Genomic DNA, 285108 nt, shown 5'->3' with positions numbered 1-285108 from the left:
ATGAACGAGCAATACCAACATCTGTCCCAGGACTCCAAGGAAAGGCTGTTGTGACTGCTTCTGACTACAGCCCTGGGACATTCAAGGAGGGACTCAAGGATCTGGCCTCCAGTGACCCTCCCCAAACCCCTTCTCTTGCCAGCTGGAATGAGTCTAATGGCCCTGATCCAGCAAAGCCTCCAGCTCACTCAAGCTTAACCCATTAATTCTCTCTCCCCGGGACCAGGTATCTTCTAGGTCTAGAGGGCTTCCCAAGAAACATGGGGAAAGACTCCGTGCCACCAGCTAGCCTGGCTCCTTCTAAACCTGTTAAACTCAGCCTGGTGCAGCCCTCACCTAGGAGAGGGCAAAGGAGGAGTTACAGGGAAGCAGGCAGGACTGAGCACCCCCTTCGTGCAGTCACTGGGGATCACGGAATAAATGAGATGGGTCCCCTGACAATAAGAACAATCGTCATTATCATCATCCCATAAATGGGTGATGGTAAGAAGTTAGAAGGCAGACAGACCTGCGTTCAAATCAAAGTTCCACCACTGAGATGCTACATGAGTCTAAGCAAGTCACTTCTGCCCTCTTCCTCATCTATAATATGGGGGAAACGTGTGCCAAACGCTGTGTACTAAGTACTTTTTATTGCAATATGTCACTGAACTGTCACAACAGTTCCTTGAAGAAAGCATGACTGTAATTCCCATTTTACAGGTGAGAAAGCAAAAAACTCACCCATGATCACCCAGCTAATAAGTGTCCAAGTTGAGATTCAGATCCACCTCTGCCTGGCTTTACTGCTAGTACGCTTCTTACAGTTTACAGATTGCCTGCATTTCCACAGTGGTCATTGTACTAATGCCAGCAAAGATACACGGCTCACTCACTAGGTGCCTATGTACCTTACCCGCATTCTCTTAGTTGAGAATTTCCAGCTTTGGAAACAAGTCAGAGCGATGAGGCACTTTGCCCAATGTCATGTAGTTAGAGAGGGCTATGGTTGGGAAGCCAAGTTTGTCTGACTCCAGAACCCTATCCTTTGCCCACCACACTATCCTGCCTCTCTTTCCACTGAGGCCAGGTAGATGTCTTTATCTCTGACAGATGAGAAAGCTGAGGCCTAGCAAGAGGTAGTGACGTGCCTGTAGTGACCCAACAATCAAGCAGCTAAGCAGGGACTTGAACGCAGGCTCCGGAGTGTTAAACCCAGGATTATTTCCTCCACCCATAATACTGTATCCTGACCATCAGAAAATGCCCCTGTCCACTGGATATTTAGAAACCTTATACCGAGCTTCCCCAGGGGCAACGGGGAACCCCTGCTATACCAGGCCAGGCATAGAGAGCTAAGGGTGTGGAGGAGAAACTTTCAGGATACTACCTGCGGAAGACAGCAGTTGAGCTGGTAGCCCAGATGCCCCTAGCTTTGGACACCTCGGTCTTGGTCTGCCTAAGGGATGGACCCATAGCTGGGAAGGGGGGAGTTACAGAGGAAGCTGCCTGAGGCCTGGGCTTCCCTGACTGGCATAGCTTTCTGCTGTGATTTCTGCTGAAAAACAAAAAGCTCAATCCTCTGGGCCTATGTGCTAATTACCAATAATGACATAATAACCATTGTGGGCCCAACAGCCAAACAGCCCCAACTAGAAATTCTGCATAGCTCAGGCTCCGGAACAAAAGATTTGGGTACTCCAAATGAAACTGATGCCCTGGCAGAAAATGTCAGAAGCAAAGGGCTTTAGGGTTGACCCAGACAAAGTATTATCTGGCAAATGGAGAGGATGATGGCCACTGAATACAATTATTTACTGAGAATTATTTATCTGCATAGCATGGTGCCAGACCCAGAGAGAAGAGGCTTCATGTTTTCATTAATTCACTCCACAAATATTTATTTAGCACCTACTATGAGCCAAACACTTTTCTAGGTACACGGGAATAACACTGAAAAAGACAGACAAAAATCACTGTCATCACTGAGCTTACCATTCCAATGCAGGGGACGGGGGGTGGGGGTGGGGGACAAACAATAAACAAATATTCCATAAAATATAGTATGTCAAAGGATGATAAGTGCTATGGAGAGAAAAAAGTAGGCCTGGAGGGAAGATAGAGAATGTTCGTGTTGTGGTAGGAAAGGGTGTTACCATTTTAAATACGATAGGAAGGTCCTTTCTAAGAAGGTGACATTTAAACCTTCTTAAAGGGGCAAAAAAATTAAAGGGGCACCTGGGTGGCTCAGTCGGTTGAGCGCCAACTTCAGCTCAGATCATGATCTCACAGTTCGTTGAGGTCAAGCCCCACGTCCAGCTTGCTGCTGACAGCATGGAGCCCACTTCGGATCCTCTCTTCCCTCTCTCTTTGCCCTCTCCCACTCATGCTTTCTCAAAAATAAATAAACATTTAAAAAGATAAAAATAAACAAAAAAATTAAGGACATGAGAGAGCAAGTCATGAAAGTATTTGGAGGGAGAGAGTTCCAGACTGAGTGAATAGCAAGTGCAAAGGCCCTGGGGTGGAAGTGTGCCTGGTATATTCAAGGACTTGCCTGAGATCATAGATCCAGTCATTAACAGGGCTGGGAGAAGAAAGGAACCATACACAGACTAATCACCCACTGTGTACCTGAACTCTCTTAAGCCTTAGGACAACTCTGGAGGTAAGATCACCATCTCACAGATGAGGGAGCAAGACCCAAAGAAGAGAAGTAACTGATCCACATCCCACAGCTAGAATAGGCAGGTCTGTTTGGCCCCAGCCTGTTGGTGCCTCCCTGCTTCTCTTCTCTATGTCTTGCCCATGCAAATCCTAAGTATTTGTCGAGTTAATTAAAGAATGAACAAATTAATTTCTCAAGTCATGCCCTTCCAATGAACTGCTTGCTGACTGGCCTTCTTGTCTCTGCTAATCATAGAATAACAACAACAATAATTCCAATGTGCTAGCTATGGACTGAGTATTTTACCTGAATTACCTAATTCAGCCCCCCTTAGGTAATCTTAAGAGAAGGTGCTAATATTTTTCTCATTTTATTAGTAAGAAAACTATAAAGCTCAGTGAGGTAGAACTCACTAGAGGTCCCACAGCTGGTAAGTGGTGAAGCTGGGATTTAAACCGAGGTCTGTCTGCTCCCAAATCCCTTCTTTTAATCCTATAATATTAGTAGAAACCTCTGACATCAATCCATCCCCTTCCTTTTATAAACCAGAAAACAGAGGCTCAGCAAGGGCAGGTGAAGAGCTAGGGAGGGGCGCAGCCCTCCAGCCCCCCCCCCCCCGCCCCCCCATCTGGCCTCCCTCCTACTCCACCACATGGGGGCTGTGGACCAGGTTTTCTTTCCTGTGCCTGCCTGTTTCCCTGCCTCTGAAGAAATCTTGTCCTAGCTCCTTGAGAATGGTTGCAGGGAGCTTACACTCCACCCCTGCCCCCTCAGCCTTGGCCTGGGTAATGCAGGACCCTTCCTACTCTGCCTTCCCAAAGTGCTTGCAGTGGCATTAACCAGTGGCGGCTGCAGAAAGGAAACTGTCCCCGTGCGGCTCCTGGAAGAGAGACAGTGCAGGCTTGGCGCCAAGAGGGCAGAGGTGGGCTGGGGGCAGGGGCCAAAACCAGGCCGAGGGTGAGGCTAGAGTGTTCCAGCCAACCAGAAGAGGGGGGAACGGGGGAGGAGGGTAAAAGATCCTGAGCCTCTGGCTTTGAAACCAATTTACTGGGTGTCATTTGTTCAACCAGAAACTGTGTCAAATACTTCAAGTCCCTAGACTGGGAAGAAACAGGACAGAAGAAGGTTCTGGACAGCATTTATAACAGCATTAATACTTCGCACCAACCACTGAAGCCTCATAGTGCTCAGGACTGAACTGAGTGCTTTATCTACATTGTTGTTAATCCTCACAGTAAAATCAGCCCCGTTTTACAGCAGAGGAAACTGAGGCTCAGAAAGGTGAAGTGACAGCCAAGGTCACCTCATCACACTCATTCATAGGGTAGTGCCACAAGGGCCCGGAGACCTGGGTTCCTGCTGTGTGACCCTGCACCATCTACCACCCTCTCTGATTTGAGGCTCTTGCATGTATACCAAAAAGGACTTGCTCAGAAGCCTTTATTATAAAATGCAGGGGGCTCAGGGATCCAGTTCTGCCCAGACTATGGGGCCTCCCACAGATACAGGACATCACACTTACTCTCCTTCCCATCACCCCCAAAAAAAGGGCCGGGGGATCATCTTCCAGGGGGAAAAAATAAAGCCACAGATTTTCAAAATATTTGTCCCTGTTTCAAGGCTACTGCTGGCTTTGGCCTCCAGCCAGGAAGGGGCCCCTGAGATGGGGAGTTGGGGAGAGCCCAGGCCTCAAGACTGAGAGTCCTTGGGCCTGGGGCCAAGGGGGGCGAGGGGCAGGAGGGGGCGAGCTCGGCAGTGGGCCAGGACCCCTCAAGAGATTTAGGCTTGTTTCTTAATCCTTTCCTCCCTTTGTTGACCACAGCCAGCTGCCAGGAAAGTGGGGGGGGGGGGGGGGGAGGGAAGCAAGTGGGCAGGACCAAGGAGATTGAGGAATCCAAATAATGATGGCTGAACTGGAGCTCCTTTTCATGGGTGCCCAGTACAGGGAGACACTGTGCAAGGCCATTGGTGAGGATTATCTCATTGAAACCACTGCCCCTCCACGTGAGGAGGGCCTGCTGTCCCTTTTACTGAGGTAAAAACTGAGGTGCAGAGAGGGCAGGTGACTGAAGGTCGGCCATATAGCTCATAAGCAGCAGAGCTGGCAGAGAACCCAGGTTGTTGACTCCCATGAGAGGCAGCCACTGGGATTGACTGGGGTGGGGGTGAGATGGGGGGATAGGGGGAGCAGGGTGGAAAGGGCCCTAGCAGTCTCAGGAGAGCCGGCAGTTACGAGGGTGATCACCTCCAAAGTGACTGTCCCCAAAGCCCTGTATGATCTGGGCCCTGCTCCCCTGCCCAGCCTCAACTCCTGTCACAGCATCGCCTCTCCCTTTCTGTTCCGGCCATACCAAACTATGGTACAAACGTGCCCTGAGCACATTACATGGCTTTAAGCCCTCACACATGATGTTCCCTATGCTTACAAAATTGTTCTCTCCACTGCCCGCCTAGAGAGCTCTTGCTTACCCTTCAAATCCCAGCTCAACTACCCAATGCCTAGAAGGAGTTAACCACCCACTCACCTGAGCTCACGCAGAAGTGCTTCAAGCACCCAGAGTGGCAGGAACCCCACCTGAGTCATCTTTGTGCCCCTAAGAACCCTGCACACAGTCAGTGCTCAGTAAGTGTTTGTTGCCTCTAAGTGCGTTTTATCACTGAATCTTTGAGTCAGGCAAAACAGGTTTTCTTGTCTTCTCTCTCAAGGCTCAGAAAAGGAGGGCAAGAGAGAGGGAGTGACTTCCAGAGGTCACGCAGACATTCAGTGACGTGACACTGGTAGAGCCGGAAGCCAGGCCTTCTCTGCACCACACAGGTCCCTGCCTGGCCCCCACCCCAAAGAGCTCCCTCATCCCTGCCAGACCAGCCAGGGTCACCACAAGGGGCCCCAAGGCAGGAGTGGGGGACATGGGCCCTGGTGGCCAGAGGTCTTGCCCGAGTGTCCAGCTAAGACATAACTGCTGCCTGCAGGAACCGACGCAGAGGGTGACAAAAAGCAGACAAGTGGCTTTATCCCCCAACCCCTCTCGGACTCGTCTTCCTGGGTATGTCCCTTAGCCAGAGACCCCGGCAGGCCCCATCCGCCCCACAGACCCCACCTCCTTCCTCTCCTGCCTGCCCACCGCAGTCCGTTATCACATCCTGCTGGCTCGGCCTCCTAAACAGACGTGCTCCCCATCCCATAGCTCAGTCCCAGGCCCCATTTCAGCGTCCCTCATCTGGAGAGTTGCCCCTGCCTCTCCTCTCCCACTAGTCCTCCGAATCAAGCGACCCTCCCCAAATATGAGCCTGATCATGTTGTTCCCCGGCTTCATATCTGATGGCTCCCCACTGCCTCTGGGACAAATCCCCCTAACTCTCCTGAGCCTGTCCATCTAGCTGCATTCCCACAAGGGCAGGTCATGACTCTGTACCTTGGCAAAACAGTTCCTTCCACTAGGAATGCCCTTTCTCCTGGTCTTTGCCTGAAAAGATATTCACGGTTCACATTTCGGTGCATCAGTCAAAGGTGGAGTTGGTAGTTCTGTGTCTTTCTCCCCAGCTAGACTCTGAGCTAGGACAGGGCGAGGAGGCAGAGACCACACAGATTGATCTCTGTGCCCCATGCCTGCCACAGGGCCTGGCACAAAGTGCGTACGAATGAAAGCAGACGGGTAGGAAAGAGAGGTGTGTCCTTACTTCCAAGAGGCCTCTTCCCTCCCTTCACCCACTGGTGTCTTTCAGAACCTGTCAGACTAGGTTGCTACCTGCCTGTCCCCAGCAGGCCCCTCCCAGACCTCATCTCCACTATCCCAAGAGGGATATCTTTGTAATCCTAAAATAACACCCAAAGCTATAACTATAATAATAATTACATTGCTCAGCATGTACCTCATTGCATTATTTAATCCTCACAAGGACTCTAGGAGGTACACAGGTTCTTTTATTATCCCCATTTTATAGATAAGGAAACTGAGATTCCAAGAGGTTAAATGTCTTGCTCAAGGTCACACTGGTAAGCAATAGATGTGGAATGCAAAGCCAGATCTGTTTGACTCTCAACCACTATGCTATCTGGCCTTCTCCTGCTTTCTGGTGTCTCCTCTCTTCAAAACTCTTACAGCACCGGCCTGGGTGGGGTACACTGTGTGTGCATGTGCTTGTGCGTTCAGCAAACAGTCCTGTAGCCCTCACCAGCCCTGTGCTGAGCACTGGAGATAGAGAAGAATCAGGCATAGTCCCTGCTCCCTTAAGAATTTGGGCCTTGGGTTGAACAGACTTGGGTCTGAGCTCCAGGTTTACCCCTAAATAACTATGTGAGTCTGGGTAACTCACTTGATTTACTCAGTACCGGTTCCCACATCTGCAAAGCAGGGACCATAATGCCTGGATTGCCAGGAGGACCAGATGAGATAATGCATCTGAAATAGCATATAACAACCCACCTAGCATATGAGAAACATCTGAAGGCAATAATACATATGATGACTAGAGACTCCCAGGATCCCAAGGCCAAGATGGGATGTAATTCTCCAGGGCCCTCCCTTGGAGCCTCCTCAGCCCGACCCAAAAGTAATAGTGATAATAATGCCTGATCCACCCATTCGCTCATTAAATAATTCTTCCAGGGAAGTGTTCTTTATTAACCCTCTTTTGTAGGTGAGGCAACCAAGGCCCAGAGAAGGTAGGTTACTGAATCAAGTCACACAGCAAAAGAATGGGACCTACTTTCACACTGGGTAGAGCCCAGCCCTTAGCCCAGGCCCTGGCCAGACTGCTTGAGAGTCTGGGGCTCCTGACTCCTAGATTCTAGTCCCGGCTGGGTGGGAAGTTAAAATAGTAGAATGGAGGTAAATAAAGGTATACTTTACTTAGCCCCCTCCCAGAAAGAGCTCAGGACTGGGTGGAAACCAATAATTACCAAACAGGGCCCTGTACTGGGCACTTCTCACCGGCTCCTTCCCACACCCATGTGGGGGAAGTGTTATGATATGCATGTTGCAGACGAGGTCTCCAAGACAAAGAAGTCAATGGCTTGTCCACTGTCACACAGCAAGGTTAGTGGCAGTACTGGGGGGCAGAGCCCCTCCTCACCCCTCCCTCCTTCAGCCCCAGACCTTCCCAGCTGCCCCTCTCTTCTGATGACACCTAGAGGTTCTGTCCCTCTCTCCCCAGTTCTAAGCAGAGGCCCTGCGAAGGCCCTCTCTCTGCTGATTGAAGGCCCCACCCTCAATTCAGAGGACCCAGAGCTCACTTAACCGAGCCCTGGCCCTGAAGGAACTCACAGTCTAGTGAGCAAAGACAGAACACATTTCACTGAGCCCCTTTGATGTTGGTCATTTTATATCCATTAGCCATTTAATCCAATACAAAGCACATTGATGGGGCATAGTGACAGTGAATGAATAAATATGCTCATTCGTTCAGAAATATTCATTGAGTACATACTACATGCCATTATACCCTGGATGCTGGAGATATAACAGTGAATAGATAAACAAAAATCCCTGCCCTCAGGGGTCTTACATAAAGAAAAGAACAAACATACTGTGTCAGGTAGACACTGAGATTCCCATTTTACAGACATGAAACTGACATGCAAAGAGCCACCCAGCTACCAGGTGCAGAATGAGGATTCTATTCCTGACCAGTCTGGCCCCTAAGACCTTTGCATTGTGTTACGTGTCTCAAAAATCAGCCGGTGTGTTAAGCATCTGGAGAGAAGTCAGCTGGTTGTGGTAGGACCCAAACTTCACAGAATGCCCTCCCTCAGTTCCTCCACCCCTACTGCTGGGCTCCCTTTACACCTCCCAGTGGCCTCCGAGCTACAGGACATGCATTAGAATCAAGCCCCAGAGGCAGTCATTTAGCCAAACCAGTACTCACCCAGCAGCAGCCGTCGGGGTCATACAGCCCGTCAGGGAGAAGTCGTGGAGCCATCACCGCAGGGGCACATGGAAGCAAAGGACAGAAATGAGACACAGGCACAACCACCCGATAAGCTCTTTGGGGCCCCTCTTCATCCTGAGCAGGGGGAGATCCTGCCTCTGCCTCTGTATCTGCCTCTGGGGTTCTGCTAGGGCAGGTACCCTGTTAGTCAGCAATCTGATAATCTGATATTGCACCCAGAGCTCCTCCTAGGACCCAGCCCACTGGAGGCAGCAAGATCCCTCTAGACAAATATTAACTCAACACCTAGGTGTTGGGGATACAGGATGAAAACAGACATGGCTGCTGCCCTCATGGAGCCTATGGTTCAGTGAGAAGGAGATCATGTAATTTACGAATGGATTACAACTGTGTGAGTGCTTCAAGGAGGAAATTTAAGAACCCAGGCTGGGGGTCACCTGGGTGGCTCAGTCAGTTAAGTATCTGACTTCAGGTCATGATCTCACGGTTTGTGAGTTCAAGCCCCACACCAGGCTCTCTGGATCCTCTGTCTCCCTTTCCCTCTCTCTCTCTACCCCTCCCCCACTTGCACTTGCTCTGTCTCCCTCAAAGTAAGTAAATAAACTTAAAAAAGAACCCCGGGTTCAAACCCTGGCCCTCACTCACTAACTTTGTGATATGAGGGTTCAGCTTCTCTGTGCCTCAATTTTTTCTCTGTAAAATGGGGATTGATTGCATTAATGCCCACCTCCAGGGCAGTTGTAAGGATTAAATGACTTAATATATAAAAAATACTTTGCACAATGCTTGGCACACAGTACACTGTTCATAACTGTTAGCTACTGTCATTACAGGGAGCTGGAGGCATGGGTTTTGGAGGGACCTAGTGTGGGCCAGACCACCACCTACCTGACAATGTACAGATTAAAAGAGACAATAGAGGTGAAGCTCTGGGCCCAGTGCCTGGCACATGGTAACCAGACGATAAATGGTGGTGGTATTCTTAGGGCTGTTCTCTAGCACATCCCCAGGGTACAGCATCTCAGCAGAGGCTGTCAGAAGTGCCCTCTCCCCACAAACGCAACCCAGAACTGCAACTCTGGACTGAAAAATAACCCGCATTCTCACCTAATGCTACAAATACCTCATCTCCTTTGACCTTCACAATGACCCAGGAAGTGGACCAAGGCAAAATTATTCCTATTCCCATTTTACAGATGAGGACAATGAAGGGAAGGTACTCCTCTCTCTTGGGTGTGTCACTTCATATCTCCAAACCTAGGTAAGTGGTCGAGCCAGGATTCCAACAGGCATCTGCCTGGATTTTGTTCTCCAGGTCTCCCCTTGTGTTTTCCCCCCAGTGCACAGCCCCACACAAGACTTGGAACCTCTCCTGCATCAGTCCCTTCATCTGAAATACTTACAAATAGCCCAGGATCCAAGCTGTTCCTGACCCCAACTCTTCTTCCACAGGCTCAGCCGCTGCTACTCTGACCCTGCCTCTAACCTTTTACCCCATCACCAACTCCAGCCGCAAACCCATGGGCCAAGGAATGTCTGCACTCAACTACTAAAATCCATGTTTTACAGATGGAGAAATGGAAGTCCAAAGGTGGGCCACATATCCAAGGTAGCCTTTCGGTGCCCAGCTCTTATACCTTGGCAGTAGTCGGGTGCGGCTGGCCCTCTGAGGAAACCTTGGGTAGGGTCCTGACCTGCAGCTTGCACCTTCTGCTCTTCTCCCCCCCACACTGGGCCTGGTGGGCACCTGCACAGCCTGGCCCCCAGTTCCCCAGCCTAAATATCCCAGAGCTCTGAGCACACCTAGAAAGAGTCAGACAGGTTCCAGAGGTAAAGTCTAGGCATCATGTGAGCCTTGGTACCTTCCAGGTGGTGGCCTCCCCTTTCAGTTGAGTCTGAGCTTTGGAGTCAGACAAACCTAGATTTAAATCCCAGGCCAGCCACTTCCCAGCTGTGTGACTCTGGTTAAGTAGATTCACCTCCTTAAACTCCTAAGAAATAGGAATAATACCTATTCCCTCATGGGGTTGTAAGGATATTAGCTAATGCTGCATATTAAAGGCTTAGCACAGAGTGCTGTGGATAGTAAATGTGGCTCTAATTATGATTAGAGAACACAGGCCAAGAACAGGACATGAAGGCCCATCACACTCTACCTTGCCCTTGCCCCATTCTTTCGCCTCCCCCTCCTGTGGGGTGGAGTAAGCCCCAAAGCATGTCCTGGAGGCTATAATAATGGGTGCTGCAAGACCCTTTGAGGCTCTAAGCTCATCTCCCCTTCTCATTTCACACAAAGAGAAACTGAGACCCAGGGAGAAAAAATGGGCCCACAGACTATATAGGAATAGAATCCTGCCCCCTCTAATAAACATCAGAATCCCAGGACCCAAGAAAAATCTGAAAGCCCCACCCTCACCAGGGAACGATCATAAAGACCCATTCTGCAAGCCCCCAACAAATCTCAGGCCACCATGACCTTTGTGGCGAGCCCTTTGTGGGTATCCTGTTTAGCTCTGTGGCTAGCAGACCCATATGTGGTGCTCAGGAAGGGCTTAGGGACAAACCCACGCAGTTCCTCTTCGGTTCCACAGAGAAATTCTGCTCAGGCTCCCCCTCCAGAGGTGTCTCCTTGCATCTCCCTTCCTCACTCCCACCCTGGCCTCTGTCTCACCCTGCAGCCAGGGTCCCATCAGCTGGGCGCAACCCCAGCCAGCAGAGCTCTGGGCCTCCAGAGGCCTGTACAGCGTCAGCATCTTCCCAGCCAGACTGGGGTGTTCCTGCCCAGCACAGCCAGCCAGGCTCCTGGCCAGGGTCCACTCTGCAGAGGGGGTGCTGGCCCTGGCCTGCCGGGGGCCCCACCCCCACTGGCCTAGCAGGTGGGGCAGCCTGGGAGCCCTGGGAGCTTCTCTTGGCACCTGCAACCTACAAGAGGGAGGCCAGCCTAGTCTAGGCAGTGCAAGGATGGGCTGATCAAGAGACAGATGGGTGTGGTGCCTCTTCGCCCCACAAGCAGGTGCTCCACCTGCACCGCACATTGCTGGGCCTGGGCAGGCCCTGCCTCCTAATACACAGAGGAAACCTCAGGACCTCCCCACTCCACTCTTAAAACACCCCACTGGCCGACTCCCAGACCAGCTATCGTTCTGGTCACTGCACACTTATTACCTCAGTTGATTCTGCTGCTAATGCCTGTAAGGTCTGGATTATTGGAGAAGGAAGAACCTGGGACTCAGAGAAGTGAAGTGATTCATGCAAGGTCACACAGCAAAGTGGCAGGGCCAAGATTTAAACGCAGTTCTGCTGCATGCAAAGCCTACAGGGCACCAGATGTCACCTTTCCTTCCACCTCTCTGCTCCCTAAAGCTTCTGGATCCCCGTCTTCCCAAACCTTCCACGTCTCTCTGCAAAGTCTCTCCCTCCACAGTGCTAGTCAGAATTAATCATTTCCCACCTCATGGCTGCTCTAGCACCTTGTTTACACAACAGCAGCAGGGTACAGGAGTTATTTCTGAGGTGTCTGCCTCACTGGCACTCAGAAGGGCCTTGAAGGCAGGGGGTGAACCCAGTACATGCTCCTCAGACCTCAGAGTCTGTCACCCCAAACTCCACCCTCTCCCTACCCCCATGCAAAAGTCCTCTGACCTCCTCCTGTTGATCCCCTCCCCACCCCTAGCCTCCTGCCCAAGCCTGTAACTGGGGTGAAGGTAGGGAGCTTGCTAAAACCTCAGGGGCTCTGTGCCAGTGCTCTGGCCCCTCCCTCTCCCCTTCAGTAGCTGAAGGTGTGACCCAGACCTGACACCAGCCGGTTCTCACAGGGACTCCCAGCTGCCCTCAGCACCAAACCCGGCCAGACATTCCCCAAACCTTCTCCTTCTGGAGGAAAAGGCTCTAGAAGCAGAAAAAGGGCTGCCTTCAGCCCTAGTCCGGGAACTTGAGGGGTCACATTCAGCCACTGCCACGCCAGGGGACACTGTGGGCCTTGAAATAACCCCCCGCCCCAACCCTACCGGAATAGTCCTACCCTTCCCCCCTTCTGGGGCAAGCTAGGGCTGAGGTCGGTCTGGACAAGTCCCCGCCTCCAATTTGCCAGAGGGGAGAACTCTTGTTTTACCCCAAAAGTGGGGTCTGCCGGAAAGTATAGGTTAGGACGAGAAAACTCCCGGGGAAAGACTGAGAACAGGGACAGGAACACAGACAGAGGAGAGATGAGGGACACAATGAATCGGGGGATGAGAGCAAGCAGGAATCTGAGAGCGATAGAGAGACTGGGGAGACCAGAGACAGAGGAAAGTCCCCGAGACCAAGCCTGGAAGGGAGCGTGTGGGCCGGGGCGGTGACGGGAGGGCCACCGTGGTAGGCAGAGCAGGCGCCCCAGCTCTCGGGTCCCTCAGTCCGGAAACCCGAAGTCAGTTACGTAAGGGGCCAGGCGCGGGGCTCCAGGCCCTGGGGGCCCCCTCCCGCTGCGCGCCGCCCGCCCTCCCGCTCCGGCCAGCGCTGCGGCGGGCCCGGCAGGAGCATGCGGGCCGGACAGGGCGGGGCTGGGGGGGGGGCACCTGGGGCCGCAGCAGTCTGCAGACACCCGCCCGCGCGGACCTAAGCCGGGACCCCCGCGCCAGAGAGGCCGGCACTGCCTGGGACCGCCAGCGGCAAGCGTCCACCCCCGGACCCCCCTCTCCTCTCGCCCGCGCCCCTCCCCGCACCCTGAACTTGGAGACTTCCAGACCCCTGTGGACCCCCAGTTCGGACCTTGTAAGCCAGGACTCCTAGAGACCCTCTCCCCTGACCCTTAGACCCTAGTCTCGCCCCTACCGGGGCGTCCCGGGCCCTTGAGAGTGGGTTCATCTGTCCGTCACCCCGTCCCTCCCGGGGACCCAGGATCGTCCCCAGACGGTCCAGGCTCACCTGGGCCGGACGGGGCGGGGACCTGGCCGGGCCGGGCCGGGCCGCGTTCTCGCTCTCCGCCGCTCTCGCCCTTTAAGAGGTTCCTGCCACTTTGCCCCGCCGGGGGCCTCCACCTGCACTGACAGGGCAACTCTGGAGTGAGGCCCCGCCCCCGACCCGGGAGACCTTCTGATTGGCTCAAGCAACTGCCAATCGGCGGGGCGGCGGAGCGGACGGTGCCGAGAAGTAGGAGCGTCGTCGCAACCGGGAAAGGGCTGGGGCTGCAGGTGCGGCCTGACCCGGACGCCGAGCTCTTGAGCGGCCCCGGGTTGATCCGAAGGCTCAGGGGAGGACTGAGTAGGGAGCTCCTGGATTGGGTGGTGTGGTGTCTGATGTCATACGGCAGAAGTATGATGCAATTTGTCACGTGATGCTGCTCCTAACCTAAGGGCTGGAAGGGTGGTAGGAAGGGAGTTGGTGGTAGGAAACCTAGGGAAGTGACCCTGGGGAGTCTCACCTCGATCACCTGTCCCACCATTTAGCCCTGTGTGACCTTGAGCAAGTCACTTCTCTGAATCTGAGTTTCCTCAACTATAAATCTTACAATACTTTTCTGAGCATTGGCGGTATACGTTAAGTGCCAAGCACACGTTTGGCACAGAATAGGTGCCATATATATATGGGGTTTCCTGTTCCTTTCATCCTTTCATCTTTCCACTCTTGTCAGAGACTTTCGCCCTCCTTATGGTCCATCCCATCAGCACTGGGAGGGGCTTACGTGGTCACTGGTCCACGTCCCCTGTCCCCTCGCTACCTCATTTTTGGGCAAATGGGCAAAACTAAGGCCAAGTGGCTTCCTGGGAGTTAAGTAGTCCTCGTATTAGATGAGCGCTGGAAGCAAACTGCCTTGTCTCAATCCACAGCGCTGCCCTTACTTTGGGCAAGCTACTAACCCTCTCCACGCCAGTTTCCTCCTCTGTAAAATAAAAGTATTTTCCTCAAGGGTTGTTGTGAGAATTAAATGAAATGATCCATGTAAAGTATTGCCAGTCTCATAAGCATCCAAAAAGTGTTAGCATTTATTATGATTACTGATGTTAATATTATATCAAGGTCATAAATTAATGTATTGCCCTGGCCAAATTCACTGCAGCTTCCGAGTCCGGTCTTGTTTTAGGCATCAGGGCCCCTGGTCCCTGCCTTCAAGAAGCTCACAGTCTAGCAAGGGGTCTGACTGAGCCCCTAGATCTAGGGGATGCTTTCTGAAATCGGTGGGTAGACTCCAAAGCACCAGAGAAGCTTTAGTTACTTTAACCAGAAATCTGGACACTTGAGACCTTTTCAGTCCCTGGCCCTGTAGACTGCATGGGGAAAGCTGACATGCACATGCAGGCTCCCAAGCGTGTTGACAAACCTTTCACTTGCCCACATTTTCACCTGCCCACTAGGTAGTAGTGATGCCCAGTGGTTAAGAGCTTGGGCTTTGGAAGCATTTGAGTCTGGGCTCAGCGATTCACCACTTTTGTGCCTTTGGGCAAGTCACTTTCCCTCGGGGATAAAATGGGATAAATAATAGCCCAAACTTTGTATAGAGCTGTTGCGAAAATTAAAAAAGAGAATGTGAAAGTACATATGCAAATACCCAATAATGCATCCAGTATTGTTTTTTAATTGATCCCATATGTATTCAGACGACCCAGGAGAGAGCAGGCTGTGAACGCCTAGGTTCAGCCACTGCAAAAGGGGTTTCCTCTCTCCCTCCCCGCATTCTGACGCTCCGCCTCAGTCGAGGGGGCGGGGCGAGGAGGATCCCCGCAGGGCCGCAGGAGCTATTCCGAGGATCTGCCGCAGGCCCCGCCCCCCCGCCCCTCCCCGATTGGGGCGGGCTCGCGGCTCCGGCTTCTGGGGCCGAGCTGTGCGTGGGTGACTCAGCAGCGCCCGCGCCTGCCCCGGCCCGATAAGTGTGTGTGCGGTGAATGTGTGTGTTGGGGTGGCCGGGGAGGGCTCTTTGTTAACGAGTTTGTGCGTGGGGAGTACATGTGGGGCTGTGTTTGTGATCTTGATCTTGTGTGTGGCTCTCTGTGCACTTAGGTGTGTGTGGAGGGGTGCATCTGTGTCACGGTGTGTCCCTGTTGTGAGTTTGCATAAAGGGTGTGACTCTGTTTGTGTTTCCCTCCCTGTGTCTTGTAAACATGTGTGCCCCCCTTACTCCGCTCCCAGGCCCTGGGGACCTAGAGAGCCACTGCCGGGTGGGGGGTCTCTCTACCTAGGCAGCCTCTGTGCGTTTTTTGTTGAGATGATTTATGAACTTGTGTGGGTGAACGTGGGCTTGTCGATCACTGGGAGGGGGAGGAGGGTTGGGGTGCTGTCACTGCCTGGACTTCAGGCCCTCCTGCCCCAGTACCTCTGCCTATAAAGCCTCCACCTCCCTTCTCAGACTGTAGAGAGCAATTTGGGGAGACCTCCAGAGGAGATAACTCACATTTAGTGATCTCTGTTATTTTACATGCATTTTCTCATTTGATCTGAGTCCTTACAGCCAAAAGTGTTCTAAAGAGGGTCTGAGACTTGAGAGAGTCTTGAGACTTGAGAAATGACAACGCAAGGTCGTGCAGTTTAAGAGCAATGGAGGCCGTCAAGGTAACAGAGGGCAGATCTCCTCCTAAGCTGAGCACCCAGTTTGCCTGGAGCCTGTGGGGCGCTGATAAGCTTGTGAGGCAAGGGAAAGAACCTGTTTGTGTCCCCCCTCCTCCTCTGAGTTTCCTGGGCCTCCAGCCAACTCCTTATCCTGCCAGAGCCTGAGCACTGCCACCAACTTGGATTGGGTGATTGGGTCTTCAGCTAAGTGATAAAAAAAAAAAAAAAAAAAAACAGGGGACAAGCTGGGGGCTAGGGAGAGGGGCCAGGGCCAATGTAGAAGCATCTGTTACTTCAAAAAGACTTTATTGAGCACGTTATTAAAACCTGGCCAATACCCTGCTCTGTCTAGGAAGGGAAGAGAGTCACAAGACCAAGCCACAAGGAATGGTGGAGCGGGCAAGCTCAGGCCTGAGGCAGGGGGTGTGGCTGGGATCTGTTGCTGGTTTCAGTCCTGACTCCACCATTTAAGGGAGGCCCTGAGACCTGGCCAGTCATATTTCTCTGTTAGCCTGTCTCCCTGTCAGTCAAATGAGGTAATGGCGCTAACCCTGCCTGCCTTCCCGCACTCCAAGATGCTAGGAGGGAAATACATTTGTAAACAGTTGTTCTCCAAACATAATGGGCGGTCCTGTTGTGACTTGTGGCCTCCTATGAGAAAGGCCTTAAGGAAACTGTATACCCAGAGCCCAGAGAGGGGAAAGGGTCCCAATGGAGGGACTAGGGAAGGCTGCCTGGAGGAGGTGACCTACTAGCTAGATTTTTAAGGATGAATTTAGTATATGGAAATAGAAGAGGGTGTCCCAGTACATAAAGAAATAGAAGAGGGTGTTCCAGCCTACATAAAGGCCTGGAACTAGAACAGTGAAGTTGTATGTTGGGAACAAAAACTGGTTTGGTATATTTGGCACAGAGTGAATGCCAGGTTTAGACTGGAGCAGGTGAGGGGCCGGAGGGAAGCAGATGTGGGGACAGCCAGGAGGTCTTTGGTCCTGTCTGGCTGGGGTGTGGCAGTCCTTTGGGGAGGGCAGAGAGGAGAGGGAGAATGGGCAGGCATTGGTTCAAGGACCCCCCTCCCCAGAACAATCCATTTGCAGCCTGGGGCAGATCCCCAGGATGACATCGAGGTGGGCACAAGGCTGCGGAGCTCCCTTGGAGAAAGGATGGAGAAAAAGACAAGTCAGATGCCCTGGTCCAGGGAACAATCCAGACATGGGCACAGAGGGTGCCCACGAATGAACATTTAAGGGGTCTGGAAGGCCCCGCTGCCAAGGAGTTCCTCTGGGTTTGCTCCAGTGTGGGGAGGGAGTCATTCCCACCGGGAGCACTCCTTCCCAGGTAAGGCAGCCTCTCCAGAAGCTCCTGTTGAAACAGCAATGGTTGGTAATGATTGATTAGCCTATTATGTATCTGCCAGGTACTTCGCTAACCTGTTCCCATGGGGTACCCCTGGTATACGGATGAGTAAAAGGGGGCTGAGAGAGGCAAACTGTTCTGTTCTCCATCACACAGCCAATAAGTGGCGAGGCCAGGACTCCCCATTTCCCGAGATGTCAGGAAAGAGCTGATGGAGGTGTTTGTGAACGGCTGAGATTCTGTGGGGCAGGAAACTGAAGGAACCCTCGCCAGGGAGAAGGAAACGTGGTGTCTGCTGCCACCTCATGGTCACAGAGCCACTTGGGACAGAGGCGCAGAGCTGAGCTCCCCAGGGCTTCTAAGAGGGTGGCTGCTTTGGGTGCAAGGTGTCAGCAAGGGTAGTGAAAGGGAGGGCACGCAGGTGGGACTGCGTCCTGGATTGTGAGACCCCAGTCATGCCTCTTTTCCTTGCTCCTCAGTTCTCAGTTCCTTCAAGAGGACTCAAAGAGATCATCTTTACTCCTGGGAAGATCTTTCACAGCCTCTGCTCTGTCTTTGCAGCTGGGAAAACTGGGGACCCGGTGGATCCAGGATTGTGGGACCTAAAGCTTATCTGGGGGCCCCCATTAAAAAAGAATGAAGGGATGCCTGGCTGACTCAGTAGATCAAGCAGCTCCTTTTTTTTTTTAATTTTTATAACGTTTTTAATTTATTTTGTGAGAGACAGAGTGTGAGCGGGGGAGGGGCAGAGAGAGAGAGGAAGTCACAGAATCTGAAGCAGGCTCCAGGTCCTGAGCTGCCAGCACAGAGCCGGACGTGGGGATCGAACTCACGAACCGCAAGATCATGACCTGAGCCGAAGTCGGATGCTTAACCAATTGAGCCACCCAGGTGCCCCCATTAGAGCAAGCAACTCTTGATCTCAGTGTTGTGAATTCAAGCCCCAGGTTGAGCACAAAACCTATTTAAAAGGAAAAAGAAAAAGCTAGAAATGCCTGGGGCACCTGGGTGGCTCAGCCGGTTAAGGGTTAAGCTTCTGACTCTTGATTGATGATATCAGCTCAGGTTATGATCTCGCTGTCATCCCATGGTTGGGGTCTGAGGACTGAGCATAGAGCCTGCTTGGAATTCTTTCTCCTTCTCCTTCTGCCCCTCCCCCTCATGCACGTGCCCTTGATCTCTCTCTCTCTCTCTCTCCCTCTCTCTCCTTCTCTCTCTTTCTCTCTCTCAAAATAAAGAAATAAACATTTTTAAAGAAAAGAATACAAAATACCTGTAGCCACTCAAGACTATAGAACACAAATTGGAGGGAAGGGAAGTCAGAGTGGAAAGACCTTAGCCAATTCAAATTAATATATTTTACTTTTGCAAATTTTACAGAAATAAATGACTTTGTGAACACAAGACCAGTGTTCCTTTAGGGCTGATGCTAGTATGAAGTCTTGACTGATACATAAGCCTCACAGTGAGCCAAGCATGAGGTCCCCCATAGGCAGGCTTTCACTTAGATTTTCCAGAGCTTTTACCTGGAAGTGAGTCCACTCTCACCCCACCTTGTGTGTGGCCACATCCTAACAGTCGGATTTCTCCAGCCAGGACTGCTCAGGGATCCTCTGTTCCATCCGGTTGAACCCTCCTTTGCTTTCTAGGCATGGAGGTCCAACCGCATAAGCCCCGGGAAGCCTTCTCTGCCCGCCCTTGCCTCCTCTGGTAGGGCCAGCACCGTGTGTGGCATGGAGGTCTGTGGTCAGTACAGAGCTGTTGGCTGAGTCCCTGCAGGGCTATCAGTCTAATGTCACCCACATGTGGGCAGTCTGCATGGACACATCCTGAGCCCCTCCTCTTGTAGCCACACCTACAGAATTGGGGTTGAGAGACAGAGAGAGGACTCAGACCCAGTGCCAGCCCTCCTCCAGCTCATAGTCTGGTGACCAAGTAAGGCATGGACTGAGTCTTAAAACTTTTAGACCTGAGAATAACTTAGAGATCAACTAACCCAAGTGATTGTCTAACTCATTTAGCCACAGAAGCCCAACGTGGGAAACAGAGGGAAGCGGGGCTATTCGGAGTGAAGCAGTGGGTGTGTAACGGGTGTGGGGGTGCCGTTTTCTGGGCTTCCCCCCAACCTCCCCCAGCCCTTCTAAGGAACCACGAGATGGAACAAATGTTGAAGTTCAATGTCCTTTGCTTTAACGGAGGCCCAGCAAGAGTAAGAGATTTGAGGGGCATCTGGGTCAGTTGGTTGATCATCTGACTCTTGATTTCAGCTCAGGTTGTGATCTCACGGTTCATGGGATCAAGCCCTGTGGTTGGGCTCTGCGCTGATGTGCAGAGCCCGTTTGGGAGTCTATCTCTCCCTCTGCCTCTGCTCCTCCCCTGCTCACATGCACAGTTTGCTCACTCTCTCTTTCTCTCAAAATAAATTAAAAAAAAATTTTTTAAGAGATTTCACTGAGGTCACAAAACAAGTTCATGGCTAAGGCTCGATTCAGACCTAGGTCTGCCTGACTGCAGGTTTGAGGCTCTCTTTGCTCAACCTCAATCCTGGACATTTGGGGTGAACTATCCCTTCTGACCCACATCTCCCTGCTGTCATTCTGGATCCCCATCCACTCAGCACAGCCAGCAAAGAGAAGTTCAGAGGGGTCCCAGGGAACCCATGGGGGTGGGGCAAAAAGCAAGGAGCCCTTTTGGAGCTGCTGTGCTGGAATGAGGGCAGAGACTAGACTTCCCTCTGCTTGTTCACTGCTCATCCTCAGTCTGAGCACAGAGCCTGCTACACTGTACATAAATATTAGTTGAATGAATGAATTTGAAGCCATAACTCAGGGCAGGGGAACATTGCTGGGAGGAGAAACTATCCCGCCAGTGCGTCATCCACTTCTGGGCACTTCTCCTCTGCGGGTGGGATCTGAGCTGGGTCTCCACAGCTTAGTAAAGATTTTCAGCTTTGCTGCATCTTCCTTTTCTTTCTCTTCAGAGCAACACCTTGACTGTCAGAGGGAGCTGTTGTGTGACTTTGGGCATTTGCCCTGTCTGAACCCCCATCTCCTCATTTGTTAAAAATATCCTACATTAGGGGCACCTGGGTGGCTCAGTCGGTTGAGCATCTGACGTCGGCTCAGGTCATGATCTCACAGTTTGTGAGTTCAAGCCCCTCATCGGGCTCACTGCTGTCAGTGCAGAGCCTGCTTCAAATCCTCTGTCCCCCGTCTCTCTCTGCCTCTCCCCCACTCTCACACTTTCTCGCTCAAAAATAAATGAAACATTAAAAAAAAACTTACATTGGGGCGCCTGGGTGGCTCAGTCGTTAAGCGTCTGACTTCAGCTCAGGTCATTCATGATCTCGTGGTTCGTGGGTTTGAGCCCCACGTCAGGCTCTGTGCTGACAGCTCAGAGCCTGGAGCCTGTTTCGGATTCCGTGTGTGTGTCTCTCTCTCTGCCCCTCCCCCTCGCTCACGCTCTGTGTCTCTTTTCCTCAAAAATAAATAAACGTTAAAAAATAGAGAAAGGAAAAGGAAAGAAAGCAAAGAGAGGGGTAAACTAAATAAGGGTGCTGATGCCAGGCATGGCCAGTAGGTGGCAGCAGCGTCTGTGACATGAGCTTGTCCTGCCTCCTTTCCTCAATTTCTTCGAAGACCAGCTGTTTGGCTGTCTTCACGTGCGCGAACATAGATGTATAAAGGAGTGTGTGCCCCAGTGGGAGGTGTGTGTACAAAGAAGTGTGTGTGCATGCCTGTGGTATGAACGCACGTGTGCATGTGTGTGTGAGCAATATGTATACAAGTGCCAGGAGTGAGTCTGTGTGAGAGAAGAGAATGTAGCCAGTGGTGAGAAGCAGTGTGTGCATGAGGAGGATGTTTGTGCACAATCAGGTGTGTGTGTGTGTGTGTGTGTGTGGCCTCCAGGTCTGTGGGTCTATTTGCATGTGACTGTGTTGTGTGTATGGACCCCCCCCCCCCCCCCCCCCCGCTCCACTCCGTGAAACACCTCTTAACTTTTCAGTCCTGGGCCCCCGGAACATCTAGCGAATCCTGCAGCCAGGCACACAGTGGCGCACACCGCACACGCCCTTGCAGAGGGCTCTGGGATCACCTGGGAGCCGCTGGGGTTTCCCCTGGGGAAGGAAGAACACTCATATGTTAATTAATAGGATGGGGAACCATGGGTGATGTTCTTTACCTCTTCTTTTTCTTATCAGGTTTCTCAGTTTTTCTAACGAGCATCCTGTAATAACCATAAACACTGGGGGGAGAAAACCCACCTGTGTACCTTTTCATGGGTCTTTCTTTTCCCCTTAGGGGTGGCAGGGTTCGCATATGTCTGGCAATGCAGGCCAGGGGCTTGCACGAGGGGGCCCTGATAGCAGCTGTGGCGGGATCTAACCAGGGCAAAGGATCGGTACAGAGCAATCAGAGAAGGCTTCCTGGAAGCAGAGGGAAGCGGAGCGGACCTGGAAGGGTGATGAAGCTGGCACATGACAGTAGTCTGCCCTGCCTGCTGCACTTTCTCAGAACTGCCTGCCCTTGGGCTGGGCCTCGGCCGTTCTCTTCCCGAAGTGCGTCCTCATCTCCCTCTGAGGGAGTTTGAGGTTGCAGGCAGGCAAGACTGAAGTTAGATTCCTAGAATCCCCCATTGGGAAGGGGCATGAGAGGTCATCTGGGTTTTTCAGGCAACTGGGAGCTATTGAAGGTTAAAGGCAGACTGTGCCCCCCCATCAATAATTCTGTGCCCCGCTTACCACGTACAGCTGTTGGGTCACTGGTCTTCCGGAGAGTCCTGGTACGTTAGCTATAATAATTATGCTATTTTACAAAAGAGAAAGTGATGCTCAGAGTGGTCATGCAGATGTGCTTCTCCTCAGGCCATACACAAAGGTGAATAAAAACCTCCACACCATGTACTGGGGCACCTGGGTGGCTCGGTCGGTTAAGTGTCTGATTTCGGCTCAGGTCATGAGCTAGAGGTTCATGAGTTCGAGCCCTGCATCGGGCTCTGTGCTGACAGCTCGGAGCCTGGAGCCTGCTTCGGATTCTGTGTCTCCCTCTCTGTCCCTCCCCTGCTTGCACTCTGTCTCTCTCAAAAATAAACAGTTTTTTTAAAAATCTCCACCGTGCACAAACACTAAGGTGCTCTCACACATGCTGTGCAATCTCCCTCTCTCTCTCTCTCTCACACACACACACACACACACCCTTCAGAGCAGTTCTTTCTGGCCTCAGTGGGAGCTCTGGGCAGAGGTGCCAGACCTCTGTGAAGTCTTCCGCACCTGAGTCCCTGTCTGTGAGCCCCTTCCCCATGCTGGGCAGTCCGCAGCCCTGCCCGTGCCCCTGCCCAAGCAGCCTGCAGCTGTGCGGGGGTGAGATCCCAGTCTGGGTCAAGGCCACCCACCTGCATTGGTGCTCATCACCTTGACACAGCAGGCCCCGGGGTGGGCAGCCCCCGCTGAGGCTATGGGTCTCTGAAGGGAGGTTGCCTCAGCAGGGGAAGGGGGGAGTCCGGGCTCTGGCGCCCTCTTGAGGACCTGATCACACCTGGTGGGGAGACGGATCCTGGAGCAGGAATTTCCCTTCCAGAGAATTACTTATTAACCATCAGCAACCATTTGAGGCAGGGAACATTGAGGAGGTAGAGGTCTCCTGGGACATCAAACCCCATGCCCAGGGCTGCCCTGAATGCACCCAGAGGAGGTTTGGGGCTTCTATGGCCAAAAGGAGGGCCAACAGGACAAGAGAATGGAACGGAGGTGGGAGTAGGGTGGAGAGAAAAGGAGGGGGAGCTAGTGGGAACCCCAAGAGGCACGTGAGGTGGGCAGGACTCTGGAGGACAAGGGACTTAGATTAGGGGGTGGGCCACAGAGAAGAAGGAGGAGCCAATCTGGAGGGTTGGGGGAGAGGGGGCTCCTGGAAGCCTGCTTTGGTTTGGGGCATGCTCTAGGAAGTAGCTACAGCCACCTTGTGTATGTCTCTCTCCCATCAGATGGTTTTGTTTTGTTTTGTTTTGTTTTGCTTTTTAGATTTTATTTTTAAGCAACCTCTATACCCAACGCGAGGCTTGAACTTACAGCCTGAGAACAAGAGTTGCATGCTCTACCAACAGCCAGCCAGGCCCCCGGATGGGGTTCTTAGGGACAGTATTGCAGCTCCCTCCGAGATAGTCCTGAGCATAGGACTATTCACTCATTGTGAGCAACCAGGTCTGTGTCACACACACACACACACCCACACACACCACCCCCCCAGCCTAGCCGCCTCCCCCCCCATGAGGGGACCACAGAAGGTCAGCAAAGAAACAGCCAGAGACGTGGACACCGAGAATAGTGCTTTTCTTTATTGGGAAAACAGAAGGTTGGTCCTTGGTACCATGATAGGACCTGGGATAGGCAAAAAGCCAGGTGTATGAGTCAAGCTTCATTTTGACATGCCTGCCTCCCTCATCCCCAAAGCAGGGCAGCTCCAACTACAAACACCAGACCCCCAGTCATCCTTTCCTCTGCCTTGGACAAACGCCCAGTGGTTTTTACCAGCAGATGTCTGTTTCTGGGATCAAGGAACAGAAGGGAAAGGTCTCTGTTCTCTCCCAGCATGTCAGAGCCCTCAGAACCCATCAACTCCTACCTCTGTCCCTCCATTGTATGAGGCCCAGAGAGGGACAGAGGCCTGCCCAAATATACACAGCAGGAAGTGGAGGACAGCGTCAAACCCACGTTCCCTGTCTCCTGGCTGGGGACTTATTCCAAGAGGAGATCCTGGAAGATGAGCCCCATCAGGTGGATGTCACCTGCATGGACACCTGCCAAGGGGCTCCATCCCCATGACTCAAGTGTTCTGGCCAGAAGGCCCAGGCCGGTGCCACCTAGGGATCTTTCATTCCTCCCAGACTGTGCCTCCCTCTTAGGTGCCGGAGAGGGCAGTCTTGGTGAAGACAAAAGGGGACAGCTACGTATAAAGCACTTGGGGAGAAGACGTCCTCTTGAAAATTGCCTCTCCAATGCATGCTGTCCCATCTCCTGAAACTCGAGGAGACGGTTAAAAGAGAAAGTCCTTTGCTCCTGACCCACCTACAGCATTAAGAGATGTGGGTCAGAGCAGGTATAACCTAAAATGTTAGATCACATTAAAAGCTCCACTGTTGAGTATTTACTCTGCATCAGATGCTTCATTCATCCACTCAGGAGAATACTGTGTGCCGGTTACAGGCAACATTCGTGGGACTGAAACAGACAGGCCTTTTTGTAAATCTTCACAACTTCTTGTGTTGTCATCCACGACTGAGGAAAGGGGCTCCAAGGGTGAAGTGACTTGCCCAAGGTCATACAGCAAAGTCATAGCAGGCAGCTGAAAAATCATAGAACGAGCAAGCCTTCCAAGGCAGAGAGGGAATGGATGGACAGAGGGACCTGCCAAGGTCAAGGCAGTTTCTTGGGAAACTGGGAAACTATGACTACCTCATCACCTGCCCAGGTGATGAGACACAGAACCCAGCACCGGGAAGGCTCAGTCTGTGACTATGAGCTGGACACCCATCCAGTGCCCTCTGCGTAATCAGTTTCCTCGTGGGAGGAAGGCGGAGAAAAGCAGAGGAAGTGAACTTGACCGATCTAAGATGGGATCCTAGCTGGCGCAGCCATGGGCAAGCCATGTGGCCTTGGGCAGGCCACTCCCCTCGCTGAGCCTCAGTTTCCTCATCTGTAACGTAGGGGTAATCACTGTAATAGTGCCTACCTCATAGTCATGCTGTGAAGATGAAATAAATATTACCCATGTAAAGTGCTTGGAACAGGGACGGGGGCTGTGTATTGCACACTATTCTTGCTCTACTGGCCTCTCACTGAGGTGGGTGAGAGAGCACTCTGCACCAGGTGGGGGGCTCATGGCCGTCATTGCTGATGGGGCCAGAACCCGCGCAGCACCCAGCCCAGCGCTCTACCATGTCAGGATAAACGAAGGCTCTCACCAGCCCCTCTGGGCCCCATTTTCAACTCCCAAGCTGCCTGCTTCCAGAACCCCACAGCGGGCTGTGCTAGTCCCCAGTCTCCTCCGGTCCCCCAACATCTGTAAGCTCAGAGTTGGGGTCGGGCCCAGGCCCTCTCTCCCCACACTCCCTGGAGCCGCCAGCACTATGTGCTCAGTGCCCAGGGATGAAAAAATAATAATGAATAAGTAAATGACAAGAGAAAGTTGTGTGTAGTGCTGTGTGTGAGTGCTGGGACCATGTTCTGGAGGTGGGGGTGGGAGTGGGGTCACTCCCTAGGGGTTTGGAGCCTCTGAGCTGGTTCCCAGCCTGGATCTGCAGTAGGTCCAGGCAGAGAAGGTGGCCAGAGGCCAGGCCAAGGATCCGCTGCTGAAAACAGAGAGGCTGGCCTGTGGGCACAGGCCTGGTGGGGGCTCAGTCTGGACCGTGCTCCTCCAAGTCCTCTCGGGGCCCTGGGGGCTTCCTCCACCTTGAGGAGCATTTCAAATTCCAAGCTAAGCAAACCTCCTTAGACAGCTGCCTCTGGCTCCCCACTATTGTCACAGAATAATTCTGTATTGGGGGCCTACTATGTGCCAGGCACTTTGGCAGGCACCTCCCTCACCACATCCCTAGTCTTCAGATGGGGCTCGTGGAAGTGAAGTTACCTGCCTAAGATCATACTGCTGGCAAGCGGCCAAGAATCCACCAAAACCAGGACTCTTATTAGAGACTGAACATCATACTAGAGACTCATCCATTCCCTCGTCTTAGAGCTAAGAGAAAACATAAACTCAGAGAGGGCAAATCCCTTGCCTAGGTCACACAGCCAGTTAGCTTCAGAGCTTTGAATCCAGATTTAGGCCTTCCCAAGCCACGTAGGAAACTCAACTTGAAGGCTCTCGTTTATTCCCATCACCCTCCTGCCCTCCCCACCTCCAATCTCTCTTCTATGACACCTGACATTATCCATCATTCCCTCCCCCCCGGGAACGCCCTCCTCCTCCAGTTTCCATGGCAACACATTCTCCCCATCCTCCTCCTGCTTCTCAGGCAGCTTCTCACTCTCCACTGTGGTTCCTGAGCCTAGAAAGCAGGGGGATCCCCAGGGTGGGTCCCCCGTCTCTTTCCTCTTCATTGCTGTCCCTGAAAGCTCATCAACTTTTCCCTCTAGGTCTCCAGCTCTGACCTTGTGCTGCAGCTCCACTTCTAGGTAATAAGAGCTACTTACCATGTGCTAAGAGCTTACCTGTGCTCTGGACCCCATCTATACACTAACTCATTAAATCCTCACAACAACCTTGTAAAGGAAGTCCATTCTGCAGAGCAGGAAACTGAGGCACAGAGAGGGAAAGCCAAAGTCTGACTCCAGCTTTCACCACTACTTCTATTACAAGAAAAGATACGAAACTGTAGGGCATTTTGAAGCCAGAAGCAAAAACTTGCTTCTACCTCCTGAAGAGAGAGGAATGGAAACCTTGGGGGAAATCAGACCTACTTCACTTTTGAGAGCCCTGTGATGATCTAGAATTACACTGTCACTTTGGAGCTTTAAAATGCATCATGCACGGTACATTTTGAAATGTGAAGATTTGGAGAGCTTCAGGAGGAACAAAAGTTCATGGAAAATTGCCCTTTTCCTTCAGATTTTTCCATTTGGTTTGAAGTCTTCGAAAATCCTCATCCCAGGGTTCCAGCAATTAAGGCTCTTCTATTTCAATGATGCCTGGGCTTCACCAGAACCTTGGACCCTGGAGTCCTACTGACCTGAGTTCTGCCACCACTAACAGGCTCTGTGACGGAGGGGTGAGTGGATTGACCTCTCTGAGCCCCTTGTGTAGTAAACTGGGCTCTCACGAGGATCGGATGGGATAATGTTCATAAAGTGCTTGGCTCAGAGCCTGGCACTCGGAAGGGCTCGGTTAAGCCCCATGCTTCAAATGCACACAGCTTTTCTCAGGTTTACCAAGCACCGGAACATGCTTTTGCACATGCTCTTCCCTCTTCTTGGTAGCCAACTCCTACTCTTCCTTTAAGATCCTTTGACTGACTCTTTTCTCTTCTAGAATTGTTATGAATGTGTTTTAGTATAAAGCTAGGAAAGGCACTTCCCTACAACACTCTCCCTGAGCTTGCAGTCACTGCATGCATCACACTGAGATGCAATGATCTGTTCATGCCTTGTCTCCCAGCATGGGCTTGAACTTTCTGAGGGCAGGGCTGTATCTGACTTATTTCCAAGTCCCAGTGCCCAGTGTGCACAGCCCCTGGCGTGATGTCGATTTCAGTATGTTTGCTTTACCCTAGATGCACCTGGCGTGGATGCAGCCTCTGCTGACCCCAGGACAAATTTGGACAAATTTATGTATGAGAAGTAGTAAAGAGCAGCCAGATCTGTTACATCCATAGGAAATGGCAGTGAGCAGACCCAGAGCAGCCTTGAGAGCGAGCGGAAGGGGACACAGTCCTTGCAGAATCAACAGCCCTGACTCCAATGTCACCTTCTTCAGAAGTGATCCCCAGTTCCTAAATTGTCCCCTCTCTGTGACATCTCTCAAAGGCATTAGTAAGAGGAGTCCCATGTGATGAGGAGCGCCCCACCTTGCTGACACACCCCCAACCCCCATTCAGACACAGAAGTCTCTATGGTCACTGGGCACTGTCCTACATCTTCCCGAGTGCTACTGGAGCCATTTGCTGGAGGAAGAAAATTCCCAGGTCTGGAGCTTCTGGGGCCTCACCCTGAGAAGGCGGCTGTGCTTTGTCAACTAAGGGCATCCCTATCCCTAATGTGCAAAGCTCAACCTGGTGCCTAAGCCCGCAACCTCCTGAATGTCAGTTCAGCCCCTGCTGGAGTGACAGTCAGCCAGACAAGGGAAAGGCTTTTGTTCCTAGGAAATGACTGTCAAAGAGAAAGAGAAAAGAGGTATCTTGTTTCCTTTTTTTTTTTCTTTTCTTTTTTTTTTTTTTTTTTGTGGTTTGAGACAAAGACGTCAATTTCTCTCCATCTGTCCCAAAAAGGGAAGAAAGTTAATTTGTTTCTACAAGGATGTCAGCTCACTGCTTCAATAGGGAGTCAGGGGTGTGTACGCCTGTGGGGGGAGGGGGCGGGGAGAGGCGATGGAAGCACGGGGGAGGCTCAGGGAACAAGGACAGACCCCCATATTCAGGAAAGCAAAGATCTGGGAATGCCTGAATAAAATGCCAAACACATGAAGAGAAAAACCTCTATGCCTTGCTCGGGGTGGACTCGCCCTCCGCAGCTTGAAGGGGGCAGCTGGGATAAGCTGGGGGGGGGGGGTGGCTGGGGAGCACACAGCATTGGAAACACTGGACACACTGGGCGCAGCCAGGGGTTGGGAGAAGGGAGAGGAATTCTCCTGGAGGTCCTTACCAGACACCCAAGACTGGGAGGAGAAAAATCCACATTGGTGCTTCAGATGCCCCTATCCAGTCCCAGGGTCCATGGAGCTCTAACTAGCGCGGTCCTCCGTCCTCCGGTACCTGGGCAGAGAAGTCAGGCCCCTGGGACACCCCCCCCCCCCCCCCCCCCCCCCGCCACAAGCGTCCGTCCTCCGGTTTGAGGACCTAATGTCACAGCGGAAGTTCCCCAGCCTCGCCTCTGCCCGCCCACCGCCCTTGGCTCAGAGGCTGACTTGTAGCTCTGGTGTTGGGGCTGCAGGATCTCCTTCTTAGCCCCACAGAGCTCAGGGCTGGAGACCCTACCCCAACTGAGGCCCTGCCTGAAGCCGCTAGCCCTGCTCCACTGTCATGTCCCAGGGCCCACTGGCACAACGTGCTGGGGACACTACGTCGCTGCTGAAGCCATTCCAAGAAAATGGCTGTCAAGGACAGAAAAGGTATATTCTCTCTCCCTCTCTGTTTTATTTTCTCTTTATTTATAAAGTCCAGTTGGACCTAGGGCTCGGCAAGCCCCGCCTCTTGCTAGAACTCAGGGCTTGGGACTCTACCCCAAGGTTGAGGCGCCCACCCCCTGCACACAGGCCCTATCCTATCTCATGACCCAATCTTGAGCCGCAGGCCGCCTCACTGTCCTGTCCGTCCCCCTCGCCCCCCAGAAGAGGCCCGGCCCCACCACACAGAGACCCACTCTTGCAGCCCCTTTGTCAAGCCTCCAACTCTACCACTGCTCCCTGGGTCCCGGGCCCAGTTCTTCAGGTCCCAGGCCAGCAAGCCTGCTCTGGCCAGAACCGGAAGCTGGCTCACCGCAGAGGCCCCGTTTAAGCCGCAGGCCCTGCTCCACCAGGGTCGCCAGCTCTTCGCACCCAACACCAAGCCGACCGCGCCCCCACCCAGCCCGGAGGCACCGCGCCACCGCCTTGCCCGGTGCCCCGTGCCCCGCCCTTCACCCGAGGTCCACCCCGCCCCTTCCCCGTCGCAGGGGCTCCGGTCTCTCGGCCCCCGCCTCCGCTCCAGCACGGCCCCCTTCTCCAAAACAGGGGCCCTGTTCGCCCCACTCCGCGTCGCGGCCCCGCCCCCTGCGAGCCCGGGGAGTCGGCCAGGTCACCCCGGGGAGTGGGAGGACGGCGGCGGGGCGGGCCGGCGCGGTCACGCGGCCGCCCCCCCGCCGGGACCGTCGGACGGGGTGCAGGCGGTGACCCGTTCGCGGGCCGTGGTTTCGCGGGCGCGGCTAAAGCTGCTCCGCTCCGGGCGGCCGCAGGGCATGCGGCAGAGCTGGCGGAAGCAGCGCTTGAAGTTCTCGTCGAGGAAGGCGTAGAGCACGGGGTTGAGGCTGCTGTTGGCGTAGCCGAGAGCGATGCACAGGTGCAGCGCGGCCACCACGAGCGGGTCGCGGCGGTCGATGTCCACCAGCGTCCAGACGATGACGAAGATGTGGATGGGCGCCCAGCACACCACGAAGGCGCCCACCACCACGAGCACCATGCGCGTGATGCGCCGCAAGCTTCGGTCCTTCTCCTTGGAGCCCGAGAGTAGGCGCACGCTGCGCAGGCGCAGCAGCATCAGGCCGTAGCACACGGTGATGATGAGGATGGGCACGACGAAGGCGAAGAGGAACACGCAGATCTTGGTCACCGTATCCCAGTACCAGCTGGGGCTGGGGAACTGGAGCGTGCATACCACTGCCCCGTCTGCCGGGGAAACAAGGAGAGACAGACAGGAGGTGAGGGTTGTGTGGGCCTGAGCATACCCTGCCTGCTTGCTACCCTTCTTGGTATGGTCAGGTCCCACGCCTCCTCCTGGCCTTTGCTCAAGGTAATTCTTCCGTCTGAAATGTCCTCTTACACTTCTGTACTTGATGAACTCCTACTCATCCTTAAAGACCGCAGCGGGATTGGCCCTAATCTAGGAGGTCTCCTTTCTATATTTTCTTCCAGTCCCTTCCAAAGCCTCTACATCCATGGCCAGCAGTAATCATATAGTTTAGCCCAAAGCCACCAAACACCCTACCCATTTCCAGACTAGCTGCAATGGGGACAATACTGCTAAGATTGATCTAGAGAGCATGAGTTAAGAGAACTCAGGCCTTACTAAACCTGTGGTGTGAACCTGGGCAAATTGTTCAGCCTCTAGGAGAGCTTCCACAAAGTAGGACTGATAACAGTACTTAAACCTCACAGGGTTGTTGCAAGGATTCAATAGGTTACAGCATGTGAAACATTAGTACAAGGTGGTTCAAGCTCTTGGTGTATTCACAGGGCAGAGGGGCAGATACATATAGGAGTCCAGAAGTCAGGGCTAGGTCAGGGAGGCAGATCTCAGCTTAATGGCAAGAAGAGCTGACTGCTAGATTTGTCCAGAGGTGTACCCAGGGTGGAATGAGCTCCCTGTTCCTGGAGTGTGGGTGTGGGCTGGATGAGCACCTTAGTGGATGTTTTGGGATTCAGAAACGGGCCTGAGACTGTCCTGGGGAGCTCCCAAGATCTCTTGGAACTCTGGGATTTGAGGAGCCATGCTGTGGACTTGGATCCTGAGAGTTGTAGAAAGGGTGCTGGGGGGGCGCCTGGGTGGCGCAGTCGGTTAAGCGTCCGACTTCAGCCAGGTCACGATCTCGCGGTCCGTGAGTTCGAGCCCCGCGTCAGGCTCTGGGCTGATGGCTCAGAGCCTGGAGCCTGTTTCCGATTCTGTGTCTCCCTCTCTCTCTGCCCCTCCCCCGTTCATGCTCTGTCTCTCTCTGTCCCAAAAATAAATAAACTTTGAAAAAAAAATTAAAAAAAAAAAAAAAAAAAGAAAGGGTGCTGGGGATCCACAGAGGGGGTCCACCGGAAACAGGATGGCAGGACCCCCAGGGATGACTGAGCCCAAGGACTTCATTGTGCAGATGGCAGAACAAGGCTCAGAGAGGAACAGCACTTGTCCAAGGTCACACAGCAAGCTGCATACAGAACCAAGTGTTGAGCGGGGAGGATGTGCAGGGGATGGAGTGCGGAGAGAGGAGGCCCATCTGGTCTGACCCCTAGCAGGGCTACAGTTAATGGCCCATAAACTGAAGGCTGGCAGTGAGCAATGGGGCCCAGCTGCTGAGTCAAGACCAATTACAGGGAAGCTGTATGTGATGGTTAAGGTGGTCAAAAGGCCTCCCACCAAACCTATTCCCCTTCCACCCACAGCACGACCCTCTGCAAACCTCCAACTCAGGGGGCAATAGGAGTAACAGATATAAGGGCAGGAGCCTTGGGTGCTAGGCCAAGTTCCATCAAATGCCTAGCCACGTGACCCTAAGTAAGCCACCTGACCTCTCTGATTCTGGATGTATCCCTGCCTTGTCCTGAATATTTTACACACAGAGCCTCATTTAATCCTCTCAACACCCCATGATACAGTGTGGCTCAGATAGGTTAGTGACCAAGGTCTTTAACATGGTTACAACTACTTTCTGTCCCACTTCCTTATGTCAAGCAGGAGCCACATAACCAGCTATCACTAGGAGGAGATGGGCCATAACGTCTAAATGTTGGCCATACTCTATCACTCCTTCTCCATATTCATCTGCTGGCCAAATGCCAGCAGTGGAGGATTCCAAAACCATCTTTAGGAGCCTGGGTTCCTGAAGAACTGTGGAATAAGAGCTCCTCCTCCTCTGATTCACGTTAGACTGTGATATGAGTGAGAAATAAACTATACTGTTAAGCACTGAGCTTTGGGGATTGCTTGTTACAGCTGCCACCCTGACTGATAGAAGTAGTTACTAAACTAGTTACCATTTTTACCCTGAGGGAATGTACCTGTTATTCTCTAACGGCCATTCTCTAGGGCTTGCTTTGGTCATCTGGGCCAGTGGTTTTCAAACTGGGGTGGAAGGGCATTTGGGATGAACTGTAGATCTTATGGCCTCCACTGCTCCCTGGTCAGTGACACCCTCACCCAACTGGCCACCCATCTCCCTTTAAGCCAGTCATCCACACACTCCTGGCCAGCTGCTACATCCCCATAGATCAACCCTCCACCATCCCATTCATAAATTTCCGTTGGCCAGCAACCCATCTGACCACTGACCAGTCATCCATTGTCACCTTAGTCAACCATTCATGTCTAATTGGTTGACTACGCACCCTCTCACTAGCCAGCCACCCACACTTTGATCAGCAATCCACACCTCTACTGGTATGGAGCCAACTACATCCACTCTAGTAAGTGGCCTGCATACCCACAGGGGCCCGCATGCTGCCTTCTGTGGTCAGTGGCTGTACCAAAGCTTCCTCACTCACTCACCCCGGGGGCGGGTCACGGCCATGACCATGATGGGTACACCAACACCTGAGGCCAGGACCCAGATGCAGATGTTGATCAGCTTGGCCTTGGCAGGTGTGCGGAAGTCCAGGGCCTTGACAGGGTGGCAGACAGCAATATAGCGGTCGACACTCATCATGGTGAGTGTGAAGATGCTGGTGAACATGTTGTAGTAGTCAATGGAAAGCACAACCTTGCAGAGCAGTTCTCCAAAGGGCCATGTCTCCATCAGGTACTTGGCACTCTGGAAGGGCAGTGTGCTGGTGGCCAGTGCATCTGCCAGGGCCAGGTTGAAGATATAGATGTTGGTGGCTGTCTTCATCTTAGTGTACCTTAAAAGGAAGTGCATGTGTAATTGTCCCCATTTCACAGATTTCAGTTGCACATGAGACTCAGAGGAAATGATTTGCCCAAAGTCACACACAGAAGGTCAGTGGCAGAGGTGGGACTAGAACCCTAAACACTCTGACTCAGCATCACTCCTTCTCACTATAACAGATGCAAAAGGATTTCTCTGGCTGTGGGTGACTTTGGCAGAAAGTATTTTAGGAAAAAATCCTTTGTCATCTGAGGGGTACTAAGCAACATGGTTAAAAACAAAACTGGGCTCCAGAGGAAAACAGGTCTAGGTTCTAACCCTGCTTCTACTAGTTATTAACAGAGGGACTCTGGGCTGGTAATTTGAACTCTCTAAGCCTCAGAGTCTGTAAATTGTAAAAAGGGGGTGATGCTTTTACCAACCTCATAGAGTTCATAGATCATACAGCACGTATCCCTGAGCCCAAAGCATGCAAGGGCTCACTATATGATAGTTATTATTCTTCATATGTGAACAATGAAGCTGGGGACTATACCAGAGTGACCTGACCCTCTGGCTTCTTCCACTGACCTTTTGGAAATATGACTGGCCAGCTCTGAGGAAGGGACTCTGCCTAGCAGACTGGCTGGGGCCTTGGACCTCCTGGGATGCCCTGTATGGTGGACCAGGGCTCCCAGTCCTTCCTGTGGTTCCTTCCTGACCTTCTTATCCCCATGCAGCTGGACTCACCCATATATCCAACCCAAGGCATGAGCCCCGGTGTCCAAGCCAGATGTCTGCAACTAAGCCTTCCTGCACCTGAAACATCCCTCCATGATCTACGCTGCCATGCAGCTGCCTGCACCACAGCTGCCCGCTTGTTTGGCCTACATTTCCGTCATGGCCCTCTCTGTACCAGGGCCTGTGCTGGGCACAGGACATCCTGGGGGGGAGGGGGAGCGGGGGCTGCATACACTGAAATACTGTCCCAGTGCAATGTGATCGGCGCAGAAACACACAGGTACACCGAGGCAGGGAATAGGACTTCTTTCATGCCCCTAGAGTGATCTGAGAAACCCAGAGAAGGGTTGCACGAATGACTCCTCAAATTTCAGAGCAGGAAGAGCCCTTGAGAGATTGAGGGAAAGTGATTTTATGTAAGTATGGTCCAAGGACTCCCTTCAGAATTCCTAGAAGTACAGACTTGGACCCCACCTCAGACCTACTAAACCTGAATCTATGGCACCCAGGCCTAGCAATCTTCATCTGTTTTTTTGTTTTTGTTTTTGTTCTTTAAGTAAGCTCTAGGCCCAACGTGGGGCTTGAACTCACAACCCCGATATCAAAAGTCACATCACATGCTCTACCATGTGAGCCAGCCAGGTGTCCCAGAAATCTTTAACAAGCACCACCCACAAGTGATTCTTATGGGCTCTAAAGTTTGAGAAACCCCACGTGGCCTAAAGCCCATCTTGAGAAAAGACAGGGAAACTGAAGCCCAGAGAGGGGTCATGGCTCACCCAAGATCACACAGCCACAGTGGCAGAGCCAAGGCGAGAACTTAGACCTCCTGACTCCCAGACCGGTGCTCTTTCCACTCTGCCCCAAAGGTGGAACCACACTGCCTGCCTCCACCCCTCTAGAAACCCCCTGCTACCACGCTGGCCCTGGGTACCCAGGACACTGTTGTGGCAACTGTGAGAACGTGCAATGAATGCACACTGAGTGCCCCCAATGTGTTTTAAATGACTGAATTAATTCGTATCAGCGAAATCTCTTCCTTCATGAAGGGACTGATTTTTTTCAGTTAAAAAAAAAAAAAAAAAATGGACTCTCTCATTGTCCTCCAGGGCCAGCATCTGTCTCACTCCCTCCCCGAATAGCTGTCATTTGCCCCAGGGCTGGAGAAGCAGAAAGTTTTGCTCAGAGACAGCAGAATTGCAAGTCTCGGGAAGCCTGTCTTCAGCGGGGTGCGGGATCACAGCTGTGTGGGAGGCGGTCTCAACCCCACAGCTGACTCGTCTAATTTCGCTTCTTTTACGCAGAACAATTAGCGGCTGTTCTTTGCCTGCTATTTTGATTTGTGAGGATCCTTCAATTCCCAGAGGGGGCTGGGATGCTGGGAAGTGGGTGATGAAGCTGCTGTAGCTGGTCCAGGCAGGGCTGAGTGGCATGGCACTGACTGCTGGGCAGAGCCCCAGAGGCTCCCGTCCTAACCAGTGCCCCCACATCCTCCTCAACTAACCCGACTGCCAAGCCTGGCCCTACTGGCCTCCTGGGACAAATCATGCCGTTCTCCCGCTCTCAACCCCCCCAGGGGCTCCCTGGGGTTCTCTTCGTATTCCATGAACTCGTTCCTACCACCTCTCAGGGCCTCGGCTCCCAGAACTTTCCCCTTGCCAGATGTGCCCCACCCCCACCCCACTGGCCTCTCTGCGGTTCCTTGGGGCACAGCAAGCCCATTCCCACCTCAGGTCCTCTGGACTGCTCTTCCTTCGGCCTGGAACCCCACATTTTGCATGACTTGCTCCTTCCCTTAATTCAGGACTCTATTCGAATGTCACCTCCACAGAGAGGCCACGCCTGGCCGCCCTGTCTAAATACCTCTCTCCCCACCATCTCTCCGTCTCCTTAAACTGCTTCATTTTTCTTTATAGCACGAGCCACCACCTGACTTATACTTCTTTTCTCTCCATTTGCCTCTCTCACCCACGTAATCTCCCCGAAAGGCTGGGGACTTGGTCCATTTTGTTCCCTGCTGCATGGCTGGGCATACCAATAGCACCTGGCAAACAGCAGGCCCTTGATAGACATTTGTTTGCGTGCAGTTCTTAGTCCAGGCTCTCACGGAGAGCATGCAGCCTCCTCCCTCCCCCACAATTCATTGTCCAGGTAAGTCAGGGTGCTCACTACAAAAGTAGATTTGCTCAGAATACTCTACGGCTTATTACTCTTCCACGACTCTCCATTGCCATCTGGATGAAAATCAGACCCCTCAGACTGCATTCCAATGGGGTAGACTCCTTCCCCATAGTGCCTTCCATGTCCCACCAGATCTGTAGTTCCTCAGATGCCCAGTGTAGCATGTCCTTCCTGCTAAGGAAAGCCACTGTAATGGTTTGGTGGGAATCCTTCACACACACACACACACACACACACACACACAGATTTTTATAAAATTTTATCTTTGCCAATGTAATGCAATTACAAATTACTTTGTGTAAAAAAGTCATATAGTATTATAAATGAAAACAGGTTCCTAACTCCTCTTTCCTGCTCCCCAGAGGCAACATTTTTAATATGTTTAATTATTCTTCTAGTGATTATCTCCATAATTCTAAGTAATATGCATAGTTGGCTATTTCTTAATTTATCAGTTTTAGACAGTATGTGTTGAAGTTTGTATCAGTTAAGCCAGGCTACACAGCAGTAACAAATATTTCAGTGGCTTCACACAATAAAAGTTTATTTCTTATCCTTTCAGAGTCCATGCAGTGTCTCCAGGACAGCTATATTCCATAAGGCAATGCCAGTTCATTTCAGACTTGTGGCTCTGCCATCTTAACCCAAGTCCTCCTTGATTAACACAGAGGGAAAAGAAACAGCTGCAGGTGACTGACCAGAACTAGTCACGTGGCCCCACCCAATGACAAGGGGTTGAGAAGTACAGTCTTCTATGTGCCCAGAAACAAGGAAAACCAGATATTAGTGAATACTAGTAATGTCCTCCACAACCCCTAATACACTAGATGAGTATTAATTCTCTTACACTACCCAGCTCCACTTCCTGTCTCCATCCGTTCAATATAGTTTTATCGCAACTTCTAAATTTTTAGTTAAATTAAAATCTGGGGTATAATATCTCTTTTTTGGGGTTTACATTCTTACTACTTTATAGATATTGCCCATTGCTGAACCAAATGGTATACTATAATTAAGTTTATTTCTCTGTACATATTTTTGGTTTTCCTGGAGTTGACAATTGCCTATCTTTTCCTCATTTGCTTAGTTCTACGTACATATTGTGAAATCTCCTCAAACATTCCAGCAGACTTGTAAAATGCTTTTTCTACACAGTCACATAATCTATCAGTTCCTTTTGTTTTGCTAGTGACTCACCTCCTGGAATCTTCCTCCTCCCTTTTAATTTGGGACTAGTTGCTTTCTAGGCCAGCTGCATAGCTGTCCTCCTGTGATGAAGAGCCTGATTCCTGGTTTGCAAGTCTTTTCTATCTTGGATAATGCCCTCACTTTAGTGAAACACCTCTTTTAGTCACTTCCTAAGAAAGGACACATAGGAAGTAAAATTTTATACCCTTTTTATACCCATTTACACATGTCTGAGAATGTCTTTATTCTATCCTCACTTCTGATTTGACTGTATATGGAACAGTAAGTTGGAAATAGTTTTCCACCAGAATTTTGAAGGCATGGCTCCCTCATCTTCTAGCTTCAAGTGTTGCCACTGAGGTATCTGAAACCATTCTGATTCTTGGTGATGTGTATATAATCTGTTCTCTCCACCTTCAAAACATTTAGGGTCTTCTCTTTATCCCTGGTATTCTGATATTTTGTAATAAGATGCCTTAGGGTGGTTGTTTTTCATTTGTATTGGTCCCTCTCATTCTGAAGATTCATGTCCTTCAATATGAAATATCCTCACTTCGTATCTTTGATAATTAACTCCCTTCTGCTTTCCCTGGAATCCCTAGAAAATTGTCAGTCAGATATTGGGCCTCTTGATTGATCCTTTAATTTTCTTATCTTTCCTATTTTCCATCTCTTTGTCTTTTTGGTACATCCTCTGGGAAATTTACTTTTCATTACCTCTCAACCTTTCTATTGACTTTTTTATTTTATTTTGGCTCTCATGTTTTATTTTCCCAGTGTCATTTCTCTGTCTTTTATTATTTCTTTTTTATATAGCATTTATAGCATCCTATTTCATGGATACAATATCTTCTCTTATCTCTCTGAGGATACTAATAATTTCTGTTTTGTATTTTCTTCTGCTCACTGCACTATTTGCTTCAAACATTTCTATTTATTTGTCTACTTTGGCCTCCCTCTTTTATCCTGGAGACTTCCTTCAAATATCTAGTGATATATGACTAAGGTTGATCTTTGAGTAAACACTAAATAACTAATTGGCAGCTGTGTGTGTGTGTGCACATGCGCACATGTGTGCATGTGTGCATCAGTGTGGGGCTCCTGTCAACTGCTGCGCCTCACTGTAGGGGGACTAAGCAGAAACCAAGCTATTATATTGGGAAACATCTAAATATCAATGTCAGCATGTCTCTTCTCTGGGACCTTGAGAAAAAGTCTTCTAACCTCCTGCCTGGGGAGCATACTTCTGGCTGTCAGGATTATGGCAGCAGAGCTGGAGAGGAAGTCTGTGGATCCCCCACTTTCCATTTGGTACCTCACTCTGATCCTTTCTGTGTCTGCTGGGCCCAAGTTCAGAGTTCCTCCAGCTTAACTTGAGGCAAAAACCCTTAACCTCCTGCAGAGTGGAGCAATAGTCACCTGACTGTGCAGGGTACAAGAGTGGGGGGCCTAAGGGTCTCAATGCTCCCTCTATAGATAATCCATCCCCTGAGCCTGTTTTCAGCCCTATACCTCACCCCTGCTCAGCCTGGCACTACCCTTCGAATTGCTCTGCATCATCCAAATATGTGTTGACATCTCTTCAGGAACATAAACTGAGGCACAAGAGATGAAGTGACTTTCCCACAGTCACATGACCAGTAAGGAGTAGAGCTGGTATTTAATTCATGCAGTCTAGTGCCAACATGTGGTAATGACTTTTCTATACTGCCCTTTAGTGCATGTTACCTTCCTTCCTGCCCCCCTCCCCTGCCCAGAGTTAGTGAAAAAGTCAAGGAATGTGAACTCACTACAGGTTGAGGTTTGTTCACTCTTCCAACAGGTAGGTTATTGATTAATAATCAAGCATCTGGTATGTTCCAGGCACTGAATAAGGAATACAGGAGTGAGGACGACAGTCTAGTTTCTTGAAATTCATGGTCTCAGGGAGGAGACAGACATTAAACAAATTGCTGCACTGATTAATGTACAGTTACTCACTATTATGGCTCTACCATGAAGAATAAGAACAGGGTATGGTCATGGACACTACCCAGAGGGAGTGTGAGGGGGGTTTGTGGAAGGAATCTGGCTTCGATTGGAAGGTCAACAGTGGCTTCTCTGAGAATGTGTGCTATGAACTTAATTATAAGAGACACTTGAGAGCTTGCTCCTCTCTCCCTCTCCTTCCCCTGCCCTCTCTTCTTGCCAAATGAGGACACAGCAAGAAAGTGGCCACCTAGAAGCCAGAAAAAGAGCTCTCATCAGAAACTGACCATGCTGGCACCTTCATCTTCCATTTTCAGCTTCCTGAACTGTGAGAAAATAAATTTCTGTTGTTTAGGCCAACCAGTCTATAGTATTTTGTTATGGCAGTTTGAGCTGATTAAGACAAGGTGACATTTCTACCAGGTTGGAAAGAATAAGGAGTCAGCCATGTGAAGATAAGGAGGTAGGTTGTTTTAGGCAGAAAGAACAGCATGTGTAAAGGCCCTGTGGCAGCAAAAAGCTCAATGAGCTGCAGGAAAGATCAGAGATTAAGTGTGACTAAATGGCAGTAAGCCCAAGAGGAAGCAACAGAAGATGTAGCAGGAAGTCAGCAGGGGTCAAGTCATGCACAGCAGGAAGTTTGGATTTTATTCTGAGTGCAACAGGAAGCCATTGGAGATTTTAAGCAAGAGAGTGATGTGGTTTGATTTGTGCGTGTTTCTTAAAAGATCACTTCGACTACTGTGTGGAGGCTAGATGAAGGGAAGAGCAAGACTGGGTGAGAGACTGAACTTTCTAGAAAGATAAATCATTTACTGCCCCACCCCTCAAAACCCTACTGTTGGTCTCTAATTTTTTTTCCTATTTCAAAAAGCTGTAGATATGACATTAGATCCTTACCTTATGCCATATAAAAAAATTAACTCAATGGATGAAAGACTGGGCACCTGGGTGGCTCAGTTGGTTAAGCATCCAACTGTTGATTTCAGCTTAGGTCATGATCGCATGGTTCATGAATTTGGGCCCTGCATCAGGCTCTGCTCAAATAGTGCAGAGCCTGCTTGGTATTCTCCCTTTCTCTCTCTCTCTCTCTGTCTCTCTCTCTGTCTCTCTCTCTCTCTCCCCCACTTCCCTGCTCATGCATGCATTCTTTCTCTCCCTCTCTAAATTAATTAATTAATTAATTAACTAACTAAAAAAATGGATGAAAGACTTAAATGTAAGAGCTAAAACTATAAAGCTCTTAGAAGAAAATATAGGAGGAAAAGCTACATGATGCTGGATTTGGCAATGATTTCTTGGATATGACACCAAAATCACAGGCAATAAAAGAAAAACAGGCAAACTGGACTGCATTCAAATTAAACAACTTGGTGCATCAAAGGATGCTATCAACAGAATGAAAAGGTCCCACACAGACTGAGAGAAAATATTTGTAAATCACATACCTGATAAGGGCTTAATATGCAACATATATAAAGAACTTCTACAACTCAATACTTAAAAAAAAAAAAAAAGCAAACAACTGGTTTAAAAATTGGGCAAAAAACTTGCAAGAAATGCAAAAACTTGCAAAAAAACAACTGGATTAAAAACTTGGGCAAAAATAGACATTTCTCTAAAGATATCAAAATGACCAATAAGCACATGAAAAGATGCCCAACATCATTAATCACCAGGAAAATGCAAATCAAAACCACAATAAGATACCCCTTGATACCTATTAGGATGACTACTATTAAAAAAAACAAACAAAAACAAAGACAGAGGGATGTCTGGGTGGGTCAGTCAGTTAAGAGTCCGACTTTGGCTCAGGTCAGGATCTCACAGTTTGTGAGTTCGAGCCCTGAGGCGGGCTCTCTGCTGTCAGCACAGAGACTGCTTCAGATCCTCTGGCCCTCTCTCTCTGCCCCTCCTCAAAAATAAATATTAAAAAAAATGTCAAGTGTTGACAAGGATGTGGAGAAATTGGTACACTGTTCGTGGGAATATAAAATGGTGTAGCCACTGTGGGAAAACAGCAATAGCGATTCCTTAAAAAACCTGAAAACAGAATTGCCATATGGTCCAGCAATTCCACTTCTGGGTACATACCCAAAGCATTAAAACAGGGTCTCCAAGAGGTATCTATATACATTCAAAGTAGCACATTCATAATAGCCAAAAGGTGGAAACAACCCAAGTATCTATTGACAAATGAATGGATAAACAAGATGTGGTCTATACATACAACAGAACATTCCTTTTTAAGGAAGAAAATTCTGACACATGCTACAACATGCATGAACCTTGAGGACACTGTACCGAGTGAAATAAGCCAGTGACAAAAGGGCAAAAACCTCTGTGACTCCACTCATAATGAGGCACTTAGAGTAGTCAGATTCATAGAGGCAGAAAGTGGTTATCAGGAGCTGGGCGGCGGGGGGGGGGGTCTTATTTAATGGGTAGGGAGTTTCAGTTTGGGAAGATGAAAAAGTTCTGGAGACGGATGGTGGAAATGGCTGCACAACAATGTGAATGTACTTAACGTACTTACAATTCGTTAAAATGGTGAATTTTATGTTACTTGTATTTGACCATAATTAAAAAAAAAAGTGAATCATAAAGTGCTGTTATTGTGTCTGTTTTCTAAGTTTAAGAGTGTGGTGTGGGAATCCTTTAGAACTTGGTTCCTCAACATACTTATTACTTCACCTCTCTGAACCTGTGTCCTTGTTGGCAATTTCAGCGTAACTGGCTTTTTAGGAGCAACACATGTGAAAGTATCTAGCTTACTGGCCGGCGTGTAGACAAGAACTGACAGCCCTTGGGGTTCTTTTTCCCCTGATACTATTCTGCTTTTTTCTCATAAGGTTCCCATTGGGTCCACCTCTGGGGGTGAGGATAGTAAGCCTGGAAAACCTCTACTGACTGTAAGATGCCCTGGGAAATCCTTTGCTTTTCTTCTAAGTCAAAACCCTCCATTAGGTCATCTTGAATTACACAGCTGCTAGGGGAGTTTGCTCTCTACAAAGAAGGATAATGATCTAGTTTCTCAGTCCTCAGTGAAGCCCCCTTTCTACGAAGCACGGAGTGGCTGGCCACGTTCATTCCACAGCCTTAAACCCATTCTATCATCTGTCGGACAAGCCCCATTGGCAGGGAAGATCATCACCACCTCAACGTGATGGAGACCGGGTGTGCTCTGTGCCTGAAGCACATTGTCCATACATGCTCCTGCGCCTCTGGAGAGCTGCACTTCTCAGCTGACAAACCCCTAGTAAGAATTTTCACCCCCGGGGAAAGCCACGCACTTGGTTAGAGCTGCTGCTATCTTAGTGCCTGGTGCTCAGAAGGTTAAAACGCTCCCTCCTTCGTGCAAGGCCTGCATGGGACGGGTCTGACAGCTTTGGGTCGGTTGTTTGTGTTCTTTAAGCAATATTCTCTGTGTGTCTTTTCCTTCATGGGCCAGGCACCATGCCAAACCAGTGACTGCATGACTTCATTTCCTTCTCACTGCAGCCCTGAGTGCTAATTCTGTCCTCACTCCACAGATGAGCTAAGATGGACGGCTCGCCCAAAGTCACGCAGCTCAAAAGTGCCAGCAATGGGATGCAGCCTTAGATCTGGTCTCTGTACTTTGCTGTTCACTGTCCCCCAGCCTCCCTGCCACCTGCACTAGCTCATCAAACAGTAGCCAGGGAGAGGGGCCCAGCCTGGAGGCCAAGACCAAGTGGAGTAAACATCTGGACATGGGCTAGCTCCACAGCGTCCTGTTTTTCACACATTCCTGCACCCTGCTATGGTCTGGGGGTGTGGAGACAATCTGCTCACAGTCCGGGTGGGGTTGGGAGAGACAAACCCACAAACCTCAGAACAATGTCACAGGCACAATGGCGACACATGAGGAAGAGAGGTCAATTCAGAACTAAACGTACACCTCTGGTCACAAGGGGGTGGCAACCAGCATTTACAGACAAGCACAATGTGCCGGGTCTTTCCCAGGCATGATTTTACATACTCTGTACACCTGAGTTTTGTTTCTTTTTCTTTTTTTTTTAATCTTTATTTTTGAGAGACAGACAGATTGAGAGCAGGGGAGGGACAGAGAGAGAGACCCAGAATGTGAAGCAAGCTCCAGGCTCCAAGCTGTCAGCACTGAGCCCGACGCAGGGCTCAAACTCACGAACCTTGAGTTTATGACCTGAGCCAAAGTTGGGCACTTAACCAACTGAGCCACCCAGGTGCCCCCCTCTTTTTTTTTTTTTACTAGATAATAAATATTTATTGGACACAGAAGATGTGCCAGGCATGGGGAAAACATTTTCCATCATTTAGTCCTCCCAACACCCCCACAGGGTAGAAAGTATTTATTATTCTCAATTAACAGAGGGCAGTAAAGGAGCAAGGTTGCAGAGTCAGAAAGAGACTGAGTAGAGATTCAAATGGAGTGCTTTTCCCTGAAAACCCGGCACCTTCATTTTAACTTTGGTTTCAGCTTCTCTCCCATGGACCCAAAATACTCTGTGCCCCCCTCAACTCTTGTTGACAATTAAAATATAAGCTCTCTAAAGGCATGGTGTTTCTCTTGCTCACCACTATGTATCTAGAACCTACAGCAGTTCCTAGTACAAATAATAATGTGCTCAAAACCCATTTGTCAATGAAATAAATGTCATTTTGTGTCTTCCACACTAGACTGGGGCATCCTTCAGGCAGGAACTGTGTCCCCTCCATGCTGTATCCCAGGTCTCAGCACAGGGCCAGGTCAGAGGAGACACAGGGTTTACTGGAGGAGGCCCAGTGGGATGGAGGAGTCCAGGAGCCTAATCCTTGAAAGGAACTAGCCACAGACTGAAGAGCTCACACTGAGCCAATTCTTCCTCCCCACCTCCTCCTCACTTCTATCCTCAACCCAGACCAACCCAGGTTCCCTGAAGGACACCTGAGCCTGACCCTGTTTGCCCTGAATCTGAAGTGACTCAGATCTGCCGTGGCGAAGGGAAATGTCAGATCATTTATCCAAAGCAGCTAATTTGTTTCTAACTAAACGGAGGGGTATTTTCTCCACTTAAGACACCACAGCCCATGGGGATCAAAGTGGGGGCAAGAGACCTGAAAAGAAAAACAATTAACAGCAGCAAGGTAGGAGCACCACCCTCAGTCCAACCCAACCTTGTGGCACCTGAGGGGCAAATCAAACAAAATGGCTTCAGCCTAGATCGAAACACATTTGGTTCCAAACAGCATGGTTTGCTGGAGTATTTAGAATCAATTTTGTTCCAAATGCTTTTTGAGATCTGAAAAATAATAGCTGCTCACTATAAAATGTTCAAATAATACAGAAATCATTTAATAAAGAAAATTTAAAACCACTATTAACATTACAGACCATTGTTACAGATAACTTGCAAACACTCATACCCTGTTTTATATAAATGGGATCTTGCTCTAATACTGTTACATAACCTGTTTCTTTCTCTCAAAAGTATGCTGTGACCATCTCTCTATATCCATAGATACAAATTAATATAATTTTTGATGACGGACTGTTATTCTAACCCAGAGGTCAACAGACTTTTTCTGTAAAGGGCCAGAGGGTAAATATTTTAGGCTTTCAGGCCACATAAGATCTCTGTTGCATATTCTTGTTTTGTTTTTTTACAACCCTTTCAAAGCATAAAAACTGTTTTTAGCTCAAGGACCACAGAAAAACAGACTGCAGGCTGGGTCTAGTCTCACTTATGGACACTGAAGCTCCTGCATGAAATAATTTAATAAATTCCCTATTGAAAGATATGGACGTTGTTTCCACTTTTTTGTTATTATAAATAATGTTATGATAAACACCTTTGTGCACTCAGATATCTGTTGGTCTCCTTGGGAAAAAGATTCCTAGAATCTCAGAGCTGGAAGGAACCTTTACAGTGACACAGGCATTCCTTCTAAGGCACTCCAGACAAATGGCCTTGCAGTTTCTGCTTGAGTGTGCCCAGAGAGGGGGAACTCACCACCTGCAGGCACAGTCCAGCCCACTGTTGGGATGACTCACAGGGTAAGCAAGTTCTCTCTCTCTTTGTTGGAACTAAGGGCTGCCTCTTTTTCACCCAGTACTATTTTCCCCCTTTTCCTGCTCATGGAATCACAGAATCTAAAACTAACCCTTCTCCCTTCTGACTGTTGGAAAATAGGAGGTATTAACAGTACACATCTCAATTGTGGCTCCGTCGGTTAAGCATCTGACTTCGGCTCAGGTCATGATCTCACAGTTTGTGAGTTTGAGCCCCATGTTGGGCCCCCCTGGGGCCTGCTTCAGATTCTGCCCCCTCTCAGAGATTCTCTCCCTCTCTCTGCCCCTCCCCTGCTCGTGCTCTCTCCTGTCTCTCTCAAACATAAATAAACATTAAAAAAATTAAAAAGAAAAACAAGTACGCACCTCATCCAGCTGTGGTGAGATCAGAGTTAATACAAGTAAGTGCTCAGTCCATGTGAGCTGTTATGGCCGGTTGGTTAGCTGCCTTCTCAGCATCACAGGGCCATACCTGGAGCCCTCAGGTACGCTCCTGACTATCTGAGTAAATAGGATACCCTCCTCTTGGGTTAACGGAGGGCCAGAGATGATGCAGGTAAGCCACATGGCAGGAACACAGATGGTGCTCAGGCCTGGCCTCCTCCCATCTCTCTAAGCAAGTAAGTGAGGCCAAATTCATTTTCTGTGGGATCTAAAACCTCAAATCCATTAATGTGGACATATGCCCCAGCAAGCAGGGCTGGCCTCTGCGGACAGGTGTCCAGGTTTCTGCCTCATGACTGGCTGCATTCTGCCCATACCCAGATGAGGTTTCCAGTGTTTCCTACCTCACTCATCACTGCTGGTGGGGCATCAGCTTAGGCTGCACCCCCTGTCACACAGGCCCCCAGGTGGGTCTCCTCAGCTCACAACTCTGTTCATCTCCTTCTCCTTCTGAACTGCTCCAGAAATTCCCTGCCCCCTGCACATCCGCACTGTGGGCCAGGGGCTCAGCACAGATACTGTCACCACCAAGCCTTTAATAACTGTGGTGGGTAGAATGGTGGCCCCGAGAAAGACAATTCCATGTCCCAACCCTTAGGGCCTGTGAATGTACTGAATTTACTTGGAAAAGGAGTCTTTGCAGACATAATTAAGGATCTGGAGATGAGACCATCCTGGATTCTCTGGGTGGGCTATAACGCCAGTGACAGGTGTCCTTGTAAAGGTGCAGACAGAAGCAGAGGCTGGGGTGATGCAGCCACAAGGCAGGCCTGGAACCACCAGAAGCTGGAGGAGGAGGCAAGCAAGGACTCTTCCCAAGCGCCTTCAGAGGAAGCACCGCCCTGCAGACACCTTGTGGACTCTTGGCCTCTAGGACTGTGACAGAATACATTTCTGTTGTTTTAAGTCCATGTTAATTTGTTAGGGCAGCCCTAGAAAACTAAGGGAGTAAAGGTGCAGCCCAGAGAGAACATGGCCTTTGGCACCAGGTACACCTAGATTTAAGCCTCAGCCCTGTCTCTAACTAACTGTACAACCTTGGGCAAGTTCTAACTTGTCCCGAGCCTCAGTCTGCTCCTCTGCGAACTGGGAATAATGATCCTTCCTCAGGAGGGTGTGGTGAGTACCAAATGAGTTCATGCTTATGATGTCCCTAGCACACTGCTTGGCACACGCATATCATAGTGGCTTCTCTTGTCCAGACAGGGGAAAAGGGCCCAGAATGATACCTGCTGACCTGCCCTGGGGGTCCTGGGCTCCCTCCTGGCTCCTGTGCTGGCCTTTGGTAACCTGTCACCATTTTGGTGAGACACAGAGCCCTGTGCTGGAACTTCAGCACTGGAAGAGGCTCTGATCTATAACACTGAGTTCTAACCTCCTCTCCCACTTTACAAATTGGGAAACTGAGGCCAGGAGAGGCAAAGACAGTTACAAGAGGTTACGCAGAGTGTCAATTCTCCTGACTCCCGAGAGGCCAAGTTCTTTCTTCTCTACCAAGCTGTCCTCCTAGCAGCTAACTCTCAGATGAAGGGCTCAGGTGGCTGAGGCCAAAGGGAAAGGGGCGCTCCCGTCCAAGGCTTCAGCATTCCTGATGAAGGCCTGGGCTCTTACTAGATGCCCACATTCTAGGTCCCTGTGTCCAATGATTAGCCAATGTCAGGGAGGTCTGTGGATGGAACCATCCCCCTCCCCATCATCATTTTCACCATCTCTATCACAGCAGCTATGCTGACTCAGTGCTTACACGGGCTTGACATAGTCTATAGAATTCTATCGTGACATTTACATAGATTACCGTGTTCCATTGCTCCAACAACCCTATGCAATTGCTACCATTATCATCCTTACACACAGGAGAAGAATGAGACTCGGGGAGTGTACTGGGTTGAATAGGCTCCCCCCCACAAATTCATGTCCACCTGGAACTTCAGATGTGACATTATCTGGAAATAGGGTCTTTGCAAATGTCATTAAAATGAAGTCATACTAGATCAGCATGGGCCCTAAATCCAATGTGACTGGTGTCCCTATAAGAGGAAGCACAGAGACATACACGGAAGGAACATAGCCATGTGAAAACAGATGCAACCACTGCAGAGATGCAGCACAAGCCTAAGCGATGCCAAAGATTTCCAGCAACCACCCGAAGCTAGGTAAGGGGGAATCCTTCCCGAGAGCCTTTGGAGGGAGCATGCCATGCCTGATTTCACACTTCTGGCCTCCTGAACTGTGAAGGATACATTTCTATTGTTTTAAGCCACCCAGTTTATGGTCATTTGTTACGGCACCCCTAAGAAATGAATACAGAGGGGTTAATCGTCTTGCCAGCCGTGGCCTCAAACACAGAAGCAATCAATGTCTGTTAAAATGGCTCCACTCCCCAGTTCTCCCAACAAAGGGACTTTTTTTCCCCTCCCATCGGGAATATAGAATGTTAGCACTGAAAGGAAAGGTGGCTGGTGAGAGTATTTACTGAGCACTTACTATGTGCTGGTTGTGCTGCTAAGTAAGTGCCACAAGTGTGTTCCTATCCCACTGAATCTGCACAGGAGGTGAGCATTATCCCCATTCCACAGGTGAGGAATGTTGAGGCTCAGGGGGTGAAGAAACCCACCAGAAGTCCCACAGCTAGGAGTGGCGGGATTCGGCCTTGGCTCCCACTGACTCCAGAACCCACTAGCTTAACCTCTACCCCATCTTCTTCTCCCAGTTTGTCAAGGTCAATCCCTCTGCTTTACAAATGAGAAAACCGAGGCACAGCCACAGCAGTGATCACAAAGGCTCGGCCCACTGTGGGGAATAAATAGCTTAAATAAAGCATCTGCCAGCCAGCCTGGGTCCAGTTGGGGCTCCCTGTGTTTGTAGACAAAGGGCGGTTGCTCTTCCCGCTGACAAAACAAGCCAGGCTGGGCAGCAAGGGCTGCAAGCTGTGTCCCTGCCCACCATTTAACAGGAGTGGCAAGTCGCCAGAAATTAATTAGCTGTCTCAGTTTTGGCAAAGCCTAAGGAAGGAAAGTGGTTAATTATAACAAGGCATGTCACAGGAGATGATTAAAGGCTGAAACATGGAAATAAAGGGCCCTGAGTTGAACAGGAGTTGGGGGGCAGGGAGGTCAGGTCAAGCTCAGCAATAAACAGAGCAGACACCTTGTGCAGTTCATGCTCATGGAAGCCAGGGAAGAGAAGCTCCTCTCCATCAGCCCAGCTCTGCTTCTAGCTTAACGACGGCTGGACCAAGGAATGGGGCAGCCAGACACAACAGAGGCCCCAAGAAAGCAGAGTTCCTCAAGTGTGGCATGTCAGCCCATGGGTCTCTGGAAGTAGGACACATCCCTCCTACAAACACCTACGGACATGCTGCCTGAGGGTCAGACCCTAGGTTGGGGCTCCAGCTCTGAACAAAGACTACTCCCCCTGCCCCACACCTGCTCATCTGAAGAGGGAGAGATGAGCAGTCAAGTGTTTGGAAAAATATGTGCGGACGGGGGACACAGGACACTGGTGGGAACACAGAGGAGGGGGGGGTCTGTTGGCCTGGGGGCAGCAGAGAAGGCTCCCTGGAGGAGAGATTTACTAAGCTGAGAGGCAAAGTGTTAATCTAGAGAGAAAAGAGGTCTGAGGCTCCCACACATCTTCCCTCTTGTCTTGTAGTTGGAGGATTTTTATTATAGATCCCAACTACTCCATAGAGAGAAGCTCATTAACAAAGTGTCAACTAGATATTTAGGAAACAGAGATGTCTCCTTAGGACCAGGGATGAACTAGGAAATAGGATAGAAGATGAACGGGGCACAGTTCCCACCCTCCAGGAGCCACCAGTGTAAAATGGAAAGCAAACACCACATTACAACTAGAAAACACTGTGTCATGACCATGTGTGTCTCCCCTCATTCTATGCGACAGGCACGGACAAAGGCACTTGATTTACATCATTGCATTTCACCCTCACAACAAATGACTGTGGTGAGCACTATCACTGCATTTGGCAGACTAGTGGACTGAGGCTCAGAAAGGCAGAGAAATTTGCCCAAGGTCACACTGCCTTTAGGTTGTAGTACCAGGACTTAAGCCAGGGTCTGTCTGATTCTATTGATGATTAGTTTTATGTGTCAACTTGGCTGGACTATAGTACCCAATTATTTAATCAAAACGAATTTAGGTGCTGCTGTGAAGGTATTTTGTAGATGTGGTTAATATCTGCAATCAGCTGACTATAAGGAAATTATCCTTGGTAACGAGGTCAACCTTAAGAGCAAAACTGAGCTTTCCCAGGGGAAGAAGAAATTCTGCCTGTTGATTGCAGCATCAGCTGTTGCCAGAGAGTTTCCAGCCGGCCACCCTATCCTACAAATTTCAGACTTGCCTTGCCAGACCCCACACTGCATAAGCCAATTGCTTGAGATAGATGCTACTGGTTCTTTTTTCTGGCAGGACTATGTCTGATACAGACCTGAAAGCCCAAACTCTAGGCTAAGGTTGATGCTGGGAGCCACACACTCTCCTCACGAGAAAAGGGAAATGACACCAGCCACCATGCAAGCGTTGTAGAGGCTGAGATTTCACAAGGTCCCCTGTATGCAGCCTTATATCATTACCAAAGCACATGCTCATTTTTGCCATAGTTGTATGTGATGGATCCGTGAATTATTCTGATTCTGAGTCCTTCCATTGCTAAGTACATGTCCCACAATTCCATGTAAAAATATTGCACACCAGGTTGTCATTCTTAGTGACCACTCTGTGGGTGATACAGGGATGGTTCAGTTTGCCTAACCTGTCCCCGGCCCCCAAGGGATATGCTTTGAGGACAAGGGGCAAGGCAGGCCCTGTGCAGAGGACTTCACATCCATTCTCTCCTTTGACCCACACATATATTCCCACTTTGTTCATGGAAAGAAACTGACCCACAGAGGAGAGGTGCTTATCTAGGAGTTCAGAGTGGACAGAACCAGGATCCAAAGTCAGATATTCCAAAAAGCCCAGGTTTTCCACCTCTAGGCCTCAGACCATGCTGTACATTACTTAGGACATATCCCTCTACCTGACACACGGAATTTCACCTGTATTTTATTTATCAACAATTTATCATTTTAATGACTCTACAACTCAGTCTACCCTGCTCCGTGGCCTCTCCTAAACGCCAGAAATATACAAAAGTCATTTTCCACAGTTGGAATCAGAGGGTGTCATGAATTTGACCTTCTTCTCAGCCATTGCTTCACGGTCTCTTTGCACACGCAGGCTCTGGGAGTTATGGGGGCCTCAGTTCAAAGGCTGACTGCCATTTATTAACTGTGGCCCTGGGCAGGTGAATTATCATCTCTGAGCCTCAGTGCCCTCCTCTGTCAAATGGAGAGAAACATGGTGCCAACCTCATAGAGTCGGGAGGATTAAATGAGATAATATACAGGAGGCACTCAGCACAGAGGTGGCCACCTTGTCAGCATTCAAGAAAGGTCAGCAGTGCTATTTCTGGTGTGAAGCCCTGTGGAGTCAATATGCCATGCTTTGCCACTGAACCCTCTCTTATCTGGGATGACAGGACTGAGCAGGAGAGGAGAGTGTCTTAGGACTATTTGCCCCTCCCAGCAGCATAGCCCTGTGGCCATGTGCTGGCCTCCACTTCCTGCCCTGCCTCTCCCAAGGAGGAATGGAAAATCACTAGATGTGGGGCTTTCCCAGCACTCCAGGAGGATGAGTTTTTGTAACCAAGGGAAACAGATCATCTCCATCTGTACTGCAGGGGCATCTGGGCCAGGCGAAGCAGGTTTTCTCCCTCAGCTTAATCCCTGTCCCAGGTTCCCAAGAGCTGGGAAACCAGCCAGAAGACATCATTATTACCAACAACTTCCTGTTCCGGGCCAGGCCCTGAGCTAGGGCCATACATCATCTCCCTTAACCTTCACTGTTCCCTCTGCCCAAAACACTTCCACCCAGGGACAGGCCTCTGCTTAGTTGTCTCCTCCTCCCCAACCTCACTAGACACAACTGCAGCCCCGCCATTCTCCCTCCCCAGTGCTGTCTTAGTTGGCTTCATTGCCTATAGCCTTGGCCTTACACCAACTTATGTATTGTCTATCTTTTCCCCCACTAGAACGTCAGCTTCATGAAGGCAGGGACTGTGTCTTGATCGCTGTTACATGCCCAGCCCCTAGGACCGTGCCCAGTAGGAGGAGGGGCTGCTGAATGTATGCCTGCCACAACCCCACGATGCACATGATGGTCTTTCATCCCCATTTTACAGATGAGAAAACAGGCTCAGTGAGGTGAGCCCAAGGGTGGATGGCCAGCAAGAAGCAGACCTAGGTTTGAACCTCAGTCTGTCTGCCCCTGACGGATGTGGCCACCTTGCCAGGTGCTAGCTGTGCCCCAGGAATCTTGGACTTCTCTGGGCCTGTGAGATGTTGTCAGTGGCCCCCAGGCCAGGCTGCCCTGAGCAGGAACCCACTGCCCTTGCTCCTGGGTACAGCTATTTCTAGATACCCTTTGGCTCACCCTTAGCCCAGTTAATCCCAGGTGTGGAAAGAGATGCAATAAGGGATAAGGGGTTAGGAAAGGCAAGTTCCAGTCCTGCTTTGACCACTAACTCAAGAGACACTGAACCTCTCAAGCCTCTGTTCCTTCATTTTTGTTTTTATTTTTTTTAAGTATTTTTCAAATGTTTATTTTGAGAGAGAGAGAGAGAGAGAGAGGAGAGAGAGGAGAGAGAGAGAGAGAGAGAGAGAGAGAGAGAGAGAACATGAAACGGGGAGGGACAGAGAAAGGGGGAAAGAGAATCCCAAGCAATCTTTGCACTATCAGTGCAGAGCCCAATGTGGGGCTTGATCTCACCAACCATGAGATCATGACCTGAGCCAAAATCAAGAGTCAGTTGCTTAACTGACTGAGCCACCTCGGCACCCTGGTTCCCTCATTTTTAAATCGGAGGGGCTGAACTTGACATACAGGTGGCAGAAAATAGGGTAATGGTTAAGAGTATGGGCTCTGAGATCAGAATGACCCAATTTCAATCTGACTCTGGGCCTTTGAGCAGGTTGTAGAATTTCTCTGTGCCTCAAGTTTCCTCATCTATAAATGTGGGCAACAAACTCACCTCATATGGGTCTGGGAGATTAAATTGGGATACTGTATATACATCTCTAAGCAGACTGCCTGGCACAAAATAAGTAAAGAGAATCATCATCCATGATTCAAAGCTCTAAGCCTTGGTGAAAAGGTTACCTCTGCAGGGGAGAAGGGGGTGCCGTCTCCACCTCTCCCTGTGTTGTGTTTATTAGATGGGGCTTTTTGACCTCACAGGACTTTGAAGTTTGAGTTCTTTCAATTTATCAAGACTCGGAAAGCTACAGAAGACAAGACTCTTTCTGTACACACCCGCCCTGGCCAGAGACAAAGCTGTTGATTTCTGCAGCTGCACTGGGAGCTATAAATCAATAGAACCCAACCCAGACACCCCATCCCACCCCATATCCCCCAGCTGGTAACAGGGCTGCTGCAGCCTGCATGATGGTAAATTGCTAATTTAAGCCAGGCTTTCTGCTCAAGTCCATGATTATCCCTCTTCCTGTGCATGTTATGATGTTCTGGGTAGCCAATTGGATTTAAAGGTCCCAGGACTCGGAGGTTAATGAAATCATGCCTTGCCCTTGCACAGCTTCCAGGCATCATCTGCCAGGAAGGGGAGAAGGGAAATCTGAGATCACAGCATCTCTGAATTTCAGATTTGGGAAGACGAGCCTAAAATTATGTTTATCTTTTCTCCACCCAAATCCCCAGTGCCATGCCTCCACCCAGTGGTTTTCCAGTGTCCTCTTGCATACCTTCAGAGATGGGAAGCTCCCTACATTACACAGCAGCCCGTACCTTCTTGGAGAGCTTTGACTGTTAGAAAATTCCTTGTAAAAATAATAAGAGGTGTGCACAGATGTAAGTGTTCAAGAATGTTCACAGATGCATTGTTTAGATTGACATAATATTGGGAATAACAGAAGTCCCCCCCAAATAGAACACATTTATACGATGCAGCCATCAAAAAATTATGTTTTCAAATAGTGTTGATAACTTGACAACATGCTTATGATATAATGTCAAGTGAAAAGACAGCTTACAAACTACTGTATATAACATGATCACTATTCCAATACTGTGATCCTGATGTTATTAAAACACACAGACACAGAAGCAGAGAGAGAGAGAGGGACAGAGAGAGAGGGAGAGATGGGAAGGAAATACACCAAAATAACAAAGCTTTTCTCCTTTAGTGAGATTAGGGGTAATGACTGTCTCTACTTAAACTTCTCCATATTTTCTGCAATAACTACTGTGTTACCTCTACAGCAAAAGAAAATTTTTAATATTGAGCTAATAAAACTTCCCTGTAAGATCTACCCAATAATTCTAGTTCCTCTGGGGCTCAATAAATGTTGGTCGAATGAATGAGAAGCAAGCCTTTGAAATAGACACGATAGAAAATGTTCACTGAAAACTTGCCAAACGCCTAGTTCTGTACTGAAGTCCTTCACATCACGCCTCATAAACTTCTCAAAACCACCCTATGAAGGTCTAATGCTACTCCCATTTCACAGATGAGAAAACTGAGGCTCAGAGAGGTTGTGCATGTACTGCCTACGCTCACTCGCTTAGGAAACGGCACAGCTGGGCCATGATCCCAGGTCAGTCTTGCTCTGATGTCAGGGCTGTCGACTGCTGTCAGCCCACACAGAGGTCTCGGAGATTTGCAGACAGCAATCTGCCAGTTCCTCCCTTGCTCTAACTAGACGTTGCCAGCTCTCGCTCCATGTGTCTCATGGACAGTGGTGGCAGAGTGGACATGGAGTGCGTTTGGAGTCAGAAAGGCCTGGGTTTGCACCTTTCGGGCTGTGAGAGCCACCTGCTCCCTCTGAGTCTCCTGGTCCTCATGTGTAAATAAGAATCTACAGCCCCCATTGCAGGGCTGCAGAAACCTCTGGCACATAGCAGGGCTCAGGAGAGGCTTCTTGGTGCCCTTGGTGACTCTGGGCCCACCCCAGTGGATCTGTGAGTTACATGCTCCCCAGGGAACGAACCCGAGAGCTGGAAAAGTGTCCGGCTGGGGGCAAGGCCAGGAGAAGCAGTGGAACACGGGCCAGGGCAGCCGCTTGCCTTCCCCGAGGTCTCACCAGGGCTCACCTGGCCCAGCCTCCGGCCTTCTTGACAGTCTGACAGCATTCCATTTTAGAAAGGGGACAACTGAGGCCAGGGTTTGATGACCCATTCAAGGTCCCACAGCTCTCTCCTGTCACCCTGAGCCAGCCTCTCGGGTTTCCCTGCACTGAGGCCCTCCGCCTCCATCCTGCCCCTTGCCCGTCCACACCCAGTTCATCATCCTCTTGAACACCATTCCGCACACATCACTCTGAAGTCCTCTTCACCATGACCTGTGACTCAAAGCTCCCACATTTCCCACTATGGTCCCCTTCCCGTGGAACCTGAGAACCCATCCAGCCTCAGCTCCCACTGTCCAGACCTGCAGCCTCTGGCCCCTAACACAATCATGCCGGCCTGTCTCCAGGCCTCTCCTCAGACGCACCTCATCCTCCCCACCAGAGCAACTCCCTCCAATTACCTGGGGCTGGGCCATGCTGCTCTTTGAACATTCCTCTAACACTGGGAATTGTGGAAGGCAGAGACCAGCCCGGGTGGATGCATCACTGGCTCCAGGGCCTAGCCATGCTGAGGACATCTACTTGCAGGGCATATGTTGCTTTTGTCCCTGAAGCCTCTCTGCTTTCACAGCCCCCTGAGCCCCTGATACTCAGCTCAACCACTGTGACATTCCCTGCCCTCAGCAGCTCTCCATCATCCTGCAAACCTCTCTTTGCTCTTGCTGTTCCCTCTGCCTGGAATGCTCCACCCCCACCTCTCCAAGTAGCCAACTGCCATTGCTGCTTCGCGACTCAGCACGACTCAGGACGCGCAGTACCTCCTCTGGCCAGGTCAGGGGCTTGCCCTGGACTCCCCACAGCTCCCAGAAGATTCGATTGTCCCTGGAGCTGTAACTAAGGGGCGGGGGGTGGCGGATGCTGGGGAACATGGCTGTGTTAGAAGCCAGAGGCCAGGCTGAAGCTTAAGCTGAGGGTCTGGGCCATGGGACCTAAGGCTGGATAGGCCCGGAAGGGGTCAGCATCAGCTGATGCTTGCTGTATGAGTAAATGGGCAGACGATTCAGGAAGCAGGAAAGAGCCCAATATGGAAAATGTAAAGAATCAGGTCCCACAGTCATGCTCTGCCCGCCTGGAGTAGCTGCAGGGGTGCTGGTTAATCATAGCACCTGACACACACTGAGGGCCTACTATGTGCCAGGTGCTGTGCTGTGGCCTTTACATGCATGAGCTCATCTAATCATCCCCAAACTTATCCTGATCACCCCAGTTTCACAAATGCAGAAATGAGGCTCAGAGAGGGTAAGCTGTTTGCCCAAAGCCACACCACTAGGACACGGTCGGGCTGGGATGGAGACCTGGCAATACCTGATCCCCAGATGTGACCTCTACCACTGCACCATGTCACCTCAGCGGGATCTCTCCTGGCCTAGGGACCCTGGGTCCACAGACCCCAACCCAGGCAAGAGAGGGGAGGGAGACAAGAAGTTAAGGGCCTCCAAAAACAAGATGGGGACTCAGAGCTCCCAATCCTGCAAAGTTGACACTTTAGCACCTATCCCAGCAACCCCTGGCACCTCAGTAGTAGAAAGAGGGGACAGCCAGAACCCATTCACCTGTCACAACCCTGCCCCAGTCCATGCTGTCTGGCCCACCCTCCTTTCCCTGCTCTGCACTGCAGTTAGGATGGGAGGGAAAACATGATGCTTCACCAATATCAGCTTGTCATCTTTAGGAAAAAGGTGTTTATGAGTCAGATACTATGATCCACATTTTGCAAATGAAGAAACTGAGGTGCAGTGTGGCAATCCAATTCATTAAAGATCTTAGTAGGTGGCAGAGCCCGCACTTGATACAGGAGTCGTCAGAAGAGACAGGGGCCGAGGGCGAGACCAAGTGGCAGAAAAGCACATGGCCTAAAACAGTCACGAAGAGGCAGGCTGGGCTAGTTACATGCAGCGGGCAGGGTGGGAGAGGTAGGGATGGTCAAAGACACACAGCAGGGTCCAAACCCCCTGAAACCAGGATCTGGGAGAGGTGCAGGCAGGGAATCAGGGCAGGCTGTGGAACAGACAGGAGGCCATGTGGAAAAGCATCAACTCCATTCTCCTGCCTGGATTCTGGGGCCGATGAACCAGGAAGTCCTGGGTCATGCAGAGGGAGGATAGACAGGGTCACCTGTCAGAGATGGGGACCTGCTAAGCCCTTCACACTCTGCCCTACCCAGTGAGCCACCAGTGGGAACTCCTGGATTCCAGCCCTGCTCAGGACACTGACCACCCAGAAAGAGGGGCTGTTGGGAGACTGCTCTGAGGACCCACAGGGCCACCATACTGGCTGAACTCACACTGCAGGACTAAGGGGCGATGCTCTGCCTGGGGACTAGATGTCCCCCCAAATCCTGCTCGTATTCACAAAAGCCTCGGAAGCCACAGGCCATTTGTTAAGAGCACAATTCCCAGACACCCCTCTCATGCCTCTGGAAGGATGAGTGGGTTTCTCAAACGGATGTGTGATGTAGGGAGAGGGCCAGAGTGTGGGGGAGGCAGGACTGGAGGGTGCTTCGTGATGTGGGATTCCGAGAGTCTTTTTTCTCAGCCCCTCATCCATGTCAAGCTTCTCATCAGGGGCTCCTCTCTTTGTTTCTTTTTTTTTTTTAATGTTTTATTTTTTGAGAGAGAGAGAGAGAGAGAGAGTAAGCGAGTGGAGTGCACGACTGGGGGAGGGGCAGAGAGGAAGGGGGACAGAGGATCCGAAGCAGGCTCTGTGCTGACAGGCTGACAGAAGAGAGCCCATCTCGGGGCTCCAACTCACAAAGTGTGAGACCATGACCTGAGCCAAAGTTGGACGCTCAGCCGACTGAGCCACCCAGGAACCCCTCTCTGTTTCTTATTACCCCCTCCTCATCCTTCAGCTCCTCAGAGACACACATCAGGGGCTCCCAAAGCCCCCCCCCCCCGCACCCCCCCCTGCACTGTCTCATCGCCTGCTACAATTACAAGTCTGTTAGATGACTAGCGGATGATTGTCATTTCTCCCACCGTGAGGGCAGGGATGGTGTACTTTCCTCACCATTGTATCTCAGCATCTAGCACAGTGTACCATAGAATTTTCTTGAATGAGTGAATTCTTTTCATTCCTTTGCATACAGACGATTCCTTTCTCAAAAGCAGTAAATGGCTCAGCTACAACATGTTAATCCTCACCACAGCCCCGGACACATTGTTCTTATTCCCACTTTACAAGGGAAGAAATGAGCTCCAGAAAGGTAAGGTCAGTAGCCCAAACACACAGCAGGTAAATGGCTTTGAACTCAGGATTCCAACTTAGATATGTCTGGCTTCAGAGCCCCACCTCTGCCACTGTACCAACCCGCTCTCCCACCCTAAGCGTTTCCCTTTGGAAACCTACCCCTGCCCTCAACTGCTGGAGCTCAGGACTGGCACGCAGAATCCATTCCTTCAACCATTCATTCATTCAACCAATCAGCTAACTCACTTTTTGGTTGTGCCAAGCCCTGCATGGGGTGGCAGGAAACCAGACAGATTAGGGGCCTCTCTTCAGCCTGGGCTCCCTTCTCTCCACTGCTCTCAGGACTTTGCCAGCAGAAGCAGAGCCCCAGGCAGCTGCCCTACCGTTAGTCTCTCCATCAGTGGGGGAAGAATTAAGTGCCAGCCCCATCATCACCCCTCCCTCCAAGGACAGCACCCTAAACTACACAGGCCAAAGAATGTGTAGGATCACAATCTTTTTGTCTCCATTGTTCTCTGATGATTCTAGGACAAGAGGAGGAACAGAATTCTGCCCCCTTCTTCCGTGAAATTCTTTGTCCTCTACCCCAGACAGCTCTGGAAAAAGTTCTAGACTTGGAGTCACAAGACCAGGGTTTTCGCTCCAGGTCTGGAGCTAGCTGTAGGACCTTAAGTCATCCTGTGTCTCTCTGAACCACAGATTCCACATCTGTGAAATGGAGGCATCATATTGAGGATCTGATGCTTATCCCACAGGCTTATAGGTGAGGATTAAATCATTCAGACCCAGAGATAGCTATCACATAGATGATTGGCCCAGGAAATGTCTTCGCAATATGGGGACCTATGGGGGCCAGCTATATGGCTTGCAAGAGGCATTCGATGATGGGATTTGGGGAAGGTTGGTTGGAGCAGCCCTAGCAAGCTGAGCCCAGAGCATACGCTGAGGGGACCCTCAGAAGTGAGAGGCCTTCCCCTGGCTCACAGGTAGTGGGGGAGATGTGTTTATCGGCCCAACATCCAGAGCCCCTGGAGAAGAGGCCGGGAATGGCACTGAGCACATTGACAGGGCTCTTCCCAGACTCCAGCACCTAGAGTTCCCCAGAGAGCATACGTGCCAGGAACCTGGAACTCAGAATTTTAGCTGCCCTCAGGCCCACTTAGGACAAGTACCTCCTTCTTTAAAAGGCACTAGATTCTGAGGCATCTGGAAAATTCCTCCTCTTCATCACACAGACAGCTTCCATTTATCGGATCCAGGCACCAGGCCAGCTGCATTTTATGTGTTTGCTCACTGACACTTCACAAAAACTCTGTTGAAGAAGGTTCTATTATTACCCCATTCAAAAATGAAGAAACTGAGGCTCAAAGCGGTTAAGTAATTTCCCCAAGTCACAGAGCCATTTCGTGGCAGAGCTGGGATTAATACTCAGGTTGGCCCCACTCTAAAGCCTGTACTACCTCCAAAGACAAGGTGAGGAGAATGATGAACAAAAATGCACAGCAAAGATCAATCCTGCTGTGCTTGGGGGAATTTTCCCAGGGTAGCTGGTAATGAGTCATTGAAAGCACAGGAGATTCTTGTGCCCTCCACTCTTCCTGGGGGAGCAAAGATTCCCCCAGAGATAATTGATGCCAAAGCTCCTTCAACACCCACACACCCATCCGATGCTCCAACGCACGTGGCCCTCCCCTGCAGAGACCCCATACTCTGCAATTCAGACTCCAGAGATCGGGTCTCCATTCTTCAGACAGGGAAAATGAGACAGATGGGGCAGATGGTGTGGGACAAGGGGACTGGGGTGCCCTCTGTGATGGGCATCAGTGACTGGACTGAGACCACAGTTCACGTTCCCAACTTCTGAGTTCACAATCTGCCCTCTGCCCTGCTTGGTGGCACCACAGCCCAGAGAGGTTTAGGGCTGTGCCCTTGGTCAACCAGCATGGATGACCCATTTCCACCTAACAGTAAATACAAGGGCATCTTTGTTGTTATAAGGATAGGAGGTTCCTTTCTATCCTTTTTTGCCCATGTCTGAAATAGCAGAACTGGGTCAGGAGGCTGCTGCTTCCAGGCAGCCGATGATGTTTTAGATTCTCTGAGAAAGTCCCAGCACGCTACATAGACACCAAGAAGAGAACTTCTCTTCCGGAGGCAAAAGCTCAGCTCCACTCCCACCCAAATAAAACACCGTTGCCTCTAGCAGAAAGAAAAGCCTGTTAGAGAAGAGGAGAGAATGAAACAGGGCATTTGTGAGGAGCTGAAGCCTCGCTGAATCGCATCCAGACCTGGAGACCAGATGGCCACTGAGGAGGGAAGCAGATTACTGCCTGGCTGGCCCACAGCTGCTGCGCCCTGCACCCAGGAACCACAGGCCCTCCATCAGCAAATGCACACACAGGGGAACAAACACAAAGATCCGAAGCCACTCCGGATGCTCTCCTCCCCCTTGGGTTTCAAAGATTTGACAAGAAACAACACAGTCACGGGCTCATATAGAGAGAATCACCAACTGACAGTGTGGGACAAGCACACACCAACACAGGAACCCCAAGAGACGGGCATCAATGGGATTTGGTAAGTGCCCCACTGAATGGTGCAGATACACAAGCACTGCCCTGTCCCCCGACCAGCACAGACAGCTGTCTCCCCAGAAGCCCGCCCCCAGGACGTTTTTAGAGGTCCAAACATTCAATACATTTGTACCGTCACAAACACAGAATCACCCACTCATATACTGACAGACCACTAACTGTCGCCAAACTATCCCACATAGCCTAATGCAGAAGCAAGGGGGGCGGGGGCGCGAACAAATGATCAAATGTTATTTAGACACACACACACACACACACACACACACTCACTCTCGGTGTCCGTCTCTCCTAACTGGCCCCCGGGCTCCCCCTGCAGGAAGTGCGGGGGCGGGGGGCCCGGGGAGCCCCGGGCCCGAGGTCAGGGGGGCCGGTCCCCGGTCCCCACCGTCACCCCGGGGTGCCAGCCCGCAGTGGACTCACCGGACGATGCCAAACATGACAAGAACGTTGCCCAGAAGCCCCACGGCACACACGGCCGAGTAGAGCGCGGTGATGGCGATAGCCAGGGCGAGGGACGAGGCGCTCCGGGCGCCCGGCGGCCCCGACGCATTGGCGCCGGCGCTGGGGAAGGCGCTGGGGAAGGCGTCTGAAGAGTTGGCTAGGAGCGGGGGCTGCAGCTCGGCGTCCGCAGAGGGGGACGGCTCCATGGCGGCCGGTGCCGCGTCCCTCCCCGCCGTGCGCCCTGGGCGCAGAACCCCGGTGCGAGGGACGCGCCGAGGGCCAAGGCCGGGGCCCCGACGCCGCGGGCTGCAGCGCCCGGGCCGCCGGGCTGGCCCCGCGCCCCCTCCGTGCGCCTGGCTTCCCGCCCGCCTGCCCCCGGCGCCCGCCCGCTCTCCTCGCCCGGAGCGCTCTGAGCGGGAGCCGCTGCGGGCTCCTTGGACGCGCCCGCCGCGCGCACCACGTGGCCCGGAGGCGGCCGCCAGACTGCGCCCGCGACCGGGGGCGGGCGCTGCACCACCGGTTTAGAGCTGGGCCGGGGAAGCTTCCCACTCCTCCCTAGGGATGCTCCGCGGGTTCGGGTGCACCCCTACCCTGGACGGGGTCACCTCCTCACCCTTTGCCGCTTTGATGTCAGAAGGACCTGGATGTGAATCCCACCTCCGTACACTAGCGAAAAGTGACCTTGAGCTAGTCACTTAAGCTCTCTCAACCTCATTTTCCTCGTCTGTAAAAAGAGGATCATCGGACCACCTCTCTCAGACGGTTGTGGTGGAGATTGAGAGGACTGGAGTAATGAGTGCCAGGCACAGAGTAAGTGTTTCATAAACATTATTAGCCATGATATTCTTGCACCCCATTCATTTGTTCAACAGTTATTTTGGGGTTCCGAATATAAGAACCGGGTGCTATTGGGGATCTATCCATTAGAGCACAAAAACAGATGTGAAGCCTACCCCCTAGGGTTTACAGCTCATTGGCGAATCAATCCTAAGATTATACTACTGAAGACAAAGTGAAGCAAAGCAAGACATTCCTGTGGCAGGACCAGCAAAACCCACAGGTAAGCACAGTTTCCCCGAGGAAATGACAACTCAAGTGAGATGTGAAGTTTGGGAAGAAACTAACTTAGGGAAGAAACAAGTAAAGGGAATTCCAGACAAAGGGACCACATGTACAAAGGCCCTGTGGTCAGAGGAACTAAAAGGAGGCCAGGAAGAAGAGAAGGCACAGAGCAAGTGTGTGGAGAATGGGATGATGCAGTAGGCAGGGTCTCAAAGACTACCTTAAGGATCACTCTGGCTGCTGTAGGAGCACAGGGAAGGGGGAGCACTTCCTATACCCTTGCCCTAACCTGACCAGCCCAGACCCAGAGCCATCCTACTTATTGGGGCTCCTGTCCTTCCCAGAACATTCTCTCTACCAACCATTACTGTGTTCCAGGCACTGTGATAAGCACTTTATCTATGCATCAACACTTTGGAGTAGATTCTATTACTAGGGTGCCCATTTTACAGATGAGAAGTCTAGGCTCGGTACTAAATTATCCCATAGGGCAATTATTTCTATCTGAGCTTGTTTCCTCCTTGGGAAGACCAGGCCTGATCAATTCCCACACCCAGTAGAGGGCTGGGGTCACAGTGGGTGCTCAGGAAATGCTGGTTGGATGAATAAGAGTCTGAAGGGGGAATGGAATGGGCTAATGTTGAGGTTCCTAAGCTCTAGGCTCTAGGGAAATGCTCTTGGCTTTGTAAGTGGCTGGGCAAGGACCCCTCACTCATACCACTCTCCAACCTGAGTCATCCATTTATGTGCAAGGCTCTTACCTTTTCCCAGAAAGAGCAAAGCTGAAATTCCCAAGTTCACCCTCCTCTTCATTCTCTTTGCCTCTCCCAGCTGCTGTCCAACCCCCTCTACCAGCTACAGCAGACTCCTATCCAAGGTTTTCCCACTCAACCATCTAAGGACTCATCAACTAAGCAAAAATTTTAAGGTTACTTTATTTTTTTTTAAGTAAACTCTACACCCAACGTGGGGCTTAAACTTATGACCCCAAGATCAAGAGTCACATACCCTACCAAGTGAGCCAGGCAAGGACCCTAGATAGGCAATTTTTGCTCTGTAGTCACAAGGACTGCCAAAACTCTCCCTTGTCCCAAAGGGCCTGGTACTCTGGTGGCAAGGGAGAGAAACTGGGATAGAAGGAGGAGGGCTACTTTAAAAAAAATGTAATATTTAAGCTGAAACTTGAAGGATGAATAGCATTTAGCCTGGAGAATTGGCTGAGCCTTGCAAGCAGAAGAAATAGAGTGTGTAAAGGTCCTGAGGTAGGAAAAAATTTGGCTTGTTGGAGAAATAGGGACTGGGGCAGAACTCTAATAATGTTTATTTTTGAGAGAGAAAGAGAGAGAGAGATAGGGTGTAAGTGGGGGAGGAGCAGAGAGAGAGAGGGAGACACAGAATCCAAAGCAGGCTCTAGGTTCTGAGCTGTCAGCACAGAGCCTGATGAGGGGCTCAGACTCACAGACTGTGAGATCATGACCTGAGCTGAAGTTGGACGCTTAACTAACTGAGCCGCCTTAAATATTACTTCTTCCATGAAACCTTCACTGACTGTTACCCCCAACTAGAGCAGGTGCCCTTGTTATTTGTTCCCATGGCATCATGTGCCTCTTCTTTACAGAAGTTCCCACGTATTTATTTGTGTAATCATTGGATTTTTGTGCATCACCTTTACAACAGGTCTTGTGAACTTATGTACTCCTGCCTTAGTACAGTCCCTGGTGCTCAATGAGTAATTAAAGTAGGAAATTCAATTCCAACTTTGGCGAACTCCCATTTTGATGAGGAAGAAAGATATAGCATAACATAGGACTTAGGAATCCTTTTAAGCAACTAAAACGCGTTGCATAAATTCTGCAACTACATCTTATTTGGAACTGAAATACTAGTTTCCAGTTCCATCCCTCCTCTCATTGGCTGGCTAGCACCAAGCAAGTCTATCTAACTCCTTAGCATTGCGTTTGGGGCCCTCCCAAGTCTGATCCCAACCAGGGTTTATCGCTGCCCTCTTCTGACTCCTTCCCTATACTGGGCTGAAGGGAATTTTTAAAAACTGCATTCCACAATGTTTTTTGAGTTCCTCCTGGGTACAGAAATGCTATGGTGCCACGGCTATGGTGGAGGCAAAAGACAGAAAAATAATCCCCTTAACTTCTCTGAGCCTTAGTTTTCTCATCGATAAAGCAAAGAGGTGCAGAATTGGGATGAGGATTTGGTGAAACAGCAGATGCTTTGCCAACCAAGAAAGGCTACGTGAGCATAAGACCATTGCTGTCTTAAAGGAGCTCACAATCAAGAAGCCAGGAAAGATATGTAACTGGCCAAGTACATGAACAAAATAATTTGTAGGGAAACATACATGCTGTTATGGACTGTGCCTTTTAAGAGTTTGCTTGCTGTCTCTGCTGTCTTGTGTGAGAATACAAGTCAGCAGTCTGCAACCCAGGAGAAATTTCTAACCAGAACCCAACCATGCTGACGCCCTGATCTCTGACTGCCAGCCTCCAGAACTGTAAGAAATAAATTCCTGTTGTTTATAAACCATTCTGTCCATGGGACTTTGTTGTAGCGGCCCAAACTGACTAAGACATATGCCAAGTGAGTATGAATTGCCCCCATTGAGGACACCAGAAGAACACATGGAAACTTGAAAGACATCTAAAGGGGCTTCCCCCTTGGCCTCCCCAAGTGGGTACTTTGAAGAGATCAACTCTTACTTGAATGTGAGCATTCTAGTCTATTTATCTTTAAAAGGCAGTCTCATTTCTGTGGTCACAACTCATAGATAATCCTATTGTCTACCACTTATAGAGAGCTTGCTACGTGCCAGGCACTGGGCCAAGTGCTTTGTGGATTATCTCATTTAATCTTACCAGCCCTATAGGTGTGAGGTTACTACTATTACTATTCCATTTTACAGAGACTAGGTTAGCTGCCCAAGCCGGATCTGGGATGCCAAGCCAGGTCTGTGTGACTCCGAAAGCCAATCTCCTGACTACCACTCAACACCGCCTCTCAGAGCGAAAACTAGAAAGTCCCCCCACCAAAATATAAGAACCCATCACTTCTGTCTCTGCTCAGCAGAATTTCCCCACTATGGAGGATGATGAGTCACTTGGAGCTCAGGAGATTCTTGAGTCTGACTCTGCTCTTGGAGCAGATTAGACACAGCCCTCCACCCCTAGGTTACCAAAGGGTTTGGCTCTGCATGGGGCTCCTCCCCATTCTTGATTTCAAGGGAAAACAAAAACAAAAACAAAAACGGATGGGAAATCCTCGGCGAATGTAGGCATCAGCAGGCAGGCGTCAGCAGTAGAGAAGCAGAAATCATTGAAGGAGTCAGAGCAGAAAGGAACTCCCTGGGGAAGCTATTAACAATTTAGTGTGTGGGAATGTGGCTCCCACCTGCCAAAGAGACAGATCTGCCTGATGGAAAATACTGTGAGTGAGCGGGCAGCTCCCCTGGGCTGCCTTTCAGTCTGGCTTTATCTGCAAGCCCCAGGAGGGCGATGACCTTAACCATCACCATAAAATAATAACCACTTGCATTTGCAAAGCACTTTTGACTTTCCAAAGCACTTCCAGATTGATTACTTCATCTTATCTTGACACCATCCATTCGCATGGGGAGGTCAGGTTTCATTATCTTCAGTTTCTAGCTAGGAAGACAGACATCTAGAGAGCCTGGGTGAGATGCCCAAAGATAAACAGCAGATTGGTGAAGGAAATAGGGTTGGCACCATCCATCTGGCTGCCCAAGCCAGAAACCTGTGAATCATTCTTGACTCCTCTCTCTCTTCCCCCTCACCAACCCCCACTTCTAAGCAATCACCAAGTCCTGACCATTCTTCCTAGATAACCCATGCAACCATGCTGCCACTGTGCTTAATTCTTACTAGCATCTTCCCAGTTGGATGTACCACCACGTCTCACCGAAGCTACTGAAATCGCCCCTGAAGCAGCCTCACTGTACCCAGGCTTTGCCGCATTTGAGCAGAACTATGGCTGCAGGTGCTCCGTCCCTTCACTCTCCCTACCTCGCTAGCCCCTTATCTCACCTTCCCCTTCACATGCTGTGCTCCGGCCAAAATAAGCTGCTTGCGGTTTTCCAAATAACCTGCTTCTCCCACCTCCAGTTTCATCCAAATAGTTAAGGGGACGGCGGTTGGTTTGGAGTCAGACTGGTTGAAATCCCAGCTCAGCCACTTACAAGTTGTATGACCTTGGGTGAGTCATTTGACTTCTTCCATAAGCTTCATAAAACGGGGACAACAGAAGCACCTGCTTTACAGCACCCAGCATGCAGGCAGTGTTGAATGTGTGTGAGCTACTGCCGTGGTGACGGTTCCTCCACCTGGAGCACTCTACTGCAGGCTCCCAGCCTCTTGTCACCTAACCCACTCCTACACCCCCTTCACGTCTCAGCTGAGATGTTGTTCCTGTCCCTACTCCCCCAGATTAGTTTATGACACACTGTCTGTTCCCTTGAGGCACATCTCCCTCCTGGAAGCATAGTCAGGTCCTGGTTTTCTAGAAGACCATCCCACCCAGATGTTGCCAGGGAGGTGTAGGTCTGTCCAGAGGAAGTGGGGGTGGAGTGGATGAGGGAGGGTGACTCCCTGAGGAGAGGATGGAGGAGGTCGTAGGTTACTTGAGTGAGGGCTTTGATGGGTAGTAAGTAAGAGCCTGGAAAATGTCTGCAACAAGTTCAGGGTCAGGGGAGGAGAGATAAAGGCTCCTGGTCTCAAGTGGACCCCTAGGTCATAGACAAAAGCACCTTAGAGGTGACCTTGATGGACAGAATGCCAAAGGCCTCATGTTTCGTGGATCATGCAAACCTCAACGAAGGAGAATGCCTAATCCATACCCCTGCCATGCCCTCTAATGTCTGACACAAGATTTTCCCACAACCCTGCTAGATGGGAACAGGGGCGGAGTTTGTTTTGTTTGTTTGTTTAAAGATTACTTATTTATTTTGAGAAAGAGAGCGAGAGAGCAGGAGCAGGGGAGGAGCAGAGTGAGAGGGAGAGAGAGAATCTCAAGCAGGCTCTACATTGTCAGTGTGGAGCCCGATGGGGGGCTTGAACCTACAAAACATGAATCATGACCTGAGCCAAAACCAAGAGTCGGACACTTAACTGACTGAGCCACCCGACACCCCTATTTATTTATTTTTAAAATTGTTTTTGTAGCACTGAATGTCAAGGAGGAAAAGTATATACCTGTTAGAGGAACCATCATGAGGCTCTGACCACACATGGACACAAAGACAGATGAAAATCACTGTCTTCAGAAGAAAGAAGGTGATAGGGAGACATCCAAGCTGCAAAATGTCCCATCCCCTCCTCGCACCTGGGATTAACCCCCTGTCTAGACACTATCAGCCACCTGCCCAACAACCATGTCTTCCCCTTATTCTGTGCAGCTGAACTCTGACCAGGGGTAGGTGTGTGTTCCCTTGATTTTGGGGAAGAGAGCTCCTTCCCTGCCTCAGGGGGTAAACCGGTCCAAATACATCACAGTAATCTGTAGTAGATTGCAAAATGGTCATGATTCTTCATTCCTCTCCATGTCTAGGCCCTTTGCAATGTGGGCCTTTACAATTTTTCCCGTCAAGCAGTGAAGTCTATTTCCTACCGCTGTACTTGGGCCAGCTTTGTGACTTGCTTTGCCCAAAAGATGGGATGGAAATGACAGCACACCAGTTCAGAGTCTGGGATCTGAAGTCCAGAGGCCTGTATGTCTTCCAGCCAACCTCTTGGAACTCTACCCCCACCATGATAACAAGCTTGGGCCGGCTTGCTGGATGAGAGACTCACCATCCATCACCCCATTTGACAACCAGCCAACACTAGGCATATGAGTACATAAGGCCATCCTAGACCAGGCAAACCCTAACCCACCCAACAGCTGACCACAGGCACACAAGGAAGACCAATCAAGATCGGCCAGGTCTGACCCCGATCACAGAACTACTTAGCTAGCTATTGGCAGACAGCTGATGGGTAATAAATGGTTGTGGTTTCAAGCCACTATATTTGGGGATGGTTTGTGAAGCAGGAGCCACCATAATACATACCTTCCTATATCATCCTGCATCCTAGGGGTGGATATGTAACCAATGAGATGTAAAAACAAATCTGCTGATGGGCTTTCCGTATCTAGGATAAAAAGCAAAGTCCTGTCAGAAGAAAACTGTTTGTCCAAACCCTTGGGATGCTGATATGATGCCTGGAGCTATAGCAGCCATCCTGCAATCATGAAGCAATAGACATGACAATGAAAAGCCAATATGGCAAGGTTGGCAGTGGGAAGACAGGACAAGCCTGGGTTTTCTGTGATGTTGTTGAGCTCTAAGTACACCAGCTCTGGACTGCCTGCAACAAGAAATCTTGTGTAGGAGTACCTGGGTGGCTCAGTCAGTTAGGCGTCCAACTTCAATTCAGGTCATGAGATCTCATGGTGAGTTTGAGCCCTGCGTCGGGCTCTGTGCTGACAGCTCAGAGCCTGGAGCCTGCTTCAGATTCTGTGTCTCCCTCTCTCTCTGCTCCTCCCACACTCACGCTGTGTCTGTCTGTCTCTCAAAAATAAATAAACATTAAAAAAAATAGTATGGATTTTGGGGTGGCTCAGTCAGTTGGGGTGGCTCAGTCAGTTTAGTGTCCAACTCTTGATCTCAGCTCAGGTCTTGATCTCAGGGTCATGAGTTCAAGCCCTGTGTTGGGCTCCATGCTGAGTGGGGAGCCTACTTGAAAAAAAAAAAAAGAGTATGAACTCTGGGTTTGAACACTGGGTCTGCCACATGCTAGTTATGTGACTTTGGGTAAAGTTACCAACTTTACCAAGCCTCCATTTTCTCCTCTATTAAGAGGAAATGATAGGGGTGTCTGGGTGGCTCTGTAGATTAAACATTGAACTTTTGGTTTCGGCTTACATCATGATCTCACAGTTCATGGGTTTGAGCCCTCCTTTGGGCTCTGCACTGACAGCGTGGACAGAACCTGCTTGGGATTTTCTCTCTCTCCCTCTCTCTATGTTCCTCCCCCACTCATTCTCTCCCTCTCAAAATAAATTAAAAAAAAAAAGAGGAAATGATCATAACACATATTTTATAGGATTATAAAGGAGATAAATGGGGGAATGCAAATATGGAGCTGGTTACCATGCCTGACACACTGGAAACATTTGATAATTTCCTATCTTGGCTAGTAGCAGTATTACAATAACCATGTTTATATCAACCTTCCTTTCTCAATGTGAGGCAAAGTGATCCCACACTGAGATGGATCCCTCCCTGGGATATGGCCATTGTCGGGTACACGTACTGAATAGTGTGCTGGGTACTGCCTGGAGTTAATTTGCAAGCATCAAATTGCAGGATTTGTTTCTTTAGAATGGGGGGTGCTGAGGTGAGGCGTAGAAGGGACTTGAGTGAGCAGCAGGGAAGGGACCCTGGCTGGGAGGGGAGTATGAGACGGGCTGAATTCCCCAGGCCCGTGCCAACTAGAGATGCATGAATAGAGGCCTCGGTGTTACAGAGGGGAGGCAATGGGCCTCTGAGGCATGGGGCTCCAGCAACCCAGGCAATGGAGTGTGACGCAGTGGGGAGAAGGGCCTTCTGGAGACTTCTACTTGGAGAACATGCACAGTGCCTCGGCTGCCTGCCTCCTGGGGGGAGTGGGGGGAGCTGCCTGAGGGAAGCACATGATGGCAGAATGAACATGCTCTGTCTCCCATTTTTTCTATCAAGCTGTCATTTTCCTTAGACAAAAAATCAGTTCTCACCTTGCCTTTCTCTACTTTTTCTTCTCTGCTCCTTCCCTTCAGCTTCTCTCCCTATCCCAAACCCCCTCCTACCTCCATTTGGAGTTCCCACTCCCTCCACTGGAATCACCCCCTGCCTTCTCTCCTCCTCCTTTATCCTCAATAATTACCCTCTGGAGCACGGAAGCTGCCCATCTCTCATCTGCACGTTCTGATGCTGAGGGTATTAATAACTGCTTTCACCTGACCTTGTCAGATGGGTACTCACTACTGGGAAGTCCCAGTCTCTTTCTTCCAAAGTATCCCCATCCTCCCCAGCCTCTCCCCACAAAGCCTAGGCAACACCCTGAACCAGAAAGGGGTGCCGGGCAGCCAGATGAGTGCCCACAGCCCCAGCCCTCATGGTAAGTTCCTACCCTCAGAGGCATCTCTCTCTCCTAAAATGGCCCTCAGGCTCAGGGAGCTGGCCTTCTGGCTGGGCCCCAGGGCCATTCTGGTAGCAAGACAGGGTGGTGTGGTAAAGCAGTGACAGCTTAGGGTCCCTGGGATTAGCATTCTGTCACCAGATGCACAGAATTGTAGAACTGGAAAAAAAGCTTAGGCATCGTTTAGTCCAACCCTCCTTTGGTTTATAGATAAAGATGCTGAGGTCCAAAGCAGTAAAGGGATTTACACACAGCAAGTCAGAGTCAAGATCAGAACCCATGTCTCCTGAATCTGGTAACAATGCCCCTTCTCCTACACTGGGCAAGGTGACCTTGGGCAACTGCATCATTCACATGGCAGGCACTTTGTAATTTTATGTACATGGTTTGACTTAATCATTCATCTAACTCTTTCAAGAGAAGATGGCCATGATCCCTAGTTTACAGATGAGGAATCCAGGGATCAGAGCAGTTCAAAAGCTTAACGTCGTGGGAGCGCCTGGGTGGCTCAGTTAGATATCCGACTTCGGCTCAGGTCATGATCTCAAAGTTTGCAAGTTCGAGCCCCACATCAGGCTCTGTGCTTACAGCTCAGAGCCAGGAGCCTGCTTCAGATTCTGTCTCCCTCTCTCTCTGCCCCTCCCCCACCCATTCTCTCTCTCTCTCAAAAATAAATAAACTTTTTTTTTTTTTTTTTTTTTTTGTAAAGAGCTTACTCAATGTCATACAGGGGCTGGATTGGAACCCAGGTCTCAGTCCATAGAGCTTCCTGGTCCAGGTACAAAATCTCTCTGTGGAACTCTAAGCACACTGGCCTTGGTTTCCTCACCTGTGAAATGGAGCAATTGGACTCGATGGGCCCAAGACCCACCTGTGAGGCACTGAAAGAAATTTTGAGGAGAGGCAGACTGCCAGTTGCCCACATTAGTGAGAAAATTTCTCTGTTTTCCCCATTTGCTTCAAAACAGCTCGCCCCCAGGTTTACACTGAGAGGAGCCTGGGGAAGGTGCCATGGCAACCACAGAAGCTCCTAAGAGCCAAATTTGCCTGACTCGGCCAGACTGGTAAACTGAGTGACCTGAAGCCTGCGGTGCCCAAGGAGGTCAGCAGGACCAGCCCAGAGGGCATGAATCAGACCCCAGAGGGTCTGGGAGAGGGATGAACAGTCTGCACTCTGCCCCTGATATCCTGGCTGGGCAGACAGAACATGGGTTTGCAGCCTGAAAACAAGGCTCTGTGGTCAGATATGTGACATATAAATTTGGGGATCCTGGGCAAATCACTTACTCTCTCTGAGCCTCAAGGTATTTTTTGGTCACCTAGCACATAGAATGTACTTAAAATAAATAGAAGCTGCTATCATTATTACTAATATCCAAATTTTGAAGAGTTGGATGCCCATCAGATAATGAACTTGAAAATGCTCTGTAAACTGCAGCACCACACAAATGCAAGAGATTGTCATTACCCAATAAGAATATCCGCATTCCCCTGACTGTGTAGAACCCCTTGCTTGCACATAATAATTGAACGGAGCACTTTCTATACAAAAGACAGGGTAGATACTATGTTTGGGGAGAAGTACAAAGATGAATCATACTTGAATTTTTACAGCCTAGAAGGTGACATGTGAGATAGAGGGGAGGGGTGTAAGTGCTACGAGAGAGGGTCAGAGGAAGTTGCTGGAGTTGACAGAGACCATCAGAAACCCACTGCAGGTAACTTAATCCAACAGAGATTCATTTTTGTAAATCTTTATTCTTTTAATGTTTATTTCTTTTGAGAGAGACAGGGAGCGTGCACGTGAGCAGGGGAGGGTCAGAGAGAGGAGAGAGAAGGAATCCCAAGCAGGTTCTGCACTGTCAGCACAGAGTCCTATGGGGGTTGGAACCCTCACACCGTGAGATCACGACATGAGCCGAAGTCGGGGCTTAACCGACTGAGCCACCCAGACGCCCCAAAGGAGATTCATTTTAAGGCAACAGGGGTGTCTGGGATGTAGATTACTTCTGGGAAGACCCTGTGATCCAGCACTCTGTGCTTCTCCATTCTCTGTCTGCACATGGCCCTCCTCTGCTGCTGCAGCCACAGTGACAGTTCTGACCACCTCCCCCAGCTCCTAAATTCTCAGGTTTAACACTCAGCCTGGTACAGAGCAGACAGGGTGACCAACTTTCCGGGCTTGCCTACGACTCTCCTAGTTTTACCATAGAAACCTCTCAGTCGTGTAAAAATCGGCACAGTTGGTCAGCCTAACAACAGCTGCCAGGGGGCAGTTCTACAGAGTTAATGAATGTTCTAGTGCCAGGACCCATTCAGCGGTCCTGAGAGAGGGAAACCTGATTGGTCCTGTTGAAGCCAAGTGATCCCCCTGGTCCAATCAGCCATGGCCGCAGGATGGGCTCACACACCACAAACATGGCTGCCAGGGGTCAGCAGCCCTGGAAGGTAAAAGAGTCCCTGGGGAAAGTAGAGGGGAGGGTCACTGATTCATGGTTCAGGTACATACCGCGAAAGGTGACAGCTATAATTTCTGCCTCCCCGCCAAAATAATGAACTCTTTAGGACAAAGGACCATGCCCTATGCATCTTCATATGCACAAAACCTAGCACATGCCTGACAGGTATGCGGTACAGTTTGTTTGGAGTTTTTTCCTCTGTTCTTCTAACAAATCAAGCCTGCTCTGCCCTACACCTTGGCACTTGCTGTCCCCTCTACCTAAAACGTTCTTCCCCCAGTCCCCAGGTGGCTGGGGGGGTCTCCTCAAACACCAGCTTTGAGTTCATCTCTCCCCACCCTAGCACTATCTTTCAGCTTGTTGCAACCTGTTATTACTTCCTGGCTTTCTTCCCAGTGCTAATCACCACCTGGAATCATCTTGTTCATTTACAGCTTGAGTTGTGTCTGTTTTCCCAGTACTAGAATGTGAGTTCTGGAAGGGCCGGCACCTTATCTCTCTCGCTCATCACTGTATGCCCAGTGCAAAGATAGTACCTGCCCCCTTAGGTGCTTACGAAATATTCATTGAATAAATAAATAAATGGATGAAATATAGGGGGAGGTGCATTCTAGGTGTGGTAACAGTACCAGATGAAACAGGAAGAGGGAAATTAATTGCAGGGTCTGCACAGGGAGCAGGAAGTAGCTTAGTTTGGCTGGAAGGTAAAGAGCACAAAGGGAAGTGGGCAACAATGTACTGGGCAGGTTAGTGAGTTAGGGCCAGATCTTTGCACCACAGTGCCTAGCTCATTGCTGATTCATGTGGCAGGAGATTTTAGGAAAGGCTCTCCCTTTAGTAAAATAATTTTTTAGTTGCTTCAGGTAACACAGGTGAAAATTTGTATCAAAAGGCCTACTTTGTAATAATTCTAAACAGGAGTGTTTTGTAATGACGTGAGATGTGAGCATAAACCTTTGTGGAATGTCAAGAGCTTGCAGGAGAAAGTAGGAACCATACAAGTCCGGTTCTGGTCACTGTTCAGAAAAGCCATGTGGTGGGGTGGTGAGAACAGCTGCCTGCCTCAAGTTCAGAAGACCTGCACCTACTTAGGGGCACCTGGGTGGTGCAGTTGTTAAGTGTCCGACTCTTGATCTCAGCTTAGGTCATGATCTCACAGTCTCTGGGTTTAAATCCCACATCAGGCTCTGTGCTGATGGTATGGAGCCTGCCTGAGATTCTGTCTCTCCTTCTCTCTGTCCCTTCCCTCGCTTTTGTGCATTCTCTCCCTCTCTCCCTCTCTCTCTCCAAATAAACAAACAAACAAACAAATATAAAAAAGCAAAAAAAGAAGACTTGCACCTACTTTTTGCCAGCTGTGTGACCCAGGCAGGACTCTCACCCTCCTAAAGCTCATTCATTCATCTATTTATTTATTCAGCCACTCATTCAACAAAATAGTTAACATGTGCCTTTGTGATGGTTAATTTTATGTGTCAGCTTGACTGGGTCACACTGCAAAGTTATTTGGCCAAACATTATTCAGGGTGTTTCTGTGAGGGCATTTTGGATGAGTTAATATTTCAATTGTTGGACTTTGGGTAAAGCAGATTGCCCTCCATAAGGGAGGTGGGCCTCATCCAATCAGTTAAAGACTCGAATAGAACAAAAGACTTGACCTCCCCTGAGCAAGAGGGAATTCTCCAGGGTGGCAACCTTCAGACTTGAACTGCAACATCAAGTCTTCTGTATGTCTAGCCTGCCAGCCCACCCTACAGACCCTGGACTTGCCAACCTCCATAATCTCATGAGCTAATTCCTTAAAATAAGTCTTTCTCTCTATATATATTTATACACACCTCTTCATGCCTCTGTGTCTTTGGAGAACCCTGAATAATACAGTTTACTAAGTGATTAATTCCAAAAACAGAGCAGTGAGCAAAACAGATCCAGTCTGTGACCTCACTGAGTTTACATTCTAGTGGGAGGAGTAAACAATAAATAAGAAACATGAAGCATGCCATTTCGAGCTGTTTGCAAGTGTGTAGAACCCAGGGAACAGATCTGACTGGCTGAGAGACCTAGACAGGTAAAGATCTGGGCAGATCTTAGGCAAAGGCCGAGACTTCATTTCAGCTCCTCTTTTGTAAAATGGAGAAAAGAAGATCAGCTCTGTTGTCATAGAGAATGTTTAGAATGAGCTCATTTTTGTTAAAAAAAAAAAAAAGACATGTCTAGCAGGATGGAAGGAATTATCGCCTTAGCAGATGGCAGCAGGCTCCTTAGAGAAAGAATTGTCTCTCTTTAGGATAACACTTTGATAAACCACTTGAAGGGAGAAGCGCTATGCACCCAAGAGCATTAGCTCTCAGTCAGATCAGCTTAAAAGGTGCACTAGAAACAGTATGCTCTTGGGCAGGACCTGCAAGGAGGAGAGGAAGGGAAGGAGGGCAGCAGGGCAGGCCCTGTCAGAGGGCCCAAGGGCTTTTCCCAACAGCAGGTCAACCTCAGTTTTATTTATTTCTCTTTATTTAAAGTTTTATTTATTAAAGTAATCTCTACACCCAACATGGGGCTCAAACTCACAACCCCAAGATCAAAAGTCTCCCACTTTACCCAGCAAGCCAGCCAGGTGCCCCAAGTCAACCTCAATTTTAAATGGTATGTATTTCTGCAGTGTAACCTCACTCTTTGTCCCTCTGACCTTAAGAAAGTTTGAAATACTTATGTGGCTTCTTGTGAATGGGAATTTTTCTGGAAATGGAAGAAAGGTGCTAAAATTCCTGGTCTCAGCTACTACCAGACCTTGTTGTCCTAGAAGTTAGACACGAGGACAGCCAAAAGGATGCAGAGACAAAGAATTAAGTGGTTAGGGGTGCTGCAGTGGCTCAGTTGGTTGAGCATCCCCCTCTTGATTTCGGCTCAAGTCATGATCCCAGGGTCATGGGATGGAGCCCCAAGTCAGGCTCCATGCTGAGCATGGTGCCTCCTTAAGATTCTCTCTCTCTCTCTCTCTCTCTCTCTCTCTCTCTCTCTCTCCCTCTGCCCTCCCCCCCCACTCATGCTCTCTCTCTCTTTCTCTGTCTAAAATAAATAAAATGGAAAAAATTCACGGACTTCAAGCTGTTTTACAAAGCTGTAATCATCAAGACATTATGGTACTGGCGCAAGAACAGATGCTCAGATCAATGGAACAGAATAGAGAACCTGGAAATAGGCCCACAAACATATAGCCAACTAATCTTTGACAAAGCGGGAAAGAATATCCAATGGAATAAAGACAGTCTCTTCAGCAAGTGGTGCTGGGAAAACTGGAATGCAACATGCAGAAAAATGAACCTGGACCACTTTCTTACACCATACACAAAAATAAACTCAAAATGGATGAAAGACCTAAATGTAAAAGAGGAATCCATCAGAATCCTCGAGGAGAAAGCACGCAAAAACCTCTTTGACCTTGGCCACAGCAACTTCTTACTCAACACATCTCCAGAGGCAAGGGAAACAAAAGCAAAAATGAATTATTGGGACCTTCTCAAAATAGCAAGCTTCTGCACAGTGAAGGAAACAATCAGCAAAACTAAAAGACAACCGACAGAATGGGAGAAGATATTTGCAAACAACATATCAGATAAAGGATTAGCATTCAAAATCTATAAAGAACTTATCAAGCTCAACACCCAAAAAACAAATAATCCAATGAAGAAATGGGCAAAAGACATGAATAGACATTTCTCCAAAGAAGACATCCAGATGGCCAACCGACACATGAAAAAATGCTCAACATCACTCATCATCAGGGAAACATAAATCAAAACCACAATGAGATACCATCTTATACCTGTCAGAATGGCTAACATTAACAGCTCAGGCAACAACAGATGTTGGCGAGGATGCGGAGAAAGAGGATCTCTTTTGCATTGTTGGTGGGAATGCAAGCTGGTGCAACCACTCTGGAAAACAGTATGGAGGTTCCTCAAAAAATTAAAAATAGAACTACCCTAGACCCAGCAATTGCACTACTAGGTATTTATCCAAGGGAGACAGGTGTGCTGTTTCGAAGGGACACATGCACCCCAAAGTTTATAGCAGCACTATGAACAATAGCCAAAGTATGGAAAGAGCCCAAATGTCCATCGACAGATGAATGGATAAAGAAGATGTATATATACACAATGGAGTATTAGTCGGCAATCAAAAAGAATGAAATCTTGCCATTCACAACTACGTGGATGGAACTAGAGGGTATTATGCTAAATGAAATTAGTCAGTCACAGAAAGACAAATGTCATATGACTTCACTCGTATGAGGACTTTAAGATACAAAACAGATGAACATAAGGGATGGGAAGCAAAAATAATATAAAAACAGGGAGGAGGAATCTCATAAGAGATTCTTAAATATGGAGAACAAACAGGGGCGCCTGGATGGCTCAGTCAGTTGGGCGTCCGACTTCAGCTCAGGTCATGATCTCGCGGTCTGTGAGTTTGAGCCCCGCATCGGGCTCTGGGCTGACAGCTCAGAGCCTGGAGCCTGTTTCGGATTCTGTGTTTCCCTCTCTCTCTGACCCTCCCCTGCTCATGCTCTGTCTCTCTCTGTCTCAAAAATAAACAAATGTTAAAAAAATAAATAAAAAAAATATGGAGAACAAACAGAGGGTTCCTGGAGGGGTTGTGGGAGGGGGGGATGGGCTAAATGGGTAAGGGGCATTAAGGAATCTACTCCTGAAATCATTGTTGCACCATATGGTAACTTAGATGCAAATAAAAAAATAAATAAAATTTTTTAAAAAGAAGGTACACAACTGGAAAAAAAAAAGAGTTTTAGAATTCTAAAAAAAAGAGAGAGAAAAAAAAGAAAAAAATTTGGCAGTTAATAAATAGGAGCCACAGGTGACACACCCAATTATGCTCAAAAAGCTGTTTTGAAGAGAGAGTGGAATTTCCACTGGGTACAGAATAAAGAGTTCAAGCCCATTTTATCTCATTCCTCTTTTTTTTCACCTCAGTCTTAAAAAAATTTTTGAATATTTAAATTTTTTTAATAAATTTTTTTTGAATATTTATTTTTGAGAGACAGAGACAGACGGAGAACGAGTAGGGGGAGGGGCAGAGAGAGAGAGGGAGACACAGAATCCCAAGCGGGCTCCAGGCTGCTCAGAGCCTGACGTGGGGCTCAAACCCACAAACCGCGAGATCATGACCTGACCCAAAGTCAAACGCTTAACAGACTGAGCCACCCAGGTGCCCCCCCATCTTATCTCAATCTTAAGAGCCCAGCCGTCTTCTGGGTCATGAATGCATAAGAAAATATGCATAAAAGAAAACAAAGTGTGGAAAACTTGACACCAAATGCTAACAGGGTCTATCTCTGGATGATGGAATCACAGGATTTTGTTATATATGTGCAACACCCTAAACCTTTTACAATAAGCAGAAAATATCCAAATCTATCCTTATTTTTCTACAAGTTAATAAATGTCCTCCTGCTGCCAACCCTGCCCAAGTGGCCGAGACATCAGGTCTCTCCACACCAGGAGGGGACACAGGGAGAAGCTGGGTCTCCTTCCTCCATTGCATTTGGAAACATGACCCATCCCACTCAGTCAGTCTTCTTTCTGTGAAAGTGAAGAGAGCTCCCAGAGAGACTTGCAAACTGCCCATCTCTCTCTCTCTCTCTCCTCCCTTTCTTTCCACAGTGACAATGAGAGGAACCTGTCCTGCTCTTCTCCCGGGACAGCTAATTCCCGGCCATTTGACGGCCAGGCACACCTGCCTCCCACTAGCCCTCAAGGCCAGACAAGTTATGAGGTGGGATTTTGTTTCCATTACTTTTCCTCCCAGTTCCATAGTCAGGCCTGGGTTCTAGAGATCTCCAGCACCCTCCTGAAGCCCCCAGCACTTTGTGGCCCACAGACCTTGATGTCAGAGGGAGCCACAGGCCTCAGAGGAAGCCAGGCCTACCTTCTACTTCCCTTCTGCCTGACCCTGGCAGCATTTCCTTTTTTTTCCACAGCCCAAGTTACGTAAGATTCCTCCTCACCTGCCTCCACAGGACCAGCCTCCTCCTCAAATTACGGTTCAGGTAAAATTTGGTTGCAAATGGCATTTGGAGAGAGGCACCTGGCTGGCTCAGGTGGTAAAGCACACATTGTTTGATGTTGGGGTCATGAGTTCAAGCCCCACATTGGGCATAGAGCCTACTGAATAATAATTAAAAGAAAAAAGACATCTTAAGGTCCCTTCGCCTCCCTCCCCACCCCCACTCCCTGCACGTTAGTGGGGACTTCTCAGCTCAGATCAAAGTCCTCTATCCCTGCCCTTTCTTCTCAGTGTCCAAACTCATTTCCTGGGTCCTCCAAGGAAGAAAGAAAGGACAGCATTTATAACCAAACAGAAGCAACAACCTAACAACCTTCCCGCCCTTTATCTCATGGTGCACCGTGTTCAGTTATTTCTTTTGGTCTCAGCTTCACTTCTCCCTGCACATTCATTCCAAAACTTGCTTTGCGTAACTGAAAGGCCAAGTAGGTATGTTGTCCCAAAAAAGGCAGTCTTTCACCAAGATGAAGTCTGGCTTAGTATAGAAAATGCTGTCAGGCAGCACTTTTTTTTCGTAGTTAAATATACATAACATAAAATTTACCATTCCAGGCAGCTTTTTAAAATAGCATTTTTCCTCTTCCCTGCTATGTTATGAATAAAATGGGCAAATGAAGTCTGAGAAGAATGTGAATGATGGGCGGGGGGGATATCATTTTGCCCAGCAAGTGGCCCCAGGTGCCCAGCAGGTGGCATGCACTTCTCCCAGGTACCCCCTGAGCTACTGCCTACCTACCTGGTAGCCTTGCTGCTAAGAGTGGCCAATGAGGAGACTGCAAAGTTGTGTTGAAGCTCTGTTGTCGAGACATGAAATGTTACTTTTTTAATCCATGGGGAGCCATTGAAAGTTCCTGAGCATTATCAGAGCTACACTTTACTAAGATTCATCTAGTATGAGGGTAAAGAATAGCATGAGAGGCTGGGGGCGGAGGGGGGCTGGATGGTTTAGTCGGTAGAGTATATGACTCTTGATATCAGGGTCATGAGTTCAAGCTCCACATTGGGCAGAGATTATAGAAAAGAAAGAAAGAAAGAAAGAAAGAAAGAAAGAAAGAAAGAAAGAAAGAAAAAAAGAAAAAAAGAAAGAAAGGGGGAGAGGGAGGAAGGAAGGAAGGAAGGAAAGAAAGAAAAGGAAAAAGAAAAGAAGAGAAAAGAAAAGAAAGGCAGGGGAAGATTTTCAGGGTGGGGAGATGAGTCAGGAGATGGCAAAGGGGCAGGTGAGTCCGGGTTCTAGCGGTAAGTGATAGAACTGAAACCCTCATGTGAACCAGGACCCTCAAAGGACAGTGCCGTCAGTGAAAAAGATGAAGGAAACTCTCCGCTGGCACAGGGAAACAAAAAAATTTACATGGCGAAGCCTGAGTGGGAGTGTGAGGGTGGGTATTTCCTGGGGAATTTACAATCCAAGCTCAGGTTTGGAGTTCGACTTTACACTACTCACATGTCTGGGAATCACAACTGAAGAATTAACCTAACACGTGTCCTGGACCATAAGCCTGCTCCAGAGAAACTCATGTTCAACCCAGGCTTGTATAGCCCAGGGGCAGTGCTCAAACTCTCCTCAGAGGTGGAGGGATCCCTAGGGGGACTTCCAAGGCAGCAGAAGGCTGGCTCAACACCTTCTGTCTGGGTCGTTCCTCGTCTTCGTGCTTTCGTGCCAGCCTTGCCCCTGGGGCTGGGACTGCACTCAGCACCCTCCCCAGGTTGAGAAGCAGAGCCAGGTGGATAACCCTGGACTCCTGACCTACATGACTCAGCCTCATGTAGAGCCCTGGACTAGGTTCTGGAAGAGATGCCAAGGACAATGAGCTATTGCTCTCATTGGAAGACACCAAACGAGGAATTCTAAATCACCTGTGAAATATGCGCTACAACGGAATGCATGCAAACCACGGGGCTACAAAATAAACCAGTGAAAGTGCTTCTCAGAAGAGACATGTCTACGCCAGGTTGGAGAGAAGGGCCCTGGGTGGGGCAGATGAGACGGACTTTTGCTATTGGCTCTGCCTCCTCCTGGCTGTGTCCTTGGCAAGTCCCTTCCTTTCCTGCAAGCCTCTGCTTTCCCATCTAAGGTCTCCTCCGATGCTAAGATTCTATGTCCGACTGAGGGAACAGACGGGAGGAGAGAGTTCCAGAGAGAAAGCTCAGCTCTTAGGCAGGGGGTAACTGAGGAAGGGAATGGGAAGCCCAGAAGCGGCCAAGGGCAGTAACAGGCCAGGTCAGGAGGTAGAGAGCTTGAACTGGAGCCCTTTGTTCTCATCCTCCTGAAACTCCACATCCTCGGCACCCACTGAGTCCTTGGCTCTCTGCAAACCAGGCTGGTCCCAGCACACTCCTGAAACTGCTTTCTTCCTCCTTCCCAGTGACCCAGGCCCAGAGCCCTTTCTTGGTCCTCCTCCTCAGTCTCTCAGGAGCAGTTGACACTGGTGCTTACTGTTAGCTGGCTTTGGTCCCAGCTTCCTGCTCCACACGGTCCTCTTAGGTTATTCTTCCTAAATTACGAATAGAAAATCTCATTCCCTTGCTCAAAAACCTCCAGTGGGTCCTTTCGCCCACCAGTCTAAGTACAAACTCATCACCCAGGCATGCAAAGCTCTCCACAATACCTCAACCTGCCCTCCCAGCTTTTCCTCTCCCTGTTCCCTTGCACGAGTTGTGTACCCCAAGCTCCTCCTCACCATCCTCTCCTACCTCCCTACCTTGGGCGTGCAGTGATTCCCACCTGGAATCTCCTTTCTCTGCTGGTCAAATTACCTTTCATCATCCCTGTCCGTGCCACTGCCTCCTGGAAAATCTGCCTTTTCTTTTCTAATGGAGGTCTTTTTTTCAGGTTTTTTATTTGTTGTTGTTGTTAAATATTTTCTTTATTTTTGAGAGAGAGAGAAGGGGGGGGGCAGAGAGAAAGGGGGACAGAGGATCCAAAGCACACTCTGCCCTGACAGCAGTGATCCTGATGCAGAGCTTGAACTCGCGAACCACAAGATCATGACCTGAGCCAAAGTCTGACACTCAACCGACAAAGCCACCCGGGTGCCCCAAGGTTTTTTTGTGCGTTTGGTTTGTTTTGTTTTGTTTAATAGTCTCTGCACGCAACACAGGACTCAAACTCACAACGCTGAGATCAAGAGTTGCAATGCTCTTCTAGCTAAGCCAGCCAGGCACCCCTGGAAAACCTGTCTTGATCGTTTCCAAATGTAACTGTATTAGCTAGGCTGCTGAAACAAACACCCTAAAATACACGGGTTTGAGTAAGCCCTCCCTGATTCCTGCCTGTTCTCTGACCCTCATTCTCCAGTTCTTCTTTTGTTTCTGTGAGCTATTTGATAACCTTCTAATAAACTCCTTCTCTGCTTAAGCTATTCAGAATTGGTTTCTGTTGCTTGCAATCAATAACCATGACTGATACCCCTGCCTCCCTCCTAGATTGCTATCGAGTGAGATGCTGTGTGCACAGGTGCTTTGTGAAGAGTGAAGCCCAGCAGAAATGTGATTTATCATTCCACTCTCTATTCCCCATCCATGGCCTCCCATCATCCCGCTGCCTCTGACAGAAGAGAACCAGCAAAACAACTAGCAATCACATTAGCCAAAGGGAATGAAGGGCCAGAAGAGCTAACGATGAAGCCCAAAATAGAACACTCATGTTACACTTGATAATTACCTCCCTGAATATGACTTTTGCAATTATATAATCCTAAACTTTTTTTTTTTTGCATTGTAAACAGATAGCAAATAATCTCCAAAACCACTTACTGATGATTCCTGACTCCATTAAGGTAAGTTTAAGTGCTTTGTTTAGATCCCCTGTTACTGAGCCACCAAGAGAGAGAAAGTGGCTATTTCCCCCCTGCAGTTCCTCTCCAGGCCATGCGGCCTTCACTGTCCACTTACGCTAGAAGAAATCACTCCCTTTTCTAAACTCCTCTGACACAATTTTCTTCCAAATATCATTTACATACAGTAAAGTGCACAAATCTTAACTGGACCTTTGGTTAAATATTTACATATTTTGCATATGCCCAGGATTCCACTACTCAGATGAAGACACAGAACATTTCCAGAAGGTTCCTTCATGCTTTCTCCCAGCCAGTACCCTAATATGAACCTCTGACCTCTATCACCATAGATTGTTTTGCCAGTTCTAGAACTTCATAAAAATGGAATCACGTAGGAGCACCTATGTGGTTCAGTCAGTTGAGTGCTCAACTTTGGCTCAGGTCAGGATCTCACTGTTCCTGAGTTTGAGCCCTGCATCAGGCTCTGTGCTGGCAGCTCAGAGCCTGGAGCCTGTTTCAGATTCTGTCTCTCTCTCTCTCTCTCTCTCTGCCCCTCCCCTGCTCACGCTCTCTCTCTCAAAAATAAATAAACATTAAAAATTTTTTTTCTTTAATGGAATCATGTAATATATGCTCTTACTTCTAGCTTTTTTCATTCAATAAGTGTTTTAGTCTCCTGGCTTTTTTTTTTTTTTAATAAAATTTATCACCTTGCACATGAAATCTTCCTCACTTATAGACATGTTTTCTCTCTTCTACTAGACCTGGGAGTGGGGTCTGTGTCAGATGGCAGTCCCTTCAGAAGCCCCTGCAAATTAGATGATAAACAGTCCCCAGATGATTTCACCAGTGAAGATCAGAACTGTGGACACCATTTCTCTGTCCCCCTTACCATCTCTGTCATGATGCTGTGCACATGTATTGGGTACTTACCATGTGCTAGGCTCTGGGCTGAGTCCTTCATACACATTAACTTCATATAAGTGCCCACCATACCCCCAGATGCAGGTATGACTTTGTCCCCATTTTCTACATGAGGAAACTGAGACTAAGCTGTTATAATACTTCCCCCATGGCCAACTTCCTAAGAAGTGACAGAGCCAAGCTCAGACCCTGCTGTCTCTGACCCAGTACCCAGACTGCTAACCACTATCCCACACTGCCTTGTGGTTGGGAAAAAAGCTAACATGAATGGTCTGCCTGTCCTTTGTGACAGCTTGTGAACCCCTCCCATCAGCCCAGCAATGTGCATATTATTATGCCCATCTTCACAGGTAGGAAGGCTGAGGGTCAGAAAGGTTGAATGACCTGTTCATATAAGCAAGTAGCCATGGCTGAAGACCAGAATCCCTCTCAGGGTAGGCCTGTGCTCTTTGACATTCATGAGCCTCCTTTCTGTGGGACAAGCTAACTGAATGAAAGGGCCTTAGCAGCACATCTTTGTGTGAGCTGGGTATTTGTTTTCTTGACTCAGGGAGATGTCAGGATCAATAGTCTCCTTTAAAGCACAGCATTCGGAACTGACTGGCTGACTTGACTGTGCAAGGCTGACTAGGGTGACTGTGTCTATGGCAACATTTAAGATATACTCAAATATGGAAAAAAAAAGTTTTCAATGTTTATTTTTGAGAGAGAGTGGAGGAAGGGCAGAGAGAAAGGAAGGCAGAGGATCTGAAGCAGGTTCTGTGCTGACAGCAGAGAGCCCAACGCGGGGCTCAAACTCAAGAACCGTGAGATCATAACCTGAGCCAAAGTTGGATGCTTAACTGACTGAGCCACCCAGGTGCCCTATCCTCAAATATTTTTAAAAAGCAGATCCAAATGAAGGGGCGCCTGGGTAGCTCAGTTCGTTAAGTGTCCGACTCTTGATTTCATGACTCAAGTCATGATCTCATAGTTCATGAGTTCGAGCCCCGTGTCAGGCTCTGCACTGACAGTGCAGAGCCTGCTTGGGATCCTCTCTCTCCCTCTCTCTCTGCCCATCCCCTGCCCATCTCTCTCCCTCTCCCTCTCTCAAAAATAAATAAATAAACTTGAAAAGGAAAGGAAAGGAAAGGAAAGGAAAGGAAAGGAAAGGAAAGGAAAGAAAAAAGCAGATCCAAATGAAAAGGACATGTGCTTTCATTCAAGCCTTATGTACTGAGTTCATGATAAGAGCTCAGCATAGTTCCAGGTACTGGTGAACACGGAAGGCCTGGTTTTCAGTCTCTTGGGGCCTCTGGTCCCGAAGGGGAAACAGACATGAGTAATGAAGGGCAAGTTCAGGACTCTGGCAATCCACAATAGGCGTTCCTAACTAAGCCTGAGTTAAGGAAAGCTTCAGAGAGGAAATGACATTTAATTTTGGTCTGAATGATGAACTGGAGCTAGAGGCCAAGGCAGTAAAGTGTGTATGTTGGAGAAGAGAGTTCAGGCAGAGGGAGCCACATGTGAGAAGAGCCTGAAGCAGGAAGAGAAAACACCAGATACTTCATGAGAATGAAGTCTTTCTCCTTGTTCACAATGGTTCACACACTATTGGCATAAATTAGGCACTATAAATTCCTGGTTACCGGAATGAATTAATGAATGGATGGGTGGATGGATGGATGAATGAATGAATGAATGAAAAATTCAAATTGGCTGGAGCTGAGAACGGAGCAGCAGGAGATGGAGGCTGAGAGGTGGTCCAGATCATACAAGGTCTTGAAGGTCATGGTTAAAGGGCTTGGATTTTATATAAGGGAAATGGGAGAGTATTTGAAGAATTTTGAGACATGATCTTATTTGAATTTCTAAAAAGTCACCTTGGCTACTGAGAAGAGAATGGCCCCCAGAGGGGGCAGCTCGAGATAATGGCAGTGGTGGGGATGGAGAGCAGTAGAAGGACTCAGGAGTTATCGAGGGGGTGGGACGATCAGGATTTGAGTCAAGGATGACTCACACAGGCTTCTGGCTGCAGTGACAGCTGTGTGATGTGACCATGCACCATGATAGGGACCCTGGAGGGGGAGCAGGTGGGGAAGATGAGGAGTTTTTATACATGTTGAGATTCAGATGCCTAAGAAACACCCAAGTGAAAAAGTCAAGTGGGCTGACTGTTAGATGTGTGGGCTGGTGCTCAGAGAGAGAGCTCCGGAGAGAGCTCTGAGGACTGTTGACATCTGAATAGTAATTGAAACCTCAGGAAGAATTAGCCCAGGAAGAGAATAAAGCAGAGGAAGCTAGGGCCCAGAACTCAACCTTTAATGGCTACAGACAGGAACTGGAGAAGCTGGCAGATGAAACCAAGAAGAGAGACACAGGTGGTAAACTGGAGAGCACAAGGGTCACACAGGTGGGAAGAAGGTTTGGAGAAAGATGCAGACTGAAGTGTTTCCAGTGGATTTAGCAATATGGAAGCGATGGATAACATCAGCTATAAAATATAACTAATGATTACTGCTATCTAGTCCTAAGGAAGGAGACTGTGTTCTAGGGACAGGACTTGAAAATCCTCTATAAGGCTCTGGATGCCAGGTTATTGGAACCCGGACTCCCCCTTGGGGTCAGGATTTCTTGTCTTTGGTGGAAAGAAAAGCTGCCTGTGAAGAGCTTTGGATACAGAAGGAAAGATTCTTGGAAAACCTGCTCTTAAAACATCAGTAAGGACATGTGATTTAGCAAAGAAACCACCTGAAGTTCCATGATTCATTCCCTCAACAACACGTTTATCCAGCCTCTACTATTTACCTGATACGTAAATCTCAATCCATTGACTATTTCTTGAGCCCTTACTGTATGCATTAATCAATCTATAAGTCTTTTGTTATTTAATCAAAAATGTAAACTTTTGGGGCACCTGACTGGCTCAATTGGTAGAGTGTGTGACTCTTGATCTCGGGGTCATGATTTTGAGCTCCATGGTGGGCATAGAGTTGACTTAAAAGAAAAAAGTAAACTCTCAGAGCAGAACTTTTTCTTTACCCTTTTATCTCCCAACAAATGGGGAAAACCCAGCAATCCTTGTCAATTCGCCATTCTCCCAATTTCCCGGGAGTCTATTCCCTCTACCTAGAATGTCCTCCAACTGCGTAAATCCTCATTTTGAAGGCCCAGTTTGGATGTCACTTCCTCTGTGAACTTCCCCAAAATGCCTCAAACAAATTTAAAAGGTTTTTCTCAGGGGTCCTAAGGGTCAGAAAAGCACTTGTCTTCCTATGCAGTGTTGATCTCTGTGTGGGGCTTCTATTTCCCTGTTCCAGCTGTGCCTCTTCACAATCCCTGCTGCCTAGCAGAGCACTTAAATTTGTCAAAAATCAACTACCCTCTTCCTTGGTCAAAATAGGGCTGTGTTCCAGACTGAAAGGCTCAGGCTCAGCCAACAACTCAGAAAACATTCCTCCAGCGCCACCTCCTGGCTAGATGGGGTATGATAGCTCCTGATTCCAGGCTTTCTCTCCTTGTTCTTGGTGCCCTCTCCTTCAACTTTTATTCTTCCATTCACTCTTTTGTTCATTCTACGCCAGGCTCTGAGTGTACTAGTGAGCAAGACAAAGTCAGTTCCTGAGCTCAGGGAGTTCCGAATCTAGTGCAGAAGTCTCCTAACTGGAGCGTGCTACTACAATCTGTGATCCTGAATGTTTTGAGGTGGCAGGAAAGGGGCTGCTTTGCCTGTCCCTGAGACTGCCATCCCCAGAGGCCATGACTAGAGCATGACCGAAACAGGACATGGCCCTCCTGTGGCTACCTGAGCTCTCACTTGGGAAGTATATCTGTGCCAGGCAGGTTCTCCACACTCCACTCCTCCACACACTCCACATTCCATACTCCACACACTCCTCCACACACTTTTTTTTTTTTTTTTTTTTTTTTTAGCTTATTGATCACAACAAAGAAAAACAGTACACCACACCACAGAACATTCTGATATCTCTCTTGGTGCCTCTGAATGGCTAGGCCCTGGGATCCATGTCTCATATTCTTTTTTTCTTTTTTTTAATGTTTATTTATTTGAGAGAGTAAGGGGGGAGGGGCAGAGAGAGGGGGATACAGAGGATCCGAAGCAGGCTCTGCACAGAGCCCAACGTGGGGCTCAAACTCACGGACTGTGAGACAATGACCTGAGCCGAAGTCGGACCCTTAACCGACTGAGCCACCCAGGCACCCTTCCATGTCTTACATTCTTGAAGCCCTAAGATTAGAACCACAGTGTTAGAGCTGGAAGAGACCTTCATTCTTTCTTCCATTATTTCTGTAAATACTTACTGAGTACTAGTAGGTGCCAGACATGGTTTTAAGTGCTGAGGATATAAAAGTGAACAAGGAAAGTCATGGTATACACTCTCATAACATTTATATTCTCTTTAAGGAGATAGGAAACAGAGAAAGTACACAACTTTTAAATATTTACTGATTTTTAATAGGTGGTACTTTATGTGATTCAAAATACAAAAAGATGCACAGTGAAAAGCCCCCCACCCCTCCCCTAGCCACCTAGTCCCCTCCATAGAGGCAAGCAATGTTACCAATTTCTTCTGTACCAATCCAGAGATAACATATGTATATACAAGTAAATGTATTTTCCCCCCACCCTTATTATACAAATGGTGGTATGCTATACACTCTGTACTGCACTTTGGGTTTTTTTTTTTCCACTTAACAGTTTATCTTAAGACATCATTCTATATCAACACATAGATTCCTATCTTTTTTACAGTGGCATGGTATCCCACTGTGTGTTGCATGACTGAAAATAATGTTACATTGTGATCAATGTTATGATGCAAACAGAAAGTAAGTAGTGAGCTGAATTTTAAAATAACAAGGGAGATCTGGCTTTAGATAAGGTGGTCAGGAAAGGAAGTTTGCACTTAGGAAATGACACTGAAACCGAGTCCTAAAATATAAGAGGGAATCCACCAGGGGAACACAAGGAGGAAGAACATGCACGCAAAACAAAGGATTGCCAAGGCAGGACTGAGCTTGGCATACTGGAGGGGCTGGAACTATGGCTGGAACCAGATGGGAGAGAGGAAGCACAGAACCAGATGGTGAGAGGCCTTGTAGGCCAGAGGGCGCAGCACGGGGGAGATTCCAAGTGCAACAGGAAGCCAGTGGAGGGTTCAAGAGAGAAATGGGCATTTATATTTGTAAAAACACTTTACTTGGGCAGCTATGTGAAAGGTGGAATAAAGGACGGAAGTGAACTGGGGAGATCAGTAAGGAGCTGAGGCAGTAGCCCAAACAGAAGAGAACAACAGCACGGAGAGAGGGTGATGGCAGGGGGATGAGAATCACTGACAGTGCTGGGTGGATTCTGGAAGTAGAATTGACAGGATTGGAGGTGAGTGAACCTCATAGGTCACTGGGCCCAGCTCCTGCCCTTCCCAAGCTCACCAAGCCTAATGACTGGCTTGCCACAGGTCACAGAGCTGCTTAGTGACAGATCCAGGCCTAGTTTCCAAGGTTTCCCAGCAGTGCTCTATCACTCTAGGAAAGCAGGAGTTGGAATTTAAGGTTAGAAATCGTTTTGTTTTGTTTTGTTTTTTAATTGTTAACCAGAAATTTCGGATTCGACTTTTAAAACTTTTAAACTTGCTTGACAACTTTTTATTAGCTTCCTGGTCTCCCTGCCTCAGAGTAGAAAGAGACAGATCCGGGGTGGGTGCAATTTCAGGTCCACTGCTGGCTATGGCGACACAGGGTGTGAGATGGAGACAGTGAATGTAAACAGGGTAGTCAGAAGAGACCTCGCTGATAAAGACAACCCTGCTGAAAAACCGGAAGGACATGAAGGAGTGAGTGGGCCCTGCAGATATATGAAGAAAGGTATTCCAGGTGGCAGACACAGCTGAGCAAAGACCCTCTGACAGGAGCCTGGCATGTTTGACGGTCTCGGGGAGGCCAAGGTGAGTGGAACACTTGAGAGCAGTACACAAATAAGCATGGAGAAGAATGGGATGAAATGTGGGAATGCAGGGTCAGATGCCATAAGGCCTTGTGAGCCATGGAAGGCTTTGGCCTTTATTCTGAGTGAGATGGGAGCCATGAGAGGGTGTAGGCTGAGAAGTGGCATGATATGACGTGCATGTTCACAGGAGCTCCGTGCTGCCATGTGGAGGACAGACTGTAGGAAGCAAAAGTAGAAGTGGAAACCCACTACGAGATTGTGGCAGTCATCAAAGTGAGAGAGGAGAGTGACTTGGCCCATAGGATGTGGCAACAAGTGGTCAGCCAATAAGATCTGCTGACAAATATGATGCAATATGTGAGAAAGGGAGTCAAACATTACTCCCAGGAGAAATGGGAGAGATGAATTTGTTACCAAACGAGATGGGGTAGGGGCACTGGTGTGTTCAGTCGGTTAAGTGTCTGACTTTTGATCTCGGCTCAGGTCATGATCTCACAATTCATGAGATGGAGCCCTGAGTCTGGCTCTGCACTGACAGTGTGGATCATGCTTGGGATTCTCTCTCTTCTGTTCTCTCTCTCTCTGCCCCTCCCCCACTCATGCATGCTCACTCGCTCTCTCTCAAAAATAAAATAAACAAACATTAAATCAGATAGGGCAGATGAGGAAGGAAGGGGTTTGGGTTTCGGAGAGTTAGGTTTGAACTGTTGGTAAGTCATCCAGTGGAGTGGCTGGGCTAGCAGCCGAACATACCAGAGTTCAGGAGACACATTTAAACTGGTTCTAGGGCACCTGGTTAAGCATATGACTCTTGGTTTCAGCTCAGGTCATGATCTCACAGTTTTGTGGGTTCAAGCCCCACATCAGGCTCTGCGCTGACAGCATGGAGGCTGCTTGGGATTCTCTCTCTTCCCCTCTCTCTGCCCCTCTGCAACTTGCACTGTCTCTGTCTCTCTCAAAATAAATAAATAAACTTAATTTTTTTTTTATTTAAATAAAAAATAAACTAGTTCTACTTGGGAGGTATTGGCACATGGATGGTGTTTAAAGTCACAGGACTGGATGAAATCCAGTGAGTGTACAGGGTCAAGGACTGAGCCCTGGGTCACTCTGGTATCAAGAGGACAAAAAAGCAGAGGAGGAACCAGCCAAGGAAACTAAGTAGGGACAACCAGTGAAACCAGATGAAAATCAGAGGAGGTATGCTGTGCTAGAATCCAAAGGAAGAAAGTTTACTAAGGAGGAAACAGCAACAATGCCACATGCTGTTTATAGGTCGAATAAGATGACTGAAAATTAACAATGTGAGGTCCCTCATGACCTTGACAAGACCAGTTCCACTGGGATGAAGAGGATGAAAGCCTGACTCGAGTGGGTTAGAAAGAATGGAAGGAGAAATAGAGCCAGAGAGTAACAGCTTCCTCTTTGGGGGTTTGCTGCAAATAGAGAAATGGGTGGTAACTGGCAAGAAGAAAGGGGGGAAACAACAGCATGTTTGCATGCTGGTAGGAATGATCCGATAGAAACAAGTAAAATTGGGATGTGGAAGAAGGGAGATGTGGTGGAACCATGTTGAGTTGGTGAGAAACTGGGGTCTAGTGCACAGCCAGAGGGATTTTCTAGGCAGAAACATGCATAGCCCAAGGGCATTGCTTCTCAAACTAGAAGGTTCATTAGAATCACCTGGAGCACTTATTAAAGCACAGCTTGCTGGACCCACCCCCTGAACTTCTGATTCTGTAGGTCTAGGGTCCAATAATTTGCCCTCTGACAAGTTCCCTGATGGTGCTGATGCTGCTGGCCTGGAGACCAGGCTTCAAGAAACATTGATCTACAGTGATGTAAGTGAGTAGATGTAGTGGAGGGAGTCTGTGGTGTTTCATTTTGATTGCTTCAGCTTCCTCAGTCAAGTAGGAAGTAAAAACAGTAACTGAGAGTAAAAGTGGGATCTGAGGTGCTGAAGGTTTGAGAAAAGGGAGAAGGTATGAAATGGTTGTCTCGTGAGTAGGAAAGTGAATACAGGAGAAAATGTCAGTGATTCCCCTTCTGAAACTGATAATCAAGAAATTAAAATAGGACACTGCTTGCATGTTTTTCTCCAACCACTCTAAATGGCACAGGTACAGGTAGTGAAGAGTTGTATGTAACATAGATTGTAGTTTGTCAGTTAAAATCAATGAAGTGAGAGGTGCCTGGGTGGCTCAGTCAGTTAAGCGTCCGACTTCCGCTCAGGTCATGATCTCACGGTTTGTGAGTTCGAGCTCCACATTAGGTTGTCTGCTGTCAGCACAGAGCCTGCTTCGGATCCTGTCTCCCTCCTCTCTGCCCCTCCCTTGCATGCACTTTCTCTCTTTCTCAAAAATAAACATTAAAAATAAAAATGGGAGGGGCGCCTGGGTGGCTCAGTCAGTTGGGCGTCCGACTTCGGCTCAGGTCATGATCTCACGGTCCGTGAGTTCAAGCCCCGCATCGGGCTCTGTGCTGACAGCTTAGAGCCTGGAGCCTGTTTCAGATTCTGTGTCTCCCTCTCCCTCTGCCCCTCCCCTGCTCATGCTCTTTCTCTGTCTCTCAATAATAAATAAACGTTAAAAAAATTTTTTTTGTAAAAAGTGGGAGTGCCTCACTCTTCAAGTTGAAAGGCTTTGGGGAATAAGAAATTCGGAAAAATTTGGATTCCAATGCTTCAGAGGAACAAGGTTAGAAGGACAGGCTTCTGCCAAGTTGCTTTTGATGACAGAGACCTAGGCCCTTGGAGTGCTGCTCACCCCAGGATGCTAGAAGACCATCCATATTAGATCGTCATAGAAGACATGTGTCCTTCTTTAGCAAACCAAAATAAAAAATTCATGGAATTGTGACTGGAAGTGGTGAGGGAGGAGGACCCTGCAGATGGTTTGGTGTTGTTCTATTTTTGTAAAATAACTTATGTGGGTTACATATATTTAGGAATACACACATGCTATATGTATACACTGATTTTGTATGTGTCATAAAGCAAAAAAAAAATTTAAGTTTAGAAAGATATATAGAAAACTGCTATATCAAGATATACACCTTTTTATTCTATATATGTAACTGTCTGAACTGGTTATTTCATTTCTTTCATCAGAAAAGCACTCCTAGTTAAAATGAATTTAAATCTCTCAAAAATCATACATCAACGAGCTTCAGGGGTCATTTCTTTTTCCAGTGAGGAAACGTGTGCAGAGCAATTCCCTGACTTGCCAAACATCACACAGCGCCTTCATCATGGAGCAGAGAGCCTAGGACTGAGCTGAAGCTGTGGAGGAGGATGAAGAGGCAAGGGGTGCATGCGGTCTCCGCTGAGTGAAAAAAGGCGAGGAAGGAAAATCCAACACAGAAAAGGCTATCTTCTGGATAGATGCCCCTCTTCTCTTCTCACAGCATCCTGTATCTCCCCCAGCATCAAACGGTATTACAGAGGAATCCTTAAACTGAAGTCTGAGAGGATGGGAACCTCCTACTTCCCTCTCTCCGGTGCCCAACAATAGCACCCACAGGGGCTCACAAAATACAGGCCAAATAGACGGATAAACCAGGAGTACACTCACACGGCAAACTGGACAAACAGCAAAACTGAGAGTTTCTTCAAGGAGCTTCCCCTTAAAGGGCAATTTTTAAGTAACTTTTTCTTTTTTGAGCACACGAACTGCTCCTGTGGCCAGCAGGTGGGTTCAGGGTAACAGCTTTCCAAGCTTCCGCTAGCCAGCCACATATTTGAGCATTATTTTAAACTTAAAATTTTTTTATGTTTATTCTTTTTTTATATTTTTATTTTTTTTTTTTTTTGAGAGAGAGAGAGGGAGACACAGAATCCGAAGCGGGATCCAGGCTCGGAGCTGTCAGCACAGAGCCCGCGGCAAGGCTCCAACCCACTAACCGCTAGCTCAGGACCTGAGCCTAAGTCCCACGACCCTTAACCGGCTGAGACAGCCAGGCGCCTCATGAGCATTATTTGAAAAGGTATTAGAAAGCAATAAACCATGCATGACACTAATGACATCTCTGCCCCGTTAGCAAGTTAGTGCGAAATCCCATTTGCCCGTCCCTCAGGCTACCTGGCTTACCTGTGAAGGTAAGGGGTTTGGCACAGGGGGAGAGACCCCATCTTGAACCCAGTTTCTGGAGGTAAAATAGCCATTCCGTCAGGGCAGGGGAAAGGCATACAAAAACGAAGGTATGCAGAACAGCCCCTTAGGCTGCGGCGGCCTACTGCAAGCCAGGTCGCAGTAATATGGAGAATCAGGTTAGCAGGACGCAGGCTCGCCCGACCGCAGGTGAGGGAGCTGCGCACGCGCCGTCCAGGGTCCTAACCCGGCGGCTGGGCGGGGCGGGGCAGAAGGTCCGCCCTAAGCTCCCCCCGCAGGGGGGCTGCAGAGCCAGTCCCGGAAACGTGAAGGCAGGGCCCTGCAAGTTTGTGAGACCTTCTCCAATTCAGTTAATCTCGCTGTGGTATCTTACCCCACAATGACGTCAGCGTTCCACACGCAAGCCCAGCAGCTACTGTAACATAACGGTTCTAAAGGAAGGCTTCTCAGAAGTAAGGAGTGTCACCAGCTGCCTAGAAACCACTAAAGATGAATGACACAGTTTTAAGTTGCATTACTTTCCAAGGCAAAAAAAAAAAAAAAAAAAAAAAAAAATCGGAATCCTAGGGACACTATTACTCTTTATCAGAAGGGTCCTACATTCATGACACAAACATTTCAAATATACATCTTCCTCAACTTCTGATGGGGTTAGATCCTCCTGATAAATCCATCAAGTTGAAAATATCCTTAAGTTAAAAGTACATTTAATACACTTAACCTATGACAGTTTTGCCTAGCATACCTTAAATGTGCTGAGAACACTTCCATTAGCCTATAGTTGAGCAAAATCATCTAACATAAAGCCTATCTTAAAGTGTTGGATACCTCATATAATTTATTGAATACTTTACAGAAAGTGAAAAACAAAACGGTTGTGTGGGCACTAAATGGTTTAAGTGTATCAGTTGTTTACCCTCCTGATCATGTGATGGGACTGGCAGTCACACCAGTTGTGCTGCCCAGCACCAGGAGAAAGTATCTTTCTTCTGGCATAATGCTAGCCTGGGAAAATATCAAAATTCAAAGTATGATTTCTACTGAATGCCTATCACTTGTGCACCAGTTTTACGTAAAGTTGAAAATCTTAAGTCAAAACATCCTAAGTCAGGGACTCTCTATAAATCATTTTTCAAACAACAGTCAAAAGAATTGGCAGTATCCAAGTGCCATATTAACTCATGAAATACAGAAAATTTTAGTACTCATTTATTTTCATGCAGGTAGAAAAATCTCTGAAAAGTAAGTTAGGTGGGGTGGAAAATAGTTCTTCCAACATTTGGGGTCTCTATTTACAAGGCCAAAAGTAAAAATTATGGAAGGGCACAAACCAACCCACATTTACTGGGCCTCACTCTGGGTGAACCATGATGCCAAGTGAAAGTTCTCTCCGTAACTCCAGAAGAGTTCATTGCTATGAAAAGGACAGAAAAGGGGCACCTGGATGGCTCAGTCGGTTAAGCGTCCCACTCTTGATTTGGGCTCAGGTCATGATCTCATGATTTATGAGATTGAGCCCAGCATCACACTCTGCACTGACAGTGCAGAGCCCGCTTGGGATGCTTTCTCCCTCTCTCTGCCCCTCCCCTGCTTGCATGCATGCTGTCTTCAAAATAAATATTTAAAAAATAATAAAGGAGCTCCCAATTGCCAAAGCTGGGACAATTTGTGCAACAGAATAAATGACAGCACTGACCCATGGAATTAAATATCCCTGAGTCCACACTGATACAATTTTTAAAAAATGGGGAAGACAACTCCTCCTTATAGGATTCTAGTTGGTATAAATGTAAAATACACATAGTGAATAAACATGTGGCAAATGCCACAGTAATACAGGCAGTAACAATCCAGATGTCCAAATCAGTGAACCCAAGACTGATTTTGAGTATACTCAAGTTACTTATTAATTACAAAGGGGAAATCAGTAACTACAGTGGAACAGTATGGCAGACACTACCTTAAACACCAAGTGATCAAAGTCAACAGTAGTAAGACATATGGACATCATGTTTGTTAATACAATGCAGTGAGAAGGGCACAGAACTCTTTTGGTATTCTTGCCCAAAAAACCCTCAATCTAATAGTGAGAAAATATCAGACAAATCCAATGCAAGGGGCATTCTATAAAATACTTGGCCAGTTCTCTCCAGTGTCAATCATAAAAGGTAAGATTGAAGAACTCACAGGCTAGAGGCCTAAAGACAACTAATGTAATATGGAATCATGGACTGGATGCTGAGCCAGAGAAAAAGGGACATTCCTTGGACAACTGGCACAATCCATAGGTTAATAGTACTCTATCAGTATTTAGTTTTTTGATAATTGTACTATGGTTATGTAAAACATTGACAGTTTGGGGAAAGTTGAGTGAAGGGTGTATGAGAACTCTTGGTATTATTTTCACAAAAGTCTAAAATTATTCCAAAGTAAGTGTTTGTTTGTTTTTTTTTTTAAATGGAATTATGTTAGGGGAAAGTAGCCAATCAAATGTGACTAAGATTAAATTGAATGAATTTAAGATTTATGCATTTTGTTCATCTTAAAAGTCAGAATGCTTTGAATCAACACTGGTATGTGTGGTAAGATTGTTCAGTTCCCGGGGCACCTGGGTGGCTCAGTTGGTTAAGTGTCCAACTTCGGCTCAGGTCATGATCTCGCAGTACGTAAGTTTGAGCTCCATTTTGGGCTCTGTGCTGACAGCTCAGAGCTTGGAGCCTGCTTCAGATTCTGTGTCTCTCTGCCCTTCCCCCGCTCACATACTGTGTACCTCTCTCTTTCCCTCTCAAAAATAAATAAACATAAAAAAAAAACTGTTCAGTTCCCCCTCAACAAAGGAGAAACAACATGGCTATCCAAAATCTTACATTCACAAAATAAAGCACTGAGGGCAAATTATCAACAGTCAACAATTTCCACTGGCAAAGTGGTCACTGGAAGTAAGAGAATTCATTTTAGCTGCACTGGGGGTTCTTCATCAAACCAACTTTTGGACCAAACTTAGAGTGAACATAATCTCGTTTTTTATACTACAAAAGAAAGCCTGTGTGTGTGTGTGTGTGTGTGTGTGTGTGTGTGTGTGTGTGTGTGGTTTTTTAAATACACAAATCCAACATCTGGACCTTCTCAACCCTCAGGGAGAGCTAGGTGAGCAGCCTTTAGAGAGGCTCCAAATTCCTTTCAGTTTGTCCCCAAAATCATTCCAGTATTTCCTATGATGTGAAAAAAACTGGGAAGCACTGGCTTAAACTTACATTTCAAACTGCAAAACCAACATCCTGAATGATCTCATATCCAACTTGAACACAAGGTAGAAAAATGAAAGTAAAATTGCTTTTGAATTTGCTTTTCTCAGGATATTTTCCCTTTTGAAGGTGAAATACTGGGCAATTAAGCCCATGGTAGTGCTCTACATGTCACAGAAGTTTGAACTAAAACTGTAAACAATGAATGTTAAATTTCTAAATTCAGAAATTGGGCATCTTCAAACTGAGCAAAAGACTCCCCAATTTTGGGTGAAATGTATTTTAGAAAAAGTTTGGCAAACAGGAATACCTACATATACTGTACTGTGCCTCAAGCAGAGAAAAGTTCTCAACTCGAAGTGACAACTATAATGCTAGTCGCTAATTAGCATTATTACTTTTATCACATTCTATATTTAGTAGCCTGGGCTGTGTAGAACAGCCAAATGAATAAGTCATTTGAGGACAAAACACTGTCCAACATCATTAAAACCCATTTTCAGTACCTTTTCTTATTACATGAGTTTTCACACATTTAACACACATTTAGCACAACTGGGACATCTTAAGAACTAAAAATCTTTTACTTATTTATTTCATTTTTTAAAGTAATTTCTACACCCAACGTAGAGCTCAAACTCACGACCTGGAGATCAAGAGTCCCATGTTCTACCAACTGAGCCAGCCAGGCACCCCAAAGGGCTTAAACTCTTTAAGGCAGAGAAGCCCCAAACCTTGGGAAATAAACAAAGATGAACCAAATACCATTATGTTTTTATGGTTCACAAAGACCCAAGCCTTACTGGGATTTATGCTTGGACCTGCATCCACATGAATTACTCTTTAGATAAGCCACATTTCAAATTAAACACTTACATCCTTGATACTGGACTCTACCTACTTTGCAAATAAAATTATAAGCTATCTGGCCAGATTTCTACAGGGTTAGACAAGTGCCTGGCACCTAATAAGCACTCACAAATATTTGCTGAATGATTTCCCAGTGGCTCTACCTTCTTTGGGAAGCATTATGAATTCTGGCCCACCTTTTTCTTTACAGAGGTCCCGGATACAAAAGCAAACCTGAACTGTTTCATTTCAGCAAACTTTCCAAACATAGTTGCCATCTCACCTCTTAAAAGTCCTTACATTCCAAATCTTTCATTAAAGATAGTAGACTCAAATCATACTAATAAATGGTACTAGAAGTGATGCTCAACAGGATCTCACGTTTATTGAGAAGTGATTAATGGTAAAAAGAAAGGCAATGCCCTTTCCTCATTGGCTGAACAAGAAACTGAAGAAACATTCACTACACGTTTTACAATATTTTTTTCTTCCAAAATGCATTTCTGTAAACAAATTTTTACCACTGTTCTTAGCTTTGAAATCAAATTAATCCTGACTTAATCAGTATAATGTACAAGAACAGAAAATTTCTTAGGACTCCTAGTAGTTTACTTTGAGTAACAAAGGGTCAGAGAAAATGAACCACCCTTAAAGACACAACCTTGGGTAACACTGTTAAATTCTCCAAGACAAAAATTCTTCATAAAAATGTTCTTCCAGTTCGGAAGGGGAAAAACCAAATTCCCACTTTCTGGGGTGGAGGCCCAAAATCTTCGAAACTCAAGTGTTCTCCAAGTGCAAATGTCAAAATGGGGAGAGGAAAGGGTTTAAAAATTAGAGAAAACTGTATGCACTTACGGACTTTAAAATCCGAAAAACATAGTAAAAAGACAAAAAAACAAAGCATTATGCTCTGAAATCACAACCAAAGCCAAAATAAAAGGGACATTTTTCACCTAAACTACCTAGAGGGATTTTTTGTTTAGTTTTTTCTTTTTCTTTTTTTTTTCATTTTCCAGTTAAGTCCTATGTCTTTTGTGAAATTCCAATACTTAAACTGCAAGTCTGCAATCGTCTCTGAAGTCAATGAGATTAAGAAAAAAGTCCTAATTCTCTTGAAGGTCATTTTTTTCCTCTTAGGATATGCAGATGCAACCGTTGCTGCAGTCTGTGGAGAACTGCCTTTTATTTGCCACGACCTTGACGTTCCTACAGAGGTTAAAAAAAAATTGAAATCATTAGTTAAAACTTATCTGAACATGCTTAAAAATTAGAACTTTATAAACAACTCAAAAGAAATTTAGTTATTTGTGCTAGATAGAATACTCCTTACAAATAAAAACTTTTACTTCCTGTATTTTAAACCAAAGTAGTAACACTCAATCACACCAATTAATAAAAAAAATGTTTTTGACTTTAAAATTTCTTACATGACTGAACAGATTTATTTTCCAACTATAGTTGGTTTAGGCTAATACTTGTCAGTCCCCCAAAATATGAACCCTTGGAAGTAATTCAAACATAATCAAAAGCCTAAAGAAGGAAAGCAGCATATAAGGAATACTAAAAAAACAAAAAAACAAAAAAACAACAAACAAAAAAAAAAAAAACAAAGAACACCTAACAAGGCTCTAGGCATATTCACAGGTTTCAATTTCCTTCTTTTATGAAATGAGGATACATATCTCACAAGACTGTGGAAGAATTAATGGACTGACATACAGAAAGCTCTTAGTCCATAACAAGAAAGAAAATTATCCTCTTAACCCCTAGGGACAGTTTAAAATCCACTTAGAGACAGAATTTTGAAAATTGACTGCAATACTTAAGTTTTCCCTGAAAAAAATCTACATGCTTATTTCTTAGTAAAAATCATTCTTTATGTGCCTTTCATAAATTTATCCTAAACAGCCTCCCATTTCACACACTACCTCATGTATTAGAATTTTTTAAACTATGATTCAATCCATGTGCCTTTTAAAAGCAAAAACATTAAGAAGCACAAGGCCTGAACTTATTACTTGATTCATCAATCTGTTGGAGTAGAATCAATCATCTGCTCCCATTTACCCCATGGTAAATACGATTCCTACTAAGAACGGCAACTACCACTTATGGGATTCCATGTTCCAGACACTGTACGTAATAATGATCTTCATAACCACCCTGTAAAGACTATTATTCCTGTGATAAGAAAACTTAAGTTCAAAAAATTTACTTGACCAAGATTACCTAATAAGAACCAAGATTCAAACCTAGGGCTATATATGACTATATAGGCTCTTTCTCTACACCAAGTTATTACAAATATTTATATAAAAATCAACAAAGTGAAGCTTTGTAATAAACAGACTACCCCCACCACTAAATTAATCCATAGATATAAAAACAGTATTAAGAGCAGTTATCTTTTTCTTTAAATAGACTCCCAGCATAGAGCCCAATGCAGGACTTGAACTCACAATGCTGAGATCAAGACCTGAGCAGAGATTATGAGTTGGACACTTAACCCACTGAGCCACCCAGGTACCAAATTACCTATTTCTGATGTTCCATTTCACATATCTGGAATTCAGGGATAAACTCACCAACATACCAAGATGTGGGATGGATGGATGGATGGATGGAGATTATATAAGTTTTATTTATTTATTTTGAGAGACAGAGTGCACAGGGTAGGGCAGGGGCAGAGAGAGAATACCAACCAGGCTGTCACTGTCAGTGCGGAGCCTCATGCGGGGCTCAAACTCACAAACTGTGAGATTATGAACTGAGTCAAAGTCAGAGGTTTAACTGACTGAACCACCCAGGTGCTCCTGGGATATTATTTAAGTCATTGTAACATTTCAAATTTAATAAAATAACTCACCCATACACTATCTCTTGAAATTAAACCCAATTCAAGAATAAGAAATTCAGTCCAACACAAAAAAGACCTCAAAAGTTTTGATTCCCCTCATTTTTTTGCCCTTCCTGTATAATCTTCCCAAGTTTTGGTAATAAACATACTGGTTATAATAGGAAATTGCAATTAAAAAAAATCTCTGCAGTTGACCAAAGTCAAGCTTTATTGTTTATTTATTTTTGACACAGAGAGAGAGAGAGAGAGACAGAGCATAAGCAGGGGAGGGGCAGAGAGAGAGGAAGATACAGAATCCGAAGCAGGCTCCAGGCTCCGAGCTGTCAGCACAGAGCCTGACGCAGGGCTCAAAGTCACGGACTGTGAGACCATGAACTGAGCCGAAGTTGGACGCTCAACTAACTGAGCCACCCAGGCGCCCCCTAAGTCAAACTTTAAACAGCACTTCACTTCTCATTAATTTTAAGCTCATCTACCTGGTTTTATCCTTCATAATTTGGATGGATACGATTTACCTAACCTGTCTTCTATTATGGACCAAAATCTACCCTTGGGCTTCAGAAAATCTGGATTTTTCTTTTGTTTTTTAATGTTTATTTTAGAGAGAGAGAGAGACAGAGATACTGCACACGATCAGGGGAGGGGCAGAGGGAGACACAGAATCTGAAGCAGGCTCCAGGTTCCAAGCTGTCAGCACAGAGCCCGACGTGGGGCTTGAACCCACGAACCCCTTCCTTCCTTGATACTTAACTACCACAGTTTGCACTATCCTTATAAAATCTGCACCCACAATTAAAAAATTAAATTGCATTATTGTTTTATGTAAAATTAGTCCCAACTCAATCAAGAGCTCCTACAAAGCAAATAATAGGTCTTCAACTAACCTCACTCACAAACTACTTATGAATTTAGCAATAGGTAACAGGCTACAGCTGACATTTATTTATTTTTAATATTTATTCATTTTTGAGAGACAGAGAAAAACAGCATGAGCGGGGGGGGGGGGGGGTGGCGGTGGCAGAGAGAGAAGGAGACACAGGATCTGAAACAGGCTCCAGCTCTGAACTGACTCAGCACAAAGCCCAAGGTGGGGCTCGAACCCAGGAACCATGAGATCATAACCTGAGCCAAAGTTCAATGCTTAACTGACAGAGCCACCCAAGCACCTTCCCTACAGATGACTTTTAAAATTTTTTTTTTTCCCAACGTTTTTTATTTATTTTTGGGACAGAGAGAGACAGAGCATGAACGGGGGAGGGGCAGAGAGAGGGAGACACAGAATCGGAAGCAGGCTCCAGGCTCCGAGCCATCAGCCCAGAGCCTGACGTGGGGCTCGAACTCCCGGACCGCGAGATCGTGACCTGGCTGAAGTCGGACGCTTAACCGACTGCGCCACCCAGGCGCCCCCCTACAGATGACTTTTAAATAAAATTCTGGTGCTCATCACAAGAAAACAAATCATTTTTTTTTTAATTTTTTTTTCAACGTTTATTTATTTTTTTTGGGACAGAGAGAGACAGAGCATGAACGGGGGAGGGGCAGAGAGAGAAGAAGACACAGAATCGGAAACAGGCTCCAGGCTCCGAGCCATCAGCCCAGAGCCCGACGCGGGGCTCGAACTCACGGACCGCGAGATCGTGACCTGGCTGAAGTCGGACGCTTAACCGACTGCGCCACCCAGGCGCCCCAAGAAAACAAATCATTAACTATGCCAAGTGACAGATGTTAACTTATTGTGGCAATCATTTATATCTAACCATTACACTGTATACCTTTAAACTAATACAATGTTATGTCAATTACATCTCAATAAAACCAGGAAAAAAATTCTGCCTACTATCTCTTATTTTAATATAATGTAACCCCTAGGAATACAAATAAACGTATGTACCCCAAACTGCATTGCTAAATTAGAAAAACTAGAATTTGCTAAGAATGCAAACTGGTGCAACCACTTTGGAAAACAGTAGGAAGGTTCCTCAAAAAATTAAAAATAGAACTACCCTATGAGCCAGCAATTACACTGCTAGGTATTTATCCAAAGGATACAGAAGTGCTGTTTGGAAGGGGCACATGCACCCCAATATTTATAGCAGCACGACTGACAATAACCAAACTATGGAAAGAACCCAAATGTCCAGCGACGAATGAATGAATGGATAAAGATATGGTACATATACACAATGAAACATTACTTGGTGATCAAAAGGAATGAAATCTTGACATTTGCAACAACATGGATGGAGCTAGGGTGTATCATGCTAAGCGAAATAAGTCAGTCAGAAAAAGACAAATACCATATGATTTCACTCATGTGGAATTTAAGATACAGAATGGATAAATATAAAGGAAAGGAAGCAAAAATAATATAAAAACAGGGGGAGACAAAGCGTAAGAGACTCAAATACAGAGAACATACTGAAGGTTGCTGAAGGGGTACTGGGTGGGGGTATGGGCTAAATGGGTAAGGGACATAAGGAGGACACTTGCTGGGATGAGCACTGGGTGTTATAAGTAAGTGATGAATCACTAAATTCTATTCCTGAAATCATTATTACACTATATGTTAACTAACTTGGACTTAAACAACAACAAAAAAAGATATATATATTTATGTGTGTATACATATCATGTAATCATCAAAAAAAAAAAAAAACCTAGACATCGCTAAATTTGTTTTTTCCTAATAGTTATATGTAAGTTTATGAGCATGCTTAGTAACAGCATTTACAGTATTTAGTCAGAAGAAACTCAAACCAGCATTTTGCAATTGCACTTACTGCATCATCAGATTTTTAAAATGAAGTCTTTTCTTCTTCATAATGTGCTAAGTCCCACAAATATCTATGCTCAGTTTTGCCCCAAATACAATATAAAACTATTCCTGAATCTTAACTACACAATGATACCAAGAAGGCAAGTACAAACTTCTGTCCTAACGTAAACCTGTATGCCAGGTTTATTTTAATTTACACAAATTACACACAAATACATGGCATTAGTGGTCTTAATCTCCTGATCAACATCAAGAAAACATCACACTGATACAATTCAACAAGCTGAATTAACTGGTGTTCTACTTCCAAATACAGCTTTGATGTATACACGAAAATTAAGCTTATATATTTACAAATAATAAAGATAACATCCATCTTCTCAGAGATTATAAAGATATTTAAGCATTCACATCACACTACCTTGAAAAGTAAAATAAATTTAGCACCAATAAAAAAGCAATTCACAGGATTTTAAATACTAGATTTTAAAAATATTTTCATTAGGGTGCCTTGCTGGCTCAGTCCGCAGAGTATGCAACTCTGCAACTTTTGATCTTGGGGTTGTTGAGTTTGAGCCCCATGCTGGGTGTAGAGATTACTTAAAAATAAAAAAAATAATAATAAATCAAAATTAAATATTTTCATTAAGAAATTATAGATTGGAAACAGAAGCAGTGGAATCTTGCTTGAAGGGCTTCCCACTGCCCAAATCTGTGACAATCAGAGCATTACATAACCTTAATATAATAAGTAAACTATCATAGTAATATTTGAATTAGGCAACAATCAGCAATGGATGCTAAAACTAAAGGGTGAAAATTTGATGAGGAATAAGATGTTTACAATCTCAAACTATTTTCCCAATTAAAAGAAAAATAGCTTTATCCTCGAGAACTTGATGACGTCTTAAATAAGTGATCAAAATTAACATTCCCAGTAATGGAATAAACTGTCTTCTAATGTGAGGCACTGAGGACACGAAATCACTTCTGTAATTCCTGCCAGAAGCACAATCAGAATGTCCATAATGAGGAAACCTTAGACAAACTGAAAGACATCCTGCAGAAATAAACACCATAGGGGCACCTGGGTGGCTCAGTCAGTTAGGCGTCTGACTTCAGCTCAGGTCATAATCTCACCTCAGGTCACGATCTCACGGTTTGTTGGGTTCAAGCCCCGCGTCAGGCTCCGTGCTGACAACTCAGAGCCTGGAGCCTGCTTCGGATTCTGTGTCTCTCTCTCTCTGACCCTCCCCCATTCATGCTCTGTCTCTGTCTCAAAAATAAACGTTAAAAAAAAATTTTTTTTTTAATAATAATAAAAAAAAGACCAAAAAGACATGAAAACTAGAAGATTCTGGACTGGAATCTGGACCACTAAAAAATGGCTATCAAGGACATTAAGATTTACTGGTAAAATATAAGTAAGATCTGTAGATAACGGTATTGTGTGTCAATGTTAAACTTCCTGATGTTGATAACTGTGCTGTGGTTTTAAGTGCATGTTGTTTTTAGGAATTAAACAGCAAAATATTCAGACGAAATGGATCTAGCTGCAATTTACTCTCAAATGGTCAGAAAATTACACATGTATCTCCAAAGAAAACGGTAAAGTAAATGGGGCAAAACAATACACTGGCAAATCTGGGTGAAGAGTATACAGGCATTTGTGTACTATTCTTGAAATTTCTCGAAGTTTGAAATTATTTCAAAATAAAGTTAATAAAAATGGGAAGAAAATGACAGTTTTCATTTATTCTTCTGCAAAGAGTGACTACCCTAAAAGTTATATTTAATAATTCATAAAACTTTGAAATGAGTTTTTCCTGAGACCTACACTTAAAGTCATTAAACACAGGGTATTTTAGCAAAAATTAAAATAGGGGTGCCTGGCTGGCTCAGTCAATAGAGCATGCAACTCTTGATCTCAGGGTTGTGAATTCAAGCCCCACACTGGGTGTAGAAATCACTTAAAAATAATAATAATAATTTTTTAAAAAGAGTATAAAAAAACAAAAAGTTTACACCTAGCAGCTTTTTATAAGTCTTTTAGAATGAGAAAAGAAGACAGAGAAGGTTCTAACACAAAGACCATCATATTTCTATACACTTTTGGACATTAAAACCTTTTAGGCTTCAGGGCACCTGGGCAGCTCAGTTGATTAAGTGTCTGACTCTTGATTTCAGCTCAGGTCATGATCTCGTGGTTTCTGAGTTCCAGCCCCACATCGGGCTCTGCAGTGACAGTGCACTGTCTTGGGAGCCTGCTTGGGATATTCTCTTTCTCTCCCCACCCCCCTTCCCTGCACTCTCTCTCAAAATAAACAAATAAAATAAGCTTTAAAAAATAAAAATAAATAAAATAAAACCCTTTAGGTTTCTATAGAAGACTTCTCTTTTACTCTCCGGGCACCTGGGTGGCTCAGTTTGTTAAGCTTCCAACTTCAGCTCAGGTCATGATCTCCACAGCTTGTGAGTTCAAGCCCCACATCGGGCTCTGTGCTGACAGCTCAAAGCCTGGAGCTTGCTTCAGAGTGTGTGTCTCCCCCTCTCTCTGCCCCTCCTCCACTTGTGCTCTGCCTCTCTCAAAAATAAGTAAACATTAAAAACAGAAGACTTCTCTTACAGCAGCTTTCACTTTTATGACTATTTCCTATTACCACTGAGAACAATTCCACTAAATGCTTTGACAATTTATGGTAAAAGGGCTTCACTTGTAAGTCAGCTGTATTTATTGACATTTCTAATCAACCAATCCTACCCTAGTAAAAATAAAAAGCAAAGGATGGGGGAACTAGGGAAGTGATGGTGGATATATAATAAAAGGAAGAGAGAAGAGCACATAAAAGCAAAAGGGTCCAACTCCCAGCCAGAATTGCCATGAGCAAAACATACATTTGTCTTGTTGGAACACTCAAGCTTTTAACATAAAGATACTACTGACTCACTGCAGCAGGGAAAGTGGTATGTCAAGTTGTTTTTCACCCATGGTACTGTCATGTGGAACCTGCCTACCCCTTTTTTTAACCTACTGCTCCTAGAGCCACAGGCTAGACAGTTACAAGGATATCCGTGTTAAGAACAGGCTGAAGCGGTCAATCAAGGTTAAGCTCTTGCCATGGATTTGCTGTCCACAGAGAGGTAAACCTAAGATCCTCAAGCACAAACACAAAATTAATTATAAAGTCCCAGTTAAACCAGAAAACAGCCCAAATACTAGAAGGGCAGATACATGCATTCCTAGGGCTTTAGGATATTATGCTGCTAATAAACAAAGAATAGAGGAAAATCGTAGAGCAAGATCTTACTGAATTCACACCCATCCCCAAAATCTCCATTAGGACATTCATTCTAATCTCTGAATCAATCCACCATCTCAACAAGAACAATGAAGAGACTAAAGAAACAGTCTTAAGAAATAAATTTAAATATAGTAAGAAAGTGTAAACCAAGGGAAGAAGTTTCTAGCCCTCAGTATCTGGCCTGCCACTTAAATAGAGGTAACCACGCATCCCTCCTGAGCCCCTCCCCATTTTACATCTACTATTGTAAAACACAAAATTTCCTAAAAATATCCTAAAAGCCACAAGGTGGCAATGTTACTTAAAATCTGCACGTTTGAAAACTCTTCCTAGAATACATATAGATCTCATTTTCCTCCATTTAGCTTAATACCCTTCTCTCATGTTTCTACCACCCACTCCCTACACTTTTAAGAAGCCATGAAACACAACTGAGGCATATATTTATTTGCTGGCTATGATTTTATTAACTTTAAAATCTGATGTTCACCCCCCAAATTAAATTTACTTATAAGCCCTCAACTAATTTTCCTATGTCCCCAGGGGCCTTGATAGAGCAGAAATTTCAGTGTCTCTGGCTGAAAATTAAAAAATGCTGAGATAGGCTAACATGAAAAAAATGTGACTGTACTAAAATGACTTTTTAAAAAAATTTTTAATGTTTGTTTATTTTTGAGAGAGAGAGAGAGAGAGTGTGTGCATGTGGGGGAGGGACAGAAAGAGAGGGAGATACAGAATTCAAAGCAGGCTCCAGGCTCTGAGCTGTCAGCACAGAGCCCGATGAGGGGCTTGAACTCACTAAACTGCGAGATCGTGACCTGAGCCAAAGTCAGATGCTTAATGACTGGGCCACCTAGGTGCCTCTATACTAAAATCACTTTTACAGAGACATATACCATATGATTTATTCACTTGTATGTAAAATCTAAAAAAACAAAACAAATGAATAAAAAGACAAAAAGCAGAAACAGACCCATAAATACAGACAACAAACTGATGGTTGCCAGAAGGGAGGTGGGAGGAGTAGGCAAATAAGTGAAGGAGACTGATAGTCTTCCAGTTATGGAATGAGTAAGAGGATAAAATGTATGGCAAAAGGAATACAGTCAAATGGTACTATAATAGTCTTGTATGGTGACAGTTGGTAGCCACATTTGTGGTGAGCAGAGTGTAACATATAGACTTGTCTAGTCAAATCACTATGTTGCACTAATGTAACGCTGTGTGTCAATTAGACCTAAATTTTAAAAATTTGATAAGAAAACAAAAAGTTAAAAAAAATCACTTTCACGGCTTTATGTGGCTTATGAAATCAACCTTTGTAGTCTGTGGTGCTGTGAATGAGTTAAACGAGCCTAATGACAGTTATATACAATATTCCACCATCTATAGGTGGAGGGAATAAAAATATTTTCCATCAATTTTCCAATTTAAAGCTGAGCTATAGTATTTTATTAAGAATATTTTCTACTGGGCACTGCTGGATGGTTCAGTTGGTAGAGCATGAGACTCTTGATCTCAGGGTTGTAAGTCTGAGCCCCACATTGGGTGTAGACATCACTTAAAAATAAAGTCTTTAGGGGCGCCTGGGTGGCGCAGTCGGTTAAGCGTCCGACTTCAGCCAGGTCACGATCTCGCGGTCTGTGAGTTCGAGCCCCGCGTCGGGCTCTGGGCTGATGGCTCAGAGCCTGGAGCCTGTTTCCGATTCTGTGTCCCCCTCTCTCTCTGCCCCTCGCCCGTTCATGCTCTGTTTCTCTCTGTCCCAAAAATAAATAAACGTTGAAAAAATTTTTAAAAAAAATAAAAAATAAAAAAAAAAATAAAGTCTTTAAAAAACGTATGTATTAAGATAGATAAATCTTAATCTTCTACCAAAAATATTTACCTTCTACCTTCTCAACCCCTGTTAAGTTTTTACAGGTACAGAAATGTATACTTATTTGGAATGAATTTCTGGGAAATGAGCAACAAGATGAACTTAATGTATTAACTTAATAACATTTCCTACTATCAAATTTTTTCAAGACTGCTAATTAGATACTGAACTCCTATCCACATTTTACCAAAAGGGTTGGAAGTAAAAAGCCTAGATAATCCACTATATTCAGTACCTGAATAATAAAGCTGACTAATAACAGAACAAAGGGTAAAAGAAATGATACATTAACATTTTTTAGCTTAACTGAAAGTAAAATTAGCAAACACTAGCTCCAAATCAAATGAAATCGTTTGACAGGCTTGATACTCTCTGAATCACTCCTTGGCTTTCCAGTAAAAACTATATTTGAACCGAAACTAATTTCACAATAAAACCAATTTCTCAAAACACTTCAGAATTAAACAAATAAGTTTTTAATAGCTTGTCAAATCCCCTCTATTCCCAGTACAAGTATAATTTGCATTCGACAGATAAATTCAGAATGAAGTAGTCATTAGAATATGCTTCCAGCATTCTGATGATATTCCCCAGCTCCACCTCCAAAAATTTCCTGTAACCACCCTCAACACCTCCATTAATACCTCTCTAGTCCAAGCTATGGTCATCTCTCACCTAGAATTTGCCAAACTCTTAACTGACCTCCCTTTTACTCTCATGCCTTCTTCATGTATTTTAAGGGTTGGACCCTAAAATAGAAACTCAGTAGCACTATTAAGTACCATGCCAAAAGTTGTTGAAGAATTTAATGAATGATCGAAAATAAACAAAAGTATGTGCATATATACATATATGTGTATATGCCTAATACCACAAATCACAATCATTCATAGAAGACCTATATGCAAACAATTCATATATAATTTAATCCTAACAACACAATAGTATTGTGGTATTTTTCTGATTTTTAAAAAAATACTAAGACTCAGAGTTTACTTGCTCTAATCATAGTGGTAGATACGGTATCAGATCTTCTTCTAGAGTCCTTAGCCTTTCTGCTACTATACATTTGATACATTAACAAGACCACAGAATCTAGGTAGGGTTCATGCTCTCTATAAATAGTATCAACCTAGTATACACACCTAAATAATTTAAGGCCCACAATATGTAACATACTTTATAGAATCCCTTCCCCCATCTGAAGAAAAAAACTGATCACCTTTAAAAATCAGCCTTGAAACATCTTACTTTGGGCAACTTCAAGATGGCTGGTGGCCACAAAATCTTGTAGTTAAATCTTATCTAACAACTCTCTAAAAAATTAATGTGCCAGGGCACCTAGGTAGCTCAGTCGGTTGAGTGTCTAACTCTTGATTTTGGCCAGAGTCATGATCACACGGTTAGTGAGTCTGGCCCTGAGTTGGGCTCCCCTGCTCTCTTGGCTCTCAAAATAAATATATAAACAAACATTAAAAAAAAAAAAAAAAAGTTTCAGGGCGCCTAGGTGGCTCAGTCAGTTGAGCATCCAACTACTCTTAGTTTCAACTCAGGTCATGATCTTGCAGTTTGTGAGATCAAGTGCAAAGCCTGCTTGGGATTCTCTCCGTCTCTCGCTGTCCCACCACTTGCGCTCACTCCCAAAATAAACTTTAAAAAAAAAGTTTCATTAAAAAAAAGTTAATGCCCCTTAGAGCCGTAACGCCTCTAAAAAGTAGATTATAGCATCAAGTTACAGATGTAGGATATTAAGCCAAAGAGACTGCCACCTTTTAATGAACAAAAAAAATATAGGCAACTCACTAGAGACTCATAATATTGATAGCTGATTTAAAAAGGGCAGGGATAGGGGCACCTGGGTGGCTCAGCTGGTTGAGCATCCGACTTTAGCTCAGGGCATGATCTCGTGGTTCACAAGTTCAAGCCCCGTTGTCGGGCTTTGTGCTGACAGCTCAGAACCTGGAGCCTGCTTTGGATTCTGTGTCTCCCTCTCTCTCTGCCCTTCCCCTGCTGAATCTCTCTCACTCTCTAAAATAAATAAAACTTAAAAAAAAAAAAATTAAAAATGGGCAGGGGTGACTGGGTGGCTCAGTTGGTTAAGCACTGACAGCACAGAGCCTGCTTCGGATTCTCTCTCTTCCTCTACACTCACACACACAGGCTCTCTCTCAAAATAAATAAACTTAAAAAAAAAAAAAAAAAAAAAAAAAGGAAAGCAAACTGGGGTGCCTGAGTGGCTCAGTCAGTTGAGTGACTCTTATTTCAGCTCAGGTCATGATCCCAGAGTCATGGGATCAAGCCCTATATTGGGCTCTGTGCTGAGCATGGAGCCTGCTTAAGATTCTCTCTCTCCCTCTGAACCTCTCCCCAGCTCTCACAGGCTCTCAAAAAAAAAAAAAAAAAATTCAATTAAAAAAAAATGGGCAAACTGCTCAAAAGATCATCCTTTCAGCCTTAAGACAGACCCCAACCCCAGTACTGAAAGGCACAGCCAGGCTTATCAGACACAGGTGAATTCTAACATTGCTTTTAAAGATAAAGTCTTGAGACAGAGACTTTTGAGGGGGAAGACAGGACTACAATACAAAGAAACTTTAGAAACCAAACTTGGTAGAAAAAAATGCATGAGGAACTTGAGGTAAGAGGCACACAAACCACTGACTAATGATATACATAATCTACAAGTTCTCAAACTTTAAAAATATGAGTCATCTACAGAACTGGTAAAATGCAGATTCCAAGGCCTTGGCTCCAAAGATGCTTATTGAGTAGGTAAGAGAGAACAGGAATCTGCAGTTTAAGTATTCACAGATGGTAATTTATGTAAATTGAGAAACTTCTCTTCCATCAACTTTTAATCCCATAAAAAATGCCCAGGAAGCTTACTAAATTAAATTTCTACTTTAGTAAGTCTGGGTGCAGAGCCCAGTTATCAGTATTTTTACAAATACTTTCCAGATGACTCAAATTTGACTGTAAGTAATTATTACCATCTTTGTGTGTATTCTCTGAAGCACTCACATAGGTCCACCCTGCTCCCCTCCTCATCCTTCTACAGGCTTACGGATTCCAAGTAAAGTAACATTTATCATAAATGACTTGAATTACCCAAGAACTTGTCTAGGTGCTTGTTCTGCCTCTCCCACTAAACAGAAGTAATCTTGTGGCACCTCAGTGGCTCAGTCATTTGTCCAACTTTGGCTCAAGGTCATGATCTCACAGTTCGTGGGCTTTGTGCACTGACAGCTCAGAGCATGCTTCAGACTCTGTCTCACTCAGCCCCTCCCACTCATGCTTTCTCTCTCAAAAACAAACATAGAGGGGCGCCTGGGTGGCGCAGTCGGTTAAGCGTCCGACTTCAGCCAGGTCACCATCTCGCGGTCCGTGAGTTCGAGCCCCGCGTCAGGCTCTGGGCTGATGGCTCAGAGGCTGGAGCCTGTTTCCGATTCTGTGTCTCCCTCTCTCTCTGCCCCTCCCCCGTTCATGCTCTGTCTCTCTCTGTCCCAAAAATAAATAAAAACGTTGAAAAAAAAAATTAAAAAAAAAATAAACATAGAGATAATCTTGCAAGTTCATGTACAAAATAAAGAGTGGGGTAGAACAAAACCTTCCGATTCAACTTTATAACCTTTTCAGTGTACATTACAGCCAGAGCTACCTCTGTTCCTCCTTATTCCCGATGCCTGTCATTAGCAGTAACTTAAACAAGGTTAGAGTAGATCTAATTAGCTCCATTTTGATGCTAGTGATCAGGGAAGTACAGCCTGAGTGCTTAAACAAAGGTTTAAGTTTCAATTAATTATGCTCGCCTCATATACCCACAGAGAGGTGAATGGCATCAGTAGGTAACAGAACATCCTTGTTAGCTGTTTTAAATGATAAATGTGGGGGCACCTGGCTGGCTCAGTTGGTAGAGCATGCAACTCTTGATCTCAGGGTTGTGAGTTGGAACCCCATATTAAAAAAAAAAAAAAAAGACAAATGAAGGAGTGCCTGAGTGGCTCAGTCTGTTAAGTGTCTGGCTTTGGTTCAAGTCATGATCTTACGGTTTGGTTCCTGTGTTCAAACCCCACATTGCGCTCTCTGCTGTCCGTGCAGAACCTGCTTTGGATACTCTGAATCCCTCTATCTGCCCCTCCCCCTGTGCACACCCATGCGCAAGCATGCGCTCTCTCATTCTCTCAAAAATAAACAGAGGGACCTGGGTAGCTCAGTCAGTTAAGCCTCAGACTTCAGGTCGTGATCTTGCAGTTTGTGGATTTGAGCCCAGCGCTGGGCTCTGCACTCACTGCTTGGAACCTGCTTCGAATTCTGTGTCTCCCTCTCTGTCTGACCCTCCCCCCCACTTGCACTCTCTCTCTCAAAAATAAAAAAAATTAAAAAAAATTTTAATATCTAAAAATAAAAAATAAACATAAAAAAATGATAAATGTAAAGATGCAGCAAAGCAGAAGAACAATAAAAGCGCTGGGGCAAAATAAATTCTAGCTCATCTACAACTTAGCTGGTGATCCTGAGGAACTTACACCTTCCCTTTTTTTTTTTTTAAGACACTTCTTTTTAAGTAATCTCTACCCAACGTGGGGGTTGGACCGACAACCCCTACTAGGTCAAGACCTGATCTACTGAATAAGCCAGCCAGGTGCCCAGGAAGTTATACCTTCTAAATTACAAGTTCCCTAACTGTAAAATGAAGATAATCTTATAAAGATTATTAGAAGGGATCAGAGACAAGATATGAAAAGTGCCTAATACACAGATGTCTAAAATATGGCTAAATATGGGTATATACCTACTAAAGTATTAAGAGGAAAAGGCAAGACAAAATACTATACAGAATATGATTATTATTGTATAAACCACTTGAATAAAATAAAGACAAGGAAAAATGTCAAAACAATAAGTGGTTTCATCAGAGTAAAGAAATCACAGGTGACTTTTTCCATTTTCTATACGTTTTATAATTTGGTTCTATTTTACAAGAGATAAATGTAAAGGCAAAATTTGCGATTATTAATATAAAACTTGCACACTGCAAATTTTTCACATACAAACATTTTAAAAGTTCTATATGCTACCCATACTGTTTACCAAAAAAGTTCACATAAAGTCAAAAAACTTATTAGTAAATCTAATGTGTATTACATAAGTGATATGGCCAAATTTTTAACTTTGACATATAAAGTACAAAAAGTAAATATCTCATAAGAACCATCAGACCTTATAATAGCAGTGCAAAGGAGTTGGAAAGATTAACTGCCTGCCTCTTCCCTTTCACCACCTACCTTACATAACAGCTGAAACTTGGGGTTTAGACATTTTCTTCCTTCGTTTTTCCACTATCTTTCCTATCCATTCTTCACACCCAACTCAAATCCAGTGTTCCATTAATATGTCTTGACCCTAGCCCTAACTAGTCTTGTTAGTCTTCTCTTCTACATTTGGTCTCATATTGTAAAATTAACTTTTTAATATACATTGTCCTACAGTGCTTCTTTTCTTCTCCCTATGGCTAACTGGAGTTAAATCAGTTCAATTAGGAACTATTTATTCAACAACAGATGAAAAACATTAGGGCACTATTTACTGAACTAGTTATGTTATAGAGAGAAGATGTTGGTCCACAGGAGGTGGCAGCAGCAAGCAAATTTAAACTGAATTACTTGCTTCTGTGGAGAAAGGCAGGAGAGATGATCTGAGTTGATACACTCAAGGCTTTTCTCCTTGCTCATGTGCAGACTTGCAGGATTCAATGGTGAAGAAAAAGATCACTTTTGTTTGCCCTAATTCAGGGAATAGAGCATTTTCCTCCTCTTCTGCATGAAACTCCTGAACAGTCTGCAGGTAACAGGGTAGTCATACTAGGGCTGCTGCTACCAATGCTGCAGCCTACTCACTTCTTAGGAGATGTAGTCTTCCTCATATCTCCCTCCCCCCAGACTAAACAAACCAACACACCTAAATGATGCTGAAGCTGCAGAAATTTACATTTCTTCAATTTCAAAACAGATGCACCCCAACTTCCATGTACCACCCCTTCATTTAAAAGAATTCATATCAGCCAATAGGTTCCAAATTATGCTTCATAGGGGAGATGTTTTGGAGATCTCCAGGGGCGAGGGGTGGGGGAGCACCAAAAGTTAGCAATTCATGGGGTTTTGAGTAAGGTTTTGTTTGGGAGGAAAAGAAAAATTTACAGCTAAAAAGGTTAAAAATTGTTATGGGACTAATCTTTACTCCTGGCAGGTAAGCACAAAGGCTTGCATCTGAGTAATTCTTGGTTTACACTATTCAAAGTAGATAGTAAGTGATTCTAGAGTTGCTAACTAACCTTATCCCAAAATGGTGATGTTTGGAAAAACAACAGTCCCCTCTGGATCAATCTTTAGCCATATCAAAAAACAAAAACAAAAACAAACAAAAACCAGAATACTATCATTTTTAATACCTAATTGAATTTCAGACATTTTTATATGGTCTAATTTATCATAAGAGCCCATACTAACTATATAAAAACCGGTCTTGGGGCACCCGGTGGCTCAGTCAGTTAAGCGTCCAACTTTGGCTCAGGTCATGATCTCACAGTCTGCAAGTTCCAGCCCCATGTCAAGCTCTTTGCTGGCAGTGCAGAGCCTGCTTGGGATTCTCTCCCTGTGCTCCTCCGCGACTTGTGCACATACTCTCTCAAAATAAATAAATAAACAAACAAACAAAAAAGGTCTTACTTCCAGCAGCTCAAACTTCACTAAATGTCTTTAAGGCTTGGAACACTTTGTGGGTAGAAAGGAAACAATACAGAAGAAAACAAATACAAAGTCTGCTGAATGATATATAGACACCAAAACCTTGAAATACCTAACAACAAAGAGCTCTCATGTTACTGTTATTCAAGAGAGCCACTGGCATTCCCAATCATCAGTTACCTCTCTGCACTCTCTGAATAAGTTGATTATACTCCACTGCTCTATTTAACCCATCCTGCAAACTGGGTTATGGGGGTTCTTTCTCTGGCCCTCTTCTCTTACTGTGTGTTGGCTCTAGAACTGGACTGCAGAAACAAGTACAACAGCTCTGCTTTCTCAGCTTACCTGACTTCACAAAGTTATTCTTAATATTATTTTTCTTTTTAATGTTTATTTTTGAGAGAGAGAGCACGTGCAAAAGCAGGGGAGGGGCAAAGAGACAAAAGAATCTGAAGCAGGCTCCAGGCTCTGAGCTGTCAGCACAGAGCCCGATGCAGGGCTCAAACCCACAAACCATGAGACCGTGACCTGGGCTGAAGTCGGACGGTTAACCGATTGAGCCACCCAGGTGTCTCCAAAGTTATTCTTTTTTGTGCTTCAGTGTCTTTATCTGCAGAATCAGATAGTTGTACCTACCTCATAATAATTAAATGAAAACTTTCAAATATGTAAATTAATCAGGACAGATGTATGCTTGATATTGTATAGTGTTCAATTTCAGCCATTGTTTTTATTACCAATATTCTTAAATAATCTTAAACTCTTTCATGCCTTTAGCTATACTGAGGTCTATAAATACAAATTTCCATCAACAGTTTTCTCTCCTGAGCTCCAGACCCTACCATTACCTTACTGCCCCCCACATGTACCCCAAACACTATTTCCAACAACCAACACATCTCCAAACCCTAACCTTAACCTGGTGTTCATCCTATATTCTCTATTTTTTCTTTTTTTTTGCAGTAACTACTCAGCAAACAGGTCAACATTCTTCAAATCCACCTTTCCATCCTTATTGGGTCTTTTTCTTCCAAACTATTATAAAAGCCTCTGATTTGGTCTTTGAGTCACCTACACCTATCATATAATAGATGAGTTTACATAAGGTGCTAAACTAAGTTTCCATTTCTCTATTTGTACATATAGGATATTGCCTCCCAGGGTTGGCATGAGCATTAGAAGACTATGAAAGTGGCTAACAAAGGCAGTGCTCAATAAGTAGTTCACCCTTCTGATCATCCAAACTAACTCCACATTAACTATCATCCCTTACAATCCAACTAACTATAAAATAAAAATCCAAAGCCCTTCCAATATACTATTGGGCTCAACCAACCTCTCCAGCTTTATCACTTATCATTCTTTTCCACATTAGACTTCTCATTACTCTGAGAACATAACCTAAGCATTCATGAGATCATGTTTATAAACACGATGTCTCCTCTTCCTAGAATGTCTTTCTTCCTACTTCTCTACCTGGCAAACTCCATATACCACATAATGGTCATGGTCTTTGGAGGATAGAGGCTTCTGTGTCTATTCAAGTGTAGTTCCAACATTTTCATTTATCATTTATTAAGACAAAAATGAAACAAAAACAGAGGTGCCTGGGCAGCTCAGTCAGTTAAGCGTCCAACTTCAGCTCAGGTCATGATCTCACGGTTCATGAGTTCGAGCCCCACATCAGGCTCTGTGCTGACAGCTCAGAGCCTGGAGCCTGCTTCAATTTCTGTGTCTCCTTCTCTTTCTGCCCCTCCCTCACTCATGCTCTCTCAAAAATGAACATTAAAAAGAAAAAAATGAAACAAAAACATGTCAGAACTTCACAAGTTCATCAATGATTTGAGTAACTTCTCTGCCAAACTGGATAATAATTTTCAAATTCTGGAAGAGTATTTCCTCAAATTCTTTGTGTTATTCGAAATATGTCAGAGCTACAGACATGACATGCTTAATTTAATCTGCATTCGTATTTTCTCTATCACTGTAAGGCTAGACAACTTAAAAAAAACAAGCCCTGATATGTATATATAGCATTTCCCAATTTCCATGGTGTAAGTAACATGGCATATTTCAAGCTACCAATGTTGACACCCCTGAATGTGGGGTTGAGATGTGCAATTGCAGAGTATCATATATTGATACAACAGATGTAAATAACCTCAAGAATGATAGATTTGAGTATTAGTTTGAATAGTAACAGTGGCATTCTAAGTTTATGTTGTTTAATTTTAATTTTTATTATAAACCAGTTTATAATGCATTTAATGTAAATACAAAGGCATTTAGGGGCGCCTGGGTGGCTCAGTCGGTTAAGCATCTGACTCCGGCTCAGGTCATGATCTCACAGCTCGTGAGTTCGAGCCCCGCGTCGGGCTCTATGCTGACGGCTCAGAGCTTGGAGCCTGCTTCGGATTCTGTGTCTCCCTCTCTCTCTCTGCCCCTTCCCTGCTTGTGCTCGCTCACTCTCTCTCTTTCAAAAATAAACATTAAGGGGCGCCTGGGTGGCTCAGTTGGTTGAGCGTCCGACTTCAGCTCAGGTTATGATCTCACGGCTCGTGAGTTCGAGCCCCACGTTGGGCTCTGTGCGGACAGCTCAGAGCCTGAAACCTGCTTCGGATTCTGTGCCTCCCTCTCTCTCTGCCCCAACCCACTCACACTCTCTCTCAAAAAAAAAAAAATTAAAAAAAATTTTTTAATACAAAGGCATTTAATCTTTTAATATAATGTATTTAAAATTTTATGTCATTTAATAATGACTTTTTTTTTAATGTTTATTTATTTTTGAGAGAGACAGCACATGAGTGGGGGAGAGGCAGAGAGAGGGAGGAACAGAAGATTCGAAGTGGGCTCCACACTGATAGCACAGAGCCCGATGTGGGGCTCGAACTCACGTACCGTGAGATCGCGACCTGAGCCGGAGTCAGACGCTTAGCTGACTGAGCCACCCAGGCGCCCCAATAATGACTTTTTAAAAACTAATGTTTAACAGCCAGCTTACTAAAATTCTTGAAAGCTAAATTTAACTTACAATTAGCCAGCCCCAGCACATCACTACCTAACTGAAATATCAATTCCACCACTTAAGCAATGAGACCTTACATAAATAACTTCTTTGAGCCTCTTCCTCATCTAAAATGAAAATATACTAAACTTTTATGTGCACTATGTGCCAAGAACTGTGCTATCATCTGAGTGCTTATTACTCATTCTATTTGACATGGTTCAAATGCTATTTCCAAACACCTGGGTGGCTCAGTTAAGCATCCAACTCTTGATTTCGGCTCAAGTCATGATCTCACATTTGTGAGATAAAGCCCCACGTTGAGTTCTGCACTGGGCATGGAACTGCTGGAGATTCTCTCCCCCTCTACCCCACTCCCCCACTCATACTCTATCATGCTCTATCTAAAATAAAAAGTTATTGGGGGCGCCTGGGTGGCGCAGTCGGTTAAGCGTCCGACTTCAGCCAGGTCACCATCTCGCGGTCCGTGAGTTCGAGCCCCACGTCGGGCTCTGGGCAGATGGCTCAGAGCCTGGAGCCTGTTTCCGATTCTGTGTCTCCCTCTCTCTCTGCCCCTCCCCAATTCATGCTCTGTCTCTCTCTGTCCCAAAAATAAAAAAAAATAAAATAAAATAAAATAAATAAAAAATAAAAAGTTATTTTCTCTATGAAGCCTTCCTTAATTTCCCTCATTTATCACTCTCTTCAGAAAGCTATTTTTTCATTCCTCTACTATAGCTAATATCCCATATTTTATCCATTCTGTTGTCCTCCTAACAACACTGTCTGGTCCTAAAGCAAAGATGGTGCCTTGTTTATCAATTAACACAAATATTTGCTCAAAGAGATCCAAATTCAGTGTCATCTATTCTCTTCTAGTGCTCCTTTAAGAAAGCTGCAGAAAGGCATTTTATCTATCCACAAAGCAAGGAAGGTGATGAGTAACACAAACAGAATTTCTTCAACCCTTTCGGCAAAGACAGATAAACTTATCTGCGAAACAGAAGTAGACATAAATGGCCTTAGAATTTTACAAAAAGTTCAGGTTTGCTACCCCATTAAAACAGGGTGCCTGGCATCTGAAGAGGCGATTTAAGCCAGTGGTGGAGCAGGGAAATACTAAATGGAAAAGACCATGGGTATTTATTCATATTTATTTAATACGAAAACATATTTGGCTAAAGTGATATTTTCTTTCTTTTATGTCACAAGTTTTACTTACATATTTTAAATTTTTTTCTAAAGTTAAAAATGGAGGGGCGCCTGGGTGGCTCAGTCGGTTAAGCATATGACTTCAGCTCAGGTCACACATGACCTCTTGGGTTCGGGAGTTCAAGTCCCATGGCAGGCTCTGTGCTGACAGATAGCTCAGAGCATGGAGCCTGTTTCTGATTCAGTGCCTCCCCTTCCCTTTGTCCCTCCCCCACTTGTGCACGCGCGCGTGCTCTCTCTCACAAAAATAAACATTTAAATAAATAATAATAAAGTAAAGTTAAAAATGGAGCAGGGCGTCTGGCTGGCTCAGTAGGTGGAGCACATGACTCTTGATCTCGGGGTCATGAGTCTGAGTCCCACGTGGGGTGCAGAGATTACTAAAAAAAAATTACTTAAAAAAAAATTTTTTTTTAAATAAAAAGAAAAGAATATGGAGCCAAGGTTGCTTGCTTCAAATATTTCCCAAGGGATTAAATGCCCAAATCAAAGAATCAGGGAGGAAAAAGATGGCCACAAAGAAAAAAAAAAACTTCCTTATAAAGACAAGCATTACTTGCACCAACACCACAGGAAAACTACTTTTAAGAAAAAGGAAACAGGGCCATCTGGGTGGCTCAGTTGGTTGAACGACCAACTTCGGCTCAGGTCATGATCTCATGGTTCACGGGTTTGAGCCCCACATGAGGCTCGCTGCTGTCGGCCTGTCAGCACAGAGCCCACTTCTGTCTCCCTCTCTCTGCCCCTCCCCTGCTTGCACCCTTCAAAAAATAATATTAAAAAAAAAAAAAAGAAAGAAACATGTCTCTTAAATAATCACTTCTATATTTTTTTAGTAAGTCTTCAGTATGTGGGCGCCTGGGTGACTCAGTAGGCTAAGCGTCCGATTCTTGATTTCAGCTTAGGTCATGATTTCACGGTTGTGGGTTCGAGCCCCACTTGGGGCTCTGCACTGTGTGTGAGGCCTGATTAGGATTCTCTCACTCCCTTTCTCTCTGCTCCTCCCCAGCACATACACACTCTCTCTCAAAAAAGTAAAAATAAACTTAAAATTCAAAAAAAAAAAAGGGCTTTAGTATGTTTTAGGGGCACCTGGGTGGCTCTGTTGGTTAAGTGTCCCACTCTTGATTTCGGTTCATGGTGGTGAGATCGAGCCCCAATGTTTCCACTCTGGGCGTGGAGCCTCTTTAAGATTCCCTCTCCCTCTCTGACTGCCCCTCCCCCTCACACACACATATGAACACTCTAAAAAAACCCAAAAACTTAAAAAAAAAAAAAAAAAAAAAAAAAAGTCCTGGAGTGCCTGGGCGGTTCAATCGATTAAGTGTCTGCGTTAGGCTCAAGTCATCTTACCGTGGTTCATGGGTTTAAGCCCCTCATCAGGCTCTGCTGACAGTGCAGAGCATGCTTCTGATGCTGCCTCCCTCTTTCTCTCTGCCCCTCCCTCACTCTCTCTAAAAAACAAACATTAGGGGCGCCTGGATAGGTCAGTAAGTTAAGTGTCAAACCTCAGCTCAGGTCATGATCTTGTGGTTCATGAGTTCTCGCCCTGCGCTGGGCTCTGTGCTAACAGCTCAGAGCCTGGAGCCTGCTTCAGATTCTGTCTCCCCCTCTCTCCCTGCCCCTCCCCTGCTCGTGCGGTCTCTCTCTCTCTCTCTCTCTCTCAAAATTAAACATAAAAAAAAAAAAACATTAAAAAAAGTTTATAAAAAATAAACCTTTAGTATTGTTTTAGATAACTTTTTCATTAATACTAATACAGTAACTATATTAAAAGACAACCACCCACATACCTTATCTGTGCTAAGATTTACTGGAAATCTGCCAATCTTTTCTGTCATTCATGTCCTTCTAGCCTTAAGACCTTTATTCTTTTTATAAGTAATAAGTTATTTAGGTCGAAAATTATAGAACAGAAATAACCTAAAAAGACCTGTTTAGGAGCATCAATTCCTCTCCATGAATTTCACACGTTATCTTGGGCTGGCTAATCTTACCCTGGGTTTATCTGGTTAGACTATTCCACATATAAACTTTCTTTACAATGTATCTAATTAAAGTTCTTTTGGTCTCTTCTTGAAACCCTCTTGTGACTAAGAACTCCATTTTTAGAAAGTTCTCCCTTTTATTTACAAAACTCTTCCTATAACCTCTATCCATTGGTTCTGGTGCTGTTTTCTGGCTTGGAGAATAAACCTACAAAGTTGTTGTGGGATTTTGTTTGTCTGTTTGTTTGTTTGTTTGTTTAAGTAAGCAACATAAGGCTTGAACTCATGACCCTGAGATGAGGAGTCACATGCTCTACCAACTGAGCCAGGCACCCCTAAACCTACTGGTCTTAAAAGTATTTGATTACACTTATCATATTCCCCTTCCAAATCATCTCTTCTAAGCACACTAAGGCATCTGATGAGAAATACGATAATGTGTATGAAACACATCACTGGAAAAAGTAAGCTGCTAGTATTTAGTAATGGCATCTATTACCATATACTCGTTCACCTTTACTTCTACAAGCTCCCCATTGCCTTCCATGCAAAGCTAACATCAAGGAGAGCATGGGCTGGTATATGGAATTGTTGCATCACTATGCTGTACACCTGAAATACAACACTGTACATGAACTAGAATTAAAATAAAAACTTAAGAAAAAAGTAACATCAATGAGTTTCTGACTGAAATTAGGTCTTATTCTTTCTTTTAAACTCTAGAATTTAAGCCAACTTTGTACCTGACTCAGTAAGTTCCTTCTATATCAAACTAACTGCATAAACATTTCATTCAACTTCCTTTTCCTCATCTCCAACAAACTTCCATTGTAGGGAAACCCACTCCACAAATACCAATTAGACTAGCTCTTGGACTGTACAGGACTTCTTGTTCCAAGTTATTATCTATACAGTGTCACAGACGTGAGCTGTCCTGAATCTGTGTTCATTCTTCCCCAAACATCTCTGGCAACCTTCTATACATCTTTGAAGGCTCAGCTCAAAAGTCACCTCTTCCAGGATTCTTCTGGGACCAATCCACCTATATACCCCAGGCTGGGTTAGACAATCGTCAAGCTTCCAAATTGGCATTCTGTGCATATCTTGAGAAAAATACTGTTTTGTACAATTACCTGTCATGAGTATAAGGCTCCCTGACAACACACTCCTGCTTTCTCAGTAATATCTAGCACAGAGTAAAAAATTGTTCAAAGAAAAGGCAAATAGCTTCATCTCAATTCTTAAGCAGCATAATGAATCTTAAATATATCCAAACACATTCCAAGTCACTATTTTTAGGTCTTCTGCTTGAAAATAGGAATAACTCTAGAGGTATTTAAGAAATCCTGCTATTTTTATTTAATAACAATGAAATTTTTAAAAATACATACCTTGAGCCATTGTCACTATAATCATATCTTCTCTAGATCTATTTCTCTCCCATTAGCTTTCCAATTATTCAGAAAAATCATTTACCCAAGTGCCTGATTAAATCTAACACGAGGCCAGGCTTTAAAACTTTTTTTTTTTTAAGTTTATTTATTTTTGAGACAAAACGAAGACAGAGAATCCCAAGCAGGCTCCGTGCTATCAGCACAGAGCTTGATACTGGGCTTGAACTCAAGAACTGTAAGATTATGACCTGAGCTGAAGTCAAGAGTCAGATGCTTAACAGACTGAGCCACCTAGGCACCCCAGGGGCTAGGCTTTAAGAAAATTATGCAGTCCTTGTTCCCCTCTACTCTTCCTACTTTTACCTACAGTTGAAAGACTAGACATACAAGACAAATATTAAACTATTATGAAGCTTATAAAAAAACATTATCGCTTATGCAAGGAGTAACTCTCCCTTTATGCCAGACTATTCTAAAGTTGAAATACAGAAGTTAACTCACTGTTGTCTTCTGACAGTGATTCTTTCAAAATCTTCAAAAAGAAAAAGCCCCATACGGCAATATACAGCACAGCCAAAACCTTCAAAGAGCATACACCCTTTGACCCAACAATAACACTAAAGGACAGGTGTAAATCAGTATTTATATCATGGATGTTCACTGCAGTGTTATTTCAGCTAGAAAAAAATATAAAGACACTGACAAATCTAACAATTAAGGATTGGAAAATTATAATACACCTATGATAGGATATTATGAAGCCATCAAAAGTGATGTCACAGAAGAATATTAAACAATTAAGGAAAAGTTCTAAATAACTGCAGAAAGCAGGTTACAAAATAGTATCTGAAGTATACAAAATAAACAACACATGGAAAATGTCACTAAAAGCTGCTCAAGTTTCAAGCCATAGATCCAGTACTTGAAGTTTCTATGATACTACTGAAGTAGATCATGGAACAGAACAAGTCAGTAATACTAGGCAAAAATGGCTATAGTTCTGCTTCAGTGTGTTCTGCCAAGATACATGCCCAATCATGGAACTTTAGAATAGCTGTGACATCATCTTCAGGATGAAGCTTAAGTATTTCTCTACTTATTGAGTTACCATGCCCATCTGGCACGATTTTTTGCAATCTTGTAAATAACACAAAGGTGCACAAACACCCTAACTAAAGGAGTCTACTGCCTCAATGAGCTATCAGTTTCACTCTCATGAAACTTGTTTTGTATTGGAAGCCTAATAAAGACTGGCTTTAGAGTCAGTTATGTAAGGATGTTAAGGATAACAGCGGGCAAGAGAAGGCAATACTGACTGAAATGGTAACTGGGTTTAGAAGCAATCATAGGGACCTTCCTGAAACCCCAGCAATCTCTTCTCACAAAAGGTAAACTAAAAAGTAATCTCACGCAAGTATAATCGAAGCTTTTTTTTGTTTGTTTTTACTTTTGGTGGTTTGTTCACTAGCCTGAGAACAATTAGTATACTCATTCATCAAAAGTCTTTATGGAATAGCTTTAAGACTGATCCATTAATCGGCGAAACAAAGACGCTAAACCTTGATTATTATTACTCACTGTGAAAACATCCCAACACTGGTCAATTCCAATTTGTGAATCTTACACCTCCTTATGAAGTTCAATTATTGTTCACTGAACCACTCAAGTGAATTTAATACAAATACAAACCTGATTGAAAGGTTACATAAATTAACAGCCCTTAAATTTGCTACTTCATTTTTATTTTTTTTAATGTTTATTTTAAGAAAGAAAAAGCACGTGCAAGCAAGGAGAGGGGCAAAGAGAGGGAGAGAGAGAATGCCAAGCAGGCTCCACACGATCAGTGCAGAGCCTGACCTGGGGCTCAATACCACCCCCACAAACCTCAAGATCATGACTTGAGTCAGATGCTCAACTGACTGGGGTCACCCAGGCACCCCTGCTACTTCATTTTTAAACCCAAGCTTCTCCACTAGTTCTAACACCTACAGGTTGATCTTATTATCTATGTTGTACATTCCTGAAAACATTGAAATCTTTGCTTTCTTACTTTTTAAAATATTTTTTTTTGAGAGCATACACATGAGTGGGGGGAGGGGGGCAGAGCGCAAGGGGGACAGAGGATCTGAAGCAGGCTCTCTGCTGACAGTGGAGAGCCTGATGTGGGGCTCTCTCACAAACCGTGAGATATCCTGACCTGAAGTTGGACACTTAACCGACTGAGCCACATAGGTGCCCCTGCCTTCCTATTTTTAATCACAAGATGTAGACAGAACGTGCAGATATATGCAAGCAGATTTATAATACGGTATTGATATTATGCATGTTTTGAGTGGTTAAACTAAGTACCTGAATGGCCCTCACATACAATAATCTGCTGTGTCAATACATGATGCTTAAAAGGCCTCCCCTTCCTTGTTCCTCTAGATTCAGAAGTCAGTTAAAACATCTTTTGAGCCTTTCACATGTCTAGCAAAACTAATCAGTAAACTATCTTTCTACAAGATGAGGGCAGGTTTTAAGTTACACTGTTAAAGTTTGGGGAAGGGAAGAGAATTTAAAGGACAAAAAAAGGAGTGGTTTTTTTTCTGACAGGCAACTTTTCAGTAATGTGGCTCTGTATCCCCAATACTTTTAGCATCACTGACAAGCATATCTCCATTTTTTATTCAACTGCACACATTAGAATGGCAACCATCCTACTTCAGTTGAACAACCATGCCCCTGATTCTTAGGTGTTATGGAGAAGGAGAATCTAACCAAAGAGCCATCCTCCCAGTGCTCAAAAGTTTTTACAGAGATATAACAAGCACCTCAGATCCTAGATCAAATATATAAAATCCCTAGGAACTCATCACAAACATAAAAAAATATATTTACATAAGTTTATTAGGTTTTATTTTACATTTGAACCTGACCACTTAGAATTCTCCCAATCATTAATAATCTTTAAAAAGAAACTTCTCTTTACCCACAATAATCTTTTCACCTACTTCCAACATTTAAATATGTCTAAATCCTAGATAACGTATGCTCTGCCCCAACCAGTACTTTATCATTCTCTACCATCTTAAAGTTTACATTCACTCAAAACACACAGACCAAGCATTACCAACACTTTCCAGTAAATTCCAACATTTTAGTTTGGACCTATTCTCCATGATTCTGCCCAAGACTCACTTGTTACAGAGAAACAAGAGAAGATTACTCCTCAGGAATACAGGAGAATTTTAAGAGCAGAAGACCAGCTTTTTCTAATCATGTTTTCAAAGTTTTATATAATAAACATTACTTTTCCAATGGGAAAAAGGTTTGCGAAAAAACAATTAAGTAGAACACTAAGGATAGGAATAAGGAAGAAAGTTCTGAAAAATACACTAATACTGCCAACTGTCAAAGGCAAGCAGAAAGTGATGTCAGGGCTGGTGACACACTAACTCTGATTTAACCACTGTACCCAAGTTAGGCCAAAAGTTAATTACAACATAACTTTTACCTTTTCTCTGCCATATTACAGCCTCAATCTTTTCCTACTTTCATTTCCATGGTTCTATCACTTCAATTATGCTCTCTGCATTTCTTTTGGCCTTACTCACCTCTTTTGCATCATTTAAATTCAGTTTCTCTACAGTTTCTGCTTTCCGTTAATTTAAGCCCACATTTCTATACACTAAGTCAAACAGTAACACCAATTATACTTCCACAAAGGCTTGAACTGTTAAGTGATACGCTTGTTACTTACAGAGCTTTTATTAACCATTCAGTATAATAACTCTCCTATTCCCTCTTGTACATTTTTCCTTCTCTAAAAGTCTTAATAATGGTAAACCGGTTACCTTTTTAACACTTTCTTCTTCCTCTTGGCGTTTCTCATAGTGTGAGAAGTCATCAAAAATCGAAGTGGTGTGCTTGTAGCTGGCTATGATTTTCAACACCTGCTTAGCCTTTTCCAGAGGCACTTCCTGAGTGTCCCTGGAGTTGGTCACTGGTTTATTCTCGTTGTTCTCTAGGCGAATGTGTCGCAGTTGGCTATTGGGAACGTCCTTCACAAAAATCCACCTGACGTCAAAACGACCCTTCCATTTGTCCTGGGACCACACACCTGCACATGTGTTGTAGTCCACAGCAGATTTCATTTCTGCAACGCCACAGAAGTGTCCACTGCCGTTGACACTGAAAAGTAAGTAAACGGGGCCTTTCCCGTTCATGGAGCGATAAGCAGCATCCAGTCTCTTGTTACCGTGCTCTGTGCTGCACCAGATATTATACTTAATGGAACGGTGGATATCGTCCTCAGAGTAGCTCTTAATGATGAAAACCCGGCCATGTTTCAGATTCCAGTCAAAATCCTTGGGGTTATAGTTATTAATAGACCGCAGCTTCTCCAACACTGGGTGAGGTTCTGAAGGAGTAGATCCAGATCCGGCCTGAGACGGTCCTACTCCATTACCATCCACCCCATTATGACCGAACCCACTGCCACGGTTCCGAGGTGCTACCCAGCGGGTTGGCTGAGTTGCTTGTTGCTGGACTGAGAGCTGGGCAGGCTGAGGTGGAGGTGGGGGCAATGGCTGTGTCTGTTGCCCAACTGATGCCTGAGCCACTGGTGGGCTATTGTTAGCCTGCTGACCTACAGGCTGGGGAGACCCCTGGGTTGGCTGTTGACCTAAATTCTGAACCAAAGCCTGTGAGGGGGTTTTTGCCACAGGACCCTTGTTATCCCAAGTTCCAATATCCATGTTATGCTTTATTGGGGGTGGTGGAAGACTTGACCCTGCAATGCCATTCTTGGTCTTCAACTTAGGCTGCTGTTTCGCAGGCTTGCTAGCAATATCAGCCCAAGACGCTGGTTTTGGAGGAGCAATAGTAGCTGGAGGCAAACTATTGGAAGCCACGATGTTACCAGTAATGGACCCACTACCAACTGCAGAGCCTACAACTTTTGGAACATTGCTTGCAACTTCTGTGCTACCCAACTTCAGCGCTGCCATCCCTTGGTCTATAGTATTCATGCCAGGAGCCTTATTGAGGGTCTCACTGGCAAAAGCTGACTGTCCATCAATCATGGCTCCACCTAAGGAGCTAGGTGCATAAGCATAATTGCTACTATATCCAGAGCTTTGAGTAGACTGTCCCTGAGAACTGTTATTTCCCCAAGCTGAGAAGTCAATCCCACTGGGAAAGAAATTAAAACCATGTTGACCAAGAAATGGAGTGCTACCTAGGGCTCCTGGTTGTCCAAACATTGCATCTGGTAAGAAGTGAGGCTCTCCGTTGCTCAGCTGTCCATAAGAAGTTAGATAGGGCATGGCTGTATCACCCCCAGTAGACCAAGCGGCTTCACCCAATGAATAGGAGAAGCCAATGGAGGGACTGTAGTAACTGGGTAAGTAGGAATCTGACATGGCAGTATATGCATTATTCTGTGGAAGGAAAAAAACAAAACAAACAGGCAAATCACAACTAAACACAAAAATTAATAAAACAACAATCAAGACATTTCCTCTCCCAATTATTCATACAACTCAAATTCAACTAAAAAAGCAAATGACCACCTCAGGTGGTCTCTTCCCATAAACTTGCTGAAATTTTTACACTGTAAGAGATTTTGGTTTAACAAGTGAAATGTTTAAACACTTCAAGTTAAAGTGACATACAGTGATGTGGACCTTAACTTAAGCACTATCATTCAGTGAAGGGAAAACCCAGCATCTCATCAACAGTATTAATGACAGTATTAATAACAGTTCTACAGAACTGTTGAGATGATGCTTCTACTAAAAACCGTTATCTCTGGATTTCAGGAGTGGGAATTTTGACAGATCAGGAGTGTTCCTAAGAGTTTTCTATCAAAACCATACAATAGATAAAACAACACAAAAAGAACTGGAAATTACAGGTTCTATCCTAAAAATCTGTGTTGCCATTCCTCAACCATAATCCAAGGTTCATTACACCTAGTTTACATTGCCAGCCTCTTGGCAAACCATTTGGGAACATCAACAAATGCCACTATTTAATTATAACCTGGAAAGGAAATGTACAATGAATTCCAGAGTTTAAAACTAGAAAAACCTTGCTACCTGTTGTACTTCACCTATAAAATTATTGGCTGTAAGCTCAAATGCACACCTAACTTTTCCATTAAAAACAGAATTCCAAAAACATGGTAAAGTTCGACTCTTTGAAAAAAAGAATTATCCTAAAGAATTTCCCAGAAATATAAACTTATATTCAACTAGTCTCCACACTGGAAGACAGATTACACTGTAAAAACATCATTCTTGATCTTACTTTAGTTTATGAACAGTATCTTAACTTTTCTATAAATGCTAGAATTCACAGACTAGTCCTGTGAGAAGCTAGAGATACAAAAAATTGGTCTCTGTAAATATAGATACAGCTCAATTCAAAATAGAGTACTTTACCCTAACTTGAAAATAACTCTAGTACAAGAGTACACTTATCTTGATGAGCACGGAGAAATTTATAAAATTGTCGAACCACCGTATTATATACCTGATACTAATATAACACTGTATGTTAACTACACTAGAATTAAAATAATAGCTCTAGTACATAAGAATCCATTAACTAGTGAATAGAGAATTTTACTCTCAAGAGACTTGGATGACCATAACTATGTTAGGCCTTAAGTTTCTATTCCCAAAGCCAAAAGTACTTCTCCTAGCAAAACGTATCTCTTTAAAATTAAATGTTTCGACTAATGCGGCCTGATAAAATGGTGCTTTTCTCTGCCAAAATTTTCCTTAAAAAAAAAAAAAAAAAGGAAAGGAAGCTAAGCCTTTTCACACATACCCTCAAGTTTAAGAGAAGTCTATTTTTCTCGAAGACAGTATTAAAATTTAACAGACTCAAATCCATTATGAGTAAGAAATTCAGTCTATAACCAATGGATTAAGCCTGAAGGATTATTCCAACATTAAGGCGATGAATAATGGTTAAAAAGCAGATGAATTACTCTTGACGATTAACTACAAAGGACAAAGATTCTCAGGTTATCCATCTATTTAACTATGATTTCTATTCCCCTCCCCCCCAAAATTGTTTTAAGACATTTAAGCTTTAGCTTACTTGAGAAATAAAAAGCATGCACTTAATATCACAGGTTATGCCATTATATAGCTGAATGCCTACACCTGAACTGGCAGGTTCCCACATGTCCCTGAGCTCAAAAATCTGAACTACACATTATTTCACAAGAACTACCTAGAATTATGTTTCCAAATGCTCCCACTCTCCCTGTTATAATGATTATGTAAGGAAACTACTTCAATAGCAGTAATCTATTAATAGTTCACTCCTCTACTTCCTTTCCCATTTTTCCTGATTAACTGGTTGATTTCTGAAAACTTTTCCCAATCCCTTGCTTAAGTGGTTTCTACACTCTCAATGCAGAAAATTTTACATAAGAGATCTAAAAGTTTTATGTAAGAATTAGGCCCAAATACGGGCATGCACCAATATTTCAAGTTACTCAAGACTTGTATCTATCGTACAGCATCTGTTAAATGCCCCATAAGCTTTTTCATCTTTTAGGGTATTTTAGATGGGTTACTGTCAGTTTTCCTTTTGGCTTATTAATCTGTGGATTTATAGACATTAGCTACAACCCAAAATACTAATTTAAAAGAACTGACAAATCAAAGCAGTTTCTATATGCACAAGTCTTGTCAATGTATGAACTTACATGGAGCTAGAAGACATAAAAACAGATTACATCTAAAACATCAGAAGACAGATAACATGTCAAAAACCTTAATCATTCTCGATCTTCATTTGTGTGTGCCGAAGTGTTTTATCTTCCTTTAACTCCATTTTAGAAATCCTATAGCTCCCATAAGCGAGAAACCAGCGGTGTACAAAGTTGATCTCTACAGATACATTTCAACTTGAAAAACGAATACCTAAGTCTAAAACTTAGGATAATCTAAGAACCCACTAACTAGTGACCAGATGAAAGGGAAGAGATCAGTTCTGCAGCACTGAATAAAGTTCAGGTGATTTTACATTAGTTTTTCCCATCACATATGAATCCAGTTTTCCTAAAAGAAAAAGGTTTTGGGGGTAAAAAGTCAGAATATTTAAACTGGAAAGTATTCTTCAGTTTTCCACTGTTACATTTTTGGTAAGGAGAACTACTAACAGTGCTGTCAGTATACCGTGAAGTGTTATCAGTCAGTCTCATCTCAGAATGTTTGCTGGCAACAGAAATGAGAATCTTAACACTGTCTGCAACATTTGTAATAACTCTTCTTACAACACATTGAGTGGTATTAAGAAAGCCAACCCCTGAAAATCATATTTACTGATAGGGCAGAGAAAGAATATGGTTTACTACACCCTTTGATCAGGCATGTAAATGGTTAACTACTCACGGGCCTTGCCTGTGGACTCAAGTAAGGTTCAAAATCATCATCATTTAATCCATCCTTTTGATGTACAGATCCATTTTGTACTAAAGGGAAAAAAATTCAAATAAATTACAGAAATGTCTTAGTCGTACCACCTACCTCCCAAATTAGTCAAATATATTCTAACCAGAGAAAAACCTTACTAAACAGAGCAAGTAAGTGTGAATTTCAAACGGATAAAGACGAGAGTGACTGCTGAGCAATAATAATCAATGAAAATGTCTCCCTCCACCCAGAGCAAGTTGATCTAAAAAGGTCATTTTATTGGCTCCTCTGGATTTCAATTCCCTCCCGCTTCCCCTCCCCCACCACATGTGAGTACTTCCAGAGTGTGATCCACGAGGATGAAAAACAAAGGCCTTCTAAGACCTACAGGAAACTAAGGACCTGGGACATTTCAAAACCGAATCCACCCCCACCCTTAATGAATTACTCCTTGTTCACTGAGAAGCTGTTCGCCAGCTGCAAGAACACACCGAAAGGGTCAAATACTTAAGTGTGAGGCACCTGCGAACTAAGCGGCTTCCGAAAGGTCCTCTCCCTGGGGCGCCTCCCGGAGACCCCGCCCCCACTGCTCAGCGTCCCCCCCCCTACCCCCTACCCCCCCACCCCCACCCCCAAGCCCAGGGCTACCGGCAGAGCTGGGCTCACCTTTGTTTCCTTGACCTTTTGGTCTCTGCGGGCGAAGGAAACGTCGCCGAGCAGCAAGTCGTCCGAGGAAGAAATGGAAAAGAAAAGACAAATTAAAGCCGGGCCCGAGAAGGGAATAAAGGAGCAGGCCTGAGGGGAGGCGTCAAGAATGGTGGTGAGGGGGAGGCTGAAAATGGGAGGCGGGGAAAAGCGCAGGCCGGCGGGGCCCGCTGAGAGAAAGCGGGGGACGCGCCAGAAACAACGCGAGCAGACTAGGGCTTCAAGGAAGGGGAAGGAAACAAGGAAGAAAAGAGGCCTGCTGAGAAGAGGGAAGGCGGCGCGGCCGGTGGGCTCCGAGGCCCAGGGAGAAGCGGGAGAAGCGGGGAGTACGGGCTGAGGGCGAGGCGCTGGGTGCGGCCGGCCTGAGAGGCCCGAAACCCGGCCCGCGAGAGGCGCCGCCTCTGCTCGGCCCGACCGGGGGCGGCGGGCCCGGGCCTAGTCGGACTACCTCTCGCCTCACACAATGGCCGAGGCATGCGGGCCGGGCCTGTACCTGCTCCAAGAGGCTGCTGGCCGACATGGCTCTCGGATCCTCACGGGTGGCGACAGCTGTGGACTCTCGTCAGGGCGGCGGCGGCGGCGGATGAGCCCTGGCGGCGGGAGCAGGCGGCGCGGCGACGGCTTTTGTCCCTGACACTCGGGGGCCTCGGCGGACGCAGCGGAGACAGCGCGCGGCTCGGGCTCCGGCTCCGACTCGGCGACGCTCTAGCCCGAGAACTCAACGCCCGTCTCTATGCCTTTACGCGCGCGCCCGCCCCTCGCAGCCGAAATAAGAGCGCCGAGCGGCGGAGGCGAACGGCGCGCGCGGCGCGACGCTGACTCTCACATTCACTCACCCACGCGGAAGGGGCCCGGCGCGAAGCACCCCGGGAAGGAAGAGGCGGGGGTGCAGCGCCCCCTGGTGGTCTGGAGGAGCGGAAGCGGCGAGTGCGGCTTCCCCGCCCCCACCGCCTCAGGATTGGGGCCTGTAGGAAGGTGGGGGCGGCCAGGGTCGTGCCGCGAGGTTTTGACTAACACCTGGATAGAGTAGTTTTTAGCTTGAGAAAACCCACAAAAGCCTGTTTTCTCAAAAAGCGACCCCCGGAGCGCCAGAGACCTCAAAATAAACCAGCCTCCCTGCTGCAAATGGCACCCCACCCCCATGTGGGAGGGAACCCTGAGAGGGGTCACAGCCCCCAGGGAAACTTAATGGGGGCCCTGCCCAGAGAAAGACACGCCGCCACCACTACCACCAGGGACCTGATTATCCTCCTCTGTTGGACTTCAAAAAGAGTGCCCAAAGACTAAAACATCCACAAAAAAAATCTGGTCCCCTGCAAAGGATATTTGGCATTGCAGAGATCATCTACATTGCTAGATCATCTAGCTCTTTTTTAGGGAAGTCATTGGCCCGCCAGGATACTCTGTTAAAGAGTGGCTTTATTTTCAGGAAAAGTAGACCTCACTCATCTACACAAAATTTTCCATGTATGTTCAACAAGTCCAGAGAATCTGTAAAACTATGGACTTCCAAGAGAGAATGTCCTTACTCTGGGAAAGGAGGGAGATTAATTCTAACTGAATACCTGCTGTAGGTTAGGTATTGTTGATAGGTTGTTTAAAACATTTAAAAGCTAGCAGCAGCTTCAAAATAGTTGTCAGTCTGTTTTACAACTGGAGAAACAGAGAGGTTAAGTAATGTGCCCAAGGTCACAAAGCTATTAAATAATCATGTGTATCTGACACTAAGAGAAACACAATAGTGTACTTCCACCCTCAAAAGAAATCCTGTTTTCAGGAATCATAATCCAGAGGAGATCCAAAATATGGGCAAAGACATTTTTAATCAGCAGCAAACCTAATTCATGTAGGGATATTTGATCCTAGGGCACCCATCTCCTAATAGCTTTTGTTATTGCAAATAGTAGTAAACAGATAAATAATGCACTATTCCGTGTCAACTTGATACCATCCACTCTCTGGAAATAGGAGGCTTTGGTGGACTCAGTAGTAAAATAAATGATAACACAGCACCTTGGATTTTGCATTATAATTTTGCTCAAAGTGCTCAAAGCATTTTTTCTGCACATCATCACATTTATGGTTGGAATGAATAAAGCCAGGCATCAATATGTGATGGACTTCTGACAGAAACCATAAAATGTCAAGTCTCAGAGCATAGATCCCACCAAGGAAATAAGAGAAACCTAGTAATCCTTTTTTTTTTTTCTTTTTTAAGATATTCAGCCAGTTAACCTCATAGCCCAGACTTTTGTATAAATTGTAAGCAGTTGCCTATACTTGAAAGCAGCATGATATGATCAATAGAGGATTGACCAAAAGTCACGTCCTGGGAAGGGGAGGCTTCACCACCAGATTTGCAATATTAGGTAAATTACTAGAACTTTCAGAGATTCCCTCATTTGATAAAGGGGATAATAACATCTACCTAACAGGTTTGTTGTGAAGATAAAGTTTAAAACACACACACATACACAGAAGCAAATCTGGTACATTGAAGATTCTTTCCTATAATCCGATTAAGGGATAATAGTGAAAATTCCCTCCTTCCAATGACTTTTGTGGTGCCTGAAATTTTTCTTACAGTAGTTCTCCCTTATCTGAGGTTTCACTTTCCACAGTTTCAGTTACCCACGGTCCACTGTGGTCCAGACCAGATGATTCTTTTGACATGTGTCAGAAGATCAATAATAGGCTAATGCTAGGTCACAATGCCTACATCTTTTACCTCACATCATCTCATCATGCAGGCATTTTATCATCTCACATCATCACAAGAAGGGTGAGTATATTGTAATAAGAATGGTGGGGGGGGGGAGGTGCTACTTATTTATGACAAATATCCCACGTCCTTCATCCTCTCCAGTCAGAAATTCTTTGAAATGATGCTGTGGATCTTGGCCAGTCAGAGGATGGAGTCATCTGACTCACCCATCCTGCAAATGGCCCCACAGATAGCAAAGGTTTCAAACACTTTGGTCACATTGAGGGGATGCCTGTGTGGCTCAGTTAAGCATCCAACTCGACCTCAGCTCAGGTCATGATTTCACAGTACGGGGGATCGAGCCCCACTTCAGGCTCTGTGCTGACAATGCAGAGTCTGCTTGGGATTCTCTCCCCCCCTCACTCTCTTCCCCACCCCTGCTTGCACTCGTGCACGCTCTCTCTCTCAAACTAAATAAATAAACTTAAAAAAAATAAACACACCATTGAACTTACCTGTCACCTTGTCAGTCTTGGCTATGTTCGTCTGGATGGACCTGTGGTCCTTGGCACTGATGATGTGGTTGCTGGCAGAGCATTTCTGCTGCACATACAGGTCCATGAACTTGCCAGCATTGTTATACATGTCAAGGGCACCCTTGCTGCCACTGCCACAAGCACAAATGCAAAAAGCTACAATAAGATATTTTTTGGTTTTTGTTTTTTAAGTGTTTAGTTACTCGTTTTGAGTGGGGGAGGGGTGGAGAGAGAGGAAAAGAGAATCCCAAGCAGGGTTTGCACTCTCAGCACAGAGCCTGCCACAGGGCTTGATCTCGCAAACCATGAGATCATGACCTGAGGCAAAATCCAGAGTCAGACACTTAACTGACTGAGCCACCTAGGCACCTCCAGCTACAATAAGATATTCTTAAGAGACCACATCCACATAACTTTTATTACAGTATATTGTTACAATTGTTTTATTATTATCGTTAATCTCTTGTGCCTAATTTGTAAATTAAACTTTATCATAGGTATGTATATATAGAAAAAAAACAGTATATATAGGGTTCAATACTATCTACAGTTTCAGACACCCATAGGGAGGTCTTGGAACATATCCCCTGTGGATAAAAGGGGACTTCTGTAGTTCCTTTGGGGTTATTTTCTGCCCTCCAGGATTTCCCAGTTAAAATGCAAATATCCTTGAAAGAAGGGTAAACTCTAAACCTGGATTAGTTCACCAAATTGGCTATAACTGGCCCCTGAACAGAAGAGGGATAATTTAATCACTGGGAAAGGAAGAGGAAGTCTGGAGAGTGGGGTATCATCTTACAGGGACAGACCCTTCATGGTTTGAGAAAAGAATACTGTACTGGAAATGGATTTAGGTTCTAATTCCAGTTCTGCCATTGGGTGGAGGGGCAGGGGGAGAGGGAGAGAGAGAATCTTAAGCAGGCTCCCTGGCCTGCACAGAGCCCAGCGCAGGACTCAATCTAACAAACAATGAGCTGAAATCAAGTGTTGGATGCTTGGGGCACCTGGGTGTTTCAGTCGGTTAAGCCGGCCCGACTCAGTCGGTTAAGTCGGTCCGACTTCGGCTTAGGTCATGATCTCGCAGTTTATAAGTGTGAGCCCCGTGTCAGGCTCTGTGCTGACAGCTCAGAGCCTGGAGCCTGCTTCGGATTCTGTGTCTCCTTCTCTCTCTGCCCCTCCCTCACTTGTGCTCTGTCTCTCTCTATCAAAAATAAATAAATGTAAAAAAAAAATTTTTTTTTAAAGAGTTGGATGCTTAACTGACTGAGCCACCCAGGCGCCCCTCAATCCCTCTTCTAGCAAGTATTTATTGAGGTCCAGACAATGTGCTGGAGAGAGAGTCTTAAGAGTTCACTTACCTCTCGAGCTTATACGTCAGGGGAGATGACAGGGAGCAAATAGTTATTCAGTTACAGTTGTGCAAAATGCAATGAGAAGGCACAGATGGATCTAGCCTAGTCAAGGAGCTAAGGAACTTTTCCCTGAGCTCATAAGCTTCAGCTAAAACCTGAAGGGTGACCAGAAATTGACCACACAAGGAGGAAGGGAAGTTGGGAACAGTATGTGCAAAGGCCCTATGTGGGGAAGGAGCTTAGCACTGGTGAGGAACTGAAAGAAGGCCAGCATGCCTGGCACATAATGAGAGCGAGGGTGGCACCAGATGAGACTGGAGAAAGGAGAAAAACAGGGACTTTAGTCATTAGCTGCAAATAATGATCAGTGTGAGTTTTGTGTTTTAAGAAGTTCCTTCTGGTTGCAGTGTGGAAAATAAACCTAGGGAGAAGAGAGTAAATTAGGAGTTAAAAGAAGATTGTAGTAAGTCCGGGCAAAAGATAATGGTCTAACATAGTGGCAATGAAGACAGAAATGGACTAAATGAACATTTTAGGAGGTAAAATGAGAGGTCTTGGTGATGGATTAGACTGGGGGAAGGGCACTAAAGGTGAAGGAGTTATCAAAGATGATACCTGATTTTATTCGAGTAGTTGGATGGATGAGGTGGCATTTTTTAAGCCTATTTATTTATTTTGACAGAGAGAGAGTGTGTGTGTGAGCAGGGGAGGGGCAGAGAGAGAGGGTGAGAATCTCAAGCAGGCTCCATATGCAGTCAGTGCAGAGCCCAACTCGCAGTTTGATCCTACGAACCATGAGATCATGACCCAAGCTGAAATCAAGAGTCAGATGCTTAACCGACTAAGCCACCCAGGCACCCAGAGGTGCCATTTTTTAATGTGGGGACATTTGTGGGAGTGGAGAAAGATCATACGTTTATCTTTGGACATGGTTTTCAGGAGAACATAAAACATCAGATAGAGATGTTCTGTAAACAAAGGGCAGAGGACATAGAGAAACATAGCTGGGAATACAAATCTTGGAATCTTTGGTGTAGAGATGTTAGTGGAAGTCAAAGGAATCCATGCAATTTCCTCAGAAGAGAGAGAGAGAATAGCAAATGGCCCAGTACCCTACCAGAGAGACAGAAGGGGAGACGAGGAGAGTAAATCATTCCCTCACTTGGAATCTACTTCCAAGGCTATAAAATAAGAAAGTTGGATCAAAATAAATTCTAAGGTCCCTTCTGGTTCCACCACTTTAGATGTCTAGAAGGTAGAAACGTAAGCAATCCTTCCTCATATTTGAAGTGAGGAGTGGGGATAAGACAAAAAAAAAAAAGTGAAAAAGAGGACAGATTGTACATACTCCAGAATTCTGCCATGGGCTGGGGCTGGGTCCTAGAGCTCTAGTTCTCAAAACTTTCTAGCCTTCAGGAGCGGTAGACCTCACTGCCCAAGTCACCCCCTTAGTAAGGCAGGAATAGAGAAATGTTTACACACAACTGACAGTGTAAGAGCTTATTTTTGAAGATTTCTGCTGGTTTTCTATAGTCTACTCAACGTATACAAAGCTTGCCGCTCTCTGGCTCTGTGTATTTCTCACTGTGTACTTATGCCCCAGCCACACTGAACTTTTTCTCAAATACACTTTTTTTTTTTTCCTGGAACCCACAATTCTGCACATGCAGTTTTTTCTGCCTCAAATACCCTTGTCATCTCCCCTACCCAGCTCCTGTCTTTCAAGACCCTCATCAAATGATGCCTTATTTCTTCCCCCAAGGAGAAGGGTGCTCTATTCTTTGTTCACCCATAATATTAGTCATATTTCCTTACTGTAACATTTTAGTGTATTAAAACTTACTTCATTAAGTAATACACTTCATTTTAGTGTATTAAAGCTTACTTCAAAATTTTTCTTTTGGAAGTCTTGGATTCAGTTGAGACTCTAATGAGAATAATGAATTTTTCCTTAGGAAAAGGTACATGCACCCAAATTTTTGCCAACAATCTCATTAAGCAGTCCCATCCCCAAGCCATCTATCCCATGGATCCCAGGTTAAGAGAACCAACCCCTAGCTTACATATTGTTTCTTCAATAAACCTATGACTTCTTATAGGACAAGGAGTATTGTTATTATTGATCTTTATATTCCAAAGCTAAGTAAATATTTGTTGAATTAATTTGTTATTTTCAAAATTCTCCCTAGTAATGTCAATCCCCATTTTATCAATAAAAGTCTGGTGGGACCAATATGTTAAAAAGTGAAATGTGCAGGGGTGCCTGGCTGGCTCAGTCAGAAGAGCATATGACTCTTGATCTCTGGGTTGTGAGTTTGAGCCCCACATTGGGTGTAGAGATTACTAAAAAAAAATACTAATAAATAAACTTTAAAAATAAGTTAAATGTACACACTTAACTAGCTCAATTGAATGTTAAAAGAAAGGCACTTTGGAAATCCCAAGGTAAGTGGATGATTGGCTTTGTTATGTGCAGGTGTGTGTTATGACTGGCTGGCTGGAAGCATGGAAAGAGCAATGTGAGAACGTGGCTAAAGGAAGAAAAGACCAGCAGCTGGGCCAGGTGGCCTTCGGACACTATTCACAGCTGTGTATATCCAAAGGAAGCTGTTAGAGACATCAAGGGCAGAAAAGAACAAGCACCAAGAAAGAGCCAGCAGTAAAAACGCCTTGAAAATTCAATTCAGAGTCTAGAGGAAATTTTCACCAGTCCTCCAGGAAGAAAAGTAATGATCATGTGATGAGTTTTTCATAAAGCTAAATGTATTCAATGCAGAGGACTGTTCCTTATTCTGAGATTATTTCTCTTTTTGATGTAAAAATGCCCTTTCTTTTCAAATTATGCCAATAAGAGTTGGCCATTTACCTTTCTTTCTTTTCTTTCTTTCTTTCTTTCTTTCTTTCTTTCTTTCTTTCTTTCTTTCTTTCTTTCTTTCTTTCTTTCTTTCTCTTTCTTTTCTTCTTTCTTTCTCTTTCTTTCTTTCTTTCTTTCTCTTTCTTTCTTTCTTTCTTTCTTCTTTCTCTTTCTTTCTTCTTTCTTTCTTTCTTTCTTTCTTTCTTTCTTTCTTTCTTTCTTTCTTTTTGTAATTCTAAGTTGAAATAATGCTGAGTCAGTATACCTTCTGAAATATTCGGCGGGGGGGGGAGGGGGGCACCTGGGTGGCTCAGTCAGTTAAGCGTCCGACTTTAGCTCATGATCTCACAGGTCACGATCTCACATTCTGTGGGTTCGAGGCCCACATCGTGCTCTGTGCTGACAGCTCAGAGCCTGGAGCCTGCTTCAGATTCTGTGTCTCCCTCTCTCTCCCCCCCCCCCCCCCCCCGCTCATGCTCTGTCTCTGTCTCAAAAATAAAAATAACATTAAATTTTTTTTTTCAACGTTTATTTATTTTTGGGACAGAGAATCGCTTCTCGGCCTTTTGGCTAAGATCAAGTGTATTTTTGGGACAGAGAGAGACAGAGCATGAACGGGGGAGGGGCAGAGAGAGAGGGAGACACAGAATCGGAAGCAGGCTCCAGGCTCTGAGCCATCAGCCCAGAGCCTGACGCGGGGCTCGAACTCACGGACCGCGAGATCGTGACCTGGCTGAAGTCGGACGCCCAACCGACTGCGCCACCCAGGCGCCCCAAAATAAAAATAACATTAAAAAAAATAAAAAATAAAATGTGGAGACAAGGAGCGCTTGGGTGGCTCAATGGGTTAAGCATCTGACATCAGTTTAGGTCATGATCTCATGGTTCATTGAGTCTGAGCCCTGCATGGGGCTCTCTGCTATCGGGACAGAACCTGCTTTGGATCCTCTGCCTCCCTCTCTCTGGTCCTCCCTCCCCTCAAAAAACAAATAAAAATATTTTTTTTTAATTAAAAAAAAGCATGTATTAAAAAATAAAATAAGGAGCACCTGGGTGGCTCATCCAGTTAAGTGTCAGACTTCAGCTCAGGTCATGATCTCACTATTTGCGATTTCGAGCCCTGCAATGGGCTCTGTGCGGACAGTGTGGAGTCTGGAGCCTGCTTCAGATTCTGTGTCTCCCTCTCTTTCTGCCCCTCCCCTGCTCATACTCTGTGTGTCTCTCTCTCTCTGAAAAATAAACATTAAAAATTTTTTTTAAATAAAAAATAAAATGTGGACACAGAAGGATATATTTTTTTAAGTTTTTTTATTTTATTAATTCCCTAAAATAAGGATTTTTTAAAGGGGCTCCTGGGTGGCTTGGTTGGTTAAACATCTGACTCTTGATATAGGCTCAGGTCACGATCTCAGGGTTTGTGAGTTTAAGCCCCACATCAGGCTCTGTGCTGAGGGTGCAGAGCCTGCTTGGGATTCTCATTCTCCTCCCTCTTCCCCTCCCCTGCTCACTCTCTCTCTCTCTCTCTCTCTCTCTCTCAAAATAAATAAATAAACTTAAAAAAAAATCTTTAGGGGCGCCTGGGTGGCTCAGTCGGTTGAGTGTCCAACTTCGGCTCAGGTCATGATCTCGCGGTCTGTGAGTTCGAGCCCCGCATCGGGCTCTGTGCTGACGGCTCAGAGCCTGGAGCCTGCTTCGGATTCTGTGTCTCCCTCTCTCTCTGACCCTCCCCTGCTCATGCTCTGTCTCTCTGTCAAAAATAAATAAAACATTAAAAAAATTTTAAAAAATCTTTATTTGGTAAAATGTAATGTCGTGAACTCCAGGTTGGTTCCTAAGACTTTTTTCTCTCTCTCTTTTTAAGTTTATTTTGAGAGAGAGAGAGAGAGAGAGAATCCAAAGCAGGCTCCGCTCTCAGCAAAGAGCCCAATGCAGAGCTTGATCTTATGACTGTGAGATCATGACCTGAGCAGAAATCAAGAGTCAGTCGCTTAGCCAACTGAGCCACCCAGGCGCCCCATTTTTCCCCTCTTTTATTGATACATAAGACCTAAAAGTCTGAGTAGCAGTGTACCAGGGAACAGCTACAGTCTCAATCTGATAATCAGAGAGAAAAATGGAGGGCAAATGAGATTTCTGGAGATAATGCGAAGGGGAAATGAAGCCAGGGAGGGCTGGTTCAATTTTAAGTTTGTGCCAAGAAAAAATAATTAAACCAATGACTGTGTCTGAACTATTTGTGACAATGTTTCACAGATAAATCCTTCCTTGGTCCTTGGGCGGGAACTACAGAGAATTTAAACAAGGCAAGAATATGAGTCCAGTTTGCTCAGAAAGGCTCACCGGAGTGTCTCAGTCAAAAGCAGTGTGAACCTAGCATTTCTGTGGCATAAAAGTTCCATTTTGTTCCTGGACCAAGGGAATATTTGCTTTTTGCTCAGTTAGCAAAGGCTTTACAGTGCTATCGATGTTCTATGGAGTAGGGATCCTATGTAACAACTGGCACAAGGGGTTGGGCTCCACAGAGGAGGACCTTAACAAAGAAAGAAAGGAGTTCTAAGCAGGGACCCTGACACCGGCAACGTCTCAAACAGGGCCATTAACAAAGTGATAAGTCAGAGGCACCTGGTTGGCTCAGTCAATAGAGTGTGCAACTACATCTTCAGGTCATGAGTTTGAGCCACATATTGGGCATAGAGATTACACAGATACATAGAAATGTAAGTGTGATAAGTCAGTACTTCCTGTGACTGACAGATGATCTGGGTTCTAAAATCCTTCATTAAGTGAACTTTCCCTCCCACCAGTACTTCCTCCCTGGAACTCTGGAGAGACGGCACAGGGGACTTGCTGCCTAGCACAGATCACAAAATCTTATCAGCTACCACTGCCCCAGATCTCTGCAATCCTAGCCAAGCTGCAGCCTGATCAAGACTCAGTCCTACAACTGAAAATTTTAACTTCGGTAGTAACTAAACATGTCTTCAAATAAAACACCATTATTATAAAATGATTCATTGAAGGGCTCCTTTTAGGTATTAAGTTCTGTAGGACATTTAAAGACTCTGTTTAATAAATTTCATGAGTTACAATGCTTCCAATGTATCTATTGTTTAGAGTAGAATGTAAATATGTTTCTTCATTGTAAAATGAAGTAAATAATGTTATCTACCACATAGGATTGTTGTGAGGACCAAATGGGTTAACAAATGTAAAGTGCTTAGAACAATGCTTGGTACATAGTTCCCCTTCAATGAGTATTGGCTATTTAGTATTCATGCATCAAATATCTATTCAGCTTCTACCACATGCCAGGCACTGTTCCTGGGACTGTAGAAACAGCAGTGAGTAAGAGACCAGAAAGATCCCCTGCTCTCACGGAGCTTCCATTCTAGTTTGGGGAGGGGAAAAAAAAAAAAGTATGTCAGATAAGTAAAATGGAGGAAAATAAAATAGGGTAAAGAAAACTAGAAAGCATAGTGCAGGGGAAGTTGCCATTTTTTAATAGGGTGGGTGGTCAAGGAAGTCCTCTCTGATAAAGTAACATGTGACCAGAGACTTGAAGGAAGTGAGGAAATAAGCTTTGCAATTATCTGGGGGAAGAGTGTCCTAAGAGATTACTGAATCAAAAAAACAGGCTACCAAATAAGAAAGTCTAGGTCCATAATAGGAACAGGGTCACATGGTGAAGAAACCATGCCCCACCAGAGACAGGAATCAGTTCCAGTCAAGTGTTGCTGTGAGGAAATATGGACCCAGTGTTGTCAGTTCTTCTGGGTTTTTTTTTTTTATTATATTTTTTGTTTTTGTTTTTTAAAGAGGTGTATCTTGAATTTTGAATTTTACATGTGAACTGGCCTAATGTTTGAAAGACTATGTAGACATAAATGCATATATATGTTCATCAAAACTCATGTACAAGAATGTTCAGAGGCATTATCTATAATACCCCCAAACTGGAAACTACCCAAGCACCCATCATTAGAATGGATCAGCTATGGCACAGTTAGTTTCTACAGAGCAATGAGAAGGAACCAATTACAACTTCACACAACATCAAGGGTGAATCTTACAACATCATGCTGAGTGAGAAAACACCAGTCACAAAACAATTCAAAAACAGGTAAAACTGAGCTATGGTGTTGAGAGCTAGATGTTGGTTATCCTGGCTGGGTAAGGTGCTGGTAACTTTTTTTTTTTTTTTTCCTTCTTGATTTAGTAGCTGATTTCATGGGTGTGTGTAGTTTAACCTTTTCAAATCGTACAGTCATTTGTGCACTTTCCTATATGCATTTATATTTCACAAAAAGTTAAAACAAAAATGTGGACCAAACAAAGTCTCAGGCTGAATCAGGGCTCTGGGCTTCCAGTCTGCTCTATAATACATAGATTTCTTTAAAGAAAACAGCAGAGAAATTTTTAAAAAACAAACTTATACTTCAAAATGCAAGTAACCCTCTCTGTATGCTTTCTTTAGAAGCTCCTACAAAGCCCGTTAAGGAATTTGTCTTTCCTCTGGGTCATTACCCAGCTTCATGTTTATCCTTAGATGTGATTCAATACTATTGTTCATTTTTGTTCTCAAAACTAGAAAAATAAATCCATATATACCATATTATAAGCCATAACTATCAGTAAAGAATACAGAATTGGAAACCACAGATGCAAGAGGAGAACCCAGAGGCAATTTCAAAGCAGGTTGTAGTCTACTTTTAGGCTGAGAGGCTCGTAAAACATAACAGAAATTTCAAGTAGTTGTGAAGAGGCAGTAGGAATCATACTTGGCTGAAATAATCTATCCAGGAAACAGGCATGTCTTAGCCTGGACCATGAGCCATAGATACAGAATCAATTGGGTATAAAAGATAAGTTTTAGGGGCACCTGGCTGGCTGAGTGGGTGGAGCATGTGACTCCTGATGTTGAGGTTGTGGGTTCAAGACCCATGTTGGGTATAGAGATTACTAAGAAATAAAACCTTTAAAAAAAATAAACACAGGTTTTAGAATCTATGTGTTCTGGAGAATTTACCTATAGCCACTGCATAAGAACATCCCAAAGGTGCTTCAATTCAGGTGGCTGATTGAGTCAGGGAAGCTGTTTTAAGTAGAGAAGACCCAGACTATGATTGGTGTATACTGAGGTTTGGCTCTTGGAGGTACCTTGACAAAAACGATGGTCTCAAGTTGAATTACTGACATGGCAGAATTTAGGAACTAAATCACCTTTGGCTCCCAAAAGCAAGGGCCAGGGAAGTAGTAGTATGGGAATGGAAGTTAGAGGGAAATAGAACCTTCTAGAGGAAGTTAAATTGTATACATCAGGACTAAGAAAGTTGTTCCGGGATTGGGAGGGAATCCTAGAAAGGTCTCAATTAGGGCTGCTGAGGAGAAATGCCAGGGGCAAAGAGTCCAAATCTAGCAGAATTGATTGTCTCGGGTAACAACCTTGGTTGTTATTGTAATACATTACAAACTAGGTAAGAATTTCCCCAAGAGGTATCCTAGGGGTGAGGGAATCTGTAATCAACTATACTAGGGAAATTGTCTGAAAATGCAGGCTAGCCTAGCATCTGACTTTCTTCTCAGAGAGGACTATTTCCTCAGGAGTATTGCCCAAAGTGAATCACAACCTCATGCCTATTTTCATAATTCAGCCTTTTCTTTATCCTTTCCACCTCCTTAATAGTGCTAAAACCTGGACCAGTTATAATTCAGTGAACTGGTAATTCTGTATCTCATGCTTGATTATACTATCTTTATAATCAGATGTTACCAATACTAGTATTTCCCACCACACAGACTTACCATAAGGCCTTTCATGAAATGGGATAAAATGCCACCACCACAGTGGCAGACCACCTGAACTGAGTATCAATTTCCAAGATAATTGTATTAACATTAGTCTTCCTTCCCTAATGTGGACAGAAGCGTGCAAGAAACTTCATGTGAAGTGGCTTTGCATCTTGATGATTCAAGTATATTGTCCATTTTTTTACTTCAGAATAACTGGGAGTTGTTTTGTTTTGGGGGTGGGAATAGGGAAGGAGCCTAGCAATTGAAAGGAGAAGAATGAGGGAGGGACATAACTAAGGTATGACCGTTGTACAGTTGACTCCAAGGCCTTTGTGGAAACCACATGGCAGGAAGGTTTGGGACATTCACCTTCTACCAGCTAACCTCCAGTCCGGCACTGGATTCCTCTGATGGAAATTCTGAGAAGCTGACGCATGACTCGGCTTTTCCCAGTGGGATGCTCTCAGGAGACAGCCCATGCTGCTGATTCTGCCTAGCTCTGGAGGCAGAGGCAGCAAAAGACTAAGGATTTTTTCCCCCTCTTGTATAAATAAGACCAACTACTTGAAATAGAGTACAAAAAAAGAAAAAAACACCTAGCCAAAAATGGTCTCTGCTAAATTAGTTTAGGTATACACCTTCTCCAGGAAGTACTCCCATATTTGCTGACCCCTATCCCTAAGCTGGGTCAGGTCCCTGATCCTTTCTTCTCAGCTCCCAGCCAGTAGCTCTATCGCTGCACTTACCCCAATATGATGATGTGTCAGTATCTCACTAGAAAAGGCTTAACTTTGTTGTGCCTCTCGTAGTCTGTCGAAACCTATGGGCTAATTTGCAGAACAATGTTTTTCAGTGCATGGAATAAAATACATAGGATTACAAAAGAAACCAATTAAATTGAAATATAGTTCTTAACTCCAGACAACCTCCGAAGTATGAAGTCCTTGAGTGCAGGAACTCTGTCTTCATCTCTGTACTGCCAGTGCCTAGCACAAAGCCTGGCACGTAGATGGTACTTATAAATGTTTATTTAATGAATGAACAGAAATATAGATGGCTACTGCCAAGTCAGCCTGAGGAATGATTCATTGCAACTGCTTGTGCACATACCAATGGCTTGCATATTTCTCACGCTGTCTGAGATCATTTAGACCAGGGCTCTGAGGAAACCCCCACACAACAGGTGCCACAGCAGCTAGCAATAATGACAGGCTATTGGAAGACCAGGAAAACAACAAAGCTTGTGTATTTCCACCAGCCGGAATATTCAGATAGTGCAAGTAAACAGGCTCTGTCTTTAGGAGGAAAAGATCTCTTGACTTTGGAAGCATGATGCTCACACTGCTTTAAAACACTACCAACAACAGCTGACAGAAGAAAGAAAGGAACCTGAGCTAGTGTGTGGGTGTTCTCCAGGGCTCCCCCTCTGTCCTGAATCGGACCTTGCATCTCTGGGAAAGAGAAAAGTGTCCCTAAAAACCACGATAGGGGTGACATGTGCCTTCCTAGGGTCAAGTAGCAGTTTTAGGCTTAAACTGAAATTTTGGTTTTGTTTATGTACCATCAGAAAACCTAAAGAAGCAATAATAAAAGCCACTTCCCTCGCTAAAGGGCCAAAGGTTTGTTCTAAGCTGATTGCTACATCTATTGAACATTTTGAAGAGAAAAGTAAAACCCCAGACAATTTTAAAGCTGAAAGCCACAATTATATGGGGTTACGAAATCTCACCCTTAAGGCTTTTAAGATTGCCCTCCCAAGTTAGAGGGCTTCTTTAGCTATTAAAGCCATCTGAAAGACGGCAGAATGCAGTCTTCACTTCCTTGACAACAAGGTTTCCAACATCTGTTGGAAGAAACATGGCTTCAAGTGGGTGCCCTCTTAAAAAAAAAAAAAAAAAAAAAAAAAAGGAAACTATAAGCCAAAGTTTTGCTTTTAATTAAAAAAACAAAAAAACAAAAACAAAAACAAAAAAACCTCCCACTCCTAAGGTGTGTGCTTTCGTTTTGACCTCTTTTTCCTTTAAATTGTCTGCAGTTTCCCTATATTTTATCTAGTGCAGTAAACAATGCAATCAAAGAAATAAAAACCAGGGTCCACTCTTGCCCCAAACACTGAAAATGGTCAAAGAGCAGGAATCACAGCACAGAAAATGGCCCAGCTCTAAACATACAAACAACGTAAAAAAAAATAATAACAACACCCCCCAAAGATATTATTATTGACATTCCTGGTACATTTCCTATAATATAATGTTGCAGACAATGCTTCTTTCCCAGGGAGTCCAGCTCGCTCAGGAGGAGACATCTACTTGTTGCCTCAGGATAGGCTGGGGCTGTTGAGTCTTCTCTGCCAAGCCTAAGGTGGTTTTTTTTTGTTGTTTTTTGTTTTTTTTTTTTTAAGAGCTCAATATCTCACAGAAACATCTGTGGTATAAATGAATCTAAAAGAGGATGAAGGCAGGCAGACACCTGTCACTGTTCTCCAAATCAGCCAAAAAGCTGAAGAGCGTGGGATCCAGGAGACAGATGCCATTAACAGTTGAGGGATGGAAGGGAGAACAAGAGGAAGCACCAAATGAGTGGCTGCTTTTGGTTCCAAAGCCAAAAAAGGGCCCCACCAAAAAGGGCAGCTGGTCTGGATGAGGAACTACCCTGCACCCGGAGTCATGCAATAAAAACTATGGCCTTGGAGCCCCACCTCCATGACAGCCACAGTCCAGGAACCAGAGAAATTTACACCACATCACATAGTTTGCAAATGAATGGATTGATCCTAGTTTAGGGGGGTTAAGTGCTTTGAAAAAATTGGGGAAGGAGGGGAAAGTGAGCTTGAAACCCAGATTTCTATTTCTGCAAAGTCACAGGCCCCAGGCCCCTGATGCCACTTGCTCCACGGAGATGTACCCTTCTACTTATTACTGGCCTCTCCTCAAAATGGCACCCATGGTAGTAACCCCTTAGAGATATCAAAAGGCATCAGTTGCACTTCTGGAAGTAAGATAATTTCCTTGCCCCATCCTGACCAAAGCACTTCCCTTTTCAAGCTGCTGCTGGTATGCCACCTTCCCCTCCCAGCACAGTTCAACTTGCTTTTGTTTCAGAGTTTTGCACTAGCCTCTGAGGGCCCTTTCCAGGATACAAAATAAAGTATCCTCTGCATCCATGTGCAGGTGGGTTGCCTTCCAGTGTCAGATCTGCGTCCCAGAGTTTGGCCAATGCATCTTTACAAAAATAAAACCGCACGTGTACACAGACAGACTAGCCTGGAAAGGGCTTTCCGGACAGGGTTTCTGGTTGTCTTGATGCCTCCCCTAAAAGAACTAACTTTCTTTGCGTTAAAAGGATTTAGACATTGAGTGACCTACTCTCAACTTCCGGAAGGACAGCTTGTTTTTGTCCGTTTTTCAATGAGGGGGAGGGAGGGACCCAACATTTTCAGTTAGAACAATGAGATTTTGTTTTAAAAAAAGGATCCTATGTGGAAATGAGTGGGACAATGATAAAAATAAACAAATAATTAAAATTCCAAACCAAAGCATATCTCCTGGCCCTGAGATCCCCAGTTAATCCTCTAAGACCACAATCTCCACATTGTGGACTTGATGCTGGTGGTCTTCCATCTCAGCCACAACTTTCTCCTCAGTCCTCAGCTCTGTCTCCAAAATAACTGCTTTGCCCTCAGTATCCTCAGCCTCTGGGTCTGGGGCTGGGTCAATCTCAATGATGGTCTGCCCATCTTCCGAGGTGCTTTCAACAGCCTGGATTGCCGAGGTCAAGCCGGACTCCATGGCCACCAGCTCCACGGGGCTCACCATGGTGGTCATGTTGCCCAGGGTACTCCCATCCTGCATGGCAGTGGAGCTTAGCAGTGCTAAGCTAGATGAAGGATGGATGGTCACTGTGTCTGGTGAGCTGCTCTTGGCAGAGGAGACCACTGTGGCATAGCGGAAGAGCTGAGGGCCAGAAGGCAGTGTGTGAACAGTCACAGGACTGGAGCCCTGGCTGAGGGTGGCCACTGGAATATTGCCCATGGAAAATGACTGGCCCACTGGGGTGATGGTGATGGGTGAGATGACTGTGAACTGAGGCTGCTGGACTGGAGGAGAAGGGCTCAGGACTGTGGTAGAAGCTGGCCGCTGGAGCCGGGGCCTTTTTGGAGGCTTAGGAGTGCTCACAGGCATCAGTACCACATTTTGAACGGTCTGGGATTTCAGCCTGTGATCCTGAGCTTGCTTCTTCTGCTCTTCCAACTGGCGTTCCAACTCTGTGGAAAAAAAGACAGACTTTGTATGGAGAGAAGTATAGTCTTGGAGAGAGTAAACGGAGTCAGGAAACCTGAGGTCTTGTTCTGGTTTTGCCACTGTGTAGCTTCATTGTTCTCAAAAGAAGAAACCAAACTGGATGATTTAAAAAATCCTTGCAGCCATTGCATTTCATTGCTTGATTATAGGCAGGGCAACGATTCAGAATCTTTCTCGGGCTGTGATCCTACTATAGCTCAACCCTAGAAGCACCTGTGGCATTTTGTCACCTGTCACCAAAATGCAAAACAAGCCTCCAGTTGATTTTACAGCTTATAGATACCCACCTTGGGTCTACAGGTGAAAATAAGGAGTATCTGCACAATCCCTTTGGAACTAACATGGGCCTACAGAGGAGCTACAATGGCTGCTCCCCCCCACCCAAAAAACAAAACAAAACAAAACAAAACAAAACAAAACAAAACAAAACAATGACTCCTAAACTGTTTTTCAAGACAGGATCATCTTGCTGGTAATCTCAGTCTACCAATGGTCTTAGTCTACCATTAGCACCCAGAGAAGTATACAGAAAGTTACAGAAGTCTCTAGGAATTACAGAACTAAAAGAGGTCTTAGAGTTTATTTTTTTAATGTTTATTTGAGAGAGAGAGAGAGAGAGAAAGTGGGCGATGGGGCACAGAGAGAGACAGGGACAGAGGATCAGAAATGGACTCTGTGCTGACAGCAGTGAGTCCAATACAGGGCTTGAACTCATGAGCCATGAAATCATGACCTGAGCTTAAGTTGGACATTGAATCAACTGAGCCAACCAGGCACCCCTCTAACACATTAATTTTAACACGGATCCATAGGCGTAAAGCGACTTAAGGTCTCAGAACTTGGGCCAAGGCAAAAGTCTTCTGATGACCAACCACAGAAGTGGTGGGTGTGCTTTCCCACCACAATATGTCTATCACTATCCCTCTCCCAATGTACAATCCAACCTGGTGACCACTGGTGAGTCTGGTTCTATACCAGAACTTCTATTGCTTAGTACCTGAGAAGCATTCAACAAATAATCAGTTACAACTGTAGGGCACTTTGTTCCCTTTGGAACACCAAGAGCAAGTTAATTCCTTGCTTGGAATAAAAGGAGTAAGTAGGAATCAAGAACATTCAAAAAATTTTAAATACTGCCTTATAAGTTACAAAATACTGCATTTTTTTCCATTGTCAGTAGTAAGCAAAGAAATGTGAACCTCAAGAAGATAACAACTACATCTATAATTTTTTAAAAAGTTAAATCAGAGAATATTTTAAGTAACAGCATCCAATGTTTGTGTGTTCAAAATGGTGACATAAGTTGGTATAATCTTGGAAATTTGGCAACAGGTCACAAAAATGCATAAAAAAATTTTAATACCATTTAAAAAAATTTTTTTTAATGTTTATTTATTTTTGAGAGAGAGAGAGAGAGACAGGGCACAAGTGGGGGAGGGGCAGAGAGAGAGGGAAACACAGACTCCGAAGCAGGCTCCAGGCTCTGAGCTGTCAGCACAGAGCCCGACGTGGGGCTCAAACTCACAGACCGTGAGATCATGACCTGAGCCCAAGTTGGACACTTAGCTGACTGACCCACCCAGGTGCCCGATTTTTTTTTAACTTTTTTTTTAATGTTTATTTATTTTTGAGAGAGAGAGAGAGAGAGAGAGAGAGACAGTTAATACCATTTAACCTGAAGCTTATTCCTGGGAAGTAGTTTAAAAAAAATTTTTTTTAATTTTTTTAATGTTTATTTATTTTTGAGAGAGAGAGAGACAGAGTGTGAGCAGGGGGAGGGGCAGAGAGACAGGGAGACACAGAATATGAAGCAGGCTCCAGGCTCTGAACTGTCAGCACAGAGCCCGACATGGGGCTCGAACCCAAGAACCGTGAGATCATGACCTGAGCCGAAGTCGGAAGCTTAACCGACTGAGCCACCCAGGTGCCCCTAAAAAAATTTTTTTTATGTTTATTCATTTTTGAGAGGTGGGGGAGGGGCAGAGAGAAAGGGAGACACAGAATCCAAAGCAGGTTCCAGGCTCCAGGCTGCCAGCACAGAGCTGGAACCCATGAACCATGAGATCATGACCTGAGTCAAAGTCAGTCGCTTAACCAAGCCACACAGGCGCCCCAATCCTGGGAAGTAGTTTAAAAGAGCATAAAAAAGAGGCACCTGGGTGGCTCAGTCCATTAAGCGTCCAAATCTTGATTTCGGATTAGGTGATGATCTCATGGTTCATGGGTTCAAGCCCCACATCTAGCTCCACACTAAGCCTGTGGAGCCTGCTTGGGATTCTCTCTCTCCACCCCTCCTTCGCTGCCCCTTCCCTACACATGCGCACGCACACGCTCGTTCTCTCTCTCTCTCTCTTTCAAAATAAATGAACTTTAAAATATTGGGGTGCCTGGGTGGCGCAGTCGGTTAAGCGTCTGACTTCAGCCAGGTCACGATCTCGCGGTCCGTGAGTTCGAGCCCCGCGTGGGGCTCTGGGCTGATGGCTCAGAGCCTGGAGCCTGTTTCTGATTCTGTGTCTCCCTCTCTCTCTGCCCCTCCCCCGTTCATGCTCTGTCTCTCTCTGTCCCAAAAAATAAATAAAAAACGTTGAAAAAAAAATTAAAATATTTAATGTATATTTTATAATATAAAAATAAATTTAAGACAACATAAATTGTTCTTCTCTTGCTGAATAATCTTTTGCCTTTTGGCTTCATGACTGTAATATATCTTACATCATTCAAAGGGTGATAATCCATACCTCTGACTTGTTTTATATTTTTCACCTGCCTTACCTCCCCAAAACTTTTTCTTAATTCTCTCCAGGTATAAGTGACAGCTCCCTTTCTTCTTCTACCATACCCACTGTATGCCTCAGTTACTACTGATAATTCCTTGAATTACTTAAAGACCATGTGGAGAGTGGGGCTGTCTCAGTCAACATGATATTTCTAAAACCTAGTCTGGCACTAGCACAAATTAATTACTTGATAAAAAGAGTTAAATTATTTATGTGTTCGTAAGTTCTGATTACTGCAAATAATGGAGAAGGTGCTAAATTTATATTTACCAAAAGATGCAGTATCAGTAATGTAACAAAGACAAAGGCCAATTTGTTTCTTCTGCCACTAATGTTATTGGATTAATGGAGCAATTGAGCAGACATCTTAATCCTCCAAAAGATACAGAAGGAGGAAGAAAGAAAAGAAGCCAGTCCCAACAGAAGTCCAAAAAGAAATGGCAAGACTCAAGGATATTAGTATAATATCATCTAAGAAGAGACAGAAGTTATACACACCTGTCAGAGTGTAGAGAAACTGCTCTTCTCCCTGCTCTACTTGGTTCCTCCTGTTGTCCAAAACCTTCTTTACTGTGTCCATCAGGCCAAATGTATGTGCTACATTGTTGAGAACAGCAGCATCTATTTAAAACAAAGACATGCTTGTCAAATTAAAACACAAGTGTTCCCCCAGCTTTCTGTTGTTCTGCTTATAAATATGAAACAACCCAGAAATGATGGGACTATTCTAATTGCATTTCTAAAAAAAATTAGCCAAGATTTATCACATGTATAATTAACTTTGATTTAATTGTTACAAATTTATACATATTTCCATATAAACAAATACAAAAATAAGAAAAAAATCCTGTATCTGGCTGTAAGTTATGACTTTTGGTTTAGAAAACACGGTGACTGTGCTAGATAGAACTAAGTTTGAATCTTGGGTTTACAATTTCTTCCTATCTGTATGAACTTGGATAAGTCATTTCAGTCCTTAGTTTTCTCATCAGAAACAAAGGGGATTAATAATATTTACTTGGCAAGACAGATATGAAGATTAGAAATATCATATTTTAAGTGTGGAATGGGAACTAGTATGCAAGGTTATTCATAGTATTATCTCTGTTCCTTTTTATACAAAACTTCTTGAAAGAGTTGTCACTAGTTGTGGTCATTACTTCCTTAACTCAGATCACTTCTCCACCTACAACTCTTTTCCACAGTCATCTCATCCAGTTCCATGCTTTTAAATAACACATGCATGCTGAGAACTCCCACATGCAGGTCTCCAGCCCTGACTTCTTTCCTGCATACCAGATTCATAATTCCATCTAGCTCAGTGACACCTCCATTTGAAGGCCTCATAAGCATTTAGCAAGTCAAAATTCATTTTTTTCTTTCTTTCTTTTTAAGTAAGTTCTATGCTTAACATGGGGCTTGAACTCATGACCCTGAGATCACAAATCACATGCTCTGACTGAGCTAGCCAGATGTCTCAACTCAAAACTAATTTTGAGGGGCACCTGGGTGGCTCAGTTGGTTAAGTGTCCGACTCTTGATTTCAGTTCAGGACATCATCTCACAGTTCGTGGAATCAAGCCCTGCGTTGGGTACCACACTGACAGTGCAGAGCCTGCTTGGGATTCTTTCTCTCCCTCTCTCTCTGCCCATCTCTCTGTCTCTCTCAGAATAAATAAACTTAAAAAGTTTTAAAAACAAACAAATTTTGAGGGGCACCCGGCTGGCTCAGTTGGAAAAGAATGTAACTCCCGATCTTAGGGTCACGAGCTCAAGCCCCACAATGGGCATGGAGCCTAACTGAAAAAAAAAAACAAAAAAAAAGCAGGGGTGCCTGAGTGACTCAGTTGGTTAAGCATCTGACTTTGACTCAGGTCATACTCTCACAGTTCGTGAGTTCAAGCCCCGTATCAGGCTCTGTGCTGACAGCTCAGAGCCTGGAGCCTGCCACAGACTCTGTCCCCTTCTCTCCCTGTCCCTCCCCCACACTCACTTGCGCTCTCTCTCTCTCTCTCTCTCTCAAAATAAACATTTAAAAACAAAAACAAAAACTTGATGTCCTCTCCCACTGATCTTCATCTCAGGAAATGGTATCATCATTCATGGCTCAGGCCAAAAATGTATGAGTCCTCCTGGATTTCTTTCTTTCTCTTTTACCCTATATCCAATCCATCAGCAAGACCTGTCAGTTCCACATTCAAAATATATCCCCGATATGATTACTTCTTGCCAGATCTACCACTATTCACCCTAATCCATGCCACCATAATCTCTTGTCTGGATCAATTCCTTCAGAAGTCTCCCAAATGATTTCTTGCTCCATACAGTCTGTTCTCCATATAGCAACCAAAGTGATCTTTTAAAAATCTAAAATATATAAATATATAAAAAATTATAAAGAGAGGCACCTGGGTGGCTCAGGCAGTTAAGCATCTGTCTTCAGCTCAGGTCATGACCTCACAGTTTGTAGGTTCAAGCTCTGCATCAAGCTCTGGGCTGACAGCTCAAAGCCTGGAGCCTGCTTCTGTGTCTCCCTCTTTTTGCCCCTCCCCTGCTTGCACACTCTCTCTCTCTCTCTCTCTCAAAAATAAACATTAAAAAAATTTAAATTTGTAAATTGTATATTTGTAAATTTATATATGTAAATAAATAAATAAATCTGGTGCACCTGGGTGGCTCAGTCAGTTAAGTGTGTGACTTTTTTTTTAAATTTTTTTTAACGTTTATTTTTGAGAGAGAGAGAGACAGAGAGAGAAAGGCAGAGTGTGAGCAGGGGAGGGGCACAAAGCGAGGGAGACACAGAATCCAAAGCAGGCTCCAGGCTCCGAGCTGTCAGCACAGAGCGCAACACGGGACTTCAGCCCACAAAGCGTGAGATCATGACCTGAGCCAAACTCGGATGCTTAACCGACTGAGCCACCAAGGTGCCCCAAGTGTGTGACTCTTGATCTTACTTCAGGTCTTGATCTCAAGGTTGTGAGTCAAGCCCCATGTTGGTCTCTGCGCTGGGCATGAAGCCTACTTAAAAAATAAAAAATAGGGGCGCCTGGGTGGCTCAGTCGGTTAAGCGTCCAGCTTTTGATCTCAACTTAGGTTATCTCACAATTTGTGGAATCCAGTCCTGGGTAGAGCTCTGTGCTGACATTGTGGAGCCTACTTGGGTCTCTCTCTCTTCCTCTCTCTGTCCCTCCCCTGTTCCCATTCTCTCTCCCTCTCTCTCTAAATAATTAAATAAACATTAAAAAATACTAATAAAAATTTAAGAATATAAATCTTATTACATCACTCTCCTACTCAAAATCAGTATGATGGCTTAGCATCACCTTAAAATAAAACCAAAGTTCTAACAAAGCTTATCTAAACTTTGCTCCCTATTCCTCTCCAGCCTCATCACCTATCACTTTTGTATCTTATTCCACTGTGGTGGAATCAGAGCTTCTATAATGCTTTAAACATATCAGGCCTATTGCAACTTCGAAGTCTTGGTTCCTTCTGCCTAGAATGTTCCTTCTCCCAGCTCGTCACATGAGACCTTCCTTGACCACCCTATCTAAAAGAGTCATCCCTGCTTTCTATATTACTTGCCTTTTTTTTTACACTCCAAGCACATAAAGTTTTACTGTAAAGTTTAAGTGTATTTATATAATGTATGAATTATAAAGACACAATAAGATAATAATAAGACACAACTAACAACTTTAAGATCTCACTGACACACAAGGTTATGAGATATCATTATGACCCCCCTCTCTTTTAAGTAAACTCTACCCCCAATGTAGGGCTCAAACCCAAGACCCCGAGATTAAGAGTCACATGCTCCACCGACTGAGCCAGCCAGGTGCCCCATCATCATGACCCTTTTGTATCAGATGATTAGAACATCCTTTTACATTATGCACAGCAGCAAGAACCCTATGGGTATTCAGAAACAGCTATTAAGTGAACACAATAGTTCTGGAAACCTTAAACTAATAGAAGATGAGACTTGTCTAAAACCAGATAGATTTTTCCCAATTTTTAGACTGACTCACACTCTCCCTCTCTCTCTCTCTCTCTCTCTCTCTCTCTATATATATATATATATATATGTAATAGAGAGCATGCTTTCTGGCACCATTTATAAAGGCAAAAATTACGTATGGAAAAAGCATGACCAGACTTGAGTTCAAAACCTCATTATGAACTATGGACAAACAACCTTTATGAGCCTTAGTTTCCTAATCTGTAAAATTAGGATCATAATGCCTATATGCCAGTGTTTTCATGAGGCTAACAAGATCTGTCTACAGTTGTTAACATTTAATAAAATGATCACTACTGCTAGAATTGGTGTACTTACCTGTTACCTGGAAGGGAGCCTGAATGAGCCGCTGCTGAACTCCCCTGAGTAGCTCCTCTATTTCCTTCTGTATATTGCAGACAACCTCTTCCATCAGTCCTACATCAGCTATTCCTTTCCAGAACATCAAAGTGTCCTCTGACACAAGAGGGATAAGACAGAGGGTAAACAAGGGATGCTACATACACCTAGGCACATGTCTACAAGTTAAACTCGAAATTACTTCAATTTGAAATAATTTCTTGTTGGGCCATTTCTCGGAAAAGGGAAGAAGCTTTTAGGGTACCGGCTGCCTCCTTGAGTTGGCACCCAGTTATTTGGCCTCTTTGGCAACATAGGGACTTGAGATAATTGTCTCAATTTGTCATGGCTCTGGCTATAGGGGGCAGGTATCTTCCTCTAATAAAGATATTACATTAAACAAATATTAAATATTATTTACTTAAATAATTTAAAATTAAATAGTCTTTAATATCTTAAAAGTTAAACAATAAAGATATTAAATTAAAGATATACAGTTAAGCCTTGTACAAGTCGGTTTGAACTGTGAGCGTTCACTCATATACGGATTTTTTTTAATAATACAGTACAAGTGATGTAAATTTATTTTTCTTATGATTTTCTTAATAACATTTTCTTTTCTCTATCTTACTTTATTGTAAGACTATAGTATATAATACATATAACATATGCTAATTGACTATGTATTCAGTAAGGCTTGTAAAGTTTTCGGGGGAGGGGTCAAAATTTACACACAGATTTTCAACTGCACAGGGGGTTGGTGCCTCTAACTGCCACGTTGCTCAAAGGTCAACTATACTCCCTCTAGTACTATACTTGCAAAAATAAAATGAGACAGCTGAATAGGGGGGATTATAAGCTCCCTGAGGGCAGAGGCTATGCCTTTTCATCTATGTTGGCAACAGTGTCAACTGAAAATAGGCAGCAATAAATACTGTTTAAGTGAATTAACGAATGGAGGATGATGTGAAACATCTCCTGGTCCCCTGTAAGTGAATCATCATTAATCATCATCCTCTATACCACCTGCTACCTAATTTTTTCTTCTAACATCTTGCTACTTGGTTTATCTAAGAAACGTTCCAAAGTTGGAGGCTGACAGGATGAAAAGCATTGGACTACAGAGTCAAACAGCTGAATTCAGCTCTGACACTACTGGTGGTGTGACAGGTCTCAGGCAAGCTGCTGAACCCTTGTGAATCTCAATTTCTTCCTATGTAAAATGTGACTGTGCAGGGCTGTTGTTGCATGCATTAAAATACAATGTTTGCAGCTATAATTAGTATTAATATGCATAAGAAAAACCAGCAAAAGTAATTAAGAGGCCTTCTGTGTCCATAATCATAATGGTGAGAAGGGGCACAAAACCCTGCAAGATATCTCAGCCTCGTAGTAAAGTACCTGAAATTTCCTCTGAGTCTTTCTTCACACCCTCCTCTGTAGCCATGGTGACAGCAGCAGTGAGAGCTGAGTTCCATTCCAGCCCTGCCTCTTCCATGCTCTCTTCCGAGATGGCAATCTGTGTGATGCTACCTAAAAGCAGTCCATTAGAGGTAAAGTCAGTGAATTTCATGAAAAAGTCATAGCTATCCTTTATCTCATATAGCTAAAAAAAAAAAAAAAAAAACCCTGTTATTTTAACATTCTGGCCTTTTGCCTGTAGGTCCATATATTAAAAACTAGAATTGTAAGCAAGGATGAATATTGGATATTTTTCTTTAATGTTTATTTATTTTTGAGAGAGAGGGAGAGAATGCGTGCACATGTGCAAGCAGGGGAGGGGCTGAGAGAGAGAAAGACAGAGTATCTGAAACAGGCTCTGCGCTAAGAGCAGAGAGTCTGATGCGGGGCTCAAACTCATGAACCCGTGAGACCATGACCTGAGCCAAAGTCAGACACTTAAAACAACTGAGCCATCCAGGCGCCCCAAATGCTGAATTTTCTAAAGAAAACCTGCCTTGCAAAAGAGAATGCTTTCTTCTTACTCTGAATAGAAAGTGAAAGATAACTTACAAAATCACAAAAGAGCAATTTGCTCCCTGAGCAGGTATGTTTTTGAAAGACTGAAAGAGCACGATTGCCAGGCTGTCTCCCCCAGACTTAGTGAGGATAAGAAGAATCTAAAATGATTTAAGAGAAAAGTATGGTGCTTAGCCAAGAGCCCTACTACAAGCATGTTTGATACTAACCATCTAGAATATCAAAAGTTGCTGTCGTTTATTTATCAGGCTATATAAGAGAAAGCAAGAGAAATGAGACCAAAACAAATCAGAGAAGAAGAGATCCATGAATACCAGATTCACAGATAAAAATAAATTTTGCTATTAATATTGTATAACATTTTATTTTTTAATGTTTATTTTCGAGAGAGAGTGGGGGAGGGGGAGAGAGACAGAGAGAGAGACAAAGAATTCGAAGCAGGCTCTGTGCTGACAGCAGAGAACCCAACGTGGGGCTTGAAATCATGAACTGTGAAATCATGACCTGAGCCTAAGTCAGAGGCTGAGTTAACCGACTGAGCCACCCAGGTGCCCCCATTATTTATTTATTTATTTTTTTAACATTTACTTATTTTTGAGAGACAGCATGAGCAGGGGAGGGGAGCAGGGGAGGGGCAAAGAGAGGGGGAGACACAGAATCTGAAGCAGGCTCCAGGCTCTGAGCTGTCACACAGAGCCCAGCGTGGGGCTCGAACTCACAAAGCGCGAGATCATGACCTGAGCCGAAGTCGGACACTTAACCAACTGAGCCACCCAGGCGCCCCTTATTTTTTTATTTTTTATTTTTTTAAGCAATCTCTCCACCCAACATGGGGCTCAAACTCACAACCCCAAGATCAGGAGTTGCATGCTCTACCAACTGAGCCAGCCAGGCACCCCTCATATATTAGGATTTTAAACAGACAATTGAGAAAAATCAGACTGATCCAGGTAGATATATGGACAAGTATGGACTCCCCATGCTAGAGGATATCAATAATGAAGCAAAAAAGTAATATTGAAAAAAAAAAAAAAAGTAATATTGATATGGACAATCAAAACTAAAGGAATTTTTGCCAAATAAAAAGGAAGTAAATAATTTCATCGTTTTTACTTTCCAAGTGGAAGAATCACATGACCAAAAATTCAAACAGCTAGACATTTTATACTTTCCTAAAGGGAACTTAAGTTCCAAAAGATTTGGCTTCTACTCACCCAGTGGTTACTCACAGAATATTAGAGCTGACCACAAGAAACCTTGAGAGGTCATTTTTTAAAAATGTACTTCCCTTATATCCATTAGTGTCCTTGTGACTCTGTGAAACACATATGTAAGTCTTCTGGAAGCAGCTGAGACAGTCCAAGAATCTTAGCTGTGCTAGGTCTTCAGATGGACTAACTGAATCCTTTTTTTTCCCCCTAAATTTGTTTGTTTGTTTAAGTAATCTCTACACCCAGCGTGGGGCTCGAACTCATGACCCTGAGATTAAGAGTTACGCACTCTTCCAACTGAGCCAGCCAGGTGCCCTGGGACTAACTGAATCCCTAATAATTATCTCACATGAGTCCATCTTCTCTGGAGATAGAGAGCTCTAATCCCAAGGTCAGTGATACCAAAGTTAAGTGTATGCCCATCCTGCCTCATTTGTGAGGAAGCCTCAACATGATTATCTGGATCCCTTCCAGGCAGAGCTCTTTGATCCTTATATCAGAGTCTTTAGAGTCCAGTCCAGCCAACCATACATTACCTTTGATACATCTCAGCTCAACAGTTGAAAACCATTCACTATTTTAATCCACCTTCCTGCCTTGACCACTAGTAGAGCAAAGGATTTTCAAAACAATCTAATTTCAAAGATCCGCCAAGTGGCACCAAAGTGAAACCACTGAATAAGCATAATAACCACTGAACCATCTTTCTAATGTTCACCATGCATTATAGGAAAGAAACACGGAAGGAGGTCTGGCCAACAGGAATCATCTAGGAGAAAACAGATCTATTTCTAAAGCATGGAAGTGTACCCAAGATTAGCATACTTTACAGGGACAACAATGCTCATGAGAATTGAAATTAGGAAACTTACAAAAGAGAAATAAGGGGAAAGTGTTACTAAAAAACACAGTGGGTTTTCAGGTGGTTTCCTACCCCCTACCATCGGCCGAAGTGGGTGTCTGCACCACACTTGTCTGCTGTCCTGGCACCGGAGCTCTTGCACTGCTGATAAGAAGATCAAATTTGGTGCTTCTGCAGGTATTGGAGCAAACCTTGTCATGTTGGTAAAAATCAATCTGTCCGGAGTCCATCATTTTCCTGTGTAAAGGGAGACAAGAAGTATCAGTTCAGTCTGCACTTCATCTAGATGGAACTAGGCCTCTGGGACAAAGAGAGACAAAGTTGCTGAGTCTACTCTATGGATTAGCATTAAGTCATTAGGTTGCAAAAATTCTAATTGGGATTATAATTTTCATTGGTCCCACCCACATTACTAGTCTGCTCATTATGAGTATTCTCTCATTTCCCGTTATCACCAAGCTTTAGGTCCACACTCCTGACAACAGCTGAGTTTCCCCATAGAATCTCCTTGAAACCAAACCCAAAAGGGAAAAGACTAGTTCATATCCCAGCACAACTGAGAATGCTACAGGGGAATAAGAATTTTGTGATGAGATTCTGATGTATTAGTATTCCTAGACCAGCAAGATCTGTTGCCACTTTTGGAGACACAAAACTTCAGCAATTTCTTTCCTTAAAAAAAAAGGTAACAACTCTCCTATAAACACAGAGCAAAGATGGATAGCAACTCTCCTATAATACAGAGCAAAGTTGATTATACTAAACCCTACTATAAATCGCCCTTATAACTGGATTCACAAGAGATTGTTATTATAGGCTATGAACAAACCCATGGGGTATTTTAATTATAGTATACTCTATGTTATAACATGACTTGGCTTTCACTAAAGATCTTTCAAGCATTCTAATTCCTTTTTACATTTGGGGAAAGTTGGCATGTGCTTGTTTTTTTGGGCAAAAAAGAACCGGCCAAGAACAACAAAAATAAAAGTTAAAAGTATTCCTTCCCAATTTCCTTCAACCACTGATTTCTGCATACAAATCATCTGTAATGAAAATTTTTTAATGTGTCTCTATTAAAATAATATTTGAAGAAAAAAATTAACATTTTTCTGTGGAAAATACAGAAAACTATAAAGAAAACAACCGCCATTTAAAGAATCCGACAACACAGAGATAACTAACATTTTGGCATATTATCTTCTACTAAAGTTTACATACATAGGTGTCTAGGTTTTTTTGTTTTTGTTTTTATTGACAGAGAGAGTAAGCATGCATGTGAGCAGGGAAAGGGTAGAGAGGGAGAGAGAGAACCTCAAGCAGTCTCCACACTGTCAGCGGGGAGCCCCACCTGGGGCTTGATCCCATGAACTGAGATCATGACCTGAGCCGAAATCAAGAGTCAGACGTTTGACCGACTGAGCGTCCCCATACGTGTTTTTTAACACAACTAAAATCACATTAATTGTGATTAAACACACATGTGTCATCACATTGTTTAATTAATTGCGTGTGTGTGTAGACACACACATACACACACACACACTTTTTTAAGTAATCTCTACACCCAGTGTGGGGCTTGAACTCACAACCCTGAGATCAAGAGTCACAGGTTCCACTGACTGAGCCAGCCAGGTGCCCCCAATGTTATGTTTTGTTTTCTTTCTTTCATTACATCATAAGCAGTTTTCCATGTAAAAACTCTTCAGAAATATTTTAATGACCCAGGGGCACCTGGGTCAGTGGAGTATGCAACTCTTGATCTTGGGGGTTGTGAGCTGGAGCCCCAGGTTGGGTGAGGAGATTACTTAAAAGTAAAATCTTAATTAAGAGGTGCCTGGGGGGCACCTAGGTGGCTCAGTCGGTTAAACATCTGACTTTGGCTCAGGTCATGATCTCACAGTTTGTGGGTTCAAGCCCCACGTCAGGCTCTGTGTTGACAGCTTGGAGCCTGGAGCCTGCTTTGGAGTCTGTGTCTCCCTCTCTCTCTCTGCTCCTCCCCCACTAATGCTCTCTCTCTCTCTCTCTCAAAAATAAATAAATATTAAAAAAAAAAAATTAAGAGGTGCCTGGGTGGCTCAGTTGGTTGAGTGGCAGACTCTTGATTTTGGCTCATGGGGATGGAGCCCCGCACTGGGTTCTGCACTGAGCACAGAGCCTACTTGGGATTCTCTCTACCTCTGCCCCTTCCCCCACCCCCACTTGCTCACTCGCTCTCAAAAAAAAAAAAAAAAAAAATTAGGGGCACCTGGGTAGCTCAGTTGGTTAAGCGTCCAACTTTGGCTCAAGTCATAATCTCACAGTTCATGAGTTCAAGCCGCACATCAGGCTCTGTGCTGACAGCTCAGAACCTGGAGCCTGCTTTGGATTCTGTGTCTCCCTCTCTCTCTGCCCCTCCCCTGCTTGAACTCTGTCTCTCTCTCAAAAATAAAGGTTAAAAAATTTTTTTTAATTAAATTAAATTAAAAAATAAATAAAATTTTGGGGCACCTGGATGGCTCAGTTGGTTAAGTGCCTGACTTCAGCTCAGGCCATGATTTCATGCTTCGTGAGTTCAAGTCCCACACTGGGCTCTATGCCGACAGTGCAAAACCTGCTTGGGATTCTCTTTCTCCCTTTCCCTCTGCCCCTCCCCCACTCACTCTCTCAAAATAAATAATAAACTTAAAAATAAACAAATAAATAAAGTAAAATCTTTTAAAAAATGACCTCAGGGTGCCTGGGTGGCTCAGTTGGTTAAGCGACTGACTTTGGCTCAAGTCATGATCTCGCAGTTCATGGGTTCGAGCCCTGCATCGGGCTCTGTGCTGACAAATCAGAGCCTGGAACCTGCTTCAGATTCTGAGTCTCCCCCTCTCTCTCTCTGCCCCTCCCCCACTCGTGTTCTCAGAAATGAACATTAAAAAAAATTTTTTTTAATTACCTCATTTTTTAATGACATCATATCTCATAGTATATACTCATATATATTTAGATGAGCCACAAGTTTACTTTAGATATACCTTGAATATATATTAAAGCAGACTATAATTTTCAACATAATAAATAATGTTGCAATGAACTTTTTTTTTTTAATATTTTTGACCTTTATTTATTTTTAGTGACAGAGAGAGACAGAGCATGAGCAGGAGAGGGGCAGACAGAAGGAGACACAGAATCCAAAGCAGGCTCCAGGCTCTGAGCTGTCAGCACAGAGCCCAATGCAGGGCTCGAACCCACAAAGTGTGAGATAGGACCTGAGCTGAAGTCGGATGCTCAACCAACTGAGTCACCCATGGGCCCCTGCAATGAACATTTTTATGCCTGAATCTCTACAAGCACTATAGATTTTTCTTAGGACAGATTCCTTAAAAAATTAAAGACAGGGGCACCTGGATGGCTCCGTCAGTTGAGTGACCAACTTCAGCTCAGGTCATGATCTCATGGTTCATGAGTTCAAGCTCCGCATTGGGCTCTCTGCTTGTCAGCATAGAGCCCACCCCACTTTGCTTTGGATCCTCTGTCTGTCACACTATCTGCCCCTCCTCCACTCAAGCTCTCTCTCTCAAAAATAAGTAAACATTAATTAAAAAAAAAAAATTAAAGATAAAGAGTAAGATGTTCTCAAAGCTGTTGATACATGTTCTGTGGGGCACTTTCCATTCTTGACCACAATTTAAAATTTTCTATCACTAAGTGAGTGCTCAAGAATTACCAAATAATGTTAATCTTCACGGGGGGTGGGGGGATTACAATAATAAATTTGCTGTATAAAGAGATGGGGGTGATGGTATTACACATCCTTTTTTTGTTTTTTACTTTTTTTAAATGTTTACTTATTTATTTTGAGAGAGGGAGGAGAGACAGAGAGCATGCACACGGGGGAGGGGCAGAGAGTAAAGGAGAGAATCCCAAGCAGGCTCCATGCTGTCAGCACAGAGCCCAACGAGGGGCTCAAACTCATGAACTGTGAGATCATGACCTGAGCCAAGATCAAGAGTCCGATGCTTAACTGACTGAGCCACCCAGGTGCTCCTAATTTTATTTTAATGTTTATTTATTTATTTTGAGAGAGAGAAAGAGCCTGAATGGGGGAGAGGTAGAGAGAGATGGAGAGAGATTTCAGAAATCTCAAGCAGGCTCTGTGCTGTCAGTGCAGAGCCCAATGTGGGGCTTGAGCTCACCAACCATGAGATCCTGATCTGAGCTCAAATCAAGAGTCAGACACTCAAGTGACTCAGCTACACAGGTGCCCATTTTTTAAAAATAAGGCTTCATGCCCAGCATGGAGCCCAACATGGGGAGTGAACTCACACACTAAGATCAAGACCTGAGCAGAGATCAAGAATCGGACGCTTAACTGACTGGGCCACCCCGGCATCTCAAGGGTATTACACAGTCTAAAGTTTATTTCTGTGGTTCAATGATGGCAAAGATTGCATTCACTAAGCATGACTGTTACTTATCAACAGCACCCTCCATTTTACCATATTATCCCAGAACTTGTCAGCCTATACTTTTCCATGGTCATCATGCTTCCTCAGCACCAGGCTTAGCTCTGCCTGCCCTTGGTGATCTCAAGTAGGACTGTCATCTACTCCCAAACTTCTCTGTCCAGAAAGGATCCTAACATCCTGACATTAGAAAAAATTTGCCTTAAATGCTGGGAAGAATTAATTTAATTCAATCTTCTTTTTCTTACAGGGATTTTAAGAACAAGCTGGGGTGCCTGGGTGGCTTAGTCGATTGAGCATCCAACTGTTGGTTTCAGTTCAGGTCATTATCTCATGGTTCATGGGTTCAAGCCCCATATCAGGCTTTGTGCTGACAGTGCGGAACCTGCTTAGGATTCTCTCTCTCTCTTTTGCTCTCTGCCCCTCCCCTGCTTGTACTCTCTCTGTTTCAAAATACATAAATAAACTTAAAAAAAAATGAAGAACAAACTGATGAAAGTCAATACATGGGTTGCTCAAGCCAATTCTTCAGAGGGAATAAAAATTTCAAACTGAAGAGAAAATATGGAATTATCTATATTCTACCATAATTAAGTGCCCCAAAGTCAGTTGAAAGGTATGTGCTTATTTTTTTTTAATTTTTTAATTTTTTAAAGTAATCTAGTAAATTGAAAAAACAAACAAACAAACAAACAAACAAACAAAAAGTAATCTCTGTACTCAACGTGAAGCTCTGAGATCAAGAGGTGCACACTCTTCTGACTGAGCCTGCCAGGCACCCTGGTATGTGCTTGTTAAAAGCTCACCTGAGCATGATTCCACCCAGACGAATGGCTCTCTTCCAGTCCTTTAGGGTAGACTTGCCAGCCAGATGAACAAAATGCTTGGGGCTGATCAACTGATCATTGAACTAAAGGAAAAGGAAAAAATCCAAAATAAATCAAGGTCAACTGACGCAGGCCAAGAAGGAAAGAAAGGTAACTCCACTTGTTACATACGAAAAGTGCCCAGATGGCATCTTAAGTCATAGCCTTGTATCTTCCAGCCTTCTGCCCTGTTGTGCCAGAGAAGATGACCCTTCCCTGGGCATAGTGCCCTGTCTTGGTACAAAGCTACAGAAGACACGAGGATGATCAGAGATTAATATACTGATTAACATCTGAAATCCATTTATGCCCTAAATCAGGTACTTGGGTTCAATGTTGCAAAGGCTGTTTAAATAAACTGAAATAACCTACCTAGCCCTAATGACAAGATTCAAGATATGGTGGAAAGACTAGCATAGAAACCATTATCACTGCAGAGCTTCAAAATTCTGCAATCCTTCATGATTCTAGGATGATACCAAAGGTGGTGACTACTATCTACGGGTACCATCGTGACTACCACTGGAGACAGAATAAGCAATTATTTCCACATATAAAATAAATAAATAAAAATTTATTTTTATCAGTGATAAATTTCAATAACCTCTACCATAATGCACACTTGTGTAAGGCATTTTACACATATTATCTCATTTCATGTGCTAGCAACCTTATAGTATGTGTGTGTGTTGTGCATATGATTATTCGTATTTTAACATACGAGCCTCTATGGGGCACCTGGGTGGCTCAGTTGGTTAGGCGGCCGACTTCGGCTCAGGTCATGATCTCACGGTCTGTGAGTTCGAGCCCCGTGTCGGGCTCTGTGCTGACAGCTCAGAGCCTGGAGCCTGTTTCGGATTCTGTGTCTCCCTCTCTCTGACCCTCCCCCATTCATGCTCTGTCTCTCTCTGTCTGAAAAATAAATAAATGTTAAAAAAAAAATTAAAAAAAAACAAAAACAAAAACATACGAGCCTCTGAAATATTAAATAACTTATTCAAGGTCACCTAGCTAGTCAGTCATAGAGATGGGACTTCATTCATTCAACAAATATTTATTGATAAATATACCAAACATCTTTCTAGGTGCTGGGGATACACTGATAAACAAGACAAACAAGTTCTCAGCTCTTATAGATCTTGTATTCTGCGTGGAACTTGAATCCAGGTCAATTTCCCTCCAAAGTCCTTAATTTTTTCTACCGTGACAGCATGGGACTACAGCCACAAAACTGAAAACACTGATATGGTAGACGAGAGAGAAGAGGTACTGAAACTATACTCTTTGAAAACAAGGGGCCCCAAAACAGGCTCCAGCAAGGAGAAAAGACAATTACCTTGACACATTTCACATTTATTCCTGGACATACAAACTTCTTCCAGAGGAGAATGGCTTTGCTCTCCCCACAAGTTATGGGGTAAGCAATTTCCATATCCTCATTTGCTTCTATAGTGCTTGCATCTGAAAACGGAAAAAAATATCAATTATTTATTGAACACTTTTCCCCCAAAAGCTTAATTCAAAATCTCTAGTTTCCTGGTTCCTCTAAGGAGCTAACAGTTCACATTGGCTGGTATTGTTTAGGAATCTTCTGCAAGAAGTTTGGCATACCAGCTTTCTTACCAAGCTCACACTATGTGTCAGACACTGTCCTATGTGCTTCTACATGCTTAATCTTATTCAGTTCTTACAACAATCCTGTGAGGCAGTGATTGTTTCCTATGTAGGCATGTGGGACTTGGAAAGGTGAAGTGACTTTCCCAAGGGCACACAGCTAAGAAGTGAGAAAATAGGATTTAAAATCTGGTTTGCCTAATTTCAAAATTTGTTTGTTTGTTTGTTTTTTCAGTTTCTTTCCACTGATTGCCTTCCAATCAACACCTGATAAGTCCTCATCAGCAACTTCTCTAATGACAGGATCAACCTTGAGGCTCCAATTTCTTTGCGGAATTTTTGTAGATAAAAAAATCTTTTCAGCATCCCAGCAAATTGATGTTAAACAATCAACTGACAGCTCTAGCATCTTAGTGGTGTCTCTAGATGCGCCATCAAATCGATGGCTACGGCATTGGTGGGGCATACTGGGTATGGGAGGGGGGACATAAGGCATAAAAGGCAACAAATTTCAACCAAAGCAGCTAGGGTCAAAGGCGAGAAAATAACGAAAGACTTACCAATCCCTTCTTCAATTTTGTGAATCGTGTGAGTTTCTACTGCCACGACTGCCGTGTTGTTCTCGGACCCAGGTTCATAAATCCTGTTGTAAAAGTGTCCATCGATAAACAAACTATATAAATCATGAAAAAATTAATATTCACAGCATGGAGTTAAGAAATTTCTTATAATCTATCTCAAAAGGAATAAAATAAATACACTTTACAACACTATGTTAGTGCTTTGACTAGTTCCCCACTGTATTTACATTCCAAGCTGCCGAGGACAGCTTAGCAGCCACTACCATGCACAAGAATCAACAACTTTCCTCACCTCAAAGCCAAGTTCCTCTTGCTACTGTCCTTACACCAGACTTTTCCCTTCCTAAATTTAAACACTTCTGACATAAAATGTTGCTTCAACTATAAGACTAAGTCATATTATAGAATTATCCTAGCAAGATTCAAAAGTAATACTGTTGGACAGTTCAAGACAGGAAGAACCCATTGACCACACAAGTTGATGTCCTTTGTTGGAATCCAGACACTTCAGTCTTTTTTAGCACTTCTGCATTTTTCAAAGACTCATAACCAAACTATTGACATGAGCAGAGCCTAGTTAAAAAAACTATGCCCAAAGTAACTAGCATTAATCAGAGATACCACCTCAGGGAAAGTCTCTAAATGTCTCTACCTTCTAAGAAATGTGCTCAAATAACCTAATAAAATACGCTGATGACCTCTGTTTAATTTTTATAATAAACTTAATGCATTAACTATTGCATCTTGTTTGAAAGCACTGCCTGAATAATATCCCTTGTATCAGTGATCACCCACCCCCACAGTGGACACCTTTAGCACAGACCTCGCCTCTAAATTTCACACCAGGATACAATTAACTGCTAAATGAATAAATACATTTGGATGTACCGCAGGACTTTGTGGAATTCATTATGTCTAAAATAACCAAGTTCTCTTCCCTCTCCCAAACCACTCTTCTATTCTCTATCTTTCTTAATGGCACCTCCTAGCATTCTATAGCCTAAGACAGAAGCCTGGGAATTTCATCAGATTTCTCCCTCCTCCTCCTCCTCACCTCCCACATACTCAGCCACCAAATCCTACCAGATGTATCTCCTTAACACCAGCCAGCCTCCCTGTCTCTTTTTCCACTGCTACTGCCTTAATTTAGGCTGCATCATCTCTAGTCTGAACTAGTCTCCTTGCATCCACCTGATCTTCTATATTCCTACCAGAGTGATCACAGAAATCCCTTCGGAAAACCCTTCAAGAACCCTCTACTTGCTGTTATAATAAAGCCCCAAATCCTTAATAGGATATTTAAGTTGCTCTAAGATCTGGCCCCTGGTTTCAGCTCTCCCTAAACCTCACCTTATAATCCAAACCCCACTCATACCAAATTATTTGTGGTTTTCAGAACTGTCATGTTCTTTTATACCTTCTATCTTTGTTCTTATTTCCCGCTTTCCCCAGAACATGCTTCCCCATCTATTTGTGTATTTGTGGGGTTTTAAAAAAGATTTTATTTATTTATTTATTATTTTAAATTTTATTTATTGTGAGAGATAAGGAGAGCACACATGAGTGGGGAAAGGGGTAGAGAAAATCCCAAGTAGGCTACATGCTGTCACCACAGAGCCGACACAGGGCTCGATCCCGTGAGCTGTGAGATCATGACTTGAGCCGAAATCAAGAGTCAGAAGCTCAACTGACTGAGCCACCGAAGTGCCCCAAGATTTTATTTTTAAGTAATCTCTACACCCAACATGGGGCTTGAACTTACAACCCTAAGATCAAGAATTGCATGTTCTACTCACTGAGCCTGCAAGGTGCCCATCTATTTGCTTTGTAGTCAGTAGCCTCTATGATGCTTTTCCTTCCATATCAGTCCCTCCAGTATAATCACCTACTTCCTTCTTTTGACCCAACTGTACTTATGCCTTTGTTACAACACATATAACACTTCATATTATATGTTTGTTTACCTGTCTGCCTTTCCTTGGGCATGGTCTAAGAGGTCCCTGAGAGCAGAAATTATGTCTTATTTACTTATTCAATTTTGTATGTCTACTGTGTCAAATACTAACTGGAACACGACAAAGCACCCAACAAGTGGTTGGTTGGTGAATGAGGATTATGATAAACATGAATAATCACTGCTTCAAATAAGTTCAGTAAACTCACTCTAAATTGACCAATATGTGCAAAAATCCTTTTTTTTTTCCCTTAGGGTGAAATTCTTGGGGCGCCTGAGTAGCTCAGTCAGTTAAGTGGCTGACTCTTGATTTCGGCTCAGGTCATGATTTCATGGTTCATGATTTGGACACCCACATCAGGCTCTGCATTGATGGCATGGAGCCTGCTTGGGATTGTCACTCTCTCCCTCTCTCTGCCTCTTCCCTGCCATGCTCTCTCTCTCTCCCTCAAAATAAATAAACTTAAAAAAAAAAAAAAGAAATTCTTATTTATACATAATTTCAACAACCAGTAAATTGCACTTGTAGTGGGAAGTAGGGGCACAGTCTATATTTTTATGAGTAAAAATTTTTATGAGGTTTTATCGAGAAAAAATTTCTAGGGCACCTGAGTGGCTCAGTTGGTTAAATGTCTAACTCTTGATTTTGGCTCAGGTCACGATCTCACAGTGTGTGAGATTGAGCCCCACATCAGGCTTTGTGCTGACAGCATGGAGCCTGCTTGGGATTCTCTCTCTCTCTCTCTCTCTCTCTCTCTCTGTCCCTCCCCATCTTGCTCGCGTGCATACACGCTCTCTCTCTCAAAATAAACTTAAAAAAAAAAAGAAAAAGAAAAAATTTCCTAAAGCAACTCAGAATAGTAATGGATTTAGCTTAATTCTCTATATCTACTACAACTATAGTAAAAAATCATAAAATATGTTGAAATGTTAAGGGACTGTAAGATAGTGACATGCCTTGTGAATCACCAAAGGAAGGTAAAATTATGCTTACTGGAGCTTTAAAATTAAGTCTGCATCATTGTATTCTAATTCTCTGAAAACCCACATATAGTTAAGTTCTTTTTTTTTTTAATTTTTTAAATGTTTATTTATTTTTGAGAGACAGAGACAGAGCACAGGCGGGGGAGGGGCAGAGAGAGAGAGAGAGGGAGACACAGAATCCAAAGCAGGCTTCAGGCTCCAAGCTGTAAGCACAGAGCACAATGCGGAACTCGAATCCACAAACTGTGAAATCATGACCTATGCCAAAGTCAGATGCTTAACCAATTGAGCCATGCAGGCGCCCCTATAGTTAAGTTCTTTTTATCCAGAATGTTAAGGGAAGAAATTCTGATTAACTGAACGTTAGATTAAGATTATTACATAAACTAAGTGGTACCTTACTGATTTGAAAGAGCTTATAATATAGGCTTTAAACTTTCTGCTAGAGAGGGAGAGAGGGATCTGAGCATGAAAGGGAAAGTAGGGCCAATACTCTTCAAACTGAACTATTCCAATACATTTGGATTGAATGTCCTCTACAGGAGAAAAAAAAAGCTAGTCAGGACGCTCAGTAAATTTACGTAGTACACTAAAACCACCAGTCCCTGGTGATGTTAAAAACTATTATGAATCCATACAAAACAGATGAACATAAGGGAAGGGAAGCAAAAATAATATAAAAACAGGGAGTGGGACAAAACATAAGACTCTTAAATATGGAGAACAAACTGAGGGTTACTGGAGGGGTTGTGGGAGGGGGGATGGGCTAAATGGGTAAGGGGCACTAAGGACTCTACTCCTGAAATCATTGTTGCACTATATGCTAACTTGGATGTAAATTAAAAAATTAAATTAAATTAAATTAAAAACTGTTATGAATCCACAATGAATTGGACAGCCAAGAACAATGAAGGAATCATAGTACCTTCACTCCCCTTGATAACTTTTTTTTTTAAACTAAGCTCTATGCCCAACGTGGGGCTTGAACTCACAACCCTGAGACCAAGAACTATGTGCTCTACCAACTGTGCCAGCCAGGTACCCCCTGCTCCCACAACTTTTTGAGTATAAGAAATTATATTTGAAAAAGTTAATAGCCATTTTATTTTTTTTAGAGAAAGCACATGCTGAACAAATCTTCTATGCTGAAAATCTCCTAGGATTAAAAGCCTTCTAGATACCTTAGTATCTATATTAAAAAAATAATAATAGAGTTAAATGTAGACATATTTTAAAGCCAATCTAGTGTTATTATGAAAGTGTCATAAAAAAAAAGTGTCATCTTATTCAGTATGTCAGATTCTATATATTTATATCAAGAGAACATTACCAGACACGCTACTTTTGCTTGATAATGTATTCCTGGAAACATGTATATAATGCATACTTGAAAAAGTATAAAATATCACATATGTAAAAGTTAAAAAAGACATACAAGAAGAGTTCTATATATTGAAATCTAAAAATATTTATAGAGGGGTGCCTGGGTGGCTCAGTCAATTAGGTAACCAACTTTGGCTCAGGTCATGATCCTGCAGTTCAAAAGTTCGAGCCCTGCACTGGGCTCCGTGCTGACAGCTCAGAGCTCAGAGCCCGTCTGAGATTCTGTGTCTCCCTCTCTCTCTACCCTTCCCCAGCTTGCGCTCTGCCTCTCTCTCTCAAAAATAAACAGTAAAAAACATTTATAGAAAATCTCTATTTTTTGCCTTTTGAATATCTTTTCCAATTTATTCCCAGCAATTCATACATGTTCTTTTGATCGTTTCTTTCCCTCATGCTTGAATATGTAGCCAATCAGGTTACGTGTGACTGAGGCTAAAGACCTCATGATTTCTATCTTTGTCTCAACAGTATTAAATTGATGAGGCCTATACCTTTTTTGGGGGGTGGGGAGTATAGTTGACATATAGTATTACATTAGTTTCACTGTGTACAACAAAATGGATTCGACAAATTTATACATTATGCTGCCTGCCACAAATGTAGCTACCATCTGTCCATATACATCCCTATTACAATTATCACTGACTATATTCCTTAATGCGGTCCCTTTTATGATGTGACTTATTCATTCCATAAGTGGAAACCTCTATTTCACACCTGCACTGCTTATCACTAGTATCAATATTTCTGTTCTCTGCTAAAATGCAACAAAATATCCAAACAATTAAAAAATACAGGGCCCCTGGCTGACTCAATCAGTAGAACCTAGGACTCTCAATCTTGGGGTTGTGAGTTCAAGCCCCACATTGGGCTCAGAGATTACTTAAAAATAAATTAATTTTAAAAAATATAACTAGAGAAATCAATTAAACATTGATTGGCAGGCATCTCAAAATGCAGAACCTGAAAATGTATCACTAGCTTATATGGTAAATTCAGTGTAAACAGTAGGTTGGGGGGGGGGGGCGCCTGGGTGGCTCAGTTGGCTGAGCATCCGACCAACTTCAGCTCAGTTCATGATCTCGCAGCTTCTGAGTTCGAGCCCCGCATCAGGCTCTGTGTTGACAGCTCGGAGCCTGGAGCCTGCTTCAGATTCTGTGCCTCCCTCTCTCTCTGCCCCAACCCACTCGCATTCTGTCTCTGTCTGTCTCAAAAAAAATATTTTTAAAAAATTAAAACAAAACAAAACAAAAAAAACCAGTAGGTTGGGGAGTCCATATGTAGTACAAAGATGTCTAATCAGGCAACAAGAATTTTCCCGAAAAGACAATGCCATTTGGAAAATTAAAAAAGACATATGCACACGCAAAATAAGTGGAACTAATCTTCAAAATAATTAAGTCTCTAAGTAGTTGAGAAGCGTTTTCTGTCTCCAGAAGGGATAGGAAAGCGACAACTGGAGCACTTTAGAAAAGATAGAAGAAACAATGATTCCAGGAGAAAATAAAGCTGCCATGCACAAAAGAATCTTCCTCATGTTACCCTTCCTCAAAGGATAACAACTACAAGTATGTGTGTGTATGTAACAAATGAAATCCCAAACAAGTGATTTTGAATAAGTATGCATAATCTTTTGGTGCCACTTAATTGATTAAAATTTTGAATCACTTTATCCATTATATGTCAATACTTATTATTATTATTTAAAGATTTTATTTTTTTAAGTAAGCTCTACTCCCAAAGTGGGGCTTGGACTCACAACCCTGACATAAAGAGTCACATGCTCCACTTACTAAGCCAGCCAGGTGCCCCTGTCAGTAATTCCTCAAGATAAAATAACTCTCTCTCCCTTCTCTCTGTAGATCTAATTCTTATTTAACCTTCAAGACCATTTAAAAATCTTATCTCTTCTTTCAAATTCATAGTGATCCTCTGAATTCAAGCTACTTTCTAACCATGACACTCAGCACTTCTTAGATTTTGCCATGTAAGTGACCTCTTTATTTACATATATGTATTTTTGGTTTGTACAACTAGACTGCAAGCTCCATGATGGTGGGAACCATGTGCTATATTTCTTCCAACACTTTGTAATATATCGTATAATAGTAGGTGGTCGATAAGTATTATTTGATTAACTAAGCTTGATTAATTTGTCCATCCTTTAGGGTCCAGATCCCTTCTGGTAGGAAAAGTTTTGCAGTTGCCTTGCCTAATCTCCTCTGACTCTAACTACACTGTCTTTCAGTAAACATGTATCAAGTCCCTATGCTAAACTGTGTGGATAAATAAGAAGAGGGAGCTATGTAACTTACCCTCAAAGAGCTTACAGTGGAGAAGAGGGAGAGAGACAAAGACACAGTTTACTGTTGTAATAAGTATTAAAATAACAAATAGAGCACACGATACATTATAAATACGTTCTGAAAGATTGATGCTAAATGTTCCATTGTGCTAAGCAACCATAAAGTTAAAATTTCCCCACTCTTCAAACCTCCCAAATTTTTCAGACTACCCAAATCTTTGGTTACTTACCCTTGCTGCACAGGCTGTAACTGCAAGATCACTTGGGTTTTAGTGTCTTCAGGGTTCTCCCCTTCATTTCCTTCAGTGGGAACCACAACCACATCCCCCACTGGAACACTTACTTCTGCATTAGCCATCTTTCACATGAAGTCAGATAGCTGGGCTGTTGTCAGAAACAAGAAGCATCAGTGACTGTCTGGTTTTGAAAAGATAGCAACCCTAGGAAAGAAACATCAGGATAATTAAGACTACCCATTCTAAGATCACGGTCCTCTGAAAAGGATGGGAACTGTGAGAAGGGGCTGACAGGCTCTGATCTTTCCAGACATGCTTTCGTACTCACTTACTGATTTAGGTTTTCTTAGTATATGTGATTCACCCAGTGCTGTGCTGGAGCCTGCTCCTGAGAACCAATTGTGCACATCTCTTCCCAAATCTGAGTTTAGTGACAGCAAGTTGGTAGCTTGAAATCAGTGATGCTGGGAGTACATACATCACAGAAACTGGCAAGCAGTACAAATCAGGGTATTTTTTTTTTTCTGGAGAACTGATTTATAGCACACCACTAGTTCCAACCCCATCAGTAAACTCCTAGAAAGTAAGAATCACCTCTTTTCTTTGCAACCAGCCATTATGCTTCACCAAGCACTCTGTACTTTGTGAGCACTTCATAAGTATCTGCTAACTGAAACTGTACAGGAAGAAAAATGATTTGCATTGTGTGGTTGTTTAATAAATACTGAATCCAACTGTATGACCTCTAGAAGTTTCTTACTACCTCTTTGCCTCAGACTGAATGGAGAGATGATCTTGCCTGACATCTCCCTTGCAGACTTGTTGGGGAAACCAGTGTCCAACACCATGTGCTCCTCGACTCTAACGTAACTCAAAGCATCATCCCAATTTTTTTTTAAGTTTATTTATTTTTGAGATAGAGAAAGTACGGGAGGGGCAGAGAGGAAGAGAGAAAGAATCTTAAACAGGCTCCTCAATGTCAGCACGATGTGGAGCTCAATCTCACAAACTGTGAGATCATGACCTGTGCAGACCATTACCTGAGATAAAAATCAAGGGACAGCCGCTTAACCGACCGAGCCACCCAGGTGTCCCAGCATCATCCCAATTTTAATGAAAATTCAGAGGGCCCCAGAATATTCTGCAGTAGTTAGTCCTCACAGTTGCAAAGAAGGGAGTCACTAAAAAGAGTACAGGTAAGAGTACTGTGTTTACTTTCACGTGTAGGGACACGGTGGACACACATTTGAATATGTGACTGATAATCAGACAACTGAATCCACATCGTGGCTCATATTTGCCTATAATATGCATACTTAAGCACAGCAAGCAAAGTCTCCCTCATTTGGCCCCAAAATATTTTTCCCGTTTTATCTGCAACAGTAATTCCCTGAGAATCTGAAGTGCCAGCCAACCCAGCCTCTGCCCGTGCTCTGAACAGACAATATGTACCTTCAGGTTTTTAGACCTTTGTTATTCCTTAAGCCCAAACTCTCTTCTCCCTCATCTCAGTCTCCCTTCAAGGCCCAGTTCAAAGCCCGCTCCTCCACAGAGGCCCTGACAAGCCATTTTCTTTTCTACAGTCCCCCAACACTTCACATGTAGCTTTCCTCTAGTGGTTATCACACTGTGCTCTGTATTGTCGTTAATTGAACAGACCTCTATCTCCATAACTGCACTATACTCTCTATGAGGGCAGGTGCTGCTTCTCTAAAAAGCTGGTCTCCACAGCCCTGATCATCATGGCACTGACATGTTGGTTCAATCAATTTTTGGTTGTATATATAATCTAGTTAAAATTGCTCGTAGCAGACTTATGCTTCTGCCTTTTGTGATTCTCACATTCAAACCTCTTTCCTGAATTCTCTACCACCTGTACCCAAAAGCCTCTTATAATTTATCTTGTAAGCACCTTAAACTGAACTCACGTTCTCTCACAAACCTGCTCTTGTTTCCCTCCTCAGTAAATGGCACTATCCTCTACCCATTTTCTCAAGCCAGAAACTAAGGAGTTACTTTTCATTCTTCTCTTTATAAAATCTAATCAACTACCAAATCCTATCCATTCTATCATCTATATTTCTCTTTTAACCATCCCCCATTCTCCATCTGTGCTGCCACCATATTCTGAGCCACACACTACCACTTGAATTTTTCCAGCTGCTTCGCATCAGTATCCTTATCTCTGATCTTGCTCTCCACTCCATGATCTACAGAGCAGACAAAGTGATCTTACTAAAGGCCACAAGCCATTTCCCCATTTCAGAATCCTTCAGAGGATTCCCTTTGCTATTAAAGTGCAAGCATCTTAACAGTGCTTATAGAATCCTCCAAATCTGTCCCATCTACGCTGCTAACCTCATTTCTCATAGTTCTTCCTCTCACATTGTGGTCTCCTGTCATTGAATTTTTTTTTTTTAATGTTTATTTGTTTTTGAGAGAGAGAGACAGAGTGCAAGTGGGGGAGAGGAAGACACAGAATCCAAAGCAGGCTCCAGGCTCTGAGCTGTTTGCTAGCACAGAGCCCGACGCGGGGCTCGAACCCATGAACTGCAAGATCATGACCTGAGCCGAAGTTGAACACTCAACTGACTGAGCAGATGCCCCCCCCCCACACACTTTTTTTTTTCAATTTCTCAAACATGCCATATTTCCTCACCTGAGCCTTCACGCTTGTTTCCTCTACCTAGAATTCTCTTTTCCTTCCTTTTTGGCTAGTCACTGCTAAACTTTTATAACTTATTTAAAACATTACTTCCTGGGGCACCCGGCTGGCTCAGTTGCTAGAACAAGAGACTCCGGATGTCAGAATCATGAGTTCAAGCCCCACATTGAGTTTACTTTAAATAAATAAATAACTTCCTTAGGGAGGCCTGTGACTTCCTTGACTAGATGTGAGATTGTGTTCTTAGTACCTACAGCACCCCTGTCATAACCATCATCCACTTTGTCAGCCTCTCCCCACCAGACTATATCCTGGGAGAGCAAGGATTGCCTTTCTTTTTCAACGGCTCCCCTACCCTTAGCTCAGTACCCATGACACAGGAGTACAATAACCAGTTTTCAAATATCAGACTACTATTTACAAAACTGTCTGTCTACTTTGGATATGAAAAGGGAGAGTAGCTGCTCTTCAGGAACTAAACAAGGGAAAGAGATGCATACTAGAGAAAAAAATTAATTGTAAGATATTACAGTACACTATCTGAACTTCTATAATTTAAAGGCTTAAATAAATTTTTTTAATGTTTTTATTTATTTTTGAGACAGAGAGAGACAGAGCATGAGCAGGGGAGGGGCGGAGAGAGAGGGAGACCCAGAATCCGAAGCAGGCTCCAGGCTCCGAGCTGTCAGCACAGAGCCCGACGCGGGGCTCGAACTCACGGACCTCGAGATCATGACCTGAGCTGAAGTCGGACACCCAACCGACTGAGCCACCCAGGTGCCCCTATAATTTAAAGGTTTAAAACTAGGGATAAAAAACAGAATCAATGAGGGGCGCCTGGGTGGCTCAGTTGGTTAGGCGCCCCACTTCAGTTCAGGTCATGATCTTGCAGTTCGTGGGTTCGAGTCCCGCATCAGGTTCTGTGCTGACAGCTCAGAGCCTGGAGCCTGTTTCAGATTCTGAATCTCCCTCTCTCTCTGCCTCTCCCCTGCTCACACTCTGTCTCTCTCTGTCTCAAAAATAAATAAACATTTAAAAAACTGTTTTAAAACAAAATCAATGGACTGGTTCAGCTGGCTGCCAACAGTAGAATCAAAACAATTAGGACCTTAGAGTCTAGAAAAAGACAAAAAGGGATACAATGAGGCATAACAAATGCTATCAAATCCTACAATAATTGAACCAATAGGTATCTTCAAATTTTGAACCATTAAAATGTAGCTTGGGAGTGCCTGGGTAGCTCAGTCAGTTGAACATCCGACTCTTGATTTTGACTCAGGTCATGATCCCAGGGTCTTGGAATCAAGCTTGGAGCTTGATCTTCAACAGCGCAGAGCCTCCTTAAGATTCTCTGTCTCCCTCTGCTTCTCCCTCTAAATAAGTAAGTAAATAAATAAATAAAGCTTGAATTAAAATAATCACAGCTAACATTTGTTGGACATTTATTGTCAAGCACTATTCTGTTATTACATACTTAATGAATTTAAAAGATATAATACTTTAGCATGTAACATACTTGTGAAATTATTATTCTAAAACAGTGTTTTAGGGGTGCCTGGGTGGCTCAGTCAGTTGACCGTCCGACTTCAGCTCAGGTCATAGTCTCGCAGTTCGTGGGTTCAAGCCCCGCGTCGGGCTCTGTGCTAACAAACAGCTCAGAGACTGGAGCCTGTTTCGGATTCTGTGTCTCCCTCTCTCTCTCTCTCCCCCTCCCCTGCTCATGCTCTGCCTCTCTCTGTCTCTCAAAAATAAATAAATGTTAAAAAAAAAATTAAAACAGCGGTTTAAAAATTTTTAAGTAGCTTAAGTAAATAAATGGGTTAGAGGAGGAGAATTAGAAGGATGCTTCTAGTTTTAACCTTCTACCCTAAGGTTGAGTCCTCTCTACAATACTCTGAATAAGTGGTTAACTAACTACTTTATTAATACTTTCCTCAATAGGAACTCATATTTTACTCCTTAGCCCTCCTACTCCTTAGAACCCAAGAGGAACGTTCTCTAACCTTCTGAGTTTATCCGAGAAGATAATTACAATCATCCACAATATGTCTCTCAGTGTCAGTAAGAGACACAGGTCTGATCCAACATGGCAACTCTTACATTCTTTAGAGAAGCAAGTTTAGGTTGAATATATCTCATTACCCTAAATACCACATTCTTAACAAGTAACCTGAAACCAGACTCTACAGACTACACTGGCTAACTGAAAGGTCATCTCTTTGAGGTGAGTATGATCTGAAAAGTGGCTCTTGTTTATAGCAACAAAAACTCCTGAGGCAAGATGACTGAGCTGCTCCTTTGGGTATTTCATGGAAGGGGCCTTAGAGTATTCACTGTGTAATCACACAACACTGTAATTCTAGGGGAACACACATAAAGGAAAGATGTCACATCCACATGAAAAGAATTATTTTGTAGTTCTTTTCAAAGACAAAAAAGACACCTTGATCAAGAGTAAGCACATGACCATTGACATAACTATTGGAAAACTAAACAAATGACATCTGACCTACTCGAGATTAAATTCATTTTTTGTGTTCTGAAAACAAAGGTTTCTTTTTTTTTTTTTTTTTAAAGTAATCTCTATACCCAACACAGGGCTCAACCTCATGACCCCGAGACCAAGAGCTCCACGCTCCATCGACTAAGCCAGCCAGGCACCCCTGAAAACTAACGTTTAGAACGTGGCAAAATCACAAGTGTCACATGATTGCAGGGACATCGGAGTTGATAGTGGAAAAGGTAAAAGAAATAGATACCCTGAAACTTTCTAACCCCAGAATATATTTATTCCATACTGTATTATAATTTTTGTAGATTGTGTAGTCTATTACGAAATTCCCAAGTTATAATAAATTATATAATCATCAATATAATCAATAAAATTAAAACTTTATTATTACTTGAGGCCAAAACTCCTTGATTTTTTCCTTCTTTATTCCTTCTCATGCATTCAGTAGGTGATCCAGGGTGCTATCAAATGTAATAAAGCCGACAAGAAGGCTACACAGGACCACTGTGAGGGACAAAGCCAAAGCAAATGAAGTTTGGGACAGGTCACATATTGAAGACTACTATATAGGTGTTTGGGGAAGCGATGGGATAAAGGGTTCTTTGAAGCGTCATCACACTAGACTCTAGGGGACTTCTGCCTAGGACAAGAGCAATTTAGGGCCCAAGCTAACCCAATGAAGTTGAGTACAAATTAGCTACTTAATATATGTTTGTTGAGGTAAATATGAATGGTTGACTCATGACTAATGAAAAAAGTCATCAAGTCAGTATATACTAAGTATATATTAAATATCCATAATTGATAAAAGGCTTACGAATTAGGGAAGACAGTCCAAACATTTAATGAAAAGGTCCTCCAAAAGCACTTTGGTAACATTACCAGAGGCAAGGGAGAAGAATCCCTCTGAGAGTCTAGAACGATCTGATCCTCCCTTTCCCCAATCCCTAGGTTGAGGAAACCCAGTTCTTGGTTCTCCTAAATAGACACCAAACAAGGCCCTTTCTGTGCCTGTTAGGAAGTACCTTTGAGATTTCTCTCATCCTAAGAGAATTCAGACCTCCTCCTGTTCCTTGGACGGTCAAGCCCTACAACCGCCCCCGCCCCCCATCCCTACTAGGTCAAGGCTCGACACGCCTCAGTCTGGTCTGGTGGATCTCTCTCCAGGACTCTTAGGTAAGATTCTGCTCTCACCGTTCCTGCCCCTCAATTAGGAGACAGCTGGCCAATTCCCCTGTCATTTCTGAAAGCAGAAATGTCATTTCTTCCCCTCAATTATCTTCTCTCCGGTCCTCCAAAACACGGGTTTTCCCACCCCCTGACATACCAGACTGTTCCGTTCTCTACCTATATACTTCAGAAGATCCTCAGTCTTTCATTCCCTCACAGGTTTAGACCCTTCCCCTTCCTACTTGAGGAGGCTGAGGCGTCTTCCTACCGCCCCCTCATCTCCGGGAAGGCAGGGGCCTGTTCACTTTCCCCTGGAGCTCTTCTTCCTCGTCCCCTGCTCACACTACCCATACTGTCACCACGCCTTCGGAACAGCACCTGCCTCTTTTCCCCTGGACTGAAAGGCCGAGGCCTCTAATGCGCCCCTCGGGTGAAACTCGGGCCTCCTTCCCTCCGCAGAACCCACTCTCCGCTCTTTCTCCCCCGCCAAGCTTCCAAGGGTCTCCTCCCGGGCGGGCGTGCAGGCTTCCTTCACCTTTCGTACCCACCCCCTACTTCCCCCCACCTCCCCCACCCCACCCCCGGCCAAGCGCGACCCAGGCCCCTCCCAAGCTCTGTATCCAAGGGCCAGCTGCTCCCCGGGCCCCGCCTCTAGGGATACCCCGGGATCCCCGGACCCCTCATCGGGGTCCTGGGCGTCCGGGCCTCTCAGTCCGGAGTCGCTCCGGCCCCTCTGGGCCCCTCAGTCTAGGACTTCCGGGGCCCTCGGTCCGGGGGCGCTGGGCCCCCCCAGCGCCCCGCTCGCCGGCGCCCGCCGCCCTCGGCCAGGGGCCGAGCCCGGGCGGCGCGGCCGGCCGCGCTGGGGGCGGCCCGGCTGCTCGGGCGGACCCAGCTGGCAGCGTCCCCCCACCCCCCCGCGGCGCCGCGAAGTCCGCTCGCTCCCCGGCGGCGGCGGCGGCACGCACAAGGGCGTGGGGAGGCGCCCGCGGAGGCAGCAGCCCCCCGCCCCCTGCGCGCCCGCCCGCCCTCGCCGGCCGCCGCGCGGCCCCCGCGCCCGCCCCCCCGCCCCCACCCCACCCCGCGCCCGCGCCCGCGCGCCCACCCCTCCCCCTCCTCACCGTCTCCGTCGGGCGGGCGGGCGGCGAGCGGCCAGGGCGGGCGGGCGACGGAGCATGCGCAGAGGCCGCCACGGCCGCTACTGCCACCGCCGCCGCCAGGCCGAGCTTCAACACTTCCGGCCGCCGCCGCCGGCGAGCTGGCGCCTTAAAGGGGACGCGTCCTTATTGCGGGCCCCGCGGAGGATGAATCTCAGCCGGAGGAATTTGAATGAACCTTTACCTGAGAAGGGGTCTTTTGCTCTGGAGAGTCAGTATTGGGAAGGGCTCTGGGACCCTAATAACTCTTCTTCCCCAACTTCAAGGTGAGGAAAAGGAGGTCTAAATTAAAGGTTCATCTCATCCGCAATCAGGGGCAAAGGCAGGTCTCTCGACTCCTCTGGAGGACTGCCCATTTCACCTCCCCAAATCCAGTTTTATTACAGACCTTCAGAAGTAATGCCCCACTATCAATTCGGAATCAAAGATCTGGTTGAGTATAGAGTCAGTAACTGGTCACGAGTCGTTGAGCAAGCTGCTTGCATTCTCTGACCCACGCATTTGCCAAGCCTTGCCTGGTAGTGAGGTTATGGATTCAAGTCTTAACTTCTTTAGGGGTATTATTAACAGCTCCAAACCTGCATTTCGCGTAAGGTATAAGGTTGTCGTGAGTGTTAAGAGGTGATACTTGAAAAGTGCTTAGGAAATTTCTAGGAGCCAGTAACAGTAATTAGCAAGTATTAAAACCTTTCTATATGGCCAAGCGTTGGGGAAGATGCTTTTGTCTCCTATAATATTCCCAGCGACCCTACTAAGTAGCTTCTTTTCACTCCCGTTTTACAGGTAAAACAAAACAGGGGGGTAAGAGAATTAGTTAATTCCTCAAGGTCACATAACCTTAAATGGCATAGGCAGGGTCTCAATTCAGGCCCTTCCTTCTCCAGAGTCCATGGTTGTAACCGCTGAGATGGTTCCTCTTATTAGGAACAAATGAGGTGGTGGTATGGGCACTTTTTTTTTAAGGGGGTAGGAGAATTGATTCCCCGTCTTGCCTCCTCCTGTCATGTCCCCTCCACCACCAGGAAGAGGTGACAGGAAGTCTTACAAGTTCTTGATTCAAGGACAGGTAAGAATGCCCAGGGGTCAACGATAGAACTGAATTTGGGGGCTCAGGGATGTTGACCAAGTCTCACCTCTTTTTTAAAAAAATGTTTATTTATTTATTTTGAGAGGGAGAGAAAGACAGAGAGCCTGAGTGGGGGAGGGGCAGAGAGGGAGAGAGAGAATCTGTCAGTGCAGAGCCCCACTCAGGGCTCAGTCTCACCAATGGTGAGATCATGACCTGAGCCAAATCAAGAGTCAGATGCTCAACCCACTAAGCCACCCAGGCGCCCCAAGTCTCACCTCTCTTAAGCCTTGGTTTACTCTTCTGTAAAATAGAGATGATTTTCCCACTGTGCCAACCTCTCAGGGCTGTTTCCAGTATCAAAATAAGGAGACTTAGTGCCCACATTGGTACCTGTTCTTATGATCAAGGACTTAAACATTATCAGATGATTTTGAGTATAATGGGGGCTGGTCATGACTGGAGTCTGGACCTATGTGAACTATTCCATAGTGGGACCATCTATATCTTTTGATCATGCATTGAACACCCACTGAACACTCACTGAACTGTGCTTACCTTCCAGAAGCTCTTGTTCACCTTCAGAGACAGAATTGTAAACATACAAGACAGTACAGTGTGTTAGATGTTATCCTAGAGATACAAACTAGGCACTGAAAAAGTTCAAAGAGCTCTCCCTGGAAAATTCCTGAACAGCTTTAGAGAGGAGGGGGTATTTGAGCCTGGCCTCAGGAATGACTAGTCCATCAAAGGGAAAGTGAGGAAGAGCATTCCAAAAAGTACAGCAGGTGCAAAGACAAGAAATGATGGGAGCTGGGCTGAAGAGGGAGGCTAGAACCAGATGGTTGTCATAAGGAGTACGAAGCCAGCCTGCAGGTATTCGGGACCCAAAGAAGGCTTATGTTCTCTCCAACTGCACTGCTAACACCCAACCCAGCCCATAGGGCTTGACCAGGCCACTGCAGTCTCAGCCACACTGTCCACCTCAACCCCAGATGCACTCCACCCTATGCACCTAGAGGGAGTAATCTTTTGAAGAGACAAAGTCAAATGTGACTTCCTTGCCAAAAACTCTTTAATAGCCTCCCATTCCACTTAGAATAAAACCCAGTCCCCTAACCAGGGCCCCCAGGCATGATCTTCCTGCCCTCCTCCTTCCACCCCTTACTGTGCCCCAGACCAGACATCCTGGGCTCCTTTGTGTGCTGGGAACTCTCTCGGCCTTATCACTAGCTCTTCCCTCTACCTGGAAAGTGCCTCTTTCAGCTCTCCAGAGCTCATTCTCATCCTTCATTCCTCACAGGCCTTTCCTGGCTCCCAACCTGATGTTGTGTCCCAGCCACATTCTTCTCTATCATCACTGCCCCCAGTTCCATCAGGACAACTGTCATGTTGATCTGGGGGGACTATTCCAGGGCAAAGACCACCTCTGAGAGAACTCCCCTCCCCATGCCCTACTTTCTCTCAATCCCTCTGCTTACTTTTGTAGCAGTCCCATAATTTGAAATCCCCTAGAGGGGTGCCTGGCTGGCTCATTCAGCAGAGCACGTGACTCTTGATCTTGGGGTTGTAAGTTTGAGCCCCATGTTGGGTATGGAGATTACTTTAAAAAAATAAAATCTTTTGTGGTTTTAGGCACTTTGGTGGCTTGTGATTTTAGGCACTTTGAGGCACTTTGGTGGCTCAGTCAGTTGTGTCCAACTTTTTTTTTTTAATTTTTTTTTTTAACGTTTATTTATTTTTGAGACAGAGAGAGACAGAGCATGAATGGGGGAGGGTCAGAGAGAGGGAGACACAGAATCTGAAACAGGCTCCAGGCTCTGAGCTGTCAGCACAGAGCCTGACGCGGGGCTCGAACTCACTCACGGACCGCGAGATCATGACCTGAGTCAAAGTCGGATGCTTAAACCGACCGAGCCACCCAGGCGCCCCAAGTTGTGTCCAACTCTTGATTTCAGCTCAGGTCATGATCTTGCGGTTGTGGGATCAAGCCCCATGTAGGGCTCAAGCTGGGCATGGAGACTGCTTGGGATTCTCTCTCACCGTCTCCCTCCACTCCTCCCTCTGCTTGCACTCTCTCTCTCCAAAAAATAAATAAATAACAAAATAAATAAAATCTTTAAAGAAGAAAGAGAGAAATCCCCTAGATTATTTACCTATTTTGGGTCAATCTGTATGATTTACCCCTCATAGTATTTGGAGCAGAGTTTGTGCATAGCAAATGTTTGTTGACTGACTGAAGGAATGAATAATCAGAAAAATTATAAGGTATGGACTGGGGAGGAGAAAGATCAGGAAATGGAAGCTATGTCAGGGAGACTACTATGATCCAGGCAGGAAAGAGGGGGCCTCCTGAAGGGCAGAGGAAAACATATCAGCAGGGAGCTGATGGGTTCCAGACACAGTTTCAAATTGGAACCAACAGGTATTAGTGACCAACTAGACATGGGGAGAATGAGGGAAAGAATGAGACAATGATGACTTCCAGGGAAGGAACAAAGCAGGAAGAGTTGGTTGGGGTTGAGGGAAAGTAGAAATGATGAGTCGGTTTGGACTTGTTCAGTGTGAGTTGTTTGAGGGACATCCAAATGAAGGTGTTCAGAAGGAATTTGGACTGACTTACCTGAGGCAAGAGGCGAGGGCTGGGATATAGGAGCTGTCATGTAAATGGGATCATACAGGCCAAGAGTGGATGAGGCCACCCAAGAAGAGTGTGCAGAGAGGTAGGGGGCTAGATGTCCAAACCTAGGGAACATTAAGCTGAGAGGAATCTGCAGGGACCAACCAGAAGTGGTCAGAAAATTAGGTCCGTGGACAAAGGGGAGAAAGGAAGCCCAGATGGCAGGCAGGGAGCTTACAGAAAGGGGACAGCACCAATCCTGTCTGATACTGCACAAAGCTCTGGCAAAGAAAAAGGAAAAGCCCCTGGATTTGGCAATTAAGAGTTCATTGCTGATCCTTCCAGGGTGGAGTCACCTCCAGAGTTAAGGAGGAGGCCAGATTGTAGTGGATCAAGTAGTCAATGGGAGAAATGAAAGAACCAGCCAGTGGAGACCATTCTTTAAAATTTTTCGATAGAGGGGGTGCCTAGCTGGCTCAGTTGGTAAGAGTGTGTGACTCTTGATCTTGGAATTGTGAGTTCAAGCCCCACATTGGATGTAGCGATTACTTTTAAAAAGATTTAAATTTAAAATCTTTTAAAAATAAGTAAAATTTGGGGCGCCTGGGTGGCGCAGTCGGTTAAGCGTCCGACTTTAGCCAGGTCACGATCTCGCGGTCCGTGAGTTCGAGCCCCGCGTCAGGCTCTGGGCTGATGGCTCGGAGCCTGGAGCCTGTTTCTGATTCTGTGTCTCCCTCTCTCTCTGCCCCTCCCCCGTTCATGCTCTGTCTCTCTCTGTCCCAAAAAAATAAATAAACGTTGAAAAAAAAAAAAAAGTAAAATTTAAGAAAATTAAAAATTTTTGATAGGAGGAACTAAGACATAAGGCAATTAGAAGATTAAGAGGAAAGAAAGGGTGCCTGGGTGGCTTAGTTGGTTAAGTGTCCGACTCTTGGTTTCAGCCATGGTTCGTGAGTTCAAGTGCTGCGTTGGGCTCTGTGCTGACAGTGTGGAGCCTGCTTGGGATTCTGTCTCTCCCTCTCTCTCTCTGCCCCACCCACACTCATGCTGTCTCTCTCTCTCTCAAAATAAATAAATAATTTTTTTTTAAGAGGAAAGAAAGTCATGTGAAGGCTTTCCTTTTTTATTTTTTCACTTAGTTGTTTTTCCTATGAAGTACACATTCACTATACAAAATTGTAACGTGCATAAGAGGATGGAGAAGCAGAGGAAAAAGTGTTTCTTCAGCATCTAGCATATTTCCTTTCAATCTTTTTCTATGTATTTTTTTTTCTTTACCTGGATGAATTATCTTCAATGTACAGTTCCGTGTTGTGCTTTTGTCCCCCACTAAACATTGTTTCCTAAACATTGATGGCGGTTTTTCTTCTCCTTCTTCTTATTCTTTAATATGAGACACTTGAATGGCCACTCAGCTCTGCCCTCCCCTCTAGCATCCTTGGGGGGTCTCTCTGATTTTTCAGCAATTTTGTTTGGGGGATAATTCTGTTAATTTGGGGGGGGGAATAAAAAAGGTTGAACAATAGAAGGGACAAAAATAAAAATAATTTGGCAGGGGGAGGGGCAGCTGACAGGGTTAGGAGAGGGATGTTCAAGGTATCCAGGCCCGGGTGGGGAGACCATGAGTGTGAGCTGGACATAGGCCTGCGGTGTTTGCAGTCATTTTGGAAATAGCAGGGCAACTGAGGAGTGCTGATGTCCAGGCCTGCCAAGGGCTTGCTAGCTGCCACACACTGCTCTAAGCACTTAAGGTCTATACAACCTCCCAGGTCCTTTTATTAACCCAGTTTAACATGAGAGGTTAAGAACTTGCCCACATTTATACATCTATTTAATGGCTTGGTTGGATTTGAACATAGGCAATTGTGCTGCAGAGCCCATGCTCTTAATTATCTCTCTACTGTAGAGCTCCTATTCTTGGCTGCACATAGAATCACTTGTGGAGATTTTATAAAATACCCATACCAGGGCCCCACCCCACATGAATTCAGATGAGATCTCCGAGGATAGAGGCCAGATATGAATATTTTTTATTTAAAAAAGTTTTTTGAGTTTATTATTTTTGAGAGAAAGAGAGAGCACGAGCTGGGGAGGGGCAGAGAGGGAGAGGGAGGCACAGAATCCCAAGCAGGCTCCAGGCTCCGAGCCGTCATCACAGAGCCCAACGTGCGGCTTGAACCCATGAACCGTGAAGTCATGACCTGAGCCAAAGTCGGACAGACGCTCAACCTACTGAGCCACCCAGGTGCCCCAAATATTTTTTTAAATGTCCCTAGAAGACTCTAATGGCCATCCAGGTGTAAGAACCAATCTAATCCTTGCTGAGTGCCATGTCGTTTTAAACACTTTGTATTAACTTATTTAATTCCCAGAAGGTAGGTAAGAGTAGTGTCCCCATCTTACAAATAGGACAACTAAGGTTGCATAGTTGGTAAGTGGTAGAGCCAGAATCTGGACTTTTGTTTTTCGTTAATGTTTATTTATTTATTTTCGAGAGAGAGCTGGGGGAGGACAGAGAGAGAGAGAGAATCCTAAGCAGACTCCACGCTGTCAGCACAGAGCCCAGCATGGGTCTGGAACCCACCAACTGCAAGATCATATCTGAGCTGAAATCAAAAGTCAGACGCTTAATGGACTGAGCCACTCAGCATCTCCAGAATCTGGACTTTTTACCTCAGCCTATGCTATGACCCAGCCATTCTGACTTCCTGAGACTAGTTGCTCATCAGATTGAAAGGAGCAAACACTGCTTGAGCCCCTTCTCTGTGTCTGCCAATGTGCTAGGAGCTTTCCCAGAGATGAAATTCTAGCTAGCGAGTGTTAGCCCCATGTTTCGGAAGAGGCAAGACAGGCTCAGTGAAATTAGGTGGCATTGCGAGGCTGAGACACAGGAAAGCTGCCACTTCCAATGAATCCATCCAAAGTCCAGGCTTTGTGCCAGGACAACTTTTTCCCCTTCTCTGGTGTCACCTCCTACCCATACCAGAGGTTGAAATCAGTGCCACCAGGACCAGACGTTGAGCAGGCCTGCTGGGGTTGGACCAGCTGGAGAGTTTGTGCCCGATCTGGAGGGGCAGCAGCTCCTCTACCAGTCTGCCGTGGAACCAGAATGTGGGCCCAGTGTGGCTTGCCCAATTTGGAAGAGGAGGTAGAAATCCTAAGTTTTATTTGATGTCTCTGGATATGTAAGTGTCAATAACCAATTTCAAAAATAAAATGAAAACAAAACCAAATGTCAGACCTCTTCTGGGCTCTACATTGTCCATCTGTAAAGAGGTGTGGCCTGTGGGTCCCAGGTAGCAGTGTCTGGTCTCGCCTCCCAGGCATCCGCTTCCAGCCTGGAACAGTGCCTCCAGCTGCCTGACGGCAAAGTCAGCATGTCCACCCTGACTCATTTCTACCCTGTCTCACCTTAGATCCTCCCTTCCCCCACCTCTTACCTCCTCCACCTCAGAGAATGATACTTCCATCACTCAGTCGCCTCCCAGAGACCCCTCTGATACCGCCTCCTCTCTGAACCCCACCTGGTCCACACCACCATCATCTGCCTCTGCTGCCTTACAGCCAGAACCTCCTGATTGGTCTCCCCACTTCCTGCCATGCTGCCTCCCAGCCTTCACTGTTTACTACTCCAATGGCCTCTCTTCCCCTTAGAATTAACCTTGAACTCCTCATCATGGTCTACAAGACCATTCATGAACTGGCTCTGGGATCTCCGCTTGACTCCTTTTCTCTCTGTCACCCTGCTCCAGCTTCATTGGCCTTCCTCAAGTGCCTCTGACACATGGGTTTCATAACCTTTGCCCGTGCTGTTTCCCCACAGAATCCTATAATGCTCTTCTCCCACATCTTCAGCTGGCTCCTTTCTGTGCTCCAGGTCTCCTCTCAGCTGAGCCAGGCCTGCCCTGTCCTCACTGTCTCCAGTTGTGTCTGCTCCCCAGTCACTCTCTCTCACATCCCCTTTATAGCCCTTACTGACACCAGGCACATCTTCCTTGTCTGTATCCACTCTCCTTCCCCTCTCTCACTTCCTTTTCTACCTTATCCCCCTCTCTAGCCCTAACCTGTCACTCACATGCATATAAACCCTGTAATGGAATCTCCTTGAAGGCGGAGACAAAGTCTGTTTTATTCAGCCTCTAGAACATTGCCTGATACCAGATAGCTCTCAAAACATACTTGTTGGGGCCCCTGGGTGACTCAGTCGGTTAAGCATCCAACTTTGGCTCAGGTCATGATCTGGAGGTTTGTGAGTTCGAGCCCCACATCTGTGCTGACAGCTCAGATCCTGGAGCATGCATCTGTGTCTGTCTGCCTGTTTCTCTCTCCTCTCTCTCAAAAATAAATAAACATTAAAAAAATTTTTTTTAATATTTGTTTATTAAGGACTGCCTACCCTTTTGTATCTACCTCCCCTCCCCCACAGCTTACCCTATCTTCTGCATCACATTTGCAGAAGCCAGAACCCACTAACAGATGGGGAGTGAATCAGAAAAAGAGGCAAAGAGAGAAAAGGAGGAAGTCCTGCCAGTGGGTGCAAAAAAGAAAGAAAAAGAAACCAGAAAAAAAAATCTGGGTTGAAACTAGATTTGGTCAAGTGAGTCACCTACTCCCCCACCCCAGAAACCCCTTCAGCCACTGTCCACCACCAGTACCAAACCAAAAGGCTGGGTTTCTGTTTTTGGAGTCAGAGTGGACAAGATTCAAGGTATGCTGGCTCTGTGAACTTGGATCGGTCTCTGTCTCAGCGTCAGATTCTTCATCTGAAAAAGGGAGATAGTAATGGGACCTCACTCACAGAGGAGTTGTGAAGAGTAAATGAAGAATCCATACTCACAAAAAGACTAAGAATAACGTCTGGAATGTAGTAAGTACTCAAGAAATACCAGCTAGTATTACTATTAATATTCCAACTGGCACCACCTCCCTGCCTTACAGAACTCAGAGTCCTGTCAGCTGCCTCCATTGGCTACAGGACCTCTCTGGGCCTCAGTCTTCTCATTTGTGATGGGGACCATTAGTAGCTACACTTATGAGCACGTGCTGTATACCAGGCACTTGGCATACACACAGTTTTGCCGACTTAGGGCAACCTCCCTGAGCTGATGACCAGCTTCCAGTCCCAGTGCTGGAGATATCTTAGGCACACCCAAAACCTTGCTCTTCACCATCTTCTTTTTTCTTTAAAATTTTATAATCTTAATTTTTTAATTTTTAATTTTTAACATTATGGTAGGGGCGCCTGGCTAGCTCAGTTGGTAAAGCACATGATTCTTGGTCTCGGGGTTGTAAGTTCAAGCCCGACATTGGGTGTGGAGATTACTTAAAAATAAAATATTTAAGATAATAATAATAATAAAATTAAATTTACATTAAAAAATAAATTGTGGCAAAATAGATATAACAGAAAAATGTAGCATTTTAACCACTTTCAGTGTGCACTTGAATGGCACTAATCACATTGACAGGGTCGTGCAACCATCACCACTGTCCATCTCCAGAACTTTGTCATCATCCTCAGCTGGAACTCAATGCCCACTACACAGTAACTTCCCATACCACCCCCCTTCAGTGCCTAGTAACCACTCTCCTATTTTATGAATCTGACCATTCTAGGTATCAACACATGGTATTTGTCCTTGTGAGTCTGCCTTGTTTCCCTTAGCAGAATGTCCTCAAGGTTCATCCACGCTCTAACATGTATCAGTACTTCATTCTTTTTAATGGCCAAGTAATGTTCCATGACATGGATATTTATTCATTTTGTTCTTCCCTTTATCCTCTGATAGGCATTTGGATTGTTTCTATTTTTTGGCTATTGTGAATAATGCTGCTATGAATATGGGTGCACAAAATTATCTTCGAAACTCTGCTTTCAGGGGCACCTGGGTGGCTCAGTTGGTTAAGCATCTGACATCAGCCAGGTCATGATCTCATGGTCTGTGAGTTTGAGCCCCACATTGGGCTCTGTACTGACAGCTCAGAGCCTGGAGCCTGCTTCCGATTCTGTGTCTCTCTCTCTCTGCCCCTCCCCTGCTCATGCTCTGTCTCTCTCTCTCAAAACTAAAATAAACATTAAAAAAAAATGTTTTTAATTGTTTAATACCAGGATTTGATACAAGGATTCTCTATTCTTTTCCACTGGACTATATGTCTGTCTTTATAGCAATACCACACTGTTTTACTTACTATAGCTTTGTAGGAAGTTTTGAAATCAGGAAGTGTATTCTTCCAACTTTGTTCTTTTACAAACAGTATTTTGTAACAGATACAAAATACAAAAACATTTTGGCTATTAGGGGTCTCGAGATTCCATCTGAATTTTAGGATGGGTTTTCTATTTCTGCAAAAAACGTGTTAGGATTTTTATAGGGATTGTATTGAATCCACAGATCGGTTTGGCTAGTATTGACATCTCAACAATAATATTAAGTCTTCCAGCCCATGAACATGGGATGTGTTTCCATTTATTTATGTCTTCTTTAATTTCTGTCAGCAGTGTTTTGTAGTTTTCAGTGTACAAGTTACACTCATCCTTGGTTTAGTTTTACCTCCTTGGTTAATGTTATTCCTAAGTATTTTATTTTTTGATGTTATTATAAATTGAATTGTTTTCTTAATTTCCTTTTTGGATTAGTAGTGTATAGAAACACAATTTTTATGTGACCATCGTTTCTTTTCAGTGGTCACTTATCCCAACCTAGGGGAGCTCAGGGACCTTTTTGGCTGTTTTTGGTTTTGTTTTTTTAAGTAAGCTCTGTGCCCAACATGAGACTTAAACTCATGACCCTGAGATCAAGAGTGGCATGCTCTACCAACTGAGCCAGCCAGGCGCCCCCAGATTTGGTCAGTTTTGAGAGAGGAGCCATACTTCTATTTGCCTACCTGAAGGTTAGAAACTTCCTCTTATCTTCTGACAAATTGACACTCTCTTCCCCTCCACCCTTAAAATGCCAAAGCTTCATGGCCCCTCGAAATCAATTTCCCTGAACTACCTCCCCTGCCCCCCCACCACCCCCTGGAGTAAACCCATCCTGTTGGGAGTCTATGACCTGAGTAGGAGTTCCATTTTAGTTACAGAAGGCAACTTCCTTACAAGTTGTGTAAACTTAGACTACCTATAAATGGGAAGACTGTTGTCCTACTTCTGAGAATGGACAGGAGCACACTGTCTTGCTACACCCATATGCTTGGACATAGCAGGTGCTTAATAAATAGCAGCAATGGGGCGCCTGGGTGGCTCAGTCGGTTGGGCGTCCGACTCCGGCTCAGGTCATGATCTCGCAGTCCGTGAGTTCGAGCCCCGCGTCGGGCTCTGTGCTGACAGCTCAGGGCCTGGAGCCTGTTTCAGATTCTGTGTCTCCCTCTCTCTCTGACCTTCCCCCATTCATGCTCTGTCTCTCTCTGTGTCAAAAATGAATAAACGTTAAAAAAATTTTTTTTAATAAAAAAAAAAAATAGCGGGGCGCCTGGGTGGCGCAGTCGGTTAAGCCTCCAACTTCAGCCAGGTCACAATCTCGCGGTCCGGGTCACGATCTCGGGGTCCGTGAGTTCGAGCCCCGCGTCAGGCTCTGGGCTGATGGCTCGGAGCCTGGAGCCTGTTTCCGATTCTGTGTCTCCCTCTCTCTCTGCCCCTCCCCCGTTCATGCTCTGTCTCTCTCTGTCCCAAAAATAAATAAAAAAAAAAAAACGTTGAAAAAAAAATAGCAAATGTATGTACATAAGTACTTCATGACATACGAAGAGCTCTACAAATGTATTGAATGCCTACTAAGTGCCAGGTACTACATCAGACACCCAAGGATGCAAGTGATATATAAGACACAGGTTCCATGCCCTCACCCAGGTGACATTCTGGCTGGGGAATATAAATATTGAGCAACTAACTTTACATCAAGTGTAAATGCATTAATAACAACTATGATGATGTTCTGCTGCAACGTAGATGGTGCCATGAAAGAGTGTAACAGAGTGTGAGGGAGCTAACCTAGTGAGGGGTGGGGAGGTCAAGGAAGGCCTCCCTGAGGAAGTAACATTAGAGATGAGATATAAAGAATGAAGAAGTAGCCATGATGGGAAAGGGGGAGAACCTGTTGAGAAAGAACATTTCCAGCTAGAAGGAAGAACTTTCTGGAGGCCCTGAGGCGAGGAGAGAGTAGTGGCCTCAGAGATACACAGAGAAGACTAGTGTGGCTGGAGCCCTGAGAACGAAGAGGATGGTGAGTCACAGAGACTTACAGGATGTTAAACCAAACTAGTTAGGCGCCACGGAAGGGTCTTAAATGAGGGGGGTAGTGACATAATCAGCTAACACACAGAAACTCAGCATGCAGGAAATCCACTAAGGTCAAGTTTCTAAATTAGAGAACTTATTCCATAAACTGATTACAGCTCAGGCTCCTAGCTGTGTATATTCTCCTTTTAGCCCTTGAATTTTTTTTTTAACATCCTTATTCAAGTATAATTTACATACCACAAAACTTACCCATTTTAAACGTACAACTCAATGATTTTTAATAAATTTATAGAAGTGTACGACTGTGACCATAATGTATTTTTAGGACATTTCCTTCACTCCCAAAAGATCTCTCATGCCCATTTGTAGGGCATGCCCACGCTCCCCACCCACCATGGCCCAGCCACCGGTGTAAATGCCCACACCCACACTGAGCTCAGGTCCACTTTGGGGGAGGGCCCAAGTGGGGGCCATGCCTTTGTCCAGACTCTTGCCCTGGACCCTGCACTTTGACCTAGGCTGGGAGCCAGAGGACCCTCTATCTGGTCCTGCTGGCTCTGTGGGAACTGGCAGTCCCTGTCCCAGGGGGTCTCTCTGGTGACATTCACTTGGGGCCCTGATGCACTCACTGAGACCCTCCTGTACCTCCCACAGACCCCAAGGTGGGGGAATGGCAGGGTCTGGCTGGGGTCCCCTTCCTATGCCCAAGGGTTTGGGGTCCAGCCCAGCTGCCAAGTGACCTTGTCCCAGCTCCCCCTCCCCAGGCTGGTGTGAGTGTGTGTGTTGGCACCCAGCTTCTATTTCATATTGCAAATGTAAATAAATAAAGGTGCTCCCACCTCCAGCTCCAGGCAGCCACTAACCTGCTTTCTTCTGCTTTCTGTCTCTATAGATTTGCCTTGTCTGGACATTTTACATAAAAGGAATCATATAAAATGTGGTCTTCTGGGACTGATTTTGTCATCATTTGTATTCCAGTGACTATGTGTCTCCATTATCTAACTTTTTCATATATCCCATATTTTCATAGAAAATAGGGAAAAAATGGGGGTGCCTGGCTGGCCCAGTCAGAAGAGTGTGTTACTCTTGATATTGGGGTTATGAGTTTGAGCCCCACATTGGGTGTAGAGATTATTTAAATAAATAAAACTAAAAAAAAAGAAAAGAAAAGAGGGAAATATGGATGAGCAAAATGAAAAAGCTTCACTTTCCCAATAAGTCTTTCCTAACAGATTCCACTATAGTTGACTTTCTCCTGGGGCATTCTGGGCAGTCAGAGACCTGATTCCTGTCAGAAGACCTGGGCTCACCTTTTGACTCTGCTATTTTCTCGCTATGTGATCTGGGACTCTCGGAGTTTCTGTTTTCTAATCTGTAAAGTGAGCAAAATAATACTACCTACATCATTGGCTTCTATGATGAGTAATAGGAGCTAATGCACGCTAAGTGCTTAATATAGGGACTGGCACTCGATAAGCACACCATAGAGGTGAACCATTATCATAAATATTCCTATGCAACATTTTATTTTTATTATTATTCATTGTTTTTATTTATTTATTTATTTTTTATTTTTTTTAAATTTTTTTTTCAACGTTTATTTATTTTTGGGACAGAGAGAGACAGAGCATCAACGGGGGAGGGCAGAGAGAGAGGGAGACACAGAATCGGAAACAGGCTCCAGGCTCAGAGCCCGACGCGGGGCTCGAACTCACGGACCGAGAGATCGTGACCTGGCTGAAGTCGGACGCTTAACCGACTGCGCCACCCAGGCGCCCCATTATTCATTGTTTTTTAAGTAAGCTCCACGCCCAACATGGGGCTTGAACTTGTGACCCCAAGATCAAGGGTCACATGCTCTGTTGACAAGCTAGTCAGGTGCCCCTCTATGCAACATTTTAATGAGTAAATGGTATTCAGTTTGTGGCTATCCCTTAGTCGGTTTGAGTTCTTACTGCTCTTGAATATGTAGGCCAGGGGCCAGTGAACTACAGCTCAAAGAATGGTTTTCACATGAGATGCCTGGGTGGCTCAGCTGGTTAAGCCGTCCAGCTTCGGCTCAGGTTATGATCTCCCGGGTCAGTTCGTGAGTTTGAGCCCTAGGTCTGGCTCTGTGCTGACAGCTTGGAGCCTGGAACCTGCTTTGGATTCTGTGTCTCCCTCTCTCTCTGCCCCTCCCCTACTCACACTCTGCCTCTCTCTCTCTCAAAAATAAACATTAAAGAAAAAAAGAATGGTTTTCACACTATTTATTTTTTAAATGTTTATTTGTTTTTGAGAGAACGTATACAGGTGAGGAACATAGAAAGAGGGGACAGAGGAGCCGAAGCAGACTCTGTGCTGACAGCAGCGAGCCCGATTCAGGGCTCAAACTCACCAACCATTGAGATCATGACCTGAGCAGAAGTCAGACGCTTAACCAATTGAGCCACCCAGGCACCCCTGGTTTTCACATTTTTTTTAATCATTTTTTTTTTCAACGTTTATTTATTTTTGGGACAGAGAGAAACAGAGCATGAACGGGGGAGGGGCAGAGAGAGAGGGAGACACAGAATCGGAAACAGGCTCCAGGCTCTGAGCCATCAGCCCGGAGCCCGACGCGGGGCTCGAACTCACGGACCGCGAGATCGTGACCTGGCTGAAGTCGGACGCTTAACCGACTGCGCCACCCAGGCGCCCCTAATCATTTTTTTTTTAACGTTTATTTATTTTTGAGAGACAGAGCACAAGCAGGGGAGGGGCAGAGAGAGAGAATCCAAAGCAGGTTCCAGGCTCTGAACTGTCAGCACAGAGCCCGATGCGGGGTTCGAACTCATGAACCATGAGATCATGACCTGAGCCGAGGTCGGATGATCAACCGACTGAGCCACCCAGGAACCCCTGGTTTTCACATTTTTAAATGGCTCGCAGGATTTTAAAAATAAATCAAAATAATACTATTTCATGACATGTGAAAATTATATGAAATTCCAATTTCAGTGTCTGTAGGTAAAACTTTATTGGAACACAGCTACACTCCCTTGTTTGTATATTGTCTCTTACTGTTTTGCAACAGCAGAGTTGAGTGGCTAGTAGATACCATATGACCACAAACCCTAAAATATACACCATCTGGCCTCTTTACAGAAAAAGTGTGCTGATACATGGTGGAGATAACTCTTCATCCCTTATGCTTTATAAAAAAAAAAAAAAAAAAGTACTGCAAAGGAACATCCAAGGCCTGTGAGACCAGAAGTCAGTGGCCTCTTCAGGCTGCCACCCGGCTGGTTTCATACTGGCCTTTCTGGTCTTTCAGCTCTTGGTCTGTCTGCGGCACATTGGCTCCACCCTCAAGACTTTGCCTCTGCCTAAACAGTCCTCCCCCCCCCCCACAACTTTGTGTGGGGGTCTTCTATTGCTTCTTCAGGTTTCAGTTACAAAGTCTTTGCTTCAGGAAAGCTTTCCCAGATCTCCTCCTCCCAGCCAAATTCAGCACAGTAGTACTCAGTTTGCTATTCTCTCCCCTCACTAAGCCTTGTCAAGTCAGGCACTGGATCTATCACTACTACAGTTGACCTTGAACATTGCAGAGCTTAAGGGTGCCACCCTCCCACCATTTACCCACTGTAAAAAAAAAAAATAGTATAACTCCTCACCCAGTATAACTTTTGACTCCCCCCAAATTGCCTTCTGTTGACTAGAAGCTTTACTATAAAAACAGTTGACTAACATGTCTTTTGTATTAGATGTATCATATACTGCATTTTTTTTTAAATGTTTATTTATTTCTGAGAGACAGAGACAGAGAGAGTGTGAACAGGGGAGGGGCAGAGAGAGAGGGAGACACAGAATCAAAGCAGGCTCCACGCTCTGAGCTGTCAGCACAGAACCTGACAGAACCTGACACGGGGCCTAAACGTACTGCAAGATCATGACCTGAGCCGAAGTCCGGACGCTTAACCGACTGAGCCACCCAGCAGCCCTAACTCAGCTTTAGAAAGGCATAGATATATGCATACATATCATATAGTCCTGGTTAAGGGGGAACATTATTTTACAAAATCAGTTATGTGTGATGATTCAATCACCCCTGTAGACAGGTACCTAGGTGGAAGCCCGATATTCTCACTGAGTAATTCAGAGTACTCTTAAGTAAACTTGTAACTTGTTTGGTTTAAACCTCAATTCCTTAACCTGTGATACGGAAAACAGCCGCTCTTCCTACGTCAGCAATCACCTGAGCAACTTTTCCACAACCAACGCTGCTGTGAATACGCCCTGGCGATCACAACTCCTTGACGTTTTTCCAGTGGCTGACTGACTTCCTAGAAAAAGACCTGCGTAGAGATTTTTTTCCAGCTACCATTTCACATACTTGCATTTAACCCCCAAAAAAGGGACAATAAACAGCGCTTGTAATTACGACATTGCCATACAAGCAAAACCGGGTTTGAAATTCTTTCTTAACGCACTACTTCAAACAGGGGCGCCGGGACCAACGATCACCAGCTGCCCGGGTGCCAAAAAATTATGCTTCCGAAATCTCTTGATGTCGATTCCGCACGAAGAGCAATGGAGCTGCCCTACGTGTGCCACTCACGACAGAAGCCCTTTTTGCCTTAACAGGAACTAAGGCAGGGTGGCAGCGTTGGCGAATCCCTCTTTTGCTAAAGGTGAAAACAAAGCTGAAGTAATTTCCTATTTCTTGTTTCTCTGGGTAAGAGGAAGAACTGCAAGACATTCTGGCCCGGAGGGCAATCTTCACAAAAAGACTTATGATTTGTCCTTTTGGTTTTTATATAGTAGTAAAGGCAAGGAGGTAAATTGATATGCAAATATGAGCGGTGCTTGCTGGGAAGGGGCCGGCAGGCGCAGAGGGAGTGGCAGGGAAGAGCGTTTGTAGGAGAGGGCGGGAGAAGCTGTCGCCAGCTGCAGTAGGCATGGGTGGCACCTGTTGTATGCTGCGCGGGAGATCCGCTTCTGGGCGGCTCTGGGTACCTGTCTGCGGAAGACACGAATCCCACCCTATTAAAATTGAAAACGCACAAACTTGTGCCACCCCTAGCCATCGACCCGGATGGGGCCCCACCAGGCGAGCACTGGAGGCAGAGCTTCCCATTAAGAGAAAAATTGGGAAGAACCTCCTCTTCTGCTAACGGATTAGCAGAGCGTTGTGTGTTCATAAAGTGGAACGCCATCTGCTGCGCTGCCAGGAGTGAATTAGACACCAAAAAGCATTGAGTGACAAGAGTTGCAGAATAAGGTACAGCATGACGACCATTAACGTGAAGGGGGAAAAAAAATCAATACTACATTTGGATTGATTGAAGTAGATCTTTATCAACAGATATTAAAAAAATGAGTGAAGGTGTTGAATAGGGTACCACATTAAATGATCAGTGTAACAAAGAGCATACACGTGTGCACATAAAAACCCAGTGCTATATATTTTCTGACGCCACATACTTTATTAACTTTCTAAAAAAGATTTGCAAGAACATACATCAGTGATTACCTCTTGGAAGGAGGGAAGGATGAGACTCATGACACACAAGACTTTAGATTTACCTGTAATATTCTAATTATTTTAAAAAGCATAATGAGCTATTTTATTACTTGTATAATTGAAATTATTTTTAAAATTGTTCTTGCTTTTGAGGGCACCTAGGTGGCTCAGTCAAACATCTGACTCTTGGTTCCAGCTCAGGTTATGGTCTCATGGTTCATGGGATAGAATCTCAGCTCTGTGCTGACAACGTGGAACCTACTTGGGATTCTCTCTCCTTCTCTCTGTGCCCCACCACCACCTCGTGTTCTGTCTCTGTCTCTCTCTCAAAATAAATAAATTATTTAAAAAATTGTCCTTGGGGCACCTGGGTGGCTCAGGCGGTTTAGCGCCCAACTTTGACTCGGGTCATGATCTCAAGGCTCGTGAGTTCGAGCCCCGCATCGGGCTCTGTGCTAACAGCTCAGATCCTGGAGCCTGTTTCAGATTCGGTGTCTCCCTCTCTCTCTGACCCTCCCCCGTTCATGCTCTGTCTCTCTCTGTCTCAAAAATAAACGTTAAAAAAAAAAATTGTCCTTGCTTTCTATATTTTCTCCCTATATTTCATTTTCTAAAGTCAGGTTTGTTGACATGTAATTTATATATAAATATACCTTTTTTATCATATAGTTTAACAAACTCATATAGACGTGTATCTGGTACCAAGGTCAACCAAATATCAAACATTTCTATCACCCCCAAAAGCTCCTTTGTCTCCTTTTGTAGTCACCTTCCCGTAATCCCAATCCTGGTAAGTAGTGCTCTTCTCTGGTCCTATAGTTTTGCCTTTTCCAGAATGGCATAAAAATGGAATCAATCACACATCAGTTTTAATATAAAAACAGTATGTGCTAATTGTAAAAATGCTGAAACAGTACTGAAATGTGAGAATGTTTTCCCCAAACTACTATGAACAGTTTAGTGTTTCTCTTGCCAGACTGTTTCCTATGTACATACATATAGATTTTTTTTTTTTTAGTGTTTTATTTATTCTTGAGAGAGAGACAGAGCATGAGTGAGAAAGGGGCAGAGTGAGAGAGGGACACAGAATCCGAAGCAGGCTCCAGGCTCTGAGCTGTCAGCACAGGCCCGATGTGGGGCTCGAACTCACAAGATGTGAGATCACGACCTGAGCCAAAGTTGGATACTCAACTGACTGAGCCACCCAGGCGCCCCTACACAGATTTTTTTTTTTTTAATTTTTAACTTTTTTTTTTAATTTTTTTTTCAACGTTTATTTATTTTTGGGACAGAGAGAGACAGAGCATGAACGGGGGAGGGGCAGAGAGAGAGGGAGACACAGAATCGGAAACAGGCTCCAGGCTCTGAGCCATCAGCCCAGAGCCCGACGCGGGGCTCGAACTCACGGACCGCGAGATCGTGACCTGGCTGAAGTCGGACGCTTAACCGGCTGCGCCACCCAGGCGCCCCTTAACTTTTTTTTAGAGAGAGTGTGTGAATGCTCGAGTGGGGTGGGGGGAGGGAAAGAGAGAGAGAGAGAGACAGAAAGAGAATCAGAATCTCCAGTAGGGGCTCAATCTCACGACCCTGGGGGCATGACCTGAGCCGAAATCAAGAGTCCAATACTTAACTGACTGAGCCACCCAGGCTCCCCTACATTTTAAAACAAAAATGTAGACTGTCAGGCATTTTACTCTCCTTAAAATATTTTATTTTTAATTTAAATTTTAGTAACTTAATATGCAGTGCAATATTGGTTTCAGAAGCAGAATTCAGTGATCAAATTCAGTGAAAAATATGCAATGCTTCACAAATTTGCGTATCATCCTTGTGCAGAGGACATGCTAATCTTCTCCGTGTCGTTCCAATTTTAGTATATGTGCTGCTGAAGTGAGCACCTTAATATATTTTAATAATATATAGAGGTACCTGACCTCTACAATTTAGAAGCTGCAAGAGAAGGAAGTCACATAAAAAGTTCCTACACAATAATAGGAAGCAGACCTGTAGTGTAAACTGGTCGAAGCCTAGATACGGGCACTGTCAGTTGTGTTTGTTGGGGGCTTCTCCTATAATCAATCTGCTAGTCCTCTCTTAAAAATAAATCATTATTTGGGGCACCTGGGTGGCTCAGTCAGTTGAGCGTCCGACTTCAGCTCAGGTCATTATCTCACAGTTTGTGGGTTCGAGCCCTAAACCTGGCTTTGCACTGACAGCGAGGGCCCGCTTCGGATTTTCTGTATCCCTCTCTCTGCCCCTAACCCCCACCTCTCAAAAATAAACATTCATTTTTTAATTTTTAAATTTTTTAATGTTTATTTATTTTTGAGAGACAGAGAGAGAGACAAAGTGTGAGCGGAGGAGGTACAGAGAGAGAGGGAGACACAGAATCCAAAGCAGGCTCCAGGCTCTGAGCTGTCAGCACGGAGCCCGATGCCGGGCTCGAACCCACGGACCGTGACATCATGACCTGAGCCGAAGTTGGATGCTCAAGCGACTGAGCCACCCAGGCGCCCCCAAAATAAACAAACATTTAAAAAATTAAATCACTATTTCACTCCCCCTTTCAACACTCCAATGGCTTCCCATTGCACAATAAATAAAACCTCATGTCCTCACCATAGCCTACAAAGTCCTGCCTGAGCTGAGCCCTGCTTGCCTCTCCCAACTCTACCCGCCACTCTATCACTTATTAAATTCCAGCCACCTTGGTCATCTTGGTCCTTGAATAAGCTTCCTTAGCTCAGGGCTTTAGATCACCCAGCTAGTTAAATCTGGTATTCTCTCTTACACTTTTGTGTACTTTCTGATGGTCTGTTTCCCACTCCAGATTGTAAACTCTCAGAACAAGGATATTTATTATCTGTCGTATCTACTAGCATATATACCCAGGACCTAGCAAAAAGCTTGGCACACAACGAGCACTGTTTGCTGAATGAGTGAATGTACATTTAAACTGGTCTTAAAAAGATGGAGTGGGAGGGAAAAAAGTGTGCCAGATCCTTAGGAGAATGAAGAGAGCTGTAGCAGGGAAATTAGGCTAAGGAAGGCCATTTGAAGCCTAATGGTGAAGGGGCCTTGAATCTAAGAATTTGCATCTGGTGGCAATGCAGGTGATTGGGAGTTTGGTGGGCCAAGGATGAGAAGATGTAAAGATAAGGAGGGCACCTGGCTGGCTCAAAGAGCCTGTGACTCTCGATCTAGGGGTTGAGTTTGAGCCCCGTGCTGGATGTAGAGATTAATAAAAAACAAACTTAAAATATAGGTGGGGGGAAACCTCTTCCTGATTTCTGCAGGCAGTCATAATGGCTCACTTTGGGCTGTCATGGCCCTTTGTATATTCGTTTGTGTCTGCAGGTTCTTCATTTTAGTGTGAACATCACATTGGTTGGGACTAGGTCTTACATGCCTAGCACCTGGCATAAGGTAAAAAATGTTATCCCAAAGTGATGTAAAAACTAAAACCATCAGTTTAATAGTTACACACAGGACAGGATTAGGCTTTAAGTGAGAGTTCAAGTTGAGACTGCACTTATTAGAACCTTACTTAATCTCTCAGGGATTTTATTTTAAAGTTTTGTTTTTTTGTTGTTGTTTTTTTTTTTTTTTTTTTTTTTGAGAGAGAGAGAGGGAGAGAGAGCAAGAAAGGGGCGGAGAGAGGGAGAGACAATCCCAAGCAGGCTCCATGTTATCAGTAGCGAGGAGCCCCACGTGGGGTCTGTAACTCACCAAACCGAGATCAAAACCAGAGATCAAGAGTCCCACACTTAACTCACTAGGCCACTAGGGCGCCCCTCTCAGGGGTTTTCTTTAAATGATTACGTGATATAGGGGCACCTGGGTGGCTCAGTCGATTGAGCATCTGAGTCTTGATATTGGTTCAAGTCCTGATTTGGGGGTGGTGGGATCAAGCCCAGCGTCAGTCTTCATGTGGAGTCTGCTTGGGATTCTCTCTCTCCCTCTCTGCCCCTCCCCCATTTCAAAATAAATAATTTTTTAAAAGATTAAATGATGTATCGGAGTTAAGAGGCTTAGCAAAGTTCCTTGATGACAATAAGCGCTCAATTAATACTATTTGCCAATCCATAGGTACAACCCGTCTCTCGTCTCCACGCTCTTGTGCTGCCAATTCCCTTGTTAGAGCTCAACGGGATTATCCACGGGGTGCTTCGGTCCCAAGTGGTATCTCTGTCAAGACACGACCTTAAAGGCAACTAAATCAACTAAAAATGGCGACCTGTAAGACATCCAAGGGCGTCAATTATCGGCCGTGCTAGCGTATACGATACGCGGAGACTGAAAGAAACAGCAAGAGCAGGGATCGCAACGCCGGGGTAGAAGGCAACGAGTTCGCCCACGCTGCCACCCAACCACAAGCAAGAGAAACCCCAACCGCCGGAGCGGAGAAACAGCCTAGGACCGCGACCACGTGTCAGAGAGCAGTCTGCGCATGCGTAAGCGAGGCGCGCGCCCGCCGGCCGGAAGAGCCGCGCGTTTCCGGGTTGGAGGCGGGGAGCGGTGCCGGAAGTACTCGGGGAGGGCCGAGCAGTCGGACCGGCTGCTGAGACGAACGCTTCACTGGGGCAGTCTCCGCATATCATGGGGAGATAGACGCTGCTGCCTGTGAGTCTTGGGCCCTGGCAGTTGAGGAAGAAGAGCGGGAGGAGGGAGTCAGGACCCAGACCCACAGTGGGTCAGTGTTTGAAGAACTATGTTGTGGAGGATACCGGGTTGTGCGAGGAATCAGGCTGTTGGGACGGGACTAAGGGGCTCCGGGCTCGGAGAAGACGCGGCTGTGGGGACCGGGGCTATAGACGGGACTTAGGGAACCGGGACGAATGTGAGTTCTCCGGCACCTGAGGGAAAGCGATGTGAGGGGAACAGGATTATGAGGACCCGTACTCTTAAGAGGAGAGGGTCTGAATGGAAAGGGGCGTGAAGACACGGGCTCCTGAAAGGTAAAAGCGGAGCTATGAGGACTTGGGCTCCTAAGAGACAGAAGCGGGACAGTCAAGACCCAGGCTCCTAAGGATTCAGAAACAGATTAGCGAAGACTTAGGTTCCTGAGGGGCAGGAGCGCTCAGAGACCACTTGGGTTTGGAAGGAACGGCAGCGGGCAGTGAAGACGGGCTTCTGTGGGGACGGGATCAGGGCTTGGAGACTCCGAAGTACCTGAAGGAACAGGGCTGTGAGAACCCGAGCTCTCCAAAGCGGAGAGTATAAGGGGCCATGGCTGCAGGGAGATCAGCCTCCAAAGGAAAGGGAGAGTTTGGAAAAGATGTAGTGATCCATTTTTTTCCCTCATATTCGCTGAATCCAGAGTGGTAAAGGATGTATTCAGGGGAAGACGACCCTTCCTTCGCGCTGCCTGCTTGGCTTTTGGCAGGCTTTTCTTGTGTCAGATACTTTTATCTAGGAAAGCCCACATGCAAGCATCTTCGTTTTCTGCTTCATTCTTACAAAGCTCTGATGTGAAGTTGAAGCCGTTTGAACTCAGTTATATACTTGATAAGTGCTTTAAATACCATTCCACCGAACCCTGATTGAGCACAGATCTCTGCATCTCAAATAAAAGAATGTTAGAGATAGGGGGACAGGATGGCCCAGAAAGATAATCTTTGTAAAACTCCTGTTTTATAGGTAAAGAGGCTGAGGTCCAAAGAAGGCTTAGGATCACATGAAGCAATGATTGATTCGATCATAATTTTGATATAGTACCCTGCTGTGCCTAGCAAATAGGAGATCTTGGCTAATAATATCCTTGAAAACACGCTTCTAGAATCTTTGCTTTAACGTCAAACTCAAGAAGGAAATTTTTACAAATTTAATACTTTATTTCAAGTCTTGTGGCTGTATTGACATCAATACAGTGAATGTCACCAGTTAGGGAACCTTTAAAGGAACGCTTCTCCTCCCCCTCCCCCAACCCCAATATAGTAAGCCATTTAGAAAGTTGCAGATAAATAAGTTATATCCTATATTTTTAGTATCAGGATTTATTGGAGATGGCTGCTTTTAGATAAGAATGTCAGGGATACCTGGACCAGTAACTTCCCTTCAATAATATCTTTTACTGAAACCTACACAGATTAATCAGGCACTATCATAAAAACTTTTTTTTTTATTAATTTTTTTTAACGTTTATTTATTTTTGAGACAGAGAGAGAGACAGAGCATGAACGGGAGAGGGTCAGAGAGAGGGAGACACAGAATCTGAATCAGGCTCCAGGCTCTGAGCTGTCAGCACAGAGCCCGACACGGGGCTCGAACTCACGGACTGGGAGATCGTGACTTGAGCCGAAGTCGGCCGCTTAACCGACTGAGACACACCCAGGCGCCCCTGTAAGCACTTTCAAGTGTTATATTATTTAATTCTCACAACTCCACAAGTTAGATATTGTCAGTCCCATTGTGCAGATAAGGAAATTGGTTCAGAGAGGTTAAGTACCTTGCCTGAAAACACATGGAACTAAGTGGCCCATCCCCAGTCAAACCTTGTATGTGTTTGACTAATTTTGTCTGCTTTTCTAAGTGAATTCCTTTCCATATCTCAGTTTGCCCATCAACAAATAGAAGTAACAGTTAAACAAAACATATTGAATGAAAGCACCCCCTCCTCCTTAAGATTTCTATTAATACCAAGTACTATAACTTGCTAGGGTACTTATATAGTGTAGTATTTGAGAGCTAAATTTCTTTGTTTTTAAATAAGCATAGATATTCAAGATCTAAAAATGGGACCTGATTAGAACTTTTCCTTACAATGGAGAAAGATATATTTAATTTTAAATTTAGGAGGCCACAAAAGACCAATTTGAAGAGCAAGGACTTAAATTGGATTAACTTTACAATTAATTGCAACATGAACTAGATGATTAGGGAAATTGGGCTAACTTAGTTGAAACTACTGTTTTTTTTCCCCAAAGGGTTAGCTTATACTATTTTCAAGTGCCTCTACTACATACAAGTGATCAAAACTTACCCCAAATTATGAAGTAAAGCATTCCCATGACACCATTTCAAAATACTTGGTTTAATTAATGACAATTTATTCTTGAGTTAACATTCTCATCTACATTTGCAAAAGGTACTTATTTCACTCATATGTAGCTCTAGCATTGAATTATCATAATAGTGTTTCAAAGTACCTGATCAGAAAATCATTGTGTTAGAGAAGATCTGAACATGGAACGTATTACTTTTGATCTAAGGTCTTCATGGAAAGCCCCAAAATACTTTGGAGACTATACACAACCAGTGTTTATCAGTCTGTATTGTGAAATAGGTGTGCCAGTGTCAGAAGACAAACTGAAATCTGTACATATGGACTTAATCTAAAATCTTACATTAATTGTTAGAGGTGTAAGGACTTAAGAATTCGGATCCCACTCTTAATTATAGATGTAGAAAATTTGGTCAAAGGGAGCTCCTATAACTCTGTGGCAGAAGTAGTATGATACCCAACCCTCCTGACTTGGGCCTTCCCTGTGCCATAGGACCCCTCATCAGCCTCCTTTTGACCATTTACCACGACCATTTTTTTGCAGTCACTTTTTTTTTTGTATTGTTTTTTAAGTTTTTTTTTTCAAAGCTTATTTATTTATTTTGAGAGAAAATCCCATCCCAAGCAGGCTCTGCAGTGTCAGCACAGATCCCAATGTGGGGCAGGAACTCCCAAACCTTGAGACCATGACCCTAGCCAGAATCAAGAGTCTGATGCTTAACTGACTGATCACCCAGGCACCCCACTTTTTTTTTTTTTAATATCTGAAGTCATAAAAATGGTTATAGGATGCCACCAACACATACTACAATGGTTGAAAACCTTTAGCTTTAATGCACTGATTTTTATAACTAAGATTTAGAAGAGAGGAGCATATATATTATAATATTAGCAAACATGTTTATTTGTACTTTTCATGTGCCAGGCACTCTTCTAAGTGCTTTCTATACATAAATTCAATGTACTGTCACAACAGTCCCATGAGATATATAAAATGTGAATGCATTTTTCACATGAGGAAACTGAGGTATAAAGAGATTGGAATAACTTGCTCAAGGACGTAAAGCTGATTAATAAGTGGCAGAGTTGGTATTTGAACCCAGACATTGCCACCAGAGTCTGTCCCTTGACCACTGTACTGTATTGCCTTTCTGTTAAGCCAAGACCACCTAAACAGAATCAAACTAGTCAAAAAAACTAATGGAAAGAAATGTTCCTCTCAAGTTTTACAGAATGCAATTAATGGATTTTTTTTTTTAAGGCTGGGAAATTTGAGCTCATTTAGATACATCTAGAAGCCAATGAGAAAAGAAACAGATAGAAAACCCAGTCATTTAAGTCCTGTACCACAGTGATAGGGCTTTTATGCCATCAGCCTGGTGGTCCCCTTTACTCCACTATTTGGTTTAAATAATTCCTAAACATTTCAGAAGTGAAAGGGTTTTAAAGACAATCTGTTCTTCTATTCCCCTATTCTCTTCACTTAAAAAAATATATATATACATATATGTATATATATCTTGGACTGGTTCAGTCCAAAGAACATGCGACTCTTGATCTCAGGGTTGTAAGTTTGAGCCCCAATGTTGGGTGTAGAGATTACTTAAACTATTTTTTAAAACTTTTTTTTAAAGTTTATTTTCTGGGGCGCCTGGATGGCTCAGTCGGTTGAGCTTCCGACTTCGGCTCAGTCATGATCTCACGGTCTGTGAGTTCCAGCCCCGTGTCGGGCTCTGTGCTCAGAGCCTGGAGCCTGTTTCCGATTCTGTGTCTCCCTCTCTCTCTGCCCCTCCCCCATTCATGCTCTGTCTCTCTCTGTCTCAAAAATAAATAAACATTAAACAGAATAAAAAAAAAATAAAGTTTATTTTCAGAGAAGGAGAGAGAGAACAGGGGAGGAACAGGGAGAGAAAGAGCGAATTCCAAGTAGGCTCCGCAGTGTCAGCTCAGATTCCAGCGTGGGGCTGGAACCCACAAACCGTGAGATCATGACCTGAGCTGAAATCAAAAGTCGGATGCTGTACCGACTGAGCCACCCAGGCACCCCTTGTGAAAACTTTTTTTTTTTTTTTAAGTTTTATTTAAGTAATCTCTACACTCCAGGTGGGGCTCGAACTCACAACCCCAACATCGAGTTTCATGGTCTTCTAACTGAGCCAGCCAGGTGCCCCCCAAAATAACATATAAAAAAATATCTGTTGGGGTGCCTGGGTGGTGCAGTCTTTTAGTGTCTGACTTGATCGCAGCTCAGGTCTTGATCTCAGGGTCATGAGTTCAAGCTCCGTGTTGGACTCTGTGCTGGGCATGAAGCCTACTTTAAAAAAAAATTGCTAATGAAACAGATGTCTAGAAAAGGCCATGGTCTTATAATTACTACAAGGTGTGACCCCCTCCCCCCATCTCCTAACCCTCTGAAAAATCAGAACCTCATAGTACAATGATAGGGTTGCGACTGGATTTCTGTTTGAGGTACAAGCTGTTAAAAGGAAAAGCAGCTAGGGCTGTTATCCTCAGCCTGTCACCCATAGTTTAAATGTAACTGGTGAGGAGGAGGGAGGATAGACTTGGTATTTAATTGAACTCCCAGCCACACAATCTTGTTTTGATAAAATTATGAAGTAAGTTTTACTGTGGATTACTGGGGCATGGACTCTCTGGACATAATTTCGTAAATCCCGTAGCATGTGATTTCCACATAGTAGGTGCTAGTAAGGGTTTACTGTTACAATTGTTCTCTCAAACTGTCCCACAATTAATGTCTCTGTTTTTACACAGTAGTACTTCCCTATTTCTTGGCATTCCAAGTAAGTGAGAGTTAGAAATTTGAGTAGCCCAAAGGCAACCATGGTATATTACATAACAGAATTTAGGTTATTTACAGTCACTTCATGGCATTGTGCTTGGTCAGTATCATCCACAATTGGACTTGATGAAAGTTGTCAGTAAACAGGTGATTTGGAAATGGAGTCATTGACCATTTCAGAATGGTTATGATGTTTTGTTTTTAAATTTACATACCAAAAAACACACCCTTTTGGGAGTGCAGTTCTATGAGTTGTGACAATGCACACTTTCATGTAAGCACCATAACACTGCTCCCTAAAAGTTCCACCATCCCCAGAATTTTCTTCGTGCTGCTCCTTTGTAGTCAAACCCTAACCCACTCCAAGCCACTGGCAACCACTAATCTGTTCTCTCCATTCATATAGCTTTGCCTTTTCCAGAGTGTCATATAAATGGAATCATATAGTAAGTAGCCTTTTGTCTTGCCACTTTCACTTAGCATATGCATTTGATTATCCATGTTGTCGCATGTGTCCGTAGTTCTTCCTTACTATTGCTGAGTAGTACTCCATTATATAGATATATATTTATAGTTTATCCATTCACCAGTTGAAGGACAATCTATTTTTCCAGTTTTGGACAGTTATTAATAATGTTGCTGTAAACATTCACACACCAATTTTTGTGTGAATAGAAGTTTGCATTTCTTTAGTAAATACCTTAGGAGTGGGATTTCTGGGTCATATGATAAATATATACTTCACTTTATAAGAAACTGCAAACTGTTTTCTAAAGATATTGCACCATTATACATTCACACAGAAATGTATGATGATTTCAGTTGCTCAACATCCTCTCCAGCACTTGTCTATTTTTAAAATTTTTAAATTATTCTAATAGTATTTAATGGTTATTCATTTCCCTCATTGCATTCTCCAGATGACTAATGATATTGAATATCTTTTCATGTGTTTGTCATCTGCATATCTTCTTAGGCATAGGGTCTGTTCAGATCTTTTGTCCATTTTTTAATTGCATTGTTACTTTTCTTGTTGAATTTTGAGAGTTCTTTATATAACCTGTATTCAAGTTATTTGTCAGATATGTGATTTTTAATATTTTCTCTTCATGTATGACATGTCTTTATTTTCTTTTATGGAGCAGGAGTTTACATTTTGGTGAAGTTCACTTTATCAATTTCTTTCTTTTTTTTTTCACAAAGTTTATTTATTTTGAGAGAGAGAGAGAGAGTAGGGAGAGGCAGAGAAAGAGGGAGAGAGAGAATCCCAAGCAGGCTCTGCACTATTAGTGCAGAGTCCAATGCGGGGCTGGAACTCACAAATCATGAGATCACAACCTGAGCCGAAGTCATACGCTTAAACGACTGAGCCACCAGGCACTCGTCAATTTCTTTCTTTTGTGGATTATGCTTTTGGTGTTACATGTAAGAACTCTGTCCTGACCCAAAGTTATGAAGATTTTTTTTTCCGTATATATTTTCTTCTAAAAGTTTTGTAGTTTTACATTTTTAATTTTAAGTGTATGATCAGTTTTGAGTTTGCTTTTTTATAAGGTATGAGATATAGGTTAAATTCGTTTTTGTTGCTACTGCTGTATTTTTTGTTATATTTTATTTTTTTTTATTTTTTTTTATTTTTAAATTTTTTTTTTTTTTCAACGTTTATTTATTTTTGGGACAGAGAGAGACAGAGCATGAACGGGGGAGGGGCAGAGAGAGAGGGAGACACAGAATCGGAAACAGGCTCCAGGCTCCGAGCCATCAGCCCAGAGCCCGACGCGGGGCTCGAACTCACAGACCGCGAGATCGTGACCTGGCTGAAGTCGGACGCTTAACCGACTGCGCCACCCAGGCGCCCCTGTTATATTTTAAAAAGTTGTCAGAACTACCTATTTTTTCAGAGGAAACAAACCAAATACTACTTTAATTCTTTTTTTCATAGGTAGCATATACACATGGTACAGAATTTAGGCTATATGATGAAAAGTAAATCTTCTCCCACCTTGGTCCCATAGGCCACCCAGATACTACCGTTCCCTTCCCTACCAAGATAACTGCTGTTATCAGTTTCTTATTTATCTTTCCAGGAATAATTTATGCATTTACAGTTATATGTCTTTTAAGAAATGATAACAAATTATTCTCACTATTCTGTACCTTGGATTTTCAATGAACAGTGTATTTTAGAGGTCCTTTCATGAGTTTTTTCATTTTTTAAAAACAGCTTTATTGAGATGTCATTGACATTATCATACAATTCACCATTATCAGATGTGCAGTTCAATGGCTTTTTTATACATTCAGGGTTATGCAACCAACCATCACCATAATCTAATTTCAGATTATTTTGTCCCCTCCTAAAATAAACCCTTTACCATTAGCAGTCAATCCCTATTCTTCTCCCTTACACTTCAGCCCTGGCAACCACTAATCCACTTTCTTGTCTTGATAGGTGTGTCTGTTCTGGACATTTCATATAAATGGAATGATACAACATGTCTTTTGTGACAGGATTCTTTTATTTATTTTGTTTAATTTTTAAGAAGTTTTATTTAAGCAATTTCTACACCCAACATGGGGCTCGAACCCATGACCCTGAGATTAAGAGTTCCAGCTCTTCCAGCTCAGACCTTGGAGAGTGATCTCCTCTGAGCCCCTCTGGTGTAAAATAAACCTCCTGCCTTCCAAAAATACAAAAACAAAAACAAAACAAAACAAAAAAGGGTTACAGCTCTTCCAATTGGGCCAGCCAGGTACCTCTGGATTCTTTCATTTAGCTTAATATTTTCATGAGTCTTATTCTTTTTCAGTGTATTTCATTGTGGTTATACTCTGATTTATTTAACTGTATCACTTTTGATGGACATTTAGGCTGATATTCCTTGTATGTACAGTATTATTTTTACATAGAAGTTCAACTGTAACATAAATTGCTAAACATGGAACTGTGGGGTCAAAACAATATATGTTTTTTAATTTTGGTAGATACTGCTAAGTAGCCCTGTATAGAGACCTCTAACAAATTTATATTCCCCCCACTCCAACAACAGATGAAATGACTATCCATAAAATTTTCAGAGTACATGTAAAACTTTTTCATCATTGCCAGAGGAGGAATAAATAGTTTTAATCTGTGTTTTTATTATGAATGAGAATAAAGGTAATTTCATTACTTTAAGAACTATTTGAATTTCTTGTGCTGTGTTTTTTGGTTTTGTTTTGTTTTGTTTTGTTTTGTTTTTTGCAATTTTTCTTTTGGGTGGTTGGGTGCCTATTGATGTCTAAATATTTTTTATATGTAAAAGAAATTAGTTCTTTGTCTTTGATATATATATTGCATATATTTTTGCTAGTTTGTCTTTTTGTCCTTTATTATGTTTGTTGCCATGCAGACATTTTATTTGTCTGACAAATAAATAAAATTACATTTTATTTTTATGTAATTGAACATGTCAAGTATTTTATGGCTCCTGAGCTTTGGGTCATCTTTATTTTATTTATTTATTTTTAAATGTTTATTTATTTATTTATTTTTTCTTTTTTATAGATTTATTTTTATTTTTTTTATATATATATGAAATTTATTGACAAATTGGTTTCCATACAACACCCAGTGCTCATCCCAAAAGGTGCCCTCCTCAATACCCATCACCCACCCTCCCCTCCCTCCCACCCCCCATCAACCCTCAGTTTGTTCTCAGTTTTTAACAGTTTCTTATGCTTTGGCTCTCTCCCACTCTAACCTCTTTTTTTTTTTTTTTTTTCCTTCCCCTCCCCCATGGGTTCCTGTTAAGTTTCTCAGGATCCACATAAGAGTGAAACCATATGGTATCTGTCTTTCTCTGTATGGCTTATTTCACTTAGCATAACACTCTCCAGTTCCATCCACGTTGCTACAAAAGGCCATATTTCATTTTTTCTCATTGCCACGTAGTATTCCATTGTGTATATAAACCACAATTTCTTTATCCATTCATCAGTTGATGGACATTTAGGCTCTTTCCATAATTTGGCTATTGTTGAGAGTGCTGCTATGAACATTGGGGTACAAGTGCCCCTATGCATCAGTACTCCTGTATCCCTTGGATAAATTCCTAGCAGTGCTATTGCTGGGTCATAGGGTAGGTCTATTTTTAATTTTCTGAGGAACCTCCACACTGCTTTCCAGAGCGGCTGCACCAATTTGCATTCCCACCAACAGTGCAAGAGGGTTCCCGTTTCTCCACATCCTCTCCAGCATCTATAGTCTCCTGATTTGTTCATTTTGGCCACTCTGACTGGCGTGAGGTGATACCTGAGTGTGGTTTTGATTTGTATTTCCCTGATAAGGAGCAACGCTGAACATCTTTTCATGTGCCTGTTGGCCATCTGGATGTCTTCTTTAGAGAAGTGTCTATTCATGTTTTCTGCCCATTTCTTCACTGGGTTATTTGTTTTTCGGGTGTGGAGTTTGGTGAGCTCTTTATAGATTTTAGATACTAGCCCTTTGTCTGATATGTCATTTGCAAATATCTTTTCCCATTCCGTTGGTTGCCTTTTAGTTTTGTTGGTTGTTTCCTTTGCTGTGCAGAAGCTTTTTATCTTCATAAGGTCCCAGTAATTCACTTTTGCTTTTAATTCCCTTGCCTTTGGGGATGTGTCGAGTAAGAGATTGCTACGGCTGAGGTCAGAGAGGTCTATTCCTGCTTTCTCCTCTAAGGTTTTGATGGTTTCCTGTCTCACATTTAGGTCCTTTATCCATTTTGAGTTTATTTTTGTAAATGGTGTGAGAAAGTGGTCTAGTTTCAACCTTCTGCATGTTGCTGTGCAGTTCTCCCAGCACCATTTGTTAAAGAGGCTGTCTTTTTTCCATTGGATGTTCTTTCCTGCTTTGTCAAAGATGAGTTGGCCATACGTTTGTGGGTCTAGTTCTGGGGTTTCTATTCTATTCCATTGGTCTGTGTGTCTGTTTTTGTGCCATGTTTATTTATTTTTCAAAGAGAGAGCGGGTGCAAGCAGGGGAGGGGCAGAGAGAGAGGGTGACAGAGGATCAGAAGCAGGCTCCATGCTGACAGCAGAGAGCCCAATGTGGGGATGGAACTTGTGATCCTGGAGCTCATGACCTGAGCTGATGTCAGACACTTAACTGACTGAGCCACTCAGGCGCCCCCTTTGGGCCATCTTTAGAAGGGCTTTTCATTTACTGCTGAGAATTTTTTTTCCCCAATTTTAAAAATTGAGATAATTGTAGATTTATTTGCAGTTATAAGAAATAATACAGAGTGGAACACCTGGGTGGCTAAGTGGGCTAAGTGTCAGACTTTGGCTCAGGTCATGATCTCTTGGTTTGTGAGTTTCAGCCTTGCGTTGAGCTCTGTGCTGGGATTTTCTTTTCTCCCCCTCTCTCTGTCCCTTCCCCACTCTCTCTCTCTCTCAAAATAAATAAATAATTTTTTTAATTAAAAAAAAAATAACATACAGAGATCTCTTGTATACGTTGCCTAGTTTTCTCCAGTGGTAACATTTTGCAAAACTGTTGTGCAATATGACAATCAGGATATTGACCCTGATATAATCCACCAGTCTCATTCAGATTTACCCAGTTTTACTTGTATTTGTTGACTTGTATTCATTTGTGGATGTATGTGGATTAAGTCCTATACAATTTAGTCACTTTCATAGGTTCTTTTTTTTTTTTTTTTTTTTAGTGTTTATTTGTTTATTTTGAGAGAGAGAGAGAGTAAGCAGGGGAGGGGCAGAGAGACAGAAAATCCCAAGCAGGCTCCACACTGTTAGCAAAGAGCCAGCCCATTGTGGGGCTTGAACCCACGAACCACGAGATCATGACCTGAGACAAAAATCAAGAGTTGGTCATTGGTTGGTCATTGGTCACCTCACTGACTGAGTCACCCAGGAGCCCCTAAAGGTTCTTTTATCTGTCATCACAGTCCAGACACTGAATGATTCCATCACAAAGGTCCCTCATATTGCCCTTTTGTAACCACATCTGCTTCCCTGCTACTCAGTGCCTAACAACCTCACGAATCTCTTTCCTGTTCCTAAAATTTTGTCATTTCAAAGATGTTATATAAATACATTTTTGTATTGTCTTTTGCTCAACGTAATTCTCTGGAGGTTCGTGTAAGTCGTGTGTATCAAGTTTTTTTCTTTTTATTGATAAGTAATTTTCCATGATCTGGATATACCAGTTTGTTTAACCATTCACTTCTTGAGAGACACCTGAGCTGATTGCAGTTTTTGACTATTACAAATAAGGCTACTATGAATATTCATGTAAAGGTTTTGGTGTGAACATAAGTTCTCATTTCTCTAGGATAAATGCCTAGGACTTCAATTGTTGGGTCGTGTAATAGTTGCATATTAAGAGTTTTTCTTTTCTGAGCCAACTTTATCGAGGTATAATTTGTGTACAATAAAATGCACATTGTAAGTATTTAGTTTGATGGGTTTTCAGAAATGTATGCAACTGTGTAAGCATCACCCCCCTCAAGATATAGAGCATTTATATCTACCTCACAAACTTCCCCCATAACCCTGTTCAGTATCTGCCCCATCTATTGCTAGAGTTTAGTTTTTAGATCATTAGAGATTAGAATTTCATATAAATGGAATCGGGTGCCTGGGTGGTGCAATCAGTTAAACGTTGGACTCTCTTGATTTTGGCTCAGATCATAATCTCATGGTTCATGGAATTGAGCCCCAAGTTGAGAGATTCTCTCTCCTCCCATTCTCTCTGCAGCCCCCCTCAAAATGAATAAACTTTAAAAATGAAATACAAATACGGGGTGCCTGGGTGGCTCAGTCGATTGAGCGTCCGACTTCGGCTCAGGTCATGATCTCACAGTTCGTGAGTGCTAGCTAGCCCTGTGTTGGGCTCTGTGCTGACGGCTCAGAGCCTGGAGCCTGCTTCAGATTCTGTGTCTCCCTCTCTGTCTGCTCCTCCCCCTCTCATGCTCTGTTTCTCTCTCCTTCAAAAATAAAAACATAAAAAAAATTTTTTTAATGAAATACAAATTTAAAAATTAAACAAATGGAATCATAGAGTATTTCTTTTGAGACTGGATTTTTTTTTTTGCTTAAATATTTTTTGAGATTCATCCCTGTTGTTTTGTGTATTAATGGCTTGTTCTTTTTTCCCCTTTTTTCTTTTTAGAGTAGGCTCGACACCCAATGTAGGACTTGAACTCCGACCCTGAGATTAAGAGTCGCATGCTCTACCTGCTGAGCCAGCCAGGCACCCCCTCCCCCCTTTTTTTTTCTAATTTTTTTTTTACTTTATTTTTTTAAATGATTATTTATTTTGAGAGAGAGAGAAAGACACACACATACTCACACATACACATGTGCATGCACGAGAGCAGGAGAGGGGTACAGAGAGAGGGATTGAAAGAATCCCAAGCAGGCTTTGCAACATCAGCACAGACCCCATCTCAGGGCTTCATCTCATGAACCATGAGATCATGACCTGAGCTGAGATATAGAGTCGGATGCTTACCCGACTGAGCCACCCAGGCACCCCTAGTTTTTTAATAAACTATTTCTTAGAACAGTTTTAGGGGCACCTGGGTGGCTCAGTGGGGTAAGCATCCGACTTTGGCTCAGGTCATAATCTCGTGGTTCATGAGTTCGAGCCCGCGTCAGGCTCTGTGCTGACAGCTCAGAGCCTGGAACCTCCTTCGGATCCTGTGTCTCCTTTTTTCTCTGTGCTCCTCCCCCACTTGTGCTCTGTCTCTCAAAAATGAATAAACGTTAAGAAAAAATTTAGAACAGTTGAGATTTACAGAAAAATTGGGAAGGTAATAGGGTTTCCATACACCCAGTTTCTCCATAGCAATATCTTACATTAGTATGGTGCATTTGTTAAAACTAATGAGCCAATATTAATACAGTATTATTAACTGAAGTCCATCATTTATTCAGATCTTAGTTTTTCCCTTTGTCTTCATGTCTCTTTAGGCTTCTCTGTGACAGTATATCCTTAGATTTTTTAAGAAACTGCAAACTGTTTTAGAGTGGCTGTACTGTTTACATTCCCACTTGCAATGTGCTAGTGATCCATTTTCTCTGCATCCTTGTCAGTATTTGGCGCTATCACTATTTTTTATTTTAGGCATACTTCTAGGTGTGTAGTTTCATCTTACTGCAGTTTTAATTTGCCTTTCTTTAATGACTAATGATGTTGAATACCTTTTCTTGTGCTTCGTTTGCCATCTGTATGACTTTGGTGAAATATCTGGTCAGGTCTTCTGTGCATTTTGTAATTGAATTAGTTAAAAAAAAAAAAAGACGTGTTGAGTTTTGAGAATCCTTTATACTTTATAGATACTAGTCTTTTGTTGGATATGTAGTTTGTAAATACTTTCTCCTCGTCTGTAGCTTGTCTTTTCATCCTTTCTACGTAGGCTTTCACATAGGAAACATTTTTAATTTGATGAAGGCCAATTTATCAATATTTCCTTTTATTGATTGCATTTAGTGTCAAGTCTAAGAACTCTTGTCTAGCTAAAGCCCAAAGATTTTCTCCTATTTTTTCTAAAAGTATTATAGTTGTACATTTGATATTATTAAAGTATACGATCCATTTTGGGTTAGTTTTTTTTAATAAAGTGAGAGGGTTATATTTCTGAATATTTTTTAAATCTCCTATATTCTAGTATTTTATATTTAACATTTAAGATAATTCATTTTATATTTAAGATTTAAATATTTGATCCGTCTGCAATAAGAGTGTATGAAGGGAGGAATATATATATACCCCCCTCATTCCAGATGGGTCAAATATTTAAATTTTAAACATGAAACCTGATGTTTTCCAGATGTACTCATATACCACCATGTATTCAATAATCTATCTTTTCCTTATTGATATATGCTATGAACATGAGAATATAGGTTTGTGTGGGAACACAAGTTTTTATTTTTCTGGGATAAATGCCTAAGAGTGCAATCCTTTATTTATTTGGGTGGGGGTTGGGTGATTTGGTTTCCTGTCCTTAATAGTGGTATAATTTGTATATACAATAAAATGCACAGATCTTAAATATTCAGTGTGATGACTTTGACATTGTGTAAATCCATGTAATCATCACCCATCCAAATATGGTGTTTTATTTTATTTTATTTTTTAATTTTTTTTTCAACGTTTATTTTCCATTTTTGGGACAGAGAGAGACAGAGCATGAACGGGGGAGGGGCAGAGAGAGAGGGAGACACAGAATCGGAAACAGGCTCCAGGCTCCGAGCCATCAGCCCAGAGCCTGACGCGGGGCTCGAACTCCCGGACCGCGAGATCGTGACCTGGCTGAAGTCGGACGCTTAACCGACTGCGCCACCCAGGCGCCCCAAATATGGTGTTTTAAATCCAACCAAATAAAGGAATAGTCCAGGAAACTATGGGCAGTGTCAGTCTGGTAATGAGTGGTTATCATCTGCTTTGTTTTGTTTTGTTTTAATGGAAGAAATAGCTCACTTAACAGAATTATTGAAAATGCAGAAGTAATGTTTGCTTCTCAACAAAACAATACAGTAAATTGCAGTCTAGTTTCTTAGGGAGAAACTTTGATGTTTCTTATATTGTATGGATTCCCCTTATTTCATTAAAACAACTTATTTCATTAATAGTCATTGGAGCTATTCCTTAATGTTAATTCCAAACTTGACATATGATTATTCATATTTGGTGCTGTGTAGATTGTGTTCTTGTCTACAGGTCTTATTATAGAAATTCCCATTATGCAGAAATCTCTATTACAAAAAAAGTCTTCTACTTATTTTGAGCAATACCCAGTACTCTTTGGGAAGTCCCTTGAAGGTTATGGGAATGTTATTTGAAGGGTATAATATGTTCAGTGTGGTGAACATACTGATAATCTTTAATAAGTCTCTTTCATAAAACTTGCTGTGGGTAAATAGTTTGTTTTTATAACATTACAGAACAACTATTAACCACATTCTCAGTCTTTCCCTCTCCTGATTCTTCTGTTGGTACCATTTGTGGGTAAGGGAGAAGGAGGCATGGACTGCATACGGTTAAAAAACAAACCAGTGATCTTGATGCTCTGCTGTCCCCCTCAGCTGACTCTTGGCCAAGTTTCTCTTGGTCACTTAACCAGTGCATAGTTAGTTGCTCTTCTTAAGGGTAAACCAGGAAAGGTGATTTCTCATGTTAGAAAGTTAGACGGTTTGTTGGGGAGGAACTCAGCAACTGGGGCAAGAGTTCACACGTATAGATGCTCATTTAGGTTGCTAAGCTTCACCACGTTCTGATAACCACTGCCATGATTCCTGCAAGTTCAAGTTTCACAATTTGGCCAATGAAGCTTCCATATGCTGCTAGTTTATCCCTAACGCTAGAACATCCATTTCATTAGAAGAGAATTTATATTACTATAATCTTCATTAATTTTAAAAGCTGCGTATGAAAGAGATGGAGATATTTCTCTTGGTAATGAGTAAGAATAAGGAGACAGGAATATGGATGCGTTTCTCCACATCCAGTTTGCTTGGATTCTGGCCCGTGAAGATGTGCCAGCCACGCAACTGAAATGGTTCTGTGGCAAGAGTGGTGCTTGATGCCAGTTGTTCATTTACAGGTAGCTTTTGAAAATGGCTGCCTCTCAGTTCACCGGGCTCACAGCTGTTGCTGATGTAATTAAAGATCTAGACACTCAGATAGCTGTAAGTAAGCTCGTTGAGGCCGCTGTTGACAGAATTTGGTAAATGTGCTTCTGATCTTGATGACACCAAAGCTGCTGTCCACAGAGTCTACCTCATGGCTTTAAAATTTAGGAGTCTTGGCTACTCCAGGCTAGGGACTCTGCATGTACTCAAAGATTGCTAACACTCAGAGAAAATTTGCTCTTGATGACAAAGAACAGCTTACTTTTAACAGTTGCTAAAAATCGTGTTGATTAGACATAGCCCTGACATAGATTTAAGCATGTTTTGAAGTGCCAAAATGAACTAATCTGTTTTCTGAAGTTTTGTGACTGGTTTTAAGTATGTGATTGTGCCATGATTTATTTGAATTTAACATTATTTGCTGTTGAAAAATAACACATTTAGTACTTAACCAAGTATTCTATTTTTATGAAGTCTTCAAAAATGTCTTACTCATTCTAGTTTATTTTTGTATAAGATTTCTCATTTCATTTACTTATTTAATTTTGTGGACTATTTCATTTAGATTTTAGAGAAAATATAGTTTCTAAATATGAGGTGAGAGCAATGAACATTCCTCATTCCGTCCATTTTTAATGTGCAGGTATCACATGGTCACTATCCTAGAAATCCTAAAGACCCTTCAAGTCCAAGAGACTTTATATAAGTTTACTTTCAAAACTTACCCTTTATTAAAGATGTTTCTGGAGTTAATTCTCTTGTTTTCCTTCTACAGTTGATTGGCCTTGGTCCTCACAGCTCCAAAAAGAAACAGGATCTTGATAAGCTCTATGAGCTGAAGTCCAAAGCTCGGCAGATTATGAACCAGTTTGGCCCCTCAGCCCTAATCAACCTTTCCAATTTCTCATCCATAAAACCGGAACCAGCCAGCACTCCTCCACAAGGCTCCATGGCCAATAGCACTACAGTGGTAAAGATACCAGGCACTCCTGGGACTGGAGGGCGTCTCAGCCCTGAAAATAATCAGGTATCGTTTCTTATTTTTGGTTCTTTATAGGTACCTCTTATCTGTTATTTGAACCAGTAATGCTTTGGAGAGATGTCTGTCTATCTCAGATGCTGCTTCTTCCTTTTAGCTGGAAAAGGTCTTTTCCCTCCTTTGGACTTCTTTATTTTTTTTATTTTCTAATTTTGTTGTTGTTGTTTATTTATTGTTGAGAGAGAGAGAGTGTGTGTGAGCAGGGAAGGGGCAGAGAGAGAGAGAGGGAGACACAGAATGTGAAGCAGGCTCCAGGCTCTGAACTGTCAGCACAGAGCCTGACATGGGACTCAAACTCACAAGCTGTGAGATCATGACCTGAGCCGAAGTCGGACGCTTAACCCACTGAGCCACCCAGTCGCCCTATTTTTTTTAAATAGGTTTGTTGGGGGGCGCCTGGGTATCTCAGTGGGTTGAGCGTCCAAATTTGGCTCAGGTCGTGATCTTGCCATTCATCAGAGCCCTGCGTCGGGATAGCTGCTGTCAGCACAGAGCCCGCTTTGGGTCCTCTGTCTCCCTCTCTGTCTGCACCTCCCTTGCTCACACTCTCTCTCTGAAAAATAAAATTTAAATTTAAAAGAAATTTAAAGAGTTTTACTATTTATTTATTTATTTATTTATTTATTTATTTATTTATTTATCTTTAGCTTATTTTGAGAGAGAGTGAGAGAGCAGAGGAGGGGCAGAGAGAGAGAGCAAGAATCCCAAACAGGCTTAGGCTTGAACTCACGAACTGTGAGATCATGACCTGAGCCAAAACCAAGAGTCAGACACTTAACCATCTGAGCCACCCAGACGCCCCTGTCCTTTGGACTTCTGAAGTTCTTTATGAAATTATCATGTACAATGTTTATCAGTGTTTGTAGTGTTTATGTGTGTGATGTATATTTACATACATCCATATACACACACTAACACAACATGTTGCCTATGATAAGTTTTTATATTTTTATGTATAAATATATATATGCTCGGGGCGCCTGGGTGGCGCAGTCGGTTAAGCGTCCGACTTCAGCCAGGTCACGATCTCGCGGTCCGGGAGTTCGAGCCCCGCGTCGGGCTCTGGGCTGATGGCTCAGAGCCTGGAGCCTGTTTCGGATTCTGTGTCTCTCTCTCTCTCTGCCCCTCCCCCGTTCATGCTCTGTCTCTCTCTGTCCCAAAAATAAATAAACGTTGAAAAAAAAATTTTTTTAAATATATATATGCTCTATAATTGGTAAATAAAATAGCTAAATAAAATAACTAATGCATTCATTATTCATTATTCCTGTAATTAAGTACCATTGCCTCCAGTCTTTTCTCCTTCTAGTTCATTCAGCTGCTGCCATTAATTTTCTGCAGTACTTCTAAAATCTGCCCCCTACTTTCTGGCCATGATTCTGATTCTGCTCTGCAGACCCACAAGAGATAAGAAATAAGTATTATCTCTTAACTTGAACCTTGTAGGCTGGAATAGGAGGGAGAGACATTTCAAGAAAATAGGGGGAGGGACCAGCAAAGGTGAATGGGGAAGGTTGGGCAGATAGTTGGGAAGCCAGCTTGTGTTGAATGTGTAGTCTGTTGGAGAAGAGCAGGAGGTAAGACAGTTTAGGCTGGATTATGGCAGAATAAACTGAGCATATACTAGTCAGTTTCCTTTGGAACTTTTAGTCATTAGACAATCTTTGCAAATATTTAATAGAAGAGTAAGTAACATAATAAAAGTAGTATATCGTAGGAGGATTAACTTGGTAGTAAGTGGATAAGAAAGGTAGGAAAGGGGGCAGACTGAGAGGAAGACCAGGTCTAAGACTTCTGTAGTAAATCAAGATGTGCAGTAAAGGCTTGATGTAGTGGTAATGTTAGAATGGAGAATGGATAGATCTGAGAAATCATGAACAAATATGTATTTTAAAAATTTGTTTCTTGGGGCGCCTGGGTGGCGCAGTCGGTTAAGCGTCCGACTTCAGCCAGGTCACGATCTCGCGGTCCGGGAGTTCGAGCCCCGCGTCGGGCTCTGGGCTGATGGCTCAGAGCCTGGAGCCTGTTTCCGATTCTGTGTCTCCCTCTCTCTCTGCCCCTCCCCCGTTCATGCTCTGTCTCTCTCTGTCCCAAAAATAAATAAACGTTGAAAAAAAAAATTAAAAAAATAAATAAATAAAAATTTGTTTCTTTTTTCTTTATTTCCAAGATTATACATGCTTATCACAGAAACTTTAGAAATACAAGAATAAATAGCCCATAATTTTACCATCACCCCAAAATAACTATGGTTAACATTTTTTTTAATATGAAGTTTATTGTCATATTGGTTTCCATACAACACCCAGTGCTCATCCCAACAGGTGCCCTCCTCGATGCCCATCACCACTTTCCCCTCCCTCCCACTCCCCATCAACCCTCAGTTTATTCTCAGTTTATGGTTAGCATTTTAATGTATGTCTTTTGATTATTGTTTAATGGTATATATATGTAACATGACATTTCCTCTCTGAAAAAGGGATCACAGTTGTACACACTTATACAAATATTATATGGAGATGAACACATGGTCCCTGCCCTCAGGGAGCTTTCAGCCTACTAAGTCTGAAACAGGCAAGTTTATGGGGTGCCTGGGTGGCTCAGTCGGTTGAGCAGCCGACTTCGGCTCAGGTCATGATCTTGGGGTCCATGAGTTTGAGCCCCGTGTTGGGCTCTGTGCTGACAGCTCAGAACCTGGGCCTGCTTTGGATTCTGTGTCTCCCTCTCTCTCTCTGCCCCTTCCCTGCTCACACTCTGTCTCTGTCAAAAATAAATAAACATTAAAAAAAAAGAAAGAAAGAAACAGGCAAGTTTACAACTACATACAATGATAGAAGGGTGCACAGAGTCTAGTAGAGGCCAAAGGAGGAAGTGGTTCCTTTTACCTGGGTGGGCTAGGAAAAGCAGAAAGAAGGCACCATAGACTGAGCAGATAGGAAGAAGGGTAGAAGAGCACGTCCAAAAGCAACAGAGGCACATACAAGTTGTGATGGTCAGAAAATTGCGAATTATTTAATGTAGAGGGAAGGTAAGGCATAGTGAGAAAGAGATGAAGCAGAAATAAACTGACAGATGTTGGCCTCTCGGCCACACTGCTCTTGTGGCCTTTCCCTGGGCTACTTCTGTCTTGAGAGTACAGTTTCGTAGAATACAAGTCTTGTAGGCCAGACTGCTGACTTTTGGAAAGTAGAAACTAAACCCAACACAGTGACAGCCTTTCTTCATTACAGGGTAATGAGGTGTTTTTCTCCCTTAATACTTACTGAAAAAATCTTCTCCCAATTAACTTTAGGTATTGACCAAGAAGAAATTACAAGACTTAGTCAGAGAAGTGGATCCTAATGAGCAATTGGATGAAGATGTGGAGGAGGTAAGGTGGGGTTGGGAACCCCAGAATCTGTGTCCCTGAGAGCTAATACAGAATATTGGCTCTTTAGAGGCAGACTAATCTGAATCTGAATGTTGGCTCTGCCACTTACCAGTTCTGTAGCTGTGGACAAGTCACGTACGCTTTTTGACTCGGTTTCCTCTTGTGTTGGCAGGGTATGGTATTATTTACCCACAGGGTTATTGTGAGGGTTCCCTGGAATAACTTGTACAAATCACTTAGTAGAATGCCTAGCACTTTCTACCTAGCAGCTGCTGCTGCTTTTGCTTGGCGAAAAGGGCTTCGTTTGTTGTTCACAGGCAATCACTTTCAACAATTTTAGTTGTTTCTATAATATTCCTCCATATTTTTAAGTAATATACTGAAACAGATATTCTTTGATTTCTGTCTGTTGATAGAATTTTGTTAAACCACTCACATCCATACATGCTTCCCTTTCCCTCATTTTTCCAATATACTTTTGTCACAACTTTTAGGTAACTCAGAAATCAGTATTTACATTATTCTGACCAAGTAAATATTGTTCACCACTGAACCAAGTCCTGTTTTGTACTACTTACAAAGTTGATAATTGACTCATTTTCATTTAGTTTTTTTTTTGTGTGTGTGCCTTTTTTATTCGACTTCTGCTATCACCTCTGGTGTACACTTTATCAACATTGTTTTCCAAATGGAAAAATAATCTGCAGATTTTAGTCTCTCCCCCGCCCGCTTTCCCGACTCGGAGATTTCACTCCCAGAATCCTCCATCGTCTTCTGGTCTGATTAATTTTAATTTTAGGTCACTTGAACAAACCTCTCCTGGGTCTTCCTTTTGCTCTTTCTTTTTTTTTCTCTTTGGATCTCTTGTTTCCTAGATCCTACATCCTCTTCTTACTTTATTCCCTCTTTTTGTTAAAGCACATTTTTATTACTGTCTAAGAAGGTTAGATGAGAGGTAAATGTCTGAAAATGTCTACATTCTAACTTCACACTTAATTTTTGGTTTGAAAGAGTTTAGAATTTGATTATGGAAATCATTTTTTTCCTTTCAGTTGTAAAGGCATTGCTCCATTGTCTTTGAAAATCTATTAAGAAATCTTATGCAGGGTGCTTCATGCAACTCTTGATCTCAGGGTCGTGAGTTCAAGCCCCATGTTCGGCATGGAGCCTACTTGAGAAAAAAAAAAGAAAAACAGAAAGGTCTTATGCCATTCTGATCCCAATTTTGGTTTTTTAGAGTCTTTTTTCTTTTCCCTTTATTTTTTAAAATATTTTCTTTTTTAAGTAATCTCTATACCCAACCTGAGGCTTGAACTCAACCCTGAGATCAAGAGTTGCATGCTCTACCAACTGAGCCAGCCAGGTGCCCCTAGAGTGTTAACTTTTTTTCTATTCTGAATTTTCATATGAGCTTTAGTGCTATCTTTTTTCATTTGTTGTGCTGGGTTCCTGGAACCATCTTTTATTTTAGGGACTTGAGTGCCTCAATTCTGGGATGATTTTGTATATTTTGGGGTTTGGAGTTTTTTGTTATTAGTTTGTTTTGCCTTTGCTGAAGAGTATGTAATGACAAGGAAAGGAAATACAAATTATAAAAAAAAAGTATAACTCTTTTTATTTTTTTTAACCAGAGGGAAAAATACTTGCTCTCTTTGTGTGTGGGGAGGATGGGGGAGTGGTTGAGGGGGTAGCAGCTTTATTGAGATATAATTCATATACCATAAAATTCACTCATTTGAAATCTACAGTTCAGTGGTTGTTAGTCTCTTCACAGAATTATACAACTCTCAACACTGTCATTTTTAGAACATTTTCATCACCCCTAAAAGAAACCCCTACCTATTAGCAGTCACTCCCATTTTTTTCCAACCCCCACAGCCCTTAAGCAACTAACTACTAATCTACTTTCTGTCTTTATAGATTTGCCTGTTCTGGACATTTCAGATAAATGGAGTCATATAATATGTGGTGTCTGTGACTGGCTTATTTCACTTAGTGTAATGTTTTTAAAGTTCATCCATGTTGTAGCAGATATGAGTACCTCTTTTCTTTTTAGGGCAGAATACTATTCTGTTGTATGGACATACCATTGTTTATCCATTCATCAGTTGATGGGTTGTATCCACTTTTTGGTTATTATGAATGTTGCATGAACATTCATGTGCAAATTTTGTTTTTTTCCTTTTTTTTAAACTCGTGCATAAGTTTTATGTGGAAATATGTTTTCATTTTTCTTGATAATATACTTAGGAGTGAAGTTGCAGAGTCATGTGGTAATTGTTTTTCCAAAGTGCTACATACACCCTTTAACATTCATACCAGCAGTGTGTGAGACTTCCATTTTCTTATATTAGTTTTTTGATAATTTCTTCTCTGTTTTTGCTCTTTCATTCTGTAATGACAATTGGTTGGATATTGAATCTTCTGCATTGGTCCTCTTAGGGTTTTTTGTCTTTGATTTCCTATTTTTCATTTCTTTATAATTCTAAGTTCCACTTGCTAGGGAGATTTTTCTTAGTTTATCTTCTAAACTTTGTAAGTTTTATGGTTTTTTGCTATAAAAATTAGAATTCTCATGAGGTTTTCTTGTTGACTAGTCCTTTTTTTGTTTGTTTCTTAAAGATTTTATTTGGGGGCACCTGAGTGGCTCAGTTGGTTAAGCATCCAACTTCAGTTCAGGTCATGGTCTCGCGGTTCATGAGTTCAAGCCCCAAGTCGGGCTGTGTGCTGACATCTTGGAGCCCGGAGCCTGCTTTGGATTCTGTGTCTCCCTTTCTCTCCGTCCCTCCCCAACTTGTGCGTGCTCTCTCTCTCTCTCAAAAATATAAAAAAAAAAAGGAAAGATTTTATTTTGTAAGTAATCTCTACACCCAAGGTGGGGCTTGCAGAATCCTGACATCAAGAGTCATACTCTTCCACCAGCTGAGCCAGCCAGGCACTTCTAATTGGTCCTTTTTTTCCCCAAGCCACTCTGTTCTTATTTTATGGTTGTAATATCTTCTCTTACCTTTCTTTCCAAGGAATTCCATTTTTTGACATTTTCTTCTTTTCCCTGCATTGTCTTAGTGTCCCCTGGGCCCTTTTTTTCTCCTTGGTTTGCTTATTTTCTTTTTAGTATTGGAGATTTCCTTCACATGTTTGGTGTTCTTGACGATCTGTTCTTAAAGACTGAGCCACTAAAAAGCTGATGTGAAGCAGAATTTACTGATTGGCTTCATCTAGTAACATACTGTTAATGTTTAGCAACCAATTTGGTGGAGGAAAAGGCCCTAATTTTTAGCGTTTCCTAATTTCTGTGGTGTACATATTCCCAATATACCCTATTTTAAGCTATCAACATGTTGCTGAATGCAAGATTGTGAAGAAATGCATGTAATTAATTGACTTTTATGAGCTCCTCTCAGCTGGCTTTAGCAAACCACTGGCTTCACTCCAGAATAATTTGTCCACAAGTCAGCCTTCTTATTGGAGGATCTCTACATCTCAGCATCTGTAAGTCTATTCTCTAGAGTCATTTGGTATCTCCAGAAAGGAATCCTCCAGGCTCCTATCTGGAGGGTTTATCTCTAGCTTCTGACATCCTGAAAGCAAGGCAAGAGAAAGAGGCTGTATGTCTCCCCTGCCATCACTGTGTCTGATGTATTCTAATCCAGAGCCATGGCTATTCAGTGTTCTAGGGAATAAACCTGCTGAGTTCTGGTATGTGTGGGGAGGAGTCACTTGGCTGCTTTTGGAGTGTGGAGGGAATGGGGACTAGTCTGTATATAGACTTGTAATACTTTCTCAGATTTTAGTTCCGTGCCTCAGCCCAATCTTTTATGTAAATAGCACTTCCAGAAGCTGGATCTTTTGGGGGCTGCAAGGGGCAAATCAGTTTAACTCTCATTGGTGTCCCCTTTATGGGCACTTATGTTGTACATTCCATCTGCAGGTCAGATCCCACTTTTCCTCTGTTATCTCCTTGGCAAAAGTTTACTTTAAAAGTTTGTTGGAGGGGCGCCTGGGTGGCGCAGTCGGTTAAGCGTCCGACTTCAGCCAGGTCACGATCTCGCACTCCGTGAGTTCGAGCCCCGCGTCAGGCTCTGGGCTGATGGTTCGGAGCCTGTTTCTGATTCTGTGTCTCCCTCTCTCTCTCTGCCCCTCCCCCGTTCATGCTCTGTCTCTCTCTGTCCCAAAAATAAAAATAAACGTTGAAAAAAAAAAATTTAAAAAAAATAAAATAAATAAATAAATAAAAAAATAAAAGTTTGTTGGAGGGGTGCCCAAGTGGCTCAGTTGATTAAGCATCTGACTTTGTCTCAGGTCATGATCTTGTGGTTTGTAAACTCAAGCCCCACATTGGGCTGTCTGCTGTTAGCACAGAGCCTGCTTCAGATCCTTTGTTCCCCTCCCTCTCTGCCCTCCCTCGCTCATGCACTCTCTCTCTCTCAAAAAATAAACAAATAAAAGTTTATTGGAATCTCGTGTCTATTAAATTTTTCTCTCCTGTTGTCTTTGTGAATTTATATGTCTTTTTTCCCTTTATTATTTTAGTGGATTTAGGGAAGGAGAGGAGGTCATTTTTGGATTTGATTTGCCATGTTTAATCAGAAATCTCTCTGTTAGGAGGTGCCTGGCTGGCTCATTTAGTAGAGTATGTGACTCTTGGTCTCAGGGTGGTGAGTTCAAAGCCCCATGTTGGGCGTAAAGCTTACTTTAAAAAAAAAGAGAGAGAAAGGGGTGCTTGGGTGGCTCAGTTAGTCATCTCTTTTCTTCAGCTCAGGTCATGATCTCATGGATTGTGAGTTCAAGCCCCATGTTGGGCCTTGTGCTGACAGTGTGGAGCCTGCTTGGGATTCTCTCTCTCTCTCTCTCTCTCTCTCTCTCTCTCTCTCTCTCTCTCCCTCTCTCCCTCTCTCCCTCTCTCCCTCCCTCCCTCTCTCTCTGCCCTTCCCTCACTCTCTGTGCATCTCTGTGGATGGTATCCATTTGGTTTCATAGAAAAGATAACAATGCAATAATAGTCTAACAGAATAAGGTATACCTGTCTATGATTGTAATTCATTTTATTTTTGGTCAGCAGAGGAGGCCAAGGTATTGACTGATTAAAACTCCAATTTTTAGCTTCAAATTCTGATTTTACTCTTCACATAGTCCAGGATAAATGATAATGAAGTGGAAAGAACCCAGGATTTGGACATGGAACCTGGAAGTTGAATCCTGCTTCTGGTGCTTAGCAGTTGCATGGCCATGAGTCAGCATCCTTCTGTATAGAAGGAGGATAAAATCCATGCCCCATTTTTTTCACAGGATTAATAGAAGGACTAGGTGAGATAATGGAAATAAAAATGCTTTAGGAGACTGTGAGTGAGGAAGTATAAAGATTCACTTTTGTTTTCCCACCTAATTCAGAAGAAAATATGAGAGTGAGGGATTGGCCTGATTGATTCCTGCCAGGTAGGAAGTACAGAAAGTAACATCCTCAGAAAGGTGTGAGTTGTGCTCAACCTGGTTAATGAGTTGATGTGTTTTTAGTGTTGTTCTCACTCCTCTTCCTCCTCACCTTAGCCCAAATGCTGATTCCATGGCTTCTAATAGAAAGCCTGACTAAATATGTGATTCAAGCAGACACAGTTGTCCCAGCAACAGGAGCCTACTCTGCCAGTGTCATGGTTACTCTCCCCCACTTTTGTCTTCCCCAGATGCTGCTGCAGATTGCTGATGATTTTATCGAGAGTGTGGTGACAGCAGCCTGCCAGCTTGCTCGGCATCGCAAGTCCAGCACCCTGGAGGTGAAAGATGTCCAGCTGCATCTAGGTATGTGGTCTTGTTTCTCCCTGAGGCATTCACACTGTTGCTCCTTTAGGACCACCAGGAAGATCTAGTCAGAGGAACCTTCATGTCAGAATTAGGCTATTGGGCTCTGGGATGTATGTATTCATTCCATAGCAGATTTACATAGAGAAGGGAAGCCCATCCATGGTAAGGAGAATGAGCCAAGGCATTGGGTTTGCCACTTTCTGTCTGTATCACCTTGTCCTTCCTACCAACTTTCTCTTAGAGCCTGTTTCCTCATTTGTAAAGTGGAGATCATAATATCATCCCTGTAGGGTGATCATGAGAATTACGGGTTATGTTTGTCAAGTGACTGGCACAGGACCTGGCACAAAGTAGAGTTTTATAAATGTAGCAATTATGTCTCCACCATTTAAATAATGGTGTTTCTCTTCCAGTTTTTAGCCTATTTATGCATTGCCCCCCTCCCCCAAATTGTAATCATAATATACATATAATTTTGTGTTCTGTTTTTCTACACTAAATTCAAGCTTGGGTTTTTCTGAGATAACATTGATAACCATAATTACTTGGGAAATAAACAAGCCCCACTCTGCATTGGTTACAATGCAGTTCAGAAGAAAGTGAACAGTCTTGTGAGTACAGAGATAGTCAAGCCAACTGAATGAGGCAGATTGAGGGATTCGGTATAGATCAGCCCATGACTGATTACTGAAAAAGGCTTCCTTCCCAGTGTCAGGAAGGTATAGCTTAGGGAGACGCTGGTAGTCTTGGTGGAGTAAATAACACACTTCTGGTTAACGTTGCTGGTATTAGTAATAGAGGACAGATATTCCAGTTATGTGTTATTGGGTAACAAACTGCTCCAAGACAGTGGCTTAAAACAATAACAATGGTTTATTTTGTTCATAAGTCAGGGGGTGACTGGGTTTAGCCAGGCAGTTTTGCTAAGGGGTTTCTCACGTAATTAAAGTCAGGTGGTGGCCGGGGCTGAGATTGTTTTGAAGGAAGATGTATTAGTCTCCTAGGGCTGTCGTAACAAAGTACCATAAACTAGGTAGCTTAAAAAAACAAAATTTATTCTCTCACAGTTCTGGCGGCCAGAAATCTAAAATCAAGGTATCAGCAGGGCCATGATCTCTCCAGTGTTACTGTGGAAGAATCTTTCCATGCCTTTTCCTAGCTTCTGCTGGTGGCTAGGAATCCTTGCCTGCATATAGCTGCATCACTCCGTCTATGCCTCTGAGTGACCTTCTCTCCTGTGTGTGTCTCTTGGTCTGCCTCTTCTGCTCTTCAGGATGCTAGTTATACTGGATTAAGGGCCCACCCTACTCCTGTATGACCTTATCTTAATTAGTTACATCTGCAGTGACCCTATTACCAATATATTCTGAGGTGCTGGGGGTTAGGACTTAAACATGTCTTTTTCTTTTTGAGGGACACAATTCAACCCATAACAGGGTTTCATCATGTCCAAGTCTGATACCAGGGCTAAATGCTCTCAAAAAGCTGGGACTCCAAAGGTCTTCCTTTGTCTGCAGTCTCCCTACATGATCTCATCCCGTGCAGTCCCGGGATGGCTAGACTTCTTTTTTTTTTTTTTAATTGTTTTTTAATGTTTATTTATTCTTGAGAGAGAGAGAGAGAGAGAGAGAGACAGAGTGCAAGTGAGGGAGGGGCAGAGAGAGAGGGAGACACAGAATCCGCAGCAGAATCTAGGCTCTGAGCTGTCAGCACAGGACCTGATGTGGGGCTTGAACTCCTAAACCGTGAGATCATGACCTGAGCTGAAATCGGATGCTTAATTGACTGAGCCATCCAAGCGCCCCTGGCTGGACTTCTTACATGGTGGCTATAGGCTCCCAGGATGAGTATCCTATAACCACCTGGCAGAAAGTGCACGGCTTTCACTGACCCAGTGTCTGAAGTCCCTCAGTGTCACTCCACTGAATTCTATTCTTTGAGGCAATCTCCACTCCTTAACAGGAGGCATGTAAAGGAATTTGCAGACATGTTTTAAAACCACCATAATGCAAATGGATAGAAAGTAGAATGGTGATGATGAGGGGCCGTGGGAGGGGTGAGATGGGCACTGCTTTAATGTGTACAGAGCATTAGTTTGACATGATGAAAACGTTTTGGAAATGAGTAGTGATAATGGTTGTACAACAAGGTGAATGAGCTTAATGCCGCAGAACTGTATGCCTAAAAATGGTTATGGGGCGCCTGGGTGGTGGCTCAGTCAGTTGGGCCACAACTTTGGCTCAGGTCATGATCTCGCGGTCCGTGAGTTTGAGCCCTGCATCGGGCTCTGTGCTGACAGCTCAGAGCCTGGAGCCTGTTTCAGATTCTGTGTCTCCCTCTCTCTCTGACCTTCCCCCATTCATGCTCTGTCGTTCTCTGTCTCTAAAATGAATAAACATTTAAAAATAATTAAAATAAAATAAAATAAAAATGGTTAAAATGGTAATTTTTATGTATATTTTGCCACAACCCTCCCCCACAAAACAGATTATATTACTTTGAGAGTTTAGCATTCCTATTTTTAAATTTTTTTAAGTTTATTTATTTATTTATTTATTTATTTGAGAGAGCATGTATAAGTGGGGGAGGGAGCAGAGAGAGAGAGAGGAAGAGAGAGAATCCCAAGCAGCCTCCATGCTGTCAGTGCAGAGCTGATACTGGGCTCACTCAGTCTCACAAACTATGAGATCTTGACCTGAGCCGAAATCAAGAGTCGGATGCTTAACTGACTGAGCCACCAAAGCACCCCAAAATATTTTGTATTTTAATTATTAGAAATAACATTGGAATGTTAGTTTATTCATTATGGGTGAGAAGTAATTGTCACAAAGATAGGAATACTCACAAGTCTGCATTGCCAGAACAGCTTCTGTAGCAGGCCTAGGTGGAGACCGATGCATAATCAGATCGCTTGGGGGGCATGGGATTGGAGCAAGGGGAATTGAGGAACCTGGTATTGAATGACACCTGACCACCCAGGTCTGCTGCACACCACCCCCAACAAAGATAGACTTGCAGATGGGGATGTAAAATCTGGACATCTCCTCTCTTCTGACCGACTGGGATGGGTGCTGCCAGGTTTGCTTCTCACCTGATTTTCTGTACTTGCGTAGTTAAATAACCTCCCTTTCTGATAGACAGTCTTTAGAAATGTGGAAGTTTAGGAGCACCTGGGTGGCTTAGTTGGTTAAATGTCCATCTCTTGATTTCGGCTAAGGTTGTGATCTCACGGTTCGTGGGTTTGAGCCCTGCATGGGGCTCTGTGCTGACAACTTGGAGCCTGCTTGGGATTATCTCTCTCTCACTCCCTCCCTCTCCTTTTGCCTCTCTCCCTGCTCATGCTCTCTTTCTCAAAATAAATAAACTTAAAAAAAAAAAAGAAATGTGGGAGTTCAATGAGATAATGTACATGGAATGCTTTGTACAGTGCTGCTTTATTTTTATATTTTTAAATGTTTTTTAATTTGTTTTAGAGAGAGACAGAATGCAAGCAGGGGAGGGGCAGAGAGGGAGACACAGAATCCAAAGCAGGCTCCAGGCTCCAAGCTGTCAGTGCAGAGCCTGACTCAGGGCTCGAACTCATGAACTGTGAGATCATGACCTGACCCAAAGTTAGACACCTAACCAACTGAGCCACCCAGGTGACCCTACAGTGCTGCTTTATACCACACATTTTACTATACCTTTTAGTCACTAAATGATTGTTGTTGCTGTTACATTAATGTAATACAAAATATAAATATACGCGTATTTAAAACTTTTTAAATTTTCACTTATTTTTGAGAGAGAGAGAGCAAGCCGGGGAAGGACAGAGAGAGAAACAGAGGATCCAAAGCAGACTCTGCACTGAGACTGGAGAGCCGATGTGGGGTTCAAACTCACAAGCTGTGATCATCACCTGAGTCGAAGTCAGACACCCAACTGAGTCACCCAGGCGCCCATAAATATATACAAATTTACATACATTGCTACACATACTTAACATGTGTGCATTCTTGCCTGGTAGCTACTATCTTTTTTTTTTTTTTTAAGATTTTTTTTTTTTTTTTTTTTTTTTTTTTTTAAGTAATCTCTGCAATGTGGAGCTCAGACTCACAATCCCGAGATCAAGAGTCGCATCCCCTACTAACTGAGCCAGCCAGCCTGGCTGTTCTCTTTCTTTAAAGACACTTTACATATCCATATCCTGACCTACTTTTATTGATTGTAAAGTTTAATTCCCAGAGAATAATCTTTTTTAAAGGCTCATTTTTTTTTTTAAGTTTATTATTTTTGAGAGAGAGACATAACGTGAGTGGAAGAGGGAGACCCAGAATCTGAAGTTGGCTCCAGGCTCCAAGCTGTCAGCACAGAGCCCAATGTGGGGCTTGAACTCGGGAACTTCGAGGTCATGATCTAAGCTGAAGTCGGACACTTAACCAACTGAGCCACCCAGGCACCCCGGGAATAATCTTAGTTCCACTTTCTTTTCTTTTTTTTTTTTTTTTTTTAACGTTTATTTATTTTTGAGACAGAGAGAGACAGAGCATGAACAGGGGAGGGGCAGAGAGAGAGGGAGACACAGAATCTGAAACGGGCTCCAGGCTCTGAGCTGTCAGCACAGAGCCCGATGCGGGGCTTGAACTCACGGACTGTGAGATCATGACCTGAGCCGAAGTTGGATGCTTAACCGACTGAGCCACTCAGGCGCCCCATTAGTTCCACTTTCAAGGACTGACAACAAATATCATTTGCAGAAGGCTTCAGATATTTTTATTTTCAAATAAATATTGGAAGAGAGCTGTATATAAAATTATTCTAGAACCAAACATAAATCATTTATTCACCCAATAGTTACTGTACAGTAGACACAAAGTATAACTATAAAATCACTAATACTCAATTTGATTTAAGTAAGTGGCTGCCTGGGGCAAAACAGATTTGCAAAACAAATGTTTTCAGTGCTTTAGGGCATATGATAAAGTATCTTACTCCTTTTGAATAGGCTTATTCCCTAAATAATCTTGTGTAGGTATAATTTTTTTATATTGGGTATACTTAAAGTGCCCCGCACTTTTATTCATGGGTTTGGGCGTCCGTGTAGCTGTGCCAATTACTGACATACTCTAATAAACAAAATCTCTTTGCCCTCTTGGAACCTTTAGGGACACTCTTACAGGGATGACCATATCCAGTGGCACCAGAACACAGGGCTGTGCTATGGACATACCTATGTCTATATCCATATCTCTGTGCATTTATCCCAGGCTCTGGGATTGCATTATGTCATTGAATGCTTTCAACCACCCTATGACATGGTTATTACTGTTGTTACTACCATGTAAAAGATGAAGAAACTGAGACCCAGCGTCATACAGCTCTACAGTGAAGCAGCAGAACTGGGACTTGGCTCTTAACTCCAGAATGCTCAAAATGCCTTTCTCCTCCTTCTCTTCCTTTGGGTTTGAGAGGAGTGACTTTGAACATAGGAATAAGACAACTGAAGGTGCCTGGCTGGCTCAATGGGGAGAGCATGTGACCCTTGATCTCAGGATCGTGAGTTCAAGCCCCATGTTAAGTGTGGAGCCTACTTTAAAAAAAAAAAAAAAAAAGACAACTGAAGAAACAAATGACTTTTCTGTTCTCTTGAGCTGCATGGAAACCTTAGGGCTCATAACTCACAGCCTGGACTCATTTCCCTCTTTTGTCTTTGCATGTAGGTCGAATGGTGTCATTTCAAACCTTGGAGGCACCACATGTGATTCCCCCATTTGTATTCCATAGAATCCCTCTGCAGGGTTACTGCTAATTAATATAGCTGATTGCTCAGATTAGTGCTCCCTGACCCTTGTCCAAGGGTCCCCCTGCACTTTGATACTGCCTTCCCTGTCCCCTTATCTCTGGCCTCTTCCTTGCAGAACGCCAGTGGAACATGTGGATCCCTGGATTTGGCTCTGAAGAAATCCGACCCTACAAAAAGGCTTGCACCACAGAGGCTCACAAACAGGTGAGGAGCTGTCAGAAACCCAGGGGAGTCACAGCTGATCCTTGAGCTGTGTCTCCAAGGGAGCAAGACAGCACACACAGCTACTATCACTGCAGTTGTCACTTCCCTCACACAGTAAGCTCCACTCCCTGGACCAGAGAGCAGAGAGGGCAAGAAGCACAGGGCTCCATGGGAGAACAGTGAGATACATCTGTGGTACTTTGCTGTTCCCACATGTGGCCTCAGTTTTTTCTCTCAGTCCTGATGGGCGCCACTTAAAGCTGTTGATTGTAGATTCTTCTAATAGGGACAGAACTCGCCCCTCCATGTCTCCCTAATGAAATCCTCCTGCACTGTTGCTGTCAGAACATCATATGTGGCCCTCTGGGTAGAGGGCAGTTTAAAGAAAGGAGAGATAAGCCATACTTGTGCACGAGGGTCGCGCCCAGACTGCCGTGCTAGGCATTCTGGCCTCTGTCCCAGCTTCATCTTTGTTCTCTGCCCCTCTGACTACAGAACTGAGGGGTCAGTATGAGAACTAACTCCACTTCTGCTGTGAACAAGTTGTCTCTGTCATTGGTTAATCTGATAGCAGTGATGGCTTCCTCTTGACAACATCTTAATTTAGCTGGTGCTCTGATTTCAAAAGTGAGTTCTTTCCAAGCTTAATGGGCATAGTTGGGTGGTTGTAGCTGACTGTCCCTTGCTTTTCCATATCCTGGGATCTCCGGAGTGTGTGTGTTTACAAAGCTCACAGAGGAAGCCCTACACGGAAGCCACTGATAGCCTGAATCAAAAGATCACAGTATTCCTCAGAAGGCAGTCCTTCAGACAAGGGATGGTCATTTTGGCTCTGTTCCCAAATTATCCACTTTTCAGCCCTATCTCCCTCCCCGTCCCCCTCTCTCAGCAAGTATCATAATATTAGGACAATCTCTTGGTCAAAGAGTAAGCAAAGCCAATCAGTAATTTGGCCAGTGGCTGGAAATAGTAAAATTTGAAACCTGTGACCTGAATGTTTCCCTGATGGGTTGTGGTGGAAATTGTTAGTGTCAGTTTCCTTCACTATAGGTCATCAAGAGTGAAATATCAGCTCCCTTTATGTGTGGCAACAGTCTTGAAACAGTCCCCTTCCCTATTTTCTTCATCCTCAGAGAGATTGGACTCTAGAATCCTCAGAGATTAGGAGTCTAGAAAACATATGCTTTGATGACCTATCCCCTAAGTCCCCAAAAGGCAAGAGCTGTCACCTTCTGTTTTTAACTTTCTTGCCATCCTGCTAACCTACAGTAGTTTGGGTCTTTTGATCAACAGAATGGATCTACTGGCCTGTCCAAACATCTCTTGGGGTCCTGAAGACTGCTCTTAGGCTCAAAGGAGCCTGCTGAGCTGCGCTGTACATGTAGGTTCCCAAGGGCTCCAGCTTGTGGTATAGACCGTGCCACACATGGGTGACTAGGACAGTTCCTGACTCTAACCTGTGTTATTGGTTATTTCACTCTCCTTTCAGAGAATGGCATTGATCCGGAAAACAACCAAGAAATAACACATGGAAAGGTCAGGGAATGGACAACAATGTATTTGGAGATACTTGAGCTGAGACCTCAGCCATCTCATCCTTGGATTTTTTTTTTTAATGCTTTACAGAGAAGCATATATTTTTTATTAACAGTACAGCAATATCTATAATGACTGAGAGGATCTGCCAAAAGAATAAAGCCTCCTATCCCAACTTCCAGTCCCTTTCCCTGCCGTCTCAGAGAGGAACAATGTATCTTCCAGAGAAGATTTTATTTGTGGTTTATTATATAAGTGATTGAATATGGAACAAAGCATTACGGTCTTGTTTGGTGAGACAGTATTAGCAGGATTTGTAGAGGTTTTTGTTTCCTTTTCTCTTCCCCTTTTCCCTGTACTTTGTAATGTCAGTGTTTATATGAATATGACTTTCATTTGCTTTTCCAGAATAAAGAAGTTATTAATCGAAGAACACAGGGTATACATGGCTTATAGCCTTTGAAAGGCCAGAGAGAGTTCAGAGGACAAGCAAGGCTGGATGTAGCTCTCTGTCAGCAGGTGGCAGCACCACTATTCATTCTGTGAGGAGAAAAAAAACCCAGAAATTTTTCTATTATTTTACTCCAAGGAAGGCCATACCGTCAGTAGGAGTTTGAGTCGTTTCTCTGCCATAAGAACGGGACAGGGTGACTCTCATGAGCCCCAATCTCAAGAGTTTTGGCAAAGTCTTTTTTGACCTGCTCTTCTAGAACTCCTGATGTTCATCCTTGGCCCCAAGAAAGGATGGCAGTAGCTTGGGGAAAGGCCCATCTGTGCAGGTGCCTGTCTGTTCTTAGTTGTTGATGTCCCTGATCCCTGTATTTTCAACATCATGCAGAGGAAACCAGGCACCTTAAGAACTCAGGGTCATGACCTTCAGTGGTACCTAGCATCACCCTGTCCTGAGCCCAGTGTAGCCCTTGTGGATTGTGAGGGTTCCTTGGGCCTCAGGGGGCGTGGGTGTTCCATCCAGAGATCACCAGCATGGGTATACCCATCTTGTCCTGCTTTTCTCCTCTGCCTTGAATCTTGGCCTGAGATGGGACCAAGGCTTTTCATTCCCTCCCACTTGGAATTTGGCCCCATAACCCCTCTCTTAAGTGAGCAGCCCAAAGGCTGTGCTGATGTTCCTGTTGCTCTTGGCCAAGGTCTCAACATGGCGAGCACCCAAAGAAGCAGCCAGCTTCTCTTCCTCCAACGTCACCTGTTGCTTGGGCACCAGGTCACTTCTGCGGCCTACCACCAGGAAGAGGATGTTGAAGAGTTTCACTTTTTCCAGAACCTCCTGATACCACTGGGTGACATTCTCAAAGGATGTTCTGTTGGTGATATCAGACAGCAAAAGGCCTCTCGCTGAGTTCCGATAGTAGGAGCGAGTCACTGACCTTGACAACCAAGAAGGAACCCAGAATTAGTTTTGAAACCTTCATTAAGGACAGAAAGGGACAAAAGAATTGGGCAGTTTAATGGAAGGAGCTGGGGTAGAGTCAAAAGATCTCAATTCTTGATCAGCTGTGTGACAGGTAAGTGGCTTCATCCATCTTGAGCCTTGTCCTATCTGTATGTGGAGGGGCTTGTTCATTCAGCAAGTATTTATAAGCTGGACCTGGGCCTGTGTTGATGAATAAAAACATGGAGCGGTCCTGCCATAGAGTGGGTGTAAAACTGCCTCTGTGCCTAGGGCTGCAAAGGAGAGGTTCACAGGACTGGGGGCAGCGGTCTGACCAACTGAGTTGAGTGACTCAGGTGAAGGCGTGGAGGTCTCTTTGAGGGAGAGAGAACTGCATGGAAGCCAGCCCCAAGGCAGTGTAGTGAGGTGAGTCAGGCCAGGTCATGCAGTGCCTCATAGGCCCCAGCAAGAGTGCACTTTATCCAAAAGGTAACAGGGGCCACTAGGGGATTTTCATCAGGTTTGCAGTTGTTTTTGTTTTAACAGAATGCCAAGATTTTATTTATTTTTTCTCTTTTTTTTATATTAAATATAATTTATTGTCAGGTTTGCAGTTTTAAAACATCACTCTGGCCAGGCAGTGGAGTACAAATAGCCAGGAGGGGGGAAGGGACAGGGCAGGCGTGGAAGCAGAGAGATTCATTAGAAGGCTGTTGCCTGGATGGAGGTGGTGGTAGTGAAGTGGAGGGCAGGGGGAATTCTGAAAGATGGTTACACGGCGCACTCACAGGCTTTGACGACTGTGTGTAGGAGTACAGGACAGGGGCACCACCAAGTGATCTATGAGGCATCTTCTGACTTGGTGTGGCCATCCTTAGTGCAGCTCACCCGCACCCTGGGTTCGAGGCCCTCTTCCTCATTGACTGAGAACCATAGCCAGATTCCCAGAGCCTAGCCCAGTGCTGAGGAGCTCAGGGACAGCAGGGCTGATGGACTCCAGCATCCTTGTAGAGGATCCTTGTAGGGTGCTTACAGGTGCCTCATGCTATGCTAAGTGCCTTCCATAGATAAGTGCATTGTGTTTTCCCAGCAAGTCTGAAGAAGGAAGAATGTGCTTGGCCTGTGTCACACAGTGTAATTGTAGTATCTTATCTAATCCCATGTTCCCAGGAGGAAACTGAGAGTTAAAAGTTTAACTTACTCAAAATCACACAGCTTGTGTTGGTGCCGAGGCTTCAGCCAAGTCCATCTGACTTCCGGAGCCTGCCTCTGCCCTGTCTCCCTAAGTCTTATGGAGACAAGATGGGGGTGACTAAGAACAGCATATGCAAAGGCCCAGAGGTGTAAAGAGGTCAGTGCATCATGTGGCTCAAGCACAAGGTGTAACACTGGGAGACGATGTCCAGAGATGAGCAGCAAGTAAACTTGAGAGGTGGACAGCTTGCAGGCAATAGTGTCAAAGTCTTCAGAGGCTGCTGTGCGTGCGCGCGCGCATGTGTGTGTGTATCTGTCTTGCAGGAATGGGAGGGTGTAGTGTTGGTGGCCCAGAAGGCTGGCCTTGGGCTTCCCACCCCTCTTCAGCCTGAGCAATACCTTTTCCTAATTGGGGGACATTTTTAGGACTAAAAGAGGATTCTGATGCTAAAAATAAGCATATAAACAAAAAGTTTGAAAACTACTGTCCAGGTGATGGGGAGCCAGTGGAGGTTTGGGGGGAGGACTAATGTGATTGTGTTTCCATGTTAAAAGCCTTGCTCTGGCTGCCAGTGTGGAGAATGGAGTTGGAGGCGGGTGGGAAGGGTACAGCCAGGAAGTTGCTGCAGTTAATTTGAACTAAAAGTAAAGGGATATGGCATGTGAGGTTTTCCTAGGAAAGTATTAACCAAAAGATAGAGGTAGGGTGTGGCTGCAACAACAGGAGTGAGTTTTGAGGACACAAAAGGAAGCATCTGGTACCAGAAAGTCATCCTGGAAAGTCCCGTGTGCCTGAATGAGGGGAAGCAGGGAGGAGGAGGCCAGAGCTGGACTGAAGCCTCACAGTTACCTATAGTTAAGAAAAAGCCCCCAACATCACCCAGTGCTGCCCTTTATTTTACTGGTAAGAACATTAAGGTCTGGAGAGGTCATTATGACCTGTCTGAGGTCACTGGGCAGGCTAGGACTCAGACCTGTGCTCTTGGCCCATTGTCTTTCCTTCTCATGGAAACCGTGGCCTTGAAATGCTAGAGTCTAGTGGGGCAAAATGATAAGAGACAGCAGAGCCTGAAATCTCAAAGAAGGGAGCCACTCAGGTGCCCTAAAGGCTCAGAGAAGGAACTGATACATTAGGTTGGGCCAAACCTTGAAGGATGAACAGAGTTTTGACATAGATGGAGAAAGGACATTCCAGACAAGGGATGGGCACATGAAAGACCCAAAGGGAGCTTGTTAACAGAAGGAAGTTAACACTCATTGGGCACTTAACACATGTCATCATATTTAATCCTCTAACAAACCTGTGACGTAGGAATTGTTCTCATTTTACCATAAAGACTGAGGCTCAGAGGTAGAGAGATTAGACTCCCACCCCCAATATCTTCAGTTCCAGCTTCATGTGTGGAGAGCAGGATGGGTCTTCCCTCTTTACCCACTAGGTTTCAGTGGCTCCCAGGGCAGGCTGGATCTTCAGAAAGGGACTACAGGTAGCAGACTTTGGCTCTGTGCCTTCTAAAGGGCAAAAAGCATGGATCCAGGCCTGGGAGCTTGACCATGTGGAAGCTGCTATGGCCAGAGAGGGTTTAGCCAGGGTGCTGCTTTGGAGAGGGCGTTTTGTGTGTTCAGACTAGCCTAGGGATAGCCCCGAAGGGACGATTCTGGAATCTCACCCTTAATAAGAAAGCAGAGCCCAGTTCACATCTCCGGGTCTGGAGGCAGGGAGCAGGGTGGGGGTGCGGTCAAGATCTTTTAAGATCTTTGGTAGAGTCTGGAATCCTTGTTATTTCCCCAGTGTTTACTTTGGTAGTCTCTGTTCCCTTACAGTGATTAGGAGCAAAACCCTCAGGGGAAGAAGGGGACATCCATTTTGTGAATTCCTACTGTGTGGCCAGCACTGCCTTAAATTTCTCATCTAATCTTTTCTTAAGAAAGAAAATTTATTTTTAATCTTTATTTATTTTTGAGAGAGAGAGACAGAGCATGAGTGGGGAAGGGGCAGAGAGAGAGGGAGACACAGAATCCGAAGCAGGCTCCAAGCTCTGAGCTGTCAGCATAGAGCCTGATGTGGGGCTCAAACCCACAAACTGCAAAATCATGACCTGAACCGAAGTCACACGCTTTAACCAACTGAGCCACCCAGGAGCCCCTCATCTAATCCTTTCTAAAAGCCTGTGAGTTAGGTATTACTATCCTCTTTTTCCAGAGGAGTCCACTGTGGCTTGCAGAGATGAAGTGAGTTCCCCAGGGTCCCACAGTTACACAGTGGAGCTGAGAGTCAAACTTGACTGCAAAGCTTACCCTACTTTTGGCAGCTAGGATGATACTATGGGTAAGAGGTGATCCTTGGGGTGCCTGAGTAGCTCAAGTTGGTTAAGCATCTGACTCTTGATATCATCTGACTCTCAAAATAAACTTTAAAAATAGTAGTAAAAGAGGAGGCAGTGCACAGCAAGACCCGCCCTGGCCCATCCCCTATGGGGAAGAAGCTAAGAAACCCACCTAGACTAGAAACCTCCCAAGAGCCCTTGGAAGAGGGGATTATCAGTCACATGATACTGAAGAGGAATCTGAGACTGAGTAAGTCCCCAGGTCACAAAGTGAATTAAATGGTTTTGCTCTTTTGCTGTGGCAACTGTCCATGCCCTTCCTGTGCCCACTGGCACAATGACACCTCTCCTATACCTGCAGATTCTTCTTCTTTTTTTTTTTTTTTTTTATTATTTTGAGAGAGGGAGAGAGACAGAGAAAACGTGAGAGTGGGGGAGATGAAGAGAGAATCCTAAGGAGGCTCCCGGCTTCGAGCACAGAGCCTGATGCCATGCTGGGCTCAAACTCATGAACCCTGAGATCATGACCTGAGCCGAAATCAAGAGTTGGATGCTTTATTGAGCCACCCACGTGCCCTACACCTGCTGAGATTCTTACCAACATAAACACCATCTCCAGGAAGCCTTCCCAGATTGCCCCAAGACATTTTCTGCCTAGCAGTTCCTGTTCTCCAGGAGGCCATTTCTGAGATGAGGATTAGTGAGCAGATATGGATTAGGGTATTCTGGAGAGCAATATCTGTGTGGGGGGGGGGGGGGGGAGGTGTGACTAAGCAGAGGGAGAAGAGCTGTGATGTTGTAAGAACAATGGCCTCAATTTGCCCCATGAAGACTGACAAAGCTGGGTTTGACCTTCTGAGTTGGGGCAAAGAAAGCCAGGCTTTTAAACACTCCTCCCAGCCCCAGTGGATTCAATAGATTAACATTGGATGTGGGCAGTTTCCAGAGGGTGCTGTGAACCCACCATCAACACCATCGCTGCCCTCCCAGGGACAAATGGGTGGGGGTAGGAGGCTGTGGGTTCTTCAGCCCCAAAGGAACAACTTGGTGGCTAATCAGAGTGTCCACTGTGTGCCTAACCTAGGAGCTGGCCCCTCGTGTTCATCCCTGCCTTCCAGATCCAGATCAGGCACCTGGCCTTGGAGTAGGGGCTCTGAGCAGCAACCCTGAGTTTCAGGGCACGCATTTAAGACTCATCCAAGCCTGAGGACCTAAGGAGGCTCCGAGGTAGGCTTGCCCTGAAATTTCCTGCCCAGTCCTTGCCTGTGCAGCAGCTTCCAGACGCGGTGCGTCTCAGCATCTGAGCTCAGAAACACTGCCAGAACTGTCCAAGATTGGAAAGAGTGATGAGGACAGTTGTTATTCAGTTCTTACCGGATGGCTGGCTCTGGGCTGAGCATGTCCCCACATTCATTGTCTCATTCATGCCCACACACTCCCACCCCCCCCACACCCCCACCCCCTGCCGTGATGTGGGTCTTTAATGAGCCCCACTGACAACTGAGGAAACAGGCTGAAGGACAGGAAGCCGCTGTACATGTGACTTCTCAGAGCTTGCTGGAAGAAAATCTTTCTGGAAGAAAGTCCCTGAGACCCCAAGAGTGACTGCTAAGATACTGTTTATGTTAACCCTTTGGATACATCCTGCCATTTGATCTCCAGAAAGATCCTGCCACTCCCCATTCCAGCAGCACTTCTGAGGTTGACAGAGGTTTAACCCTTTCCCTCCCAGAGTCAACACTGACATGGGCCTGGGGGCTGCTTCCTGTGGGGGGACCTGGGGACTTGGGCCTTGTGGATGAGCCGGACACCCCCCCAGTCCTCCTCCAGCTTGATGTCCCCCTGCTCCAGAGCCTGCTGGATGGCGTCAGCAAGGGTGTTGAAGGCCAGGTCCACATTGCAGTTCTTTTTGGCAGAGGTCTCCATGAAGGCCATACCCAGGGAGGCAGCCAGCTCCTCTGCCTCCTGGGCTGAGACAACACGAGTGCTCTGCAGATCACTCTTGTGGCCAACCAGTAAGAAGATCACCTTGTTTGGGCCCTGAGTGGCCATGGCCTCCTGGTGCCAGTCGCAGATATGTTCAAAGGACTTCCTGTTTGTCACATCAAAGACCAGTAGGACACCTACCACATTCCGGTAAAAGGACCTGGTGATGCACCTGAAGGAGGGGGAGTGAGCTGGGCGAGGTTTATGCCTTCAAGACCCCCCACCCCCCAAAGACAGGGCACCGACTGCCCCACAGGCCCCATAGCTCATTTCACACTGCTCAGTACTTCTCTGCTCCTGGCATCTGTGTCTCCCAAGAGAGTGCCTGCGCCCCTCAGCTAGGGAGCAAGTTCCAGTCATACCCTCTGGACCATTCCTCCATTCCTGGAGGAAGCCTGATGTTTTCCTGATTGCAGCTTTTTGCTTCCCGTTTTCTGGCAAATTCCTATGCATCCTTCCAGGCCCACCCAAATCTCTCGTCCTTTCACGGCTCCCTGACACTTCCCGCTCTGCTCCGTGGGCTCTCTCAGCAGCCAGGTCACCCATCCCTCTAGCTTTCCAGAGCAGGGCCCTTCTGCCCTCCCAGCATCAGGGTCTTAGGCCACTGGCTGCATTTGTGTAAGGACTCCGAGTGAAGGGCTAGAGACCAGGGCATTCCCCAGACCTGTACCTGGGCCACTGAGGCCGACCCCGCTGGGGGGTAGCCGTGGAGGCCGGGGACACTGACCACCCCGAAGTCTCTCACCCCGCCCTCCCCGCACCTGTAGCGTTCGTGGCCCGCGGTGTCCCAAAGCTGCAGCTTGACGCGCGGCCCGGCCGGCAGCTGCAGCTTGCGGCTGTAGAACTCGACGCCCACCGTGGGCGCCCACTCGGGCTCGGGCTCGGGTTTGGGCTCCGGGGCCCCGGGCGCTCCCGCCACGTAGCGCCGCAGCAGCGACGTCTTGCCCACGGCCGCGTCCCCCAGCAGCGCGATCCGGAACTGGTAGTGGCAGTCCGGTGCCTCCATGGCCCCCTTCTCGCCGCCCCGCCGGAGGCCAGCGGTCCGGCCTCGCCCCGCCCCGCCCCGCGGCCCGCAGGCTGGCGCCGCCCTCTGGGCCCCAGCGCCGAGACACGGGACCGCGGGCCGGGGGCGCGTTGTGCTAGTGACCCACCCCGGAGGCCCGGCGGCCGAGACACCTGGGCACGTGCTCGCCTCTCTGAACCCCAGTTTCGTCTTCCAAAATGGGGATAATAACCCCTACTTCTTAGGATGAGAAATGAAAGAAGGCAATGTGGGTTGGAGGAAGAGCGAGGAACGAGAACGAGACAGGCACTGGCCCGAAACTAACACAGCCAGAGTGTCCACCTCATTCAATCGCCGCTGCTGCTGTGCTGGCTTCTCTCTCCAGCCCCGCTCTCCAGGCAGTTCCCCGGTTGGGCCCCTACTGCTGGACCTGGAGATGCCACTCTAGAAAGTTGATGGTTTATAGATGCCCCTTCCCTGCCCAGGTGCTCCTTTCCAGGAGCCCCATTGGCCCTGGCCTAGGGCCTCCTGTTCCATGGTCAGGTTCAATGTTTAACAACCCCATTGCATCCTTAGCACCTACCTGGGCTGGGCCTCAGGGCCCAGAGAGAGACTTGGACAGGGCTAGTAGAAGAGGCAGGACAGACAAATGTGATTCCAGAGGGAGTGCAGTTGGTCTGGGGCCTTGACAATTAACATTTATGAGGCCAGATGGTCAGTTCTTCACATTCTGTGGGCAACAATTTTGAGAGGGCCACTGTGTGCCCATTTTAGAGCTGAGGAGACTGAGGCTTGTCTCAGGTCACAGAGCACAGCTGAGACTCACATCTCAGTTTGTCTCCATCTTCGTTATCCCCTCGATGCCACGAAAGGGGACTGCAAATCAAGTACCAAGAGTTTCCAGGGCACAGTGGTCAGGTCTCACTTGGGTTAGTGGCAAGGGTAAGGCGGGGACAGCTGCTTCCAAGATCTACTCTATTCTCCCCAGTCAGGCCTTCTGGAAACCCAAGGTATCAAGGCTGAGGTGCTGGCTGGTCTCACACAGCTTGTCTATTGGTTTAATCCCACTGTCCAATGTGGGTGGATTTTACCAGTTTAATTTGTTGTGGCACATTGGTGGTGAGGGGAGATCCTCACTGTTGCAAACAATCATGTCATATTTCCTTCTCACCTTGTGAGTTTAGGTGTTGTTCTGCTCATTTCCACAGATGAGGAAACTGAGGCTCAGAGAGATTAAATAATCCAAGATCACTCAGCAAGGAATACATTCTAGCTGCCAAGTTTACCCAAGGGCAAAGCCTTGTTTGATATTTCTGTTTCTGGCAGGATCTAGGAAGGCCCAATTTTCTTCTAACTAACTCTTTTTTTTTTAAAGTGTATGTGTGTATTTATGTATGTATGTAAGTAATCTCTACATCCAGCATGAGACTTGAACTCACAACCCTGAGATCAAGAGTCACATGCTCTACCAACTGAGCCAGCCAGGTGCCCCTCTTCTGGCTAACTCCTAACAAATCAGTAAGAAGCCACTTTGAGGGTCTCCGCGTAATCTCAGTCATTGGTCACCTGCATGGTAGAGCCTGAAGGGGCCCATGTCTCTGCTCCTTCCCTACCTCTAGGAGTAGGAGAGAGGAAGAGAAATCCTTCCTACCAGGTTTCCCCAAATTAAGAGTCTGCATCACTCCCACCTGCCCCACTGATTCCTCCATCGAGATATTCTCCCCACCTCTGTTCAGAAGGAAAATTATTTTTGTGTCAGATCTCTATGGATGCACCAGCCTCCTCCTCCTCCCCCTCCTCCCTCTCCTCCCACTCCTCTTCTCTCCTCTTCTCTCTCTTTCTCCTTTTTTAAAGTTTATTTTGACACACAGAGAGTGCCCCCCACCACATACATGCTTGCACATGTGCTTGAGAGGGTGGGAGAGGGGCAGAGAGAGAGAGGGAGAATCCCAAGTAGGCTCTGTGCTGACCGTGCGGAACCTGGACCACGAACCTGGACCAGGAACTGTAAGATCATCACCTGAGCTGAAACCAAGAGTCCGACAATTAACCAACTGAGCCACCCAGGCACCCCAGCCCTTAAGCCCCTTCTTTACCCACCACTGGTACTCTGAGCTCCAGCCATACTGAACATCTTTCCTCTTCTCAACCCTCTGCCAGGAACACACTCTCTCTCTTCAAAGGGCTAACTCCTACTTCATACCTTAGATTAGATCCCTGTCCTCAAGAAGCCTCTCACCACCTGGCCAATGAGGTCACATGCCCTTTTGTCCACTGTGCTGTCTCCCTCCTAGGTTACTTGAAGGCAGTGATCTATGATTGTATCCTCAGTGCTTGGCACAAAACAGGAACTCAGTAAATATTTATGGCTTAATGAATGAATAAAAGCAGGTTAAGTGCTATTTATTCATTAATTCAGTCAGTCAAATCCCACAATAGGGCTGGGCTCAGGGAGCTACAGGGTCAGAGAAGACCTCATGCAGGAGGTGATGCTGAAGCTGAGTCCCCAAGGACAAGTAGGAGCTGGGGAGGTCAAAGAGGAAGGGCACTCCAGGCAGGGGCATCTGGGCAAAGGCAAAGAGGCATGAAACAGCTTGAAATGCAGTTTGAACCCAACATTGCCAGAAGGCTTTGTGGTTAGCACACATGGGCAGTGCACTGTCAGCATTGGACTCTTTGAACTTCCTCTCCTGGACACTCCTGCTGTGGGATGGGGTCATGTGCCTGACCTCTGCACCTAGCACCAGAGTCCAGATGTCAGCTGACCTTGCCATAGACTATGTGATTAGGGGTGAGGAAAGTGATTCCCCACCCCCTGCTTCCCCTTCTGCTAAGTAAGGCAAATCACGGTGCCCACCTCATGAAGTAGTCATGGAGGAACTGTATAACATAGCAGGTAAGTTATGCACATTTACATTAGATAGATCTAGGTTTTAGTTCCAACTGCCACTTACTAGCTATGTGGCCTTGGCCAAGTTTAATTAATTAATTAATTCATTTACTTACTAATTGTTTCAATAAGTGCTGTCTCTTATATACCAGGCACTTATATAGCAGTGAAGATAAAAAGACACAATTCCTGTTATTGGCAGCTCACATTGTAATGGGGAAGACAGAAAATAAACCCGTGTATAATGTGATGTCAAGAGGCAATAAGTGCCATAAATAACAATCAAGCAGAACAATAGCTTAAAGGGTGGCAGGGTTGCTATATCAAAATAGGGTGTCCTGAGGAGGTTACATAAAGTGAAGGAATGAGTAGTGTGGTTGTCTCTGATATCCAGAGAGGATAGTTCCAGGCAAGAAGAACAGCAAGAGCAAAGTCCCTGAGGTGAGATCAGGCAATGATGCTACAAGCAGAGCAGAGAGGCTGAGAAAAGGGAGCAGAATGAATGAGGGAGCAAGTGGTGGGTGATGAGGGCAGAGAGGAGGAGGAGCCAAATCATGTGGCTTCAGAGGCCATTATGGGACTTCAGCTTTTATTCCAAATGTGTTGCAAAATCAGTGGAGATTTTTGAGCAGGTGAATAATAGGACGTAAATTTTTTCTTGGTTATGGTTTTTATTTTTACATCTTTATTGAGGTATAATTTGCACACAGTAAACTGTACATATTATAGTGTACAATGTGATGAGTTTTGATGCACATGTACATCCATGAAACCATTACCACAACCATGTATCATGCCAAAAAGTTTCCCCATGTCCGTTTTTAATTCTCTCCTAACTGTCCCCCCGCCTGAGAGTTACTTTTTTGAAATTTTTAAATGTCTACTTTTTTAAGGGGAGGTGGGGAGGAGCAGAGAGAGAACAAGACGGAGAATCTGAAGCAGGCTCCACGCTGTCAGCACAGAGGCTGACGTGGGGCTCAAACCCATGAACCATGAGATCATGACCTGAGCCAAAGTCAGACACTCAACCAACTGAGCCACTCAGGTGGCCCCCCTGCTGAGAGTTTTAATTTTGATGAAATGTAACTTATTAATTCAATATTGTACTGGAGGTCCTAGCCAATATTAAAAGGCAAGAAAAAGAAAGAAAAGGTATCCAGGTTGGAAAAGAAAGAAGTAAACCTGTCTTTTTATTCACAGACTTGTGAAAAATCTTAAGGAACTTACAAAAGAGGTGCCAAAACTAATACAGGAGTTTAGCAAGGATATAAGTTAATATGCAAAAATTAATTCTATATATACTAGCAATGACCATTTAGAATTTGAAATTGACAAAAATGCCATCTACAATGGCATCAGAAATATGAAAGACTTAGGGATAAATTTGACAAAAGATACATAAGATCTGTACACTGAAAATTAAAAAACACTGTTGAGAACAATTAAAGATGACTTAAATAAATGGAGAGGTATACCATACTCATGGATGAGAGGACTCAAGATTGTTGTCAGGGGCACCTGAATGGCTCAGTCAGTTGAGCGTCCGACTTCAGGTCATTGTTCTTGAGTCAAGCCCCACATGGGGCTCGCTGCTGTCAGCCTGTCAGCACAGAGTCCACTTTGGATCTTCTGTCCCCCTCCTCTGCCCCTCCCTTGCTTGCACTTTCCCAAAAATAAATAAATATTAAAAAAAAAAAGATTGTTGTCAGTTCTCCCCAAATTAAGTCTACAGATTCAATGCAATTCCAACCAAATCCCAGTAGGCTTTTATTTTTTATTTTTATATTTTAGAGAGCATGCAAGAGGAGGAGAGGGCAGAGGGAGGGAGGGAGAAAGGGAGAGAGAGAGAGAGAGAGAGAGAGAGAGAGAGAGAGAATATCTTAGGCTCCACACTCAGCCTCAGCACAGAGCCTGATTTGGGGCTTGATCTCACAATCCTGGGATCATGACCTGAGCCAAAATCAAGGGTCCAACGCTCAACGGCCTGAGCCATCCAGGCACCCTCCAGCCAGTAGGGTTTTTAAAAAATACAAATTAGGGGCTCCAGTCATGATCTGTTCAAGCCCCGCATTGCGCTCTCTGCTGTCAGTACAGAGGTCACTTCAGATCTTCTGTCTCCCTCTCTGCCCCTATCCCATGTATGCGAGCACGCTCTCTGAAAAATAAACATTAGAAAAAATACAAAATTAGCTGATACTAAAATTTACATGGAAATGCAAAGACTGAACAGCTGAAACAATTTTGAAAAAGAACAAAGTTGCATGACTTATAGGACCCTATTTCAAAACTTATTAAAAAGCTACAGTAATCCGGACAGTGTAGTATTGAGTACAGCAACAGACCTACACAAACGGTTAACTGATTTTTACAAAGGTGTCAAACCAATTAGATGGATAATCTTTTTCAACAAATGAAGATGGAACAACTGCAGAGCCATATGCAGTAAATAAGCAAACTTTGACTCTTACACCATACGCAAAAAATTAACTAAAAAATGAATCCTAGATCTAACTGTAAGAGCTAAGACTCTTAAACTTCCAGATGAAAACAGAGGGGAAAATCTTTAACACTTTTAAGTTAGGCAAAGATTTTTAAAATAGGACACAGAAAGCACAAAGCATAAAAGAAAGCAAATGGACATGCTAGACTTCATCAAAATGAAAACCTTGTGTTCTTTACACACCATTGGCTGGTTGTTGAGACCAGACTATAGGGGAGAATGGTAGAATCAGGGAGACTAATTAGGAGGCTACTGTGATTGTCAGCCGGCAATGATAGCATCAGTGGAGGTGGTAAGAAATGGTCAGATTCCTGTCCATCTCAAAGGTGGAGAATGTAGGATTTGCTGATGGATTGTAAGTGGGATGATAGAGAAAGAGGAGTCCAGGATCACTCCAAGGATTTGCTGAGATTGGGAAGAGCAGGTGTGGAGGAGGAAAGGCTATGTTCTGAGAAGCCTATTTATTAGACAGCCAAGTGTAGAAGTTCGGGGACGCTGCAGGATATAAGGTCTGGAGCTCAGAAAAGTAAGGCTGGAGAAACTCATTTGGAAGTCACCAGGAAATTTCTTGCCTCCTTACAGTCTGTTGTTTTCTCTATTAAATGAGAACAATAGTAGTACCTCCTTTTTAAGGAGTATATTAAGGATAAAAACGAATAGAGTAAGCACAGAACACGTATTTAATTCTTGACAACTTCTTGTTTTTACATTGACGTTTATTCATTCCATGGACAAAACATGTACCTGGCACAGCGATTCTGAGCGTGGTCTCTGCCGTGGACTCGTGGATTCAGGCCCTTCCCTCGTTAGTTACCTGGGTGATGCATCCCTCAGTTTTCTGATCTGTAAAAAGGGCATAACTACAAACCTACACACAGGGTTGTTGGGGAAACTAATTGAGATAATCGAGCATAATCTGTGTAAGTGCTCGGCAAAGTTACTTATCTATTAGCGGAAAATGAATAATGCATTCATCTTCTGAGTAAATCGGTCGCGTCTTCCTTGCTGAGAAACCCTCCCAAAGAGCCTCGCCCCCAGAAGAGCTCGCAGAGCGCCTCTCCACACCCAGCCGGTGGCTGCTCCTCGGTCGGCCCGCCGCCGTCGGAGCCGAGCCCTGACGCAGCTCACCGCGTCATTTCCCGACTTTGGATGTCTGAGCTCCAGCGGGAATAGCGAGTCGGCTTCATTTGTGAGCCCAGGGCGGAGTCCCAGACGTTCAGCGAGTGCGGAACACGGGCGGAAGGCTGCTCTCTTCCCGGCAAGAAGGCAGCGACTCCGCACGCGCTTAGAACTCAGAGCCTGACGTGCCTCCCGGTGCCTGAGGGCAGACGGACTACAACTCCCAGAGGTCTGCGCGGGCGCGTTGCCGCAGTGGTCGGGCGCGGCCGCCAAGGGCGAGGCCTATAAAAGCCCTCTCCCAACGCTCCGACGTCCCTTTTCCCAGCCGCTGTGCAGGGGTAGTCGTGCGTCGCTGTCTCCGACCTGCTGCAAGTCACGCGCATTCTTCCACTTACTCTACCGTAGCTTGGCCGCCATCGGCCCCTCACTCGCCCGGGCTGCCTCCCGTGGCTGAGGGATGTTAAGCGCGGCTCTCAGTTGCCGGGCCTCCCGGCCTGCTGGGACCGAGGTCCAGGAGGCCTGGTCGGCCGCATGCGCGATGAGAGGGGCCGGACCCCGAGAGGGCCGCGCCTGCTCCCGCCTCGGCCCGCGCTGTGACGGGTGAGTAACGCGGCCAGGCAGCGGGGTGCGGGGCAGTCTTGGGCCTGTAGTGGCCTAACTAGGGAGACGCCGCGTGGTGGTGTCAGCGGAATCGGAAACGGCCCATTACAGCTACTTATTGGGCGACCTTGGGGAAGTGACTTTACCTGTTATCTGGCTGCAGGACATGTTAAGGAATTCATGCAGGTGGATAAAAAGGGATTTTTGGAGTTCGAGTCCTTAGAACCTATTTTAAATTCCAGTTGTGTGGCTTTTCTACACTGATTGGCGACTTTCAGTAAATAGCTTAATTTAAACCTGTCCGTAAAACGGATGATAAAATGGTCCTGTAAAGATTAAATGAGACAAAACACTGGTACATAACAAAAATGAAGAGGAAGTTGGGACCTGGTAGTAGGATATCTGTTCTCTTATTTGGTCTCCAGCATGTCTCAGTAGGTGAATTTCAGTTATGCAATAGTGCACAGGATTTAGGGGAGTCTGAGGGTTGGACAGCATTTGTGGCAGTCCTGAGACCTAAATTGCCCTGTGGCCCTTATCGAAGCTGCAGCTGCTTCCACATAGCTGCTGTGGTCAAAAAGGAGCCCAGAGTGACAGTTTTCCTTGACGGTCGCCGTTCTGTTTGCTGTAACTGATCTGCAACATATCAGGAAAAGACAATTCCCATCGTACCTGCCATTTCTCCGGTATAGGTGGAATCCTTTATTACAATAGGTTTCCAGAGGCCAACAGAAATGCTCTGTTGATGGGTCTTGCATAGAGTTGCTAGAATAAAACTTCTGAGAAGTAGATTGCTGAGATGAAGAACAAGTATGGAGGGGCAGGCAGTGGGAATGGGTTGGACATGTGTGCTGGAAAAATCCAGTGGCAAGTGGCACAGATCTTAACAGTGCTTTGGGTCACTGCCCTGAAAAGCTTAAGGCATAAGTACCAGGGTCAAAAGCCAGTCAAACATTTTGATTCTCAAGACCAGAAGGGAACAATGTCATTCAGGACAACTGTGTTCTCGTCTTAGTTGTGCCAGATGAAGATTCCAGGAGGACTCTGAGGTTGAGCTTTCTGGTGAGGATTCTGTGGTCATGACTGTGATGGAACACAACCATCTCAGGACCCGGTAGGTTTCTGGGAACTGCCTGGTGGGTCGGTACAGCATGTTTCCAAGGGCTGTGGCCGGTTGTGGCCATGGGATCTCCAACTGCATGCGAGAGCAACCTGGAGAGACTTTGACAGCACAGGTCAGCATAATACCTGCAGCTGCCACTCGCCTTTCCTATAAACGGCTTGGGACCTGGGCTGGAAGCCTTCTAAGTGAGTCCAGGTGTTTTCCATAAACTACCACGTAGATGGTAGATGGGTATTTCGGTCAACTTTTTCGTTTAGAGCTTTCACCCTTTTTTCTGCAGGTTGCCCCCAAGTGTCCTGGCAGTATCTGCTACTGAAGAATCTGAAGTTACCAGGTCGTTGCTGTGCTTTAGATAAGGTAAAGTTAGATGTTGAAGACATCCTGACCCTCCGGTTCCCTTTCCCATCGGATCTGAACACTGGTCTTGGTGGTCGTAAAAGGAGGAAAAAGAATACTGAAACTAGCCTCCCAGTGCTTATCGTCTGGTATATAACTTGGAGGCTAGTTTCAAACAAGATTTGAATTCTCTTTGATCTCCTCCCCTGTAAAATGGGATAATCTTAGGCTTAAAGGGAGGATGTCGGTGAAGGTCTGGGCAGTTGTAGTGATGGCTGACTTAATGCTTATGAATTTGATCAACATGAATGTCCTTCTTGCCTCTTGGTTGAGAGTGTCCTGTTTTTTGTTTTTTTTTAAAGATCTGTTACCAGTAAAGCTGTCCTTATCTGTGATTATGGATCTATAGTTGGGTAAGTTGGCTACCTAAACTTCACTGTAGCTTCCTTGCAGCGCCAAGCGGTGGAGTGTTGTAAACCCTAAGTAGTGTAGTGAATCATGAGGCAGCCTAGGCCCGTATGAAAGAAAGTCTTAGCTTTTTAATACTACATCACTTACACCTATTAGCTGTTCATGGCCAGAAGAGAAAAATGTTTGGTGTGATTTGGTCTGTTAGATTTGCCTATCCTGTTGGAAGGCCAGGAAGAGCACAACGTGCTGTGAGTAGAAAGTACCAGATGCCAAAGCCCTGCACCTTCAGCAGCAAAGGCTGATTGCTTTGAATGTGCAGTCGTGGTTTGAGCTCCTGCTCTGAGGTTTGGGGAAACCTCAAACCGTGGGATCGTACTGGCCCCTTTCCTGGAAGTGTGGGAGATGGGTTGGGCAGAAACGAGTAGTTCATCTAGTTCAGGGTATGTTTTGTTAGGCTGACTGGTCCAGGATGAAACCTAATCTGAGTGGACATCTATGGATGATAAATGCGGATATGGGACTGAGACCAGTTTGGGAAAAATGTCTGGGTGGCATTAATTAATTGGGGGAATATTAACACACTGGCATACACTTCCTTTTCAGGAGACAGACCTTATGGGAAGAGGCAAGCTAAAAGATAAGAGGTTATTTTCGATGGAAAACCATGACCTCTGTATTTCTGCTAATGCTGGCATGTGGTATGTAAGTGACCAATAAAAGACTTAAAGTATGCTTGTGTCCATATTCTTGATGTCCCTCAAGCTGCTGGTTATTCCCCATTACGGCGTTAAACTCTTTATTTTTATTTTTTATCCTTTTTTTAATTAAAGGATAATATGATGAGTTCTGTAACTTCCCATTTATATAAATGTCTCCTTCAGTAAGCCTGAAAATTCAGGCTGAGCCTAAGACTGGTGTTCCTTAAAAAAAAAAAAAAAATGTTTATTAGAGGGGGAGAATCTTGGGCTCCACGGAGCCCAGTGCAGGGCTCAGGGCTCGATCCCATGAGTCAAAACCAAGAGTTAGACTTTCAAACCAAAACCAACTGAGCCACTAACAGAAAAGCAGGAATAAAATGGGAGATTTTTAGTAGAAAACCAGACTTCCACATGGGTGCTGGAGATCTGTGTAAGAGGACTCACGTCAAGAAACAGGCCAGGTGGATGTAAATTATTAAAAATATATAGAAAGTTAAAAGAAAGAAACCGGCTAGGCACACAGATGTCAGTAATGTTCAACCATGGCTTACCTCAAAGTCAGACCTGCCCTTGGAGCATGCCCTAACTCTTGAGCCTTTTGGTCTAGCTGTAGCTGTCTCCACGACTTCCTACCACATAGGCCACACAGCTTCTTTCCCAGCTGGAATGTCTAAGGAACTTCAATCTGCCCTAGCCACGAAACTTAAGCGTGGGGGATGGGGACAAAGGGTACTTGAAATGGAAGATCAACAGTTGCCCATCATTTGGCATAACAGCAGGTAATTCATGCATTCTGACTTCACAGGGGGTAAGGATATAGTGTCACCGGAAAAAGGCTCCTGGGTTGAATAAATCATACGGTCCACTTCATTAATGACTCCAAATTCTTCTCTCCAAGAGTGTACATAACCCTACCTGGAACAATTATTGTTCAAAGACAAATTGGAAAACCTTGTTTAACGGCACCTTGGTTTTCAAACTCAAAAGGCTGTCGAAGGGAGTGGTGGTGCAAGAACAGTCATAATCAGAATAGTTGGTTACTAAAATCTTACAAAACGTTTCCAAAAAGGTAAAAGTTCTTCCAATACTTTTGTTAAAAAGGAGTCTCTTATCTCCATCACACAGTCCGTTTCTGTTTGTCCTTTGTCCTGACTACATCATGGCAGGGATCTCTGAAGAGACTGTGTCCAGGGGCTGCCAGTGACAGTCCATCAGTGCATCATACAGCTCCTCACTTTGCTCCATGAACTCCTTGTTGGCCTCCGTCACATCCAACTGCGGCATGGGGTCTGTAAGAAAAGCAAGGGTGGGTTCCGAGCGCCAAGAGAAGCTCTGGGAGACTTGGACTCTGTTCCCAACTGCCAGGACTTCCTCCTTCCTCAGGAAGTTCCCTACCCTCGGTCAGAGTCCCTCCTGCCTCACAGGGGTGGATACCACTGTCTTGCAGGCTTCCTCTGAGGATGAAAATAGAACCTACTTAGAGAATGGAACATGTAGTCAGTACTCAGATAATGGCGGCTGTTATTCCTCTTATCTCTGGCCTTCCTGTGCGCTGGCTTTCCTGGAGTGGTCTTTACTTCAATTTTGGGTTCTGGAAATCTGATCAAAATTACTAAATCCAAAGCACTGTTGTTAAAAGGGAACATTACATAGCCGTGAAAATGAACCTCAGCTGCATACAACTTGATTGGATCTCACAAACGGTGACTCTTAGTACGTTTACAACAATGAGCACTGAGGATTGTACAGAATTGTTGAAATCACTACACTGTACACCTGAAACTAATAACACTGCTAACCATACTGGAATTTCATTAAAAAAAAAAAAGGCGAGGGGTGTCTCGGCTCAGTCGGTTAAAGCATCTTTTTAATTTTTTTTTAATTAAAAAAAAAACTTATGAGAAAGCGTGAGCGGGGGAGGGGCAGAGAGAAAGGGGAGACAGAATCTGAAGCAGGCTCCAGACTCAGCTGTCAGCACTCGAGAACTGTGAGATCATGACCTGAGCTGAAGTCATACTCAACTGACTGAGCACCCAAGCACCCCAAGCATCTGACTCTTGATATCAGTTCATGTCATGATCTCACAGTTCATGGGTTTAAGCCCCGTGTCGGGCTCTTTTGCTGACAGTGTGGAGCCTGCTTAGGATTCTCTCTTTCCTCCTCTTTCTGTGCCCCTCCCCAGGCTCATGCTTTTTCTCTCAAAATAATAAACATTAAAAAATAAAGAGTTTATGGGGTGGCTGGATGGCTCAGTTGGTTGAGTGTCCAACTCCTGATTTTGGCTCAGGGCATGATCTCATGGTTTGTGGATTTGGGCCCTGCGTTGCACTCTATGCTGGCAGTGGGGAGCCTGTTTGGGGGTTCTCCCTCTTTCTCTACCCCTCCCCCACTCACACTCTCTCTCAAAATAAACTTTATTTTTATTTTTATTTTTTTTAACGTTTATTTATTTTTGAGACAGAGAGAGACAGAGCATGAACGGGGGAGGGGCAGAGCGAGGGACACACAGAATCTGAAACAGGCTCCAGGCTCTGAGCTGTCAGCACAGAGCCCAACGCGGGGCTCGAACTCACGGACCGCGAGATCATGACCTGAGCTGAAGTCGGACGCTTAGCCGACTGAGCCACCCAGGCGCCCCCAAAATAAACTTTAAAAAAGGTTTAAATTGTCAAAAAAAATACTGTTGAATGAAAAAAGCAAGACGTATCTATAGTACAGCTGCATTACATGAAGTTAAAAACAGGCAAAACTAAACCATATTATTTAAGGATGCATATCTAGGTGATTATAAAGAGAAAATCAATACAGTAGTTTCCCCTAGCAGGGTTGTGATTAGGGGAAGGATAGTTTCTGGAGGCTGGCAATGTTTTATTGCCCTGAATAAAGGTTTCACAAGCAATTGCTTTATAATTACATATTAAACTATATGCTTGTTTTACATACTTTTCTGTAATAAAAGAAGTTAAAAAAAATTCCTTAATCACTATGACTGGTAACATTTTATACTTTTCCTTGCCATCTTGTGTTGGTTTAAAAGGCGCACACACACACACACACACACACACACAAATACAATAAAATGCACATACACAAACACATTCATTACAACACTTATTTTACAATTAGAGACATTAAAGAAGACCTAAGTAAATAGACATCCCATATACTTGGACTGGGACACAATATTGTTTTTAGACAGCAATACTCCCCAAATTGTTCAGTGTAATCCCTATAAAAATCAGCTGCCTTGTTTTGCAGACATTGAGAGGCTCATAAAATTTAGATGGAAATGCAAAGGAGGCACACTTGGGTGGCTCAGTCGGTTAAGCGTCCAACTTCGACTCAAGTCATGATCTCACAGTTCATGAGTTCAAGCCCCATGGTCAGAATCTGTGCTGACAGCTGGAGCCTGGAGCCTGCTTTGGATTCTGTGTCTCCCCCTCTCACTGTCCCTCCCCCACTCATGCTCTTTCTCTCAAAAATAAACATTAAAAATTTTTTTAATTAAAAAAAAAATGCAAAGGATCTAGAATAGCCAAAACAATCTTGAAAAAGAAAGTTCGAGGACTTTGCCACTTCAAAACTTACTACAAAGTAACAGTAGTAAAAAACAAAAACAAAAACAAAAACAAAAAACAACTGTGGCAGTGGCTGAAAGATAAACATATAGATCAATGGAATAAGATTTGAGAGTCCAAATGCAACCTGTACATTTATAGTGAATTCGTCTTCTAAAAGGGTAGCAGACCACTGAATGGTAAAGAATAGTTTTTCAACAAATGGTGCTGGGACAACTGGATAACCAGACAAAAGAATAAAGCTAGACTCTTAAGAATTAAGAACTTACTTAAACAAGAATTAACTAAACACGGATCAAAGACCTAAATATAAGAGCTGAAACTATAAACTCTTAGAAGAAAACAGGTGTAAACAAACAATGCCTTTTAGATAACAATATTTAAGCACAAACAAAAAAAAATAAATTGAACTTCATGGAAATTAACTTTTGTGCTTCCAAGGACATTATCAAGAAAGTAGAGACAGTCATGGAATGGGATAATTTGCAAATCTTAAGTCTGACAAGGAACTGGAATCCAGAACAGAATATGAAAAACTCTGGCAAGGCTACATACAAAGACAACCCAACTTAAAAATGGACAAAGGACTAGATATTTCTCCAAAGATCTACACACACACAGTCAATAAGCATACAAAGATGCACAAAGCATTAGCCATTAGGAAAGTGCAAACCAAAACCACAAAGAGATATCACTTGAAACTCACCAGTGTGGCTGTAATGAAAAAGAGTAACAATCACTGGTGAGGATGTGGAGAAACTGGAAGCCTCATAAGCTGTTGGTGAGAACAGAAAATGCTGCAGCCTTTTCAGAAAAGTTGGCAGTTCCTCCAATGGTTAAATATAGAGTTTGCCATATGATCCAGCAATTTCATCCCTAGGTAATGAAAACTTTTCCCTGGCCATACAAAAACTTATACATGAATGTTCTTTAGTAGTATATTCATAATACTAAAAGTGGAAAGAACCCAAATGTCTATCAACAAAACGAATGGGTATCTACACAATGGAATATTATTTGGCTATAAAAAATGAAATAATGACACATGCTACAACATGGACAAACCTTGAAAACACTATGCTAAGTGAAAGAAGCCATTCACAAAGGCCCACACATTATACACAATTCCATTTATTTAAAATGCCCTGGGGTGCTGGCACAGTGGGTACAGCACGTCTCTCTTAATCTCAGGGTTGTGAGTTCAAGCCCCACACTGGGCATGAAGCCCAATTAAAAAAAGGGGGGGGGCACCTGGGTGGCTTAGTCTGTTAAGCGTCTGACTTCAGCTCAGGTCATGATCTCTCAGTTTGTGGTTCGAGCCCCGCATCAGGCTCTGTGCTGACGGCTCAGAGCCTGGAGCCTGCTTCAGATTCTATATCTCCCTCTCCCTCTGCCCCTCCCCTGTTCATGCTCTCTCTCTCTCTCAAAAATGAATCAACATTTGGGGCGCCTGGGTGGCGCAGTCGGTTAAGCGTCCGACTTCAGCCAGGTCACGATCTCGCGGTCCGTGAGTTTGAGCCCCGCGTCAGGCTCTGGGCTGATGGCTCGGAGCCTGGAGCCTGTTTCCGATTCTGTGTCTCCCTCTCTCTCTGCCCCTCCCCCGTTCATGCTCTGTCTCTCTCTGTCCCAAAAATAAATAAACGTTGAAAGAAAAAAAAAAAAAAATGAATCAACCTTTAAAAAAATTCGGACTTCTGTGAATGGTGTGAGAAAGTGGTCTAGTTTCAATCTTCTGCATGTTGCTATCCAGTTCTCCCAGCACCATTTGTTAAAGAGGATGTGGAGAAACGGGAACCCTCTTGCACTGTTGGTGGGAATGCAAATTGGTGCAGCCACTCTGGAAAACAGTGTGGAGGTTCCTCAAAAAATTAAAAATAGACCTACCCTATGACCCAGCAATAGCACTGCTAGGAATTTACCCAAGGGATACAGGAGTGCTGATGCACAGGGGCACTTGTACCCCAATGTTTATAGCAGCACTCTCAATAATAGCCAAATTATGGAAAGAGCCTAAATGTCCATCAACTGATGAATGGATAAAGAAATTGTGGTTTATATACACAATGGAGTACTACGTAGCAATGAGAAAGAATGAAATATGGCCCTTTATAGCAACATGGAAGGAACTGGAGAGTGTAATGCTAAGTGAAATAAGCCATACAGAGAAAGACAGATACCATATGGTTTCACTCTTATGTGGATCCTGAGAAACTTAACAGGAACCCATGGGGGAGGGGAAGGGAAAAAAAAAAAAAAGAGGTTAGAGTGGGAGAGAGCCAAAGCATAAGAGACTCTTAAAAACTGAGAACAAACTGAGGGTTGATGGGGGGTGGGAGGGAGGGGACGGTGGGTGATGGGTATTGAGGAGGGCACCTTTTGGGATGAGCACTGGGTGTGGTATGGAAACCAATTTGACAATAAATTTCATATATTGAAAAAAAAAACCTACAGTCTATTACATAAAAAAAATAAATAAAAATAAAAAATAAAATAAAAAAATGAAAAATTTCGGAGTTCAAGCTGTATTACAAAGCTGTAATCATCAAGACAGTATGGTACTGGCACAAGAACAGACACTCAGATCAGTGGAACAGAATAGAGAACCCAGAAATGGACCCACAAACGTATGGCCAACTAATCTTTGACAAAGCAGGAAAGAATATCCAACGGAATAAAGACAGCCTCTTCAGCAAGTAGGAAGCTGGGAAAACTGGACAACAACATGCAGAAAAATGAACCTGGACCACTTTCTCACCCCATACACAAAAATAAACTCAAAATGGATGAAAGACCTAAATGTAAGACAGGAATCCATCAGAATCCTCGAGGAGAAAGCACGCAAAAACCTCTTTGACCTTGGCCACAGCAACTTCTTACTCAACACATCTCCAGAGGCCAGGGAAACAAAAGCAAAAATGAACTACTGGGACCTTCTCAAAATAAAAAGCTTCTGCACAGCAAAGGAAACAACCAGCAAAACTAAAAGGCAACTGACAGAATGGGAGAAGATATTTGCAAACAACATATCAGATAAAGGGTGAGTAACCAAAATCTATAAAGAACTTATCAAACTCAACACCCAAAAAACAAATAATCCAGTGAAGAAATAGGCAAAAGACATGAATAGACACTTCTCCAAAGAAGACATCCAGATGGCCAACCGACACATGAAAAAATGCTAAATGTCACTCCTCATCAGGGAAATACAAATCAAAACCACAATGAGATACCACCTCACACCTGTCAGAATGGCTAACATGAACAACTCAGGCAACAACAGATGTTGGCGAGGATGCAGAGAGAGAGGATCTCTTTTGCACTGCTGGTGGGAATGCAAACTGGTTTAGCCACTCTGGAAAACAGTATGGAGGTTCCTCAAAAAATTAAAAATAGAACTACCCTACAACCCAGCAATTGCACTACTAGGTATTTATCCAAGGGAGACAGGTATGCTGTTTTGAAGGGACACATGCACCCCGATGTTTATCGCAGCACTATCAACAATAGCCAAAGTATGGAAAGAGCCCTAATGTCCATCGATGGATGAACGGATAAAGATGTGGTATATATATATATATATATATATATATATATACATACACACACACACACAATGGAGTATCACTCGGCAATCAAAAAGAATGAAATCTTGCCATTCAGAACTACGTGGATGGAACTAGACAGTACTATGCTAAGCAAAATTAGAGAAAGACATATATCACATGACTTCACTCATATGAGGACTTTAAGACACAGAACAGATGAACACAAGGGAATGGAAGCAAAAATAATATAAAAACGGGAGTGGGGGGGCACCTGGGTGGCTCAGTCGGTTGGGCGTTCGGCTTCGGCTCAGGTCATGATCTCACAGTCCGTGAGTTCAAGCCCCGCATTAGGCTCTGTGCTGACAACTCACAGCCTGAAGCCTGCTTCGGATTCTGTCTCCTTCTCTCTCTGCCCCTTCCCCACTCACACTGTGTCTCTCTCTCAAAATAAAATAAAAACATGAAAAAAAATTAAAAACAGGGAGGGGAACAAAATATAAGGGACCCTAAATATGGAGAACAAACAGAGGGTTACTGGAGGGGTTGTGGGAGGGGGGATGGGCTAAATGGATAAGGGGCACTAAGGACTCTACTCCTGAAATCACTGTTGCACTATATGCTGACTTGGATGTAAATTAAAAAAATTAAATTTATTTAAATTAAAAAAAATTAAAACAACAACAACAACAACAAAACCCAGAATAGGTAAATCCAAACAGACAGAAAGTAGATGAGTGGCTGGCAGGGACTGGAGGGGGCCGGCACATGGAGAGTGACTGCTAATGGCCGCAGAGTTTCTTTTGGAATTAGTGGTGACGATAGCACAACTTTGTGACTACTGCCCACCCCAACCCCCACTTGTGCTTTAAGTAAACGAATACAATTTTAAAAAAATATATTGGACTGTATACTTTTTTTTTTTAACATTCACTTATTTTTGAGAGACAGAGAGAAACAGAGTATGAGCTCAAACCTGGGAACCGCAAGATCATGACCTGAGCAGAAGTTGGACGCTTAACCAACTGAGCCACCCAGAAGAGTTTTACTTCTTTAAAACTCAACATCTGTTTAGGGGTGCCTGGGTGGCTCAGTCGGTGTTCTCTCGTGGCTTCGTATTCTCTGTCTCTCCCTCTCTCTCTGCTCCTCCCCCACTCAAACTGTGTCTGTCTCTCTCAAAATAAATAAATAAACTTAAAAAAAAAACAAAACCTTAACATCTGTTCAGAAACATGTTGAAAAACTTTTTTTCATAACTTTTTCAAGCCTTAGAGAATCCTTTAATTACTAATATTTCCCTTGAAAAGTTTTGCAGGTTAGCAATTCCTTCAGTTTTACTTTCCTTTTTCTTGTTAAATTCAGTAAAAATTACAATAAATGCTTTTTTTTTTTAATGTTTATTAATTTTTGAGAGAAAGAGTGTGAACAGGGGAGGGGCAGTGAGAGAGGGAGACACAGAATCCGAAGCAGGCTCCAAGCTCTGAGCCGTCAGCACACAGTGCGATGCAGGGCTTGAACCCGGGAGCCACGAGATCATGACCCGAGCCGAAGTCATGCTTAAGTGACTGAGACACCCAGGTGCCCCAATAAATGCTTTTAATTAAAAAATAATAATGGCTATTACTATGTCCCAAATGGGGGTGATTTTCAGTTTCTTCATCAATGTTACTATAGTTTCCAAATTTTCAATGGTAAGTAACTATTACTTGAAAATGAGAGGGGTGCCTTGTGGCTCAGTCAGTGGAGTGTGCAACTCCTGATCACAGGGTCGTGAGTTCGAGCCCCATGTTGGGGGTAGAGATTATGTAAATAAATAAATAAACTTAAAAAAAAAATGAGGAAAAAATGTCATGTAAAATATATAGAAAAATTAAAACATGAAATAAAAAATGAATTTTACAAATTATCAAACAAATACAAGGCAATAGTTTTGCAGGAGAACTGCATCTGGGGACCGAATGGCCCACGTCTAGGGAGTGACCAGCTCTCTCTCCTGTTGAGCTGCTCCCTCCGGGCTCTCTGGGACCTGCACAGACACCGCTGGGGGACACACTCAGTTCTTACTCTAATTAGCAAGCACTAGTTCTCTCACTAAAAGTCAGTCTCCTCAAGAGCACACTCCACATCGCACTCCTCAGCATCTAGCTACAGGCACAGTGTCAGCCACAGGGCGGTCACCCGGCAATAGCTGACAGAGGACAGAGGAAGGGGTGAGCAAACTCCTTTCTTACCTTCCAATGCGTCGTCCCCGACTTCTTCGTATGTCTGCCAAGAGACCAGAGAAGAAGGGATGAGAAGCAGCGTGAACTCCTGGCCCAAGGCCAGGAGGCCTTTTTTTCCCCCTTTAACATTTATTTATTTATTTTTGAGACAGAGAGAGACAGAGCACAAGTGGGGAGGGGCAGAGAGAGGAGACACAGAATCTGAAGCAGGCTCCAGGCTCCGAGCTGTCAGCACAGAGCCCAACGTGGGGCTCGAACTCACAAACCGTGAGATCATGACCTGAGCCGAAGTCGGACGCTCAACCAACTGAGCCATCCAGGCGCCCCTGGGAGGCCTTATTTTTAACAAGAGGAACTCGGTTGCTGCCTCTTTCCCATATTTTCTAAAGTCCAAGCTGCCACCCTTACCAATCCCTGGAAGACGACATACCCAAGAGGACCAGGTCTGCTGAACCATAGTTACCTGCATGGTGCTCTGTGTGTAGCCATACTGGGGGTAGCTGTAGCTGTAGCTGCCTGTGTTCTGGTCATAGCCCCACTGGGCGTAGTAGTTCTGGTACTGCTGGTAATACTGGTTGTAGCTGTAACTGTACATCTGACTATATTCCACTGGCTTCACGCGGCTCCTTAAATGAAGAAAGAAGCAAAAAGAAACAAATGTAGACAAACGTTTCCATAACTCTTACTACGTGGCCAGGGGCTGTTCTAAGTGCTTTCCGCAGATCAACTCATTCAAAACCCACGGCAACCTTATGTAAGAACAATACATTATTCCTATTTGAGATGAGGAAATTGAGGTACATACAGGCCACATCATTTGTCCAAAGCCACATAGCTAATAGGAGATCCACACCCAGGCAATCTGGCTTCAGAGCCCAGGCTTTACAGTCAGGAGTTTTGTTTTTGCTTTTAATATTTTTTTTTAAGTTTATTTATTTATTTTGAGAGAGAGCGAGCGAGCACGAGTCGGGCAGGGACAGAGAGAGAGGGAAAAGAGAGAATCCCAAGCAGGCTCCACACTGCCAGCACAGAGCCTGACAGGGGGACTCGAACTTATGAAACTGTGACATCAAAAACTGAGCTCAAACCAAGAATCAAACCTTAACCGACTGAACCACCCAGGTGCCCCTACAGTCAGGAGTTTTAATGGTTAGGTTTGTCTCTCTTATCAAATCTTGTCAGTACTGACTTGTCCTCTTACCAAGATCTCGGGGGGCTGGTTTTTTTGCCACCCACAAAGGCTCAGGTGAACAAGGCCTGGAAAATCTGGATTTAGGATGATCCAAGAAGCTTGTCAACTACAAAATGTCTAATCACCTCTTCTCCACACACACACAAAACAAGTGTTCCAGAAGGTCCAGTAGGCTTAGCGGCACCACTGTAGTCACAGCTACCATTACGGAGTAGGTACTCAGGATCTGGGCCCGTTGTTTTTCATATACAGTCTCCTATCTTAAGTCTCACACAACCCTTTGGCAGAGCTATTATGTATTTTTCCCATTATACAGATGAGAATACTGAGCCTCTAAAAGATTAAGTGATTTACCCAAGGCCACACCTAGGACCGGAGCCAAATTCAGCTCCAAGGCTCATGCTCTGAACACCACACTATTACCTACAGTACCTGCTCTGACAGATGTAAGACATCTTGCCAGGCTCCTATATCCTGCACTCACAAATCAGGGCTGAGGCCCAGGCTCAGTGGGCAGCTTTCTTCTCCTGCTTGCATGGCTACCCTAGCCACTGCTAACCAAAGACAGAATGTCAAGCTTGAAAAGGATCCACTGCTCTCAAAAATATACACAATCATGTGTGAGTAGGCTTATGAGACAGGCCTGGGGTATGACCAGCAGTCCGAGGTGGGAGGAATCAAAAGAACAACATGGCAATGTGCCTCCAGAGTCATCACACTCCTGAGAGCCAGACTCATAAGTGCACACCAAATACGCAGGAGGCAGAGGCCCACACCACCCGCTGGCTGGCTTATAAGGAGAACTGTAACTGCCACGTGGTGTGGAATGCACTCACGTCCTCATGCTTAGTGTATTCTATCTCCACAGTGAAGCCAGAGAGGAAACCAAGTCATAAGCAGGAGGTGAACTACCACAGCAATCCTGTCACAGGAGCCACAAGTTCTCAAAGTCGGAATGAGCGCGAGTTGTTTTCGAGTGCAACATCTGCTTGGTGAGCAGGACTCGGCTAGAGCAGTTAGACAACTCCATGTCTGACCATCTTAGCATCACCTCCTGATGGGGTGGCCGGATGAAGTCTAGTGGCAGAGACTTCCTCTCCCTGCCCGGCATGAGGCTGGAAACTGCTAATGCTCCCCTCCGTGACTACCCTGACACGTTTCCAAGGGGTCTGCCACCCTCCTGATATATTCACATAATTGAAGGTCATCTCCCTGGCCTGGGTCTGTACACTTCTGCTCTGTTTCTCCACACTCAGCTCTTACAGATGAATTCTCAAAGAGAACCCTTACCACCCTCAATTCCCAGTGCTTGATGGCGCCTCCCTAGAGGCAGGCCCCAAACTCTGACAATGATCAGCCAGGAAATGGAACAGAACATAACCTCCTTGCAGAAGGCACTTTCTTTTTCTTGTTTACAGCTACAACTCCAAAGTCTAGGTCAGGGCCCGCAGAGTTGTAGGAACTCGTTATTGTTGACTGAATAAATGGTAACACGTCAGAAACAACCAACAACGTCAACATCTGAGGAACCTTGAGGCAGAATATACGGTCAAGATACCCTGAAGCTATTAAAAATATTATGGTGAGGGGGCGCCTGGGTGGCTCAGTCGGTTGAGCGTCCGACTTCAGCTCAGGTCACGATCTCACGGTTCTTGAGTTCGAGCCCCGCGTCAGGCCCTGGGCTGATGGCTCAGAGCCTGGAGCCTGCTTCCGATTCTGTGTCTCCCTCTCTCTCTGCCCCTCCCCCGTTCATGCTCTGTCTCTCTCTGTCTCAAAAATAAATAAACATTAAAAAAAATTTTTTTTTTTTTAAATAAAAAAAAATATTATGGTGAGGATTGTAGAGCTATGTCGGAAAGGGAATGTGTATATGAGGGAAACTGGGGGAAAAAGAATGAGCACTGTTACCGTAATTAAAAATGAATAAAGAGGGGTGCCTGCATGGCTCAGTTGGTTAAGCATCTGACTCTTGATCTCAGCTCAGGTCATGATCTGATGGTTGTGAGATCAAGTCCCGTGTCAGGCTCCAAGCTGGGCATGGAGCCAGCTTAAGATTCTCTCTCTCTCCCTCTGCCCCTCCCCCCACTGTCTCGTGGGCATGCACATACACTTTCTCTCTCTCTCTCAAAATAAATAAATAAATAAATATTTTTAAAAAACGAATAAACACTGGGTGCCTGGGTGGCTCAGTTCGTTAAGCATCCAACTCTTGGTTTCAGCTCAGGTCATGGGCCATGGTTCTTGGGCTTGAGCCCTTCATCCGGCTCTACAATGGTGGCTCAGAGCCTGCTTGGAATTCTCTCTTTCTCTCTGCCCCTCCCTCGCAGGAGCTCTCTTTCTCTCTCAAAATAAATAAGTAAACTTTGGAAGTCAGAAATCATAATTAGTCATTTTAGGATAATGAGGAAATTTCTTTTAAATATTTTCTGTAATGTTTTATATAGTATAGAATAACATTTTGAGGGGAAATTACTCAAACTGATCTTCCATGTATTAAATACAGTTAAGCTACAAAGAACCTCCAAATCTTTTGCTGCTTTGAAAAACCTTGCCATTTAGGGGCACCCTGGTGGCTCGGTCGGTTAGTGCCCAACTTTGGCTCAGGTCATGATCTCACGGTTCATGAGTTCAAGGCTCACATGGAGTCACTGCTGTCAGCACAGAGCCCGTTCAGATCCTGTCTCTCACTCTCTGCCCCTCCCCCACTTGGGCTTTCTCAAAAATAAATAAAACATTTAAAAAAAAAAAGAAAGAGAGAAGGGCACCTGGGTGGCTCAGTCGGTTAGGCGTCTGACTTCGGTTCACGTCATGATCGCCTGTTCATGAGTTCAAACCCTGCGTCAGGCTCTATGCTGATAGCTCAGAGCCTGGAGCCTGCTTAGAGTCTGTCTCCCTCTCTGCTCCTCCCTGCCTCACACTCTGTCTCTGTCTCTCTCAAAAGTAAATAGAAAGAAAGAAAGAAAGAAAGAAAGAAAGAAAGAAAGAAAGAAAGAAAGAAAGAAAGAAAGAAAGAAAGAAAGAAAACTGGCAGCCTAGGACTAGAACCCAATGAAAAAAAAAAAAAGACAGAAAAACCTGGCCATTTGGAAGTTCTGCCCCAAGAATGTAGCCACTCTGCCACTCATGGCATAGACTTCCTCAGCCTTCACATTATTGACTTGGGGGCAAGGCAGACAAGTCTTTTGGGTGGGGCCGGCCTGTGCATTGTGCGACATCTAGTAGCATCCCGGGCCTCCACTCATTAGATGTCCTCCCCGACAAGTTGTGACAACCAAAATTGTCTCCAGGTGTTGCCAATGTCCCGCTGTGGGATGAAATTGTCCCCAGTTGAGAACCACTGCTTTGGCCAAAGGATAGAAGATTCTATGCAGAGAGCAGTTGTCTTCTGAGTGAAAAACCTGCTTGGAGTTGTAAGGGAAGAAGGGCTCTCTGACTGGCATGACAGGTATGATAGTGATGTACATAATATTCTGTAGTGTTTAGGATCATTACCTCTTAGCTATTCCCATAGTTAAAATTGGGTATAATATCTTTCCTTCTGCTCAATTCTCATCAGTTCTGTGGATAAATCTCTAATGGTGACACTACGGGGCAAAGAGCAGAGCCCAACTGCTTTCCCAGCACTGCTACCAGCCATGTCTGAATGTATGTGCCTTCACCAGTCAGAGCTCTCTGGAGGGGCAGGGTTATGTCCCTTCATCTCCAATGCCCAGAACACAGCCTAGCAAGTAACAGGCACTCATTATCTGTGACCTAAACTATGCCTCCCTGCAGTCTCACGTCCAGTATGCGGAAGCTCCCATTATCACCAAGCAGATGAGGAGCGTCCAGGCTGGCATCAGTCCAGAGGCTCTCTACCTTCCCGCCAGTGCACGACTCACGCTTTGGGGATTGCCACACTCAGCCGAACTGGTTTAGACCCTAAGCCAACTGCTCCCTGGCACTCAGTCAGAGCTCGCTTCTGTTCCAGTTCATCTGTGAATTTCACGAAACCATAGCCCCTGTAGGAAACAAAAGCAGATACACTATTTAGATCACAAATGTGATGAAGGTAAAGTTTAAAAACAGAAAAGAGAGAGAGTCCCTCAAACTCTGTAGGAAGGGATGAGATCCCCATCAGTGGAGGCATGCTGTAGGTAGAACAATTCAAGATTCCAGCGCTGGAGGATCCTGAGATCTGGGGGAATCCCTACTTTAGTTCACCGTTCCCCTCCACGCCTTCACTGATGGGGCTCCTTCCCAAACAGAGGCCTCCCACCCAATCTACTGGAAATATTACTATCATCAGTATGGTAGTAGTAACAGCCATAGAAGTTCACTGAGCAAATACTTCCTGCGTCTGCCCTGTTGGCCAGGCATGGTGTTAGGCACTGGGGCTCAGCAGTCCTAAGCAGACAAGGTTCTTGCTCTGCTGGACTCATATTCTACTTGGGGGATCAACGAATGATAGTGAACATTTCATGAGCACTTTTTATTTCCCAGCACCGTGCTGAGCGTCTCATCAAACGGCCCAACGATTAGATAATGGTGGTATCTGCATTTTACTGAGGAGGGAACTGAGGTCAGAGGGGTTCATAACTTGCCCGACATCACTGGAGAATCAGGATTCAGATCTAGGTCCCAAGCTTGTAACTCAACCTCATGCTTATAACTATTACTCTGATCAAGAATAAGCCTTTCTTGAGGTTTTTCCACTTTTGAAGTAACACTAATAAATAAAATGGTAAACACCTACAAAGCCTATCCTATTGCTTTATTTATATCACATCATGTAACTCTGACATCAGCCCTATGAACAGATACTATCAATCAGCATCTGTTTCACAGATGAGGAAACAGGGTCAGAGCTTCGGTGACTTGTTTCCCACATTATCCCCAGCCAGTATTGGAGTGAGGGTTCACACCAGAACGTCCAGCTCCAGAGCCTATGCTCTTAGCCACCGTGCTCCATGGCCTTGCTCTAACATTTCCATCCAAAACACAAATCCTAGAACGGGGTAGGCATCAGTAACCAATGAGGTCTTACTTAGACACGCCTGTCTGGTCCAAAACCACCTTGCCTCCCCGACAGGAGGGGTAGACTTTGACGAAGAATTCATACAGCATGCCGTCATCCACGTCTGGGGTCAGGTCCCCCACAAACAGGGAGTACTCAGGGCTGAGAGGAGAGAACAAGATTCAGAGACAATCACCAAAACCTTTGTTCTAACAAGCTCTTTTGGCCCATTCTAGGTAAACCTCCTGGGCCTTCTGAGGGAACAGCACATCTGATGGGCCCTTAACCAGGTCCGAATTTGTTCCATTTGGCAGCCCTGGCAGAAGAGTTATGGAAGCAGCCCCCTGTCCCAAGTCCCTTACTCACTGAACAAAGCCTGTTTGGCTTTGAGTGCAGATGGGGAGACCCGGTCAGAGGATCTCAAAGGAGAAATCTACACATTCTGTATTCACTGCATTTTTGTAAAGTAATTTCTTTGCAAAAAAAAAATTTTTTTAATGTTTTTATTTATTTTTGACACAATGCAAGAGACAGAGTGCAAGCAGCGGAGGGGCAGACAGAGGGAGACACAGAATCGGAAGCAGGCTCCAGGCTCCGAGCTGTCAGCCCAGAGCTGGACGCGGGGCTCAAACTCATGAACTGTGAGATCATGACCTGAGCCGAAGTCAGACGCTTAACCGACTGAGCCACTCAGGCTCCCCTTTTTAAGTAATTTCTATGCCCAACATGGGGTTCGAATTCATGACCCCAAGATCAAAAACTGTGTGCTCTAGGTGCCCCTCACTGCATATTTTTAGTTGAAATAGTGAAAGATAGAGAATGAGAACTGGACCTTATGTCCTAAAGCCTGAAACCCCAGCTAGGATGAAATCCCCTAACTTTTAGAATGTGTGTCAGCAAATTTTTCCTGTAAAGTGCCAGACAATAAAAGTTTTAAGCTTGGCGGGGCACCTATGGTCTCTGTTGCTTTTTCTGTTTTCACAATCCTTTAGAAGTATAAAAACCATTTTTAGCTTGCAGGTGACACAAGTCAGGCCACATCTTGTCAACCTCTTATTTTAAATATATATATTTTAAGTTTATTTATTTTGAGGGGGGGTGGTGTGCAAGCGTAGGGGAGGGGCAGAGAGAGAGAGAAAGAGAATCCCAAGCAAGTTCTAAGCCTAGAGTCCAGCATGGGGCTTGATCTCACAGATCATGACCTGAGCCAAAACCAAGAGTTGGGCCCTTAACCAGCTGAGCCATACAGATGCCTTTATTTTATTCTTTTCTTTTAATAGTCATTCTTTTTTTTCTTTTTTTTTAAATTTACATCCAAATTAGTTAGCATGTAGTGCAACAATGATTTCAGGAGTAGATTCCTTAGTGCCCCTTACCCATTTAGCCCATCCCCCCTCCCACAACCCCTCCAGTAACCCTCAGTTTGTTCACCATATTTATGAGTCTCTTCTGTTTTGTCCCCCTCCCTGTTTTTATATTATTTTTGTTTTCCTTCCCTTATGTTCATCTGTTTTGTCTCTTAAAGCCCTCATATGAGTGAAGCCATATGATTTTTGTCTTTCTCTGACTGACTAATTTCACTTAGCATAATACCCTCCAGTTCCATCCACATAGTTGCAAATAGCAAGACTGCATTCTTTTTGATTGCCGAGTAATACTCTATTGTGTGTGTGTGTGTGTATATATATATATATATGTGTGTGTGTGTGTATATATATATATATATATATATATACACACCACATTTTCTTTACCCATTCGTCCATCGATGGACATTTGGGCTCTTTCCATACTTTGGCTATTATTGATAGTGCTGCTATAAACTACTCTATTCTATTCTAGAGAGATAGAGCACAAACGGGAGAGGGGGGAAGGAGAAAGAGGGAGAGAGGGAGAGAGAGACAATCCCAAGTAGGCTCCACACTCAGCATGGAGCCCGATGTTGGGGCTCAATCCCACGACCTAGGGATCATGACCTGAGTCAAAATCAAGAGCTGGATGCTCCGCCGAGTGAGCCACCCTAGGTCCCCCGTTCGAGAAAAATTATTAAAAGAAAAAATCAGGGGCACCTGCCTGGATCAGTCAGTGGAGCGTATGACTCTTGATCTCTGGGCTATGAGTTTAAGTTCAGATTACTTAAAAATAAAATCTTAAAAAAAGAAAAAATCAAACATGTAAACTCATTATTTTCTTAGTTCAAGCATGATATATATTCCTTCTTTAAAATCAGAATATACAACGGGCAGCTGGGTGGCTCAGTAGGTTGGGTATCTAACCTCAGCTCAGGTCATGATATCAGTTCGTGAGTTCAAGCCCTGAGTCAGGCTCTGTGCTGACAGCTTGGGGCCTGGAGCCTGCTTCAGATTCGGTGTTTCCCTTGCTCTCTGCCCCTCCCCCTCTCGCACTCTGTCTCTCTCTCTCTCTCTCTCTCTCAAAAATAAATAAATATTAAGAAATAAAAAAATAAAATCAGAATACACAAAAGGACAAAAGAAAAATAAAATTACCAACAACCCAACCACTCAAAGGTAATCACTATGAACACTGTTATATTTTTGTCTTTTTTTTTTTTCCCTTGGGCTTCTCTTTTTGAATTTACAAAACTTGGGTATAACTCATTTTGTTTCTAGCATTTTTTCACTTTTAACATATCACCAATGTCTTGACATGTCCTATTTTGTCCAATAACAATGACTTATTAATGGATACACAGTATTCCAATTAATAAACATATTGTCACGTAAACCACTTCTCAGTTATTAGATTATCTGGGGTTTCTCCAATTTTTCCCATTATATGTAATATTTCAATGAACACTTTTGAGGCTAATCTTTGCATACATCCATGAATAAATTCTGAAAAGTAGAATTACAGGGTCAGTGGGTGCGTATCTTTTTTAAACTCTTGATACATTGTTTTAAAGCTTTTGAACAGCACCCTGAAAAGCTGAAGCTGAACGGATTTATGTTGCTACAACAGGTCAATTCTTACTATGGGTAACAGGGAGGAAGGCTAGAGGTGGGCCCAAATAGAATACATGGGTCTTGACAAGAAGCACCAGTGGGGAAGGGGAAGGAGTCATCCTTTGGGAGGAAGGCAAAGTGGACCAAACTTGGCTCCTCAACCGTCTCTTTGGTAGAGCCCAACACAGTGATGCGTCTTGTCTCTATCTAGACATTTCCTGGGGCTTGAGGCTACCTTGGGGTTACCCTATGCTTACCTGTTATCTGGTTGTTTCCCATAAGTGGCATAGTTCAGTTTAAAACGTTTTGCCTAGAAATTTAAAAACAAACAAACTAAAACAGAGAAGGGCATTTCAAGAGCCAAACAATATTTGAAAAAAACTGAAATAAATTACCTTGGCCAAAACATCTCCCCCTCTCTAAGCCTCAGCTTTTTCTCCTGTATAAAATGGGGGGGTTGCACGGATGATCGCTAAGGGCACTGCCAGCTCCATGGTTCTATGAGCCCAGGTGTGCCAGCTTGGTGCAGCTGTAAGCTAAGTAACTGTGGGAAGAGCAGAATGTAACTCTCTTGAAATGTGTCCTCACTACCGCCAGCCTGTTCTAGTTTCTCAGTCAGGCAGAGGTCTAGGGTTTCAAGTCTTCCGTTAAGGGAGGCAGAGGTGCACAGCGCAAAGGGCATGGATTTTAGAGGCAACCAATCTTCAGTTTGCATCCTGGCTCTGTACTTACTACCTGTGTTGCCTTGGGGCAAGTTATTTCACTTCCCTGAGCTTCAGTTTCCTGGTCTGTCAAAGATAACAATGCCTACTGTTCAGGGTTTTTATAGGATTAAATTAAATAATGTAAGTATACAGTAGGGATTCAATAAATGATAGTTATCGATGACAATAAAAATGGCAACATCATCATTATCTAAGTGTCCTTACAGGTGTGGCTCCGGGAAGGGGTTTCCCATTAATTTTATGCAAACACTTCTCGGCTGTGGCCAAATCTGCGAATTCTACAAAACAGTAGCCAGCTGGGATTCTGGAAAGAAAGCAAACAAGAGAAAGAGAATGGTTAAAGGTGGGATTCTCAGATGAGACTAAGCCCTGGCCTGAGGGGAAGGAAAAATGTTTTTCTAACCAGAGCCTGTACTGTTTTTTGTTCCCTCTTATATTCTAGTTCAAAACTAATTTACAAACCTGAATGTAAGGATTGCCAATCTGGGCCAGTCCCACACTCATCTATCTAGTAAACATTTACTTATGTACTATATCACCTATGAAGTATTTTTGTCAAGAATATTTAATATAATATGGGGCACCTGGGTGGCTCAGTTGAATGCCTGACTTTGGCTCCAGTCATGATCTCATGGTTCATGAGTTTGAGTCCCACATTGGGCTCGCTGCTGTCAGTGCAGAGCCTGCTTTGGATCCTCTGTCCTCCTCTGCCCATCCCCCACTTGCACTCACTCTCTTTCTCTCTCAAAAATAAACAAAAATATATATATATATATATATTTAATACAACCCAATCAAACCCTTAGATCTAATGTCCAGTTTACAGGAAATATTAGGGACAGAACAAGTAAAACACCACCAAAAGGAAGCAAATAAGTCCAGAAAGTTAAACTAGATTCCAGAATGTAGAACCTTATGTAAGACAATTGGTCTTACCTCTTTAAAAAGTCAGTGTTACAAAAAAAGATAAGAGGTGAGCATTTTTTTTTCTTTTTTTTTAATGTTTACTTATTTTGGGGGGAGAGAGAGAGAGAGCGCGCACGAGCACAAGTGGGGGAGGGAGAGAGAAAGGGAGACACAGTCTGTGCTGACAGCTCAGAGCCTGGAGCCTGTTTCAGATTCTGTGTCTCCCTTTCTCTGCCCCTCCCAGGCTTGCGCACTCTCTGTCTCTCTCTCAAATATAAATAACATTATAAAATAAATAAATAGGGGCGCCTGGGTGGCTTGGTCAGTTAAGCGTCCGACTTCGGCTCAGGTCATGATCTCACGGTCCGTGAGTTCGAGCCCCACGTCGGGCTCTGTGCTGACCGCTCAGAGCCTGCAGCCTGTTTCAGATTCTGTGTCTCTGTCTCTCTCTGCCCCTCCCCTGTTCATGCTCTGTCTCTCTCTGTCTCAAAAATAAACGTTAAAAAAAAAAAAAATTAAAAAAAAATAAATAAAATAAATAAATAAATAAAAGAGACAGGAGATGATCCTTTAGTTCATTAAGTGTGATGACTGAGTGTTCATACTTTTGTGATATGTACCTTCCTCAAACCCTGTTACAACCTTAGCACACTACTCATCTGACTTGGGGAAAAAAAAATTTTTTTTTAAAGCTATAAAAAGCTATTCTCGGGGCAAATATAAAAATTTAAATGTAGACTGGCCACTATATGGGAATTATTTGGGTATCGTTTGATGGGTATCAGGGAATCACTGTTAATGCTGTTAGTATGATAGAAGCATTGTGGTTATGTCCAGTTTTTGGCAATGTATGCTTAAATATGTTGTGGTAAACTGTCACAACATCTGTGACTTACTTTCATATGATTTAGCAAAAAGAAACATGTATCTACATCTATCCAGTTAGAGAGATAAGGAAAATATGGCAACATGTTAACAAAATTCAGTGGTGACTGTATTAGTGTTCACTGTACCATTCTTTGTAGTTTTATTTGAAAATTTTCATAATTTAAAGTGGTTTTTTTTCTTGATCACCTACCACAGGTCAGGCTGATACAGAGCTGAAGAACAAGATTCCTGTCCTCAAGAAACTTACAATCTGGCTGGCTGGACAAAGTAAACCCATGGACCCTAATTGCAAGATGTCTAGGAGATCCCCCATATTCTATTTTTTAAAGAGACGGAAGTAGGAGAATATGGCTATATCCTCTGACATCCCTTCTACTATGAGATTTATACTGAAAACAGTTAATTTTCCTTAACATCATCCTTACAGGTATCACCGGTGAAATAATCCTAACTTTTCTGGAAATATTACTCAAGATCCTTAGTTCCAATAAACATATGGACACAAAGCCAAGAAGGTATGGGTAATAGCAGTGCTTGTGCCCAAGGATCACAGAACAGGATCTATGAGCTCCATGTTTGTTGATGCTAAGAAGAATGAAGGGCCAAATCTGTGTCTTCTATGTGCGAGAATCTTGAGGCTCACAGATGTGAAGACCACCATTAGTAAGAGCTACCCACTACTGGGGCACCTGGGTGGCTCGGTCAGTAAAGCAACTAACTCTTGATTTCCGCTAGTCAGGATCCCAGGGTTGGGGTTATTACTGAGGATGATGAGATTATACACAATGTGGGCTAGCTAAAATGTAACACAGATTTCTGGTGGGCTGCAGTTAAGCTTGGAAGGGGCGTGGGTTCCTTGGAATGCCAGAGGCCTGAATGCATTATGCCCTAGCCGGGAGGCCAGACCTTCCAGGTGTTTCTGCAGTCCTTGGGGAACTCCCTTATCTATACATTGCATACAAAGTTTAGCAAAATAATAGGACACATAGCCACTTGCCATATTTCTCTGATTTGATTAGTCTCTTGTGATTATTCACCTTTTAGTCAGGCACCCTTTGTTTTTGCTTGCCTGAAATGTTATACGCCCTTTGAACATAAATGAGAGTATAAGTGAGGCAAACAGGGTCTTGGTCTGTGAACCCTGACCCCGTGCCTTCTCCTCTCTTTCTTAGCAAAGAGTGGAGTAATCTTTCATCCATCAGGGCAGGGTTTGCTGGCCATTCCCAGCAGGATCAAGCCCAGCTTCGGACTCCCCACTGAATGTGGAGCCTGCTTAAGATTCTCTATCTCTCTCTCTCTTTCTCTCTCTTTGCCCCTCTCCCCTGCTCTCGTGCTCTCTCTAAAAAATTAAAAAAAAAAAAAAATTCAATCATGGACTTGAAAAAAAAAAAAAGAGCTGAAGACTACAAAGTACTCACTATGGGCCAGGTTCTGTGTTGGCCATTTCACATGCACCATCTCTCACTGACTGAATCGTCACACTAACTCTGCGAGGTGAATGAAACCATTACTCCCATTTAGAAGGGTACACGGAGACCTAGCAGGATTCTACAGTAGGCCTTAACCCACACAGCTGGGATGTGCCACAGGTTGGAGTTGAATTCTGACTACATTCTTTCCCCAACATTTTATTGTAAAAAATTCCAAACATAAAAATGAAAAGAATTGGGGGCACCTGGCTGGCTCAGTCAGAAGAGCATGCAACCCTTGGTCTCGGGTCATGAGTTTGAGCCCCACATTGGATGAAGAGATTACTAAAAGAAAAAGAAAAAACTTAAAAAAAAGAAGAATTGTATAGCAAACACCTACATATCCACCACCTATAATTAACCCTTTATTATACTTATTTTGTTACACAATTATCCATCTATCCATCCCTCTACCCACTTATCATCCTTATTTTCTAATACATTCCAAAATTAGGTTTTAGATATTGGTATGCTTCCCTCAATTACTTCAACATGCATATTATTCAATTATTCTTTACATTTTTTTTGTTTGTTTGTTTTACAAGCAGTGAAATATACACACAGAGAACTGCCCAAATCTTCTAGACACTGAGTTATTTTTACCATACATCAATTTTGTATATTCTACAAGTTTAAATGGAACCATACAGTAAGGCTTTTTTCATTTAGCATAATGCCTTTTTTTTTCTTCAGGTAAACTCCACACCCAAGGTGGGGCTCAAATTCATGACCCCCAAGATCAGGAATCACATGCTCCACCAACTGAGCCAGCCAGGCACCCCTTCATTCAGCCTAATGATGGAGATTCATTCACGCTGTTACTATATAAGTAGTTTGTTCTTTTTTATTGCTGAGTGGGATTCTATTGTATGAAAACACCAATATGTATCTGTTTACCTATCTGTGGATATCTGGACTGCTTGCAGTTTTCAGCCATTGTCCTGAAGCTGTTATGAACACTCTTTTCAATTCCTATTTTTGGTGGATAGATGTTTTCATTTCTCTTGGGTAAATACCTAGACTAGACTTGCTCAGTCATAAGGCAGATGTATATAAGAAACTGCCAGACTCAGGGCTCAATCCCACGAACCATGAGATCATGACCTGAGCCGAAATCAAGAGTCAGACACTTAACTGACTGAGCCACCCAGGCACCCCCCACTCAACTGCATTCTTAATGATTCTTTTAATGTTTATTCATTTTTTAATTTTTTTTTTATTTTTTTTTTTAACGTTTATTTATTTTTGAGATAGAGAGAGACAGAGCATGAATGGGGGAGGGTCAGAGAGAGGGAGACACAGAATCCGAAACAGGCTCCAGGCTCTGAGCTGTCAGCACAGAGCCCGACGCGGGGCTCGAACTCATGGACCGCGAGATCACGACCTGAGCCGAAGTCGGCCGCCCAACCGACTGAGCCACCCAGGCGCCCCTAATGTTTATTCATTTTAGAGAGAGAGAGAGAGAACGAGCAGGGGAGGGGCACAGACAGAGGGGGAGACAGACAATCCCAAGCAGGCTCTGTGCTTCACACTGAGCCCCACCTAGGGCTTGATCTCACAACTGTGAGATCATGACCTGAGGCGAAGTCAAGAGTTAGTCACTCAACTGACTGAGCCACCCAGGCACCTCTGGTCTTCTTTTTTAAATTTGCATTTACTCATTTTACAGTATTCTTATAAGCCTCTTCAAAGTCTTTTATCAAGTGAGGCTGAATAAAAATGCAATGTGTCTGTAAGTATCAGCATAAGAAACAGCTAAAGTTTAGTAACGGATAGGAAGATATAGTTCCAAATCTCATTTCAGTAAAGTAGAAAGTACTACAGAATGTTTGTTTTCATACCAGTAGCTGATTATCTGGGGACTTCTGTCTACAAGAGTGAAAAAGAAAAATATTTAGGCTAGCATGATGTATCAGTCAGAAAATCCTAGATATGAAGCGTCTCAGCCCCTCTGGCCAACCTAGTAGTATTTAAGTTCTAACAAGCACCCTTATCCCATGTGATTGACTAACTAAACCTTTCTTTGTACATTTATAGATCATGCATCCTTTCCTAGAAAGAACAGAGCTCTTCTCTCCTGTACCACCCTGGGCACCAAGGAACCAAACCCCACCACCACCACCAAGGAACCAGACCCTTTGGCAATACCTCTGAGCCCTGTGACAACATCTGTCGCTGGCACCACTGAGCCTGTGTGTAATCAAGAACTGTCATAGAGGGGTGCCTGGGTGATTCAAGAGGTTAAGCAACCGACTCCTGATTTCAGCTCAGGTCATGAACTCACAGTTTGAGTTCAAGCCCCACATCGGGCTCCGCACTGTCAGAGTGGGGATTCTCTCTCTCTGCCCCTCCCATACTCTCTCTCTCTCAAAATAAGTAAAATAAACTTAAAAATTAAAAACAAAAAACAAAAAACAATTGTCATAGACCACTGCACTTCCTTAATTGCCCTAAATTACTTTTAAAATCTCTGGGCCAGGAGAAACCTTGGAGTGGGCGTGTGTGTGTTGTTTTGTTTATTTATTTTTATTTATTTAAAAAAATTTGAATGTTTAGCTATCTTTGAGAGAGAGACAGAGAATGAGTGGGGGAAGGGCACAGAAAGAGAGGGAGACAGAGAATCTGAAAACAGGCTCCAGGCTCTGAGCTGTCAGCAGAGACCGATGAGGGGCTCGAACTCAGGAACGGTGAGATCAAGGCCTAGGCTGAAGTCAGATGCTTAACCAACTGAGCCACCCAGGCACCCCTGGAGTAGGCTTTTGGACAAGAGTCTGCCTTCTCCTCAGGTGGCTGACCTCCTGAATAAAGCTCCTATTCTTTCAAATTAAAACTCCTCTCTTGGGGGTGGGAGGGTGAGAAGAAAAAACAACTCATCTCTAGAGTATTGGCCTTTCCAACTATAGGCAACCAAACCTGGGTTTCAGTACAGGTATTGAGACTCTGAATACACAAAGTACCTGTCAACCAAATAGCCAAAACTGACTGCAGTTCATACCTCTCATCTGTATTTTTCAACCATGTGATGTTTTATTTTACAAAAATTTTTTTTAATGTTTATTTTTGAGAGAGAGGCAGAGCTTGAGTGGGGGAGGGGCAGAGAGAGAGGGAGACACAGAATCCGAAGCAGGCTCCAGGCTCTGAGCTGTCAGCACAGAGCCCGATGTGGGGCTCGAACTCACGAACCGTAAGATCATGACGTGGGCTGAAGTCGGATGCCCAACCGACTGAGCCACCTAGGCACCCCCAGCCATGTGATGTTTTAGCAAGCTACTTTAGTAGAGTATGTGGCAGAGTAGCTGCTCAGTAAATACTGACAATTGATAAAAGAATCCTCCCTTTTCTAACTAGAACCCTAAGGAAAACTAAGACCCCCTCCTCCCAAGAGAAGGAAGAATCTGGAGGCAATATAGCACCACTATCTCAAAATATTCTCTGCATTTTGTTGTTTCCATATTTACTGTTTCATCTCCCTATTAGAATGTAGTAAACTGCATGAGAGGAAGGACTATGGTTTGTTTCAGCCTCCTATCCAGGGAACCCAGAACAACAGCACATAGTATTATTTCTATAAATAACTTTTTAAGTGAATGACACACGAGAGTTAAGAGCACTCATGGCTTTAAGAACAGACCTGAGTCCTGGCTTGTCATTTAATAGCTCTGTAAACTTTAAGACAGTTATGAAGCTTCTCTAATAATAGTACTTAGCTCAGACGTATTTGTCTGACTTTAGGGGCACCTGGCTGGCTCAGTCGGTGGAACATGCGACTCTTTATGTCAGGGTTGTGAATGCAAGCCTCATGTTAGGTGTAGAGATTACTTAAAAATAAAATCTATTAAAAAAGTGATTTTAAAGCGTTTATTACTGTGGCACCTGGGTGGCCCAGTAGGTTGGGTGTTGGACTTTGGCTCAGGGCATGACCTCATAGTTCATGGGTTTCAGCCCCGCATTGGGCTTTGAGCTAACATAGCAGAACCAGCTTCAGATTCTCTATCTCCCTCTCTCTCAGCCCTTCCCCCACTCCCTTTCTCTCTCAAAAATAAACAACAAAAAAAGTGCTTATAACTAAGCATACTGTAATCTGTTTATACTTATTGAGCATACACCATATGCCAGACACTGTTCTAAATGATGAACGTGAATTAACTCATTTAATCCTCACCATAACTCTTTGAGGGCGATGCTGTTATCACCTCCATTTTCATAGTTGTGTCAGGAGATGGAGAGGTTAAGTAATTTGCGGAAGGTTACAATAGTAGACATAACTTTCAGTCTGGTTCCAGAGTCCAGTCCTCAAGCAATATGCTACACTTTCTCTCAATAAGCCCCCAAAATGTTAGCGTTTCTAACGTTATATTAACTATTATTAGGGGTGAGAAGCCCTGACTTAGTGATGTTTACACTCTCAGAATGACACTTGCAGCATGGTCTATTAACGGAGAATTGAGAAGATCGAAGGAGAAAATGTACCCAGTGAGGCGGTTTCGGATAATTTTGACGCTCATTACGGTCTCCCCCATGGTGGCAAAGGCTCTGGAGATGAAATTCTCATCCATGTAGGGCTCCAGCTGCGTAAATACAAGAGCAGAGCGATTCAGGCCAGCCAGCAAGCAGGCTCCTCAGTCCGGGTTCCAGAGCCCACGCGGGTTTGGCTACGCGATGCTGGTGGGGGCGGGGTGAGGGAGGGGAGATTTTCATCTACAGAGTGGCCTGATCCCCACCTTTCAATCCCTTGCCTCCTTCCCCTCAAACTTGCTCCCTTTAGGGGGCCTCCCTTCTGGATCTAGTAATCCCTCCAGTCCTAGAGCCACAGCGCCCTTCAACCTTGGGATTCTGCCATGCTATCCCCCTAAAGAACCTCCCTTTCCCTTCCATGAACCCAGGTGAAAGGCCAGGAACCCCCACCCTCAGACTCGGTCCCTTCTTCTAAATGCTGGGACCCTCCTGTGTCACCCAAAGAACTCCCCTCCCCATTCACTTCCACCCTTTTGGGATTCCAAGACCCTTCCGCCTCAGACTCTTCCTCCCCCGTGACACTAAGAGTCGTCCTCCTCGGACCCGCGCAGCCGCCCTCACTCACATCGCCCATCCACAGGCTGGCCGCCATGTCCGCAGCCGGCCCGGAATTCCGTGGGCCAAGGAGGCCAGCGCGGTAGCCAGACCGCTGGGTCCGGGACCGCCAAGGAGCATGCGCCTCGGACGCCTTCTGCGCAAGCTCTGAAACTCCAGCGCCCAGGGCCGCGCCCGGATTTGCCACTCCGGTTTTTTCCGACGATTCGGCTGGGCGCAGAGTTCCTTGATCCCTGGGGGCGGAGCTACGCCGGAGTCGGCGGGATGGGGCGGAGCAGACGTCACTGCCGGCACGCGGTTGCTCCAGTAATGGGGTTTCTCGGGTTTCTCTCTGTGTTCAAATACAAACGTACTATAAAATTTTGCTTATTGTGAAAAAACAAAAACACTGCAAATATAAGCACACTTTTTAGAAAACGGAAAAGTGCCCTTTGGGAGCCAGGACGACTCAGTTCCACTACGTGGCCTTGGACAAACCACAGGTCGGCCCCAGCCACCCCTTCACCATTTCCCAATTTGCAAGACGTGAGATTTTTGTTGAAGCTGGATGGGATCCTGCGGTGGAAAGGGGGGCAGGGGTTATAGGGCGTGTAAATTGGAGTAACAGAGTCATCTCAACCAAATAATCCCCAAGTCGTGTCATTTTACTTTCCTGAGTCCCATATCCACTACCCTAACCCAAACCGCCAGCTCTCACTTGTCCCAGAATGATGACCTGCCCATAGAATGCCCTCAGTAAACAGGATTTCAGTGACTAGATAATCCCGATAAAACTCTCCTAGTCCGGAAACGTCCCAGGTCAAAGCCTCACATTGGCGGCTATTGCTCAGGGAGCTTCTGTAAGTGACTATCTCTAACAATGAAGCTCACTTTGCGGATCTCTTTTTGGGTCTCCCACTGGGCTGATGTGACACTAACGCCCTCCTTTACCAGTTTATATTCCTATACCAGTTTATACGCAACCTGGGCGTTGCGTGTCAAAGCCAAGCGCTCATCGATCTGAAAACTTGAGATCCAACCACGAGCTGCCACATTTCCAGCTTTATCCTACTTACTGTAATAGCAGGGTACCGGCTAGGTGCTTTGACTATCAATCCCAACAAATGAAACATCAATCTCAGCCCCCTCTCACTAATTATTTTGGCAAGTTATTTAACCTGAGACTAATGTGGGTAATAGTCCTTACCACATAGGGTGATGTGAGGAGAAAATGAGAAGTTGGGAAAGTACTTGGCCCAATGCCTGGCATCCAGGAAATTCTCCATGGCATTTGGAGGCATTCAAATTATAACCGATAGCTGTTTATTTAGTACTATTTGCCAGGGCCTCTGCTGTGCTCTTTGCTTACTACACGTGGACGATTTATTTTCAGGTTGGAGATTTTTAAGTGTTTATATATTAAGTTGTTTTCTTTCTTTCTCTTTCTTTTTGAGACTATGCGATTGGGGTGAGGGGGTGGTGGGTAGGGAGAGAGAGAGAATCCCACGCAGGCTCTGCACTGCCAGCACAGAGCCTGATGCGGGGCTGGAACCCACCAACAGTGAGA

At 44.6% G+C, this 285108-nt stretch overlaps 9 protein-coding genes, 1 long non-coding RNA gene and 8 other non-coding genes across 41 annotated transcripts in view; 8 read left to right on the top strand and 10 right to left on the bottom strand.

Moving 5' to 3' along the window:
* The window catches only part of EPB41 (erythrocyte membrane protein band 4.1), a 200956-nt gene extending 187366 nt beyond the window's left edge, over positions 1 to 13590 (bottom strand). For 3 of the 14 annotated variants that reach the window (XM_030327993.1, XM_030327994.1, XM_032594236.1), the window contains exons 1-2: positions 13439 to 13492; positions 8513 to 8568 (exon numbers count right to left, since the gene is read on the bottom strand). In XM_030327993.1, the coding sequence (XP_030183853.1) occupies positions 8513 to 8535 (23 nt within the window). In that variant the 5' untranslated portion in view covers positions 8536 to 8568; positions 13439 to 13492. Of the gene's footprint in view, positions 1 to 8512; positions 8569 to 13438 lie in introns of all 14 variants that reach the window. The other 11 variants (XM_030327995.1, XM_030327996.1, XM_030327998.1 and 8 more) reach the window with 10 other exon arrangements.
* A 16342-nt stretch (positions 13591 to 29932) lies between these two features.
* OPRD1 (opioid receptor delta 1) lies at positions 29933 to 61575 on the bottom strand. The gene is made up of 3 exons (XM_030326077.1): positions 61349 to 61575; positions 33056 to 33405; positions 29933 to 30474 (listed from the first exon to the last, which is right to left on the bottom strand). Exons 1-3 carry the CDS (start codon positions 61573 to 61575, stop codon positions 29933 to 29935), a joined length of 1119 nt encoding a protein of 372 aa, XP_030181937.1.
* Positions 61576 to 98367: 36792 nt separating this feature from the next.
* YTHDF2 (YTH N6-methyladenosine RNA binding protein 2) lies at positions 98368 to 133007 on the bottom strand. Of its 3 annotated transcripts, none has more exons than XM_030324791.1 (5): positions 132781 to 133007; positions 132249 to 132273; positions 131571 to 131641; positions 126999 to 128585; positions 98368 to 99216 (listed from the first exon to the last, which is right to left on the bottom strand). In XM_030324791.1, exons 1-5 carry the CDS (start codon positions 132805 to 132807, stop codon positions 99193 to 99195), a joined length of 1734 nt encoding a protein of 577 aa, XP_030180651.1. In that variant the 5' UTR covers positions 132808 to 133007; the 3' UTR covers positions 98368 to 99192. The 3 variants fall into 3 exon arrangements, with proteins under 3 accessions (XP_030180651.1, XP_030180650.1, XP_030180652.1); XM_030324790.1 differs by having other exon boundaries at positions 131562 to 131641; positions 132781 to 133005; XM_030324792.1 differs by lacking the exons at positions 131571 to 131641; positions 132249 to 132273; positions 132781 to 133007 and adding an exon at positions 129982 to 131538.
* Positions 133008 to 135192: 2185 nt separating this feature from the next.
* Positions 135193 to 135636, bottom strand: LOC115520443 (40S ribosomal protein S21-like). The gene is made up of 2 exons (XM_030324794.1): positions 135495 to 135636; positions 135193 to 135260 (listed from the first exon to the last, which is right to left on the bottom strand). The coding sequence occupies exons 1-2, from the start codon at positions 135634 to 135636 to the stop codon at positions 135193 to 135195; spliced, it is 210 nt and encodes a 69-aa protein (XP_030180654.1).
* A 10903-nt stretch (positions 135637 to 146539) lies between these two features.
* On the bottom strand, positions 146540 to 182915 carry GMEB1 (glucocorticoid modulatory element binding protein 1). Of its 6 annotated transcripts, none has more exons than XM_030325000.1 (11): positions 180939 to 182276; positions 175703 to 175834; positions 175365 to 175518; positions 168488 to 168600; positions 167650 to 167774; positions 166254 to 166357; positions 161094 to 161251; positions 158363 to 158494; positions 156941 to 157078; positions 153100 to 153222; positions 146540 to 149787 (listed from the first exon to the last, which is right to left on the bottom strand). In XM_030325000.1, the coding sequence occupies exons 3-11, from the start codon at positions 175490 to 175492 to the stop codon at positions 149087 to 149089; spliced, it is 1722 nt and encodes a 573-aa protein (XP_030180860.1). In that variant the 5' UTR covers positions 175493 to 175518; positions 175703 to 175834; positions 180939 to 182276; the 3' UTR covers positions 146540 to 149086. The 6 variants fall into 6 exon arrangements, with proteins under 6 accessions (XP_030180860.1, XP_032450124.1, XP_030180864.1 ...); XM_032594233.1 differs by lacking the exon at positions 175703 to 175834 and having other exon boundaries at positions 180939 to 181051; positions 181573 to 182276; XM_030325004.1 differs by lacking the exons at positions 175703 to 175834; positions 180939 to 182276 and adding an exon at positions 182836 to 182915.
* On the top strand, positions 182135 to 190211 carry LOC115519693 (basic salivary proline-rich protein 2-like). Its single transcript, XM_030323620.1, has 3 exons — positions 182135 to 182769; positions 182871 to 183137; positions 189974 to 190211. Exons 1-3 carry the CDS (start codon positions 182135 to 182137, stop codon positions 190209 to 190211), a joined length of 1140 nt encoding a protein of 379 aa, XP_030179480.1.
* Positions 190212 to 199254: 9043 nt separating this feature from the next.
* LOC115522657 lies at positions 199255 to 199388 on the bottom strand. The gene has a single exon (XR_003971543.1). It is a non-coding gene; the product is annotated as a U11 spliceosomal RNA (small nuclear RNA).
* A 2681-nt stretch (positions 199389 to 202069) lies between these two features.
* LOC115522514 lies at positions 202070 to 202176 on the bottom strand. The gene has a single exon (XR_003971420.1). It is a non-coding gene; the product is annotated as a U6 spliceosomal RNA (small nuclear RNA).
* A 2622-nt stretch (positions 202177 to 204798) lies between these two features.
* TAF12 (TATA-box binding protein associated factor 12) lies at positions 204799 to 238864 on the top strand. Of its 2 annotated transcripts, XM_030324391.1 has the most exons (7): positions 204810 to 204901; positions 220677 to 220761; positions 221480 to 221731; positions 225036 to 225113; positions 230795 to 230909; positions 236810 to 236898; positions 238388 to 238864. In XM_030324391.1, exons 2-7 carry the CDS (start codon positions 220690 to 220692, stop codon positions 238421 to 238423), a joined length of 642 nt encoding a protein of 213 aa, XP_030180251.1. In that variant the 5' UTR covers positions 204810 to 204901; positions 220677 to 220689; the 3' UTR covers positions 238424 to 238864. The 2 variants fall into 2 exon arrangements, with proteins under 2 accessions (XP_030180252.1, XP_030180251.1); XM_030324392.1 differs by lacking the exon at positions 220677 to 220761 and having other exon boundaries at positions 204799 to 204901.
* Positions 238865 to 244906: 6042 nt separating this feature from the next.
* RAB42 (RAB42, member RAS oncogene family) lies at positions 244907 to 246337 on the bottom strand. Its single transcript, XM_030324390.1, has 2 exons — positions 246093 to 246337; positions 244907 to 245503 (listed from the first exon to the last, which is right to left on the bottom strand). Exons 1-2 carry the CDS (start codon positions 246335 to 246337, stop codon positions 245080 to 245082), a joined length of 669 nt encoding a protein of 222 aa, XP_030180250.1. The 3' UTR covers positions 244907 to 245079.
* A 1411-nt stretch (positions 246338 to 247748) lies between these two features.
* Positions 247749 to 247821, bottom strand: TRNAK-CUU. The gene has a single exon. It is a non-coding gene; the product is annotated as a tRNA-Lys (tRNA).
* A 5326-nt stretch (positions 247822 to 253147) lies between these two features.
* Positions 253148 to 256045, top strand: LOC115520223. The gene is made up of 5 exons (XR_003970725.1): positions 253148 to 253443; positions 254459 to 254557; positions 254847 to 254923; positions 255265 to 255315; positions 255917 to 256045. It is a non-coding gene; the product is annotated as an uncharacterized LOC115520223 (long non-coding RNA).
* Positions 253971 to 254105, top strand: LOC115522632. Its single transcript, XR_003971518.1, has one exon. It is a non-coding gene; the product is annotated as a small nucleolar RNA SNORA16B/SNORA16A family (small nucleolar RNA).
* LOC115522647 lies at positions 254591 to 254721 on the top strand. Its single transcript, XR_003971534.1, has one exon. It is a non-coding gene; the product is annotated as a small nucleolar RNA SNORA44 (small nucleolar RNA).
* On the top strand, positions 254951 to 255083 carry LOC115522649. Its single transcript, XR_003971536.1, has one exon. It is a non-coding gene; the product is annotated as a small nucleolar RNA SNORA61 (small nucleolar RNA).
* LOC115522663 lies at positions 255772 to 255845 on the top strand. Its single transcript, XR_003971549.1, has one exon. It is a non-coding gene; the product is annotated as a small nucleolar RNA SNORD99 (small nucleolar RNA).
* A 334-nt stretch (positions 256046 to 256379) lies between the features above and the next one.
* On the bottom strand, positions 256380 to 283807 carry LOC115520220 (tRNA selenocysteine 1 associated protein 1). Of its 3 annotated transcripts, none has more exons than XM_030324388.1 (10): positions 283573 to 283807; positions 282963 to 283154; positions 275434 to 275533; positions 274762 to 274814; positions 271572 to 271703; positions 270427 to 270546; positions 265817 to 265979; positions 265363 to 265396; positions 260296 to 260364; positions 256380 to 257300 (listed from the first exon to the last, which is right to left on the bottom strand). In XM_030324388.1, the coding sequence occupies exons 2-10, from the start codon at positions 283046 to 283048 to the stop codon at positions 257164 to 257166; spliced, it is 894 nt and encodes a 297-aa protein (XP_030180248.1). In that variant the 5' UTR covers positions 283049 to 283154; positions 283573 to 283807; the 3' UTR covers positions 256380 to 257163. The 3 variants fall into 3 exon arrangements, with proteins under 3 accessions (XP_030180248.1, XP_030180246.1, XP_030180249.1); XM_030324386.2 differs by having other exon boundaries at positions 282963 to 283060; XM_030324389.1 differs by lacking the exon at positions 260296 to 260364 and having other exon boundaries at positions 282963 to 283060; positions 283573 to 283800.
* On the top strand, positions 276701 to 276800 carry LOC115522674. Its single transcript, XR_003971560.1, has one exon. It is a non-coding gene; the product is annotated as a small nucleolar RNA U13 (small nucleolar RNA).
* Positions 283808 to 285108: the final 1301 nt, after the last annotated feature.

Source organism: Lynx canadensis, chromosome C1, assembly GCF_007474595.2.
Source record: "Lynx canadensis isolate LIC74 chromosome C1, mLynCan4.pri.v2, whole genome shotgun sequence".
NCBI classification, from domain to species: Eukaryota; Metazoa; Chordata; class Mammalia; order Carnivora; family Felidae; genus Lynx; species Lynx canadensis.
Note: the sequence above shows the minus strand (reverse complement) of the source record. Positions and strands in the feature narration are given on the sequence as shown.

What these genes read in the sequence shown, in the direction of transcription:
- GMEB1 (XM_030325004.1), bottom strand. Translation starts at nt 175,492, where the DNA reads ATGGCTAATGCAGAAGTAAGTGTTCCAGTGGGGGATGTGGTTGTGGTT. An exon ending in TAAATGTGAAATGTGTCAAG is followed by an intron (nt 166,358 to 167,649) that starts GTAATTGTCTTT and finishes CTTTTCCTTTAG; the next exon opens with TTCAATGATCAGTTGATCAG. An exon ending in AGACTCAGAGGAAATTTCAG is followed by an intron (nt 157,079 to 158,362) that starts GTACTTTACTAC and finishes CTCTTGTGTCAG; the next exon opens with AGGACACTTTGATGTTCTGG.
- TAF12 (XM_030324391.1), top strand. Translation starts at nt 220,690, where the DNA reads ATGGCTGCCTCTCAGTTCACCGGGCTCACAGCTGTTGCTGATGTAATT. An exon ending in TCAGCCCTGAAAATAATCAG is followed by an intron (nt 221,732 to 225,035) that starts GTATCGTTTCTT and finishes AATTAACTTTAG; the next exon opens with GTATTGACCAAGAAGAAATT. An exon ending in CCACAGAGGCTCACAAACAG is followed by an intron (nt 236,899 to 238,387) that starts GTGAGGAGCTGT and finishes CTCTCCTTTCAG; the next exon opens with AGAATGGCATTGATCCGGAA.
- LOC115520220 (XM_030324386.2), bottom strand. Translation starts at nt 283,599, where the DNA reads ATGGCGGCCAGCCTGTGGATGGGCGAT. An exon ending in ACACACAGAGCACCATGCAG is followed by an intron (nt 265,397 to 265,816) that starts GTAACTATGGTT and finishes GTCTCTTGGCAG; the next exon opens with ACATACGAAGAAGTCGGGGA. An exon ending in CGGGGACGACGCATTGGAAG is followed by an intron (nt 260,365 to 265,362) that starts GTAAGAAAGGAG and finishes TCTCACCAACAG; the next exon opens with CTTATGAGGCTTCCAGTTTC.
- YTHDF2 (XM_030324790.1), bottom strand. Translation starts at nt 132,807, where the DNA reads ATGTCGGCCAGCAGCCTCTTGGAGCAG. An exon ending in AAAAGGTCAAGGAAACAAAG is followed by an intron (nt 131,642 to 132,248) that starts GTGAGCCCAGCT and finishes TTTTCCCTTTAG; the next exon opens with TACAAAATGGATCTGTACAT. An exon ending in AAGAAGAAAGTGTTAAAAAG is followed by an intron (nt 99,217 to 126,998) that starts GTAACCGGTTTA and finishes TAACCTCTGTAG; the next exon opens with GAACGTCAAGGTCGTGGCAA.
- OPRD1 (XM_030326077.1), bottom strand. Translation starts at nt 61,575, where the DNA reads ATGGAGCCGTCCCCCTCTGCGGACGCCGAGCTGCAGCCCCCGCTCCTA. An exon ending in GTCATGTTTGGCATCGTCCG is followed by an intron (nt 33,406 to 61,348) that starts GTGAGTCCACTG and finishes CTTCCTTTTAAG; the next exon opens with GTACACTAAGATGAAGACAG. An exon ending in GGCCGTGACCCGCCCCCGGG is followed by an intron (nt 30,475 to 33,055) that starts GTGAGTGAGTGA and finishes TTTCCCCGGCAG; the next exon opens with ACGGGGCAGTGGTATGCACG.
- LOC115519693 (XM_030323620.1), top strand. Translation starts at nt 182,135, where the DNA reads ATGCGCCCCTCGGGTGAAACTCGGGCCTCCTTCCCTCCGCAGAACCCA. An exon ending in GGCCGCCGCGCGGCCCCCGC is followed by an intron (nt 182,770 to 182,870) that starts GCCCGCCCCCCC and finishes GCGAGCGGCCAG; the next exon opens with GGCGGGCGGGCGACGGAGCA. An exon ending in TCTTCTTCCCCAACTTCAAG is followed by an intron (nt 183,138 to 189,973) that starts GTGAGGAAAAGG and finishes GTCTCACCTTAG; the next exon opens with ATCCTCCCTTCCCCCACCTC.
- RAB42 (XM_030324390.1), bottom strand. Translation starts at nt 246,337, where the DNA reads ATGGAGGCACCGGACTGCCACTACCAGTTCCGGATCGCGCTGCTGGGG. An exon ending in GCGGGCCACGAACGCTACAG is followed by an intron (nt 245,504 to 246,092) that starts GTGCGGGGAGGG and finishes CCCCTCCTTCAG; the next exon opens with GTGCATCACCAGGTCCTTTT.
- LOC115520443 (XM_030324794.1), bottom strand. Translation starts at nt 135,636, where the DNA reads ATGTATAACAATGCTGGCAAGTTCATGGACCTGTATGTGCAGCAGAAA. An exon ending in GGTGACAGGTAAGTTCAATG is followed by an intron (nt 135,261 to 135,494) that starts GTGTGTTTATTT and finishes ATGTGACCAAAG; the next exon opens with TGTTTGAAACCTTTGCTATC.